General features: G+C 37.3%; 1 protein-coding gene across 4 annotated transcripts; it reads right to left on the bottom strand.

Annotated features, from left to right (window-relative positions):
* Positions 1–9,415: 9,415 nt before the first annotated feature.
* Pex5l (peroxisomal biogenesis factor 5 like) lies at positions 9,416–233,161 on the bottom strand. 4 transcript variants are annotated; one of them, XM_048347061.1, is made up of 15 exons: positions 233,001–233,161; positions 163,662–163,733; positions 96,715–96,819; positions 85,358–85,469; positions 75,844–76,038; positions 71,002–71,128; positions 70,026–70,122; positions 65,944–66,039; positions 24,543–24,659; positions 22,831–22,974; positions 21,481–21,551; positions 18,333–18,530; positions 17,154–17,319; positions 15,996–16,153; positions 9,416–11,187 (listed from the first exon to the last, which is right to left on the bottom strand). In XM_048347061.1, exons 1-15 carry the CDS (start codon positions 233,019–233,021, stop codon positions 10,983–10,985), a joined length of 1,884 nt encoding a protein of 627 aa, XP_048203018.1. In that variant the 5' UTR covers positions 233,022–233,161; the 3' UTR covers positions 9,416–10,982. The 4 variants fall into 4 exon arrangements, with proteins under 4 accessions (XP_048203018.1, XP_048203021.1, XP_048203019.1 ...); XM_048347064.1 differs by lacking the exon at positions 233,001–233,161 and adding an exon at positions 165,144–165,290 and having other exon boundaries at positions 71,002–71,125; XM_048347062.1 differs by lacking the exon at positions 163,662–163,733.
* Positions 233,162–247,107: the final 13,946 nt, after the last annotated feature.

The following is a 247,107-nucleotide window of genomic DNA, read 5'->3' as shown; positions in this document are numbered from 1 at the left end:
TGCAGCATGAAACAGCACTGCTCTGTGGCGTGAGGTAGGCAGAAGCCATGCAGTTATTTTCTTTATTGTTCCAGTACTGGGGCTTGAACTCAAGGCCTGGGTGCTGATCTTTAGCTTTTTCACTCTAGGCCGGTGCTCTATCACTTGAGCTGTGTGTGTGTGTGTGTGTGTGTGTGTGTGTGTGTGTGTGTGTGTGTCTAATCAAAGACAAGAGGCTTACAGACTTTCCTGTCCAGGCTGGCTTTGAACCATGATCCTCAAATTTCAGCCTCCTGCATAGCTAGGATTACAGGTGTGAGCCACCAACGCCCAGCCCACATAACTGTTTTTGCTAGACTTAAGAGCTCTGTGAGGCACTGAAAACCTTTCAAAAAAGAGACGACTTTTCTGCCTTAGAACAGACAGATATATTCCCAACTTAAAAACAAACAACAACAACTGAGTCCTGAATGGCCATGCTTCAGCTTTGCCTAAGAAAAACTGCCTCTGCGTTTTCTAGCTTCTTCCAGGTGCCATGGATGTTAGCCACAGGAGGATGTGGGGCACGTGGGTGTGACTTCAGGAAGCATTCTCCTGTGGGTTCCTCTCCTCAAGTGTTGTGCGGTCTGTCCCCAGATGGGTGTGTTGAAATGCTGTGCAAAGCTTTCTGCTCTCTGTGTGACGCTTGTCTTGGCCTGGGCAGAGGCTGCGCCTGCTGCCTGTGCCCACCTGCCCCGCAGGTTTTGATGTTGGTTCCTGAAGGACTTTATTTTATTTTGCACTAGTCATAGTTGTTGTGTAAATGATCTCAAATGTTTTGGGAGAGTATTTGCCTGTGATGAAGAGATGGATGATTTATTGCTTCAATTGTTTTAAATTAAAAGCTATTCTCACAAACTGAGGTTCTTTCATGGTTCTTTTTCTTTTGAAAAATATCAACTAGCCTGATGCTGCCACTCATGCGGATTCTGCCTCAGATGGGTGTCATCCGTCAGGAGCAGGGGAACATGAGGCAGTGACAGTTTCCTGGTGTGGCCAGGTCAGCTCGCCTGCCTGGAGCGCATGGAGCCCTGTCTCTGCTGTGACAGGGGGGAGGGCTGGGAGAAGTCTGTGCCTCTTAGACTCTCCCTGCTGGATGTCAAGGCACAGAGTGGAGTAAATGGAGCCCTGAGTGTGTTCTCTGGCTCTCTGTTGGGCGGGAGCCTCCTCACTGCAGGTAAAAGCAGAACCGACAAGCCTGTGTCAGGAGACTTCAGCCTCTCCATGGAGCCACATTGTCAGGGTATGTGATTTCGCAGTGGCTGCTCTGACAAATTACTACAAATGTAATGGTTTAAACAAATACATTTTTTAGATCTCATAGGGCTAAACTCAAGATGCTGGCAGGAAAATTGCATGAGGAACCCATTCCTGAAATTTCTAGAGGCTTCTTACATTCCTTGATTTGTGATCACCTGTCAGCACTGGCCTCAGTCAAGCCTCAGCTTCACATCCAGGCCCCTGGGGCCCATCAGATAGTCCAGAATGCCTTCCTCCCCTCAAGCTTCTTAATCACATCTTCCAAGTTCCCTTTACCATGTAAGGGGGTATATTTTTAGGCATCAGAAAGTGGACAACTTTAGGAGGACAACATTTTGCATACTACATACATATGCTAATTGTTTAAAAATATATCTACCAACACAAACACAATCATAAAGACATCTATTCATCTGGGTACCAGTTCTTCACAAGTGTTATCCTGGCTACTCAGGAAGCTGAGATTTGGAGGATCATGCTTTGAAGCTACTAGGCTGGGCAGAAAAGTCCTAGAGACTTTATCATCAAAATCAGTAAAAAGCAAGGCTGGAGGCCTGAATCAGGTTGTCGAGTGCTAGCCAAACAATCAAAAGCTCAGCAAGTACAAGACCTGGAGTTCAAATCCCACTACCACCAACAACAAAATTCTACTTCTTGAAATTTTTAATTCAATATTTTTATTATCCTCAAACAGTTGTACAAAAAGATTTCAATCAGAAGGGGTGTGGCTCAAGCCACCAGCTTTAAGTGCAAAAACTAAGAGCATGAGGCTGAGTTCAAGTGCTAATACCAACACATGCATACATACATATGTCCTCCATTTATATCACCCCTTTCATCATTGTGCATCCCCATATCCCATCCCTGACCACATTCTAAAGTTCCCTAGTTTTGCTGGGTGCCCGTGGTGCATGACTGTAATCCTAGCTACTCAGGAGTCTGAGATCTGAGAATCATGTATTAAAGCCAGGCTGGCTTAAGGATTTTTGCTGCAAGGGGAATTGAAATGGGATCCTGTAAGTGGAGATGGTGAAGCTAAGGAAACAGAAATAAGACAGATAGGTAGAACAATACTGAAGAGGATGAAAGAGAGGAAATTACCATCTGATGTGCCTAAGCAGTCAAGAGGGAGGGATGGTTTCTGATGCCAACGGAGGGAGTTGATTTAGGTGGGGGCATGAAAATGGAAAGGAGGCAAAGATCCAGTGCTTCGAGGCACTCTGCTACTGCTTTAGCTTTCTCAGTGAAATAGGAACCATGATCAGCTAAGAGAGAGGACTAAAGGAAACTTACACAATTTAAAATCAAAATTAGAAGATACGAACTATTCAGTTGAACTGTCTAAATTTTACATTTTATACTAAACTACTTTAACGAAGTTAGTTTAATTGGTATCAAAGAACTCTTAATTTGTATACAAAGAACTCTTTAAGCCTGTGCTGCTTTTATGTACACATAGAGAGAAGCAACTATTTCAGGATGTTTGTATAATTCACATTTAATTTGTGGAAGTCATAGTTGTCCCTTCTTTTAAGCTCTTGCCAATATTTCCCTGTCAATAACTTTTATTAATTCAAATTTCATTTGTAGCCATCATTCTAAAATAGATAGGGTCTGCTATTACCAAGTCAAAATTTAAAAATCTGTTCTTTGGTTAATTTTTAAACAAATTTAGCTATCCTCTTTTTTATGTCTCTCAAGCCTATTTTTCTTCAGCTAGTTTTTGCATTAGATGTGATCTTTAGCCAGTTTTGTATCTGGAGGCATTTCTTCTCCTGAACAAATTTTGCTATTTTGCTCATTATTTTCAGTAGTATTGACTGGACTGGATATAATTAACAGTAATACAAAAGCATGAAACATGGAATATTTAATCCCACCTGGCGTAAAATGGCAGGGTGAAAATGTCCACCCTGGGAATCCAGCACATGACAGGTTTCCCTTTTAAGGAAAGGTGGCCTCGATCCTTTTAAACTCAGGCAAGTAAATTCCAGTGTGGGACCTACTGAAGTTCTCTGGGTAAAGATAATTAGAATTAGCCACTACTTTCCAAAATTGGAATGCATCTATATGTCTGGAAAGTATAGCTGAATGGTAGAATTTTTGCTTAACATGTGCAAGGCTCTGAGTTTGTTTCCCTGTTCTGATACATACATACATAGATACATATACACACGTGTATGTGTATTTGTATATATATTGGACAGCATTTTTTATTATAGAGTATAAGTAATGAAGGACAAAACCTGTAAAAAATCCTGTAAATCCATTGTTCATTACTTTAAGGCGCCTTGCAAAGAATTACAAAGCGCTCCATTAAACCTTGTGCTGCTTTCATAGTACACATAGAGTGAAGCAGCTATTGTAGGATATTTGTATAATTCACATTTAAAAAGGATGAGACAAGAAGCTTGAGTAATTCTAAGGATGTAGGGGGGAAACCTCAATTCATGGTAAGACAGAAAAATTTATATTTTATCCAGCACAACACAAAGCAGGCAAGGAAAATATACAGCTTCATTTTATGGAGGGGAAAATGGAATGTCACTGAGGTTAAGTTACTACTTGATATTCAAAGGGAGCAACAGAGAAGAGTGAGAAGAGAAGGTCCAGGCCCCTCCCCAGAGCTCCACGCTCCTTTCACAACCAACTTGATCAACTGGGGCTTTATTTTCTAAACATTTTGGACACCAAAACTTCTGTCCGAAATAGCATCATTCTTTGCTTTGCAGTAACTTTGTCCTTTACCTTGCTTTAGGAAGACTTCTTCCATCAGGAAGTTACCAAGGTCCCCTTGCTTACAACCTTTGCTATGCTTTTTTCATAACCATACAGCAAGCTTGGCATCTTAGTGGTTCTTCCAGAAATGTTACCCCAACCCCATTTGGGTTTCTTGTTTAGATTGTCATCTAAGAGAAACTCTGCCCATCTATAAATAAATCATGAAGTCCTTGCTCCCCTTTACAGTGCCTGATTTGTCCCATTCTACCACTTCTGGACATGCATTGTTGTTACAGCCTTAGTATGTCTCTGCTCAGAATTCTTTGTTCTTCAAAGGCAAGTTTGATTGCATTGATTTATCAATGTATCCCAAACCTAAAATCAAGCTTGCCTATATGGTTCATGTATTTATCAACTGACTTGCCCCCCAAGGAAGACCCTAAAGTGAAATATTTTAATATTTTTATTCTAAAAGGTCACAAATGCCAATTTTGGGTTAAATGATATCTTAGTTGAAAAAAATTAACAAAGGAGAAATGTTTTAAAGTCCTGTTATATGTCTATAAATGCATTCCTGATACCCAGATAACTCATGCAAAATCATATGCAGTGATTTTCAATAAAAAGGCCTCTAAACCAGTTGTACAAATTGGATTCTATCTGATTGGAAGCAATTTTTCTCTTCAAATCCCATTGGAAAGATTCTTGAAAAGACCTTGAAGCCACAGACAAAGTTTATTTGAAAACACAGTTTAAAACTGCACAGATATAAATACAATTTAATAATGTGAAAAAGGCAAGACATGCCTCCAATAATAGTACAAAAATACTACCTTAACGTGGCAAACCATAAGCTATCTGAATAAATTAAACACATCAATATGTTATTTTTATAGTCATAATTTTATTCAAAAAGCAATTTAGAGAAAGACTTAAGATGAAGCCTTAGTACCCCACAGTTGTGCTGTGATACATATTGTTACTAACTCCCACAGTACCACCACATAGTATGTCAATAACTTTTAGATACTTCATTGCCATTAGTTTACTATTATAAATCACTTAATTTAGGTTCATATTAGTTTAGACACTCATAACATTTAAAGTTAATTTTTTCTGTTATCCATTTCAGCTTGAAAATGAATCCCTCAAATTTACACATTATTGAACATAATGAGGAAACATCACAGAACTTTTCTTAAACAATAATTTTAGACTATTTATGCAATATTCATAGATATACAAAATATATAGAAATGTCCTTTCTAAATAGTTAATAAATGTTCATTATAGTTTGTAAAAAGTTTATTAAATTAATCAATTTTCAACCAATATAAACAAATTTGAGCAATCATAATTCAGAAGGGCTTGAGTCAGATGGTATTTATGAAAATTAAAGGAAATTAGTAAAAATTTAACTTTACTGTGTATGCTTTCATTACTGGTAACTAACTTAGTTGAAAATAAGCAGATTTTTTTCCACATGGCCAATCCTTTTATGATATCCATGAAAAAATGTTGCATATCTCAGTGAAAATGTCAGATGTTCAAATTACCTAGCTGAATGTGTACATCCCTCAGTCCTGTATGTTTCATACCATTTCCTGTTCTAAAAATGTCAAAGAAAAATCCAAATCAAACCTTACAGACTGTATTCTGAACAAAGAATCACTTCACTGCTGTTTGTTGTGTCAATGTTATTTTTAGGGCAGATTCTTCTAAATGTAGTCTACTGAGTGGTATGCTGCAACAATGCAAGTTTGTTTTCTCATAGAAAACAGGTCCTGATTAGTCTCTCCAACATTGGACCCTTTTTTCATCATGTGTTGTTCCAGTGTTTCTGCAGAGGATGTCGGTAGGGGAAACTGCAAGGCAAAGTTGCACATGAGAGGCTCACAAGACTCATTTATTCATTTTCTATTTCTTGCATCTTAGCTGTTCAAATGTCTCCATACAATGGACTTTTGCTTGGGTGGGGGAAGAGGGAGGGACTCAGTTCTTTGAGAGTGTGTGTTTGTGTGTGTGTGAATATAAGATTGTAAAAAGGGGGTAATGAAGCTGTTATTATATAAGACCCCCACTATTTTACTGAGGTCTCTTCATTTCCAGTCTCCTCACAATATTAAGGTCACAGAACAAGGCAAGAGAAGACTTCAGAGATGAATCCTGGTGACCATGAAATTATCTTACATGCCCTAATTTCACTATTTTTACACCTATTAACCAAATCCAGTTTTTCAAAGGATACTAGCCCAAATGACTACAAAGATGGCTGTGTCTGCCATGATTTACACCTCCCCCAACTTTGTGTCACATTTTGTCATCTCCATAACAGGTATGGGAATTAAAGCCCCAATTTTATTTATCCTTATCATAATTTTCATGTGACCAACCTTAATCTACCTTCTTTATTTAAAATATGAGTTTTGCTAATTCATTCCCAGACTTCAATTTTTTTGAAATACATCATCAAGAATTTAGAGTCTAATTTTTTTTGTGTGTGCTGAGGTAAAAACAGTTCAGTTTAGTGCATTTGGACACATGGATTGGTTTCAGATTTGGCTCCATTATGCCTCAGTTTCTTCGAAAGAAAAGCACATGGACATCCCTTCGTGGGTTCCTCAGAGATTAGTTGGGCACTGGCTACATTGCAGCACAAATCCAGATGTGTATCTGTCAAGTTCGGTGTGAAAGCCTGAGAACCTCAAGGATAGGACAATAAAAGAAAACAGACAAACTAAAATACAAAGTTCATGACAATTCTGTCCTGCTCAGAAGCAAGGAAAAAAAGCTAACCTATGAGACTGGATCATGCACTGTGTGAGTTTACATTCAGTAAAGTTATCTTGCATGCTTTGGTTATTATTTGAGTAGGCAGATTTGTAAGTACTTATGCATGCAATATTTTGTACCTGAGGTTATATGTTTTGCTCTTTTAAAAAATGCCTTTTTACAAACTTTGTCAGAGTTCATCTATGAGTACTCTTTAAAAATATATATGTATGTATGTATCTACTTCTTAGTTCAAAACAGCTTAATTTCAATCAGTTCTACAAACACTGAAATGAGAAGGAAAACTGTGGACAATCTGAATAGAGAATGAATTTTCAACTGTTTTCAAAGGTAAAATCAGATTTGTGTCTCTGTAATGATCTCTAAAATAAGAGGGCTCAAACAGATGGCACATGAATGAATAAACCTTCCGAATATCCTGTTTCCAGGATGCTTCTAGAAGCATTTCAAGTGGTCAAACAACCATATCAGTTCTACCATAACAACTACATTCAAGTTCACTCTAGTCTTTTGGAAATGACCCAGCAGCAAATGAGGAAGGCACACAAAATGACCATCTTGCTTTCTTGATATGCCCCAGGAACTCTTGTATAATTCATTGGGGAAAGAGTTTAAGAGCCTTAAATGAAACTAGCTATTATTGTTTTCCAATCTTGTGTGGCACGAAAAATTCATCTTTACAAGAATTTAGACATAGGCTCAGTGACCAACCTAGTAAGTGTTCTGCTATGAAAGAGTATGATCTGACACTCTGAACATGACTATGTCCTACCCAGAACTGTATTACACATGTGCCATTCTAGGAGGATCTAAGTTGGCTGGAAAACACATGCCATAGTTTTCTATTAAAGTTTCCCGATGATGTTTGGAGAATACAGAGGAAAAACAGGGTCACTGAAATTAACCCAGTTAGAAAGCTTTTATTCTCCCTCAATCTCTTCCTCACAGATTAGGGACAGGGACACATAGATATGATTTATCAGATATAGTTATATTTTATAAATTAGCAAACATCACTGACGCTCTGTGAACTTTCATCCATTGACTGTACTGTCAGGCCTTGAAAGTCCCTTGGTGTAATTGAGGGGTCACATAGCAAATGAGTCCTTTGCCTCTAGAGCCTGTTGTTGCTCACTGACATGATCAAAGCTTTCCCAGAGGGCCTCCACAGGGGACTGAAGACAGTGTTCTAACTGGAAAGAGCAAGTAAGTGGCAATTTCTTGCCATGAAGATGATATGCCCAAAACAGTTCTGCCTTACAAACAGTGTATACATAAAATGCATATTGTATATTGAATAAAGACAATTCTTGTTTTGCTGTTTAATTTGTGGTGATGTTCTTTGTATAAAGTTTCATTCATTTTTTAGTAATCACTTTTTACTTGACTTTGTAAAGATTTTAAATAATACAAATATTTTAGGCATTAATTCTGGATGTTTTGACAGGTAGTAGGCTATAAAAGCTTTAGTGCTGATGGACACCAGCAGGAAAAGAAAATCAACTCTCCCCTGAAACAACTTCCTGAAGTTTGAAATTACTTTGGACTCCAATAGCAAAATGAACTTGGTCACAATATTACTTTAGGGCTTTGAATTGTTATTTATATCAAATATGTCTTTCTAGCGGAGCTGAGAATGCTGCAAATCTTTATCATTACAAATTCAGTCCTCTCTAGAAGAACATCACACACAGAACAGGCTCATGGAGAATCCTTTGTTCAGAGGGCCTTAACGTCCTCCAGTCAGCAAGTATGCAGCCTGTGGGAAGAACAGGAGGTGAGAATATTTAAGCAGACAGTTGCCATGGGATAGACACTGGTACCAAGAATTCTTCCGATTATTTCGAATTCCTAACACTCTACAGAGTGTTATTCTTGAAAATATTGTGGTGTTTTACTTGGCTGCACAGACTTAGAGAAATGTGTTTCAACAGTGTGTTGTCACTCTTGCTCGAAGGTGAATGCCTTGCTGCCTCTCCTTCCTGCTGTCAAGTTGGGGCCATTGCCCAGCTCTGCCAAGGCTGAACTGATGAATAGCAAAGCCTATGCCCAGCATGGTGCTTTCTCTCATCTCCTTGTCTTTGTGAGCTAAGTAGGTTATGCTAGCGATAAGCCTCAAGGATTTGTGGTGTTGTCTTAACAAGGATGGGCTTAAGGCAACACTACTGGACTTCAATCCACAGAGAGACTCATAGCTAGAAGTCTGATCTCTCAGTGTGTGTGCTCATTTCCTCCTCACTGGTAGCCAATTCGCCAGGCTTTGACACCCTTCTTTTTTTTTTTTTTTTTTTTTTTTTTGCCAGTCCTGGGGCTTGGACTCAGGGCCTGAGCACTGTCCCTGGCTTCTTTTTACTCAAGGCTAGCACTCTGCCACTTGAGCCACAGCGCCACTTCTGGCCATTTTCTGTATATGTGGTGCTGGGGAATTGAACCCAGGGCCTCATGTATATGAGGCAGGCACTCTTGCCACTAGGCCATATCCCCAGCCCGTTTTTGACACCCTTCTTGTTTCTTTTGTGTCAGAACTGGGGCTTGAACTCAGGGCCTATGCATTGTCCCCTTAGTTTTTTCCTTCAAGGCTGGTGCCCTAGCACTTGAATGTTAGCTCCACTTCGAGCTTTCCTGCCTAGCTAGCCTTGAACTGCAATCCTCTGATCTCAGCCTCCCTTACAGGCATGAGCCACCAGTGCCTGGCTGATTCCAATTTTTATAATTATATTACAGACAGAATTTTCATTATCAAAGAATACATAAAAGTTGGGATCAGGATATTTTGGAGAAGACTGTGGAAGATGGAAGGAGAGAAGAATAGGTCAACTTATGATGTTTGGTTAGCATTGTGCAAATACTTATTCTAATATTTAAAAAACTGTTCCTTTCAAAATAATCACCAAGCCCCAAACACTCGCAAAATGCTCTAAAACACTAAAGTGGAAATTTACCAATCACATAACACACCTGCCAATAGAAAGTTCCTGATACTGGCTGTTTAAAATAAGTGCCAAAAGGGCATGCATTTTTCATAGTAAACCATGGACTTCCAATAACATCTAGTGACAAAATATTGATCTGTTGCTTACAATGCAAGAAGGTGAGCAGTTCAGGCTAGTATGGAACTGAGAAAGCACATCATTTTAAGGAAAAGTGTATTTATCACTTTTAAGAAATATCATTTCAAACTGTAACAGTTTAAAAGGAATATTGTTGTACAGGGCAGTTAGAAAGCCAGCAAAATATGACAGCTAAGCAAAGTTAATGCAAACTCAGTAGAAAGCATGGTCTCATCGAGATTTCTCCCTGCAGAGAATCATGAAGAGACAGTATCTTGTCTCTTATTGAAGTTCACACAATTTTAAAATGCATATCACTAATATGTGTTTGACATATTCACACACTATGTCAGGTCTGCTTTAGGGAAAACACTCCTTCCAAGCCCTACACTATGAACAAGTATTTTCCATAATATTTTATTTGGTCCACTTAATAATTCTGAGTTCTTAAACCTTTCACCCCCAAGTTAAAAATTGGAGCAACAAAACAGAACTCCAGCAAGGCATAAATAAGATATTAAAGTGCATATATACAATCCCAGAAAAGTTTTGATTGGGAACAGCAAAAAATTCTAGTGCAAAACTGCTTTTGCCAGCAAAGCTCCCTCCCTGGAAACACAGGGCTACAGTAAAAGTGAAAACTGGAACAGGGTTAAGCAATGTCTGTCTTTAGTTGAGTTAATATATGTGCATGCACCAATGGCCCAAACTATGTTCAGTCTCGCCAAAGAGGGAATTTCAGGGGACAGGTGAGAAATAGTCTGAATTCCCTCGGCTCAGGCAGGGCTTTCTTCATGGGTCATGTGAACAACTTCCTCAGCTGTGCCCTCGGGGGCAGATGAACTTGTTTCACAATGCTCTTGCAACTCATGAAGAGTACACATGCTTTATCTTGGCTTATCTTCAGTCTTTCAGTTCTGTTGTATCTCACCTTGACTCTGCTCACAACGTTTTGTGCTTTTGGATCTGAACAGAGATTGGGCATTGTCAGTAGGAGCTAATTCCCTTGGGTTATATGATCATGGCCTTTTGAATATCTGATATATCTGTTTTGAAATTCATAATAAAATATCTTTTTTCACTTCTCAGTACAATAACACGGGTGAGGGATTATTCTTTATTTTTAAACTTTTTTTTCCTTCAAGGATCCAAGTTGAAAGCTCTTAGAAGAACATCCAGGTCACCAAGGTTGGCTGCCTGGAAGAGTTCTGGTTGGTCCATCAGAGACAGTGCAATTCGGAGGGCAGCCCAGATATTACCAGAGATTGCAGGGTGAGGAACTTGCTGTTGATTCCTGCTCTTTCTTTGCAAACTGAGGGCCGTGAGAAAGTTGCTGACCGCTTCTCTAAGAGGGGAGAAAAATAAAACTGAAAAATCTTCAAATGCAAATAATTTCAGAGGTAGCATGCTTAAACAAATAGATAAAAGTTCCTTCAGTATAAAATCCTCAATTACCTCTCTTCTGGGTTGCATGATCAGGAAAAACAACTTTCTGACTTCTTTATTGTTTTGAGAACAAGAAGTGTTAAATATAGTGAAAACAGAAAGGAAAGGAAGCAAACTATTTTAGAAATGGCACATGGAAAGGAGTAAGAACAGCAAAATCATTGCTGACTGACTCATTCATTCCTTTGATTTTTTCCCCTGCTCTAGGAAGGATGGTGAAGACTTAATCCATTTGCAGATGGAATTTATAGAACTCGATCTTGAGAGAATTTGCTCCACTCAGAAATAAAGTAGTGTAATTTTACTGCTGGTGGTAAAAATATGGGCTATAGGTTGAGGTGGAGTTTGCCTCTATTTTTAGAACACATGGGCTTGAGTCCCAATTATTTACTCTTATACAAATTGATTATCTTCAAGGCTTAATCCTTGAGTGTAAGCAAGACATTTTCAGAAAACATGAAATAATGTCACTCTTCTCTCTAAACATAGTTTTGTTTTGGAAAATAGTTATTGTCTTATAAAATATACTATTTATATTAAAATGCCATGAGTTTTATACTTGTTAAATTAAAAATGTTCTCAATCTAATTTCTAATACTATATATGTTGATAGATATAAGCCACATAAGCAAAATCCTTTTGACATTCTCAATAATTGCTATCAGTATAAAGGGCTCCTGAGAACACAGTTTGAGAGCAGCTAAGTTAGATGCTAAAGCAGTTCTAGTGCCTGACTGTGCCTGCACACCGTGTCCCTGTGTGCTGTCGGCCTCCGCAGCAGTTCTGGGTCTCTCTAACCTTGTATTTGGAGGAATAATCATGCCACCTTCATTTGTATGTGCTTTACTTTTCTCAAAAGCTTTTCACATACTTGATCTCACTGAATCCCAGAAGGTAGTTATTAAGAATTCAAGAAAAAGCCCCAGTGAGGCTGGATTTCTAACTTCAACACACAGGATCTAGGCATGTGCTGTGCATATTGTTAGATCAGCCTGGAAATACAACATAGTTGGTAAAGATCATGTTGTATGTAGCATATTGGGCAAAGAATTAGGGTAGGTTTCCTGGCTCTGGGTTCCTGGTCACTCAAGTAAGAGTAGAGTGATTTATTCATGGATAGGCAAAGGGAATCCATGACATAGTCTTTTCTAGCTCTCCTTATGAGGTGGTAGCTTTAACAGCAATGTCTCTCCCAGTTTGCCTTCGTGATCCTAGACCTGTGAGAATTCTGGGGAAGAAGATTTTAAATCCCCCCTTCACCAGCTGCTCTCAGTCCTGAGCGTGTGCTGGTAGTGTCTGAGGTATTTGGAGAGGAAGAGAAGAATGGTTAAATTTATTAAACATACCAAGCTGTGAAAGGATTTTTATTAAAAAAAAAAGTCTAATATTGTTCCATAACTTGTCCTTTTGGGGGACTCAGAATAGTGTGTGTGTGTGTGTGTGTGTGTGTGTGTGTGTGTGTGTCTGTATTTGTATAAAAAGTTTTCAGTCTTTAATTCCCCTTAACTTTTTTAACTTCTTTTTTTTCCCCCCCCCCCAGTCCTGGGGCTTGGACTCAGGGCCTAAGCACTGTCCCTGGCTTCTTTTTGCTCCAGACTAATGTTCTACCACTTGAGCCACAGCACCATTTCTGGCTTTTTGTTTTTATGTGGTGCTGAGGAATCAAATCCAGGGCTTCATGCATGCAAGGCAAGCACTCTATTGCTAAGCCACATTCCCAGCCTCCAAGTCTTTAATTCCCATTTCCTCCAAGAGGAGTAAGATATGTTTCTCTTTTTTATTTCTCCTTACTTTAACCCTGTTATACTATGATAAATCCTTGTTAAAACAAAGTTTCCAAAAGCATTGCACATACAACTTTAAATTGTTTGTGCATGCTGTCATGTTTAATGAAAAGTCCATTCATTAAAAAATCATTCACTTTATAGTAGCTTTTATACTAATACTAAAAACACTACTAACAAAGGGATTAACTTCCTCATTTTAAAAAGGTTAAGTTATAATCTGGAGCTCCTGTTAACAAAGGACAACAGTCTAAAGTATACTCAAGTTTCACACCAACAAACTCCTTTCTTTACTTCCACTGTATACAGACCAAGACTTAGCTTTGATACTTTATGGAATATGTGAGATGATAATTGTTAAAGCTATATACATAGACACTTGCAGGTCTTGAGGAATGTATCTTTCATGCAAGTGGAAATATTTGTACCTGTTTCTGGCTTGCTTCTGAGCCTTATCCCTACTGAATGTAGGTGTAACTTCTTAGCTTTAATCTTAGATTATTTCCACTTAACTTTTTGTCCCCCTCAGGAAACAACACAAACTACCATTTCTCAAGACTTTGCACATTTGGTATATTTAAAGATACATAAACCTTAGTTGGGATGTGCAATTATTGATCAGGATTAGATTTAGCAAAGATCCAGGACACATTTAAACTGAATTTTAGATGAACAATAGCATTTAGTACTTGAGAAATACTTAATATTAAAATTATTTGCTATTTTTCTGGAATTTAAATATAACAGGGCATTCTGGCAACCTCAAATTGACCTGCTCTTGTGGGAGTTAAGGATTTAAACTTCACACTTCAGGAGTTTCAAATGCCTTTTTGTCATAGTCTGTGAATGCCAACAAAACATTCGATTGCTTCAAGTATTTTCGACACAAAGCAGCTGTAATGATGAAAATCTAATCTAGACACTTTAAACAAGCTTGTTTTTGTTGAATTTAATATCTACATGTTACATACTTTTATTTTTTCCTTATTTTACAAAAGGACTTCAGGTGTCTCATAAAATTATGTATATATATATATGTATATGTATTATAAAAATATATAGAGGAAGTAGTGCTGTGGCTCAAAGTGGTAGAGCACTAGCCTTGATCTGAAGAGCTCAGGAACATTGTTCAAACCTAGAGTTCAAGCCCCCAAACAAAACAAAAAACCAAAACTGAGTTATAAAAATATAGAGAGAATTATATATGCATATATATTATGTGTGTTATAAATATTTGTATAAAAATATAAAGTCTAAAACTGTGCATAAAAGTCAGGTAAGGAAAACCAGATGAAACTAGGAATGAGGTTAGTATAGAAATGGACTCCACCAGGCAGGCTTCAGAGAGCTGATCCATGGAGAAGTGCTGTAGCTTCAAATCTGCACAGGTGATGAAAGAACACATCTGCGAGAGTATAGCTGAGCATCCACAAAAATCAAACAAACCAGCTGCTCAGAGAAGAATCACTCAGCTCTTCCTGGTTTTGACCTTAGAAAAATCTTCGCAGGGGCTGGGAATATGGCCTAGTGGTAGAGTGCTTGCCTTCATACATGAAGCCCTGGCTTCAATCCCTCAGCACCACATATGGTGCCAGAAGTAATACTGTGGTTCAAATGGTAGAGTGCTAGCCTTGAGCAAAAAAAAAGAAGCCAGGACAGTGCTCAGGCCCTGAGTTCAAGCCCCAGGACTGCCAAAAAAAAAAAAGTGACCTTCTTATAGAAAAATCTTCACAGAAGAACACGATGTAATTGAATGGCTAATGTTCTTTGTAAGATCCTTTAAGTAAAAATGCAAAAACTGTTTTCTAAGGCCTTAGTATATGACAGCTAAAAAATATACGAAGCATTTGTTCAGATGACAAAATGCAATCCAGTTATGTTGTTTGCTGATTATTTATCTGAACAACTAATCAAGAATACTGATGATGACAATAGCCATAAAAATAAATGCTTACTAGGTACTGAGCATCTGCTCATAGACGTCTAACCTGTCCAGTGAGACAGCAAGATATTCATATTGTCTAGCTTGCTCAACATACACACAAAGAGACTGAGCTCAAGTTATATGCCTACTACTATAAAACTTGTAAATTGCAGAGCTGTAACTTGAGCATAACCTTGTCTGTAAATGAAAGCATGGCTCTTTTTGAGAACAGAGAAAGGTTTACATGGTCTTAAGGTGTTGAAAATAACATTTAGTTTTCATGTTTAATTATGAAAATAATGTTTGTTTATTTAGAAATTAAAAAATAGAAAAAAGAAAGAAGTAAATGACATCCACATTTTCATTGCCCTAAATAAATAAAGGACATTTTTGGTCCTTGTTAATGGGTAGAGACAGAGAAGACAGAGTCCTAAGTGACAGTGACAAGTCATGAGAAAATGATTTCTAACCATAAACTCATTAATTTTTCTCTTTGGTTTCTGTTCTAACTTTATTCATACTCAGTTTAGAAAACTTGCATTCTTGGCTTTGCTTCACTGAATACTAGTTTGAGGATCTTCTGAAGTTATTTTGCCAAGTCCTCTAAACCACTCCCCTGATTATCTGATCTCCGACCCTTAAGTGGAATATAAAAAATTTTACAAAAGCCCTTAAAAAATTTTAGATTGCTCATGGTTCACAAAAAGTTGTCCTTAGGGATGCTGAGAACTTAAGAGAACTTGTCCTAACCTCAGCCAGCTGAATCAGAGCCTCCAAGAGGAGTGGCCTGCTCTTCCTGAGAGTCCTGGATGGTTGGAGTTCTCCATAGACAGAGCCCAGGAGCACGCCTTCTACTTAATCAGGCCTCAGGGGCAAAAGGGTCAGCAAGGGGGAAGTGTGTGGATCAAAGGAGATAGTATTCTTACAGACAACCTGTGAGGTTATTCTGCCTCTGAGGCGGGTCCTGAGCATGATGGGTCTCGCCTGTACACACGTTACCTGTAGGCACCCAGGTTGATGCAACTGATCCCCAGGTTGTATCTGGATCGAATGAAGCCTGGCTGGATCTCCAGTGCTCGAGTATAAGCTTCCACAGCTTCCTCACTTCGGTCTCCATTGGCCAGCGTCGCTCCAAGACGGTTCCATAATGAATAGTCCTGATGGAAAAAGTCAGATCTGTCTAACAACCACAACCATATGGGCAGCAAACCTCCTGTTTCTCTGCAGAGGAAAAATTATCCAGTGTTCACAGACCAGGATCATGGTGAGCAGTTAATATTTGATGCTGGCATGAAGTTGATATTTCTATTTTAGACACTTCAGTGGTAGGTATCAGTACCAAACAAGCCATTGGAAGCGTGGAAATAAATAGCGTGTAGACCAAATCAAAGTGCTTGGAAAGCAAATGAAAAGCAGTGATTTTGAAAGGGTGATCTAAAAATGACCTTTGAGACAGCTTTTGTGTTGTAGCTAAACTGTTGGTGCTATAGATTCTTCTTACTGTTTACAGGTGTTAATTTTGCTTATGCTCCAAAATGTGCATGATACATTTTTAAGTAGTATTTTAAAAACATCGTTTTGTAAAACTTACTACCCCCTAGTATAAATTTAATTGAATCTATACCATTTGTTCAACTTACTCAAATTAAGTTGGCACAGGATTTAATCCAACACATCCTCCACCAAGGCCAATTCAGTGTGGAAATGTGGAACTATAGGCAGTCATTGTGGCTTGATGCCAGATTACATGTGTGATGACAAATGAAGTTGTTAAGGTCTTCTAATTCTGTATGGGTACTCTTAAGATTATTTTGTTATAAAAAGTTAATGAGCCTCCTTGTCATATTTGCAGCTATTTCTAAAAAAAATGGTATTTCAAAAACAAATGACAATAATGTGGGTGGATTCTTTAGGATCATGAATAGATCATGTGGTTTTACCATAGTTGCCAAGTGGTTGGACGCAGCATACCTGAAAGTGTATGTTTGTGTTTGTTATATTTTTTTTCACATTTTGTGAACAAAGCACATTTATTAAAAAATTAAAATAGAAAAAGAAATAGCATGTAGAAGAAATGTATAATGGATAGCCCCGTAAAAATGTTAGTTACAGAGAACTTTATGATTTCATTCAGTGCTAGGCTTTTTTATTTTTTACCTCTGGCCGAACAGTTAAGGCAGCGTTAAATGCATCTATTGCTCTGTTAAACTCCCCGCTCAGATGGAACAGCACTCCCAGGCCTGTCTGCAGGTCTGGGTCAATCATGTCTCCATTTTGGTGGGCAGCTTCCAGATATAATTCTTTCACTCCTTCCAGAACAGAGCTACAAAAGAAAAAAAAGTTTATAATTCAAATAGCCTAAGTATAAATGACAGGCTGCTAACACTAATTTGACTTGATTAAATTTCCCATAAACTACGTAAGCCTAATAATGAGGCTGTTACTGCTAAGTGTTAGGACATACAATTGTTTTTCACAGATATGGACTATGCTAAGTAAAGCCTTCACAAGGAGTGTTCTGCTGACCCTGCATGTGCTCATGTAGAAACCCACAGCTAAGTTGTACAGAATATTGCTGAGAAAGGGTTTAGCATTAGGATTTGTGGGGGATAGAAAGTAAAATTCCTAGAAGAAACGACTTTTACTTACCTGTTTCTTAGGTTTTATAAAACAAAGAGCATCAGAAGTTACTATCCTTTAGGTGAATTATATACATTTGGCTATAAAATATGGTACTCAGATAAATGTGAGTGCCCAGTGTAGATCATATGTGGACATAAGATGTACCAGGTTGGCCAAGGGATGGCAGTTGTGGTGAGCATGTATCCTCCAAAAGCCCATGTGTTGAAGATTTGGTCAGCAACCTGTGGTGCTGTTGGGAGCTCATGGAAGCTTTGGGAGGTGGGACCTGCTCAAAGAAGTTGGGTCACTTGGGAGCATGCACCTAAAGGGGATAATTGTGATCCTGGCTCCCTTCTATCCTTCTTTGCTTCATGAGGTGAGAAGCTTCCCCTACCACGTGTTCTCACCATATGGGCTTCCTCACCACAGGCCCCAAAGTAGCCAGACCAATTGACTGTTGAGATCTCCAAACCTGAAACACAGGCAAGGTTTTCTTCCTTATAAGTGGACTACCTGGGCATTCTGTCACAGTGATTGAAAGCTAACTAATAAGAGGGCCTAGATCTCAGTATCAGTCTTTCTACTAAGTGCTATTCTTCAAGCAGAGTGCTGTCCTAAAAGCCATCCTGGAGTAAGATTTGAGGTTCACCACTTAACCTTAAGGTGATGAGTTGTGTCTGTAAGTATGTACTGCTTGCTACAAGAGATGGATACCTGTCAACTGGGGACTTAGACATTCTCCGAGTGAGGCCTGGAGATCCCTTCTTGCTTTTCACAAGGTATTTGTACTTTGGGTTTTGCTTGATCCAGTTCTTCAGAGCCTCGCAGGCATCTTGTTGATGGCCTGTGTTTGTGTAACTCACAGCCAAAGCCATCAAAGCTTTTAAATTGTTAGGCTGCAATTCTAAGCACCTTGAAAGAAAGCAAAACAAACAATATTAGTTTTACTTTTTAGCCAGCATCTGAAAGTTATATTTTAAAGAAACTGAGCACTTGTCCTGATGACTGACAGTTCTGGTAATCTTAACAAAGGGTTTTATAATGACAGGCTAGTGCTTACACATAAAGTATTAGCAGTTAATCTAATGAGATGTAAGGGTTACCACTATTCTAATACTGCTCTATTCCATTTTCTCTCCCAAACTGGATGTGAGCCAAATTTGGACATCCAGAGATGAGTTATGATTCTTATGTGTTCAGACTTATTGGAGAGACAGGCTAAGGCTGCTCTTCCTCACTCTTTTATACTGTCCTCTAGCAAGAATTTTTTTTAAGTTTTTATTATAAAACTCATGTACAGAGAGGTTACAGTTTCATACGTTAGGCATTGGATACATTTCTTGTACTGTTTGTTACCTCTAGCAAGCATTTTCCAAACTTCAAAGTGTGTGAGTTCTGAAAGGTGCCAGTGGTCCATGCTTATAATCTTAGCTACTTGGCAGGCTGAAATACAGTGTCTCAGTTTGAAGCTAGCCTGGACAGAAAAGTCTGAGAGACTCTATCTCCAATTTACCAGCAAAATACTGGACTGACGGCATGGCAAAAGTGGTAGAATGATGACCAAGCAAGCCACTTGAGAGGGTAAAGCCCTGAATTCAAGCCTTGGTACCTGCACACACACAAAATGTAGAAGTTCTGTATACAACTGTACATTCTAGTAAGTAGGCCTGGGGTGGGTGTCCAAGGGTGTGGCAAGTCTAACAAAGCTCTCAGAAAGTGGTAAGAGGTGTAGCATCCGGATGAGACTTAAGCAGCCAAGCCAGTGTTGTTTGTCACTTCCCAGGAAGATGTGAGCACTGGTTGAATTCTCAATTTTAAATGTGTTAATGCACATTTTCTGGTGAAAATTAAATCCACTAAAACTCGAGTTCCTCAGCTGCAACTAATAAAACTATAGGTTCTACAGTGTACCTGGGCATCTCGATTTCTCTCTTTCTTTCTCTTCCTCTCTCTCAAATAATTCCACTATGTCTGGGTGTGTAGGATTAAGAACCACTTCTCACAGAGGCTCCGATTTGGAGTGAGGGATGTATGTGTTACATACTGTCTGTGTGATCCCAGCCTTTCTTAATTCCTGCTTTGCTTGTCTGTAGGAGACAGCTGACAAAGTAGAGCAATACCCCAGGCACTTTGCCAGTGAGGTGCCAATGGAAACTTGAAATGTAGGAATACAGGAATATAAAACAATATAATTTTAAGAATTTAGAATGCTGCATTCTAATATTCCAAAGTTATATCATTCAAATAAGCAGAAATTATTTTGTATGCACATTCATCCATATACACATCTGTATAGAATATATGGATAGATTTGAGTATGTGTATTTTCTTTTTTCTTTTTTGTTTTGCCAGTCCTGGGCCTTGGACTCAGGGCCTGAGCACTGTCCCTGGCTTCTTTTTGCTCAAGGCTAGCACTCTGCCACTTGAGCCACAGTGCCACTTCTGGCTATTTTCTATATATGTGGTACTGGGAAATCGAACCCAGGGCTTCATGTATATGAGGCAAGCACTCTTGCCACTAGGCCATATCCCCAGCCCCTGTATGTGTATTTTCTCAGTATAGATTTCTATTAAAAGAATCCATGACAAAGGCCAGGAAAAGGGCAAGCCTATTTTTTAGAAAGTATTTTTCCACAATTTAAACAGGAGCACTAAGAAATAAGTGAATGAGTGTATACTTATGTTTTCTTTCTATCCTTACCCCTAAATATATCTTTCTTTCTTTTTTTTTTTTTTGCCAGTCCTGGGGCTTGAACTCAGGGCCTGAACACTGTCCCTAGTTTCTTTCTACTCAGGGCGAGCACTCTATCACTTGAGCCACAGTGCCATTTCCAACTTTTTCTATATACGTGATACTGAGGAATCAAACCCAAGGCTTCATGCATGCTAGGCAAGCACTCTACTACTAGGCCATATTCCCAGTTCCCCTAAATATATCTTGAGTCAGTATTTTGAGTATAATTTTCAAAAGAAATGGTTTAGATGCTGCAAAAAAAATAAAAAGTTAAGGCTGGGAATGTGGCTTAGTGGTAGAGTGCTGCCTAGCATGCATGAAGACCTGGGTTCGATTCCTCAGGACTGGCAAAAAAAAAAAAAAAAAGATAGAAAAAAGGAACTTTTAATTTAATGAGTTCCTTCCTTCCTTCCTTCCTTCCTTCCTTCCTTCCTTCCTTCCTTCCTTCCTTCCTTCCTTCCTTCTTTCCTTTTTCGTTTCCTTTCCTTTCCTTGTCAGTCATGGGGCTTGAACTCTGGGCCTGGGGTCCCTGAGCTCTTCACCTGAAGGCTACTGCTCTACCACTTAGAGCCACAGCACCACTAGTAGCTTGGGGGTAGAGTCTATGGGATTCTTTAGGTATAGGATCATGTCATCTGCGAAGAGAGAGAGTTTAACTTCATCTTTACCTACTTGGATCTCCTTTATATTTTCTTCTTGCCTGATTGCTCTGGCTAGGAATTCTAGTACTATGTTGAAGGAAAAAAAAAAAAAAAGAGCCACAGCACCACTTCTAGTCTTTTGGTAGTTAACGGGAGATAAGTGTCTCATGGACTCTCCTGCTCTGAACCACAGTCCTTTAGATCTCAGCCTCCTGAGTAGCTAGGATTACAGGCATGAGCCACCTACACCCAGCTAGTACTAATATTATGTAGATGAGAAGACACTGTGATTTAAGAAGATGATTTTATTATAAATTCTTATTTTCCAGAGCTAGGTATGAGTCATATGTGAAATATATGTCCTTATTTGGTTAAATTCATCTGATTGTCTTTTATTTAATAAGGGTCAAAGGACAAGCAGGAAACACAGGACGTCCATTGACAAAGTTCACACCATTCCCAAAATTTTACATTTAGCTTCAAGTACCTCTGGAGGGCGACAATGGCTGCTTGTTCATTTTCATTCTCTGCCTGTGTAATCCCAAGGAATTGCCATGCCTACAGAAATCACAGGAGACATTAGCATTGCAAGATGAAGCAGGATGTTAGCCCAGGTCAGATCCCCTATGCAAAACACTCCAACTCCAGGGTGAAAGCGATGGGGAAGGGGGTCAGTCAATCAAATAATTAATTCACTGATTACCTTATTTAAAAATATTAAAAAATGAATCCATTAATTACCTTATTTTTTCACTTATGAATTTGATATGGCAATGTTTACTTTTTCTTTTACCTTCCACAGTTGTTGGGTCAAATAATATCTCTCTCTCTCTAACACACACACACACACACACACACACACACACACACAAGCTTGTAAAATACATAGTGCTTATCAGTAAATATGATATTATTCTTTCATATATCTTCAAAAATCACAACATTTTAGCAGGGCTCCAGTAGCTCACACCTGTAATTCTAGCTACTCAGGAGGCTGAGATCTGAGGCCTGCAGTTCAAAGCCAACCCAGGCAGGAAAGTTTGTGATATTCTTTTATCTTCAACTAACCACTAAAAAGCCACAAGTTGAACTATGGCTTAAGTGGGAAAGTACTAGCCTTGAGGGGGAAAGGCTAAGGGACAGTGCTAAGATTCTAAGTTCAAGTTCCAGTAGCAGTGAGTGCACGCTGCACGCACACAGACACAGCCCCACACACTCACACACCAAAATTCCAATTCTTAGTTCAATCTTACTGGGCTGGAGACGTGGTTCAAGTGGTAAAGTGTTTACCTAGCAAACACAAAGCTGAGTTCAAACTCCAGTACAGGTAAAAAAAAATTAAATTTGTTGAAAAAGATATTTAGAACACTAGTGAGAAGTAAACTTACTCTTAGTACATACATCAATCATAGTGAATAAAAAGTATGAAGGCCCAAATTCAACGTGTCAGGTAATAGGCTAAATTGTTTTTTAGTATGAGCTATTTTAATCTTTGCAAATGCCTAATGAGATACTTACTATGATGATTTCCATTTTATATATAAGAGAGCTGAAACTTAAAAGGCTTAAATGATTTGTCTCTGGTGTCAGGGGTTTGTCTCAGGTAGAATAGGGGTTTGAACCTATAGACTTGGATAACCAAGTCTAGAAACTCAGCCACTATTCTCTATGTTCTATAAGCCTGTATGGGTTGGAGATGTAACAGACTGAGCTAGGCTAGTGGGAGCTTCTTAGGGTTAACCCATGTATGTCCCTGTCTATTTTTCCCACATCAGAGAAAGAGAAAGCATGACTGTAGGTCCATTAGGAGACTGAGAAAATGAAGAGTATTGGCCACCTCAGCATCTCCAGGGTCCTGAAGAATCGCTGCCTCCATGAACAGGATGGTGACTGGCAGGTCCCCCTCCTTCAGCCTTTTTAAGCCTTCTTCAAATGCTCCTGGCCAGTCCTTGAAGGGGTTTTCAGTGTGAAAGTAATATCCCTAAAACATAAAGATGGGTCATTGCTTAATCTATGATTTGATCCCTGCATTCTTGTACTCAGAATGATCTAGTTAATTTTAAATTTCATTATGTGATTTTTAGGCAATATGGAATAATCTACAAAGAAACTAAGTTATTCAGAATTCTGCCATCTAAACATGACCAGTGCTGATATTTTGGAGTTTGATTTCCTTCTGATATTTGTTTTGTTCTTTTTAGTATTCCTTTAAAATGACTGTTTCTTTGGACAAGTTTTTGCTGAGTGCTAAGTTTTGCTAAGTGCCCATCCCTCTGAAATGTTACTACCATATATTGTACATCTGTCTATGTCTTAAGACCTTTTGAAGAACTACAAACTGTGTGGTACTTATATTTTGTAATAGTTGTACTTTTACTCTGGCACAGAGCAAGTTTTTGCCCCCCCCCCCAAGGATGTATCATCCTTAAAAAAATATGCATCTTTTAAAGACACAGAGTTTTTAACTGGAAAAAATGTAAGCAATATAGGTTATATACATGGTCATATAGTATTTTCTCTGCAGATATAAATTAAACAAAAGGTTCACTTGCAGTCCTATTAGAGATCATTACACTTTTATTTCTTAAGTGTTTATGAATGTACTCAATTAATTTACTCAATTCTTATTGATGAACATTTGGTCATTCAAAAATTTCATCAGGCCCTTCTTCTATGGCCTAGTGGCAAGAGTGCTTGCCTCATATACTCATATACATGAAGCTCTGGGTTCAATTCCCAAGCACCACATATATAGAAAACAGCCAGAAGTGGCGCTGTGGCTCAAGTGGCAGAGTGCTATCCTTGAGTGGGAAGAAGCCAGGGACAGTGCTCAGAATTGAATATTATTGAGAATTATTCCACACAATGAGATGATTATATCTATATACATATATATGGTATTTTAATGTAAGAAATGTACACATTTCTTTCCATCTTTCAACTCATTTATAGTAAATTTATCAATATTTTCTTCCCACCAAGAATTTGTATTTCAAGGCACAGATTTTATAGCAACTGGACATCAGGTTTTCTGGGGCTGCCATCAGAGAAGTATCTCTAAGTATTTCCTTGAGGATTGACTTTCTGGCACTGAGATTCTTTTCTAGTCATTCAATGGCCACCTATGGAGTATACCTAAACTAAGCCCCATCCCTTCCCCCTTGCTGCTCACATCACTTCTGTTGTTGGTCCAGCAACGGGACTCGTGTGACTGTCTGACACACTGTGAGATTAGGAAGAGCTCTTGTTCAACTTTGTTCTGGACATTAGTTACTTCCACAACGGGCCACCAGTCAGGATCCAAATTCTGGTTGGCTGCCAAAGTATCTAGGAGCATTTCCTTCCAGCTGAACTACCTTCTCATATTGGATGGTTCTCTTGTTTCAATTTATCAGAATTTCTTCTAGGTCAGATAGACATGAAGTTAGTTATCTTTAAGTCTTATGTTTCTGACAAAGTAGTTATAGATTGCTCTATAAAACAGGATCTGAAGAAAATGAAGAAATTACTCATATGGGTAAGAAGAGAAGAAGAGCAGTTGTTGGTTACCTTCTCACTAGCTGAGATTGTGACTTGGTTCTGGGCTTCTTGGTTCTCAGATATCCAGTTCCTCCGCGCCATCTCTTCCCACTCTGCCTGCATCTTATCCCAAAACTCTGTATCTGACTAGAAAGTGGAGAAGAAAATGAAGAGAGAAGGAGTTAAAAAAGAGCAATACATTGTAGAGTATAATGTATTTACTCTTAGTGTTTTGTTTTGCAGGGCTGGGTATAATTGCTCTTTGATTATTCAGCTGACTGGATGCTGTGGCTGTTGCTCTGGATGGTGACAGAATATTCTACTGCATGTGGCTAGCCTAGGACAGTTCACTCAAAGTATGATTCTACTGAGTGCATCCCACTTTTGTACCACTATAAAGTTGAAAAATTAGAAATTAACTACCATACATTGGGGATGTCTGCAGTCACAAGCAGTTTCAAATGTGACACTAGACAAACACTTTGAGAAGGAAGGCATCTACCAGCGTGGGTACTAGAATATGAAGATTGGAGTAGCTGCTCTGGAGCTGGCTGGGCACTGACTTGTGAAGACAGTCTGTGCTAGGAAACAACTGAGCTAGATGTTATGGTCCCAAAGGTAGAATTCTATCTGTTTCCAAACCTATGCTTCAGCCTATGGAAAAATTCCCTCCTAGTTATAATGAATGAACGACCCTGGCTTTGGGTGTGGACCTAGCCTTAAAGACCTCTTTAAGGTCTTTTCTGTGTCAGCATAATTCTTTGAAAAATAATACTGTGTGCTTTCTTTTTAAATTCCCCATAGATGACCTATAAGGGGAAGTAGGCCATTTGTTCTTCTGCATGTCAAGGGAAGCAGGAAGCAGGTTCTTTATGGGAGCTGCCTTGGTTAGCTTGGATTTTATTAAGCTGGAAGTGGGTACTTTTAGAAGAGAGGAGAGGATGAAATACATGTTTTAAAGGACTTAAGAAATAGGGGCCAGGCACCCATAGCTCACATTTATAATCTTAGCTACTTAGGAGGCTGAGCGCTGAGAATCTCAGTTTGAAGCCATGAGCCAACTCTTATCTCCAATTAAACAAAAAAAATGCCAGTCATTCAAGTGGTAGAGCACCAGCTATAAATAAGAGCAGAATGAGATGGGAGGCCTTGAGTTCACACTCCAGTACATGACACACACACACACACACAGAGAGAGAGAGAGAGAGAGAGAGAGAGAGAGAGAGAGAGAGAGAGAGAGAGAAAACTTCTCAGGGGGTAGAGAAGAGGTGGTCAGTGGCTGGTTCTGGGATAGGACAAAACAGGGGTAAAGAAAGAGGCGGTCAGTGGGAGGACACTGGTTCTCACCTTTTATATATCTCTAGCCTTTCAGCAAACTAGCCTGAGCTCAGACAATATGGATGCAGGTATTGCAAGGAGCCTAGGTGGAGGCTGGATTGAACTTTAATCTCTAAATGGTAGGGAAAGAGACAGACTCTGAATTTCTAGGAACCACTTTGGGACTGATAACTTTTAACAGTCACCATGACAATCAAGAAGGCAAAGATTTTGCCTTTGTTTTCTGGCATACTATATAATACATGCCTTTCAGATTTTGTGTCCAAGGCTAAGTTACTTGCCATAGGCTTGTAAACCACTACACTTTCTTTAAACAAAACAGTACAAGAAATGTATCCAATGCCTAACGTATGAAACGTATGAAACTCTCTGTACATTAGTTTGATAATAAAAATTTGAAAAAAAAATAAATTAAAAAAACAATGTTGAACACCTGGGTCTGGAAATGAAACTCATACTCTTTGTTTTCCAATCTCTACTTTGGTCATTTTAAGTCCCGTGACATGCCCATAACCTCAACCTGACTTCAGGTTATCCTTCTCCAGTAACCCTCCTGGCCTGCCAGTGGGTGTGGGGGCGGCTGTGAAGCTGAGAGGGGTTGGGTTGGCTGTGAAGCCAGAGTTCCTGTCTCTTTTGGATTAAAGTATTTAGGGAATAAGGGCCAGCCAAACATGATTCATTCCCAGCCACCAAGAATGTAGTGCATCATGACCTCCTCCTTAGTTAGGTCTGGAATATTCATGCTTACCACAAAATGGGTTTTGTCCTTTAGGCAAGGACCTCATCACATGAAGGATCGTGCCAGCAGGCAGCTGGACAATCTCTGTCTGGGCTACTCGTAGTTGCCACTATACGAGGCATAGAGGCTAAGGTGAGAGATGGAATGTAAAATTTCTTCCCTATGGTGCCTTTCTTTACCAGATTACACAAATAAAAATAATATCAAATATATAAAAGATTGGTAGAAAAAAGGAAGAACTATGCTATTGTGTCTTTCTTTGAATAAAGGTATGGTGGGTGATGCTTTTCTTGTTTCTTCACACATTTTGTACTTTCTAAATGAATTTTCTGTGATGAATATGCTTTGCATGTATAATCAAATGAGTTAAAACAACAGGAAACAAAAATACTTTATCTTTCTCTTTCAAAAAACAGTATGGAGGGGCTGGGAATATGGCCTAGTTGCAAGCGTGCTTGCCTCGTATACATGAGGCCCTGGGTTCGATTCCTCAGCACCACATATACAGAAAATGGCCAGAAGTGGCGCTGTGGCTCAAGTGGCAGAGTGCTAGCCTTGAGCAAAAAAGAAGCCAGGGACAGTGCTCAGGTCCTGAGTTCACGGCCTAGGACTAGCCAAAAAAAAAAAAACCAAAACAGTATGGAACCTGAGTATTATTTGCTATTGAGATTTTGAAGGAAATTACAGCGGTCTCTTTTTTTAATAGCTTTTAATATGTGGTTTCAACCTATCTGAAGTACAAATTAAAAAAATATCTACCAAGTGAATTTTATGTTAACTGACTTCTAAGACTCCTGGTGAGGAGAGAAGCCAATGTGTCTGCATACTTGTCAAGGTAGATACATCCCCTGGTGTGAGTCCTGGGAATCCACAGTGTATCACAAGTCTTCTGAATGAAAGAATGGGAAGGCTTCATGATGTCCTACACTGTGTGACCAAACAATGCATCACCTTTCCTGCAGTCATAAATGCAACTGTTGTGGAAAACAGAACCTCAGCTGAGGTAAGGCTGTCAGGCTCTCATGTAATGAGACACACGAAGACTTCCTGATTCCACTTAAAGTAAGTTACTACCGACAGCACCATTTTCATTTAATTACAGAAGAATACTGTTAGTAAAATCAATTTTTATCTAGTCTCAAAATCCAGAATTTATTTATGAAGCTGCAATTAACGCAGTGTCCCCTGACCATTTTAAATGAATTTTAGAGAAATCTGAAGCATATTTGCATTTTAAACAACTTAAGCAGGGCTAGGAATATGGCCTAGTGGTAGAGTGCTTGCCTCATATATATGAAGCCCTGGGTTCAATTCCTCAGCACCACATATGTATATAGAAAAAGCCAGAAGTGGTCCTGTGGCTCAAGTGGTGGAGTGCTAGCCTCGAGTAAAAAGAAGCCAGGGACAGTGCTCAGGCCTTGTGTTCAAGCCCCAGGACTGGCAAAAACAAGGGGATTGTTTTTATTGATGAGTTTTTTCTTGTTTCTTGTTTTGATTGTGACTGTCCTGAGATTTGGGTAGGCTGTTTTTCAGTCAACACATACGTTATTTGCATACATCAGAAGTGAGCCACTGTTTGCAACCTGTTTCCATTTTTAAGATGTTTAATGACATCAATATTACAAAACATTTGGGATCTGCAATATTTAAGGTTAAGAAGAACAGCTTTCTCCTCAGATGGTTCTGGATTCAAATACTCTCACTGACCTGCAAGTCTCAAAACCCCTCAGATTCTCATTTTAACTTACCTTTCAAATGAAGATGCAACAGAAATTTAGATTGCTTGTTACAGTAACTAAATGAGAAAATGTATCTGTAACATGAAAAGCATTACAGATGCTCAATTAAAGTAGGTATTCTTATTAGTGCCTTTGCACAATTGAGAAAAATAGAATGAAACAAAGTTTGCCTACAACCTTAACATTCAACTATACATGCTGGTAGTAGTTGATGGTTTAATTTTCTGTAAATAGTTTATTCTTCTAGATAATGCTCTTTATTTAGCTCTTTCTCTTCCATTTAATTATTCAAAAATAAGGAGCTAAGTTAAGAAAGCCACGGGAATGCTTCCTTCATTGACTATCATATAGCAACTAAAATCATATTTGTAACATTCAATAGTCCCTGGGTTATAATGTTCCTTGAGAAATAGTAGGATCACGAGAATAGCAAAACAAAAATGTGAAAAATTATAGAGAAATGGGTTAGTAGCACTGCTTTTATGGAAGTGATAATGAGTAATTTACTCCATTATGTTTTCTTGTAATTTTCAGAATTCCCCAAATTTTCTACTGGTAGCAAGCATTATTTGGGTGGAAAGAAAGATTTGGTTTAAAAATGATGCATAACTCTTTTCAAGTTCAATTCCTCCACAATGTCTTCCACCATGACGCTCCATTACAACAACTGCTTGCTTCTGCATTCCTTCAGTTCTGACATTCTGGGTCAGTGGTTGGAAAGAAGTATGGTCTATACCAAAATCGAGAGTCACAGGGTAAAAAAAAAAGACAAACAACTACAAAAGCAATATTTGCAAAACTGTTTGGTGTAAATGAACTGAACAATTCATGGGGGGAAGGGGAAGGGGGAGGGGGGAGGGGGAATGAGGGACAAGGTAACAAACAGTACAAGAAATGTATCCAATGCCTAATGTATGAAACTGTAACCTCTCTGTAATTCAGTTTGATAATAAAAACTTAAAATAAAAAAAGACCATTGTTGCTAACCGCAAAAAAAAAAAAAAAAAGAAGTGTGGGCTAGAAGCCACCATTATCTCTGTGAATTGGACAGTCATTTTAACCCGTCTGCATACTTGTATTCCTCATTTGAAAAGTCACAAGACAGCATTTATTACGCAGTAAGCCACCCTGGAGTCACTGTTTACCCAGATTAACTTAAATCAGAGTAAGAGAGAAGGGAGTTAATAGCACAAGATTATATTTTATTCTATAAGGTTTGTAGCCTGCTTATCGGTCTAAAAAGTGAGATTATTTTTACATTTTTCCTTTACTGTTATTGTTTGCTTGTTTGTTTTTTGCCTGTCTTGGGGCTTGGATTCAGAGCCTGGACACTGTCCCTGTCTTTTTTTTTTTTTGCTCAAGACTAGCACTGTGGCTACCACTGGAGCCACAATGCCACTTCTAGCTTTTTCTAAATATGTGGTGCTGAGGAATCAAACCCAGAGCTTCATGTATATGAGGCAAGAACTCTACCACTAGGCCATATTCCCAGCCTGTCTTTACTGTTTTTATTGTAAAATAAAAAGAATTCTATAAGAAACCAAGACAGAAGCGTGTGCGTGTGTGTGTGTGTGTGTGTGTGTGTGTGTGTGTGTGTGTGTTAGTAGAAGCAAGTTATTTATGTTTATGGGTTTTTTTTTTGAGACAGGATATTACCATGTGGCCCAAGCTGACAATTAACTTTTTATCTTTCTGCCCCAGACAGAAAAACTCTAGGAGAAGGGTGGGACTGTAAGTGTTTGCCACCATGCCTGCCTTAAAAATTAAGTGTTTAGTAAACTAAAGAGACTAGAGATGTAGCTCAATGGTAGAATAATTGTCTAGCATGTGCATAGCTTTGTGTTTAATTTCTCATATTAAAAATCTTAAAATACAAAGAATAAGCAAGTAAACTCTTTATTTTTTTTCCAGTCCAGGGGCTTGGATGCAAGGCCTGAGCACTGTCCCTGGCTTCTTTTTGTTCAAGGCTAGCACTCTGCCACTTGAGCCACAACGCCACTTCTGGCCGTTTTCTGTATATGTGGTGCTGGGGAATTGAACCCAGGGCTTCAGGAATACGAGGCAAGCACCCTTGCTAGTAGGCCATAGTCCCAGCCCCAAGTAAACTCATTTTTAAACCAGGTAATTAAAAAAAAAACCCAGAATATTCTCAGTTCCAATATACCACTTTATTTTAATCAATGTTGAGTTAGATACTTCCGATCTTGTGATCAACATAATTGCTTAGAAAGATTCAGGAGCTCTGCTATCTAAGAGCCCATCTAGGTGGGATTGCCTCTGAGAAATCTGGCCTTCTTTTAGCCTCTTTAATAGCCACTGATTGTCACAGGATCAGAACAATTTTAGAAAGACACCCAACTACCTGCATACAAGAAGAAAAGCAAGTGCTCCTTTTATGTGTCAAGGAATAAAAAACACTGTACTATTTTAGATAAAATGTCCCAACAAACATTATTTTTTTCTGAAGTGAAACTATGTACACGTCAGTTTGGACCCTCATTGACCTGGACCAAGCTGTGCAAGAGCAGCTCTGCCATTTCTTGTAGGCTGGGAGCTTAACACCAATGGAAGATTCCAGGCGGCTGCCTCCACCAGAGGCTGCATGTTGATGGAGCAGGGGGCAGAATTTTGATTGATCAGAGTTAATCTGAGCTCTTGCTGCAGCCCTGACTGTCCCATACACCAGGGTCACTGGCCAAGTGGAGTAGATGCAGACAAGAGTACCCATGGGCAGGAGTAGCCCTGCGACAGGTAAAGGAACAATTTGCCCGCTAAAGCAAGGTGCAGGTGGATGATGAGTGCTGTTATCCTTGTTTTGCATTCAGTAGAGCAGGGCAAATGAATGGCAGTTCTGGGGTCTGAGTTTTATGAAACTGCCTGTAAATGGGCTGGGTTCTCCTTTTCTCACAAGATTTCCCAACAGTAAAAAAAAAAAAAAAAAAAAAAAAAAAAGAAATCTTCAAAAAGGGACAGAATGACCAATTCGAGGGGAAGGGAAGACCATCTCACAGATCAGCTTCACAATCTGACAGCTCAAGAGCTCTGGTTTCACAAGTTTAAATGAACTGATTTATTGAATTGACTAGGAAGGCTAAAAATTAACAAAATCTCTGAGATTCATAAGAGATGGATCTATTGTATCTTCCCTTTCTCAATTTAAACACAAAGGAAAGCACTGGGGGTTTAGTCTTCGGTTGACCAATTTGGAACCCTACGTCCTTCGCTAGATAACCACAGGAATCTAAGTTCACCTCTTCCAAGTTTGCATTTACCCTCACTGTACATATAAAGAAAAATGTATTAGAGAAGTTGTGATGATAAAGTGATCTGTGTGAAGTGCTTATAAGAGCTGAGGAACAACTGTTGATGTTAATTTATGAGTTGCCAATGGAAAAGAGTATTTCCCAGGATAGCTTATAAACCATGTAAATGGTATGGTGCAGGGGTGTAGAAAATGAAATCACTGGTATTCCACACCAATTGCCAGTTGCCTCTGGGATAAACATGGCTTTTTGTTGGAGTTGGTCATCACCACAGATGCCAGTAGGTGTCTGGGCAGGTCACTTGAGGTACTTACTCAGCAATGCAGAGTAAGCTTCAGAAATGTGAAGAAAAATTGGAAATGATGGCAAATAGGAAGAAAGAATACAGGAAGGAGAAATAATGTAATAAGGTGTTTGAAAAGGATTCTGGAAGGGGCACAAGAGACATTTCTAATAAAGAGGATCTAAAATAGTTTATTGTTTGTTGATTTCTCTTCTCACCTAGCAAGAGAGCCAAGAGAAATGGAAAAATAAAGAATAGAGAGCAAAACCTTCCTCCCAAACAAGAATGAGTCACTTCTGAATGGATTTTAGTATATACCTTAGCCAAGGAATGTCTTTGCAGAACAGAACTTCATATTATATTGATTCTTACTTCCAGTGACATTTTCAGTCACAAAAAGCATGGTTGTTATGTGTATCTGTCTTTGTATGGGGTTTTGGGCCTCTTGGGAAGAAGGCCTTTGTGGGGCTGGTTTCTCAAGGCCGCAAGCCTACTGGGTGCTTTTTGAGAAACTAGGGATGAGTGACTAGGGCTAGGTTACAACAGGCCAAAGGAGATGGAGAGAGAGTCCTTGGCTTGAGCCCAGGTGGCAATTCCTGTGACACCAGGTGAAGTAACAAAGGAAGCTGGGTGTGTGCAGTGAGCTGCAAGCAATGGGCCTCAGTGCTAGAGGGGATGACTTTTTCTTTAGCTTATCTCTAAGTATTTAAAAGTACTGGGAAACTGCCCCCTGGTTTAAACCTGTAGACATATTTGCTGTATCAACATTATTTTTCTTGTGTATATGTCTGTGATGGTACTGGGCTTGAACTCGGGCCCTGAACTCAAGGCTAGTGCTTTGCCACTTGAGCCACAGCTCCACTTCTGGCATTTTGCTGCTTAACTGGAGATAAGAATCTTGAATTTGTCTGGACTGGCTGGCTTCAAACCTCTATCCTCAAATCGTAGACTCCCGAGTAGCTGGGATTACAGGTGTGAGTCACTGGCACCTAACCTTGCCATTGTGTTTTACATTATGAATATTTTAGAATAATACATACACAAAAACAACTAATTTTGGGTTTTACCCTCAAGAAGCTCACTTTTCTATGATAAAATAAAAATAATGTTAAGCTTAATTCACAGCAGGGTGAACAATACGATACAAAAAAAGATGAAGTTACTTGTTCATTGTCACTACTATCAGTAAATGACAAGACCAGATTTCACAATATTTTATTTTTTCCCCTGTGGCAAAGGGTACCTCTCAAAAGTGACTACCAAAGTCCATGTCTTACAAACTTAACGCTCAATGCAAAGGTGGGATCTCATCAGAGGAGATTCGATTCTGAAAGCTCTGTCTTCAGGCATGGAGGGAGGCAGGCATGCTGAGAGTGGCTTTGATCTGAAAGCACCACTCTGCTCTTGCACTGGCTCCCTCTGCTGTGTGAAGATACAAGGAGCCCCTCACCCGCTGCGGACCTCAGTCTTAGACGTCCCAGATTCTAGAACTGTAAGAAAGGACTTTTTTCCTTTATAATGTATCTAGTCTGGTATTCTGTTGTAGCAGCACAGAATAGACTAAGGTACCAGATCCTTGCCACCCTCTCTTAAGAGGCTATTTCTCTGTCTTTAAATGCCTTGGCTGCAATGGAAAGCAATGGAAGTGGCACAATGTGACCTCTGAGGCTAGGTCCCAAAAGGTGATGTGGTGTTTGCTTTTTCCTCTTTCTTTTGAGCTATTCACCCTTTGGATATTGCTATAGAATTACAAGGAAGCTCAAGACACGAAGAAAGGCAATTTGTACACGTTACAGCTAAAGTCTCAGGTGAGCTATTCTCCAGAGCTCTACCCAAATTACAGAATCTTGAATAAAGTAAATAGTACTCTAATGTATTTGGAGCTATTTATCACACTGCTGTAGAAACAGAACTTTCACTATTATTTTAGGTCAGAGCCCCTGGAGAATGGTGGAAAGATGAGGCTTAGAGAAAGGAGCCATAGCTGAGACACCCTTGAGGTTTGGTAGCATTTCCTAAAGAGCATTCTAGAAACAAGGAATTCTGTAGTCAAATGAGCCAGAGGCTATAGGAAGCTGCAATTGGTGGCCTGTGGGCAGATCTGACAGGGACTTAGGTCAAATATTAGTCAGCCTTTTCTGAGCCTTCTTCTCACCTAGACTTCTATTTTGGACTTCCGTATTTGCCTTTGCAGAGTCTAGTGATAGTAAGAATCGTGATAAAACTGTTTTAGGATAGATTTTCATGAATGCATCCTCACTAATCTGTTCAATATCTGATCAGATTCTTCAGCCTTTTGAGTCCCCAGATGATGTGCAATCACCCCAGCCTACCTTCAGCAAGAATCCCATCAGATCTATCTAATGCAAATCCTGCTCAGTTACTTTCCTCTTTGTAACTCTCCATCCCTTGATTCTCTACTGCTCCCTGGGCTAACTCATCCACACTATATTACCAACCAAGCCTGGCTCCATACTTAGGTCTCTTTCCCTCAAATGAAATAGTTCCTCAAAAATGTGTTTAATTCTTTAATTATTGTCCAGATCTAATTCTTTGTAAAAGATCTCACCAGAAGACAATATTTCCCCCTCTTTATCCTGGGTGCAACATTTATGTCAGAGCCTAAACTTTGGCCATGATGTAAGATCTGTTAATAGCAGACCCATGTTTCTGGAAGCAGGGACAGTCAGGTGGTGCATGTGGTGTTGTGGTGTGTGTGGTGTTTGCTTCATCACAGTCCCTTACTTTTACTAGCCTCACTTGGTAGGTAACTGAGTTTGCATAAAAACTTCTGGATGAAAGTAAACAGTAGTGGCTTTGCTCAACTACTTCAAGATAATAAAAAACAAAAGTAAATATGTTCCTTACTCTCTGATTTTCCAGAACCTTCATGTATATAGTATAGTATGGTATGTATGTATGTATGTATGTATGTATGTATGTATGTGTGTATGTAGATCTCTCAGTAGGCAATGTAAGCAGTAGTTCTAAATGTATTTTACCTATAATGTGTGTGTGTGTGTGTGTGTGTGTGTGTGTGTGTTTAAAATCTCCTAGGACACAGCTTGGAAAAAGTGGAAATAAAGATGAATGTTGTGAATATCCAAAGTTTTACAGAAACAGATCTCTGGTGGTATAAGTTTTGTGTGCTGGCAGCTGAGAAAGCTCCCAAGGATAGGAGTTTATCACACAGAGTTTGCTTTTATGTTTCCCCCCCACCCCCCCAGTGAATCTCATTTCTTGTTAGCCAGCAGGTTTTCTCATCCTCGCATCTGTTCTGTGAATCACAATTCTTCAAGCTTTTGTTACTGTTATTGTTCCAGAAAGGGAATGAAACCCAGAATGCAGAGCGAAAAATCTAAAGCAAATCATTTTATGTTCTCATTTTGAGAAGGCAACTCATTTGATAATACTTATCAATTCAATTGGTATTAAAGTGGCCTTTGAAAGTGTATACAATTATGTATGTGTGGGTAAAGACTGGAATAAACAGGTAAAGATAAAAATAGCTAATTCATTAGTGTAGCAGCATTTCTGAAGAGTTTCAAAATTTGTGTCCCCTGACGTTTTGGTTTTCTTCACTATTGTCCCTTTTAAAATAATGTAAATAAGAGAACATTTTTGACAAAGAAAAAAATAAGTTCTATGGTTGGTTAGAGCCTGAAAGTCAGGAATAATGATGAAGAGCAGGAGTTTCATTTGGAGTTAGATCAGGTTTGAATACCAGTGCTGGCACTTAATACTGAGCTTGAGTAGGTTATCTCATTTCTCTGTCCTAGTTTTCCCATCCTAAATGGGATAAATACTCATCTGATGAAGCTTTTGTGAGCATGGAATGTAAAGCATTTGACTTAGAACTTGGAAAGTGCCAGTCTGTGGGGTACATTGGCTCTTTCCTCCTTTTTCCTTTGACACAGGAAAAGGCCACGAGGGGAATTACTTTAGGAGTTTTACTTGTAATTATTTCCTTGGTGTTAAAGAATTTAAGCTTGATCTCCTGAATATCCATGTAGATACTACCTCCCACTTTGCAGAAATATCCCTGCCCATTTGAAGGGAGTTTTAAAGAAAAAAAATTTAAAGGGAAAAAAAATGGCAGGAAAAGTCTGATTAGAAAAGCTCACATTGTATTGATCACATTACACTGGTATTCTTACCTCCTTCCTTTTCCTCTATGACATAGTTGACCAAATGTGAAGACAGGAGTTTGTTTGTACCCAGTTTGGTGTCTTAGGATACTACTGAGTAGGAAGGTGGCTCAAGCTGTTCCCTCTGAGACTGACTTCAAACTGGTGGACTCAGAGGCAAGGCCAGGATTTTAAGGAGAGGCTAGAGCCCCAGCTCTGAATTTGATGGTAGCCTCAGTACGTAAAGATGCTCAGGCTACCATGAGCCCATACCCAGCTGTGCATGTCTACTGAAGAGCTAGGTAGTTCCTGTTCTACCTACCGATGTTTTTAAAAAAAAAATCCAGATGGCTAAAATGATCATACATTCTCCCTGTGTTTTGATGTATTGGCCTATGAGGATTAATTTGGACAGAAATGGAAAAATATTTTCTCTGCCAAGGATAGGAGATGTTGGAGCTAGCTTTTTTGGCAGAAGCTGCTTCATTCCCAGTATCAAAACACAGAAAAAGATAGGCTCAATAAAATAGCAGGCCAAAGGCTCCACAGGACTGAAAGAAAATCCACCCTCTGAGCTCTCATTTCCATAGAACCTGAAAACACAGGAGAGGAGGTGACTGATGGAGTGACAGTCCTCTATTTTCAGGTACCTGACTGCACTGACAGGCGGTTTACAAGTGATACATACTTGTATTGGTCTCAGGATTGATTACGTAATTAAAATCACATTTTGAAAAGCCAGACACAATATACTTATGAAGAAATGGATGTATAATATTGTACTTCTTTTCTAATGTCTTTATAAAAATGATTTTCCCCATACAGAACCTCTTTGATTGGAGCAGTTCTGAAAATTAGAAGGGTAGCATCTTCTTTAAGTAATTTGTTATGTATACTTTTACATTTAATTCACTTATTCATCAAATATTACAGACAAGCCTTCTAAGTGACAGATAAAGATCTAAGTCACCAGAATGTAGCAATGAACAAGACAGAAGCTGATCCTGCCACTGCAGTGTACAGTCTGGTAGGGCACAAACAGATGCAGCATGGTGCTGGAAGGTCTGCAATTAAGAAAGTAAACATGCTCTGAAAGAGGAGAGAGCCTGACTGAAGCTTGGGAGTTCAGCAGTCTTGTTGGAAGCAGTAATTGTCAGCTGAAACTCAAAGGCTGAACAGAAGTTAGTTGGGTAATGGGTTGAGATAAGACAGTTTCTGGTAGGAAAGAATAGCATGTGCAAGAGCTAATAGACTGCAGTCTATTTCTGGAAGCTGAGAACTTATTACGATGCCAGTGTAGACATCAAGGTAGAAGCAGACAGGGTTGAGGATATAGAGGAGGCAAGAATGGTCATGATTATAAAGGACCTGGGAAAGTTATGTCAGTGAGTTTGGACTTTGTTCCAAGGACGAGTGGGAAGTTATTATTTAGATATATGTTCTAGAAAAATGAGTCGTGTTGGAGTAAGCAATACTGAATAAATAGGGCATTCTGTTCTCTATATTGAAATCAGCCAGACTAGTTATGATGTGTTACAGCTGTCTGCATGAGAGATGACAGTGAGAAGAGTAGGGTGTTGGCAGTGGAGAAAATAAGTGGATTTAAAAGGTATTTAATAAAATGAGTAGTGTTTGATTAGCTATTACTAGGGGAGGAAGGAAGGAAGAGAGAGAGAGACAGAGAGGGAGAGAGAGAGAGAGAGAGAGAGAAAGACCATACACACACACACACACACACACACACACATACACACACACACAAAACACAGAGAGAGAAGCTTGAGAGAGACTGACTTCTCACTTGGGAGTCTCAGAGTAGGTGAAACAAAAAAGAGGAAGAACTCATACATGAGTGTGTTCAGCAGGAAATGCCTGTAATGTGTTCAAATATGAATGTTGAGTAGGTTTGTGGACTGTGGGCATTCTTGTTTCAAGAATAAAATCAGAGCCAGAAATGCAGATTTTGGAATCAATACCACATGATTAGTGACATGTCAATCAACAGGATGCATCCAATCTGCACAGTGGCTCAGGAGAGAAGAGCAGGTATTCAGCATTTTACCCTCAATAAGTCCAGGAATATGCAGGGCAAGAAGAACTCTCTAGAAAGGGGGGAGAGGTCACACAATCAGAAAATTCATCAGAAAAGAACTAAACCAAGCCAGAGCATGACTGAGAAACGTACTTAACTGGCTTTTTTCTCATTTGATTTATGAATTTACCCACATATCCATCTGCTTTCTTACTTATTGATTGATTGATCTAATGTTAATGACATTATTTGAATCATACCTAAGGCTAAGAGTAGAAGGGGAGAGAAGAATATTTATGAATTCATGATCTGTTTATTTCGCAGAAATTGGGTATCACACTAGAAAGCCAAAGGTTTTAGGACCATGTAGTCCAGTCCTTCCTTATGGGGCTGAATTGTGAGATGCAGGAAGAGATAAATTAAGATATATGGCACTATGAGTTAGACCATGTGACTGCAATAAAAGTGGGGAGGACATATGAAATTTCAGAAATTTTGTAAACAATGACAGAAAAAAGATTGAGTGATAAAACTGCATTGCCTCTTATTAAGAGCAACAATTCATCTTGAATATGTAGCTTTTAGAGCACTTTCAAAGGTATTGACTTTTGGCCTTCATAAGTGACGTGTCCAAGGTTAAAGCCACATCAGTTTGCATTCTTTTCATTAATGTAAACTTGTTTCCCTTCCTCCTTCCCTGCATCTCTGCCCTGTCCTTAGCTTTAAAGATCGATCAATGCTGTTACTTTGCTTAGAGGAAAGAGGAGAACAGAGCCCTCTGTTTATCTCTTGCCACTCAATTTTCTTAGACAAACCAAGTTCATTCTGTTTAGATAGACTACAAGGCCACTGATACTGCTCCCAATCTCTTTTCTATCAAGAATAAAAAAAACTACAATGGAATGCTAAAACAAGACTTTCTGTTTGGGCCACAGTTCCAAAAGAAGGAAAAAAAAAGAATGCAGAAATAGGTGTCTAGTTACCTATATGGGGATATACAAAAGAAATGATTAAAATAAAATATGTATATGTAGCATATAATAGTATGCAGCTATATATGTATAATTTTTCAACATTTTACTTGTAATTCATGCAAGGGCTGAAATTGAAGGGGCCTGGGATTAGTATTTCTATAAAAATGTTCTCAGACAGTTCTCATGTACCAAATTTTGAGGCACCAAAGGACAAGGCATGCTGGCTGTAGCTATCTTGAATTTTACCCAAGAGATCATTCTTGAAGAGTAAGGATCAGTGACATTTTCAATGGAACTGAGGATGGATATTTCTCACAAGAATTTCTGTGAGACCCCTGAAAGTAGAACATGAGAGAATATTACAGTGTTGAACATTTACCAATCACAGGTCACATCACATTGAGCTTCTTGCTCTATGCCTAATCACCCTGGATTCACCCTGAGACGCTCAAGGCCAAAAGAAAGAAGGCTAATTGAACATATTCCCTATTTCAAAGGATGAGGTCTAAGGATGCCCCTTAGTTTTGGGAGGTACAAAGCCCCAAATTGTATATGCAGATGGAATCTTCTATAGAGGACTGCATATCTGATTTATTGAAACAATACTGTTCTTGAGATAAAAAATATCTAGGGGCTGGGAATATGGCCTAGTGGCAGGAGTGCTTGCCTCATATACATGAAGCTCTGGGTCCAATTCCCCAGCACCACATATATAGAAAATGGCCAGAAGTGGCACTGTGGCTCAAGTGGTAGCGTGCTAGCCTTGAGCAAAAAGAAGCCAGGGACGGTGCTCAGGCCTGGAGTCCGAGGCTCAGGACTGGCAAAAAAAAAAAAATAATAATAATAATAATAAAAAAATTAAAAAAATAAAAATCAAGACAGCTTTTTGTTATGTCAGTCACTGGAAAAGCTAAGAGTCCATATGTTTGAATTGTGCTTCCCCAAATGAAATATTATTCCTAATCCTAGGACCCTGTGAATATGGCTGTTTGAAAATAAGGCCTTTGCTAGTATAATAGTCAAATGAAGTTCTCATGACCCAATATGATTAAAGTCATAGAAATAGGAAGTTTGAACATGGAGAGGTGATGAAGACATTTGAACACATGGAAGATGGCCAGGTGAAAATGAAGGCAGAGACGGAAGTGATGCTTCCAAAAGCCAAAAAAATGTCTGAGGGTACAGAAACTAGGTGAGGCACAGAAAGATCCTTACCCAGAAGTCTATAGGAAGCATGGCTTGTCAACACTTTGATTTCAGTCTTTTAGACAACAAATTGCTCCTGTCTTAGGACACTCATTTTGTGATGCTTTGTTACAGCAAACTAATAAGAGATCAGCCTGTTAATCCAGTGGGAGGCCTAGCGAAAGCAGTTGACCTCTTCTGGGTTACTCTGTGAAGTATAGAACAGTAGTTCTGCGCCCAGCCTTGTCTGACCGGGTGTTATCCCTTTGAATAACGATGTCAAGACAGAATGACACCACGTCTTGGTCATACAAGTACACTACCATTTGCCAGTACATCAGGGGAGGGACAAATAGTAATAAATAATCATCTGAGGATATAGTTATTATAAAATGTACATATTACACATAGTATGTGATTATATACTGATCATTTACTCATTTCAATTGACAATCACATCTGTAAATATATCAAAATTGATCAGAAACACCAGACATGGGAGCTTATCAGTTACAGCAGATGTGATCCTGAGACTACAGGACCAGCTAGACACTGAGACATGCAGGTACACTGGCCATTACAAGCAAGGAAAACTGCTGCAGTGAAGGGATTCAGTCTCTACCCCTCAGATCTGGCTTGAGGGCAGTTTCTCCTACCCATGACATGCTGCCCACTTCAATTTGATAGTTGACATGGCCTGCCACCCAGACTTGGATATGAGAGCCCTGTAATCCAAATAGCTCTGCATCTGTGGTCATTTACAGAGATGTTTCCTTATGTCTGCATCAGTATCATTCTCTGAATTCTGCAGCCTCTTTACCCTTTCTTAGCCATTCTGTAAGCTTTACCTTGTGTGAAGATCAATATGTGAACTGAGTGTTAACATTAACAGCTAAGATTGCAGTACAAGAGTCGGATGCAGCTTGTGGATCTATTCAATAAATTCTGCTATTCAACAAATTCTGACATGGTGGAAAGATACAAGTCTGTCCATCTACATTTCTGACATAAGTTTTTCATGGCAACTAGAATAAGCTAAGCTCATCAATGGGATTTCAATATGCCACAGAATGTAAAAGAAAGTTTTCTTTTGTTTTCACTCTATGAACTGTGTCCACTAGGTAAAATAATAACTAAGAGACCCAGTGCCTGTCAGATGCTGCACAGTAGGCTTTGTGAGTCTGAGATAGACTCTTCCTTGGATCCTACTGTATTCCTCCAGTAGGCTTGTGTACATTATTTCCATTTTTGTGAATGAGGAAGCTGATGTCTCAGAAATTAAATACTTTATCCAGGGAAAATGGCTTATCAGAGAAGAATGGAGAATAGTGCCTAGGTCTGCCTGACTCAGTCTGACTTTACACTCCATTATCATCAGATTAATCCAGAAAACACTTAGATACTCAATGACCTATGCTCTCACACTCACAATTCAGAGAACTTTGTCTCATTTCAAATGATTTCTAAAAGCATGGATGAATATATATATATATATACATATATATTTGTATATATATGTATGGCAATTTTGATTCTTAAAAAATCCAATTTGATAGGTTATCTGTGAAAAAACAGGCAGAGAATAGGTTTGTATCTTAAAGAGGTTGTGTATCTCAAGTACATTCTAGACACAGTACAATCAAGATCTATGTCTATAAAGCCAAAAAGAAAGTTCCAAATGGTTTTGTCACTTTCAAGGACTTTTGGAGGTGCTGAATGTACTCTGGGGAAGTGAGAACATTAAGACCCTTGTCTTAGGCTACTGTTCTCTAGGGAGTATAATCTCAGTCAAATCAAGTAATATTTTCTCATTCCCAAATATTTCTGAGATTTTTCTGAAAACTATGAAGTAGTCTGCCAGAGTTAAGTGTTGTTACTATTGCCACTTTTTAAAAACAAAAACTCTTGGTATGATCTGCAGAATGAAGGGAGTGAAACAGTATACCCCTGGATGTTTCTGTGAACCAGCAAAGCATGAAAATCTCTTCTGTGGAGACAAAACAGCCAAAGTGGCTCTTTATTTTTTTCTATCGGAGATGATGGAGCTTTGTGATTTATTTTTTAAAAGGGTACTTAGACCCTGAAGAACATTGCTGACTCTGGAGAAATGTAAAGGTCAGTTGTGGCCTCCACACTCTGCTGCCAAGACATTTTAATAATTAAAAGGCTGTTTTCAGGGATAATTGTAGTCCCACATTTTAACTAAGTATTTAATGAAAATAAACTATAAACATGCTCTGCTTTCATGAGGGGGATTCTCCTGAGTCTATTAACTCTCCAGCTGGTGGAAAATAGGGTTACAGCAGCTTTAACTAAGAGAAAACTCAACTCTTCAAAGCTAGATGGAGGTGAGTGAGTGTATTTTAAAAACCTCATAAGACTAACTAAGGAGAGGGTATGAAATTTTACTTCATTCAGGGTTCTGTACTTTAGCTGGTATTTGTGGATAAGATACTTTAAATAAATCTTTTAAGTTACATAATACTCTTTTTGTGAATATATTAACAAAAGTTTATAAATACCGATTAATTTTACTACTGAAATAAAACCAGTGAGTATTTCAGTGTATCTTCTTTGAGGTTTCTCCTCCCACTAATACATATGAAAACTATTGTTCACTAGCTAAATCCAAGGGCCAATTACTCCTCTGAACTCCAGTTTTCTCATTTATCAAAAGGAGTTAAACCTGTAACAAACTAAAACTAGATCCTTATATATCACCCTGCACCCAAATCAATTCCAAATGGAACAAAGACCTTGAGATAAAATCAGATACCCTGAAAACATTGCAGGAAGGAATAGGAGAAACACTTGGGCTCCTTGGCACAGGTCCAAACTTTCTTAATAAAGGCCCAGAAATGCAACAAATCAAAGAAAGATTGGACAAATGGGATTGCATGAAACTGCAGAGCTTCTGCACAGCAAAGGACATAGCTGGCAAGATAAATAGAAAGCCCACAGATTAGGAGATGATCTTCACTGGCCATACAACGGACAAAGGCCTCATATCTAAAATATACGTAGAACTCAAAAAATTAAATTCCTCCAAAACAAATCCTCAAAGAACCAACTGACCCCTCAACAAATGGGCTAAAGACCTAAAAAAAAGTCTTCTCTGAAGAGTAAATGAGAATAGCCAAGGGACACATGAAGAAATGTTCAAAATCAATGGCCATAAAAGAAATGCAAATCAAAACAACATTGAGATTGCACCTCACCCCAGTAAGAATGTCCATTATCAAGAAAACAAATAACAACAGATGCTGGAGGGGATGTGGCCAAAATGCCCTGCTATACTGTTGGTGGGAGTATAAACTTGTTCAACCACTCTGGAAAACAGTATGGAGGTTCGTCAAAAGGCTAAATATAGAACTCTCCTATGGCTCAGTAGCCCAGCTTTTGGGCATCTACCCAAAAGATTAGAAGCAAGATTACACTAAAGCCACTAGCACAACTATGTTCATTGCAGCATAATTTGTCATCGCTAAAATATGGAACCAACTAGATGCCCCTCAGTAGATGAATGGATCAGGAAAATGTGGTACATATACACAATGGAACTTTATGCCTCTATCAGAAAGAATGACATTGCCCCCATTCGTAAGGAAATGGAAGGACTTGGAAAAATTATACTAAGTGAAGTGAGCCAGACCCAAAGAAACATGGACTCTATGGTCTCCCTCATAGGGAATAATTAGCACAGGTTTAGGCTAGTCACAACAGAGGATGACAAGAGCCCAATAGCTACGCCCTTATGAACACATAAGATGATGCTAAAGTGAAATGAACTCCAAGTTATGGAAATAAGTGGTTTATCATTGCCATTGTTATTTTCAACATACCAGGTGAACTTATGCCATTTTCTTTTGTCTTTCTCTCCCAGGGTTTTACCCCTGATGTCGTCACTATAACTGATTCTGGTGCCCTGGATACGATATATACATTTATTGAAACTAGGAAAGGGAAGGGGAACATCAAAATGGAGAGATAAATGACAAAAGACGAACCTATGCAACAGCAATACTTACAAAACTATATGCTGTAAACCAACTGTACAACTCATGCTGGGGGAGGGAAATAGGGAGGGGGAAGGTGGAAGAAAAATGAGGGAGGAGGTAACAAGTTGGATAAGAAATGTACTCACTATCTTACAGATGAAACTGCAACCCCTCTGTACATCACTTTGATAAAAAATAAATTAATTAAAAATAGAAGTTAAAAACATTTTTCTTGTCAGACACTGGCAGGTCAGGCTTGTAATCCTAGTTACTCAGGAGGCTGAGATCTGATGATACCAGTTTGAAGCCAGCATAGGCAGGAAAGTTTGTGAGCCTCTCATCAAAGAGCCAGAAGGGGAGCTGCGGCTCAAGTGGTAGAGTGCCAGCCTTAGGCAAAAACATTAAGGGACAGTGCCCAGGCTCTGAGTCTAAGCCGCAGTACTGACACAAAACAAAATAAAAAACACTTTTCTCATAGGTTACTTGTAAGGAGTACATTTTATAATGCTCATAAAATATTTCATATAGGGGCTAGAACATAATAAATGCTCAATAAATGTTCTGGTAATTGCTTTTTCAGATATGAAAATGGAGATTCACTATAAATGTGCTTCATATTCCTTTTATGGGCATATTTAATGTCAATAAATATATTACTATTATATAATTTCAACAACAATATAGTTCCTTTCCTAATTTTTTTTAAAACAACACTTTTTACCTTCTTCTTTTGTGTATATATATATATGCACTGGTCCTGAGGCTTAGACTCATGCCTGGGTGCTGTCCCTCAGCTTCAGTGCTCAAAACTAGCACTGGACCACTTGAGCCATAGCTACACCTCAATATTCTACCTTCTTATATTATTACTATTATGAAAATGCACACCAATTATAGTATCATATGCAAAAGGTGATTATTTCTCTAAGATTATTAGGAACTGCCTATGTCAATGTACAAATACTACCGAAGATTTTGATATCTAATATATGCATATATATCCTGTCAGAAATACTATGTAACTCTGTTTTTCTACCAGTACTGAGGTTTATCATTTTACAAAGTTCCTTGCCAAACTGGTTGACCTTTCAATGTTGGTTTGCACATATTTACTGGTTGTTAGAAAAGTTAAGAATCTGCCAAAGGACAGTGGGAAGATTTGTAATTGGTTCAATTTATGTGATAGTGTTAAAAATTTGTAGGAGCCTATTTATTCTAACTGATGGCTACACTAGGCCCCAGCAGATCAAACCAAAATGGAGCAACTCACATAACATTCCATGTAACTAAACCCATATTATAGATGCTTATTTGATTTTTCAAGAAATTGGGGGTAGAGGAGGAAATGAAGAGAAAGGATAGCCAAAATTCCCAGACAAGTTTTAACTCTCTCATAGACCAAGTCCCTAATAACCCAATGATAAGCAACCATTTTTAGTTGTGTTTTAATTTACTTTGTTTTTGGGGGGGGGGGCCTTGGACTCAGGGCCTGAGCATGGTCCCTGGCTTCTTTTTGCTCAAGGCTAGCACTCTGCCACTTGAGCCACAACGTCACTTCTGGCCATTTTCTGTATATGTGGTGCTGGGGAATCGAACCCAGGGCCTCATGTATGAGGCAGGCACTCTTGACACTAGGCCATATCCCCAGCCCCTTAATTTACTTTGGTCTTGTTCTACCTGTGAAGTCTCACCTCACACTCACGCATTCCTTCTGAACTTGTAGAGTAGACGGTGCCCTGACTTATGTATTGCAAATGAAATCCAATTAGATTATTCAACTGTGATTTTGTCTTTTATCAATGGTCATAAGACTATTCAAGTAGCACATTCCTTCTTGAGTCAGTATGGAAAATTTTATATACATATATATTATATTATGTGATAAAATTATGACCCTTTTTCTATTTGCTTTTTTTTTAACTACTTTTACATATTTTTTCCTGGTGCTAGCCTCAGAGTGTGATCCTCCTATCACTGCCTCCTTCATACCTTAGATTACCTTCTTATCTTATCTACCACCTTTTTTTCTCCTGGACTGGCCTCAAACTCAGCCCTCCCATGTCAGCCTCCAACTTAGTTGAGACTAAAGATATGAGTCACCATGACTGGCCAAGTTTTGTATTGTATCATTTTATTTTTGTATATACAAATGCTGTACATATCTTTTCTTCCTGAACAATACAACATTTTAGAGTCTAAATCCAATTGTTGTTGTATTATTTAAGTCTTTTTTAAAATCAATTTTTTGTGTTACATATGGTAGTCATTTGTCCTTTGCCCGTGTGTGTGTGTGTGTGTGTGTGTGAGAGAGAGAGAGAGAGAGAGAGAGACAGACACACACACACACACACACACAGAGAGAGAGAGAGAGAGAGAGAGAGAGAGAGAGAGAGAGAGAGAGAGAGAGAGAGAGAGAGAGAGAGAGAGAGAGAGAGAGAGAATACTGGAGACTGAAATCCGGGTCTCACACTCTCACTTGGCATTTGTTCTGCCACTTGAGCCATGCTTCCACTTCTGGTTTTTGGGTGGCTAACTGGAGAAGAGTCTCTTGGATTTGCCTTCCTGAGCTAGCTTCAAACCTGGATCCTCAAATCTCAGCTTCCTGAGTAGCTAGATTTACAGGTGTGGGCCACCAGAAACTGGGAAATGTTCTGTTTTATTGATTGAGTTTGTAATCTTTCTATAACTGTGACAAGATACATGAGACAAGCAACTTATGAGGAGGAAATGGGCATTTTGGCTCAGAGTTTCAGTTCATGATCAGCTGCCTCTGTTACTGGGGTCTATGGGGGCACAGAACATCATGGCAGGAGCACGAGGCAGAAAAGGCCTTTTTACCTTATAGCCTCAGGGATGCAAAGAGGGAGACAGCATGGGGCCCTAATATTCATATCTTTCAAGGGCATGTTCCCAAGGACCTGACTTCTACTAGGCCCCACCTTCCCCCAATATACAGCCTTTAACATGCAAGTCTTGGGAATTCATTCAGGTTTAAACCACAGCCTTGCTTTGGATATATTACACATTCTTCCTTCATAGTTTTTCCTTTGCTTTTAATTTTTGAGACAGTCTTGCTATGTCCTGGAACTCACTATGTTATCCCAGCTGGTTTGAAGTTCACAATCCTCCTTCCAAGTGCTGGGATTTCAGGTGTATGCCATCATGCTAAGCTTCTTTTCTTTTACATTCTACTTGACATGTCTCCAGTTTTTGAGGTCTCTTCTACTAGTTATATCTGCTGTCTTTTATTCATGTATTCCTTTCATACTTATATCATTGTGAGTTGATGTAATTTTGGAAATTTGTCTGAAAATGTTTTGAGGTTTGGCTTGTGAAACATTCTTCAGAGAACTTGAATGTGGGCAAATGTGTGATTGCCCCAGTGTATTTGGCTGGCCTCTGGAGGCACTCACTCTAGGAGCTGCTTCAAATTGTTAGGTTGACATTCTGAGGATCATATGGACATGTGAGTTAAAGCTGAACTTGCATGAAGACAGGTATGTGTCCCCAGTTCTCTAAGAAAAATCCTTGTCCCTAACTCTATACTTTTTAGAAATGTTCAGTTTCTGGACTGTTAATACATATTTATCCATGATCAATAACTGATTTACCTCTCTCTGCCTTATTTAATTTTTCACTGTACTGTAATCATTCAAATTCTGTGGAATTTCAAGAACTCAAGCTACCACTGTGTTTATTATCACCTGAGTGTCTGGAGAAATCCATAGCTGCCAGTTAATGGGCTTAGCTAACTGGAGGGAGCTGTGGTTTAAATATTTTCTCACACGCTGAATTTATGTTTCTGCTTCACATTTGTAGCCTCTGAGGCCTTTTACTCTCTTTCAAGCTAACCTACAAATTAAAAAGATGACCTTATGTTTAATACTTGTATTTACATATCAATACTAAATATTTATAATAGAAGAATTTAAAAGTATCCAGTGTGCCTCACTGCAGAACTTTCACTGTATTTCTTTTTCTTCACTATGTTTTGATTGCTATTCATTACATTAAAGTTCATAATATTAAATCTTTAATATAAATTTTACCTTAATTTAAAATATCTACTGGTCAATCCATATTGTGAAAGGCTATACTATCCAAAGCAATCTATAGATTCAATCCAATCCAATACATTGCATTGTACAACTCAATACATTGGGATTTGTCAATAAAATGTGTTTTTTTTTCAATTAAAAACTCCAATGTCACTTTTCACAGAAAAAGCAAAAAGCAATCTAACACTTCTGTGAAGCACAAAAGACCATGAGTAGCCACAAAGTAATCCTGAGCAGTGTTGGGGGGATCACAACACCTAACTCCAAACTATACAGCAGAATCACAGTAACTAAACACAGCGTGGCACTGGCATGAAATCAAGTTGTAGATCAATGGAACAAAAGACCCCTAAAGAAAAGGACCCAACTGCAGCCATCTGATTTTTTTTTTATAAGGGTGATGAGTAATATGTATGGGAGAGGAGACAGCCTCTTCTACATGTGGTGTGGGAAATCTGGATATTCACTAGGTGGGGAAACTGAAACTAGACCCTTATATTGTACAGAAATTAATTAAAAATGGATTAAAGGTCTAAACAGAGCTCAAAGTTTGAAAGTACCTGAGGAAAACATAGGGAAACTCTTACAGACATCATCACAGGTAATGTCTTTCCTGAGCATTCCAACTGCTCTAGAAAGCAGAGCAAAAACTGATAATGATACTGCATCAAATTAAAAAGATTTCACAGAGCAAATGACCAGAACAAAAAGATAATCCACAGAATATGAGACCTTCTTCCAGAAAGTCATGAAATAAAGGCTTAATAACCAGAATATATAAAGAACTTAAAAGAACAAACAGTCCAATTAATAAATAAGGGGGGAATTAATGTGGGTATGAATTTGATTAAAATACATTATATCTATAACATAACGAAAGAAATGCTTTGGTACAATGCAAATAAAGCAATTCAAGTTTAAAATTTGATGAGCTTTACTTGATAATGTCTAAAATAGTTTTCCCATCTCATTAATGTTTCTGTAATTTCCTATATAGTTTTGTCTTTGCCCACATTTGCTTGCGTTTCTTTTCAAGAATCTTTCTCATATTATTCTACTTCTTACTACTTTTGAGATGATTACAACTTTTGTTTTCTGGTAGAAGTAAATATGTATATATATGTATAGTGAAACTTGATCTTTCTAATGACCAGTTGCCATATTAATCAACTTTCTTTTTCTCTTTTGTCTTCTATTAACTTGAATTGTTAATTTGAAAAGATTACATAATTTAGAAAAGTTTTGATTTTTTATTTCTCCTATGGTTCAATAAATAAAACACAATATTGAATTCTTTCATTAAAGATATTTCTTATCTTTTTTTTACTCCTTTTCACTTTACTTTGACCTCCCAGTATTTGCTTGAAAAAGAGTAAACTTTTAGTTTTTAGATTATGAATCGCTAATCTTAATATTAAATCCTATTAGTGGTATGATATTTACTATTTGATAAAAGACTTCACCATTGTTTTTTCCGCAATTATTTCAATAAAAATTTAAGATAGTGGAATTAAATGCAGGTTAAAATCTGAGAAATCGTGAAATTCAGAATTTAGAAAATAAAATTTCTTGTACTAGGATATCTGAATATATCAATACATACTTAAAATACTTGGCTCCCTCTCCAAGTGTATTAAAAATTAACAGTGACCTTTCCTATAGCTTTACTTAAAGCATTATTAAGTTTCTTTCTTGAAGTCAGAATTGTATTTACTTTTAATAAGTTGCATTAGTTTCCCTTGCATTAAAAGATCCAGATTCTAAACTCCACTCCTGTTATTAGACTTGGGACATTTTATTTAAAGTTTCTGGAGAGGCTAAAATTACTATATACACAGAAGCACTGTTTTTGTTGCTACACAAGGGATGGGTTTGAACATTGACTTCCAATACTTCTGAATTTGTTCCTGTGAACACATGGTCATTTTTTCATCTGCAAATGCATGGCTACTATTAGCTATTAAGGTCATTTTGAGAATTGAGTAAGATAACTGACCTGCACTCAAACCTCAGTACAGGCTTGAAAAATAATAAATGCTTCTTACTTAGAGACCACAGAAGAACAGTAAATAGAGATATGGCAAAACGTTTATTGAAAAAGAAATAATTTAGCTTCCCTACTGATTCTTCTCAAGAAAGGAGAAAATAATTCATATATGTTTAAAAATATTATCCCCTCCCCCACTTTGCCCAGGGTTCTGCTGTGGCTTGCTCTGTAATGACAGCCTTTTAAGGAAGAGAAAGCTTCCATGATAGGTGTTAAAGGTATTGGTTGTTATGGAAACCATGACCTCTAATCAGCAGATCTAGGCTCTGGTAATCCTGTGGATGGGAGAGATTTCTCAAATGAGAAGCAAATTGACTCTGTTTGGTAGAAAGAGGTGGGATTACATTTGGTAGCTGAGACATCATGGTGCAGTATTATTGATTTTTCCTTCCCTTTGGCCTTGAGGTAAGAAGATATGAAGAATTTACTCTAAATAAAGAAATTCAAGAAAATCTCAGTATCAAGATTATTGTTTTGTTTACAAGTTAGGGTACAATGAACAACTGATAAAAACGAAAGGTTTTTGAGTGAAGATTTGTTTATTAAGCATCAATGTTGAAAAAAAAATACCGTGTTCTCAGCAAAAACTTATATTAAAATTGAATGAGACACACTTCTCTGTGGCACTTTTACAAATGTTTCTGCCAAATAGCAAGTTAAATCTGCACTGTCACTTGGCCAAGTTTTCTTCCCCCAAATAGAAGTATTCAGCGAGTACTAGACTATTAAATTTTAAGTAAATGTGATTAGTTTGTTAATATTTCATACAGAAAAAGGGACTATGATTCTTTTAGTACATTTACAGAGGGTTAAATTCTACTTTTCAATGATATATAAACTCATATTATGTGTGTTTTCCCTTCATTTACACCCAATAATATCCAAACTCCCTTTTAGGGAGGGAGGTGAAAAAGACAAACATAAAAGTCAATGCTGCCATGGAACTTCCAGTCCAGAGGAAGGATATAAAAATTAAAATACATAAAGACATGAACAAAATAGTGTCAGAGAATTTGTACCACTGTAAAGAGATAATTATATAATCATGCGAGAGTTCTTTTAGAAAAGACAATCAAGAAAGATCTCTGAAAAGAGTGGATGTTTAAGCTAAGACCTAAATAACCCAGGTCGGAGTACTCAGGCTAAGAATGCAGAGATGGGAGGGCTGAAGGGCCATGAAATTGGAATGTCCTGAAATGGCAAGGAAGGGCAGAAAAGATGAGGCCAGGTCATATCCCACGGGCCTTACTTCCTTTGTGGTGGAATACTATTGACATTGATTATAAGTAGGGAATAATGGGATCTGCTGGACCTTTGAGAAGGGAACTTGGAGCGGAGTGGTAGGAGAGTGCCCTAAAGTGGTTGATGTAATTGGGTTCCTTTAGTTTGGAGATGTTGCAATAGAATCTTTTGATGAGCTGGCCGTGAGCCTGAGAAAGAAAAGCAAGGCCATCACGGAGGATTTCCAAGTGAGCAGATCAAGATGCCATTACTGACCTAGTTTGGGGTGGGTAAACCAAGAGTTTGGTTTTAGATACTAGATACTCAGGTGGCAGTATCAGTAGACAATCGGGATTTGAATGCGGATCTCCGAGGAGAGGTTCAAGTTAATACTCCAACAGCCATCTGGGAATAGAGGGTGTCTAAATCCATAGAGAAACAGAGATAGCTTCGGAGAAAATATAGATGGAAGGGAAGATGGATAGAAGAGGAGAAATAAGAAGACCAGAAAAGAATGATAGCTGAGGTGTATCTAAAACAACTCATTTTCAGGGACAAAGTCCACATCCCATACAAGTGTGTTGAAGGAAAAGCATCTGCTTCTTCATTTCATCTCCTACCATTCATTCCTTTCCATCCCAAATCCTTCCCCACCACGAATTCTTCCCTCTGCATTGAATAGTGAGTCTCATTCTGTTTCCACTTCCTCTTACAAATGCGAGTATGAGGCCTGCTCTGCCACACGTAGCAGCTGTCCTTGCTAGGCTAGGTGAGTCCCAGAGGACCAGGTCTTACTATGCTGTAGTAGGGTTGTTAATTATCTTTAGCTTCTATTCGATGACTCACATGCTCAAAGGTGACTTACATGCTCAAAGCTAGCTATTTTGCATATACTGTACAGAAGCAGAACATTCAGCTAAAACATAATCACATAGACGTTTTATATGAGAAATGTTCTTTCACAGAGCTTTGGAAACAAATGACTTTTTTAGTTTTTGATGATTCTGTCTTCTTTACCTTAAGTACAGTGTATTCACATGTATATTTGCAGGAGGGTCAGAGGAGGGCACAGAACTCAAGGGAAAAAAGGTGAAAAAGTGCAGCAGTGGAGCACAGATGAAAGTGAACTGTATAACGCATGGACTGAGACAGGAGGGAGGGACTGGGAGAGAATGAGGCTATAGAAGACAGTACAAAAGGGAATGTACTCATTACCTGACTCATGTAATTTTAATCCCTCTGTACACCACCACTATAATAATCAAGTAAATTAATTAAAAATGTCACTGGTGTCAATGAGATAAATAGCATACAGCATGGTTCAAGTCATGCCCTAATGTTCCTTGGGAGTCACAGTTCAGCTGACTTATGTAAAATGCTCTTATTATTTTGAAAGCACTCCAAACACCCTGCAGAAATTGTGAGAGGTCCACTGAACTGGAGAAATTAAATCACACTGCTGTTCAATTGATCTCACTGTTAACAATGGACCGTATTAACATGGGCACCACCAATTTCTCAAAGATGCTGTATTCTTGTCTTCCTCCCAAAAAAATCAACCACTGTATGTATGGTCAGATGAAGACAGGCTCTGGACCCCGATTTCTGTAACCAGGACAGGCAATTGCTTCTATTTTCACTGTAAAGGAATTGGCATAGCAGGACACTGGGCATTGGGATGGGTCACAGGGAATAGCTATAAATATATAAAGTACAAATATAGCCTGAAAGCTAGTTTTAAGAGCTAAAAAGAAACAAGTTTAATTTTTTTAAAAGAGGGTTCAATATTTATGCTATTCCTCCTTCTTGAATCTTGGTAAAATTGTAAAAGGCACCGAGGCATATTTTTCAGTATGGCAAAAATATTTTGTAAGCAGCATAGTCATTGGATATCTACCCAGAAACTGTCTTGTGACATGTTTTTGTAACATTTTGTTAAGAGTAACTTCAGTAACTATGTTAATGACAGGCAGAAAGACACTATAGGGAAAATTCTGGGAAGAAACATAAGAAAAGTTAACTTTATTTTTGTGTCAGTACTGTGGCTTGAACTCAGGGTTTGGGCATTGTCCCTTAGCTTTTTCTGCTCAAGGTTGGTGCTCTACCACTGGAGCAATTCAGCGTTTTTGTGCTAGTTAATTTGACTTAAGAGTTTCTTGGATTCGTCTGCCTCAGATAGCTTTGAATTGTGATCCTCAGATCTCAGCCTAAGCAGCTGTAAATACAGGAATGCGCCAACAGCATCTGAAATACACTGTCCTTAAGAATTCCACACAACATGAAGATTAGGAATGATTTGGGTGGAAATGGAAAACATTCTCGGTAATATGGTAGTGAGGCACTGCATTTCCCTTATAATTGAGCCTTAGAAAGTTAAAAGAAAGGTAACGCCTTATTAGTAAATCATTGGTAACGTAAGAATTTAGCTAGCAATGAAAAAGGACTGAAGCTGGTGATATAAGTTCATGCAGGAACTCAGTGAGTCCAATCACAGCTATATGCATATTTATCCCTTCATGTCTTAACATTCTTGCAGCAGAAATTTAGAAAAGTAAAAAAAAAAAAAAGGAACATTCTCTAACAATTGCTTAAGATAGAACTAATATTTAAGGATTTCTGTAGGCAAAAGTGTAAAATGATAGACTCAGAGACTAATATGGTAGAAATCACACTGAGAAATCACCGAATTCAGAGATTTCCAAATTAGTCAGGACAAGGAATCACTTGGAGAACTTTTCAAAATTTTAAAGAGTAAGAAGATTTAAGACCAAATAAATCGGGCTGGGGATATGGCCTAGTGGCAAGAGCGCTTGCCTCGTATACATGAAGCCCTCGGTTCGATTCCCCAGCACCACATATACAGAAAATGGCCAGTAGTGGCGCTGCGGCTCAAGTGGCAGAGTGCTAGCCTTGAGCAAAAAGAAGCCAGGGACAGTGCTCAGGCCCTGAGTCCAAGGCCCAGGACTGGCAAAAAAAAAAAAAAAAAAAAAAAAAAAAGACCAAATAAATCAATGTAACCCCTTTATACAACAACAATAATAATTAAATCACAAACTCCAGGAATTTTGGAAGCATCCTCTAATAGTTCCAACAGCAGCCAGGTTAGGGTAATGTATATGTCATCCAATCATAACATGTTACAGATGAGAAACTGGAAACTAGACAAGGAAAGGGACTCCTAAGCTAATGGGACCTTAAGTCTACAGAACAAGCAAGATCCTCTATCTCCTGAGCCTGATACATGAGGAACAATGTAAGAAATAAGAAATACTATGAAGTTGTGGTAATCAAATCAGCATGGTTTGGAAATAAATAGTCCAGTGGCCCTTAAACCAATGGAACAGCATTGGAGGGCTTAGAAACCCATGCAACCATGGTCAGCTGATTTTCAACAAGGCACTAAGGAAGTGCACTGGGAAAAGAACAGTGTTCAATAAGTAGTGCTGAGAAAATTGCATATCTCTAGCCAGAAAAATGAAACTAGATTCTATTTTGCACCAGTTATAAAAATTACCTCAAATGGATTGAATAATAAAATCTAAGACCTGAAACTGTGAAACTACTAGGGACACAGGCAAAACATCTTAGGACAGTGGGATTTTCAAGGACATTTTTTTTTTTGGAAAAGTATAGAAAACAAAAACAAAAACAGATAATTGGTAACATACCAAACTAAGAAACTTCTGCACTGTAGAAGAAATCATCATTAGAATGTAGAGACAACACTGGTGAGACAAAGGTCGAACCAATGCAACAGTGATACTCACAAGATAATATGTTGGAAATGAACTTTACAACTTGAGTTAGGGGGCAGGAAAGTAGAAGAAAAATGAGAGAAGGGGTAAAAAGAAATGTACTCACTACCTTACATATGTAACTGTAACCCCTCTGTACATCATCTAGACAATAAAATTAAATAAAAAAAAGAATGCAGAGACAAACCTGTGGAATGGGAAAATATTTATAATCTATACATATGGCGAGCAGATGGTACGTAAAATATATAAGAAAACAGTAGCAACCCTCTAATAACCCACTTAAAATAAGTCAATATCCAAACAAACATTTCTCAAAAGAAGGCATACAAATGGCCAAGAGATACATGAAAATGGCACAATATCTACAATGAAAAGCACAGGAAGATAGTACCTCATCACTAAGAATCTATATTATTAAAAAGACAAAAGATAACAAGTACTATGTGTTGATAATATGGAGAAAACAGAGCATTTGTACACTTTAGATCAGAAAGGAAAGTATTTCAAAACGCCTTTACCATAAAGAAATAATGAGAGAACAATTTTAGGGTGACATTGATCAAGATGCATAAACTGACATACTGAATTGAAATCTCATTGTGAAACTACTTGAAAATAAAAAAATTAAAAAAGAAATAATAAATGTTTAAAGATATAGATTTGTTTAGCCTGACTTAAGCAGCACATAAATATGCATGTATTGAAATATCATGTTAGTTATACCATTAATAAGTAATTTTTGTTTATATATCAATTACATTAAATTTAATGTAAGAAAAAACATGCATTACAATCTTAATCCATTATCCTATAGATGATTTTTAAATATTATTAAAATTGTCAGTAAGAATTTTACCACCTACAATTACTTAAAGATAACTTTTTAAAACCAAAAGAAAAGAAAGAAAAGTCTTACCACCTAGAGATTAGTTATTAATCTCGGTTGATTTCTTTGTATTTCTTTCCACTTGAGAGAATGGTACTTAAAGTAGTACCCAAAATAAGGGCTTTTTTTTGTGCTAGTATGTCTTCATGCTCTTGCTTAGCTTTTTCACTCAAGGCTGGTGTTCTACCACACGAGTCACAGGTCCGCTTGTGGCATTTTGCTGGTTGATTAGAGATAAGAGTCTCACAGGCTTTTCTGCCCATAGCAGCTTTGAAACATAATCCTCAAATCTCAGCCACCTAAAGTAGCTATGATTACAGGCATGAGTCACCAGTATCTGGCTCAAAGTAAATTTTTTTTTTTACAAAAATTAATTTGTGTAAAAGTTAGGGTTGCCTTTGGTAAGAAGAGCAGCATGCTTTCCAGGGAAGCCAGAGAACTAGAGGTGCAGATAGTGTCTAGGGATTCTGGGCCACATGCTCCCTTTGATCCCCCTCCTTCTGTGGGCATACAGCGTGAGGCCTTTTCTCCCCAAACAAGTGCATTTGTCCTGAGAACCAAATGGGTTTAGGATGTAAGTTCTTCCTGAGTAATGAGGCAGAACCCAGTATAAAAGGCCAGCCTGTGGAACATGAGCAGCAGTGCACACTCAGAGGGGAAGCTGGATCCAAGAGCTGCATTTGCTTTTGCTCATGTAGTCACTTAACTCCATGATGATCAAGGTTCTAGTGGAAGCAAATCAGAGAGAGACTGTCTAACTTTTCAGTGGTCTGTGCATGTTTGAGTGTGTAGGTGTATATACATGGAAGTAGTCTCAGGAAAACTTGATGTAAACAGAGCTAATATTTGGTTACTCTTTAATTTTTTTTTAGCATATATTAATCGTTTCACGGGGTTTTCCATTAGTACATACATACATGCATATAACATATCCAATCAAACATACTTTCTCTATTACTCTTCCTCCCTCATCTCTTCCCACTTAATACAATTATAGTATTGTATATTTCATACAAGAATATACAGTATTTCTACCTAATTCATCTCCTTCAACCTCTTCTTTAGTCCTCTCTACCCTTGCTGGTACCCACTCACTAGAGAGTCTGTTTTACTTTTCTGTTATTTTTTCTCTTCTTTTCTTTTCATTAAGTATGTATGACCATGGAAAACCCATTTGTACAGAGCCTTTATTTTGAATGGGGCATGTCTTTATTATTTTATCCATTATGGTATGGTGCATTCATAAAATCAAATTTTGACAATGAAGGAAATAATTCCAATATTGAGAATCTTATTAAGAATATAGCTATGTACACAGGAACACACAAGATGATGCTAAGCAAAAGGAACTCCAAGTTATGGAAACAAGTGGTTATCATTGCTGTTGTTATCTTCAACATGCCATGTGAAATTATGCCTTTTTCTTTTGTCTTTCTTTCCCATGGTTTTACCCCTGATATCACTGTAACTAATTTTGGTACCCTGGATATTGTATATACGTGTATTGGAACTAGGGAAGGGGAATATCAAAATGGAGAGACAATGGATAAAAGACAAACCAATGCAACAGCAATACTTACAAAACTAAATGCTGTAAGCCAAATGTACAACTCATGGGGGGGGAGAGGGAAATGGGGAGGAGAGAAAGTGGTGGGTAAAGGAGTAGGTAACAAGTTGGATAAGAAATGTACTCACTGCCTTATGTATGAAACTGTAACCCCTCTTTACATCACTTTGACAATAAAGAAATAAATAAACTTAAAAACAGATCATTGCCACTTGGCTAGTTTGAAAACTACAGTTTACTTCTATGAAGTGTCTCTTAAGGCTGATCTCTATAAGTTAATGTCTGTGTATCACAGGTAGAGAACCAGTGCTTCAGAAAACAAAGCCCAGCTCATTTCAGAAAGAACATCATTAGAAAACCAAGTGAGACATAGGCAAAGAAACAGTTAATCTTAAATGTAGCTTTTTCAAGTTATGTATTTTATTCACTTGCTGGTTCCATAAATGGGCTCAATAAATACCCTACTACCACTCAAAAACACATCTGAATTTAGTTAGGGAAAAATACATTAAGGTTAGCTCCACATATTCTGTGAACCTAAAACCTTTCATTTAGGTTTATGTTAAGTGTGACTTACATACTTCATTTCCATAGTCCAGTCAGATATAAAATGTGTGTGTGCATCTACATATTTATTTCAGAGACATGTAGGATATGGAAATACAATGTTAAACCATTCATCTCTTTTCTTTGACTACCCAGACTTTCTGATATCAACCATGATAATCTAGTTTGGGGCTTAATTTGAGGATATGTTTTTTTTTTTCTTTTCTTTCTTTTTTTTTTTTTTTTACTTTTTCAATATAAAGTAAGATAGGATATCCCTAAGCCTTTTACTTTCAACATTCCTCATTCAATTCAGCTTTGTTGAAGCTCATGTGTGATATCAAAATTCTCTAGACATATTTTAATGCCATTCTGCTCTGTCTCCATGCCTCAAACTCTCTCATAAGGTGGCTGCCCTTGTCATATGCTGATTTTTATATAAACTAAAACATTTCAATAAGAGAAGTCTAATATAAGGAAAGAAAATGTATTTCCAAACCAAATTCTAAACTGAAGTAGTTTCTAGTATTATTATTTGAATTTAGAGTTTCCATCCATCAATAGCTCCAAGGAAATGTGCAAACATGGTTTCCAATACTGCCTGCTAATAATAAGGAATTTGTTCCTTCAAGGAATTCCTTTCAAGGAATTTCACTTCCTTTCCTACTGTGAAGGAGTGGTCCCTCTGAACCCCAGGTATGAGGCTCAAACTCTAAGATGGTCTATGACATTTCACAGAACAAACCCAGTGCTTCCAAGGAAGAGTAGGGTCCACTGGGAATGTCATTTAAGATGTCTGACATCTAAAAATTTCTGTTACCTTTGTTGGTCCATAGGATGCTGAGATCCTGGCTAAATATTATTTCTTGGGAGGGTCTATAAGGGTGTTTCTGCATAGGATCAGCATTTGAGACAGGAGATTGCGTGAAAGGAACTCTTTTCCCACTGTGAGAGCCCAAAGGATTCACTGCTGTGCTTGACATCTCTGTGTGTGTGTGTGTGAGAGAGAGGTGCAGGGGGTAGGGGGCTGGGGGTTCTGGGGCTTGAACTCAGGGCCTGAGCAATGTCCTTGAACTTTTTTTGCTAAAGGGTAGCACTCTATCACTTGATCAATGGCTCTGCTTCCAGTTTTTGTTTTGCTTTTTTGGTGGTCAATTGGAGAGAAGGGGCTCACAGACTTTCCTGCCCCAGTTGGCTTTGAACTTGAGCCTATGAGGCTCTCAGCCTCTCAGCTAGGATTATGGGTGTGAGACACCAGCACCTGACAACAGTCATGTATTTTTAGGAAAAGGAATTATTAATTATTATCAAACTCTTTCACTTGTGTTCTTAGAGCAATGATTGCCAATTTGCTATATTTCTGCATATGCTATTGGTAGGAACATTACCTGGGGGCTGTGTCTTATGCAGTAGGACACAGCAATGAAAAGTTAGAAAGTAGCTTCCAGTGAAGCTTGGCATGCAGAGAAATCAAGAAGCTGGCAAGTTCCCAAAGAAATTCTAGAGAGATGGACTAAATTGCTCCTCAGGAACACAGAAGTCACAAAACGATCTTTATTCACTCTTGCAGGTATCAGAGAGGACAGTGGAGGACCAGTTAGAAATGAAGGAAGGAATCTAAAATGAATAAATACATCGTATTTGTCCTACAGGGTAATCTTTGTACTCTGCAGCATTAGAAGGTGTTGGGGGCAGGGGGGGGGGGCAGGGGATGAGGAACAAATGAAGCAGAATGTGGCTCGACTATGAGTAGAGTGATGTAACCATTACCTGTTGTTACAACATTTTGTACATCACTCAGTTTCTGGCAGACCCTGGCATGGGGTGTTTCTGAACTCAGATTAAGCTGTTTGCTGGGGCTGTTAGTCATCTCAAGGTATCAGAGGGTCACTCATGTTTTGTGGGCAGGAGTCTTAGTTCCTTGATGGCTGTTGGCAGAAGCCTTGGGTCCTAATGATGTGGCTTTTAAGGGTCATGGCAGAGCAGGGGGTTTCCCTGTGGTGAGTGATCTGACAATTGGTGGGTAGAGGCCATATAAAGTATTTTAGGACAGAAGCTTCGAACTCACACTGCCTTCCATTTTATTTCATTTACAAATGCCCATCACTAAGTGTATCACACACTTACAGAAGGAAAATAGAGCTCCATATTTTGCAGTGAGTATGAAATATTTTGTGGCTATTATAACCTTCTACAGGCACCATCCAAAGGGGAGAGGATGGGGAGAGCAGGGGTGTTCAGAAGTCTAGACTTTAAAAATCTTGGTAGAATTTATTAATCTCAACTAATTATTCAAAAAACCTTAAGGTTAACATGCTTTTCTTGCCTCTGAGTATGGGGCTTCCCTTTGTCCTTACATCTTGTTTTACTCATTTACATATTTTACTATTCCTTTTAAAAATAGGGTAAAAATGGAGCTATGAAAACTTTGCTTTAAATGCATAAAGCATGCATTAAAATAATATATGAGCTACCTGGAACATGGCTTTGCTTCCAGAGGCAAAGGTTTCATCCTTCTGTTAGTCAGAGTTTATAACACAGCTTAAGCACCCTAGAGAAGACAGGCCTATACGAGACTGGTGTGTTCTAAGGGCAAATTGATTATTTTTTCCCTGATTTACCCAGGATAAAATTTAGGGCCCTGCTTCACACCAGTTTCCTTACTAGGTGCCAAGGACATAAAGGAAAATGAGACATGGCCCCATCCATAAGAGGTCGCAGTGTGGTCGGGAAGATGGATGTGGAAATAACTACACCACATGATGAGCTGCCCTTCAGTGATCTCCCAGTCTGGATAGATTCTGATTTCTCACCTTAACTCTTCCTTAAGGGCAGGCATGGACTTACTCATTTTCCTATTGTTAATACCTGGTATTGTACCTGATCCATAGTAGGAGCTAAAACACCTCTGATGAATTTGTTGTACACTACAATTTAGAGGCAGCCAGGCAGACTAACTAGCTAAACACAATGCCAGGTGTCCATGGCTCTTTCCTTCCTTGCTAATAGTGACGCAGAATGTATTTTTGGTGTGTGGATGCAGGCGTGCTATCTTCCCCGGTGACCTTCTCCCTCCTCTGCAGTGGCAGTGTGGTTTCCTCTAGGGATCTCTGCTCTGAGAGGCAGTTTCAGGCCTTCCTGAGCTACTGGGGCTCTTCCCAATTCTCCATTTCTATATCCTTATTAGCTGATGTCCTGTGGAGATAATCCAGGAGGAAGCATGGAGGAAATGCCTCATCCTTTTAGACAAGGAAATGCATTGCGGGAAAAACCCACCCAGAATAGGAATATCTAGCTCTTTGAAAATTACAATACTTTGGGCTCATAGCTGAGTTTGCAGTGATTTTTTTCCCCAATAAGATATAAAGTATAAAAACAAAAAGTCTCACTCACAAGGGGCTTTATGAGAACTGGGAGTCCAGTGTGACCTTGAACAGGCAGTTTTTTACATCAATGGTTCTCAGGTCATTTCCCACATGCAATGTGTACAAAGCATTAGCTGCCTTTGCCCCCACACTAGATGCTGTATCTTAGGACATTTGAGCTGAAAATTAGTTGGATTGCATATTTTTATGCCTTGCTACAAATAAAAAAAATAGTTTATGGGTTTGGAGGTATAGCTCAGTTGGTAGAGCATTAGCCAATGAGCAAAAGTGTTCCTGTCAGGGACTGAGTTTGAATCCTAGTCTTAGACCAAAAAAAGAGAGAGTCCACACTATGTAAAATAGAAAACATGCCCAATGTCAGGACTGGATTGGTTAGTATACCCTGTAAACAACAACTACAAGAGAGCAGAGGAAGTGGGGAGTCCAGGCACCTGATCACATGGAGGACGATGACAAAATGTGAACAGAAGGAACACTTGAATCAGACAAAACACAAATAGAAGGTGGATAGTTTGGAAAATTCACCTTGCTCCATGCATAATTTTCATCTGTTATTTCATTTATTGGTATTAGAACTGCCTCGAATGAAGCAGCCTGCAGTGTTGTTCTTTGTTCTGAAATGAAGACTAAGTTATTTTTTAACTCTTTCGACAATATTATCTCCCTCATTAGTGTCTATAACTTGCAATAATTCCCATTACTCACAACATAACACATGATTCTGACAGAACATTTGGAGAACACAGATAAGCAACCAGAACAAATGCATTACTCCAAATGCAGTCACTCCAAAATATCTACTATTAACATTTGGACACAAGCTCTGTTATGCCCTGAGTATGTGTTTCCTTAAAGTTCATGAACTCAAAGGGGGGACTCTGGGAGGTCATGAGGGTGGAGTCATCAGGACAAGATTAGTGCTCATGCCAGGGAGGTCTGATGGAGAGCAGAGGTGCTTGTCACATGAGCCATGCTCCAAGCCCTTTTTCTTCCTATGCATGGTGTGGTGAGGATGCAGCAGGACAGCACCTCTGTGTGGGATAAACCCTCACCACACTATGCATTTGATCTTGAGCTTCCCAGATCCCAGGACTGTAAGCAAAATATTTCTATCTTTTAGAAATTACTCAGCCTCAGGTATTTTGTCCTAGTAGCCTGATCAGACCAGGATAGATTCTTTCTTTTCTAGAGGGCAGTGGTTGGAAATACAGACTCCAGAACCTGGGTCATCATTATGGCTTTGGAACCTATGAAGTATGCAATGCTGGACTTTATCTGAATTATTTATAAAATACCACACAGCTGTCTGCAATCTCTTGGGGGCCTCACTTTTCTCATGCAAAATGGGGATGGTAATATTGCCTCCTTCCCAGGATGTCTGTGAAGATTAAAATGATGAAAGGGGCAACATTGATCAAGACACAATGCACTTATAAACTGATATGGTAAACTGAAACCACCTTGTACAAAGATAATACTTGACTTCTTATACAACATGTTAGTCATTATGTGGTTATCCTTTTACAAAATTGGGATTATATCATAAAATTGATAGTCACAGACTTATTCCAGCTGAAATAAACATTTTTACACAATCTTAAATGTTTTCAATGGGTATGTATGTGTCTAAGACTTTGATATGTATTACTATGTATTTTACTGGAAATTTAGATACTATTCTAGGTAAGAACAATCTGAGGTAAATGGCCTGAGGTAAATGGATGTGTATTCTTGATTTTCCACCCATAGTCTGAATACTGCATTTCCTGACTCACACTCATACACTTCTTTTTCCCTACCCAATTCTGTGGTTGGCATCATCTTTCCCCATTCCTTTGTGAATCTTCCAGAAGGAAGATAAACAAAAATATTTTTCAATTTGTTGGGAATTCAGTATTATTATTCTTTACACATGAAAGCATAAACTTATTTTTTGTATATTAGAAATTCAAGCTCCTTATCTAAGACGATTTGAGGAAAAAGTGTTTTTTTCCCGTGGTCCATGTTAGGCAGATCCCTAATGCTGATTCATTTTTTTACTTGTGTGTGTGTGTGCTGGTACTGGGGCTTGATCTCAGGGCCTGGGTGCTGTATTTTACCTTTTTCTCTTGCTCTACCATTTGAGGCACATCTCCAATTCTGTCTTATTGTTAGTTAATTGAAGATATGAGTCTCATGGACTATGCTGTCTGGGCTGGATCTGAACCATGATCTTCATATCTCAGCCTTCTGATTAGCTAAAATTACAGAACTAAGCCACTTACCCTCAGCAAATGGCACAGGTGTGTGTGTGTGTGTGTGTGTGTGTGTGTGTGTGTGTGTGTGTGCACGTATGCATGTGCTGGTCCTGGGGTTTGAATTTAGGGCCTACACACTATTTGTTAGCTTTGTCCTCTCAAGGTTGGTGATCTACCACTTGAGCCACAGCTCCACTTCCCCATTTCTTTATCTGTAGCTTCTAGTTTGTCAGCTAGTGCATGTAGGCAGTCAATAATATTTCTTAAGAGAGTAATATTTTGAAGCAATTTACAGCCTCCCAGGTTTTGTGGCAGAAAAGGACTGTAGAGGTATAGAGATAGAGGTCTTGAGATGTACCATTGTCATACAGCTGTAAGGATGAGTTGAAATAACAATTCAGGCCCTGGGAGTGACAAGGAAAGCCAGAAGACATAGCTAGTTGGGTAAGGTGGGCATCATATAGAGAAATGATTAAGCTAATTCCACCTTGGTCCAGAGGTAACAAAAAGATGAACTTCTTGGTAGGCCATGGCAACACGATATAAGTAAGAAACATTTCATAACTATTATTAGTCAAAACCGAAATGGGTTTTCAGGGAAAGAAATGAATTGGCCCTCATTGTGTGTAAGAACTATATGCAAGAATTGACCAAGAATTTTAAAAAGAAAAAATGTCTAAGCTCTCTATCAAAATAAGATGAAATGGTTTTAGGAATATGTATCTTGATAAGTAGGTAGTTATATTTTCCTTATTGATTGTTACTTCATGATTTTTTAGTAGAAATCCATTATTTTTCTTATTATAAATGGCACTAGATAAATGCTAATGTCTTCCTTGACCCAAGATTCTATGCTTCACAATAATAATTTGAGTGCTAATTCACTGCACTACACACAGTAGGAGTTCAAAAGATAAGTTTAAATTAGCTCTAAAGTCTGGAAAATCGACATTTAAAATAAATTAAGCTACAGGATTCATGCATTTGAATAACTTGATTGAACTCAGCTGGTCTCAACCAAATACATCAGTTAATCATGCTAAGATTATTAAATATTCACTATCTTTTTTAACTAGAAAAAAGTTAAAATTAAATGAAGAAATTTGGATGGATTTTAATGTGGTGAGATGAAAAGTGTTCTATGACATGTTCTATGAAATGTTCTACGAAAAGTGTCATATGAAATTATTTCCCAGAATAAAATAAATCCTTAAATGACGATGAGAAAATGTTATGGAGAAAGAGGCTCTGTATCAGCATTCCATCTGAAATCTAGGTTAAATCACAGAAATGAAGCACATTTCAAGAACGCCTTCATTTCTCCAGACTTCATATTAGTAATGGAAGGAGAGGTCCGCTCAAACTCCTACTTGAGTTCTGTGCAAAGCTCTGCTCCCATAGCAAGCCAGGCTCTGATGAGCACTCCAGCTCACGTCCATGACGTAGCCTTTGCTCTTCCAGCCAGAAGAGAGTGGATTAAAAGATAGCAAAAGATGATGTCTGATTTTTCTTTGGCTTCTCTTCCTTCTTCCCTACTTCCATTACAACCTTTTTATATTCAATATTCATATTCAGTGTTTCACTTTACTTCTCAACAATATTTTAGACAATAGTAAAAAAAGATCATGTCTCAGGTTATCCACTGGCTAGACTATCCAAGCAATGCCCCTTTCCCAACCAATTAGAAAACTATAATACCCAAAGGCAGGAACATTGCCAAATACCAGACATCACTCTTGGTCTCACTGAGACTTAGCAACTACATGGCAGTGTTCACCATGGAACCCAGAGGCTCTGAGTTCTTTCTGACCCAGAAAGAACACAGCACTCCACACAGCCGTTGGTAATCTGGCACAAGAGGTGATATCTATTTGTCTTCCAGATGAGAAATCAAAGGTTCTTTCACAACACATCCCATTTTAACAGTCATAATCATGTTTCTGATCCTATCTATAAAGTAAGACTCATTTTATATGTATCTTATTGGTTTGATTTTTTTAATGGCACTCTGAGAAACATTAAAAAGAAGGGCATATTTTTGAAGTACCTCAACTGCTGCCTTTGCCCTTTCAAATTCCTCTTCCAAGGAGTGGTTTCTGGAAAGTAATGCACTTCCCCAGCGATGTTCTTTGGTCAGTCGAGCCTGAAATAAGCCATATACAAAGAGTTATAGTATTAGATCACATGACACAAACGACTAAGTGTTGTTTCTTTTCTCATCTCACTTTCCCAGAAACATATCTAACTGATGTTATTTTTAGAGTATCTTTCAAGATTTATGCCCTAATTGGTATGTCTCAATGTTTGTGAGCATACACGCACAGTTTTTTTTTTTTCCCCAGTAATGAGTCTCAGCTTAGTCATGTTAAAACCAGGCCCATCTTCAAACATACTACTTCTATAACTCTGGATCCCAATCACTGATATTTTAGTAAAACCCTCCACTTGATTCTAGCTTGTGGCTAGGATAATTTCTATTAGAAGGTTAGATCTAGAAATTGGTAGTCTGGCTTTCAATTTGTTAGGAGTACCAGTAGCTGAGATAGAAGTGTTGCTTAAAGGCTTGCCTCATATATACAGCAAGTGCTAACATAGGATCTGCTTTCCTTTGCCTTGTATACTGGCACAATCTTGTATCCTGTATCTCAGGATATTGCCCTCTCTGAAATAATCGCGAGCCATTTAGGCAAAATCATGTCTGATGAGGCCAACTGCTTTGAGGAATCACAGCTAAGGTGACATATATCTTAATTGAGCTAAATGAAAATATTTTCAAAAATCACAAAAAAATGAGATGTGCCTGTAGAGCATACCTAGAGCCTCTGTGTAGTTAATTTCATATTTATGCACCCATAAGTAGAATATAGCAATATGTTTTCAAAAATTGAACACAAATGGCATACTATTCTGTAATTCACTTGTCACTCAACAATAAACCTGTGGAGCATCCATATATTTAGCACTTACGGGTTCACTGACTTACAGGTGGTAGAAGTTTTGTATCTCTGTACTTTTTCCTTCTCCTCCCCCTCCTCCCCCTCCTCCCCCTCCCCCTCCTTCCCCTCTCCCCCCTCCTCCTCCTCCTCTCCCTCTTCCTCCTCCTCCCCCTCCCTCCTTCTTTTTTTTTGGTGTTGATAACTCAGGGCTGTGTGCTTGTTAGGCAGGTGCTCTACTACTAGAGTCATGCTCTCAGCCCTTTCTGCTTTTACTTAATTTAGACAGTATCTTGGGCTTCTGTTGGAGCTTGCTAAGACTTCAATCTTCCTCCCAATGTATCTGGGATTACCAGCATGTGCAATCTTATCAACATTTTTTTGGCCAATCTTGGATCTTGAAGTCGGGGCTGGGCACTGTCCCTGAGATTTTTTTTTTTAATTGTCAAAGTGAAGTACAGAGGGGTTACAGTTTCATACGTAAGGCAGTTGAGTACATTTCTTATCCAACTTGTTGCCTCCTCCCTTATTTTGTGCTAAAGTAGTGTACTGCCACTTGAGCCTTAGCTCCACTTGGCATCAACACTATGCAGGACGCATACATAGAATTGTGATTCAAGTCTGCTATGGCAAAAAATGAGAGTATCAGAAAAATAACTAGAAAGAAAATGGCTGAGGTGTGTGGCTCAAGTGATAGAAGCGCATGAGCAGCAAGCGTAAGTCCCCTAATAGGTAAAATAAGTTTACAAAAATAAATAAAATTAAAGAATAAAACAAAATTAAAAAATCATGATATCACTTCACAAGTGTTAGAAGGGCTATTATCAAAAAGCCAAAAGATAACAAGTGTTGAGAAGATGTGGGAAAAACACCTATAACATGTTTTCCTTTCTATGTCTTAGAAAGTGAGAAAACATCAGAATTATTTACTTTGTGAGCTCACAAAATCATATCAATGTATATTTGTGATTCTGAAATATATTTTTTAAAGCATGGCTTGCAAATAGCCTATCACCTTTTGATTCACTCCCTCCATCTGAGAGGGAGGAGCCCAGCAAACAGTTTTAATGAGCTGAAATATTCTATGTGAATGATTTGCAAGTCGGCTAAGGTTGGATCTTTATTCGACTTCCATCATATTTTACTGTATCTACATAAAAAGCCATACATTTAAGAGAAGTATGTTTCTATGAGTGCCAACATCTGTCTTTGGTAACAGTAGATAAATTTGTGTGCCCCCTTGCTTCTCTGTTTAGATGATGGGGTGTTTCAGGTGCAGTATGAAACCTTGATTCATGAAGTTTTTCTAATTAAACCAGACTGGAATTCACAGAATAGCATGGAATTTCTTAGTTCTAGCAAATCTTACTAAATTGACAATGTTTATTTTTCTAAAAACCATTGTACATAACCCTCTGAAAGGATTCACTAAGCCTTCCTTAGACTGTAGTGCATTTTAAAGTGTATTTTGTAAGACAATAGAAGGAACCACGTACCAATTTTCCAAAGCACATTGTGCTCCCTTAAAGCAAGGGTGGTTCGTGGGTAAGAGGAAGGACAGTGTGGTGTGGAGGGATGGAATCACACAAGCAGCGGGAGGGCAGCAGTGATTGGGATAATAAGATAAATGCATTGTGGGTTTCTATGGCAACCAAGGACCCCAGCTGTTCCTCTGCCCCAGCTTGGTGTAGAACAGCCCACCTGTGCCAAGTCTTGCCCTGCTTTCAAAACAAATGTTTTATCGCTACATTAAATTGTGCCAGGATTCTAGTTTATGACACAGTACCAGTTACTTTCAGGTGAGTCCTAAATCTCTACTGTGCTTATCAAGAAATGTTTTTCTAATAACTGCTTTAATTTTTCATTTTTTAGAAAGATTCATTTAGAATGAGCACAAAGAAAGAAAATACAGTTTCATGCTACATTTACAATTCATTAAGGTTTGCAGGATGATTTGTTCAGGAAGTTGGTTGACTTGTTTTCCAGCTGCGTTCTGGGAATACTAATGTCTTCTCTCCTGGAGGAGGAGGTGTTTTCAGAAGGTTTCCATTTTCTTAGAACTTCCACTCTATATGTGACCTTTTTCTCTCTGGCACTGAATAGTTGTGGGTCCACAGATTAGTTTCTTTATCTTTCTGTGTCCTATTTTCCTGCTCTACACAATGGGATCGAATGGGCCAATGTATATTAGAAACTCAAATCATACCACACAGTAACACTTTCTGTTTTCATTATTATCCATTTTATTTCACCCCAGACGACTTACTCCTCTTAATCTTATTTAGAAAACTCAAGAAAATCTCCTGCTCCTTAAATGAGCAGTTATACCTTAACTAGACTCCAGAATGTCCTAACATGGGCACAAACTTCAGAGATCTTTGTGGTTTTAGGTTAAGGCAATAGCCTTGGAAAGATTGAGACTGAGATTAGCCTCAGTACCATAGAAGAGATGGGCTTATCCATAAGAGAGAATAAACTCATTACCATTTATACTGAAGTGCTGGTCAGGCAGTGGACAGGCAGATCTTATTCCATACATGGTCACCACCAGTGATTATGCCCCAGGAAAAGAGGTGGGACGACAAGATGTGAGATGAAGAGTGCTTCTGAGGACTATCTTTAAATTATCTTTAAAATGTATGAAATTATTCAAATATTGGATATAATACATGAAAAGCACACAGTAAGTCCCTAATAGCTTCGTGGGCATTCACAGTGGCAATTGCTCTTCTTATTATCATTACTGCTAATACAAGAATAATACTACTCTCTGGTATGAACTTTATTTTAATATGACATCAGAATACTGATGTGTATAAATACCTTGTTCCATGAGGCATAGATGTGAATGAACACTGTGGATGTGACTTCCTCTTTTTTTTTTTTTTTTTGTTCTGTAACACAAATAGTGCTAATGCAGGAGTAGAACCAGATTTTGTATTGCAAAATACTGGCACAGTCAATGGCAGAACAAGCGAAATGTGCTAAGTACACAGTGAATTCATTAACTCATTTCCCAGCCAAATATGTATGTATAAAATCAGTTATTCTTAGCACTGAGGCAGCTGCTGAGTAAGGAAGCAAAATTCAGAAAAATACTTCAAACTTTTGTAAAAAGAAAAAAAAAGTAAGTGAAATATTCATGAGACATTATCTACTTGAACAGATGGATTCACGGGAGACATGGCTTCATTACCTGTGCTGGGGTCACTAATTCCAGTTCTGCAGCTGACTCAGAGTTGAGGGCACTCTTGCTACCACTCATCTCTGGTTGAGATCTGTGTTCCGAGGACCTGGGAGGATGCATTACAGAAACCAATGTCATCAAGAGCAAATTCAGCCTAAACTTCACCCAAGAAACATAGGTAGTTTGAATTACTGAAAGCCAGGATAATGAACCTCTCATCAGAATACTGGTGATAAAGATAAATTTTATGAATTTCCATTATAACGAACATCTATTTAAGTGGCCATAATGTGCTAAGTGTCATTGTTTTTATTTAGAATTTAGCTTACTTCTAGGCATAAGGAAAAACAGACACAAAGCCAATTTGTTTAACAGAATTTCGTTTTATGAAAAAATATTGTGTCTTTTTATGGGGGACATTTCTCAAAATATCTCTAGTTTGAACTTGAAATACTACAATAAGTTGAAGATTGGAATGGGCAACAAGAAACTGAAATGGGAAACTGCCCTTTAAGACTCATATAAACATGGTGAAATGAAGTGGTCAGATTTTTCAAAGTATTCATCCATTAACCTTAATTATTGTATTATAAGGCAGTGGATGATTGAGAAAGCCAGAGAAGATTACCTGTATAATCAGAGAACATCACTAGCATTAATGTACCATATTACATAAAGGTTCTTCCACATATTTTTATATGTATATACATCACTTTGACTATCTCAGTTACACATTTAGACAATTATTAACAAATGTTGAATCATGATATGTCTCAAATTCTTATAGACTGAATTTAATTAATTCTTGACAATTCACTTGAAACAATTTAGAGTTTGTAGAAGCTAAATCAGTTAACATTGACCATTGAGGTTATTATATGTGACACTAGATATCTGGATTAATTTAACGAATTGGCTGTACATGAAAGAAGCACTCATAGAGATGACACATACATGGCTATTTTCTTTGGTCAGATTACCTTACCATAAAAGCTCTTTTGATCCAGTTCTAGATGAACATGATTTTCTCTCTGCCATTGGATGCCCCTTGCTATTTCGATCTCCATGAAATTTAACATCATCCCATTTTTCCAGTTGTGTTTGAATATCTACTAAGAGGTAAAAAATGGGGTGAGGGAGCCAGGGAAAGAGAACTAGGTGAATATAGTGAAGAGATTGTTTAAGATTGAAAAGGTTTATCCAAGCAAGCATTATTCCCACACATGAAAGACCCTTTTACCTTTACAATGTGCCAGTGAAATTTAATTAAAATATATGAAACTAAATAAAAACGAGAACTATGAAGAAAAATTGTATTGTTCTTATAATTGAAGCAATCAGGATGTGTGTGTGCATGTGTGTGTATGTGCGTGTGTGTGTGTGTGTGTGTGTGTGTGTGTGTACTGGGGCTTGAACTCAGGGCTTCATTTGACTCATTCGTTCAAGGCTGGCACTCAACTGCTTGAACCACATCTCCACTTTCTAGCTTTTTGCTGGTTAACTGGAAATAAGTCTCCCAGATATCTGCCAGGGCTGGCTGCAAACTTTGATTCTCAGATCTCAGCCTCCTGAGTAGCTAGGATTACAGACTTGAATCACTAGCACCCGGCTCAAGTTGTTTTTACCTCAATTTCTTTCAAACGCATAGTATTATTGAATCCTGTGAATGAGTCTATGGGATCTGGTGTAGCATATGTATATGGAATACTACCTACCAGTTTCCTGATAAGGGCAGTTTTAGCACACTTCCAGACACAGTTCAAGAAAGAAATTTTGTTATAAGAAATAAACTTCAATATTAAAAGGGGGTGGGAAGAAACTAAAACAGGTTAAATCCTTTACTTTTCACTAAAGAAATGAGTATATAATGGGGATGGAATAAAAGAGGGCAATAAAAAAATGCCAAGAGAATGCAAGAACCACATCATCTCTGTGGTTTAATTCTTACAGTGGAAGACTTTGGCTGGGTTCTTTCCCACTAATGGGTATGTGACTGAACAAAATTCTTTTTTTTTTTTTTGGTACTGGGGATCGAACCCAGGACGTTGCACTTGCTAGGCAAGCACTTTGCCACTGAGCTACATCCCAGCCCGCATGAACAAATTTCTTTCTTTCTTTTTTTTTTTGCCAGTCCTGGGCCTTAGACTCAGGGCCTGAGCACTGTCCCTGGCTTCTTTTTGCTCAAGGCTAGCACTCTGCCACTTGAGCCACAGTGCCACTTCTGGCTGTTTTCTGTATATGTGGTGTTGGGCAATTGAACCCAGGGCTTCATGTATACAAGGCAAGCACTCTTGCCACTAGGCCATATCCCCAGCCCCTGAACAAATTTCTTAATCTTGGGGTTCAGCTTTTTCATTTATAATCTGATAGGTTTTAGTTCCCCAAGATCTTCTTTTAAAAATTAGTTACATAACAAAATATCAGTTTTACTACTTTCATATGAACAATTTAGTGTGTTAGTAAAATCATATTCTAGTATAACCTTAGCTAATATTTATCTCATGAATGTTTAGCATTCTAAACTCTCTACTCATTGTTCACTAACTCACCATCTCCTCCTCCTAAATTCTGGTAAACTTTCTGTTTCTTTGAGACAGATTATTTCTCCTTTTATGTCTGTTTTATTTCATTTGGAATAATGTCTTCAAGGTTCAGCCATGCTGTCTCATGAATCAGAAATCAGTACTTTATGACATTTGAACTTTGTGCTCAAAGCTAGCTCTCTACCATTTGAGCCACAATTCTAGTGTTTTGGTGGTTAACTGGAGATAAATGTCTCATGGGTTTTCCTTCTTGGGTTGGCTTTGTACCACTAAACTGAGATTTCAGCCTCCTGAGAAGCTAGGATTATAGGCATGAGCCACCAGCACTTGACTTCCAAGGAGTTTTTTTTTTTTGTTTGTTTGTTTTTAGCATAAATATTCTTTTTTTTTTTGGTCTTTATTTTACTGTGAAGGTGATTACAGAGGGTTACAGTTACCTAAGTATGGCACATTTCTTTTTGAGCAGTTTTCCCCCTCCCTCAACTCCCCCTTTCCCCAAGTTTTAAAGTTCATTTTCAACATAGTGTCTAGTGACCACTAGAGACTAGGAAGGGAAGGAGAATCACAAAAGCAGTGGTTCACCCTTAGTCCCAATGTTTCTGCGATTTTCCTTCCCTTCCTATTATAAATATTCTTACAACTTACTCATGGGGTACTTCTTCAGAAGCAGAGATATAAATTTTCCTTTAAGTATTTATAATGCTGTATTGAAATACAGTCAGTTACATAAATATATATACATATATACATGCATATATATTCTATTTGGGGGTTTAAACTCAGGGTTGTCTGTGTGCTTGTTGGGCTGGTGCTCTACTATCTGAGCAGCACATAAGACCTTTCTGCTTTAGTTTTTTTTTTTTTTTTTGCCAGTCCTGGGGCTTGGACTCAGGGCCTGAGCACTGTCCCTGGCTTCCTTTTGCTCAAGGCTAGCACTCTGCCACTTGAGCCACAGCGCCACTTCTGGCCATTTTCTGTATATGTGGTGCTGGGGAATCGAACCCAGGGCTTCATGTATAAGAGGCGAGCACTCTTGCAACTAGGCCATATCCCCAGCCCTCTGCTTTAGTTTTTTTTTTCTGTTAGGGCTTGTGCTTCTTACCCAGGCTGGCCTCCGACTAAGATCTCCTTACTTATGTGCCTGAGGTTGCAAGCATGCACCACCATCCTGGCTTGTTCTTTTACAAAGGGCCTCACTTTTTTTTTGACTCTGCTGATTTCCATTTGTGACCCTCCATATCTCTGCCTCCCAAGTAGCAACCATGACTAGTGTAAATAATATATTCTCATGTAAATTGATTCACCAATTTGTACGATTGGCTAAACCTAGAACATGTGCATGATAGGAAGGGCTAAAGAGAGTTATAAAATTTTCCTCCAAAGACAGGCCTCAAAGAGGACAATGTTAGGAGAAACAATGCTGTGCAGGCAACAGGTTTGAACAGTGGGCTTCCCCTCTACCCTTTCTTGCAATCTCTTCCTGAATGACCTCATCCACAGTCAGGGCTTCATATCCACTTGCATGCTTCTGATTTCCTAAACCATTTCCCATGCTGCTCTCCTCAGCCCTAGACCTAGATATCCCACAATCCATTGGATCTCAGAGATGTCGTTGCAGTTTCCAAATAAAACAGGTTGAAAAATGAGCTCTGTGGTCCATCTTGACTTGCTCCTTTCCTTCTCTCCACTTGTACCCTCGGTCACAGAGCTCACATGTTCTTTAAGGCCCCCTTGCTGGCATATACATTTACCCAGTTCCCAAATCTCGTTCTAACATTTCTTGATCTGTCTCTCCCCTCTGTTAGCACTGGATCTCTGTATTGCCATTCCTGCCTTGATTCTTCTCGTCATCTATCCACTAGAGAAGGATTTTTTTTTTCCCAAAGTAGAATTTGTTATGGTCAGTCCTGTCAATCTTTACTCCTCAACTCCATGGTATCGAGGGCCTTATAGGTGCTATATAGGAGCTCCACCACTTGATCTACCCCTCCCATATCCTCCTGCCTTTTAAATTGAGAACGTGTCTCACTAACGTTGCCTGGACTAGCCTCAAACTCAGGATTCTTCTGCCTCAGCTTGCACAGGAGCTGGAACCACAGGTGTGTACCACTTTGCCAAGATTCAATCTCAATCTTAAGGATATGCCATCCATGGATTCCAATTATCTGACCACTACTGAAACTCAGACTTTTGACTAATTGTGTAATTGCACACTATTACATTTACCTTTAGTTCCAAATACATAGTTATTTTTAATTTCTCTACCAGATTTTAAATCTGATAAAGGGAACACAAGGTTATATTATTATTATTATTTTATTATTATCATCTTGCCAGTCCTGGGCTAAAGTCTGGGCCTCGGTGCAGTCCCTGAGCTTTTGTGTTCAAAACTAGCACTCTATCACTTGAGTCACAACTCTACTTCTGGCTTTTGAAGATTAAATGGAGACAAGTCTCACAAACTTTCTTGCCCGGGCTGGCTTCAAACTATGACCTCAGATTTCAACCTCTTGAGTAGTTATGACTGTAAGCATGAGCCACCAGTGCCTGGCAAAACAAAGATATATTATTTTTGTATTCCTAGAACATAGTAAATGCCCACAACTCCAGACATCTCAAATAAATGTTTATTGGGCAAAGGAATAAATTAGTTGGCTATCTAACATACATATCATGGTAGAAAGTGATTTCACATATATATCTATATATGCATATATATCCTTATTCTTCACACAACATCATGAATAAGGTATGAATTAGCTCACTTTATGAGTATATACATATTCACCACATATTTATGTACACAAACACAGAAGTGAGTAACAGCCAGAGATAATTTTCTGAAGCTCCTACCAGTTTTATTTCTCCTGAGAAAACAGCTTGATTTGACTGATTCAATCTGCTAAGGATTAAGCTGTCTTTTTCTCCAGAGGATCAAAGTATGTGCTTTAAAGTTCACTATAGTGAAGCACAAGTTCTAGCTCTTATTACTAACTCGGAGGTCTTAGGACAAGTTAAATTTTAAATTTGGTTTCTCACAGATATTTCTGAGTTGTGATAATTTAATGAGATAATAATACATTTCATGCAAATAATGTAGCATGATTGCAGAACAATAATACGTGGTAGTTATTATTTCATCAATCTGAACATGTCTCTAAACATGCCTGGTTCCTATAACTAGCAAAATACATGTGGGCTGAATGAGTGCATCAATACTAGTTACGTAAAGCTGAGCTCCCCAGTAGCTATTAAGCAGTGGCCAGAGACAACTACTTCCTTACCTAAATCTAAGGATGATGTCTCTGTTACTTGGAGGGGCTGGCCTCTCTGCTCAACATCAGTGCCGATGAGGTCAGGTCCCTCTGCCTTTTTCTTGAGAGATGAAGTTTTTGATGAGGGCTCTGCCTTCTTGGCTTTGGTTTGAGTCTGGGAGACTGGTTCACTCAGGTCGAGGAGATCTAAGCCTGTAGTCAACACTAGCAGAAACAAATAGGTGAATTTAAGTGAAGCCCAGTTACTGCTTTGTAGTTATTTAAAAAAAAAAAAGGTTTCAATTGAGAACACAGAGACCTTATGTTTATAGTTTAGGATAGCAACCTAACCCATTGGTTTACAAATGGTTGTTAGGTGGAGAAGCTGGCTGTGTATTCACCTATATTTAGCACTGTACAAATGGATGAGACAGAACTTAGACCTGCCTTAGCTGTGATGAGCTTCAGATGAAATTAACAGGACAAAATGCAATCTGAGTTCAGGTAAAATTTATTGCATTGCTTCATTTCTAATGAAGGTTTCTTTTAAATTGTAGTTTTCCCAGAGAAGGGTCAACTTATCATGGTCAGACAAAAGGACATTTCTGAAGGTCTTTGATTTTAAACAGTGAAATATATGAGGTACAAAGCAATGTTGTTAATCATCTTTTATTTAATTAGACAGCCAGAAAATGGCATGCTTTTTGCATTCACACTGAAGAGGTATTTTCTAACCCATAGTTGATGAATAGGTACACATTTTGATGGATAGGTATACATGTTAATATGTAAATCAAAACATGCATGTTTAATATCAATGTAACCATTTATAAAACTGATACACTTTTAATTCCTAGCTGGCTGATTCCACTGTATTTAACACTAATGAAGGTAGGGATAGCAATTTGTTCCCATACAAAGACAGACAAATGAGAACTTAAAAGAATAGAGCTTTTGAAATTTCCAGTTCTTTCCTTTATAGTGAAAGTAACTAGTACTTGACTAGCTCATTATGGACATAGAAAATTCAGAGTGGAACAGTTCTTCCAGATCCCCTTCTATGTTATTTCTCAGTACAGAGGCTGTGGAGCAGTCCTGGTATCACCCTGGCCTAGGACTCTTCACTCAGCCAGTTAAAGAAAACCACTGTCTACAATACTGTCTGCCTGCTCTAAGGTTAGGAAAGTACAGGCTGCAACACTGACCATGGCACTCCTGTCACATCTCAGCTTTTCCTCCAGATGGAAAATGGATTTTGCAGCTGCCCCAATACCTCTCCATCTACCCTACTCTTGCACCCAAGGAAGGGCCTGGGACCAACAAAACTCTCCACCTGGATTTCCCTAGTGCCGCATCACCTGCTTGAGCTAACCATGCTCAGGGAATCTTCCGAATAGCAAGGATAGTGAATCTTCGTATTATTTTGTACTGGAGAGTGGATCTAGGGCCTTGTACTTGCTACAGAAATGCCCAACTTCTTGGGCCATGTCCTCAACACTTTTGTCTTTTAAATAGGGTCTCTAAATTTGGCCTTTTTGCCTCAGCCTCCGCAAGTATCTTGGATCACAATGTTACCACTATGTCTAGCTTGACTTTTAAATTTCTTGTTTTCTGCCTTCAATTCTAAATCAAAATGGCTGGATATTGTTGGTGAAGTGGAGAGGTCTGGTTGTACCAGTTTAAGGTGAGTTTCTGGTCTTTGTTATGAGATGAAGAATAAGTAAGTTCTAGGCTATGTTAGGCACTCAGTAAATGTTATTTCTGAGCTGGGAGTGTGGCTCCATGGTACAATGCTTGCCTAGCTAAGTGTGAGGCCCTGGGTTCTATCTGCAGACCACATTCACATAAACACAAATACTATTTCTGTTCTTTGGAGGCCAAGTTGCAATATTTTCATTTTCTTTTTGTTGTTTACCTACTATTTTTCTATTTTCCTCATTCCTTTCTATCTCCTGCAGGAATCAGATCCACACACTTACACAAAGAAGGACCACTACTGGGGATAAAACTGAAGATGAGACAAAGATACTGGATCTATAGAGGATTTCGTGAAGGAAATTGATCATAAAATAGCCTGAAAGTGTCAGTTTATCTCAATCAAGTCCTCCTGAGAAGAGGGGAGTCATTACTAGCACTAAGATTATCTGAGATGTGAGAATTTTATGGTTAAGAAGTACTCCAGTATAGAGGGAAAGAAGCAGCTGTTCAGAACTACTAGGCTGCCGAGCTTTATGTATAAAATTTAAACATAGCAGGCAGCCATGGCTGGGAGCCACATCCTTTTATTATCAACGGTTAAATATAATTTTTTTCAGATATGGGTAGGTTGTAAAAGATTCTAGGTCCAATGTGATTTCCTTATAAAGAATAACAAGGACAATCTCAGGAATGCCATATACACTTTTTACCCATTGTACAAACAAGAATTAGTCACTTGTTCATAGACTTCTTTTGGAAGCAAATTATATAGGAATCACCTACTTGTGAATAGGGAGGACATTCATTATAAAATAATAATTGGTGAGTACTAATTTAATTCTATATCTGCTTCTCACCATACAGAATAAATTACTAAAGAAGTGAATTGTGAGTTTGAACTGGGCTCAGTCACATTCTCTTCTTTTCCTCTCTAATATGTCCTGGGCATGTCTCTCTCTGTCCCTTTGTTCTTTTCCTTGCAAATACCAAACAAAGGCTTGTCACATACACAGGACTTATTTGTTACCCAGATGATGAAAGAGCTGCCTTGGAAGGTCAAAAGGTAGGCTTTCAGGCAGAGTCCTGAGAACCACAATTGTAAAAACTGAAGCGGTTGGGTGCAGACTTTCAGGCTTTGAAGGAGACAAATCACATTTTCGTGGCAGTGTATCCTTTATTTAAGACTAAAAAGTAAATGCCTGCAATTACAGCTTCTTGGAAGATAAGAGGAGGATCACAGTTTGAGGCCAGCACAAGCAAAATAAGTTAGCAAAACCTTATCTTAACGAGGAAGCAAGGGATGGTGGAGTATGACTGTAATCACAGCTAGGTGGTAGACAGCAATAGAACCCTGGTTCTAGGCCCATGAGGAAGGATAGCTTCCTGTTACAGCTGAAGTGGAAATGTCTGTCTGTCTGTCTGTCTCTCTATATGCTTATGTGCATATGTGTTGGTGTGTGGATCCAGTAAAATATTATCTGAGTACAATCTTACTTTCACACATCTATCCTTCCCTAAAGGGCCACATCTCATCACAGGTTACAGGTTGTGGGGGGTCTTCCCTTCACTTCCATCTGCCGCAGGGAGAGTCCCAGCTTGGTGGCTCCTGAGCACCAAGTCACCTACTGAAGCACTTTGTCCAGCCCTCTTCAGCTAAGTCAGTTTGAGGTTATGCAAACATTGTGCATAAATAAAGGCAGCATAAAACAATGACTAGAACTGCGCGGGTTTAAATCCTCACCCTGCTATGCATTAGCTGTGGGATATCTCTCTTTCCTTCCCTTCCTCTCAGTCTCTGTCTCACTATGGATACTATAGCTTGAATTCAGGGCCTGGGGAGCCGTCCCTTAGCTTTTTTGCTGAAGGCTGGCACTCTATCACTTGAGCCACAGCTCCACTTCTGGCTTTCTGGTGGTTAACTGATGAATCTCATGTAAACATTAGTGTTCTAAGTAGAAGTCAGGAAGGTCATAAAGAACATATACAAGAAGGAAACAGATGCAGCTGGGTGTGAAGATGGAAGCTTGTAGACAATTTTGAAGACTGAGGAAGGATCCACAAACTCAACAATGGTAGGTGTCCCCAAGAAGCTGGAAAAAGTAAGAAAACAAATACTGTCCTAGAGCTCATGAAAGAAAGTAGACTGATGAGTCTTGATTGGAGCACTTCCAACTTCCACAACTTTAAAGTAATGAAACTGGATTGTTTTCAGCCACTAAATTGGTGGCAATTTTTTTCAGCAGAGAAGGAAAAGTAATATATCTGGTATTTAATCCAGAAGGACTCAAAGACTCAAGTACAGATGGGTCTCTCGAAGCCTGAGTAATTAACCCTTCTCTAGACCTTGTCCATGTCTGGGGACAGTGTACAGACTTTACTGAAATAGTGGTTTCTTTCTTTCTATTTTTTTTTAAAACTATGAATTGGCCATTTGAAGAGTTTGAGGCATGACTTAAGAAACTAATAGTCCCAGGAACTTTCTTAGTAAAACTTAATTCCATTGGTTAAAATTTCCTGAAAGTAGATTACTAAAGTGTTTGTTTTCAACTACTTCAAGTACACCTGATTGAAGAACATTAGCATAGTGAACTGGAAAGCTCCCAAGAGGCACTGTGAATAGGTATTAATTACTGCATTAATGGGATTCTGGGAAAGGAGTCCCCTTCAACAGAATGAAATAGCACCTTGTAAGAAGCTTCGTTTTGACATTTTGGTAGTACATTCAATGCTATTTGTACTACTATGGTGTAACAGGACACGAATTGAATAGTTGGCAATAACCGAAACTTTCAAATATAGTTATATCAAAGGGATAAATTAATTCAGTCAACCTTTTTCCTCTTCATCGGAATATGTAATTATAACTCCTACTCAAATTTCTAAGCTCTCAAAAGATATCCAAACTCATGAACACTTAAGCTTCATAAAAATATATTTCATAAATAGTATACTAATTTTACAATAAAGATATTTTAGTAAGTGGCTGTAGTAGGGTTGTAAATTTTATTATGCATAGTTCTTTTCTGATAAATGGGAGTCTTGTGCTTAAGTATACAAAACTTAAGTAAGGAGGAGTATGATTGTTTTTAACAAAAAAAAATGTTTGTTTTAAAACTTGTTCACCCAATAGCTCAAATCAATGGATAAATACCTTTAGAATATACAGTGAGATAAAGGCCAACTAAGAACCTTGTTTTTCACTTTGATCTTTATCAGAGTCTGACTTGTGCTTTAATGTGTATTAGATTATTGGGAGATCAAAGAACAGTTATTGTTATAAAACTCATATAATGACTCAATTTTTTTCTTTTTCTTTTAGACAAGGATTTACTAGGTAGCCCAGAATGGCCTCTAATTTGTATATCCACTTAAAATATTAGTTATTTCGTAACAGTCAGATCATTTGATTTATGAATATATGTGTATATATATATATCTGTTTACTACTTCAAAATCATTAGTTTGTGTAAAATCTAAAGATGCAGTTTAAGGAAGCTAAAGAACTAGGTGTCTCCCAGGATAGATGAAGTAAAGGAAATTTAGAATGTTAATAGGAAAACAAAAGAAAAATGTCCTTATTTGATAAGCTTAGTTATCATTAATAGTTAAGAAAAAGTCAGTCCTAACATAGAAACAAACACAAACTAAATAAGATGTTTGATAAACCTAAAAAACAAAACAAAACAAAAAAAATGAACTTCCATGAGACCAAGGGTATATCATTTTAAGATTTGTTAGAAAAGCTAATGATCAAACTGATTATTGTTTAATTTGTACTGAGTTAAATAAAAACTACATGTTTTTAGGAAATTTAAAAAAGTTTCTGCTTTGTGATAGTAGTTTTATGATTTAAAAACATACTACGAAGCTAGAGTCTTTTTGAGGATAAAAATCTGTGTGAACCAAATTTTACTGACTGCTTCAAAAGCCTATGGCCTTAGTTATGTGCTCCAGTACATTCTGTGGAATATTATGGATGGAAATTCAGCCCCATCTCTTTGTTCTTATGCTGCAATCCTAACACCTTAGATTTGACTTCATCTGAAAATAAGATCATTGGAAATGTAATTAAAGATGAAGTTATATTGGAATAGGGTCAGTTACAGTTCCAAAATGACTGGTGTTCTAATAAAAGGGGGAAATTTGGGCATAATCAGATGTGTGGATGGGGAGATCTGCACACAGACAAAACACCATGTGAAGGTTGGAGCTATGCTGTTATGAGCCTAAGAACCACAAAGAAAGGAAGAGGGGCATGGAACAGCTTCTTCCCCACAATCTTCAGAGGAATGTGGCCCTGTTCACATATATTCTGGGTTTCAAGCCTCCAGAACTTGTGACAATAAGCTTCTGTTGTTAATCTACTCAGTTTGTGAAACTTTGTTTGTTTAATTTGTTTTATTTTAAAGGTGATGTACAGAGGGGTTATAGTTACCTGGTCAAGTAATGAGTACATTTCATTTTGAACAGTGTTACCCCCTCTCTCATTTTCTCCCACTTTTTCCCCTCCTGAACCTCTCCCCCGAGTTGTATAGTTTCTTTCCATTATAGTGTCTATAGAGTATCATTGAAATGAGAATCGTTGAAATGGTTCACTCCTTGTCCCACTGTTTCTGTGATTCTCCTGAGGAAATGGAAAGACTTGGAAAATATTAAGTGAGACAAGCCAGACCCAAAGAAACATAGGCAGCATGGTTTCCCTCATTTGTAATAACTAGAATTTGTCTAGGGTATTCTTAGGAGAGGACCACAGTAGCTCAAGAAATGGAAACAAGAGTTTTTTTTTATTATATTGTTTGCAGTTTTTCTTTCTTCTTTCTCCTTTGGTTATTTCCCTGATGTCACTGTTTTTTATTTCTGTACCCTGTCTTGTGGAACTTTATTACCACACGCTAAGAAACTAAGAGGACAATGCTGAAAGATTTTTTATGACAAGAAATTACCTTCTGTTGGTAGTTACCCCTAGAATTTCAGTATTCCATATTTTCCTTCCTTCCTTCCCTTCCTTCTTTCCTTCCTTCCTTCCCTCCCTCCCTTCCTTCCTTCTTCTTTCTTTTTCTTCTCCCTCTCTCTCTATCTCTCTTTTTCTCTTTCTCTTGTGCCCAGTACTGGAACTCAGGGCCTGAACCCTATTCCTTTGCTTTTGTAAGCTCAAGGCTGGTAGTCTATCATCTGAGCCACATCTCTAATTTCAGTGTCCTGTTCTGCTGGCTAACAGGAGATAAACTGGTTTTGAACCATGATCCTCAGATCTCAGTCTCCTGAGTAGCTAGGATTACAGGGGTAAGCCCCCAGTGATACTAGCTCCAGCTCATATATATCATATATATGAGATATATATATATCTAACATATATGTGTTAGATAATCAAGGTGAAAGCAGCTTTTTTTCTTTCTTTCTTTTTTTTTTTGCCAGTCCTGGGCCTTGGACTCAGGGCCTGAGCACTGTCCCTAGCTTCTGTTTGCTCAAGGCTAGCACTCTGCCACTTGAGCCACAGCGCCACTTCTGGCCATTTTCTATATATGTGGTGCTGGGGAATCGAACCCTGGGCTTCATGTATATGAGGCAAGCACTCTTGCCACTAGGCCAGATTCCCAGCCCTGAAAGCAGCTTTTGAGACAAATTTTATCTTCTGCTTCTTTCATGTTAGGCCCCTCCTAAGTGATTTAACTTTCTCATCAGTGGGAACTGGTAAGTGAAGAGTAATCCCTTAGTACATCTATTTCTCATAGCTTTTCTGCACTGAGAGACACAAGGCTCTCTGTATTTTCTGTGGTAGCATTGTAGTTTTGGAGGGCTGAAATCCAGTTTCCTAGATTAGGAAGATGAATCGGATCGAATGATGCACCAAGTATAAAATTTATTTTCTTGATTACTAAATGTAATAGTTGATTTTAGAGAATGGTTGTTTGGGTACTGTAATTTTTTTTAAAACTGATATATTAGAAAAGGCAAGTGTCAAGAATACTGTTTTTACCTGATTCTAGCAGAAATGGTCATGTTAGAGTTTACATGGCATTAAGTACATTCATAGATTAGATTATTTTATTTGGTTTTCCTAAGTAATTTATGAGATATGCTCTTAATATTAGAGGAAAGTAAGGCCTAGCTAGGTAGATGAGAAAGCCCAGCAACATGCTCATGGACACAGAGCTAGGGATGGAATTCATGGAGCGTCACCTCAGAAACTTTGGACTGTATTCCCACTGAAAGCACTCATATCTGTCATTAGTTCTTGTTTTTGCAATTTTTAACACTTTGGGAAAAATCAGAATTTCCTTCTTTTCTACCTATAATGAAAATATACAAGCCAACAGTTAGCCAAGCAATCATGGAAAATGAAGCAAATTTAAGAAGACAGATGGAATTATTGGCTTTTCTTTCTATTTCATTTCTATTTCTATTTCTCTTTCTATTCATCTCTACATTACCCATCCAATATTATGTTTGATCTTTGAATCCAAACATTATTTTTTCCATTTTCATTTGAATGATGTTCCTTAAACTATGAATGTTGACCAAATGAGACCAATTCAGAGAGGATAAACTGCCGGAGAAGTGTGTATCATGCCAGCGACATGCAGTACTCCCTCCTGGGACATGTTTGAAGATTGCCTATCCTGTATGTGAAGTGCCAAGTAACTGAAGGCTCCCTGCTTGAGATTGCTTAATTCATTTTGGCACTGCTCAGAGAATGTGTAAGAAAAAGAAGTAACATGCTGACATAGGGAAAATGGACCTAGAGCTGCACTATCCAATGACTGCAGGGCATTTTTGTTGTTACTTATATTCATTTAAAAATCCACATTTTTATTGTACCAAACTTTTGTCACACCACATATTTTCAAAAATAAGTGATTGGCACAGTTGTAAATACTTTCAACATCCCATGTGTATCTGTTGTTTCTACTATTGATGATGTTCTTGTATCACCTTCTTGTGACTGTATCTACACTATCTCTGTAATCTTATCTGAGTGTATGGGAAACAGTGTGTACTGGTATTAGAATTAGGAAATTCAAAGGGAATACCAAAATTGAGAGACACAGGGTAAAATAAGAGAAACAACAACAAAAGCAATACTTGCAAAACTGTTTGGTGTAAGTGAACTGAACACCTCAGGGGGGGAAAGGGGGAGGGGGAAGGGGGGTATGAGGGACAAGGTAACAAACAGTACAAGAAATGTATCCAATGCCTAACGTATGAGACTGTAACCTCTCTGTACATCAGTTTTATAATAAAAACTTTTTTTTTGGGGGGGGGGCAGTCCTGGGCCTTGGACTCAGGGCCTAAGCACTGTCCCTGGCTTCTTCCCGCTCAAGGCTAGCACTCTGCCACTTGAGCCACAGCGCCGCTTCTGGCCGTTTTCTGTATATGTGGTGCTGGGGAATCGAACCTAGGGCCTCGGGTATACCGAGGCAGGCACTCTTGCCACTAGGCTATATCCCCAGCCCCTATAATAAAAACTTTTAAAAAAATAAAAATAAGTGATTGGACCATCAATCAAAACTTGAAAATCCTTACTCTGAAATACATGCTTTGTTGTAATGTGATGCAAATAAAAATGACAAGGTAACAGGATAAACAAAGGCATAGGAAAATCAACTGCTAACAGTGGTACTCTTAAGTTCTAGAAAAATGAATACAGCGAAATACATTGCAATTTGTTTTTACATAACCATAGGTGATATACTAATTTGTTCTAAAGAGCATTTGCTCTTAAGTTTCATTTGGTCGCAAACATCATTCCCCACATCATTCCCAAAATGACTGCAGGAAGAAGATGCACATTATATTATGGTTCCGATCAACTCTACTTGAGGCATAGTTAAAGTAAAAGAATTACCAGCCGTATTGGATGTTACTGGCCTTGCAATAGCTTCCGCTTTGGTTTCACAGAGAAAGTCATCAATGGAGGGGCTCAGGAGGGGTCTGCTTTCTTGTTGCTCATTCACCAGCTGAGGACAAATGAATAAAGGTGTCAAGGGGCTTGGTTAAATTGCAGAATCAAAAGAATTAAAATGCAGCCTTGCAACAAAATGGGGATAGCAAGCCTACCAAAAATACATACATACATAAATAAATAATGGGGAGGATAAGAAAGAAAAGTATTTCTACCTAGAAGGGGGGAGGGATGAGCCTTTGAGCACCCCTATCAAAGTTTTTGATGCAGCAAAACTTGAGCTTTTATAGCATAAGGCTTTTTATTTCCTCTCAGAGTAGCTTTAGAATTATCCTTTAATTTAAACATGTGGAAAATGACACCTATTGAAGCACAATTGTTACAGGACAAACCCACTCCTCACTGAAACATAAAGCTACCACTGAGATCTGGAAACAGAGCTTGAGACTTGGAAGTGACTGGAGGCTCTGGAGAGGAGTGGTTACTTGTGTCTATGAGGTGAGAATTTTACAAGCATATGAATTAACACTTCTTTCCTCCCTCTCTTCAGCAGCTAACCACCTAAATATATCCCCTACATTTCCTTTCAGTGCTTTTGCAATGCATAGCAAATCTTACTTGAGGAGAAAATTCTGTTATATTAACTGAGTAGGGATCTAGTAAATAAGTTTGTGATAATGTGTATGTAAAATAAACTCCTATAAATTCTATTGCATTTCCCCATTAACTTGTTTTGTAACTCCAGTAATCCTTTAAGTAGATTGTTATGGGTCCCTAATTGGCAGTGGCAGCTAATGATTCACCATCAGTTCTTGCATACCTCTGTATATCTAGGCTTGCTATGGCTAAGTGAGGAAACAGTATGGTCTACAAGTAAGTAGCTCTGTCTCAGTTTTACAGGAGAGGCCTAGCATTTGTAAAAAAATGATGTACCTTAGAGTCTTTTAGAGCTTACATTTATTTTTGTATTTCAAGGTCCATAGAATAAGAAACCAGTGTTTTGGTGTAGGAACAAATCTAGGTATTTCATCTGACTATCCTCACTTCCATTGCATTGTTTTCTTTGCATAGGCTGTATGGTGTTATAGCTTAGAGTGGAAGGAAGATACAAGAGGCATAAACAGTAGTAAATATGGGAAGGAAATATAATTCTGTCACTTTTGAAAGAGTAACATGGAAGTATTTAATCGTCATTTGGAGACTGAAGCCAAGAGACCATTTTGGTACTTGAATGTGATCATATGACCATTTAAACATGATTATGTCTCCAATTTCCACTGGAGCTCAAGATTTTTTTTTTTAAGGTTGGAAATTTCACAGGGTACTGGTGGCTCACTCCTCTAATCCTAGCTACTCTAGAGACTGAGATCTGAGGATCATGGTCTGAATCTAGAGGCAGGAAAGTCTGCGAGACTCTTATCTCCAATCACACACACACACACACACACACACACACACACACACACAAAAGTCAGAGGTCAAGCTGTGGCTCAAATGATAGCTTGCTAGCCTTGAACAACAAAGCTAAGGGACAGTGACCAAGCTCTGAGTCCCAGGACCAGTATAAAAAAAAAACCAAACTGTTGGATATATGATTTTTTATCATATTTAAGTTGTAGAAGTTATTGAGAATTATTGAGGGATAGCAAGGAGAATGCCCTTCTATTAGTGTGCAAGTTATAGTGATAGACGTTATCTTCAATTATTGTTAGCTTTAGTAATACCATATATAAAGACTCACAAATTTCACTAGGAATAAGATTATTGAAGGTCTATTGGATTTTAACCTTTCTGAAAGGTTAATCTAATAGTGAAACTCTTGAGTCCCTTTACATTTTGTTCTCCGAACTTCAGTGTTCTTGAGGATTACATGATCGACTTACATTAAACTATTTTTAACTGCTGAGAAACTGCAAATTTCCAATGTTCATGGATGAAATCAACTTAAATTTCTTTTTGTAAATGCCACAATCTACTTAAGTTTAGGAGTAATTTACAATATTTTATGACATAATAGTCAGTTTTAGTATCTGAAGCATCAGTGGTTCTGTGAACTCTTCTGAAACTGTGAGTAGTATCCCTAAATTTGTGTCACAGGGATAGAGTTTATGTATAAACTATTTCCAAGGGAGCCACGTATTAATGTGTATGCTCCTTTAAGTGCTTAATGTAATGAATCCTAGTGTAATATCATAGCATTGTGCTCTGACTTCATAATGGAACTGAGGTCTGAATTATGCTGTGTTATAATCACTCAGGAAAGATATGACATCAGATATGACACCACACTTCATTTGTACAAAGTATTTTACCAAGCCTGTATTTACTAAGCAGTGTATTATGATTATTGTCTTATAGGTTAAGACCAAACTGAGTTGTTTTGCTTTTTGTTTGGTGGGAGGGTGGTACTGGGATTTGCACTCAGTACTCATGCTTACTAGGCAAGACACTCTACTACTGAACTATTGCATACTTCCAGCCAAAAACTTAAGTGACTTTTAAATTTTGACTTTCAAAGTTGCTGGGTTCTGGTGGCACACGCCTATAGTCCTAGCTCACTTAGGAGGCTGACATCTGAGGATCATGATTTGAAGTCAGCAGGGGCAGGAAGTTCCTGAGACTCTTATCTCCATTAAATCACCAAAGAGTGACAAGTGTAGGTATGGCTCAAGTGGTAGAGTGCTAGCCCTGAGAAAAAAACTCAGGGACAGTGCCCAGGCCCCGAGTTCAAGTTCCAGGACCAACCCCCCCCCCCACACACACAGTGTGTGACTATGTGTCAAAACTTTCATAAGCACTGTATCTCTAAGAAAAAGTTTACTTTCATTAACATGTAACTAAAAATAACAGAGTCTTCTCCCCTTAGTGATGATTTTTTTAAAAGTCAAGTATCTCTTTAAAATGCTTGGAGCCAGAGACGTATTCCAGCTGTTTCTATACTTTGGAATATTTGTAAATACATAATGAGCTATCTTTGGGATAGGACCCAAGTCAAAAACAATATGTATGTTATGTATATGTATGTAATATACGTGTGTATACATTTTTGCAGTATTGAGGACAGAACTCACGGTCTCACACTCGCTAGACAAGTGCATTACCACTGGAGCAATGCCCCAATAGTTAGTCCAATAGCCTCCACTTAGCATAGTATGCTTTTTCCTTAGGCAACCCTAGGCCCAGTTAGTAAATGATTAGCCTTTATCTCCCTTTACCTTGAGACAGCGATCCTTTGTGGCAGCTATAACCATATAAGGCAACAAAATCTCCCAAACCTTGGAGGTTATAAAAGTTGCCTAACATAATAGCCAGCACTTCTCCCTTTTGAGAAGGGGTCTTTCAGGTCCCTTTGCTGCAACCCACCTTTCCTATATTCTTTGTACCTGAATGTCTGAATGGTTTTCTGGCAAAGTCTAATTTACTCTAACACCAGTCCTTGTACTTCTTACTTGTTTATCAGAATTTTGCACTAACTTTTCCTAGGCTCTGAATGACATCTTTCCTACCTCTTCTTTCCAAGTAGCCGACCAGGGTAGATAGTACCACAATGGGGTTATTTATGAAATAATAAAGTTTCACTAACTTTTGCCATGCCTGACCACAAACTGTAATTCTCCTCCTCTTTCTGCCTTCTGAGTAGTTTGGATTACAGACATCTGCCAGCACACTGGGCTCATACACACACCACATACACAGGTAGTTTTATTCAATATTTTCAGTGTGATCTGTTTTAGCTGTGACCTATTTCATGAATCAGGCACGGAATTTTCCACTTTGAGAATCATGTGGGTGCTCACAAAATTTTAGATTTTTGGAGAATTTCAGGTTTTCAGTTTAGGGACATTCAATCTGTTTCTACTTTTATGCAAGTATAAGTTTTATTCCATAAAAATTCTTTTATACTCTTATTTTGATTTATTTTTTAGAAAAAGGATTAATCCCAACTCTACATCTGTAGGTAGAGTAGACTTAAGTTGCCTATTATTTTAGGACAATAGGGTGTGGGTGCCTGATTTCTGTAGTGCTATTTAGTTCTCAATGTTAATAATTTTATACTTTAAAGTTGATAGAATTCTGGGAATTAAGGCCTTTGTATACATCAGTATCTTAATGGAAAAGCAAAGCAAAGGGTACCGTTGAATGAGAGGATCCTTGTAGTAAAGTCTTTAACAATGGTAATAGATATATTTTTTTTCTTTTTTGCTACTGGGGCTTGAACCCAGGAGTTGCACTTGCTAGGCAAACACTTTGGCACTGAGTTACATCCCAACCCTAGGACACATTTTTTAATACCTCAAAATTCAGATACAGTTATGTATTGTCTGGAGAAAACACTTCAAGCACTAAGATTTGCTCAGCATAATAGAAAGGAAACCAAAGGAGAGTGTATTTAGAAAGGCCCCAAGGAGCCCAGCACAGAGGTGTGGCTTTTCTTTCTTTTCTTTGACCTTTGTCTATCAGAATGTGCATTTCTCCCATTCCTGCAGTCGTACTTTTCATCATAGTGCACACCTGGACTAATGGACACATATGATGGTCTGTCCACCTTCTATGCTAAAGCACTCTGCTGGCTTTCTTCCACAAGTACAAACCAAAGACGGAAGTAACAAATCACTATTAGAGTCAGTGTTTCCAACTGGAGCACAGTGCAATGTTGGGCAATGTCTTGTTGGAGTAGCAAAGGACTCAGATTCTCAGGTTAAGAAATAAACCAGATGGTGGATCTCCTAGAAAGACAACTGAAACTGAATAGCAAGTCTTCAGGCTTTGATGAAGATGTGAAAGATGAAGCAAGAGACTCTGTGAAAGAAAATCTTTCCTTATAAATTCTGAGATCAGAGACTATTATGCCATACTCATATTTATATCCTTCACAACTTCAAATAAGATGTCTACATGCAAAAAAGGTTTTAATAATTGGCTGCCAAATGAGACAGTGACTTTGTAGAAATGGAAGACACAAGAATATATATCTCTAGGGGTTCAAATAGATTGTGTCTTCAGTCGCATACATTTAGGGTCATTTTACCCACAGAAGTACCATTTTATTTTTACTTATGCAGACATAAATAGTTTTTATCATGCTTTCTGCCTTTACTTTCAAACAAGTTTATAGTTCTTCCTTTGGCAACTTAAGAATAAATAAGTCTTTTCAGTTACAAAGGAAAATAAAACGAAACTAAATTTCACTTTCAAGTGGTAGGTTCTTTATTTTTCCTTACTTAGTTTTGTTTGATAATATTTTATAAAATTTCTTCATTTCACGCTTTATTTTCACAGCATCTCTTTCTTCATCTTCCATATTTTCTTCAAAGCCCAAAGTCAGTCTTTTTCATAAAAAGTATATCGATGTTATAGTAAGAAAAGTTAAAGTTTCTAACATTTTTTTGAGTGATTGAGTTGTCATAGTTACATTTTTGGTCTAATCAGATCATCCTACTTGGGTTAAAAAAATTCCACTTCAGTAGTTGAGAATTTTTGGGGCTTATTAGTTCATTTACATTAAAAGTTTGCATTTCTTTTTCTGCTGTGGCTGCCTCAGTCTCTGGATGTTCAAGGCTGGTAGTGTGGCTTAGTGGTAGGGCATGTGTTTCGTGTGTGCAAGTTCCTGGGTTCAGTCCCAGAACACTCACAAATTACCCCTTCTAATGGTGACAGGTTCTTATTTCTCTTTTAGGATTTTATTTAAATGGCACAACCATTTTTAATCTTCTTCCATGCCAGGCTGGGAATGTCTCTTTAATGTACCTCTGTTTCCCCAAGTATTAAGATATACTACTGGGTATTATACACTGGTTTCATCTCTTTGCCTTCCCCTTAAACTATGATCTCCTTGAGGACAGATACCTCATCTAATTAATTTTTGCATATCGCCATAGTAAATTAATAAATGCTCACTGGTATTTTGCAGTCTAATTGAATGGTGAATTGTATGAAAGAGTGATTTCATGGGTGTCCTCAATTTCATAATGTGTTTAAGAAATTCACAGATAGGTCATTGGTCCTCAGAAATGTTTATCAACTTCCTCATGGGTTATAACCAATCCCATTTTCCCAGTGTCACATCTTTTTACATATTTGGAAACAGTGGTATATAAAGAAATATTTCTAAATGCAAGGCTTTCTACCAATGATCCTAAATCTTCTATCTAGAAATCAAGAATACCAAGATTGAACTCCTAATGAGAAAAACAGAAATAAAGGGGTTAGCTTGTTCCACACTATCCATTACTTGAAGATAAACATGAACCAATGTGAATTTGAGGCCAATAACACTTTACGCTGTAGGCTTCCTACATCCTTCATTGATTTAAAATCAGATTGAAATCTGGTGAGTTTGAACACAGAAACACAGAGAAACATCAGTAGAAATAAGAAAATAGGTGAGAATTTGAGCTTTCCTATCTGTCAAGATTCGGAAGATGGCAGACCCCTTCTGCCTTCCTTGCAATCAAATATTCAGTCAAATGACTGCAGGTCAATTATGACTTAAACACTGTTCAGTTGATCTAATTAATATTGGGCACTTCACAAATGCACACAATATTATCCAGGTCTAATGAACTACTTACTTTCTTACAACTTTACCTAAACACATTTGTCTTCATTTAGCTTGGAGTTTCAGTATTTAAAATTATTATATAAGCTATAGGAGACAAGATGAAATATTTTACATTTAAATACAATCTGTTACTTAAAGTCCAGTGTATGCTTATATTGCTTGTTTTGTGATTTGAATTTAGCTTTACCTTTAAAGAAATGTCATACTCAGATGTTTCACTATAAAGTAAAAGGCCAAAAATTGGCAACAACTCCACATGATAAAAAAGGGAAGAAAATTGTCTATTATCCCATAAATTGTTGCTGAGGATTTATAATTCTGAACTATTGTTTTAAAGTACTGTTGTTACAGTGAAACATTCTAGTAAAGAATAGCTAAATAATAATTACTACTAATAATTAAAATAGTATAATTAAAATTAGTAGCAGCAACAATTATTAATAATTAATTAGGTTAGCAATTTTAAACAGTTGACAATTGAATATTTGTGATGTTTATTTAAAAACTGGATTAATATGTTGTCGTTTTACATTATTTAAATAACAGAAAACGTTAGTCTGTCTTGTTTAAACACAAAGTATGCATGCTTTTTTTTTTTTTTGCCAATCCTGGGCTTGAACTCAGGGCCTAGATGCTGTCCCTGGGACTATGTGCTCTTTGTGCTACTTGTTTATGCTCTCTTTAATTCTACACAAGTTTACAAATTTGTGTAGGGTCCATGAAAAGAATGACCATATTTTGAGAGATTCACTTGTATTATAACTAAGTTAAATGATTTGACCTATTAAAAGATAAGGTAATGAAATCATTACCAATTATGCCTTCAACAATCAGAGTTTTCAAGCTTTATTATTTTCAGAAATCTGACAGAATGACGCTTTTATAAATTAATATGACTAATGGCTTGCTTAATCTAGTTCCTAGCTAGGTATAAGTCCTAGTTTATCATCTTGTCAAGGTTAACCATGTAATAATGTCAACTCTTTGATGTGATCTAATTATCAGCCTGCTGCCTACAATATTTTATAGACAGGATAGTTAGACTTATAAAATAAAGTTTGGGTAGCATTAACATTAAGGCAGTTAGAAAAATGTAATTAAAATAATCATTTAAGTTGATTAAAAGAAATGTTATGTTTTTACTAGCTTTGACAATGTTCTTCTAGTCAAGGACATTACTCTTTTAATCTTTATCAGATACACACACATAAAACCAGTCTTGAGGTACAAAGAATGGGAATAGATAGATAAACACAAGCTGAGTGTTGAAGAAAAAAGAAAATGTCCTTTAACCAGAAGAGACATGGCACAGAGTTAGGAAAAATGAGATGGATATACTTTGCTACAAAAGACAGTAACTAAGAGATACAGTCAAAATGCAAACTTCTCAAGGTTCCTAAAAAGAGATAGGTCCTTATTAATGTCATTTTGTTGTTATAAAGATAATGCCTTCTGTTGTGTCACAGTTTTCCTTTCTCTTCTAAAATTGGATTCATTTATACAGAACAGTGCTATATATGAGAAATACAATGAGTCTTGTAGTTTTGAAACTTTTCAAGTAGCCATTTTTAAAAGTAAGAAGAAACAACTTCAAAAACACCTTTCATTTAACCCAATATTCCTAAAATTTCCTTTCAACACATGATGAACATAAAAACTATGAAAACAATTCTCTTTACCAATTGTTTTTGGATTAGGTCTTCAAAATCTAGATCTCAGGTTTGAGAAGCTCCAGGTAAAGAAGCCACACGACTAGTGGATACTCAGCATGGGTCTAGAGAGAACTTTTCCTCAAGGACCTGATGATTTATGTATTTTTCTTCTCTTTGAATCTTTTGTCACTACATGCTTGTTTACATATTGTTTGAAAAGTTACATGTCAATCAAGGGAAGCATGAACTTGAGCTTTTTTTGTTTTTCTAGTAGTTCTGGAATTTGAAATCTAGACCTTGTTTGCTAGGTAGATGCTCTACCTCTTTTGGCCCAGGTCCAGCTCCCTTTGCTTTATTTTGGGGCAGAATCTTGCTTTCTGCCCAGGCAAGCCTAGACCATAATGAAACTATTTATGTTTCCCATGGTAGCTGGAATGACACTGTGCCCAAGTATATTGGTTGAGATGAGGTCTTGTATGCTTTTTATCCCATCTGGCCTTGAAACATGATCCTTTGATAGCTGCCTCCAGACTAGCTAGGACTAGTGGTGTGAGTCACCAACATCTAATTTAGTTTGTTGATACCAAATGAATTATTGCATTAAACCAAAAGAACAACTCTCAGGGGCTCAACAAATTCTAAATTTGGGTCATCTGACAAATATTTCTATTTTGTTCATTTCATTCAATCTATTATAGATGGCTTCACAAGTATATTTAGCTAAATTGCTCCAAAAGCTGTGGAATGCACCATATTAATCATATAGTTAAAATACTGGAATAAAGGACTATTTTACAATTATTATCATAAGTGAACAATTACTAAACAAGGTAAGGTAATAAGATTTTTGTGTATTTTGTCTATTAGGATTATCCCAAAGAAATTACTGGGAGAATAGCAATTGGCTCAAGATGTTTGTGAATTGCATGCCATGCAGCTGGCATGGACATGTCAGTGATGATGATGAGTTGATGTGTTCAGTAGTATGTATATAGCACGATGTCATAGGGGCTTCACAGGAAACACTGAGACAAATGTGTCAAGACACTGGTACCTTCACACAGGATAACGAGTAAGAATGTGGTATGGTACATGGAATAGATGCTGTGGTTGCTATGGAAAGTACTCACTTTTTCAGATCATTCTGCATCTTTTTGGCTTGTGCACGCCACTGGTGCATAACAGGGAAGAAACCAGTTGTATGTAGTAGAAAATGTATATCAACTCATAAAACCACATTTGACTGAGAAATATGCCACCATGATCATTTCATTCAGTTAAATTATCAACACAAAAGGTGCATTCAATTTTATGAATCAGTTCTGTTAGGTGATTCATAAACTTGCCAGTATACACTGAGTTTTTGAGGCATTAAAAAAAAAGCATCACATAATCTTCATGCAGTGAAATTGTAGCTAATATTGCATAAACAGTTAATGCAACAATAGACAGGGATTTAAAAAGAAGGAACTTGGTACATAGGAATGTTCTGAGTATAAGACAATGACAATTATTAATTTCTTCTCTAAAAATAAAAAAATAGACACTTTGCAGTATATTTTATATCTAAGCCTAAGTTATGCTGGTAATTCTGAATGTTTAGAAATGATTAGTTGGAAGTACAAACTAATGCATGGTCTCATCCAATACTTATTGGAGGAAATGGAGATTGTAGAGTCCTGATAGGCAATTACGCCAACATCAGTGGATAAGATGATTATTGCTCTGGTATCAAACAAGTAATTCACCTGAGGGGCTGGGGAAGGAATATTTTGGACATAGAATTCACCAAGATCTGCCTTTGATAGGAAAGAGATCCATGTAAAACTGTATATACTATATTGTACAAATTAAAGAATTCAGAACCTGTAAATAGGAAGTAAATTTCTTTTCAACTACTATTATGTGTCCCTAGGAAAAGGCAGCTCCCCATTGTGGATAAAAAGTACCTACCATAAAACTTATCTCACAGTCCTCAGACTCCTTAATATATCTTTCAAAAATTATTCAATTTTGATGTTATATGTTATCATTTTTATTACTTACAAACATAGTACTTAGAATAAAGCAAAACCACACATGTTGGCAGCAGCTGGAGATGAGATCTGCTGATAGGCTAAAAATAGTTGCCATAATTTAGCGTCTGATATAAATGTGTTTCATGAGGACTGTAAGTGGACACTTTTCTCATTCTACACATGTGCATATAATCCGAACTGAATCGCTGCATTTACTATTGCATTATGGAAATAAAATGAAATGTTTAAAATAACAATCTAATCTAAATTGTAAGATAAATGCAAGTAAAATATTTTTCATTTAAGAATTTAAATTTCACGTAGTGGTGATGAGTTGATTATACATATTTATGGGGATCTTACAGGGTGTTTCAAGAGTCCCCGAGGACATATAGGACCCACAATCTCACAGTGTCTTTGCATAACAATGCAAACTTTTCTATGCTTGTTAGAATAAATGCTGAAAATGGCCCTCATGTGCTTTTAATAGACAGTGTTTTTGCTGTCATGGTCCTGAAGCAGGAGAAGACTCACAAATGCCATTTTCTGCATGGGAATGCAGGGACTTTTGGCTCACTCCTGTAAATTAGTTACCCACATAAATATGTATAGACAAATATGTAGTATGCATAGTCACAACAAAAATATATGTAACATTTAAGAAAATTTAGTCAACTGGTAAACTGACATATGTATACAATATAACTGTATTTATTCATAGGAATTTGTTTTTTTGATTGTTATTCAAATGTGCCATTAACTTATTTCTTTCCCAAAGTTAACAAGACTCCTTTTATAGAAGCAATATGTTTTACTTGCACGTACATTTTCTTTTCTTTTTTTTTTTAAAGCTAGAGCTGTGTAATGAAAATTAATATCCATAAATAAATAACTAAATACATTTTCTTGTTTTTCTTTGTTAGAAATTTTGGTTTTCATGTATATTTGTACAGTTACTTCATGGAAACTGTCTCAGGAGTTAATGTTTTTCTCCTCTAGTTAATGATCATATTGTCTGATATATTAACATATGTCAGCTTCCTACAGAAACCCTATGGGTCTGCCCACCTGTGATGTCATAGTAAGGAGGGGCTTTTCTTCAGCAGACTCCTCCCTCGGTATCTCCTTCATCACCATGGCAACAGCCTTATCTGCCGCCCTAGAGCCTTTGCCCTATAACAGTGAAATCAACAATGACTTGTGTCAGGAGAAATCTTTAACTTATGATTTATTACAAGTTATTCTAATGTTTAAAGAGCAATCCAACATAAATGAAGAGGCAGGCTGCTGCAATTGCATCTTGAGGCTTTGGGCTGAGGAGAAAACACACAAAATCTGAAAAAAGATTGTGAACTTTGAGTTAGCTACTTTTTCACTCTCATGGCTAACATAGTTAATTTTAACATAGTCTTTTATATGTATAATATATTTAAAGGCAATTAACATGACACAAACATTTTAGAGTATCAATTTTAACATAATGAATTGCCTATTATGTGCATTTATAAATATACAATCCCTAGACATCTTGAGTGGCAGGTGTTTTAGACAGGTTTTGGGGTCAGGATCTGACTCGCACACAAGGCTTCTGCTGGATGGTCTCTGGAGTGTCATTTTAAAGAGAATTGGCATTAAAATATTTTTAAAAATCTCATAATATCTTGAAAATTCTTCAATGACTTGACATACCAAGAATTCATCCCAGCTTCCTTTGTGGAGGGAGCGTGAGCTTGATGAAAAAGATTTATTTTTTTCTGTCATTTTCAATGGGGTTCTTTTTTTTTGAGGCCAAGAAAATTTAGTAGAATTTTGGAAATATCTTTCAACTGAATAACTCTATAAATCTAGAAGTAAAAGATGATTCTAATTGAGGCACTGATGTTTCTATGTCTCTTTCATTTTCTGCATGTTTTATACAAGCAGAATTATGAATGATAAAAGGGTATGCTGATTTTCTGTCATTTGAGTTTACCAGATTATTAGAGCTTTGAGAATAAATATGATTTAAAAAAAAAAAAAGCTGCCAGTGGCTCATGCCTGTGATCCTAGCTACTCAGGAGGCTGAGATCTGAGGATCACAGTTCAAAGCCAGACTAGCCAAGAAAGCAGGAAAATCTGAGAGACTTTTTATCTCCAGTTAACCACAAAAAGCCAGAAGTGTAGCTGTGACTCAAGTAGTAAAGTGCTAGCCCTTGAGCACAAAGTTCAGGGACATCACCCAGGTCCAGAGTTCAATGCCAGGACAAGCACATACACACACCACCCCCATCCCCACCCCCGCCTACCTCAAAAATGAAAAAAGCTTTACCTTCCCAGCCCAATTAGAAGCATTTGATACTATATAAAAATTAAATAATCTTTAAGTAAATAATAAACAAAAACTTTTATTTTCCCAGGTCTTTGAAGTTTTGTGCTAACACAACATACCACTATCTGTGTTGTAAATTTATTTAAAATACAAATACAGTTAACAGAGATATCATAGGTAAAGGGGGAAAAAAGGACCTATAAAGATGTGTCGTCTGAAAAGGAAATTAGAACCTAGGGCACTATTAATGCCAGGCTTAATAAATCTTGTTCATTTCTATATAATGCAAAAGGCCAAACTTGTATCATCTTGGGTAAGAAAGTAGGTTCACTCTAGCGAACACAATGGTTTTCTCAAGTATTGTCTTTCTAAAATGTAGCCAATACCTTTTACTTAATGAGAACAAAGAGAACTTTTTTATACAGTTAATAGAGTTTAATTTAAAGTATAACTCATTCATATTGCTGAAAGTTTGTCTCTTTGGTGTGTTTTGGCTTCACAACACACTTACTGAATGATAATTTGTTAGTTTCAAAATGGAACAACAAAATACTGAGGTTTTACTTAGATGTATCAGTAGTCATGTTCATATGTGTTCTGAGAAGATTATTAGACCCCAAATCCTTAGAATAACTAACTTGTGGAAGAAGAAAGGGGAATTTAATAGCTCATTGCCTAACAAGTTAGAGTGTGTAATAATTGCAAGTTTCTTCGTTAATGAAGCAATGTGAACTTCCTAAAATAGAGATGCACATGGTTCTGAATTCTAAGGAAAGATTTATTATGGCACTATTAAACTGCTTAACGTTTTTCAAAATATAAAAAGTATTTGCTTGAAATTTTATGTGCTAATAGCTTATTATACTTTTATAAACTTCACTCATTTGCTGACTAAAGATGGTTTTTAACAAGTACTTTTGCAGTTTATTTTGTTTTCAAAAGAGCAAAATCATTTGTGAAGAAGTCTTTTCATGCTCCAAGGAGTTCTACTAATATAACAATAAACAAAGTGGCATGCTTGTATTTAAATTCTTGCTATATTTAAAAGAGAAATCTAAGTCATAATATAAAGACTAATAATTCAGACTTTTCTTGGGCTAATAAAAATCAATTGATAAGCATCTCAAAAAATTTCAGATCAGAATTTCAATATATCATTTGTTTGAAATGCTACCAATCCATAAACTACATAGATTATTTTTACATGTGCAACTATAATAGATAGAATTAGCAACGGACATGCCATCTCACTAAAACAAAAAAACAAAACAAAACAGAAATTATTCCTTTCATGCTGAACTCTAGAACAAAGCAGTGGTCAGCTAGAAAGGATGGATAATTCACATGCGGTGCTTTTTACTTCTTGCAGAAAAACCCACCAAAGCCAGGGTCAGGTCACTTTTTTGAAGACAGTGCCACTTTTTCTTCAAGGTTACACCTACTACCTGAAAAGAGTCATGACACCCATGTTAGTGCCCGCTAGCAACGTTTTACCTTACAGCTTTTTTGGCTTTTGAAATAATACCCAGTCTCAATGTTTTACAATCATGCTTCAGTCTGACAACAGAAAGGGAAGGTTTGCCACAATGACATCTCTCTCCATGGCTCCAGATACAGCATCTAAACACTGACAAGTTCAGTGAATAAACTCATATATCAAAACAAGATTTTTCCCTCAGCTCCTAGAACCACCTCTGCACCTGGTATCATAAAATGAAGTCATGTTATTTCTGACTTTCTCTATTTATCTTGTAGGACAATGTTTCTAGAATTCAGAATATCACTGATCATTTATATAACACCAGGAAACTTTTCTTATTGGCAGTTCTGCAGGAGTAACCATTCAGTTTTTTTCTTTTTTAATGGAGGTCAGTGGCTTAACACATTCATATATATCAATGCATCATTCAGTCTTCAAACCAAGTTTTCTAAATGAAACTTCACCAAAGGGTCAATAATCCTGATCACTTCTAATTATGTGAAATAACATGAAGACAATTAAATATAAAAAATCTATTCAAGCATCATAAGTAGTTTATATACTTTGGATTTTGTGAAGTTTATGTCCTATGACATTCTTAATAAGAAGAGGAAAAGAGTAGTGAGATTTCAGAAGTTGATTATTACTTTATAACATCACCTAATAATTATTTCATCCCATTTCCTTTTAAATCACATATGAAAAATCATTTATCTCCACTTTCTAGAGGAATGAAGATATTACTTTCCAGAAAAAAATAGCTATCACTATAAAGAGAAACATTTTCTTTGCTGTTGCTTTACTGTGGAAAATTTTTGGGTATTTGTTTCTTTTATTATTAATTTCTACACCAATAAAATTTATAAAATGGTAACCATTCTCATGACTAATTCTTCAGAATAATCATTCTAAATTGTATTATAGAAGTTGGAATAAATGAGACACAAAGAATGTGGCGAGTGACCATGTTTCCTCTTCTATGTGGGAAGCTCGATTTAGCTTACCAATTCATAAGGAAATATGTTGGGTAGTATGAAAATATATACAAATGAATGAAGTAAAATATGGTAGAATCAAGGGAGATTTCCAATAGTGTAATTCCTTAGAGAGTCAAAAAAAGTTCAGCAAAATCAAACACCAGGAAGCAGTTACTAGAAAGGGTGGGGTGAGGTCAAGGGGAAGGGGTAAACCAATGAAGGGGTGGAGGGAATGAAGACAAGAATCCAGCATATATCCTACAAAATTAAGAAGAGTGAGGGAAGGTGTGGGGAGGGATTTGTGAGAAGGCTGAACAGAGGTAGCATTGGTCAAGATACATTGTATTTATAACTTGCTTTGCTAAATACAAATACTTAAAGATAATAATAAAAAATTAACAACCAAACAAAACAAAAAAACCCCTCAATTTTGTTCCACTTTGTTTCTTATGGAATGGAAGATGCACAGTAGAAAATACTGGATGTCCCAGGATCCTCTCACTGGATACTTGGCTGTGAGACCTCGAGAATATCTCCAGATAAGATAGTTGCCCTAGTCCTTCTCAACTTATTCTGTTTCGAGAAACTACCATGCTAAAATGTCTAAGGTGATTTTAATTATTTGACCCATGATATAATAATCTTCCTTAGATAGTTGAGGACATTGAAGTTCAAAGATGGTGTGACTTGATCAGGGCCTCAAAATCATTCAGTAGCGAAGTCAGAGGGGGACCTAGATCTGTCTCCCCAGCCTGCATGCTTTCTTCCTGCTATACAATTATTCCATTTCTTTGGTTGAGGGAGGTTGGAAGGATCTACTTCAGGCCTTTACTAGCTGCCATAAATGTTAAATCGATCAAAATTTAAATCTTAGGCTATAGTCACTGTCGTGAGTATATATACTAACTGTCCAGCGATAAGATTTTTTTTTTTGGTGGTCTGTAAGATTTAACCCAGGCTGGGGAGCAAGTGCTTTACCACTCTTTACTTTTTGAGAAGTATATTTATTTCTCTGTTCTAGAAGAGTCAGTCATCTATAATTTCTTGCAAAATTTTTTCTTTTCTTTTAACTTTATGGAAAACTAGCTTAAGTATTTAATGTATGGAACCTTTTTATTCCAGAGTTCTTAGCAGGCTTAGAAGCATTAGGATCCTCTAATTCTTACTATATGTTAGCTAAAGACCATATGCCATATTTACAAACATTTTCTTGAGGTCTAAGAAATACTTCAAATAAGCAATTGCACAAACAAGTTTCATTTGTCAGTAATTTGCTAGTTACATACTGTGACTCCTAACATGATGCTTATAATGTTCAAAGATTTTTTTTATTATTCTTAATCCATCAATGATAATGTGGAACTTATCAGAGATATTAAGCAAAAGAAATGGAAATATATTAAGACAGAGGACAAGTAAAAGGCTACAATATGATATAACTATTATATATGAATGTTGTTTTGATTATAAGAACAATACCTAGTTGCTAAAACTGGAGAAAAGACAAGTTGGAGAACAAAAACAACTAATATTTTCTTACATTGTTATAAAACATTATATTTTGTTTTTACAATATTGAAGATTAGTTGTTTTTTTTTTTTGTAGGCTGAATGTTTCTAAGGTAGACATACCATCATCAACATTATGAGCGTAAGTCTCTTAGGTGTATCTTCTCATCTACACATACATGTTCTTCCCTCTCTTTGATGTTCAGAGCCAGCGTAGCATTCTTTCACTGGGGAAGGGAAATGTCAAAGCACCTGTCTTGGTCTCTTCAAAATCCCAACATGGGAAAAGGTCAGATCACTGTTTCCCAATAGCCTTTGAGCACTGGTGAACCCTGCCTACCACTCTAAGCCTTTTGCCAGCTAAGTGTGCTCCTGTAGATTTCCTCTCACAAAGACCAAGCTTGGGGCTAGTCTTGGTTTTATCTCACTCATCCCCATCCTCAACAGTGTTACATGTATTTTTTAAAGTCATAGAAATAGAACTAAACCTGGGCACATTGATTCTTGTTTTTAAACATCTTCTTTTAAGCTCAGGTGCAGTTGTAATTAATTGGGAAGTAAGGACAGATTTCTCTTTTAATCAGACTCATACATGGAATTCACAAGTTGTAATGAATTCCCCACTGATTCACTGGTCTGTATGTGGGAATAATGTGATTTCTCGCTATTTAATGAGTGATCGAGTTAGAACAAATAAGTTGGTGCCTTTCTATTTCAAACAGTGACATTGAAAGTTTGAGAGATTTCTTATTAACAATATATTTATCCCCTACTATCTTTTTTTTCAGATTTATTATTCAGACCCTGGTGTATACTTTTTCAAGCCATTGTCCTCCAAAGGGAAACTCCTGAGATTAATAAGGAGTGACTCTCATTATGTTTTACTATATAACTTGTGTGCCTTCTGTCTGGCTATATGCTAATTGGTTCTTTTTTTTTCCCCCCTTCTAGACTATGGGTTGGTGGGGATCAGGCAGGAGAGAGCAATGGGTAAGTCTCTGTGGTCTTTGTCTGCAAACCTATATCCATGAGAATTGCTGGGATTCCAAGCCTGCCCAGCATATTTACTTTCTTGAATGATTCATCCAGAATGAGAAGGCCCTAGGCACTTCTGCCTTTACAAACCCATCCCACTATAAATAGACTTTAAATAATCACTTATTTATGATTGCATCAGTATAAAGACAAACCTTATCCAGACTGGATTTGTTATTACATATTCAACATTATGGAATAGTCCTTTCAGAGGCTGCATCTAAGATGTGCTCTAATGAAAACATTAAAAAAAATTCTGTGGCTTCTGTTATCCCATGTCTTCGGTGCCTAATGGATGAATTGTCCATTCTTTTGGTCTGGTGTTTCCTGAAGTCAGTATGGCATCCTACCTGTTGCTGTGCAGCCGTCTAAAGTAGTCTAATCCAGAGGCCATTCCAGCATTTAGCACCCAGCCCTTCCCATACTTAAGGCCCTTATGCTGCTGTTCCCAATCCTGTTCCTGTCAGTGAGTCAGGAAGTCTTTACTGCCAGTACTCACAAGTCTCTTTGGAAACACACTTTGTAACTTTCTTGTAGTCCTTAAAACACATTCTCTATAAACTAGACAATTTGGGATTGAGGCAGAAAGCACTGGCAAATAGTATTGATTGTGGTTTGCTTGAAGGTAATCCTATCACCAGACAACTATCTCAGTACTTTAGTACTTTATTCTTTCCTGCCACAGGATCATTTCTGACCATCTGGGAATGCATCTGAGAAAGTTCCATTGATTCTGTATCTCTTTGTTTATTACAAAATTTACCTTCATCGGGGAAGGGAACAGAAATAAACTCTGTGGGTGGGTGGGTGGGATCAGTGGCAGGGGACTGGGCTGGAGAAGAGGATAAAGGAGATTGAAAACTGTCAAAGTAGACGATTTGCAACTATAATAATAGAATGAGAAAGCCAATTGGGGAAGTCATGTTTTGAAAAGGAGGGGAACAGGAAATCTTATAAGAGGGGTTGAGATTAGCTGGAATACAGTGTCGATGTGTGGAGATGTAATAATGAAATGTCCTCTTCTGTATACGTAATATAAGCTAATATAAAATTGAATGTATAACCTTCCAATAAAATGAATGAATAAAAATATTCACCTTTAAATACCAGAGTCATTGATTGCTTCCAAAGTATTCTTTGTCATTCTTTTTTTTTCCTGATTAAAGTTAGTCTCTTGAACTGATCCACTCATTTTTTATGTCACTTGTTACCTCCTCCTTCATTTTTCCCCCGCCTCCCCTTTTCCCATTTCCCTACACCCCGCATGAGTTGTACTGTTGGTTTATACCACAAGGTTTTGTAAGTACTGCTGTTGCAATGGTTTGTCTTTTTATCCTTTGCGTCTCGACTTTGGTATTCCCTTTCCCTTCCCCAGTTCCAATACACGTATATACAATATCCAAATTCTTAATCAGTTTGAGCTCCTCCCTAGGGTCTTATAATCATTCTTTGTTTTGCAAAGTGTTTCTAACTCTCTTTGGTGAAACTACCTCCTGTTGAAAAGACTAATTTTTTTTGAACCATTTTTGCATTATTTGGTACAGATCTCTCTGGGGACACAATAGATAACTAAGTATAGAAAATAAATACATATTTTGTGCATTTTGAAATTATTTAAGATATTGATATTATATAATATGAATTACACTGATAGAAGGTGATTCTGAATTTGATATTTATCAAAGGTATAATGTATATAAACAGAAATATGTTAAACTTCGTATTGTCAGGTAAAGTTTCTTAAAATATATTCTGACAGGTGAATAAAACTGTTTTGTGTGTGCCAGGGGCTTAAATTGTTGGCTTCACATTCACTTGGCTCTTTTGCTTTAGGCTGACATTCTACAACATGAGCAACACCTCTGCTTCTGGCTTTTTACTGATTATTAGGAGAGAGGCATCTCATAGAATTTTCTGCAAGGGATGGCTTTGATCCTGGTATCTCAGCCTCCTAAGTAGCTAGTAGGATTACAGGGATGAGACCATTCATAAAACATTTTAATCAACAAGGTCTATTTGTTTACAATTTATCATTTGTTGTTTTGAGGTTAAAATCTATCCAACATTTCCCTTCAACACCAGGCCTGTTTACCCTGCTTGTCTAGCAGGTACCCTACACAAGGTCCTAAAATGTGGAAGGTGGTGGAAAGGAACTAGAAGAAATCATGTATAAATCTTTGATTCCTTTGTTATTTGTATATCTTCCATATTTTCTACAATTGGAAAGCATTCTAAGGTAAATATGATGACTAAGATTTTTATGGGTAAATATGTGCTCAAGATCATTAAAAAGTTCCCCTTGCATACATATGACTACCTCTTGAGCTTTACTTACCAGTGACTGGATACATTATCTTAACTTCTTGCCTTTAGTAAGTGAAATATATATCCAAATCAAAGATGGGGGGAGTAATTCTGTCTATCAAATTAGAGAGCTTCAGATGTTGAAGGCCATTATTTTGGAGCAAAGACATTGAATTCTCTCCTTTTTAAAACAAATGACAGACCATATAAATATACTGCTACCAAATTATTGAATTATTATTGAAGGTAGCAAATTTACCAAGATGCTACAAGATACGACCACACTATAATGTTTTCATTGTAGAAGAGAACAATTAACTGTTGAACAGGAATTCATTTCCTTTATGAATACTTCAGGCAAAGCTTGTTTCTAATTGATGAAACAGAAGAGTGGCCTTGGAGCCTGCTGATTCCTTGGTCTTCTCTGTGACATTCCTCGGCCTTCTCTGTGACATTCCTCATTTCTTGGTAGGTGCAAATACTTCTTACCAATTTGTTACTTAGTTACCAAATACCTTGGTTTTGTTGATATAATTTAATTTAGGAAAAAGAAATTATAGAAGCTAGGTCAAATCCACAAGATATGATGCATGTGTCTGATTTTCTTGAAACAGTTCCATGACAGTAACTAATGCTTTCAGGATTCCTACCCTAAAATTCTGTATTGGACTCTGGTGTATCTTGATATTCCCCTGGTAATCGATGGTAATGCATGGCCTGACTCTTCTTAATGGCTCTGGGTTACTTTAAAGCAGATGAATGTTCTCCTACATCCTATGAAGAATTAGGGAAAATGTGGAAAGACCTCGAGCTGTGAGCCACAAATATTATGCAATCCGAGGGATCAGGATGATTATACCTATCAGAAACCATTTGACCTCCAAGGGTTAGTAGAAGAAAAAAAGAATGAAAAGAGAAAGTCATTTGGCTTATTGGCACCCACACTGTGCTGGAGCCAAGGAAGAAGTTTCAACCTCAGTTCTGCCTTTTGTGAGTTATTCTCTCTAAGTCTCCATTTTACCTTCTGGAATAAGACAGAATTTCTATAAACTTCAAAACTTTGTGAGAATCAAATTATTTGGTGCATTAATGCCTGGCACATAGTAGATTGAGTTTTATATGACTATATAAACAGAGTTCATGCACTCTGTTGGCTTAAAAAAGCAATACTATATTTCTATTAATTCATGAGGTAAATTCTACAACCTGAATATCTCACAATTTACCCATTCAGCTACATTTGAGTTATTTCTAGTGTTTGGATATTTTAGATAACAGTGTAATGAACTCAGATTTACACATTACAGGGCACACAGGGTGAAAAATGGAAATTCAAAAAATTAAGCATGAAGAAAGACTTAAATAACTTTCGTCGAGGTAGAAAATAATCACAGTATAGATAATGCAAACTAAGAAGAAATCTAGATCTCTGCCACCAACAAGCAAGGGGTGACTTAAGTCAGGAAGAACTAACATAGCACAGAAATAAAAGATAAAAAATAAGACCAGGATGCTAAATCTAGCCACTTTGATAACAGTTTGATCTCAAATTCCAGACTCCTGAGTTCAGAGAAAATAAGTATTAAGTAACCTAGTATATTAAGCAAGCTCTAGAAAGCTAATTCTGTAACTGAACAGCAGTGTATCAATGATTACAAAGTATTCTTACATTAGTCAACTCTTTAGAAAATTCTAAGGTTTTTCTACCGAATACAAAAGGTGAATTTAAGCCTTCTCAACCAGTTCTTTTCTTTGGTTTCTAATCTGAAAAATACCACTCCCTAGATATTGAAAACTAGAATCTTGGAACCCTTAGCTACCTGTAACAGACTTATAACCTACTTGTCAGGGAGAGTTGCCCAAAAGAAATTCAAATGAAGAATGAAGATCGTGCCTGGAGTGGTTCGTCAGTGCCAGCAGGAGTTCTACTTTCTCAAAAGGAAATTAAGTTTTGGCCACATGACTTCAAATTACAGTTTGGGGTTTCTTGGAAGAAGTTTCTCATGAAAAGTCAAGTTTCTTTTGATTTCCTAATCTGAAGGTGGTAAGGAAGTTATTTGTTTCCAAATGAAAGTTTATTGAATTGTATACCATTAGAAAAGTTCACTTAGTTAATATAGACATCAGTCAAAATATGTAACTGATATATATTGCAAACAGCCTATATGAGATGTAATCATCTACCACAAGATTATGTATATATATACACATACATGTAAACATATATATACACACGTATGTAAGCATATCTATTTATTTATCTATCTATTTATTTATCTAGCTATCTATATTTTGTAGGAGTGAAAGTACATTTTGAGATAGAGTTTATAGCTTGTCTCTGGTATAAAGACATCAGTCTTCAAAGATGTCCTTAGATGTAACTTCTCAAATATCTGAATGTGTTAAATCAATTTTCTTTTTTCTAATCAGTAAGATTCATTTATTTTGGAGTATAATGTACCCATTTATGTTTTTATCAAACTCTGTGGGCACAATCACAGTCCTCATTAATTCCAAATGTAGGACATTGGTTATAATTACCGATAGATGTATGAAACTTGCTTCCTGAATAATTACTAAACAATAACAAGAACCTCAATTCTCTTCCACTCTGTATTTGTTGACACCTAAGAGAGACACCTGGGTGAGAGACAACCAGAAGATGGCTTCACTTTCAGTGTCTGGATTGTAGCTAGACCCAAGCCTCACTATCAATAGCTTGTACTTGTTTTCTTTCTTTTTCCTCCCCTAAATTTTAATCAATTTCTTTATTGTCAAAGTGATGTACAGAGGGGTTACAGTTTCATACATAGGGCAGCACATGCATTTCTTATTCAGCTTGTTACCTTCTCCTCATTTCCCTCCCACCTCCTCTCTCCCCATTTCCCTCCCCCCAATGAGTTATGCAGTTGGTTTATACCACATAGTTTTGTAAGTATTGCTGTTGCATTGGTTTGTCCTTTTATCCTTTGTCTCTCAATTTTGATATTCCCTTTCCCTTCCCTAGTTCCAATCCACATATATACAATATCCAGGGTACCAAAATCAGTTACAGTGACATCAGGGGTAAAACCATGGAAAAGAAAAATAAAAGGGCATAATTTCACATGGCATGTTGAAAATAACAAGAATGACAAACCACTTGTTTCTATAACTTGGAGTTCATTTCACTTAGTATTATCTTATGTGTTCATATGGACATAGCTATTGCGCTATTGTGATCTTCTGCTAGGATTATCGTAGACATATACTAATTATTCCCAATGAGGGAAACCATAGAGTCTATATTTCTTTGGGTCTGGCTCACTTCATTTAGTATAATTTTTTCCAAGTCCTTTCGTTTTTTTACAACTGGGGAAAAGTGTAAACTTGTTCAACCACTCTGGAAAGCAGTATGGAGGTTCCTCAAAAGGCTAAACATAGAGCTCCCTATGACCCAGTATCCCCACTTTTGGGCATCTACCCAAAAGATTACAAGCAATACCACACCAAAGCCACTAACCAGCACAACTATGTTCCTTGTAGCACAATTTGTCATGGCTAAAATATGGAACCAACCCAGATGCCCCTCAGTAGATGAGTGGATCAAGAAAATGTGGTACATATACACAACGGGAGTCTATGCCTCTATCAGAAAGAATGACATTGCAACAGTTGTAAGGAAATGGAAGGAACTTGTACTGTTTTCTTTAAATGCTCTCCTTCCACTGACAAGCCAGAAGGACAGGGAAGTTTCTGGCCTTTCCCATGAGTTATTCATTCTATTTGTGCTAAGTTGCTGAAGGACATTCTCATCCAGTTGTGCCTAGGTTCCTGAGGAGAAGTGTCAACAGAGCACAGGGCATGGAATTAGAAATGGAATCAGAATCAACACTTGTTTTGTATATTGCCCTTGGGTAGAAGACTTGGTTTTCTGAAAGCTGGAGCGGAGAAATAATGCTAACAGCAGCCTCACTGACTGCAGAGTTTTTGTGAGGATCAAATAGGAAGTATATGTCAAAGTGACCATTCAATATCTTCTAATAATGCAAAATATATCAAAATCCTATTAGCTGAGTAAACTGTTTTCTATATGCACTGGGGAGCTCAATCTGGCCAATTATAGCTGCAATTGAAAGACTCTTAGATATTGTAAGATTGTTAATGAATGCAGACTGTTTCATGTGCTCTAGGGTTGATAAAGAATCATATTAGAAATCTCTCTAATCCAAGTCATAATAAAATAGATCATTAAGTTTCAAAGTTTAAAAAAAATCCACATAGACAACTTAAGACTCTTGAAACATTTCTGGTAGTTCCAGTACTAACTAGGTCACTGGTTTGTTAATTTACAAGTATTGCATACATATATTGATTCTAATTTGGGGAATTAGGACAATCTAGTGGATTATTTTGTTCATGCATGAATGAAATTATTTCTACTCTAATAAGAATCAAGCACAATTTCCTATATCTCCTGTAATCGATGGTCCAAATTCTGTCTCACATCATTATAAATAGGTAGAAAGGAAATTTGCTAATATCATTTAAAGTTGTTCAAGAAGTTTTTCTCAATTTTCTACAAATTGATTCCTAAATAACCCTTGCAATTTTTCACTGTAGAACTCTAAAGAGATTAACATTTAAAACAGGTTTGGATTGAATTCAGTTCAAGCTGCTAAATAATTCACAATGGCTTTTAAGTCCCAAGATAAAAGCAATTTGATAACCGATACTGGTATTTTGTTACATAAGTTGAAACTGATTTTACATATATATATATATATGAGAGAGAGAGAGTATGTGTGGGTGTACACAGGAAAAACATTTATTCTACTTTAAAATTCTAGTTATTCCCTAGTAACATATACTATTTTTATTAAACTTTAAAAAAATGGCAGAAATTAGAAGGTGTTAGGTTCTCTAATTTATTCCTGTCAATGCTGAGCTAATAAGACTCAAAACATTTTCAGTCTAACCCAAATTTATCTGTCTCAAAACTTAATAGTCATTCCACCTACTCTCCATATCTATTAACAATACCACACTATTTCCTTCTAACCATTTATAACTTGTTCAATATAAGACAAAAACTCCTAAATGACAATCATTATCAATTCTTGTCTCTGGAGAATCTACTATTTTGAAGAAAAATACAAGCAAGTCAGTTCAGCTCAGCTGAAGAACTCAGAAATTTCCTGTTATGTCTCTCACACACAGTCAATGTATATTCTGTATATTCAACCCTATCTTTGACAACCACATCTGGGAGAATCACCCAGCTATATCAGATGCAATCAGTAATGATGCCGAGGCCTGTGATAGCTTCATTCTTCAAAAAGAAACACGAGGTTTAGCATATTGTACTTAGTAATGTAGAAAGTTGCATTAACATGTATTAGGAATATTTGCCATTAAAATGTTTGTATTTTTCTTTTAGTTATTCTTGAGGTGATAAAATTTTCAATTAATTAAAATACTCCTTGAATGTTCTTGAATTTCCTTGAATGTTCTTATTACATGAAACTTTATAGCTTTTCAGTAGACATAAAAACACAAAAGTTCATTTTAATTTCAAATATATATAAAAGCAGCCTGTGTATAACATATATGCATGCTGAATATATATAATATATATTTATGTATATATATAAAACATATAAGATATGTATATTCAGCCTAAAAGCAGCAAGATATGATCATTAAAGTCATTAAAACCATAGTTATTCCAAAGGCCTTCTTCTCACTGTTTTCCCTTAGGCCATGATAGTTTCTTTAGGTATAACTTAAGTGTTTTATAGCTAACTTATTCAGAAGCATAAAAAATTAACTTCATTTTCTGGCCTTGATTTCATTGACAGTAAGTGTCTTTTAAAACCTTCTTGAAAATTATTTGATGAGATTTTGAATTTTTATAAAAAGTCTACCTACATTGTTATTTTTATATTAAAGTCATCAAGATTTAGAAGTTCCTTCCAAAAGCATGTATAATTTTTCCTGCCTGATTTTTCCAAGAGCTTAAAAAACAATCTGTTCAAAAGGCTTAGATTTTGAGCTCTTCTTTGAAAAGTGAAAATGAAGTTGATACTTTTTCCTCATTGAAGAGGACTTAGAAATAGGAATGTAGGTATTGAATTTGAATGTTTTAGTATTGTTGTGGTTTTAGTTACAATAATAAAACCAAAATTACATCATAATAAACCAAGAAAGTTTCAGTGTGGGGAAGAATTAAAATAGAATTTAAACAGACATAGAATATATGGTCTAGTTACATCTCTGTTAACACTGTAGGGTTTTACTTATTTGTTTAAGTTTCAGTTCATTCTGTGAAGGCCTTTTCCTGTTAAATCATATCCTATCATGGAATCTTCTTGAGGGGAAGGGGCTGAGGTTTGCAGGATCCTCTTTTGTCACTTCCTCCTCTATAGCTCCCTACTTGACTGCTCAGAGGTATCTACCAGGATTTTTTTTTTTTTTTTATCTCTGCAAAGGCTACTTTCTTCATTTGGAATTCCTTTTTCCTCTTTGCTACCTGAGGACTTCCCCACCCCCCAACCCAAACCCATTCATTAGCCAACATTTCTTTTTTTTTTTTTTCCCCAACATTTCTTTATTAAAGTGTAGATTGTGAGTTCGTTGAGGTTTTGCATTGGATGTCATTATACTTTGTTGCCTAAAACACAGGGGGTTGTGGGTAAAGATATATTAAGTGAAGGTTTGTTCAATAGATGGTTGAATGAAGGCATGGAAAGATGGTTAGATCAAATGCAATTCTCTGTGTCAAAGACATCTTAAGGTATCATCCAGTCCTGAGTTAAGGAATGATAGGACTATTTACTTCCCATACCCCTTTACCACCACCCAAGATTTGGGATGGTGCTGGCTCTTGACTAAGAATTTATCAGCCTTTTTCACAGCTAAGAAAAGGTTGTTAAGAGGTTATGGCACATGGGTTCTTTTTATATTTTCTGCAGGTACCTTGTAAAGACAGTGGAAATTCTATTTACTTTTGATTAAAATACACTTAGCAATATGAAAGAGAAAGAATTTAGGAGTGTGGAAGAAGAAAGAATAAAGACTGGCTTAAAGATGCTCTACAAAAGAAAAAAAATTAAAAAAATGCTTTACAAAATTGGAGCACTTACTTTTTTGTAGTAATGTTCTCTGTTCCCTTGCTTCTACCTGACTCCTGCTATCTCCTGAGCCCTCAATGACGATGCAAGTATATTTTGTATCTATTGTATGTTTAGCTTGTAACTGAAGGAGGGAGCCAAGTTCCATGTGCAGGCTGACAAGGTGTGGAGAAACAAGACAAGACAGGAGTGACTTTATTTTCTTATGGTATGTGTTCTCAGTGCCATACATGAAAAGTTCTGAGAAATGCCAAGCACAAAGTAGGTATTTTAGTACTCAAATGTGTGTAGAATAAAGTGCACAAACAAGCCTGGTAGGGGAGATGAGAAGCTCAGAGTCAGAGAAGCTATTATCTCTAGAATTTATGAAATTTTGTGAAGTAGTGCTGGGATGGGACATGTTGAATTTCACAATTTAGAAAAACTTTGTCAGTTCTTTCTTGATCCTGACTTTCAGGGAGACCCTGCTGATTTAGAGGTTAAATAAAGGAGGAGAAACTATCATTTTAATAATTAAGGAAGTGCCTTGAGGAAGGTCTAGTACATTTATGTTCAGTAATATTGAGACTAACACAAATTAACTTAGTGATAAGAGATGTGTAGAAAAGTCATCCATGTTTTGAAGATTACTGGAAAGCGTTGAAAACTGCCACTATGTTTTATGTGAAAATACAATGGTTATGAGTTCTGCCTGCAGCAAAGTAGAGAGCATTTTCTGATTTCTCCGAGTTAAACCATTTCCTGAACAATAGAATGAGGGAGGCACAGGACAGCATTTATAAAGGCATCACAGAAAAGATGGCTGGTATAGGAGAGTTCTCAAATTTGCAGCCTCCAAGAATAAAAGCATTTCTTTAGATGTGTAACAAACATAAAAGTTTCTTCTTCTAAGGAAACTACTCAGAGCTGTAAACTTACTTGGAAAATGTCACTGTCCAAAGAAGAGATCAGCATTAGATTTTCTAGCTGAATGAGATAAACTACCAAATGGTACTAATCCTGTTGTACAAATAGCTCTCATTTGTGTCTAACCAACACATATTTACAGTAGTTTTAATCATTTTCTGATTTCACAAAACAAGCATTTGAAGGCCAAAGAGAAATAACTTCCCCAAGTAGAAAAAACTGTCTCTAGGCACCTAGTAATAGTGTTGATAGTAGGAAAAGTAATACAGTTGTCCCTCAATGTCCAGGAGGATTGGCTCCAAGACTTCACGTGTATACCAAAACCTGAAGATGCTCAAATCTTTTATATAAAAAGGTGCAGTATTTGAGCAGTCACATACATCTTCCCACATACTTTAAATCATCTCTTCATTGCTTCTCATACCTAAGATGATATAAAATGTTGTTACATTGTGCACAGGGCAAAAGTTCTTACAGGATGCAATGTTTGGGCTTTATTTTTTCTTTTTCTTTTGACTTACACAGTGCTATCAGTTCTCTAGGACAAGCTGTAGTTCAGGCTAGCTGTGGATTTCATACTAGACTTGGTCTCATTCAGTCTAGTGGTATCACATCTGTAAATCCCAGATTACTTTTTGTGAACACTTGTCACCTGCAAAAAGAAAAAGGTCTGGAAGTCACAGCACAAACTTCCCAGACTTTCACAATGAGAGATTAAATAGATGCCTTGAAACATTTCAGCAAAGCAGATTCTGACACTTCCTTTAATGCTGAAGTTAGGGAATAGTGGTGGGATGGATTTAACTCTGAAGACCTTCCTACTAGTACAAGTTGTCCCTTCTACATACTTGATAAATATTGTAAAATATTTAGTTATAATATTCAAATCCATTATTTAAATAAAAACATTAGTTACATATAAATAATTTAATTTGAATCTTTCATTAATATTATATGATATTTAGCATTAATATTAATCCATATAAATAATATTTAAATATTTAAGGACTCAGATTGTAGGTGTTGGCAGGGTCGGCATGATGGCAGGTTTATTTCCTCTCAAGTAATTTGTCTGGGAATGTCCCTGGGCCTTGAGCAGCTCATTGTCAGCACATACATGCATCATCACATTTGGTGAAGGGAAGGTAAATTTAGCAGATGGCTTTACTCAACCCTTTCATCTTTGAAATAAAAAAGAAAACAACAAATCCTGGAAAGCAAATAACTTCTTTAAAATAGGTAAGTGTGAGAAGCTTTTCTTAGCTCTCTCAAGATACTTGACAAACTGTTCAGAAGACAAAGAAAGAACAGGAGACTGCCGCTCCCAATTTCTGGCTTCTGTTTTATTTCCTGGAGATAGAAGAGAAGCTAGGAAAGAGGAACTGGGATCTGGGCCCATCTCCAGGTGGCTGCCTGTAGGTTCTCTAGTGTCTGTAGGTCAGAATCAGATGCCTTTCTCCCAATCCTTTCAGTTTTAAAGAGAAATTAACTTGTTTCCCCTCTCTTGTTTCTCAAAAATCTTTGTGAGTGATGTTGGACCCTTTTAAAATTTTTATTCTTTTTTTGTGGGGCCTTTTATAAATAAAATTTTGTGTAAGCAGCCATTCCTTAGCTTTAAGTGGAGTGGGGAATGGGGGAATCTGACTTTTTTTTCTGATACAAAATTTAAATCAGAAACACTGCAACAAAGTGGGAAAGGGGCTATGAATTACGGGGACTTAAGACAGCTACGTGTTAAGTGTTCGCTCTAACTTAATCTGCCCAAAATCTTACATTAAGACATTATTCTACCCAATGTTAACTAAAAGGAGAGATTAGGCTGTTTGCATAAGATCATCTGTTCTCTAGACAGATTGCAGGAAGACCCACAAAAAGCTGTAATAACCTTTTCATATCTTCACAAACCCAAGATCCTTGAGGATAGAAACCATATAAGTTTTACTCAATATAGCACTTCCATCACTTCTAAAAGTTTTTTTGGCACTTAACAAATACTCAAAAAGTACTATTAAATAAACATATTTCTCCTTTGCTACACAAGTGGGTATGTGATTGCTCAAAATCAAAGAGAATATAATATATATGCCTAGAATCAATGGAGAAAATAATAGTAGCACAATAAGGTGATCTAATATGAAAACGAATACTATGATCCTTATTTCCTTGAATTCTTTAGTTCTAGCTAGGAACATGGGTTCCTAATCAATCATACAATTTTTATTTTCCTTAATATAGGAAACAGTCCAATAACATAGGACATATTCAACAAGTCTAGAAAGAAATCTTTTCTCCTACTAGGGAATTCTACCATAGGATAGAAAACTGGGCAGTAACAGTGAAGACCCTAACAGTTAAGACCTGTGTCTTTCCACGTTAGCCAATGACATCATACTTGAGATAATATAAGAGCATCAACTTCTCAATTACATTTAGGCTTAAGATCTCAGAGAATTTTCTCAAGGATTGGGGTTACATAGGCTATCTTCATCTTTCTGATGCTGACATATTTGAATTACAAATTCATATTTGAATTACGAATGCATTCTGCTTTTTTAAATGTCTGGGAGTACCAGGCATGGACTCTATCTCAAGTTTTTTTTTTATATCTGCACCCTCAATCTTTATGAAGGTGCTAGAAAACACATCCCAGTACGTTATAGTCCATCAAGTACTGTGAGAGAAGTAATGAGAGTGAAGGGAGTCATATGTGGACCCCAGACCCAAGAGTGATGGCTGCTGGTGCACCAGAGTAGAGGTACACACTGAGTCATCTGGAACACAGTCACTGGGTTTTCTTGAGATTTCTGCAACCCATCTGGGCCTCTAGATATTCACTCACATTCACATTCCTGCCCAGCTGCTACTAGAAATATCCACACAGCTGGGTGGATTAGTAGGCTGGTTTCATTTTTCTTGCCTCATTAATTTCTAGTTTCCTTTTCATGATGTGTTTTTTTCCTTACATACAAGCTCAGCAATCATTTCACAGGAAGAAGTTATCTTATAGAAATGCTTCAGGAAAAGGACTGACTGTAGGTGAGGCTGGGAAGCATGTGGCTGTTGTGTGATGATGGCGTGCTCACACGGTTTTGCTTCCTGCACATCCCACAATGTGGAATGTGCAAAAGCTAGGAAGACACATCTGGAACCACTGTAATTGTGACGTGTTGCCTGGAATATTATGGATTAGAGTATCAAGTTAACCAGTCAACAAATATTGCCAGGCACTATAACAGGCAGAGAAGTATAAATGAGGTGGGCAGGCGTAGTCCTCATGGTGCTAAGTTAGAAGGGATAAGAGCTATTACATAAATATTTTCAAGAAAGGGCTGGGGATATAGCCTAGTGGCAAGAGTGCCTGCCTCGGATACACGAGGCCCTAGGTTCGATTCCCCAGCAACACATATACAGAAAACGGCCAGAAGCGGCGCTGTGGCTCAAGTGGCAGAGTGCTAGCCTTGAGCGGGAAGAAGCCAGGGACAGTGCTTAGGCCCTGAGTCCAAGGCCCAGGACTGGCCAAAAAAAAAAAAAAAAAAAAAAAAAAAAAAAAAAAAGAAAAATACACACCATCAAGGTCAAGTATAAGGTGTTCTGGGAAAAGACAACACTTGAACTTTAATGATCAAACATTGCTTCAGTTAATTTAATTTTTTGAATAGATGTTATGTTGACATGGTTCAATTTTTTTTAATGTTTATAATGGAAACTCTTCCTGTCTTATTCACCATCTGCCTGTTTTACTCAGCTATCCTCTGACATCTGCAACTGTGATTTTTCTCTCATGTGTTGTTCTTGAGATTCTTGAGATGCTCACAAGATCAGTTATGGTGTGTGTGCTTATTTTCTCACCTTTTCAATGATGAGAGGTAAGGTGCCATACACATTTTATATACTTTGCTTTTACCACTGATTACATTTTAAAGTCTTTTCTATCAGTTCATAAAAATGTCTTTATTTTTATTATGTCTGCAAAATGTTCAGTTATATACTTTATCTAGGACCTTGTTGATGATTATGTTGGTTCTTTTCTATGTTTTGCTATTTTAATAATTGTTATACTAAATCATGGATGCATAATGCTATGTAGTTACCAAGAAGAAGGTTAAACTCATTATTCTTTCATTTTATCTCTTCCTTTCATTTTATCTTTTAGTAGTTGTTCAAAGGGGTTTCAAACTCAGTGGAAAATTTATTTGATTTTAGACAAAGCAAGAAAACAAAAGGTATACTAATACTCTATAAGGGTATTAATATTTCAGTTACTTAATTATTCTGATATGCTGATATGCTAGAAAATATCTAACAATAATTTAATTGCAATACAACATAAAAACAGATAAAATCATGACAGAAAAGGGCAGCATCCTGAAGTACCTAGTGGATTACATTGCAAGTTTTCTCTTTGTGGTGTACTCTGCATATCATTCACTGTGCATATGACTTAAAAAAATGGATTATAAGCCAATTCTTATCCTTCAAATGCTCCTCAGCCTTCCAACACTTTTGTTTAGGGCACTCGTGTTCATTCCATGGTTCACATAAAAACCCTAGAGACCTTTCTTTCCTTCATAAGCACACTTAATAAATCCTGAATCTATCACACCTTTGTTACTATCTCATGTTCATCTTTCACCTGGACTCTTGAGTCAGCCCCCCATTGATGGTCTGCTTCACCTGACCCCATAGCATTCTCCTTAATAACCAGGGTGGAATTTTGAAAAGGTGAATCAGACCGTGGCAATATTCTGCCCCAATCAACATTGACTAGCTCCTTCATAATCTCCTCCCACCTACTCACCACACCCCAGTTACATGCTTGGGTTCCGGAACATAACTAGGCTGGTTCCCATCTCAAGGCTTAGCCATTGCTGCCCCTTCTGTCTCCCATCTGACTTTGTGGACTCATGTTCACACTTGGGTCTCAACTCAGTTATCTCTTCTTTAGAAGTGGCTTCCACATCATCTCATCAGAAATAGCCTCTCCATCACTACATGAGCAAAAGCTTGCATCACTAGCATCTAGTTGATGGCTGAATGAATATAGAAAAAAGCCTTAAACAACAATTTCTTTTACTTTAGTAGTAGTCAAGGAAAATCAAGCTACAAGCACTTTGAGGAAATTCAATTCAGTCTAGATGAGCTTATGTGTTCCTATGCCCCCGAAGCCTACTTTATTATAGAGAAGTTCAGAATCATTTGCTGAATTAAATCACCAGTATAATACAGAATAGTCATTCTCAAAAGTTTTAGCCTGTGACCTGACTGGGATGATTGCCAGTATTATTCCCTTTTGGGTCTTGTTTGTCCAAGGCTCCATTTGAGGAGTGAGAAGGGGAAGGGTCATCCACAAATACTGTGAGTGGGGAATGGTGTGGGGACAAAGGCCATGTCCATCCCTAGCTTTGAACACTGCACAGTCTTCAGAAATGGCTAAAAACAAGTAGAGGTGGGAAAGGCTCAACATGTAAACAGTTGCATAACTGAGTTCCAATCTCGACTCCAGCTGATTGTGAATTTTAAAGCTGTTCCTTCACTGCCCACAAATACCTGTCAGTTACCACCAGAAGCACAAGAATCTTACTAAAACCGAGAAATCTCTCGATGTTACAGGGAAATAAAATTGAGGGCAAAGGATGACACTTGCCTTATACTGATTTTCATTTCATCACGCAAAGAATGAGACCACCAGAAAGTATAAGCCCATGTTTGCATTGAAGGTAATTAATTGCTAATTTACTTCAGCAAAAACACTAGGCTGTAGGCTCCAAGTCCCTTCATCTCATTAATTTTCACTATATTTCTCTAGCCTAAACAAACAAGCCTTTGCCCTTGCCATTCATGAGTTACTGAATCCCAGTATAATTCATTTGTGTTTTTAAACTACTGAGTGGTACCCCAAAAGGAAGCCTGTCATGTCAGTGAGCCTCCCGCGGCAATGACTTATCCCATCAAGTCTCAATAATCTCTAATGGAGAAAAGTAGCAGTGAGGATTATTGGAAACAAACAATAATCCTAAGTGGTATGATTAGGACCTTTGATTTTTTGAAATAGCTGTAGCCACTCAAGTAGTTAAAATCAAGTGGCTCCTCTAGCTGGCAGCAGGAGGCAGTAGACCCATCAGTTCTGTGAAAAGAGTTCCAAGAAAATTGGTGACGGAAAAACATTCAAAGTACTTACATCTATGTATGGAATACCTAAAACTTGATTCCTCTTCTAAAAATGCATTATACAAAAGAAGAGAGCTGAGCTAAGTATAAAGAATTTTGAATTTTTCACTTCATATTCTATATTTCACTTATTCTACATTTGGTATCATGTTAAATTGCATCTGATGAAACTACCATGGTGTTTTGTTTTGTTTTGTTTTTATGACTCATGAGCTGTTAAATGTTGGTAACTTCATAGGAATACACATAGTAGTCTGGAGTCGAATTTTGATAATAGAATCATTCTTCAAGTACGCACAAAGGACGGGCATGTATTTGCAAGCTGCAAAAGCCTTTGGTGAGGAAAAATGGTGATGAATCCTTGTAAATGGATAAGAGAAGTTCCTAATTCCTGTACTTCTGTCTCTCTCTGCTCCCATCAGCTAGAGCTATAGATAATATCAATCCTCCTTGACATCTGTTCCTAAGCCAATTATAACTTCAGCCCTAGTCACTCTGTCTCTACCTGTTTTCATTCTGTCCAGGTAACCTGTGAAAAGCCAACTTAATGTCCCCAACCTTCTTACTACTCATCGGATCAGGACAGTGCTGGGCTAAAAAGAAATCACAGGTTTGTACAGTTGTTCTCTTCTACAGCCCCCATCTCAGGCTTTTATGTCTGAGTTGATGAGACTGAGTGAGTTATTGGTCTGTTCTAGCTATGGGTCCTGGACCAGAAGCATCAGCCTTACCTGGGAACTTAGTAGAAAAGCAGATTCTCAAGCCCTTCCCAGATCCATAGACACTTTGGGCCCCAAGTGAGTCCTGGTAAAGTCTTAGAATCACTAGACTAGACAACAAAACCATTCTTTTCTCATTTTATTTTGTTACCAATATCCTGTTCAACCTTTGTTCTTTTTTTTTAAATTTAATTTTATTACCAAGGTGATGTACAGAGGCCATGAGTGCATTTCTTGTCGAACATTGTTACTCCTCCCTCATTTTTAAACAGTCTTTGATTTCCTGTCCAGCAGCTTGAAGTTCTCCATACCAAATGTGTATACACAGAGGACTTCCCAGACACCATATGCCAACTACTTAGGGGGCTGACATCACCCACTTGGTTCTGTAATGTCAGTCTCTACTCAACTACTGGAAATTGTGGAGCTGGACATTGGTGTCGCTGGCAATGGGAGCCTGTGGTGCTGTGGGAACCTGGTGCTTTGCCCATGTACATGAACCTTCTGCTGTCTGCTGTACTCACAAGATGGGTCCTGTCTGCTTCTGGCGTATTCAACAAAACAACTGACACTGGATTTGAAATATGTTACAGAAAGCCCACCTTATTTGCAAATTTATCACATATGGTTTTGACTAAGTGTGAACAAAAATTATAAAAAAGTAAAAAATAAATCAAAGGAAATTCCAAAAGAAAAACAACGAAACTCTGACACATGCATTACTCAGTTCAGTTAATTTGGAGAAGCCCTCAGTCCTGCGTTATTGTCAGTCCTGTTTTAATGGATGGGAGGCTGGGAGAAAGGGGGAAGAATGATGGAAGGCATGACATTTATCAAGATGCACTGAACTCATAAACTGACATGTTGAGTTGAAACTTCTATGTACAACTACTTAAAGGTATTTAAAAATTTTAAATAAATACATTGTTGTATGACCTGCTGCATGTTTTCATACCTTTTATTTTATGAAACTATGTCTTCCCTCAAAGTAAATGGTGACCCAAGAGAAACAGAAGAGCATTTGCTTAATTTGTGTGATATAATGCACAATTCAGAATGGTTGAAAGGCAGTACATTTGAGGGGAAGTGGCATCATGGGAAAATTAATAAAGCATCCGCCATACAGCACTGCACTGTGTCCTCAGCACCCACGGTTTGTCCTCATGGGCTTCTCCTGGAAAACATTTACCTTACACCATGGTACTTTGTTTGCCAGCTTGCTGGAAATTGAATCTGAGCAGTGAAAAATAGGGAGAAATGTTAGGCATTACTATCCAGAGGAGCATTTTTACTCTAAAAGAGGCTATTTATTTTTCTTATTCCTCTTTGGAAGACATTTTCACCATTTCCATGTGTGTCATGAAATGGAGAATAAGGAAATTCTGCCTCATATCAGTCTGAATTTTGAGGAAGAAATGGTATTATTTTAGTACAATTTCCAGTTTTCTTTCATATAACACCTGCTTGCTTATTTTTCTATTTCCCTACTAGGCACTAAGCTTCTTGAGGGGATATTTTGTTCTCATTCAGCCTCTATTACCTTAAAATAGCTTATAGGATAAATAAATGCTCAATAAAAGTCTGGGAAAGGACTGAATGGAAAGATGCACACACACATTTACATATAGACAGATGATATATGGTTCTAGCTTGTCCAGATTATTAAATGTTGTAAAAAGTGAGTTATTGTAATTGACCAAGATTTAAAGTGAATGCTGATTATTTTCTCCAAGGCAAGACAGGAAGCAGAGGTTAGTATTTTCATCAATAAAGGACCTGACAAAGCTACTGTCCTCAGGATGCAGATTATAGTGATGTTATAGCCTTGAAGATTCAACATCTATTCATCATCTTTCAAATTTTTGGAGGAGTTATTAGGTTGGAAAAGACAAAGTTAATTTATAAGGTCATGGACTCAGTTAGTAGAGGACTGAGAACAGAGAGTCCACTCTTCTTGACTCCCAATCTGTTCACAGCCTGCTTTTAAGATCATTTCTGATGATTATGTACAATGGTAAAATCACATTTGAAAAGATAATTTTTCCCAAATACTTTCAAGATTATAAATATCTTTTCAAAAAGCTGATTAGATGCCTGAAGCTATATATTCTAATTTAAATTATTCTTGTTTCCTGTAAGAGAAACTTGCTGTACTTTATTTTCTGAAGAGATTGAAATATGCAAAGATTCCAAGCTTATAAATGAAAGTTTCCTTGGATACTACAGAGCCCAATTATCTTAGGTATTAGCAGAAGTTTCCTGAGATGATTAGTAAGCTCACATGAATTCAAAACCAACTTCCAATAATTTGACTTGTTGTAAAAACAAAACAAAACAGAAATTTAAAAGAAATGACAAACTTATGCTTATTAAATTGCAAAGATTGGAAAAGATTTTTCAGAGGGATACTTTGTTGATGGATTCAAATTTTATATGAAAATGACCTATCATTAATTTCACTGCTAGTGAATTCTGTTAATAATAAAACTAGAAAAAGGAATCTGGCTGGGTATGGTGGCTCATACCTCTAATCTTATCTACACAGGAGGTATAGATTTGAAGGATCACAATTCAAAGTCAGCCAAGACAGAAATGTCCAAAAGATTCTCTCTCCAGTAGCTGGCAAAAGGGTAGGCTGGAGGCATAACTCAAGTGGCTAAGTATCAGCTAATAAACAAGCCAAGTGAACTTGAGGCCCTGAATGGACACAGACACCTATTTATAAGCATAATTGTCTCAATATTACTTAGAATTCTGAAAATGATAAACTTACATTCTGAAAACTGGATAACTTAAATGTCTATAGAGAACTGATTATATACATTGTGACAATCCATAAAAATACTATTTAGCCATTTAAAAAGATTAAAAGAACTTCAGGAAATGGAGAGAAGGGGAAAAGCCTGAGATATGGTATATCCCTAAAATGGGTGGGGGAGAGGGCAGAGAGACAGAGACAGAAAAAGAGGAGGAGAGAGGGAGGGGGACCAGAGACCTGTGTAAGAAGTTCTCTTAGAATGCTGAGAGTGATTACTTAGGGTGTCACCATTTGGAGTGCATTTTATTTTGCTGTGTATGTTTATTTTAATTTAATCACCACGTACAAGGTTTATCATTAGAAAGCAACAACCACAAACTTCTAACTTCATATTTTAAACCAAATGAAACTGGATAATGTTTGATATAGGCCAAACCCTGCCTTCTCATTCTGAGAAATGAAAACCACAGAGATTTGGTTTCTAGTATCATGAGATTTGATTCTTATTCCAAGTTGGGTAATAAAAGTTAATTTAAATTCCATTTAAGTCGTTCATGTTTAAAAAGATACTTTTAATGAAATAATTGATGATTCAGACTTTTAAAAGGTAGTTTATTTTTTAATTGACCAATAAATTATATTTTTATATGCAACATGTTTTGAAACATAACCACTAAGAAATGGCTAAGTCCTGCTAGCTAACACATGTGTTCTCCTCACATACTTCTCATTAATTTGAAGTAAGAACATTAAACATTTACTTTTGCCATTTTCAAGAGCACTAGGCACTGTTTTTAACTGTAATCAATAAGATGCACAGTGTATTTTTGAGCTTAGTCCTCTTCTCTACCTTATTCCTCTTATCTTTATCCATTAACTTCTCCCTACTTTCCTGTTCACCAGCCATTAGCAACTACAATTTTTGTTACACAGAAGTGTCTACCTGTGCCTGGTTTATTTCCCATAGCATGATGAATGACTCTAGACTTTTATCTACATCCTGTATTGTTTTCAGTGATGGAAAACAATGACGACTTGTTGGATCATTGTAATGGCTGCTCTAGATCACCTGTGTTCTACATGCTTATCTACCTGCGGCTCTTGTTACTAGGAAATCCATGGCCTATCATGGCAATGACTGTGACCACGTGCTGTATCACTGCTCCAGGCACATGTGCCTTCCACACAGGAGCTGCTCCTCACTGTACTCGCTGTCACTGTGAATACTGGCACTTCAGAGAGCTTGTCCAAGATTAAGTGACTGGAGGTAATGGAGCAATGCACATTTTTTTTAATTTAGAAAACTAATTTAAATGCCAGTGAAATATTTATTACTAAGAAGCAAGATTTCAAATAAAAATTTAACTGTAAATTAACAAGACTGAAATTTGGAACAATGAAGATTAATACTGTACAAATGGAATTTAAGCGCTTCTATTTAATTACATTGGAGGTCTTTACTATTTTCCTCTTATTTTAAAGTACAGCAAGCCAAGGAGGTATCTGAGATGAGGAGGGTGAGTGAGTAAGGCAGGAGCTCAGTAAGCCTTAACTCAATAAATGTAGTTTCACTGTACATTTAACTCGTGTGTGTGTGTGTGTGTGTGTGTGCGCGCGCGTGCATGCACGTGCACTGGTGCTAGGGATGAACTCAGGGTCTAGACACTGTCCCTTAACTTTTTGGCTCACAGCTGGTGTTCTACCACCTGAGCTACATTTCTATTTTTGATGTTTTGGTGGTTAATCAATGATTAAGATTCTCATGGCCCTTCCTGCCTGATTTCTAACCAGGATCCTCAGATATCAGCCTCCTGAGTTGCTAGAATTACAGATGTGAGCCACTGGTGCCTGGCTTACATTGAACTATGAGTACTAGAGTCACCTGCAGATATGGTATTCAATAGAACTTGCTGCTAAATAGTATGGTCTGCTGTTATTAGGGCCACATTGAGTAGCCACGGCTTGGAGTGAAGTCTATTCAGTACACCTCTTGACATTGAAGAGAATGAATTGTGCCAGGTGCCAGTGGCTTACCTCTGTAATGCTAGTTACTCAGGAAGCTGAGCTTTGATGAATGCAGTTCAAAGCCAGTCCAGGGAGGAAAGTCCACTCAAAAAAACAGAAGTGGTACTGTGGCTCAAAATGGTAGAGTACTATCCTTGAGCAAAACATCTCAGGCAAAGTTCCAGGTTTTGAGTTTAAGCCCCATACCCAAGAAAAAAAAAAGTATGAATTTTGGCCTACTCTGAGATCCCTTCTGTATCTGTACTGTGTACCCAGAAGGACCCAGTGGGACCAAAAAGCAGTTCCTCTGCAACCCGTCAGGCAGCTCTGATAAATCAGGCCTGGCAATCGATGAGCACAGCAGGTGCCCTAGCCAGCTTGCTTTCACATCTAGTCTGCATCACCTTTATCCAGGTGGAGCAGGCTTCCATACAACCCATACATATTAAGGAATATCTGCCACTCCTCAAGATATCCTGTGTGTACTTGAAATAGAGTGATGTTTGCATTTACATATAGAATATTTCTGTGCAATTAGACATGACATGATGTGTGTGTGTGTACAGAGGGTATAAAAATCATATATACTTATCCAGGTATTAAGCTAAATATCTGTTTGGTAAACCAAGCTACTTAGGTAACAGAAACAGTAGAAAGAATTCGCATGTAGGAGCTTCCATTACATATCACACACACATTGATTCAATGAATCCTTAGCACAAATAACATGGCCAAGTGGGCATTACGATCTTTATTCTGTGGATGAGGATTCCAAGTCTCAGAGGTTAAAATCTTTACCTGGTAAAAAAAAGAAATTACCCAATGGAGCTACCTCATAATAAAAATATTAACTAAAAAATGACAAAGTTTTTAAAAATTTGAATTACTGAAGAGAAGACCTAGAATTCAAATTTAATTACACCTACTTCAAAGCCTATATTCTCTCCCCTATCTGCTGATATAAATGGGACAAAAACTGTTTAACCAGAAAATATTATGAATCAATTTGTATTACATCGGTCTTTCCCTAATATGATTATGTGGGCTTTTGCTAAACAGAGGCTCAATGCTAATACTCTAATTGCTTGGAGACTGCCATCTCTGAAATTGATCGCTCTATGTAAGTAGCAATTGACTGAATCAATGTACTTTTAAACACTGCTTTTTTAACTAGTGTAATCTCATAACTTAAAGCACTGTGTTTATGTGCTTTTCCATTTGAAATGGCCAAATGGCAATTTAAAGCATTTTGCATACGAGGGGCCAAATTATGGAAGAAGTAGACTTGCCATTGAGGATCAAACCCAGGATAGAAATCAGTTATGAAAGTCTTGTGATTTGTTATTATATGAAATGTGAGACCTGAGGGAACAATAGAAGTGAGAAGATTGATTTTTAGTATCAAGTTAAGTATCAAATTTATTACTGAGACTATAAAATGCATTTTTGAAGAATTTATAGAAAAACTGAATACCTAAGTTATATGAAAAAAACCTAGAAGAACCCAAGTACATATCAATATGGTTTCAATTAAGGAAAAATATAAATATATTGAAAAAAAGATTTAGAGGAAGCATAAGCAAATAATATTAATAATTATACTTGGAAAATACTTATGGGTCAGTTTGCTTTCTTTAAAAAAGTTGTGTTTGAGGGAGATGAAGAAAAGGGGTAGATGAGTTAGAGAGCATGTGAGAGTAGGAAGAATAAGAAAGATAATTTGTGTCATGTGTTTGGGAAAGAAAGGAAGGAGGAGGAGCAGGAGGTGGGGGGAAGAAACCTTTTTATCATGTTATTTTCAGGAGATCTGATATTAGGTTCCCATGATGACAAAGTAGTTTACCATCTATAAAAAACAAAGATACTAATTTGGATGTATTATATTTCTTTGAACATGTGAAAGACAAAGGAGAGGAAGAGGATTCTATCTGTGTGCAATGGATATATTCTTATATCCTCCTTGGATAAAGTGAATTAAAAAACCCCAAATAAATTAGCCCTAGTATTTAAGGAAAATTAGATATCATTACTGGATCAAAAGAAGCTGTTAGGGGTTTCTAACTTACGCTTTGCATTTAATTATTTCACTTTTTATTTCCCTCTAGGAAACAATTTTTTCCTTCTTAACTTTCAGGAAAATCTTCAATTTGCAAAGGATGTTGGGCTCCCAGGCAATTAGACCTTCCCAAGAAGGCTGGACACAATTATGCACAGGTATCCTTGAGAGGAAAAAAAGAATGTTGTCCTGTGCCTCTTTCACAGCTCAGTCATCAACAGCATCAGTCCATTAGTCATGACAAATGCACCATGGCAAGGAGTTGGCAATATAGGAAGCAGAATGTAGGAAGTTCTCAGCTAAGAAGACTGGCTCATGTCTGGCTCTAGGATCTGGGTAGAACTACAATGTAAGAAGAACTGGTTTTCTTAAGGCTGCCAAAAGTCTATCACCAGCTTCTGTGAGTTTGCAACAGGAACACAAGGTTTTTAGGTTGTGAAATTATAATGCTGTCTTATCTCTGGGCTTTGGTACCCTTTCTTGAAATTTGGTAAGACAGCTTCCAATTCTACCACTGCTTGGTTTCTTTTGACTATGTCCAAAAGAACTCCTTTGACCTCCATGCCCCAATTTCCATCAATTCTACATCTCTACTTCCACAGCCTACAAAACTCCACTGCTTCCACCATGTCTACCTCTCTTATTCCTCTACCACATCCTGTCCTTCATAAACTCCAACATCACCTCTATCCCTACCTCTATAATACTCATCAACTTCACCATCTCTACCTCCATAATCTCCCCTATTTCTCCTTCTACCACCTCCTCAACTCCAATACCACCACTACCACCACAGTCACTATCACCACCATGCACAAGCCTGGCAACGGAGGGCTTGTAAAGAAGTAAATACCTTTAGGATGCATTTTGAAGATATTAGAATAGAAAATGGAGCAAACATTGTCAAAATAAAGACTCAAGGAAATGAAATTACTCACATCTTGGATTCCTGATACTTATTAAAGTGTAAATTGGCATGTCTACCCTTTAGAACTTAATGGAAAAAAGGGTGGTCAGCTAAATAAGATGCTTTGTCCATTCTTAATTTGGGTACACAAAAGGGTAGAAGGTATTTAACCTAATCTCTCCACAATTGTGTATGTACACACAAGATGTTTAAGTACAGTCACTGGAGATTTTATAAGAGTTGACTAGCATAATTAGATCAGCATGATGAATCCAAACTTCCAAACCATTACTTAACATTGCTAAGTAGAGAAATAGCATTTCTAATAAAATTGACTGCGTCCATTGGGATAGGTATTGTAAGGTTCATCAACATATATACAGATAAAATAAAGTTTCTGTAAACATACCACAAATAAACATAAAAAAACGGATGACCACTTTAAGTGGGACAAAGAGACTTCCAATAGAGAATTAATTACCGCATGGAAGAGATGTGGACTCAGGCTAAAAATTCTAAATTCCTCTCTTATGGAGTGTTTCACACTTATGATGTCACAGTTACATCTCAGAAACTGACTTGTGGGACATGCTGCATTTTATAAATATGCTCTTACCTGAAACTACAGGGTGTGAGACCAGTTCTGGGCTGCCTTAAGCCATTACGTTCCTCTTAAATCCCTTTTGTAGTTCAGTGTACAGTCACTTGTTTATTGCTTTGAAGGTTACATTCAGAGGCAGCAATTGTCAAAAATGTTTTCTTCACAGGGACCATAAATTCCAAGCCCTGAGAGGCTGGCCTCCCAGTGAGTGGCTGGGGGTGGGGATGCCTGCTTCATGCTGCTGAAGCTATGCTCCATTTGCTGTGATGGCATTTCAATGTTTTCAGGAAAGTTACTACCTAAGAAGTAGAGTTCCATTTCCAAACATTAGGCCTTCTTTTATGGGAGTGAAAGTTCCAGTACAAGGAGTTGTTTTTGTACTAAAAATTTTATTATCTGTAAGTAGTTTTCAAAGTAATTGCCATTTAACAAAGCATTTTATGAATACAGTATCATCTTGATCAATGTCTCGCCTTTCAGCCTTCTCACCCATCTCTCTTCTATCTGTTCCTTCTCTCACTCTTCTTCATTTTGTAGGATATACATTGGATTCTGGTATGCATTTTTCATTTCTTCTCTTCTTCATTAGTCTAGCACTTTCTCCTTGACTCCACCCCACTCCTCTCAGGTCCCCACTTCCTGGTGTTTTGTTTTGCTAAACTTTGATTTTGGCTTTCTAAGGAACTACACTACCTGATATTTCCTGTAAGTATACTGTATTTTAGTTAATACATTTGTATACACTTTTGCATAGCACCCAACGTATTTACTTATAAGTTTGTAAGCTAAATCTTGCTTTTACATATAAGGAAAGGTATGGATCCTTTGTCTCTCTCTGGGACTAACTTACTTCACTTAATATAATGTTTTCCAGGTCTTTCCAGTTCTTTACAAATGGTACAATACATTGCGTAAATACCACATTTTCTTTTTTTTTTGGCCAGTCCTAGGCCGTGAACTCAGGGCCTGAGCACTGTCCCTGGCTTCTTTTTTGCTCAAGGCTAGCACTCTGCCACTTGAGCCACAGCGCCACTTCTGGCTATTTTCTGTATATGTGGTGCTGAGGAATCGAACCCAGGGCCTCATGTATACGAGGCAAGCACTCTTGCCACTGGGCCATATTCCCAGCCCAACATTTTCTTGAGATATTCATCCATTGATGGGTATCTGGGCTGAGGCAGGAGTAGCAATAATAATTTCAAGATAAAACAGACTTCAAATTAAAATTAGTAAGAAGAGAAAAGATGGACATTACATACAAATAAAGGGAACTCTCCATCACAATTCCCAATATCTATGCACTGAATGCCTGAACTCCCAACTTCATCAAATGAATACTACTTGACCTATAAGCACTTATAGATCCAAACACATTGATGGATGGTGATTTCAACATATAATGGTCACTTCTGGATAGATCATCCAGACAAAAACTCAGTAAAAAAGCCACAGAGCTAAAAAACTGCACTGACCAGCTAGAACAGACATCTATAGAATCTTTCACCCAGCAGTATCACAATAAACTTTCTTCTCAGCATGCCAGGGAACATTTTCCAAAACAGAACATATCTATGAGCACAAAGCAAATCTCTGCAAATTCAAGAAAATCGAGATTACTCTCTGTATTCTGTCAGACCACAAAGGAATAAAATCAGAACTCAACAGCAAAAGCCATCACAGGAAATACTCAAACTGATGGACACTGAACAATATGTCGCTGAATGATCAGTGGGTCACTGAAGAGAAGGGAAATTCAAATGTTTCTGGAATTCAATAGAAATGAACACATGAAATGCCAGCTCCTCTGGGACACAGCAAAGGCAGGACTTAGAAGAAAGTTTATAGTTACAAGTGCCTACATCAACAAATTAGAGAAATCTCAAATCTATACTCTAATGATAGAAAAACAGGAACAAGCCAAATTCAAAACCAGCAGACAGAAAGAAACAATGCAAAGTACACCCCAAAATAAACAAATTAGAGACTTAAAAAAAAAGCATATGAAGAATCAACAAAACAAAAAGCTGGTTCTTGGAAAAAATTAACAAAATGGACAGGTTCTTAGAAAACCGGACTAAGAGAAGAAATCACCCAAATAAATAAAAGTAAAATTGAAAAATATTTTAATTGCATAATTATCTTCTTGAATGAAGATGCTTGCAAAAGAAACCAGGAGTGGATAGCTTTGAAAATTAGGGTTTGCCTCTGAAGAGGCAATGTTAAATGCTAATGTTAACTATTAAAGGCAATGTTAAATGCTAATGTTAACTTTTAAGGCAATGTTAAATGTTCTTCATGGTATCAACTCTGGATCAGAACCTGCAGTCCCTGAGCACTTGTCAGAAATGCAATTCCCTACTGACCAGAAAAGTGGAGGTGTAGCCTTGTAATTTGTGTTTATCTGTATATATGAAACCTTGAAGTATAAGGTGAGCTACTCACAGGGGTCAGAAGAAAAGAAGTAAAATACTCAGGTTTTGGAAACCAAAGGTTCAAAGGAAGTCTGGAGGAAATGAGACTGAGCTTCTGACTCATATGCCTTTCCATACTAACCACAGATAGACAGACATTTAGGACTAGAAGAGACCCTTGATTTCCTAACCTTTCCAGGCTCTTTACTTATATAGAAGTGCAGAGATCAAGTGGGTTCACCTCTAGTTCCTCAGTTCTTCCATTACACACAAGTGTCTCTGGTGGTGAACATGAGCTAAGACAGCTGAGCCTGAGGACTGAGTCGTCCTCAGTCCTCAGTGAGTGACAAGATCTGTGTAAACAGGTTTCCTTAGAATGGCCTGAAAGAGCAGCCCTTGATGGTATAAGCCACATGAACTAGAGATGCAAGAGCTAACCCAGAGAAAGAATAAGTTGATATCATTATTACTAATCTATTATCCTATAACTTATGATGGAAACCAATACTAAGAGTGAACAGTTAAATAGCTCCCCATGAGTGCAAAACACAAATATTTGCCACTGAGAGAGCTGAGAATTTTTTTTTACCAGAATATCAGAGAGAGAGAGAGAGAGAGAGAGAGAGAGAGAGAGAGAGAGAGAGAGGCGCTACTCAACTTTCTTGGGTACCAGTCTTGCAGTGTCAGATTTTGTTTACTAAGAACTGTTTTTAGAGGCAATGATCATTCCAAAACAGTCTGAACTTTGGAAATACGGTGGCGTTCAGGGCAACAAGGCCTGAATAAGGAAGAGAAGGATGACACAAAAGCATTGGGGGAAAAAAAGCATGGAAATAAAAGGACGGAGAGGGGAGAGTGAGGGAGGGGGGAGGGAAGAAGAAGAGGAGGAGGGAGAGGAAAAGGAGGTAGAGAAGGAGAAGAGGAGGAGTTAATTTGAGCAGCAGTGCAACTGGATTGCTTTGGGGAGGCTTTCCATGGGAGATGCTTCAGGATCGCCTCAGCCACCACCATCACAGAGTCATTAATGATTTATGATGTTCTTCAAAGCCATTGCTTCTGGACACTGTTCCTTTGAAATCTAATGCCAATGGATGGACTGTGTGGGCCCTGGTTATACACTAGAAACAGAATATGTAGTATTCATTCCTCTCTAATGGCTCAGAAACTTCATGTTTCATTTTTGTTCTGCCTACATTTTTAGCCTGAAGATAAATAAGATTCACTCAATGATTCAGTACTTCCAGAACAATGAAATATCACAACTTTGTCCAACACCATGGATAAAACACATAAAAAATATAAAATAATGACTGGGACATAGAACTGAAAGAAGCATTTAGTTACTACTTGTCAAAATGTTCAATCATTTAATTGTGGTAATTGTACAGAACATATTACATTTTGGCCTCTTAAGTGTATAATATTTTTCTTATTTGTGCTGGTACTGTGGTTTGAACTCACAGCTTGGTCTTCTAAGGCTGGCAGTTTACCACTCGAGCCACACTGTACTTCTGGATTTTTTTCTGGTTAATTGGAGATAAGAGTCTTACAGACTTTCTATCGTTCATTTATTTTTACTGTGTGGTAAAAAACACCATGGTGTCTGAATAGCATGATATTTCAGATATGCATTCAGTATTTTTTTAAATAACAAATGTATGTAATGTTGAAGCATCTAGTCTTATAAAATTAAATATTTAATAAACTAGTAAATAAAATATTAAAAACTCCAGAACACTTGGAGATATACAATGTGGTGAAGCCATGTGACCATGTTCAGTTTATTTTCCTTAGCATGATGCATGGTGAGCTTTCACCATTATTTCACACTGTGCTTATAACACTGTCAAGCTGGTAGCATGTCCCCCTCTATTGAGGAGTAGAGTTGGTGTTTGCTCACATATCACAGTTACTAGTCAGTACACCCTAGATTTGAACTTGGTCTGTAGAGTATCAGAGTACAGGGTTCTAAGCATAATTAGTGAATCTGGTAGGGAAGAGTGGTGAGTCAGGGTAGTTACAAAATACTAAACCCACCTTTTTCTTTTTTTTTTTTTTGGCCAGTCCTGGGCCTTGGACTCAGGGCCTGAGCACTGTCCCTGGCTTCTTCCTGCTCAAGGCTAGCACTCTGCCACCTGAGCCACAGCGCCGCTTCTGGCCATTTTCTGTATATGTGGTGCTGGGGAATCGAACCTAGGGCCTCGTGTATCCGAGGCAGGCACTCTTGCCACTAGGCTATATCCCCAGCCCTAAACCCACCTTTTTCTATAGCTCATACTAAGTATTGGAATGGGAATTTGTCCCTGTAAAAATAACACGATTATTAATCAATTCTTTCACAGAGAAAGTTGACAGGAGAAAGAGGTTCTGAACCTAGAATTCGCTTTGCTTTTTTCCACTTAAAGAACAAAAGTGCTGCTGTCTGTTTACACATTTCAGTCTACTGACGAAAGTGGCTGCCTTGGCTGAAAATAATTGTGACAGCCCTTTCTGTCTGCTCGGAACAAGTAAAGGCCCCACCTTCCTCTGAGGGTTCCTTTCTGTGGCTGCTATTTCCTTGGTTTTTGTTTTAGCAGCATTTTGTACCTGCAGCCTGGCCCATACCTGGTAGTGTCTCTGAAGTAGGACTTGTGCACAGTTGTCAAAGACGGCTGGGGCCAGGTGGCTGGGCAGGGTAGGGTGGGACAGGAGCCTCTGCTTGCTCCTTCTGTGCCTGCACTCAAGGCCTCAAGAACTTTTGCAAAGCAGCTGCACTGGTCCTATTGTGAGGTCTGGAATCTTCTCGCCTTTCCAGCCTTTTACACTGGGTGTTCACCAACAGTTTCTTTTGCCCAGACAAATGAGGCAGATGTCTTTTTTCCCCCCCCCAGGACTGTGCCCTCCTTGGGGCTCACACAGTGAATAGGAAAATGCTCACCTCTCCACTGAGTGTCAGATTCCCACACCATACTGGCCTAGTCCACCAAAACCAGTTACTACTTGGTGGGAACAGAAAAAGCACATGTACAGTAATGGAACTTAGAACAACCAAAGATGTAGCTTTCAGGTTGATGTTTCTTTTGCTCTCAGTTCCATCCTTTTGTGTTCATTGCAGCTGAATATGACAGAACGAACACAGTACTTTTGGTGTCAGGAGGCCTGGGTTTTGACTCTGCCATTTGTGAGCCTTGGTTTTCTCCTCAATAAAATAAAAATAGTAATAATAATATATCTAAGGTTGTTTTATGACAACCATAATGTAATATATGCCAAAGCCCTTGCCAAAGCTGACAACTTTTAATTTATATTTCCTTCTAGAACCATGCTCAGCTTAATTTTCTGCTTGTGGTACATGGCTGCTCTAGAGTTTGAGTATCTTCATAGTAGGTTTGCACACTTACCAGCAGTGGCTGAGTATTGGTACACGCAGTGATTACCTTGGCATTGGGAAACAAACCACTGCTTCTTTGAGCACAGATATCCAATACAATACTCTTTGCATAAATGAATGAATTGTGCTTTTGTTGCACAATGAGTCACATTTCCTTCCTCATTTCCTAAAATGAAATCATCCACAAAGATGAAAACTGACTTTTCATTCATTTATTCAGGGTATTTAAATGTGTAACAATTAGCCTGTGGTAAATTATTGTGCAAAGGGACCAGAAACTCATGTTCAATTAGTCAAATGTTTGGCTATGGTATTTACATATGCAAATGCAGTTTCTGCTCACTAGAAGCTAATTCTTTGGGAAGCTGAATGTGGTCTGAATCCCCCAAGCAATATCTTCTTGCACGTGGTGGAGAATCACAACACAAGCCATGAGGTGTTGAGTGCTAAGCATGTGACATCTGTGGCTCACTGCTGTCATTACATAGGAGAGGGAAAAACAAGGCTTGAATTCTTAGATACTTAAGTCAGACAAAGGTCTCTTGAAGGGCTCAGTCACATTTCTCATTACAATGCTCAATTCTACCATTGTGCAGCATCAACTCTCCAGATTCCATGGGCAAAGTAGAAACATACAGGAGCAGATAAGGATTCATGGTAAAATTGGGTAACTCAAGTATTCAGGGCAAGGAATGTTTACTTTATTATTATTATTTTTTAATTTGAGACAGGATTTCCCTATGTAATCCAGGCTTGCCTTGAACTTGTGATCACCAGTCTTTGCCTCCTCCCGAGTGCTGAGAGTACAGTCATGTACCACTGTACCCAGACGAGATGCTTATTTCTGATGGGATTCAACAAACTTGCCAGAAAAACACATCCTCCTCAAGAAACTGAAGTGCCTGAAAACACTTCTAAATTTACACTTGCATCAAATTGCAATTGGGACCACTTATGAATGCAAAATTTTTTGTTTTTCCATATAAAAACAGATCATCATAATGTCAGTGAATTTTTATAAGGAGCCATTTCATGTTTGGGGAATAGAGCAAAATATCAGAAATTTTAGAAATGTGTTTACAGGAGTTTCTCTTGGAAATAGTGATTAATTCAGATGATAGCAGATCCATAGGCAATAAAAGGTTTATAGTCAGTACAGCCTTTTAAGATGGAATTTTGTTCAACAAAAATCCTAAGGCCCTGTGGTCTTTGCCAGAAAGTTCTCTAGTGTGAGAACTTTAGTCCAGTTGAGGACAATAAGACAGTCCCTTAACTTCTGTCTTAATAGTTCATCATTGGTAAAAATGGGGATAACAAAATGTTTGTGAAGTTTTGAAATGCCAGGCCCATACTAGCGCACCGCTTCCGCACACGGCTCGCTGCGGACCTTCTTCCCCCAACAGAGGTCCCAAAGCGAAAAACAGACCTATTTGGAAGAGATGCCCTTAGAAGACACAACCCGATTCTGTCCAAAGGAAGAAAGAGAAAGTGAACAAACATCTTTCAGCGATCAAAACCCCAGGCAAGACCAGAAAGGGGGCTTTCGCAGCTCCTTCCGCAAGCTCTTTAAAAAGAAATTTTAGGTCCAGTGGATCAGAATACAGGGGAAAAAACTAATAAGAATCCCTCAATGGATCCTTCACCCACCAAACAAGATTTCTTCAGAAACTGACTTGCTCTTGCAAATTACCTTGACCAAGGAACAGCTGTGAAAAACATACTTAAAAGTTGTGTTGTCAAGTGGTAAGATTAAAAAACGTGTATATATCTATGTAGGTGTGTGTGTGTGTGTGTGTGTGTGTATATATATATGTATAAATCCCCAAGGAAAACTAATATAAATACTTACATATGAAACTAAAATCAACATACAAGACATGAAGAGATGAAGATTAGTCTATGGTGAAGACCTGGCTTTTTGAACCTCAACACTTGGGAAAAGGGAACTAAAGACTTTTCACATCATTACAGAAAAACACAATAAATCTGGAGGAAAATAAATGTTTGTAAGAACAACAACAACAAAAAAGCTTATATATAATAAATTTCAGTTTACCTTTCCCATCCATGTTCTCCTCCAATTCAGTGCATAGTTACGTTATCAAACCAATTATGAGCCAGGCACCAGTGGCTCCCACCTGTAATCTGAGCTACTCAGGAGACTGAGATCTGAGGATCAAAGTTCAAAGTCAGTCTAGGCAGAAAAGCCCAAATGACCAACAAGAGCTGAAAGTGGAGTTGTGACTTACAGGTAAAGCACCAATCTGAGTGAAAAAGCTGGGACAGTGCCCATGTCTTGAGTTCTTGTGCCCCAGCACCAGGACAAGAAAAAAGTATTGGTTCCTAGGAGTTTATCCTTCCAAAATACAATTTGCACTCTATTGTAATATCTGACCCTCAAGTTTATTTCTAAAGGAAGGAAAACGCATATTGTCATTTCTGAGTTTATCTTTAAAGGATAAATTAAAGCATATATACATATATAAATCTTTTACTGTACACAAAATAATAAAACTATGATCCTTGAAATAACCTTATCATATGTGTCCACAGTTGAGATCGAAGACCTCTGGAAAATCTCATGAGAGTTCAATTTGTGTTCATACTGGGGTAATACGTGCAGTTTCGAGTGTTGTTTAAAGAAGGAACACAAACATTTCCACACTGAAGTGTGACACCATGAAAATCTGCAAGCTTCTTTTCTAAACATGCAGAAACAGAGGCCCAATGAAAGTGAAGCAAAATGCAAGGTTACAAAACCAATAAGCATCACGTCTCAGATCTGTAAACATTCTCTCTATGCAAGCTTCAGAATGCAAAGTCATTGTTCGAGTATATTTATTTCTTGATATTCTGTTGTGTTGCTGACTTCCACATTGTGGAAATCAACAATGCTACAGAATGCTTGTTCTCAAAACACTTGCTGTTCCATAGTTTACTTTGGACACACCAGAATAAAAAATTGGAAACCAGTTTACAAGTGGTTCTCCTATGGATTCACTGTAGTTCTCAAATGTGATCTCCAGAACCTGGACTATGGCAGGCAGAATGGAGATTCTCAACTTGCTCTTTTTTTTTTTTTTGGATGATGCAACAGCATTAAAAGGCCAGGACATGAGAGCTGGGACAGATTTCCTGAGTGATGACTCAGGTTTCCAATCTGATGTCTCTACTGAGGGAAGATGCTTTGAATAGTCATTACAAGCAAGATTTGAATTCCCGGTTGAAGTCCTTTCTGTATCACTTGATAACTTGTGCCAATGAGCAACTTTCTAAATCTAAGTCTTCATCTTGTATGTGTGCATGTGTCTGTGTCTGTATGTCTCTGTGTGTGTCTGCGTGGGTATCTATGTGTCAGTACTAGAGATTGAACTCAGGGCCTGGACATGGTCCCTTAGCTTTTAAAAACATTTCTCAAAGCTGGCACTCTACCACTTGAGCCACAGATCCACTTCTGGCTTTCTTACTGGCTAATTGGAGGTAAAGAGTCTCATTGACTTTCCTGCCTACGGTGGCTTCAAATGCAGATTCTCAGATCTCAGCTTCCTGAATAGTTAAGATTACAGGAGCCATCAGCATTTGCCCAGTCTTTATTTTATTTTATTTTTTTCTCAAATTTTTATTATCAAACTGATGTACAGAGAGGTTACAGTATCATACGTTGGGCATTGGATACATTTCTTGTACTGTTTGTTGCCTTGTCCCTCATACCCCCCTCCCTCCCCCCCTTTCCCTCCCCCCCCCAGGTGTTCAGTTCACTTACACCAAACAGTTTTGCAAGTATTGCTTTTGTAGTTATTTCTCTTTTTTTACCCTGTGTCTCTCAAATTTGGTATTCCCTTTGCCAGTCTTTATTTTTTAACTGAGGTTAATGGCAACTACTCTTAAGGCTGCAGTAAGTGTGTAGGAGTGGTGTGGATAAGCTTCCTGGCATAATGCCTGACTATCTGCTAAGACTGCATGCAGTCCCTGTGAGAGTTCTGCATCTGTACAGCTCCAAAACATCCAGCACCGGACAAAGAACCTACCAGAGACTTAAAACAAACAAACAAAGAACAACAACAGCAAACACAACCAGGCACTGGTAGCTCCTAGCTACTCAGGAGGCTGAAATCTGAGGATGGCAATTCAAAGCCCACCGAGACAGAAAAGTCCTTGACACTTTTATCTCCAATTAACCACAAGGAAACTGGAAGTGGCACTGTGGCCCAAAGTGGTAGAGTGCTAGCCTTGAGTGAAAAAGCTCAGGGACAGTGCCCGGCCCTGAGTTCAAGCCCCGTAACTGACAAAAGATTCTTTCTATCTGTCTGTCTGTGTCTATCTGTCTGTCTGCCTGCCCGCCTGCCTGTACTTGACACAATTTTGACTTCATCTTTGGGGGGAAAATTTTGTTTGGAGTGCTACAAGGGTTTATTCAGCCCTGAGGCCTTTGCTACACCAAGAGTGCTTTTGTTTTTGTTATTAACACTCAAGTTTATACCACATTTTCTACCTTTTCTAAATAGTTGCAGAAGGAAAACATGTGACTGTTGTTTCTCAAAGCTGATCACAAAAGGGCTAAAAAAGTCAGTGGCCATGAAGTCAAATTCTATGTTTAGATAGATGGGTTAAGTTGACCAACTGTATGGAAAGAGGTGTGTGTGTGTGTGTGTGTGTGTGTGTGTGTGTGTGTGTGTGTGTGTACTGAGGCTTAAACTCAAGGTGTGTGTGTGTGTGTGTGTGTGTGTGTGTGTGTGTGTACTGAGGCTTAAACTCAGGGCCAGGGTACTACTGTCTCTTAGCTTTTTCCCTCAAGACTAACATTCTATCACTTGAGCCACAGCTCTACTCTGGCTTATTGCTGGTTAATTGCAGAGTAAGTGAACTAACCTGTGTGAAATAGTTTCCTCAGTGGTAGTCAGGCTGAGTCTACCTGCTTTCCAAGACTGACGCAAAGAATAAATGAAACAAAGAGGCTAGAAGTGGACAAAGGTACAGATCAAGGCCTTAAGAAACTAGGTTCACTGGAAAACAGCAAATTTCAGTCTCCCAGATAAAATTCTATGTTTATTGAAGATTAAATGAAGAAACTATCAGAGATTAAGAAATTAGGGTATAAGTGAGAATGAAACCATGAGAAAAGGAAGAAGATAAAACAACCAATAAAGCATTCAAGCACTTTCAACTCTGAGCGAGGTCAGTAACGGGGCTTCAGTATATCTGACAGAGAATCCAGAAACTGGAGGCTTTCCCATCAGTACAGCAGACAACTGCATGCCAGGAAAGCTTCACATTCATGCAGTCAGCGATTCTCAGTTCCCAAGCTCCTACCTCTCAACAGTGTCAAGCAGAACTGCAATATGCGTGGATTTGTGCACTAACAGAAAGAGAAGAATCAATGAGCCATGTTTAATGTGTATTATTAACTCTGTGGGCCAATGGCAGTAAGCAGTAGGTATGTATTGAGTGGTCTGGCCGCATGGGGTTTCATAGAATATGAAACTTGGACCCTCCTGCTTAGGTAATTTCCAATGGAATAGATTTCAATTAATGAACAGAACAGACATGGCAGATCCTTTACTTGAGGTATCTGAGAACCTAGTAACGGCTTTCATCAAGAAAAAGGGATTTAATCAGGTTCGTAGACTTAAAAGATTGGAAACATAGTAATGATGTTTATATTTTTCACTGACTAATACATATATTTTATAGTATAATAGAAATTATTAGATTAATAATTGCCATTAATTACATATCCATTATTGTCACAAATATATATTACTTCAAATCCCTATATCAACTCTGGAGGCTGATATGATTCTTCTGCCTATTTCCAGTGAACTTCTCCATAATCACATTTAGTAAATGGTAGGATCAGGATAAAAATCCAGGTCCTTCTGTATTGTAGTGGGAGAATAGCCTAAGTTTAATCTACTACAGAAGCTTGATAATCCAAAACCAAACAGAAACAATATAAAGTTAGTACTTAAGGTAAATATCATTCCTTCCTTCAGTTTACATAATATATATGGTGGTGCTGGTGGGGGGGTGTTGAACTTAAGACCTTATTCTTGCTAAGTAGCACTATCACTTGAGTCACTGTCAGCTCAACAATATGCATATTTTAAATATTATAATATTAATCTTAAAAGGGAAAATTCTGAATTGCAAGGAGAGAGACCAGATCTATTACTTACGATGTTGCCATTAATTAGATGTGTTTTCATATTAATATATTAATATGTGTCTGACTTTCCATAATTATAAGTAAATTTCATGGACTGATATTTCAGAACATAGGACCTGAAGGTTTAATCTACATTTCACATTATAGTCTTTGCCTTTGGGGCAAACATCTCAATTTATCAAATGATCAACCTTCACAACACAAGTAAGCAGGCAGAACTCTGATGCAGTCCTTATTTAGGAAACTGGCTTCCTTCCTATGGGATTTTAGCTTCTGTTTGGTCTTTATATATAAAGTGTTTGACTGTCATTAGCAAGGTAGGGAATTATAAGTGAGGAAAGTAGAACTTGGGAATGAATACTGATAGTTATCACCTGACTAGAGAAGATGAATGGGCAGACAAATAGAAATGTAGCCTGGGAGAAACACAATTAGATGTGCAGAGCCAAGGAGAGAATTAGAGCTCAGCAGAATTTCCTCCCTGTACGAGCTACCAGTTTTATCCTGTAAAATTATAAATGATACCATCACTTTTAGCATGGGTGTGTGCACTGCACATTTCTTCAGTTTATTCCAATGCCTGATCCTCAGAAGCCTCTCAAAAAACCAAAGTACTAGATAAACAAAAATTATGCCTACCTCAGGTTTTCTCTCAGTGGAAGCACTGGACTCCATTATTAATCTGAAGCCTCCAAAGCTATTAATGTTCATTGTTGAAATTCAGTTTTAACACAATTACATAAACTGGCAACTGGGAAGTTTTTTAGAGCATTTCTGCTGATGTTGATTTTAAACACAAGAAATCTCTACATGCATGGAAAGAGACTTGAATAATATTTCATTAAAGGCCACATCAGCAGGAAGCAAATCCTATGACTAGCTTTCCCAGTTATAACTCCATTGTATCTCTTCAGTTTAGATGAAATGCATGGTTCTCTTTGTAGATGATGTTTGGAAATGCATTATTTCTAGTTTGATCATACAGGCCTTTTTCACTGTTTTACTTTTAGTTAGTGTTACATTTTATTTTTCAAAATTATGTTTGGGTGGATTGATGAAACATGAAAGAATAGAAAAATAATTTTTAAAATCACTTATTATTCCAACATCCAGAGATAGACAAGGTTAATGTTTTAGAGTGTTTTCTTAAGGTTTTCTTTTGCTAATAAGCATGTTTTTAACACAGTTGGAGCTTTTCAAATTTTGATCTGTTTTAGTTTTCTTCTCACATTAGTGTTGCAAGCATTGTTTTTTGTGAGTATAAACTCAAGATAATTTGAAGTTGTATATAGTATTCCACAATATGTATGCATCAGAAATGACTTCCTCTTTAAAAAATACTAACAAATTGCAATCTTAAAATATTAATTTGGTGGTTTCCCAACAAGAGCCTCTCACATGTTAGCAAAGTGCCCTGCCTTTGACCTACCCTGCAGCTCCAAGTATTCCTTTTATGTAAAACAACACAGAAAGCCACCTGTATCAACAATGGATTGCTATACACAGCTGAGAATATTTTGTTAACCGAATGAAAGCAAGCTACTACCTTTCTCATACAAAGTGAGACCAACTAACCCTCAAAGGTAAGACAAGTCAGGAGCCTCATTCATCAAACAAGTGGCACCTGAAACCTTCTTGTGGCCCCAGACAGGTCACCTAGAGAGATGAGCTTCTATTTAAAATCTACTATGAACCAAGAGTGCTAGGTTCTGGTGATATAATTTCACTTACAAGGGCTGGTGGTATTAGACCAACCTGCTCAAATGGGTTCCATGAAGTTGCACTGCAACTTTGTCCTCATGTTGACTGAGGCCCTGAGATCTCTCTCACATTACAGTTGTCAGCTTTCATCCCAGAACCCTCAGCCTTTGTAAGAGGCTGCTGACTCTTTACCATGAAACTGCGATTGAAGGACAGTTCAAAAACGCCATCATTTCTGAATTGTAGGCAGTGGAGAGAAAGATTGGTGGGGGTGGCCAGGAAAGGAACACCTACTCCTCTTTTGAATGTCCATAGAACCCTTTTGTTTCTATTCATTGCCCAGAATAGAGTCTAAGGGTAAAAATCAGATGGAGAGGAAATGCCCTTGAAATGTATGGTAAATACAGCTCTTTTAAGTTTATTACTAAGAAGATAGAGAATGGAATAGAAAACTTGTAAACTTGGCCTAATTGCTACTCTCCCATATAATCAAAACCAAGTTTCTTTTCTTCAAGCAATGACAAAAGAAAATAAGCATCTGTTACACATTTTTCAGAATTTTTCCCCAGCAATTTGACCTTACAAAACCAAGGAACCTCAAATGGGGACATTTGGTGAATTCTTTTTAGGGAAAATGCAAATAATCTAGTCTAATAGTCTTATACATTTAGCTGAAACAAAAAGTAAGACTCATTTGCACATATCTAAAAAAAGGAAAGGTCAACGGGACTAGTTTCTGTACATTTGATACCATTGGCTATTAGGATTATCTCCAACATATGCTTTGCCCCAACCTCTTTCTCAAGTTTTCCTGTATAAGTACACTTAGTAGCTTCCTCTCAGACTTTCCTCACCATCATTATTTAGCCAATTGTCTTTTAACTTAGCTCCCCTATGCATGACCTTCAGAGGCTCTGATCTTCAAACATGTATATACACAGCATCACTGAGGGTAGATGAAACTGTGAAGAGATCACTCTGCATCTGTTTTGTAAAACCAGTACTAGAGCTTCTTCTAGGGCAGATCAGAAAAAATAACTAGAAGAGGCTCAGCTTCTTAATAATTTTAGAGAGCTGTGGTGTTATGCATGGCATGGCATAACACCGGATTTTGTTCATGTGAGACAAAAATAAACTTCTCTCTTAAGTTAACCTGTATAGGCATTAACTACACAAATGAGTAGAAACTCCTGAAGAACAGGGTCAATGTTCATCCATATGGTCCATTGTGATTCAACACTGATGATGACAATGATGAATAATGAGAAACAAGAAAATATAATGGCTTAAATTATTGTGAGTTGTTACTTTCATTCAAAAATCTAACTTCTAAGGTTGGCACTACCCATTTATAGGCTCAGGCCTATAAATCCTAGCTACTTATGAAGCTGAGATCAAGGGTTGAAGCCAGCCTGGGCAGATAAATCCAGGAGACTCTATTCTCCAATGAACTAGCAAACAAACAAACAACAACAACAACAAAATAGACCAAGCTAAAACTGGGAATAGATGCATGGTTCAGGTGAAAAAGCCTTAAGTGAATAAGTCAAATCAGACTGCAAAGCCCCAAATTCAAGCTCCAGTACTGGTACAAAAATATAAAAAAAAACACACACACACATAAAGGTTCTACTGCTGATGTAGTTCCATCTATTTATATGCAAACATAATCAAGTATATTTATATTGTTTAAACAAATTTTGTGATCCATTTAACATTAAAAGATTACATCTTGTTCTGTTGTACAACAGCAGACCAGGAATTGCTATGAATAAAAGTACTACGGGCCTCTTAAAATGGAAGAACAGCCTGCTGAAACAAACTCTTGATTTTTCTAGTACAATTTATCTTTTGCCCAATTATGAGTAAAATATAGGCACATTTGTGTGTAAAGCAGGGCAGAAGACAGTGTGTTCTTCACTTTAATTTGTGTCTTACGTTTCCTGGGAGCCCTCTGCCAGATCTATTTCATAATTCAAACCTCCACTTCTTCCAGAGTCACCAGGAGAGAATTGGCAAGTGTCAGGGCATGGGCGTGAGAACTCAGTTTTGACACAGTCCCATTTTTCTCTTTGCTTTATGTGACTTGTTTTTAACTTTAAGAAGGCTTTTGAAGCAAATGGATGCTAGGCCTTGTGGTGACTGCAACTTTGAGCAAAATGCAGTTAAGGTCATCTTCCTTGGTGGTTTGTGGGAAGTTGGCAGAGGATGAGATTGCGTTAGGGGCAAACAGGCTCCATGTTCACTTTTTGCTGTTTTGCTAGTTAGTAGCTCTTCTCAGACTTTCAACAACTTCTGAGATTCCCTCTCCCAATCTGAAAGCATGACATAATCACAGTAACATATCTCCCAAGTGATTGTATGGTATATAGTAGGTGTTCAGAGTCCATTTGCCTTCCCTTCCACCCCATGCCCATTAAACTGTAAAAGCTGACTTCTTGTTGTTGTTGTTGGTTGTAGGGCTTGAACTCAGGGCCTAGGGCACTGTCCTTGAGCTCTTTTGCTCAAGGCTAGCATTCTACCACTTTGAGCCACAGCTCCATTTTCTGAGCTTTGAGTGGTTAAATGATAAGAGATAAGAGTCTCATATGGACTTTTCTGGCTGTGGTTTCTAACTCCCAACCTCAGATCTCAGCCTTCTAAGTAGCTAGGTTTACAGATTTGAGCCAGCTAACATATTTTTGTGTGTATACTGGGGCTTGAACTTGGGGCCTGAGTAGTGTCGCTTAGCTTTCTTTTTTGCTCAAGGCGGCCACTCTACAACTTGAGCCATACCTTTACTTCTGGCTTTGTAAAGGTTAATTGGGGATAAGAGTCTCATGGATGTGTCTGTCCTGGTTGGCTTAGAACCTGCATCCTCAGGGCTCAGCTTCCTGAGTAGCTAGAATCACAGGCATGAACCACCAGTTCACCAGCAAAACTGACATTATTAGGGTTGAGCCACCCAACTCCATAATCTCACCTACAGTGATTATGTGTGTGTGTATATATATATATATATATATATATATATATATATATATATATATATACCTCTGCAGAGTATGTCCACTTAATTTTTCTGACTGGCTTCCCTGACTCTTGTCCTTGCACTGGTTCTAGCATAGTTATTCTTTTCTTTCCTCATCTTTTTTTTTCCAGATATTTTTTCTCTTTTCTGATATGAAAGTAGTTTGGGGAAAGGTAGGTAAAGCCTCTTTGTAATGTCACAGAAGTAGATTTCTAAGTAAGGAAGAATAATAAGAACTTATTGTAGTCACTAGGGTAGCTTGAGTTCCAATCCCCTGTAAAACTCTACAGTGTTCCTACATGTCAGCATACTTTGTGAGAGAAAGTTCTTGCCTTTGGCAACTAGCTGAAGCTAATTGGGTTTCTTTGTGTTTCGATAGTCTCATAAATTCTGCCAGTATTGTGAATTCCACATGCTTTTCACTAAAAAAATTAAAATCTATATGCTTTTCATTGAAAAAATTAAAAAAGTATTCATTGTATTTATCAAAGAAGCCTGTTTATTCATATAGCATATTGTTTTTCCTTGGACCTGTAATTTCTTCACTGCTAAATTTTCTAGAAGCGTCCACATAACTTCTGATTTTCTAAGGGAAAAAAAAATGTTCACTCAGAAAAAAATTAAGAGTAATGAGAAAATGAATGTTAATTCTCTAGCAATATGTGTTACAACATAATCGTTTGAGACAGAAAATACAAGTACTTTAAATAATTACTCAAAAGAAATTCCACATAATTCTATCACTTACAAATTCATTAAACATAAGACCTGCTTTGGTGATTCAAAACCCCTAGGGCATTAGTGACTTCTTTGCAGATGATAGCACCTTGGATTTACTCACAGGAAGTAAAGCTCTTGAATGGTTCAGATGCTCATTTTTATAGTTTTCTTCCAGATTTTTTGTGAGATAGAAGTACCACAATTGATAGGGAAGTCAAGGCTTAGTGATTTGTTCAAGGTCAAATAAAAAGTCATGGGCAGAGTCAGGGAACTTGACTCCTAGCATCCTCACTTGTAGTTTGGCTCCGCCTCATATACTCTAATAACTCTTGTACCTTTAGTTCTGTATTAAGATTTTTGCATTTTGTAACACTAGGAAGTTTTTGGATATAAGCATTCTTATAAAACTACATATTCTAAACTATTCTCACAATTAATTCTATCATTGCCTTTCAGTATGAAGCAGTGATAGAGCTTAATTACATAACCCATTAAGTTGTACTCACTTCATAAAAGTTGCTTTGACTTCAATATCAGGTTTTTAAAGTCCATATATATTTTTTGACCTGGGTATACCTTAGTGGATTTATATATCTGCCTACTCAATGAACATGGTCCCAGAGTAAATCATCTCCCAAGGCATTTGGGCCTTTCACAATATTTAGTTTTCTTTCTTAGCAAACTTTAAAATTCATGCAAACTGAATTTATGCAAATCCATGTTTGTGGTTTGGGTCTGGCCAGCCTCAGGAAACAGATTGTTTATAACTGCTGCGTGGAATATGGTTTAACCTGAAGTCTTAAGGAGCAATGCACAAGCACAGTGCCACTTCCAGTAGTGCTTGAAGGTATAGCAGGGATATGAAAAGATTAAACAGTACAAATTCCCCTAATGTATAATTCACAGACAGAATCAGAAGAAGCCCCCAGGGGAAGAGCTGAGTGGGGAAAGAATCCAAAGGGGTAGAAGAATATCCTCAGATAACTTTTCTCAGTGGGTACCTATAGACCCTGGACATCTGTCGAAGTCTTGGGATAAACTACCTCTTACTGAACAGTTCAGTAGGCATTTGAGTCTGAATAAAGGTCAGCCCCTGTAGGGTAGCTGGTGAAGTGACATTTCAGAGCACAGCACTCTACAACCATGACAGGAAGCTGCTCAACAAATGCTGAAAGTGATGGACTTTCTGGTTTTGTGCCACGTGTGGAAATTTTCAAATGTGGTGGGTACAGAGGTAATTATAGTGTATGGTAAGAATTTAACTTATGACTAGCACTGCAGATCCAAGACTTGAAACGATACATATGCAACTGAAACACAATGCTTGGTTCCTGGTTTCCTTCCAGGCAGTCTAGTCAGCTGGTACTGATCACTGAATATTATATATGTCCTCATGGGTGAGCATTTATAGAAGGACTGAGCAAATGCCCTTTTGTGAAGGCTAACTTTTGGCAGGGGGTGGGGGTGTTCATGGCTATGCATCCTTTCTGTTACTCTCCTTCCCTCTCTGTCTGCTACGCGCGCACACACACACACACACACACACTACAAGAAAATAATTTTGGAAGGAAGACTGTATTTTTACCTACCTCTCTTTATGCATTTAATTTTCATATGTATCTTTTCTCTACAAACAGGAAATCTTTGAGATTTTGCATATTATTTTCTAGCTGAATCAAGACTGTAACCCATTTCCATAAATTAGGGAAGTGTAATGAAAGGGTGCTGGAGTGCCATGTCCCAGGACTGACTTGGACTGCTGCAGGCTATGCCCCTAACATGTGGCCCTGAGGTTATACAATGTAGCTAGTCCTGAGTACAACTGCCATGCTTTCATGCACATTTGTAAAATTGGGAAGGCAATCCCTACAACATGCAGTTGCCCTTCATTACACTATAGTATAAGATGTATACCACATACAGGTGTGTTATTAGTCTTTTTTCTTTCTTGTCAGTTGTGAGTCTTGAACTCTGGGCCTGGGTTCTGTCCCTGAGCTCTTCAGCTCAAAGTTAACACTTGAGCCACAGCATCACTCGTGTTTTTCTGGTGGTTAATTGGGGATAAGAGTTTCAGGGACTTTCCTGCTTGGGCTAGCTTTGAACCCAATCCTCAGATCTCAGCCTCCAGAGTAGCTAGGATCACAGGCACAAGCCATTGATGCCCAGCTTGTTATTATGCTTTGTTTTCTATTTAAATGGCCAATTTTATGTTATGGATCTATTACCACAATAGATAATAAAAAAATAAAATAAAACAGTGAACTCATTATTAGTCTTTTTATGAAGCATAATCAAAGATCAGGAACGCTTAAGATAAAGCAATCATCACCTCTTGGTCTCTATTGTTTATACCTTTTTTTCTGTAACCACTTGAATTACGGGCTTGATTTCTTTGTACATTCATCTTAATAAATTAAACTGGGTAGGACTATCTACAAAGTTCAGGATATTCAGATAAAGGATTTAAGGTATTTGATTCCTTCCGTAGGCCTGGAATAAAACGTAGTGTCTTTCAAAAGCAATAAATGATCCTGTCCTAGCACTAAAAATTGGAATAATTTAAATCAATGTTCCTCAAGAGTTATGGAATATAGAATTCCCTCGAAGACTTGTTTACAATGATCACTTGGAATAAAAGTCTGTGATTTAGAGCATTTTTCTTTATGTACCAGGAATTGAACACAGGGTCTCTGAAATGTTAGACATGCCAGGCTCTGCCACTTGAAGCCAAGCCCTTTGTTTCAATTTTATTTTTCAGATAGAGTATTACTAACTTTGCCTCAACTGGTCTTAATTTAGAATCTTCTGGCTTCTGTTTCCTCAGTAGCTGGAATCACAAGAGTGAAGCATAGCACTGGTATCAGAATAGTAATTTCTATTGGGTCCCAGTGGTCCTGTGAATCATCCTTTGAGGAGAACACTGCTTTAAAAATCTTTGGGAATTGTTTTGAAAGCCCAAGTCTCTTCCTGAGAACATGTAAGCACAAGAAAGTAAGTTCTTCAAGATTCTGACTAGGGAAAGCAGAAATGATGCATCTCAGAGTCCCAAGTGTTTGCCCGAAGTCCCCATTTTCAGTCTTGCTGCAGAATTTGGCAACTTGGCAGTTCACACACATGGGCCGTGCATCCACCCCGTCCCCACTAGCTTTTCAAGAGACACAACCAAATGTGTCACCTCTGTTCTTGCCCTTAGCAAACACTTCCCAACTATATCTCTATAGCTATTCACAGAAGTATGTGTACAAAACTGAAGGAAACAGGCTGACTTCCATCAAAATAATCGTATTTTTTTCAAAAGCAAGATCTTCTTTTCCTCCTGAAGTTATTTTAAGTTAATTCATAATACAGAAAATAAAAGGGTATATAATTTTCTTTACGTAGTGTCTTTTGGAACTAGTTTTTAAAAGTATTATTCCCTGTTTAGTTCTCTTTCCTGAAAACTGGAAGCTAAAGGTCCCCCAACCTCCTCTGGCTCTAAATACTCTCCCCTCACATTGCTACCTGGGAAGGAGAACATTGGGAAGAGGTCAGAATTGAGCTTTGTGTTTTTAAGAACTAGAGAAGGCATTAATGTACAAAATATAACTAAACATTTTCTATAACTATGCCCTCGAACACAATGAATGAAATTGTATACATAGCAAATTTGTCTAAATAGTAATTTCTCAGATTTCCTATGTTCTATTCATTCCCTCTTTTTCTAAGGTATGGGCCTTCAATTGTTTGTTTGTCTTTTTGCTTCCCATATTTCCTAAAGTGATAAAGTTTAAAAGATCCTCTCACCTATAGAGTCAAGTTTTCTTACTGGTTTAGTTTCTTCAAGGTGCTAGCCTCCTTCTTTCACCCGTTCACACCCCTCTACTGCTAGCACAAATACCAAATCCATGTGCTATGTTATCTACTTGCACATCCACAAACAGAAACAAGATTGACAGCGGGATGAAAGGGAGGAAGCTGGAGTGCATTCTGTGCTATTCAGTAGGAGTGTGGCCAGTGTTGCGGTGGCATCAGGCAGGATGACAGGAGAGTCAGAGGCTGGGCAAACATGAACAGCTTCAAGTCCTGACTGAAGAGTCTGCATTTTATTTGAGATTATGGAAACATCAGTCCTCTCCGTATCTTGGGTGACCACCACCAAGCCAACTAGTGTTGGAGTCTACAGAGCGAGGATACTGTTGTTTATAAAAATCCGAATCTCAAGGTTGTGATTTAAAATTAACTTCTTCCAGACAAATTTAGGGCATGAATGGAGTTGGGAGAGATGGGAGAGAACGATGGAAGGGACAATACTGATCAAAATACATAGCACTTAGAAACTTAACATGTTGAAGTGAAACCCCTTTGCACAACTACATAAAGATAATAATAATAAGTTATGGAATGAGTACAAAAGAAAATAAAATTGCTCATTCATTTAAAGAAAAACAGACTGATACTTTAAGAAAGCCATAATTTCTAAGATTTTACCTTAAAAATTTAAGAATACTTAGCCCTGTCTTTGAGCTCCATCACTTACTAAACAATTTGGTTAACAAAACCCATCACCTTGGGACATAGAAGGGTGGAAAGGTGGCATTAACCAAGATGCATGATATTCATAAATTGAACCGTTAAATCAAAGCATGTGTACTCATAAATTGATATGTTAAATGTACTTTGTACCATTTAAGATTAAAGAAAAAAAAAAAGGAACCAGGTGCTGGTGGCTCACATCTGCAATCCACTAGGATTACTTATGAGGCTGAGATCTGAAGATGGAGGTTCAAAACAAGCCTGGGCAGTAAAGTCCATGAGACTCTTATCTCCAAATAAACAGTAAAATGCCAGAAATAGAATTGTGGCTTAAGTGGCAGAACATCATCCTTGAGCAAAAGAGCTAAGGGACAGCACACAGTCTCTTAGTTCATGCCCCAGTACTGGCACACATGCACACACACGCACATACACACACACACGCACATGCATACATGCACACGCACACACACACACACTATCATTATCATCATCAACTGATACAGAAACACTCATTTTTAGGGAGAAGGACCTACCCATATGGTTCACAAAACTTATACAATAATTTATTACACTCAAATTATACAATTTCAGGAATATATTTTAAAGTTCAAAGACAGAAGCTGGGAGTTTAGGGGAGACAATTGGGCAACTCTTGATTCAAAGAAAATGACTTTTCTGATTAGTGCTTTTCTACAACAGAAATTCATTAATTATTCACTAATTATACAAATGAGATAATTATGTTAGAAAAAAGTGATGAATGAACATTTGTTTTCTATTTAGATCATCTAACACAAAGCAAAGATGGTACACTCTCACCATTTCCTTAGAATTTCAAGAATGAGATCATTTGGCAAAAAAATAATACTCTAGTGAGAAACAGATAACAATGCAATGAACAGTCATAGTGTGTGTGCGCACACACGCGTGGGCACATGTGAACATTTCAAAGATCACAAGAAAGGAAGTGGAACTCACTCTGCCTAGGGGTAGAACAATGTGCAAAATTAATGACTAAGAATGGAAATGACAGAATTATAGCGTTGTTTTGGAGACAGGGAAAGAAGCAATGGAGCATTAAAAAAAAGCAGGTCTGCAAGAACTGCGTTTCTGTCAATCCTTATATATGCAGTGTCAGAATAAGAGACATATTCCAGACCAGGGATCAGAGAGTGGTGCTGAGTGGAGAGAAAAGATGTGATTGCAAAGTCTGGACGGGAGGGAAATGAAAGCAAAACCGCCGCAATGACAAGGTCAGGGCAAGAGCAGAGAACAGGCAGCTAGGCCCACAGTCAGGAGAGAAGAGAAAAGCTCATGCTGCAAACTTTCTCAGAAGTTTAATACGTAAAGTGAGAAAAGGTAATTTTAGGATAGTTAGTCAGCCTGTTCCTTTGTTATTTTTATCAGAGTTTTATTTGTAACATAAATATTTGTAGTATAAATATTTCAGATCTCTTTGGCAATGGAAACTGATTCACCTAGTTCACAGTGAATTCACTTCCAGGGTTTGTTAGATGAAGTACTGGCAACTGATTTCCTGATGGATGAATGGGCTCGCTCTACAGTAGTTCACAATAGTAAACACAGACAAAATGCACAATTTCAAGACTAAAGAAAGGAAGATGAAATAAGAACCTTTGTCAAAAGATTAGGAAGGACCTTATATAAAACATTCTTGCATAAAATTCTATGGGGTAAACAGTTATTATGGAATAAAATTTGTGAGCAAGATAGCTGTGCACTTGACTCCATGCTTTCCTCATGTGAATATTCTGGCTTACTTAGTATGATACACCTTAGAAGGAAAGATGTGCAGCACTGTCATTCAGGAAGGCAGTCACAAGGGTAAATGAATGAATGAATCCAGACTCAAGTTCTAATATTGCCTGTGATGGAAAATAACTTGCATTGTCTATACTTTGGTAGTATGGATTAAACCAAGGTTCTCATGACATTCACTTATTTCAGTTGATGGAGAACCAACTCAACTTTTTGGTGGAAGCCTCCTTTCATCACACAAAGCGTGTCTGCACACATGAGTTGTTCTGTAAGGGTGGCACCAGCCCCTCCTCCATTCAAGATGATTGAGAATGGATTCCTGAGCAAAACTTTTAAAAAATACTTGGATCAACTTATTCAACCCTGATGTCTGCATTTCTTGCATTAATGAAAACAACCTAACAAGAATTAAAAGCACCATACCTTTTGCTGTGAAAGGTCTGTTTTCAAGTTGTATTCAAAATATCTGGATCTACTTTTAAGTACTACCATTTCTGTCTTTTTTTTTTTTTTTACCATTTCTGTCTTTAACTTTCAGATGCCATGTCACTTTTACACTCAACATGTCACCTTACAAAATGAAAGCTGAATTTATTTTCTCACTGACTAAACAGGCTTTCAATACCACTTTTCCTTATTAAGTTAAGAAAAGCATAGGCAGATGTCAGTGGCTCATGCTTGTAACTCTAGCTACTTAGGATTCTGAGACTTGAAGAGTTCGGTTGCCAGGGTGGAAAAGTTCTCTAGACTCCACGTCCAAAATAATCTGTTAAAAGCATAGCTCAAGTGGTAAGAGTGTTAGCCTAGGAAGCAAGAAGTCATGAGCTCAATCCCAGAGGAGGAACATAAAAAGAAGCAAGAATTGGAGGCTCTTGGAAATGACTTAATATCTATACATGTTTTCCAACTTGAAAAGACCAGTTTTTTTTTTTCATTTTTACTGCATGTAAGAAACATTAATATATTTTATAAAGAGGTACTATTGCATTTCAGGTATTTGTTGAACTGGACAAGGTGCCTAATTAATGATCTCAGTGACTACAGTTTTTAACTGAGTCCTGTGAGTTTCAATACCTTCTGGAGAACTGAAGAGAATGAACTGGTAGAGGCAGTGAGGGTTTCTTGCTATACTCATCAATGCAGTACCTTGTTGTTCATTGAGAAAACAGACCTGAGGAGATAGAGACATTTTTTACATCCTGTGCTCACAAATACATGCCCTGCTCATTTTATCAAGTGGAAAATTTTAACATTTTAGAATTACTGGTTCCATTTTTAAAGTACTTGAACTTCATAGAGGATGTAAGGCTGTCTGCCAGTGTACCTTAACGTCCCTTATTGTAATCAGCAACTTGATTCAGTTCATTTCAAGTGAAAAATATAAAGCAGAAGGTTAACAGAAGAGATGAGCAGATAGCTGCTTAGATAGTGGTAGGACGAAGCTAACTGATAATACTGTGAGGTATTATTTTGTATTTTATGTTGGCCTTTATTTCCTTTTTAGGATCCAAGGAACAGTATAAAGTAGGCAATAAGAAGAAGTGATGCCCACGCCATTGACATTCCTTCTCTCCTTTGACCTTAGGAACCTCATGGGCATAAGGTCACCAAATAGTGTACAGTACACAGACCCATCTTATTTAATTACACACTATCTAAAATATTAAAATTGTAAGCATTAAACCCAGAAGATGCGGTTCTTAGAAAGTTAATATGTGTAATGATTCTGCACCTATTTCCAACAAGCTGGACTGGTAGATGCTGTCCCCTCTAGTGGGGCTAGCTCATGACCAGGAGCCAATGTTCTCATGGATTCCCCTCTGCCCACGGCTGATTATAAAGGCATGTGTATCCATGACCCCAGAAAAGATTTCCTGCTAAGACTCATTGTAACTCAGTAGTCTCTAAGTCCAAGAGGATGTGATAGTTAATAAATATATAAGGATTATCATTGCCCATACCCAATACACACTCAGCTCAGTGCCTGAGCTTATTTCCACCATACACTTGGCTAACATTTATACTTAGGGATTGCCCCAACTACTAATATCTAACTAATTCTATAGCAGAGCACTCTCAAGCTCAGAGAAACTGGTTAATTTTCCCAAAGTAATAAAATTATCATGTGGCTGTAGCCTTTTCTTACTCAGATTTCTGACTATAAGGGCCCCAATCTTCCCTGTGTGACAGCAGTAAGCACAATTTGAGTTATATTTACAATGCTGAAAAACAGTGTAGCAGAGGAGTAGGAACACTGAAAATGCACTTAAGAGAAATATTTTCTACTATCCTGCAGAAGGTGTGCAGAAGGCGCAGGAATAAATGGGTAGAAATAACCAAGTGAGATGTCATGTCACAAACCCTATTTCCAACTCACATACAAGAAGTATGAGTTGCTGGTAGAAAGAGTATCAGATATGACTACAGTGGCCATGGGTTCCATTCAGATCTGACCAAAGTAAGGGTGTAGGCTTTAGGAGAAAGCATCCCCATTTGAGCCTCAGAACAGACAATAACTTGATCTACATGGTATTCTACCATTGAACAGATGAAGAAATGGAAACTCATACTCCAAAGTCTTTTGCTTATTAGTAAGTGGCAAAGCCAAGACCAGAAACTAGGACAATGGATTCCTACTTTAGCTCCTTGGCATCTGTGCCAGTCTGTGAAGAGGGAGTTTCTGCATTTTCTTGCCTAATAAATCAAACTTTAGTAAGCTGTCAGAGGATTCAGAAATTAAGATATTAGATTTGTCCTTTGTGTTTCCCTAGCAGGTGATGCTTAGGGCAATCACTAGTCTAAGTTGAAATGCATGAAGCTAAGCATAACTAATTTGAATTTTCATTGTGAATTTACAAAGAATGTACAAAGGAAAGATAGTTGGCATTATTGTGGTATCTCTCTCTAAATTACCAGTATTTTTCAATTATTTTTGTATTCCTTAATAAAAATGTGGAATACTTAGGAATAAGTTTATTCCATTTAGTTTTCTATTTAACCTAATGGAAAAATTTCTCCTTCTTCATAAAGTATCTGTTGATGATAAATAGCCTTGCAGACAAGATGGAACTGATTGGAGTATAATCATGAGTCTTTCTTTATGCCAATGCTGAGTTCAGACAGAGAGCAAATAAATCTAGCTCCTTCTAATTTCACTGTTTCTATCGATCAGTGTTGGTGAGGAAATCACTAAGGAGTCTACATCTACTGTGAGTGCAATCAGGGCATTACAATGTTATGACCTGCTGCATCTTTTGTAGGTCACAGAGTCGCCTGCTTCAGGAGCTCCAGGATGAATAGGCAGTCTCCTTTCTGAAGCTCTAAGGGAGAATTTTCTTCTTGCTGACCAAGCAAGTGTTCCAAGAAGGAACTAGGGGGACCACTTATATATGAAACCAGGAAGCAAGCCTCAAACTTTGTAAGTCTTCGAAGCAAATGGGAGCCGGATTACTTAAGTGAAGTACAAAAAAAAAAAAAAAAAGTACTGGCCAGATGATGCTGAGTACAATAAAGTAGGGATACACTTTATCTTTTTTAAAGCCTGAGATGCAAGTCAGTTATGGAGATGGTAACCAACGTGCATCATGGTGGTAGGAGCATACTATGTTCTTGGTGCTAGAAGGAAACTGGGAATCTTTTCCATTTGTCTGTTTTTCTTACTCTTCCTTTTTATTTCATGGTGGTCTTTATGTTCTTTTTAATTCTTTTTAGGATCCACTCCACAGGATAACAAGGACAGAACTGGAATCCTACTCAAATGCTTATGTGCTATTGGAGACACAAGAGGGTGGTCCTACTTTGTCTCTAGAAAAATAACTCCTCTGTACATCACCTTGACAATAAAATTAAATTTAAAAATATAGCAGTAGTTCTAATGCCCACTGGTTTCTGCTTGGGGTTCCCTTACAAGTTTTAGAAGATGCTTACAAATATTTAGACTAAGAAATGCATATGCTGTCTCTATTCTTCATTCTCAGGCTAAGTAGAAGCTCCTTTAGAAGGTGTCAGAGAAAAAGTAAGTGGCTGTCAGCAACCACCTTTTAGCTCTCATGTTAGATACAGAAGGCATTTCTTTTCCAAGGGCCAAGAGGGAACAATTAAACAGTAAAGAAGTGTTCGGGGAAAGTTTATTCCTGTGAAAGTTCAATGAATAAGTGGTAGCTCATTATACAATAGTTCCTACCAGATTTTTTCTTGGGGGTGGGGAGGGGGTGCCAGTTTTGAGGCTAGAACTCAGGACCTGGGTGCTGTCTCTGAGCTCTTTTATTTATTTATTTATTTTCTTAAAGCTAGTGCTATACCACTTTAGCCATAGCTCTACCTCTGGATTTAAAAAAAAATTCTCACATACATGTTCATTGAAACAATTCAATGATATTATACAGTATAACTTTACAGCATGGAAATGTTTATTTTCTGTCTTTAACTTTCAGAATTACCACATTACAGGACAGAACAGAAACAAACCCCAAAGAGCTCAGAGTGAAAGAGTGAGCTTCTTTTACAACTATAGAAATATATTATATATTGACCTGGATTGTATAAATCTATGGGAAAAATGCATTAAAACTTATAGTTGAGATTTTTAAAGGAGTAAAGAGACAATAAAGACATTTCAGAGAAACAAATATTAGTTGTTTACAATAGCTAAATCTTTATACAATGATGACATGCTTCATGAATAAGGATAATGACCTTAAAAGAAAAAAGTGAACAAGTTAACTTCTTTGTGTGAATATGTTTATGTTTATACTTGAGCAAGTAATTTGTGTGTGAATATTGCCCATCACATAAATATCTAAATTGAAGGATGGGAGGAGGCAGAGATGTAAAGGAATGAGTTTTGAAGCAAAAAGGGATAGCTTTAATTTCCAGTTTCATTGTTAATTTCTTATTTTCTCTTAAATTTTTTAACATTCTTTTTCTATCTTTCTATCATTTATCTGTATGTGTGTATTCGTACTGTATAATGCCTGTTCGTTTATATGTAATAAATGTAAGGTAATAAATCTATTACTTACATAATAAAATATTTATTTGGCTTCTGAGATATTGTTCAGTGGTAGAGAACTTATCTAGAATACACCACACTGTGCCCAGTTCTCAGCACTGCAACATAACGAATATATATATATGCATATATAAATGTATTTTATAAACATGACTAACATAAATTGAGAGAATTTTTAAAATTATCAAATACAGTGATAATATGACTGTGATTAAATTATCAAGTAAGATAATTAGGAAAAAATTATGAAAAACAATTCATGACAAGTAAAGAAAAGTAATGATGTATCATAGGTTAAATATCCAGTGAGTGGCCAGGTGTGTACTCAAATAAAACAGGCTCCCTAATTCCCCGTCTTGTAAGTTATTTCCTTAAAATTTTTGACAGATGAATGACTTAAGGCACTAGAAGTACTGCTAGAGTTTAAATGGAAAAAGAATAGTTTCCTAATTCTGGATTCTTTTTGCATTGGAGGTAAGAGTCTCACAGACTTTCCTGCTGTGGCTGGCTTTCAACTGTGATCCTCAGATCTCAGCCACCTGAGTCACTAAGAGGATAAGCCACCAGTGTTCATCGAAAGGGTTGTTTTAAGTAAGAGAGCACAGAGACAAAATATCTTCTTAACCTATTTATACAGAGTGACCAGTCATGGGTGATGCTAAGAACTTGTGTAGTAGACAGCAGTTCATCATGAGTGATGCAACTATGCAAAGGAAATATAAAATGGGAGATTCTTCAAGGCTTTCAGTTTTTGAAGAGAAGCATGTTAGATAGAAGATAAACCTAAGTGGTGACTATGAGAGGAAAGGTCAAATGGTCTGAGAAACTCAGTAGCCAGCCTCTGTTAAGATCAAGGTCACAGGTTGTCACAGATAGTTCAGAGTCCTCTACCTATCTAAGGATTAATGAAAGATTTTGTTCAAGCCCAAGAACCAGAACAAACAATTCTTGAAACAACAGACCTCTAACTTACTGAAAACAAATCCCAGGTCCATAAATCATACCTTAAGGGTCAGTTGGACCCCCTTTGATTTATTCATTGCAATTCTATAACCTACCCTACCTTCCTTAGATTGTTGTTTACCTGTGACCTCAATTCAGTGGTCTGGACCTGGGCTTAGGAATTACTCACTGGTCAATCTCAAACTCCCAAGTCTACTATGCTCATCCTAGAGACAATCACTTCCATTGTCTAGAAGGTATAATCTTTCTTTAATAAACTTTACTACCACTGTCTGTATGTTTCTCGCCTTGCCTGAATTGTTCTTTGGCTTGGGCTCAAGAACTAGGGTAGTTGCACTGACCTTCCAGTAACTTGTGGAATGATGAAGAGTATCAGGTCAAATGCTAGATAGAGGGCTGGAGTCTGTGTACTTTGTATCTAACCTGGGACTCCAGAAACCTCCATTCATCTTTCCAGAGATCTAGAAAGTGCAGGTGGACAAGGAGATAGGTTGGAGACAGCTAGCTAATTAAAATAAAACACATGGTTTAAAACCATGCAATTTTTTTCTAATCTAGTGCAGAATGCATTTTTTATTGTCAAAGTGTGATACAGAGGAGTTACAGATTCATATGAAAGGCAGTGAGTACATTTCTCCTTCTACTTGTTACCTCCTCCCTCATTTCCTCCCTTCCACTTCCCCTTCCACTCTCCCCCTAAGAGTTGTGCAGTTGGTTCACACTAAATGGTTTTTAAGTGTTGCTTTTTGAATGGACAGTGGTATAACTCTTGTTTCCGTAACGTGAATATGGCCTAGTGGCAAGAGTGCTTGTCTCAAAAACCATGCAATTTTATTAAGATAAAATGTGTTTTTATTAAGATAAAACATGTTTTTCACTTTTAAAATATTACCCTATTTATAAACAAGATAAACTCAGGAGATGTGAAGAATGAAGTATTATTTTACAAATAAGGACATTGTGCTCTGGTTGAGTTCTTTTTTATTGTGAATCTATCCAACTCCCAACTTGGGTTTTTAAAGTCACCTTGCAATGTAAATGCCTGTGACTTTTTTGCTTTCAATCATAATTTTGAGTGTCTATAAGTTCTACATTTTAGAATTCCAGGTAATGCCTAGGAAATATGGCAAATTTATCAACACACACACACACACACACACACACACACACACACAATTTTCCCTTAGTTACTTTCTCTGAGCATGGTTTTCAAAGTGTGGTCTGGAACCAGTAGCAGTGTCTGAGAACTCTGAAATGCAAATTCTCAGGTTCCTCTTAGATCACTGATTCAGCAACCCTTGTGATAGAACCCGCCAGAACCCGCCAGCATGGCTGAAGTCTTCTGAACTGCTTGGATCCGAGCTCACTTGTTCCCTCTGTAAGTGGCTGACTTTGGACATTTCTTCACCTTACTGCACCATGTGACCTGCAGCCCCAGCTTTGGGTTCCACGCCACCCTTTTGTTAAACCGTTTCTGCAGAGCTTGAAGCTATCCTTCATATAATTACAATACCCAATAATTTTGTTAGTCATTATCATTTTTTAAGCCTACTTAGAATTTGAAAACATTTTAGAAATAAGGCAATTTACATCCTTCACACAATAAACTTTTTGTTAGAAAAAATGGTAACTAAAACCTAATTAATTAACATTAATTGTAAATTATAAAAATTAATAAATATAATTTTTAAAAACTAATTTAGAATAAAATGAGCCATATGTTGCAGTATAGACTTATGATCCCAGCTCCTTGGGAGTTAAAAAGACAGGATTGATGTCAGCCCAGACAAAATATTCATGAGCCTCTATTTGAAAAACAAGCCAGACATAGTGGTTCATGCTTGTAATTTAACTACTCAAATGTGGAGGTAGGAGGATTGCAGTCCAAGGCTAGACATGACAAAAGTGTGGGAACCTATTAAATAATAAACCAGAGCAAAAGGGGTTCAGGGCATGGTCAACCCTTTTTGTGATATAGTGTTTGCCTAGTAAGTATAAGGTGCTGAGTTCAAACAACAGTACCACTGGGGGAAAAATGAAAAAATATTATTCATTATTTATTCAAGGTACCGAATTCCTTACTAAAGGTAAGGAATTCCTATCCCTTTTATCTCAGTAATTTCAGAAGGAAATTCATGTTTATATGACACTTATTTCTGAACAAGTGCCATTTTAACCTGTCTTTTCTTCTTTCTTTCTTATTTTTCAGTGTTAGGTAGGGATTGAACACAGGGCCTTATGCATGCTAGGCAAGTGCTCTATGACTGAGTCACATCCCCACCCTTTTCAAATCAGGAAAGAATATTTTCATAACAAAATGATGCTACATAATTATGATTTCACTTTTAATATTTATTCTAGAGGGCCAAATATGGTATTCACTAATTATATACAGATACACTATTTTTATATCTAGTGTGTGAATTTTAGGGACATTAATTTTCTTTTTAACACATCCTTTCAATTATTTTCCTATCCTCAAAGTTTAAAATGCTGGGGAATTTTTGGTGGAGAATATAGATTCTGTCCCAATGTGATATATTTATATACAAATGGGGTGTGTGCGTGTGTGTGTGTGTGTGTGTGTGTGTGAGAGAGAGAGAGAGAGAGAGAGAGAGAGACAGAGATATGGAGGAAAGACAGAGACAGACAGAGATAGAGAGGGAAAGTAACAGACAACTAGTATTTTATGATATTATGGCATTAGTGTTAATTTTCTAGGATATTTTATATGAATCCCAAATAAAATTTGCCATTAAAATTTTAGAGAGCAGTACAATATTGTCTTTCAAGAATAAAAATAACATAGAATGATCTTTTACTCCCCTGAATGAGGACATCCAGGGAGAAACCAAACCCATACAATATGTGCTCCTTGTATTATCAATTTGATTATATAAGCAAGAGTGTGGGCTTTCTGTTTAGTACACCTGATCAGTGAAACAGCACAGAGCTTACACAGCTTGTGTAGAGTGACAGCCTGAGTGATGAATTTAATGAGACTGGCCAACTTCTGCCCATCGTAGCACACCAATCATTCTATTTATCTTCTGTAGATTTTCTTTTGACATCATTTACTTTAAAAAATCTACTTACAAGCATATGAAGATAGACAAATAAACTTCTACTGTGTTTCTGAAAAGATTGACCATAAAGATTCTTGACAAAATAGGGCTCTAGATTTTTAATATAATTATACACACGTCATATGCATAAATTCATCCTATCTAGAAACAATGTCTATTTCTGTAATAAAAACACACTTCATACGTTTATGCACATACACTTAACTTGTTGATCTCTTAAACGTAGGCATGTTTTCTTGTATAGTTTTCTAAAACTATAGTATTTTCTCAAATATTCTATTTCTATGCACCAACACTGCCATCATTTCAACCTAGGATTTGCTCACACCACAACCCCAAATAAGCCTCCTAATCAAGGAAGGACTACTTTTCCTGCCAACAGCAAACACCAAAGCCAACTCATATTCATAATTACTCATCTCCTGAAGCATGTTTTGACATGAATGACTCCACAACATTGGACTACTGCCAAATGGTAGCAACTTGTGCAGCGCCCTTGGAAGGAACAGGAAAACCACAGAGGCAGAGGATGCTCCAAGCCTACCGAGTCTGCCCTCATTTGACCCAGTAATGAAAGTCCTATCTTCTAAAGAAGAATATTAGGAGATTTTCTTTCTTTTTAAAGATTTCTTGGAAATTAATAAAAAATGTGTTTAATAACAATTTAAACCTTGTGAAAGTTACCATGAAAACAACAGTAAAATCTCAATATACAACATTATCATTTCCATAACACCAAAATTTAGTTAAAACAGAAAGATTTAGCAATAAACACAAGCAGCATTGAGGAGAAAGATAGTAATGAAGATTTTACCTTCCACATGGTTAAAAGAGAAATATAAATAACTTTTCATATTAATAGGGAAATGAATATGTATTTGTATTCTCAAAATGTAATTAGTTTTATTTTATTAGTTTATTCAGCAGATAGGTCCTGCTTTTAGTCAGAATCCTGTTCTATAGGTGAGATCAGTGAGAAGTGTAAATTGTATATCACAGGTAATCTGTCATGGCTAAAATAATAGTTAATAGCTCAGGAGAGCACTTAGGCCCTGGCCCCACTCATCATATTAACTGACCTGGCTATTTGGCACTAAGAAGGAAATTACCAGGGCAACCTTCTCTACTCCCACCTTGCTTTACCAGGAGCAAGAGAATGATGAGAGACAATTGTAGATAAGACCCTGTGAGGCCAGGATATCCTGCATCTCCATGTAGTGGCTTTGGAATACCACTTCAATTGCCTCAATTACCCTCAACAAACAGGTCTCTAAGTCAGTTATTTCTGGCTTCTGCCTTCTAGTTGCCATTTCCTGTCTTGTCAAAAACTAAATGCAATGAGCTGAGCTCACACCTTTAATGCCAACTATTCAGAAGCTGAGATTTGAGGATCTTAGTTGGAAGCCAACCTGACAGATAAATCCTCTAGACTCTTATCTCCAACTATCCATCAAAAAGCCAGAGGTGTGGCTCAAGTGGTATAGTACCAGTGAGTGGAAGCTCAAGGACCAGGTGCTGGCAAGATAAAAACTCCAAAAATACAATGGGTCCTTTAATATCATTGTTATAATGAAAAATAAACTACATAATTAAGAAACTGTCCAAATTCTACATGTGTTTATGTAAAATATTGGCTTTTTTTTTCTAATGTCTTTATCTGCTCAGATCCCTCTGAGTTATCACTGTCTCTACACCTGACTTGACTCCCTAAGATTCAGTATCACTTGTACATTAAATACATGTGTAGTTTTCTTGTCTCCTTGATAATTAACAAAGATGCTAAGGGCCAATGCCAATTCACTGTCATAGCTGGATATCGTCCACTACTCACTATGTCATTGTTTATGGTCTATTAAGCAATTTGCATCTCACCTTATGGGCCCATAAAACATCCAAACTAGAGGTCTCTCAAATTAGGGCAGTGTTACTGAGTATTAAACAGCCACTTCTTTAGCTTTAAATTTCACCTCTAAATTGACTTCAGACAATTTGAGCAATTTAATTGGGTAAAATGTATGATTAAATTTCTCAAGTTTTCAAAGCCTTTTTATCCTCCTCCCCTGAAGCAAAGTCATGGTTTTCTAAGACACACTAATGATAACATTTCTCATTTTCAAAATACTATACTTTTTGTTCTTATTTAAATATCTTTTTTCCTATTAAATTATAATTGTGGTTTTCACTGCTTTTACCAAATGGAGCCTTTAATTTCTCCAAAGTTCTTCTAACTATGATCTAGCTTTATCTGTCATCATTTACCATAGTCATCAGGGCAGAGGATCATATAAACAGGTTTAGCTGCCCTCAAAATCCATTTGATCAACAGGCCTCAGTAAAATGGGCTAACACAGCTGTCAGAGAAGGACCAAATTACACAAAGGGCTTCCTTGCCAAAAATCTACAGGGCAACTATAGAAAACATATGTAAGTGTTCACTTACCTGCTTTTCATCAACAATTATTTCCAGGTCTTCATCACTGCTTAGTTTTCCATATCCTTGTTCTTTACTTTTCTTGTGAAAGAATAATTTTAAATGATCATTTAGTTTTTTCCATTAATTTCTTATTTCTCATTTAATATGTCTTAAAGTTAACTCTACATAGCCTTATTCACTAGTACAAGGCATCAACATATTATTCTCTCATGTACAACAGCAAATACCTTTTAAATGATGCCTCATAGTTATTATTCAAAATTTTTGCTTAGTCTTTCCCATCTGAATTATGCCCTTTCTGCTTTTCTCAATATTCACATGCTTCTCTTTATTCAGTTGTCCAGGAAAGAATACTTTGAGATACATAAGTAATTCCCTGAAGAATCTTAGAACATTTCTCTTCATTACAGATACTTCTGTAGGCTTACTGCTTGGAATATAAAATGTTTTAATAACTTCTTTCCAGAAAAAGAGAAGTATTATGCAACTCCAAAAACAAACCTTCAGATTTTTGATACTGTTTACAAATTAGATTACTATGAACATTAAAAAAACAAGTAATTTTTAAATAAAACCAACTTCAAAATTAGGTAGTTAAAAACAGTTGGAAGAGTATAGACCATCCTAAAAATGCACTTGATTAATTTTTTTATTGTTATTTTTGGTGACTATTCCTTATCCATTTTCCCCATAGCAAAATCTGTTATTATAAATTCCAAAGTTGAAAAGAAGCATATATTATGACAGTCATCTTATGGTTGTTCTTTTTATAGTTGTTCTACAGGAGAACGATAATATGTCTGAGTCCATCAGTCCTTTTTTATTCTCCCAATGTAACAACTGATAGGAATACTAGAAATGCCATGTTACTTCTTTATACTAGTAACATATAAAAAAAATACTTGCATAGTTAGCCATGGTCAGATTTCTTTTTATCCTTGCTTCAAATATTAATTGCATGAACCAGAATTAAGAGAATTTAAATATTTCCAATACTTGAATTTGCTGTGCCACAGTATATCTTCATCCCATTAAGTCACCTTTCAGTGACAATGATATAAATCTTTAAACTGTGGAACATAGTTTTTCTCTATTTTTTTCCTTTATGGCAGCTCAAACTGGATTTACTATGCCTTCCCCCTATATATACATATCTTCTATTTTTGTGCTTTTTACTATAGTAAAGAATCTTCAAGTATTAGGATGCATAAAATCCAAATTCTCATTCATCCATTAATGAATACAGTCACTTAGAAGAGAACAGATGGCCACAGTATTTCTCTTTATTATTCTTGTCCTCCTTTCAGGTTCCATTTCAGGATTGATGGAAAACTAAAAGGACAAAGTTGGCTTTAGTCAAGCTGACTTCCTACCTATCACTTTGCTTCTGTACCCTTTTAGTTCATTGGTGGCCATAAGATATTGTCCAGAGACCCTTTAATGCAACACATTTAGAAATGCCTCTCCAAAATTGATCTGTATACGTACCAAGTAGCTCATTTGCATGACCCGATTTCTGGACAAAAGGACATTAAGAAGAGATGGAATATGAGCCCTTCCATCCATTTCACTGTCGGGCATCCCAGAATTCTTTGCACATGCGGCAGTGGCTTCATTGCCAGAACTTGCTGACCAGAGAACCACAGATCTTGCCCAGCAACAGTATTAATAATGTACAACAATAATTGAAGTATCCCTGAATCATTGTCTTGACTTTGTAAACATTGTGAAATCTTTTGGCTAGCACGAACAGTTGTCTAAATGAAAGTTTTCTTTTTATCTATGCCCTCTCCTACTCCCTAACTGCTGTCCACATTTTACTTTTTTAAACCTATTATTTATTATATAATATTTTTATTTAATCCCTTGCATATGGAATACTTAACTGCTTATCGTGAAAACTCTTAATTTTTCCCTTTTTAACTCCGTGCCCCAGACTTTCCTGACAATCACTGCTAATAGATATAATAATATCAGCACTCACAGAACATAACTCAAAACTGCAATTTCTGCCAGTATTGGATTCTACCTCTCCAATTGAATCCCAATTCCCTCTCTGGTTTATTAGCCAATTTTCCTGGGAAGAAGGGTTAGAGAAAGAGGGTACGTACCCACTACTCTAGATACAAGTTGGCATTTTCAAAGAGTAGAAGAAGGGAATTTGAGCTCTGATTTTGTAAGTCCTTAGTCTCCATTTAAACAGCATAGAGCACTACACAAAGCCAGCAGTCTTACAGTTTTACTCTAGAACTAAGCAATATTTTCCAGTTTACCCCATCACCTCGGGGGCATTAATCCTTTACTAAGCCACATAGCCACTCACTTACTGCTTATTTCTAGTGCGAGCATAATCCTCTTTCAAGCACTCAGCCGCCCACTTTGACTGCTTAGATCCGCCAGCCCAGGCAGGTATCTTCAGCTCTCCTCCCTCCTCCCAGTCTGGAAGCCCTGTCTTCTATCTATGCACTTTTGCCAAGATTAAAAAATGCAAGTCCGTAGCTTCGGCAGGCCTTTCATATTAGCCAAAGGACAAAACTAGAAGGAGGAAGAAAGCTAATCTCTCCACTGTCCAAGTGTGAGTGGGCAGGGCTTGTGTGGGAGAAGCTAGAGGGTAATCACTTCCTGGGCTCCTCCCACCTTCCAGGCCAGACACTGGATCTGAGGATTTTAACTGAGGCAGTAAGCTCAGGCCTCTTTCTACTCAGCCTTAGTATGCTACCAGTTTATGGCAGACGCTGTGCACTGAATGCAGCTGAAGAAAGAATCAGTGGAAGGACATGAACATGGGAGAAATGAAGGAAGAAAGAAAGGAAAGAGTTACAGTTTGCTTACAATGCCTGTACAAAAATTTCAGCTTAGGAGAGCTGTCCAGTGTGAAAGTCCAGGGTCTCCCATTTTCCCACACTGTTCTGAATTCTATCTAAGATGTAATTATCAAATTTTTTTTTTGTTGTTCTTGTTACTGCTAATATCTTTTAAAATACCATCTCTTGTAGTTTTCTTAAGAACATGGAGCCTTTGCTTTCTACAGACTTCTACTATCTTCTTACCCTTCCAACATACCTCCTCTTTCTTACCTCTCCCTTCACTTTATCCTCCATAAAAATGGAAAAGTGGGCTTGTTCACTTGAATTCAATAAATCATGGCACTTAGAAACAATAGTGGAAAACATTATCATGGCTACAAACATAGAAGGTGTTAGAGTGGAAATTTTACGAACTTAAGAATAAAAGAGCAACAGCTAAAGTTAATAGGAGAAAGAAAAACCAGAAGTACCATGCTTATTTCAGAATATGAATTTATTAAAAGCATTTCAATCAAAAGGTACTAGTTGTGTATGGATTGAATTGAAAGGAGTCTTCATCCTTATTAGGAATTCAAAAATATATAAAATTTCAAAAGGGAAAGGAATACTTGCTTTCATTAATCAAGCAAGTTATCTCCAACTATGTATGTCAAAATAAATGTAAATATTGCACATAAACACTTGAAACCTGTTTATTATTCACTATTGCATTTCATGATACTCATAGTAGATGTAAATTTATTAAAGCAAATATCATGTAATATAGAATATACAATACAGCTGCAAATGTCACTAGGTGCAAGGAGAAAATACCTTCCTATTTTATTCCTAGTAGTCAGCTTCATAGTTGTTAGGATTCCTATCCTTTTACTTCACATCTTTAATCCCTTCTCAATCACCTTTGCCTGAAAAATTGCTTACATTTTTCTTGCTCTAGGAGGTGATTTTCCCCTATCTGTTCTTTCCTAAAGACTTTCATCCATTATTTTTTCATCACTGTTAAATTTTTTTTTTTTTTTTTGGCCAGTCCTGGGCCTTGGACTCAGGGCCTGAGCACCATCCCTGGCTTCTTCCCGCTCAAGGCTAGCACTCTGCCACCTGAGCCACAGCGCCCCTTCTGGCCGTTTTCCATATATGTGGTGCTGGGGAATCGAACCCAGAGCTTCATGTGTAGGAGGCAAGCACTCTTGCCACTAGGCCATATTCCCAGCCCAAATTTTTTAAAAAATGGTTTATATGCAGTAGCAAACATTCCTTTCTTCTGTTTTTTAAACCAATCACAATCAGGGTACCGTATCATATTTGCTAGCATTCCTTCCTTAGAACAACTGAAATAGAGTATGAACAAAAAAGAGGAGGGTAGGGCTGGGATGTAGCTCAATGGCAAAGTGCTTGCCTAGCAAATGCAACGTCCTGGGTTCCATCCCCAATACCAAAAAAGAAAAGACAAAAAATATACAGTTTTAAAAAAAAGGGAAAAAGAAGTGGGTTGGGAAAGAAGACAATTTGCTGACAAGGCACTTGCTGAGTTTGGGGTATCTTTGGAAAGTTCATCCAAGTGGAAATATCTAGATAACAATTTAGATAATGTGGGTCCATATCTAAGAAGAGAGGTAGGACAACCCATTTGTATTGTTGGACAATTAACATTAGAGATGTGGATAAGTTCATTTAAAAAGGAACTGCTGAGGTGATAGAGGTGAAGTCAGAAGTTTGGGGAATGGTTATATTTTAAAAACTAGCAAAAGAAAAGAACTAGGGAAAGCATGAGGAGGAGGAGAGCCGCTAGATGAGTAGTCAGACTTCTAGGCAGTGTCAGATGCTGATGAGAAGTTCAATAAGGATATGAGCTGAAAGCTGTTCTCACATTTGATCATGGGAAATCACCAATGTGTAGGATGTGAAGAAGTGAAGATGGATCCATGGCCAAGTTAAATTGCCAAATACATTGGTAATAATAGGGAGTATTAGCAAGACTCATTTTCCCTTTAGAAAGATGAAGAAAAATAGAAAGATGGAGGAAGAACGCTCATCGCAAGACAAAGGGTATGGGGAACAATTACTGATGAAGTTCTAGTTTCCTCCCTTTCTCTTTTTGTGAAGGTCCTGAACATATTTACAGTTCAGGAAGGAGTAATTTTCAAAAAGCTAAAAACAGAGAAGTGAAGATAATTCCTTTGTTTGGTTTTGTTTTTGTTTCCAGTCCTGGGGCTTGAACTCAGGGCCTGAGCACTGTCCCTGGCTTTTTTTTTCTTTTTTTGCTCAAGGCTAGCACTCGGCCACCTGAGCCACAGCACCACTTCCAGCTTTTTCTATACATGTGGTGCTAAGGAATCGAACCCAGGGCTTTATGTATACAAGGCGAGCACTTTACCACTAGGCCATATTCCCAGCCCCAAGTGAAGATAATTCCTAACGCAAGAAAGTAAGTCCAAAGATCCTTTGGATGAAGACTTTTTCTCATTCAAAATTTCAATTCTATGTTGCAGCTTTTCTTTTTATAAATTCTTTTGTCATTAAAAAAAAAAACAAAAGATGATTGCTTAAGAGAGCTGTAAAACTGCATGGGAAAACTTGCTTGAAGATGATTTTTCAGAGAAAGGACTCTGTCAGGATTTTACCCTCCCTTTATTGAGGTTAGGGGAATGAAGTTTTGTGAGGTATTTTCTTTTCTTAATGTAGACATCCACACTGCAATTATTTCTATGTCCCTCCAGGAAAGCCTGTTAGGATGATGGAAAATGAATCTTTTGTTTACTGCATTGAATATGCCTCTTTCCTCTGGATTCTCCTTTATTACATTAAACTTTTCAGCTGTGACATTTTGGTCTGCATTCCATGTAAAAAGATCCATGGGCACATCTCAGCTGTAGGAGCCAAACAAACAACGAAAAAAGAAAGCAGGACATAGGGAAGTAAAGTTTTCTTTAAAATGCCTTATGGGACATTAACCTGGACCAAACTATGGAATAGAAGCTGCCTGTCTTATCACCTTAAAAAATAATCACCAACTCTCTGATTTTTCTTATGTACAGGGGAAAGCATCTTTCTGCCGGGAAAATGTACCCAAATTTCCTGCCCAAATGTTATGGTAAAATAGAGAAGAGAGCTCACTGTTTAGTTTTGGCTCAGCAGGGCAAACAAAGCATATGGACAACAATGAGTCTTGAATGGGTATCATTAGGTGAGAGGAAGCCAAACACAAGAAGCATGTTATAACACTGAAATGTTACAACATGAGGGAGGAGATAACAAGTTGGATAAGAAATGTACTCACTGCCTTACATATGAAACTGTAACCCCTCTGTACTTCACTGTGACAATAAAGAAAAAAAAAGCCATATTCATTTTAAATCATGTTCATAAGCCCATGCATTGAGTCATTTTTCTCTTTTAAGGCTAACTCTACTTGCTTGCAAGTTGACTAATGAAATGGCAATAATACACAATTAATTTTTACTGTAACTTGGTAATCTCTCCTCTATGGTGGCTTTCTATTTTTTAAGGTGGCTTTTGATCTATAAGATAATGTATATCCTAATGAGTTTATGAAAGCTCTTAAAAGTATTTTTATTTTCTAACTTTTTCAAACATAAAGAATTCTCTAATATAATTAATTGTCCACTGAGACCGTTCAATCTCATTTCACTGCATAATTCAATTTTAAGCATTTCCCTTCCTTATTTGTCTAGTATCGTATGATGAAAAATTTCAAACTTACTGCAAAGAAAAAAATGTTCAGTGACCTTTGTATGCTTACCACTAAATTCTGCTGAACTTTTTTTATTCTTGCTTTTTTGTATGACTCTCTGTACATTATGACCTGTTTTTGAAGTTTAGTAAATGCTATCACATTTCTACAATTCTTGCCTTCAAGGTTTATCTCATTTAATTTGCTTTTAAAATTCAGGAAAGCAAAACCACTCTTTCAATAACCTTCCAATATGAGTGTAGTAAATGTACAGGAGTTCCTGGACCTCTATATAAAATCAGTGCTTTCATGTTTTAGAAGAAACCATTAAATATCATTTGTAGCATGAAATGCTAGTACTAGGTCTTATCACTAGGATTAGTGAAGGCGATCTGATCAAAGGACTGAGGTTTTTGTAGTTATGTGTCAAAGGCTAGTGATCAAACAACTCAAATGTTCGAAATAAATCTGTGGTATGATAGACCGTTCAAGTAATCACCATGACCTCAATTTTATATCCTTTGATCATCAGGGCTTCTTGTACATACGAAAAAGAGCAAACAACTTCATCATACCCTGGGCTACGAGAAAACATTTAACTCTGGTACACAGGACAGAAGTAGCAAGCCTCAGAATAGAGCTAGTGGCTTCCCAGAAGGGTCACATTTGCTTTCAAGAATAGCACTGAGTAATATATGGAGACCAAGAAGGCAGAAAGCAAAACTTTAACCTGAAATTTCAATTATGTCACTTTCATCAACACTTTAAGGAAAACAAGTAAGCTCCTTCTGAACTTCTCCCATTCTCAAAAACGAATGGAACCACAATGTAAGGAAGAGCAAACAAGGAACCAATTGTTTTGACAGAAAATTCTGAGTCTAATTTTTTTTCCACCTGGATAAGTTCTTTTATCTACAACAATTTTTTTTTTTTACCATTTGCTCTAAAGTTGGCTTTACTAGAAGCTGTAAATGCAGTGGTATGACATGTAGTGGAAGATATATAAATACTTTCTGCCTGCTGAAGACATTACTGGTAGAAAAAATATTTCCTTTAATCTGCTACTCTCTTGATATTATGTAGTTTTGGTGTTATTTTCCAGGCAAGATGAAACTAACAAGAACTCATTAGGTGATTTTGTGGCTTCGTGCTTGTGCAAAAAGGGCTACTCTGCCCATATAACAGGGCTGGAATAGTTTGTGTCAGATGGTAAGGAATCTGAGAAAATGGACCTATTAGTTTAGATTCTCAAGCAGTTAGCAAATGCTACTATCACATTAAAAGTACAAACATACATCTACCCAATCCTGGCAACTAGGAAAAAGTATAAAATTCATCTTCTATATCTTTGTAGTATGATAAAAATACTAATTTATTTAAAATGACAATTTCTGGCTTGATATTCTGCTCCAGGATTATTGTAACATTGTTTCCTGTGCTTTTAAATGTTGGTCGTGTTTGGCAGGGGATGAAATCTTGTCACCCCCATATCAAATACAGATGTACATAATTATGGTTAGCCTCACCAATGGTCTTTTCCCTTCTCCCTGCCAGCCAGTGCACTTGGTGTCACATACCTGCATCTGACATCTCTTTTAAAAATGGGTTTGCACATCATGGATTTATGACTTTGTGAAATAAAGCTGCAACCTTTCTACTTTAATAAAAAGAAAAACCAGCTGCTTCAATAAGCACTGTATATTTCAGCTATATTAGCTCTATATTGTTCCTCTATCTTCCCATCTTCTCTAAGCCAGCATATTTTTGACATGTTGACATATGCCTCAAAAAAAAGTTGTTTATGAAACCTCATTTCTAACTAGAGTCAACCCCATCTACAGTTTGCACTTTAGTAAAAAAATGTATTGCAGAAAATGGTTTACCTTTATGCTAAGATCTGTAAGACCGACGGACTTCTATTTGGCATTTATGTTATGACTCCAATGAGAAATGGAGATGATGATGATGATGATGATGATGATGATGATGATGATGATGCATATGTTTTGTGTGTGTGTGTGTGTTGGTCTTGGGAATTGAACTCAGGCCTCAAATCTGTCCCTGAGCTTTTCTACTCAAAGCTAGTGCTATAACACTCCACTTCCTGCTTTTGGGTGATTAATTGGAGGTAAGATCTCACAGATTTTCCTTCCTGGGCTGGCTTTGAACTATGATTACAGGCACAAACCAGTGGCACCTGTGGTGATGGTTACTATTATAATAATTATTATTGAAATTTGTTATGGATCTCTATGTAACTATGATAGCTTAGAATAAGCCTTTTCTGTTCCTGATTTTAAAAAAAAGACATATTTCAAGGTATAACTCATTATAATTACCACAGAGCCCTCCCTGCTGGTCTTTATAAAACCAATCACAGGCATTCCTGTTCAACACAATTTTTGTCATCTTTCCTTTAGCTTTTGGTTTCTTGTTTCATCCCAATGGCATTTAAATGTATGATAACAATGCTATAGAGAAGATATGATTATTCCTAGTTGGGGGACTGCTTCGTCTTTATAAATAAGGGTACCTGACATAAATTTGTTGAAGGAATTTTTCCAAGCCATAGGTTATAAAGGGTCAAGAAAAATCTGGAGTAAAAGACTTTCACTGAGCATGTGGTAATCAGCCAACACATTCAAATAGCACAAGGTCACCAATCGATAGCTGCCCCAATTCAAATCACATTATACTACTTTCAAATAAACATTAATTGATTTACACTGATAGAGAAAATATTACTACCAGTGATGGAAAATATGATGGCTTACACTGAAAGGTAATTTTAACCATTTATGTAAATAAATGGTACCAACCACTTGAGCTCATATATTCTGAGTCCTTGGTCAAAGGAAAAGGGATTTGATGTCTAGAAAATGTGTATTTGAGCAATAAAGGCAACATTAATTTGAGAAGACACAAGAAAAAAATGCATCAGAGTGCTAGACATTCAGTATCTGATGAATGTTTGGGCAGTTCCATTACTGTGGAGCAAAGGTCACAGTACATGTTCATTCTTTAATAACCAAGGATGGTTGATTCAGTCAATATGGTTATGAATTACTATCACAAAGAATAACAAAGAATGGATAATCTGTGACACTTTGAGCAAATAAGATATCTGTACCTGGAATAAAAAGGGTTAATTCATTTAAATATGTAACACTATTTTGGTACTTTACTAATTCCTATAGGAAAGTCTGTATAACTTAATTGGTTGAAGAATAATTCATCTTGAGCTGGGTGCCTGTGGCTCACATCTGTAATACTAGCTACTCAGAAAGCTGAGATCTGAGGAATGTGGTTTAAAGTCACCCAGGGCAGAAAAGTCCCCATGAGACTCTTATCTCCAATTAACTACCAAAAAAAAAATCTAGAGGTAGAGCTGTGGCTCAAGTGGTAGAGTACTAGCTTGAGCCCAAGAGCTCTGGGATAGTGCCGAGGCCTGAAGTTCAAGCCCCAGAACTGGCACGCGCATGCACGCACGTGCACGTACACACACACACACACACACACACACACACACACAATCATTTTTAAAAATCAAGAAGCCCTACTTTCCTCCACAGACAAATGGATCCAAAAAATATGGTACTTATACACAATGGAATACTACATAGCGATTAGGAATGGTGAAATATTGTTATTCCCAGGGAAATGGTCAGAACTCGAACAAATAATGTTGAGCGAGACAAGCCTAGAACACAGAAAACAAAGGGGCATGATCTCCTTGATATATGACTGTTAACAAAGGGAGACGGATAGACAGTAGAGACCAAGTCTGTGAAACCAAAAACTGCTTGTCAAATAGTATTCCCCACAGGATTGGGGCAGCGACCCAACAGTATGTAACTAAAACCAAACAATTACTCAACATATAAAGGTCAAAAATTGACCTCTCAGGGGAATACAATAGCTCAAACGCTATGTATGTACGTTCATATAAGACTACTGTCGACATATGGTCTAATATCGACATTACATTTAAAGCCCTAGGCGAACTTTCTTGGGCGTGGCCACGTGGGGACTGTATATGTTCTTGATACATTGTATATTGTATATATGTCTACCTGACCTAGAGAAAAGATAGAAAAACAGGGCGTAAGAAATGTACACACTGCCCTACTATGTAACTGTACCCTTTTTGCACAACACCTTGTCAAAAAAAATTTGTGTTCAATTAATAAATAAATTAAATTTAAAAAAAGAAGCCCTACTTTTTTGGTGCTCAGATATAGGGGATATGATGAACTTCTTGAGCATATTTTCTTTCTTGGCATGTTCATTATATGCTTTATATTTTTATAGCTTATGATAAAACACATTTTTAAATTTTATTTATTGGAGTGCTGGGGATTGTATTCAAGCCTCAAGAATAATAGGCAAGCATCTACCACTGAGCTATACTCCTACTCCCTAAAACTTTATTTTTAATGCATTACATAGATTTTAAAATATGGATTTTTAAAATAAGAGATGTACTACATATAAGATGACAGTGAGTCCTATTTTCCTATATTTTGGTCTATTTTTCACTTTTATTATTTTTCTTTTTAAATTTTATTTATTTATTTAGCCAGTCCTAGGGCTTGGACTCAGGGCCTGAGCACTGTCCCTGGCTTCTTTTTGCTCAAGGCTAGCACTCTACCACTTGAGCCACAGTGTCACTTCAGCTTTTTCTGTATTTGTGGTGCTGAGGAATCGAACCCAGGGCTTTGTGCATGCAAGGCAAGCACTCTACTACTAAACCACATTCCAAGCCCTATATTATTTTTCTTGATGTCAGTGACTTGTGTCTCTCATTCACTCCATAAATAATTTTGATCATCTACTGTGAATATATGTTAACTTCTGAGACTTTGGAAGGCAGAAGGATAGGATGGCTCTTGTCCTCAAAAAGTTCGACAGCTAGTGTGGTAGGGAGGTAATTAAATGAACTACTACTCCAAAAATGTTGAGGACTAAAGGTGTGAAAGAGACAGCAGGACTACTGAGGGGCAAAGTTAGAGAATGTCTTGTTGAGCAAACACTGGGATATGAATGACGAACAGACTCTGTGCAGGTGGACAGGGGCTACTTTGTGTGTGTAATTCGTAGGGACATAGAAGAGGGAAGATTCAAAGGCAGGAGTTTGTAGGGCCTTTCAAATCTGAGAGGAGGCTATGTAGCTGGAACAAACTTAGGGGTATGGGGAGTGAGGCCAAATGAGGCCAGAAGGTAAGACAATCTTAAAGATCACACTAAAGACTGTTCTTGGTATTGAGGGGAAGAATGATACTACTAGATAAGTGCTTTAAGAAGTCTAGGAGTAGAAAATAGACTGAAGGAAGATTAGAGGCAAGGAGAGCAGCTAGAAGCTATTGGTCATTGCATGACAGTCAGGAGACTGCTAAGATTCAAGCTGACAGCTTGCCACATATAATTCTAAACTGATGTACTTAATTCATCACTTTGTGAATCACGAGATTACTTTTATTTCTGGATATTATAAACCTCTGTAGTTTCTGTTGTCAGAAATTAAACTTGCAACAAATAGGCCTACATTAGACACATTCAAGGAACTAACTTAACTTAGAAATAGGTAAACTACTTCAGGAAAAAAAAAACTTTAAGGAGGAAACATTGACAAAAAAACATTTTGTACTTAGTGAAGGATACATATATTTTCCTTCTAAAGTCATAGGCAATATCTAAACTTTTCTTGTCGTTCAGTATTTGACAAAACAAAGTAAGTCTGTTTAAAGAATACAATGAGAAATTGTTCAGTGTTATTTAGCTTCTAAAAGGATTTATTGTGTGAGGTTTGTTTTGTTTTTTTGGAAACCAACAAATGTTTCATGCAAATCTAAGAACTGAACTGCTCAGGGAGTAGCAAATACTAAAAAGAAATAAGAAAGTGTATTATTTGCTCAGTATCATCAAACGGAATGTGTTCTTAAGGGAAGTGAAATGTCATATTTACAAAATTTTCCCAACAATAACAAACTGTTCCTATTATATTTCCTTTGTTTTTGAAGTAAAGAGGTCAGGTCCGGCCAGGGTCATCTTGGTCACATGTGAATTGTAGGGTATGGCATCTTGTCTTCATGAGTGTGCCTGAATTCCTAGAGGAAGGGAAGTCCCACCCCCAGGTGATGCGTGTTCCTGAAACCTTGTAGACAGGGTTGGGCAGTTGACCTATAGGTTACTGAACCTGTCAGTCCAGTGCCTGGGTCCAGGAGCTTCCTGTGATCCTTCCCCCTGAACCTGACCCTATCCAGGTCAGGTACCATTACGCCATGCCACATGTCTCCTTGTTCGCGTCCTGTGTCCTGTCCCCTGGCTTGTCTCTGGTCACCATGGTGTCCCACTTCAGCTTTCCGCTGGAGCTGAATTGGTTTGTTGGATTTTGTTTTTGTTCTTTCTTTCTTCTCTGGCCTGTTTCCTAGCAGGCTGCAGGCCTACGTAACAACTGGCTGCATGCAGACTACCAGCATTTTAACAAAGACTCTAAGATTCGATCCTTCGATATGTGGCTTCTCTGATAATTTACCTTACAACATTTTTAACTTGTCAGAAGATAAAACTTGGAAATAGTAAAATGGGGGATGTTTGCATACTCATCCTCTCACTCAGAAAGTTTCCTTGCTTCTGGGAAGACATTTTTTAAAAATTAATATTAAAAATAATTAGATTGTACAGGCAAAATAAGCATAGCTCAAAACTGTGATAAGTTGGAGCCCCACACTGAGTATGTATTGATTATTGTCATCTTCTCCCATTCTAGCTCTCATCTTGACATTTCTCATTCCTGTTCCTCTTTGGTACCCAATGCGAGATCTTAGATGCTTCTAAGAGAGCCTGCCACATAATTTAATGAGCTAATGAAAAAATTCTTAAACACTATAGAACAGAGAAATTTCAGTGATGAAGAAGATGAAGGTCATAGTAACTTAAAAGCATTGTAATATTCTTCTTGAAATCTCAGACTAAAACTCCAAAGGGAATAATGAATTGATAATGTAGTTTGGGAGACAGAGAATGACTGGTTCTCAATCACTACCAGTGCATTTTTGGAAGTTAGAATAGGCTGAGACCCAAAAGAGGCTTTTGAAAAGTCCTGAACTCTTCAAAAAACTTGTCCAGTGCACACAAGTGTGGAGGTTTTAAAGAGAGATGAAGCAAAGCTTTAATAAGAACAGCTAAAGCACCATGCCCCAAATGGAAAAAGCTTTTTGAAAATGATAAAAGTAGCAACTTTTCCTTACAAGAAACACTAATATTTTTTTAAGTACAGAAGTATCACTATCACATTGTAGGTGTCTTGGGATTTATATCTTGCTTTGCCTTCCTCTCTCTCCCTCCAGGCTCCTTTCTCTTCTCCTTTCTTCTCTCTCTCTCTCTCTCTCTCTCTCCCTCCCTCCCTCCCTCCCTCCCTCCCTCCTTCCTTCCCTCCCTCCCTCCCTCCCTCCCTTCTTTCTCCCTTCTTTCTTTTCCTTCCCTCTTTGACAAAAATCTCCATATAGCCTCCCTATTTAGCCTCAAGATCTTCCTGACTGCCTCCAAGGTGTTAGGAATATACATATCTGTTTACATGCCTGTTTACACTCACAATGTTTAATAAATATTTTAATGAAAAATTTGCATAATAAGACTCCAATTAGTCCTTAAAATTCTATTTCTTGATATCACTACAAAAATGTTGGATGTAATTTCCCTCAAATAATGATGTTTATGCAAAAATACGCATATATCTATAAACAAATAAGTGTATATGTAAGCATAATTTAATATATATGCACATGATATAAGTAGGATTGTAACATAAATACTAACTCTTTTTTACCCAACAATATCTTGTAAAAATCATTTGTTTAAATAGACTCCATATCTGCTTTACACATCTAAATTCATTGGCAGCTAAGAAAACTTAAGAAATCTTAAAAATCAACAGAATAAGGATTTCACTGGACACTTAGGAGATAATTATATCACATAAGCATTATACACAGAGGCCCGGTGGTTCTTAAGACTTTTAGGGGTTGGTGAAATGAAAACTGTTCTTATACTAGTACTAAGATATTATTTGCCCTTTCATTGTGTTGACATTTGCAACAATGATGTAAAACAAATGTGTCAAACTTTTGGAATGTTGGTGCAAACCAAGAATTATGTTTGGGAAGTGAAATAGCTACTTAAAGCATATATAAAAGTATTTTTACATCAAAGGGTAACAGACATAAGAACAATCAATACTAAAAATTGGGAATCTGGCATCTCTACCTCCCTGCCCCCCACAGCTTTGAAAATAAATCAAAAGAGCAATTCATTTCAAAGCTCAAATTAAAGATTCAAGTAGAATTAGGGTTTTGAAAAGTTTGGGCCTGCCACTTTGCATTTGATAGCTCTACAACAATTACAGGGATTTTTTGGTTTGTGGTGGTGGTGGTTGTGGGCTTGAGCTCTGGGCCTGGGCGCTCTCTCTGAGCTCTTCAGCTCAAGGCTAGTACTCTACCACTAGGGCCACAGTGCCACTTCCTACAGGTATTTTATTTTTTATGACACAAGTGCTGATATTAATGAAGTAGTCTTTTAAAACTTATTAAGTCACTGTACTAAGGAGTTGCCATTTAACAAAGTAGTTTATGAATACAACATTATCTTGATCAATGTCCCACCTTTCAACATTCTCACACATCCCTCCCCTTCCCACTCCTTCCCTCACTTTTTAAATTTTGTAGGATAGTCTTTATACTGTAGGGTGAAGTACATTCTAATTGGAAAACATAAGACAATGAACTGATGGCTTAGTGAACCAGTATTTTCTAAATGATTGACTTGTAGACTGTTACCAAAGCCATGCATTTGATAAAAATCCATTCAAAGTACAATGCAGAACAATGGATTACAACATTCAAAAAAGAAAGATTCATTGATATGGATTCAGACTTCACATTACTACTTGGTAGGTTTTCACATTACTACTTGGTAGGTTTGATACAGTATCAGAGAACATTCGTAATTATGTACAAAAGCTAAATACTCTCCTTCCTCAACTAATAAGTAAATAGTTAAATACTTTTTACTTTCTTCCTTTTTTTTTCAGTACTAACATTTGAACCCAGAGCCTCACACTTCTTCACCTTGCTAGGCAGGTGCTGTACCACAGACACATAGCCCCAGCTATTTTCATATTTATGCTTTTCTGTGTGTTATCTTTGAGTTACAGTCTGGCTTTCTGCCCAGGTATGTTCCTGGACTGTAATACTCCTATATTTTGCTTCCCCGCATAGCTATGATGATATGGAAGGAACCTGGGCTTCCCACCATAGCCAGATTCCTTCACTGAGATGCAATCTCGGGACTTTTCTGGCAAAACATAAATCCTCCTATCTTAGCCTCCCAAGTAGCTATGATTGCAGGTGTTAATACCTGACATTAGATTTCTTTTCTAATACAGTAATTGTCAATAGATACAATCCACATAAGATCTCCTCAAGGACTTCAGTATTTTTAAAATGTGTACTAGAGCACTGAAATAAATGTTTGCCTGACTGGTACATTAGAAGGAATGAAAACTTTTTCTGAGGTAGTAGAAAAGTTACTTTTGAATTTTACTATTCTTTCCCTCTTTTTCTATTTTTGTGCCAGTACTGGGGTTTGAACTCTGAGCCTTGGATTCTTACTTAGCTTTGTTGCTCAAGGCTGGTGCTCTACCACTTGAGCCACACCTCTATTTCTGGCTTTTTGCTGATTAGCTGGATAAAAGAATCTTTCAGATTTATATGTCTAGGTTGGCTCTGAACCACCATCCTAAGATCTCAGCCTACTGCGTAGCTAGGATTAATAGGTAGGAGCCACTGGCACCCAGCTTTTCTCTATAATAGTAATAGATCAAAGTCAACTTATTTGGTTTAGATTCTGTTGGAAAATCTTATAATAAGCTATGTCAACTATTACTTAACCTTATGATAAATATTTCTGTTACTTAGTACATATCTGTATACTATTTAATGATTATAGCTTTACAATTTACAAAGACTTGGTTTGGGTATGTCTTTTAATTTTCAAGTCAAACCCATAAAGGAAGATATCATTCTCATTTTGAGCTGAGGAAATGGATTCTAAGAGAAAAAAATACTTTATCTACAAGTGCTAAAACATAAAATCAAATTCATGTCTAGTGGGTTCTTGTTTTCTTTTTCATCTTTGAGTGGAAATGAAAATGAGCCTTTGTGGCTTCATCTCTAAAATATATGCAGAACTAAAAAAACTACCTTCTTCCAAAACAAAACCGCAAAGAACCAATAGCCCCCTCATCAAGTGGGCTAAAGACCTACAAAGAGACTTCTCTGATGATGAAATGAGAATGGCCAAGAGACATATGAAAAAATGCTCTACATCACTGGCCATAAAGGAAATGCAAATCAAAACAACATTGAGATTCCATCTCACCTCAGCAAGATTGTCATATATCAAGAAAACTAATAATAACAATTGTTGGAGGGGATGTGGCCAAAAGGGAACCCTACTTCATTGTTGGTGGGAATGTAAACTGGTTCAGCCACTCTGGCAAGCAGTATGGAGATTCCTCAGAAGGCTAAATATAGAACTCCCCTATGACCCAGCAGCCCCACTTTTGGGTATCTATCCAAAAGACCACAAACAAAATCACAGTAATGCCACCAGCACAACAATGTTCATCGCAGCACAATTTGTCATAGCGAGAATCTGGAACCAACCCAGATGCCCCTCAGTAGACGAATGGATCAGGAAAATGTGGTACATATACACAATGGAATTTTATGCCTCTATCAGAAAGAATGACATTGTTCCATTTGTAAGGAAATGGAAGGACTTGGAAAAAGTTATACTAAGTGAAGTGAGCCAGACCCAAAGAAACATGGATTCTATGGCCTCCCTTATTGGGAATAATTAGTACAGGTTTAGGCAAGTTATAGCAGAGCATCACAAGGCCCAATAGCTATACCCTTATGAACACATAAGATGATGCTAAGTGAAATGAACTCCATGTTATGGAAACAATTGTTATATCACAGTTGTAACTACTTTCAACGTCCTATGTTTGTTTATCTGTAGCTTCTATTATTGATGATGTTCTTGTATCACCTTCCTGTAGTTGTACCTACACTATTGCTGTAATCTTATCTGAGTATATTGGAAACAGTGTTTACTGGTATTGGAAGTAGGAAATTCAAAGGGAATACCAAATTTGAGAGACACAGGGTAAAAAAAGAGAAACAACTACAAAAGCAATACTTGCAAAACTGTTGGGTGTAAGTGAACTGAACACCCCCGGGGGGAGGGGGAAGGGAAAGGGGAGGAAGGGGGGTATGAGGGACAAGGTAACAAACAATACAAGAAATGTATCCAATGCCTAACGTATGAAACTGTAACCTCTATGTACATCAGTTTTATAATAAAAACTTTAAAAAAAAAAGAAATTTGGTATTGAAAAATTTGGAAAGAAGAGATCTTTGGATTCGATTTTTACCTTTATACTTTACATAAATAAAAGAAAACCTCTGCAACTCATTCAAAGGATTATGTAAAGAGCACATCTAAATATGTATTAGAGTATTTAAGTGCATGTACACTGATGAAAAATTGAAATGGAAGTTGGGCTTACTGGTCAACTAATTGAAGAACTTCCTTATTTTTCTAATTGAATTTTTTTGTTATTATTATTAAGTAGTTTTGCGAAGAGGTTACAGTTCAATAGTTAGCTTATAAATACATGCTTCTTGATCAATGTCAACTCTTCCATGATTCTCTCCCATTTTCTCCCTCCCATCCCAACTTCAGAAGTAATGAGGATTGAATTCAGAGCCTCTCACTTGCAATGCTGGTACTTGATCTGTTGACTTGAATTAGTTTCACCACTTGAATTAGTTTCTGAGTCCCTTTAAACCTTGGTTTTTGAGGTAGCATCTCACTTTATGCCCAGGTCAGTTTGTACTTCAGTAATCTTATGTGTGCTTTCTTTTGTGTCAGGGGATGATAAATATACAGCACTGTATCCAATCATTTTGCTTCCTCTGTAGCTTGCGCAATATATGGGTCCCATTATGGCCAGGTATTGATTGAGATGACTTCCCTAACTTTTATGCCCATGTTGTTCTCATAATGTTTACCTCCCAAATAGCTAGTATTACAAGCTTGTGCTAATGTATCTGGCCAAGAAATAGCTTTTAAGTCAGTTTGTGAATAAAAGTATCTTCACAAGGGGATAATAAGTCAAGTATAAAACTATGGGTATAAAGTTTTGTTTCATAATAGGTCAGAGTGGATGGAGTCCTTAAGGATATCTTGTTCTTGCCTCCAAAATAGTTTTTAATGATGATTAAAAAAGACAAGCAATGGTGGGATCACTCTTTAAATATAAATGTAGACATGTCTTTGTTAAAAGGGTTGTTACTGTATCTGCCAGTCTTCCTTGTGGGGCACATCTGAAAGTCAACTAGCTGGCCCCGCCTGTTTCTCAGTCTTGGGGCCATGTGCGGCTAAGATGGTGGCGCCTAACAACAATGCGCAGTTGCTACAAGTGTCTTTGGTTATAACCCGGAGGTGGTTCTGTGTGATGTGATGCCCCGGCTCTTCCGCCGTTGATGGACAGCTCATCCCTCCCCTTCCTGCTGATCTTAGACCTGATTGGCTCCTGTGCCTTATATTAGTGGCATGTACTTCCCCAATAAATGAGATCTTGCTTCAACTTGAAAAAAAAAAAAAAAAGAAAATGAGCCTTTGTGTTATCACCAATATAGACAATTAAGTTCTTGTCTAAGAAGCAAAAATTTGGGTACTGAGATACTTTTGGATTTGCCCCCAGCTCAGTTCCCCTCTGAGCATTTCCTTTGCTGGATGTGGGAAGTACCTATAATCCAAGGTATTTAGAAGAGGGCTTAGTCAATAGTAGTCTTTTTTTTAAAATCTTGTTTTCCTTATTAGAATAATAAAGTAACCGAATACACGGCCAGAACTGCTTTGGGTCACCAAATTCTTAAGTCAAATATGAAACTGTTCAGTCAATAAGACAGAAATAGATGAGTGGCATGTGAAGAAGTTTCAGAACAATTGTAGGGTTAAACAACAACAACAAAAAGAAAATTAAGCCTTTTCCAGGCTGGAAGCCAAAGGTCATTCTATATATACTGTTGACCTTCACCTTAATGCTGTGTTCAAATTTAGAGGTGAATCTATCACATTGCTGCTTGCCAGGACTGGCTCAAACCAGTTTTGAAAGGTTGTTGAGTGACTTCTTCCAGTTCCCAAGCTGTACAAAAGCCCTGAGAATCCAGGAAGGCCATTTAATCTTAACTTAAAGCCTTCTTTCTCCAATGCTTTCCTAGTGTTGGTATTTCTGCTTGCACACTTAGATTTTTTTTTCTGCCCAGTCCCTGCCGAATGATGTGCCATTTCCAAGACTGACATAGATTATGACTAGAGCTTCTTCTCTCCAGCCCTTTTCCTCTCACTGCAGTAATGTTTAGAATGTTTAGTTGCACTACTGGTAATCCACTGCAAGGCCAAGTTTTGGGGCCCAGTTTGTAAAGGCTGGAGGATTTAGCCCTCAAAAGAGGCCGAAGTGTGAAAGTTTAAATGAGCCAGGATTCCTGGGGGCATATTCAGAGTCCTTTGTCTCCATGTAGTTAAGAAACTACACTGGTTACATTTGACTGGGTGTAGAGACAGAAGACAAGGCAAAGTTCTGCAGCCAAGGGAGGTAAGGTTTTGCAAGAAAGCAGTTGGGGGGCTGGGAATATGGCCTAGTGGCAAGAGTGCTTGACTCCTATACCTGAAGTCCTGGGTTCGATTCCTCAGCACCACATATATAGAAAAGGCCAGAAATGGCCCTGTGGCTCAAGTGGCAGAGTGCTAGCCTTGAGCAAAAAGAAGCCAGGCACAGTGCTCAGGCCCTGAGTCCAAGCTGGCAAAGTCCCCGACTGGCAAAACAATGAAAAAGAAAAAAGAAAAAAGAAAGCAGTTGGTTACCAGGTGAATATTGGCTCTTTTCATATGGACCAGAGCATGGCACATGTACATACTGATGCCTAATAAGACAATTATAATACTATCTAGTACTCACAGAAACTATCTCATGACTTTTACTACAAAGTTATATCCAGCTTCATGTAACAACAACAAACCAAGAATAACCAATTAAACATTTTGGTATCAGTAAATTTCCTTTTGAGGAATATGGCTTTCATGTGTTACAATAAGGATGTTGTCAATATTTAATTCTCATGATATTATAATTTTGTTAACATTTTACCTGGTCCTCAAATAAGGAAATAGAAAGTCCAAGAAGTTTTGTAATTATTTTCCAGAGAGATGTCTAAGGTTACACAACCTCTAAATGGCAGAGCAGAATTAGTACCAAAGATTTCCTAACCATAAAAGTTGAATTATTTTTCAGCCCAGGTCTCTGTCTACAGCATATTTCTTTATGGTTGGATGATATCATGCAAATTGATTAATTAAAAGGGAAAAAAGTCATAAAATCAAAATCATTCTAAACATTTTTACATTAATATCTTATTTGGAGCCAGATGGCTGGATTATAAGCCATTATTGTTGTGTACTAGCTGTAAAGCTTTGAGCAAATTTTTTGACTCCTCTAGGCTGAAGTTCCTTCATTTTGATTTGAATAGTAGTAATATAGCCAATGTTCTTAAGTTATGGAGGAACAAACTAATTAATACATTGAAAGTGCTTAAAATTGTGCTTGATACACTTAATACCACTCGATAAATATTACTAGCTAATAGCTTTCCCTCCCTCCTTCCTCTTGTCTCCCTCATTGCCTTTCTAGCACTCCCTCTTTCCTCAATCCCTCTTCCTTTTCCCTCTTTCCCTCTTTCCCTCTCTCCCTCTCTCCCTTCCTTCCTTTTCCTTCTTCTCTCTCTATCTCCCTCTTTCTTCCTAAGTTCCCCTTTTTCTCCCTCCTGCTCTTCCTCTCTCTTTCCTTTCCTTCCTCCTAAAGGGTTGATTTGGCAGTACTTATTAGGCAGAATTTGGCAATATGGCGAGACATACCAAAGATGGCTTAGAAACTTAATCTTGAAGCTAAAAGAATGTTTAAAAAAAAAAACAAAACTGGGATTTAAAAATAGAACCTGGTGAGAAGCAATCTTGCTGTGTCAACTTTTAGAATGCTATACTGAGAAAACCCAGCAGAGCTTTATTTTAAGAAGACCCTTAAATGACTTAGCTGCAGTTCATGGACACATCAGAACATCCCCTTGATGATTTGCTTTCTTGTGAACCTGAAACCAAGCAACATGAAGGGTCTGGCCTCACCAATCCCGTTCCTTCAACTTTACAAAAAGCCCAGGAACCAGTCTCAGGTGCTGATGTCAAGTGACCACAGTGGAGCCCAGGGGCGAGTCTCTGCCACTGACTCATTTGAAGTTCATCTCTTTGTTAAATCTTCTTTTAACACAAACCAGACTTTTTTTTATAATGTGTTTCAGGGCTGGTGCAGAATATTAAGGGTACAGAAAAAGCTACCGATGGTGGCTTTGGAAAGTAGGTAAAGAACTTTGGACTGTTGTCATTGTCTGGGTTCTAGTTTTGTTTTTATCATTTTTTTTTGAAGAGTACGATTTTCTATTTCAACTCATTTGAGGTCACTTTCCCCATTTTCAAGGATGATTTTTAACCTTGCTAATGCTGTGGTTTCTTTCCTCACTAATGGTAACTCAGTAATTTTGTAGTGGTTAAGGAAGAGTACCATTGTTAATTAAAGCAAAATGTTAACATTGAGAAAAAAATTTAATACATATATCATGAATTCAAATACTGAGGAGGATTTAGTATCTTTTCAAGCTGTTATGCCACCACCTCCATATTTGTTAATATTTTTTTTAAATCAATGGAAATAGCTGCACATATATGTGCCCATCATGACAAAACAAACAGAAGTAGTGCATGTGTAATCATGTGCTTCTTCCAGGGGAAAAAAAAATTAAGCATAGTGATCCCCAAAGGTAGAGAAAAGCAAAGACGTGTCCACAGTTAGGGGCCAACGCACAGGTAAGTAGACTGAAAACAGGATAAGCAAAGAGAATAGAATTTCTAGTGTTGTGCAAGTTGGTGATCTCATAAAACAAACTTTATAATTGGGAAGAGTCTTCACTAAGAAATCATCAAAATGCCATTATCTTTCTTTCTTCCCCTTTTCCCTTTCGCCTTCTTTCATTCCTCCTCCTCCTCCTCCCCCCCTCCTCCTCCCCCTCCCCCTTCCCCTCCTCCTCCTCCTCCTCCTCCCCCCTCCCCCTCCTCCTCCTCCTTCTCTCTCCTCATTTTAAAATGCTTCAGATTGAGTGTTCCTACCACTGAGGCACACTGTCTGAATCATGGAAAGAACTAAGGCGCTGGCTCTAGCCAGCATGTAGAATCTGCACACACGGCTCTTACTTGCCCTGCACTTCAGTCCACACCCACAGCACTGCAGCTTCCCGTGTAAGTCACTGGTAGAAAGCAGGCCCGCAACCATTACTTATTAGATTCAGATCAACATCTCCCTCTCCCATTAAACCTTAAAAAACATTGTTGCATCGAGGAACCCAAATAATTCCCACCTTCTATTTCTGTTATGTCCACTGTTGTAGTTTTTAGTTCTAAAAACTATTAAACTTTTTAAAAAATCATCAAATAGTACAGTTGTGGGATTCACATATTAATGTTAAAGAAGAAATAAAAACATATAGTAAGTTTTAAAAACATATTCTAAGTTAATTAAAATAGATAATATATGTACTTAAGAACACATCTAGGACAGATCTAGTAGAAGATCACAATAGTTCAATAGCTATGCACATATGAACAAATAAGATGATGCTAAGCAAAATGAACTTCAAGTTATAGAAACAAGGGGCTGGGGATATGGCCTAGTGGCAAGAGTGCCTGCCTCATATACATGAGGCCCTGGGTTCGATTCCCCAGCACCACATATACAGAAAATGGCCAGAAGTGGCGCTGTGGCTCAAGTGGCAGAGTGCTAGCCTTGAGCAAAAAGAAGCCAGGGACAGTGCTCAGGCCCTGAGTCCAAGCCCCAGGACTGGCCAAAAAAAAAAAAATTTAAGAAACAAGTTATAGAAACAAGTGGTAGATCATTGTTGTTGATATTTTCAGCATGCTATGTAAACCTGAACCCCCCCCCCCCACTTTTCATATTTCTTTCCCATGGTTTTGCCCCTCATATCACTGAAGCTGACTTTGGTACCCTGGATACTGAATATACATGTATTGGAACTAGGGAAGGGAAAGGTAATACCACAATCGAGAGACAAAGGATAAAAGTAACCAATACAACAGCAATACTTACAAAACTTTATGGTGTAAACCAACCATACAACTCATGGGGGGGGGGGGAGAGGGAAATGGTGAGGGGGAGGTGGGGGGAAATAAAGGAGGAGGTAACAAGTTGGACAAGAAATGTACTCACTGCCTTATGTATGAAACTGTAACCCCTCTGTACTTCACTTTGACAATAAAGACAAAAAAAAAAAAACAAAAAAAGGAACACATTTCATATATTTTCCTTTGGGCTCATAAATTGTACTAGTATTTATATACCTATTTCCACCCTTATTTTCAACTCTCAATTTTCTTCTCTTCATTTGTGGAATTCATAAAATCTCTCAGTTATTGTCCAACCAACACTCAGAAAATGAAGGAATGATTCAGGACATTTGCCATTCTTTCAAGTCTTACTGTGTAGGTAAAACTATTACAAAAATCCATTATTCTGCTATATTGTTAGTAGTCACTTTAGAATTACTACTTGTGTTCGTGATCTTTAAAAATATACTCAAATTAATTTAAAATTAATTATTAAGAAAGTAGTTTGTGCTTGGTAAGCTAACCACAAAAGACTTAAATATCTAATTTCTATAATATTAAAATTAATTACTACATGAAACAAAATATTACAAATATTTTACATATAAATGGTATGATCATATTTGCAATTTTTTATTCATGTTTCATACTGAGCACTTATAATAACTTTATTCTCATGATCATCCTATGAGGTAATAATATTTATTGGACACTTGTGATGGAGTTAGACAAGTTCAAAGTATTTTGTAAGTATTTATTCATCTATTTTCCAGAGTAGCTATATGAGAACTTTATCACTTTCATAGTATAGATGAAGAAATGGAGGGGAAAGAGGTTAGGTTGCTTTCCCAAGGAAGAGTCAGAGTTTTAATATGTACCAATGTTGAGCTTATATATCCAGATATTCATTTACAGTTGATTTAAGGGGGCGGGGGTTATATGGTCTTGGACATGAGTAGGACTTTCAAAACATAATTAATTAAAAGAATACTCAGATGATTTGCTAAAGGTTAAAAAGCCACATGGTTAAAGCAACCCAACCTGTGTATTCTTGACTAGCAAAGAAATAAAGGAGAAAATTGAAAGGCCAGTCCAGAGACTTCGTGACATCTACAACTCTAAAGTATCAAGAACATGGGTGAATTACAGAAGTACAGATTTATTAGTATTTAGTTAGAGAGATGAATATGCAGACAAATGGAGAGAGGAAGGATGGGTAAATACTGTCATAATATTCAATGTATCCATGTGAAAATAGAACCAGGTAAGTGAGAAGATGATTGGGATAGGGAAAGATGGGGAAGCACAATGGAAGGGGTGATACTGATTAAGATTTATTGTACTCACAAACTTGATGTTGAATTGGAACAAAGGGCTGTACAACTACTTGCAGATAACAAACATTTTTTTAAAGAAGGCTGGATCAGGTCCCCTTCAGTACAATATATACTTAGTCTCATCTGTTCCTTCCATAAAAGCAGTCCAGTAAAGTACAAATGGATACACTGAAATCTATTTTAGCACAAGTTCTTGGATCTCGGGGTATGCAATTGGAGAGTTCTCCCATCTGTTATGCCATAGCAGGTGGTCAGTGGAACTGTCCACTGAATGGACAGATTATGATCTTTACTTGTGGTGTTTAGACCTAAAGTGGGTAAATTCAAATCACATAGGAAGGTAAGAATGTTGCAGTTTAGAAACTGGAGTGGAATTCTGGAGCTGGACTGTGTCAAGAAAATATTCCAGCTCATAGACACAATGAGAAAACAGTGAGAACCAGTCTAATAAATGAACAGCCATTGTTAGGGACTCTGGATTCCTGTGCAGAAACAGCCAAATTTCTTAGCAGATTCAAGAAGATTCTTGTATATTTTCCATTTTAAGGACTTCTCAGTTTTCAAGCATTTGCCATGGTTCATCTTAGTTGTTTGTTTTTACCTACTACACTGGAGCAACAGCACCATGATGCTTCAGTTTAAGGGACCATGATTTTGTTGACAGGGCTCTTCTTCTTTAAAAAAAAAAATACTATGGTAAAGGTGATGACAGAGGGGTTACAGTTCATAAGCCAGGTAATGAGTATATTTCCTTTTGAACAGTATCCTCCCCTCCTTCATTCTCCCCCAGTTTTCCCTCTCCCAACTTCCCTCCCCAAACCCCAAGTTATATAGTTCATTTACACCATAATGTCTAGTGGGTTTCACTGCTTTTTCCAGAATGACATTGCCCCATTCATAAGGAAATGGAAAGACTTGGGAAAAAAATTATTCTAAGCTAAGTAAGCCATTCCCAAAGAAGCTGAGGCTGCATGGATTCCCTCATTTGTAATAATTAGAAGGTGACTACAAGTCTACAATGAATAGTAAAAGACAAATAATTACACCTTGATATGATTAATTATACAGCAGTCTAAACATTCACACAGTGAGAACTAAGGAGGATATTCTTAGGAGAGGACTGCAAAGCCTCAAATGATGCTTATGGAAATGAACACCAGGAAAGGGAAGCCAGAGGTTTTTTATTGTACTGTTTGTGGTTTTTTCATTTTTTCTGCTGCTGTTTTTTTAATTATTATTTCTGTACCCTTTGTCTTGTATATAAGTTTATCTGATTTGGGGAGGGGAAGGAGAAGCACAGAAACAGTGGGACAAAGGGTAAACTAATTCAGCAGTGGTCAGGGCTTCTATTTATTCATTATTTGAAAAAGGAGAGATGCCATGGCTACCACTGTTCCTGGAAACCTTCAGAGTGCGCATAAGTGGTGTGTTCCCCTTACCACAAAAATTAAATTCTTCTAACTTTTAAGTCCTGCTACTCTAACACTATAGCATCATGCTATGAAGTGAAGCTGATAAGTCTTCATATTAAGGACAGTTTTCATGAGTCATCCTAGCAAAAACCATGATGTATGGACCTGCATCTTAAATGCATTCACTGGAATATCTAGGAAAGTTAGATGCTTTATAGAGTTACATAAGTCATACCAGTCTACCAGGAAAATATAACAACACTGAAATGGGACTACTTCTGCAATCATTGGCTATAACTTTTTCAGAAATCCTCACCATGCTTAGCTTACATACTCCAACTTCATACCAATTTCTTATTAAACAGACATGGGAGAAACACAAATTCTCTTTTATTTATGGTAGAAAAATTAAAACACAGAAATACCAGACAGCTAGTAAATAAAATTTAACTTAGTATACATGCATATATAATGTTCCTACCAGGCTAGCTATGTCATGAGGTGCCTAAAAATATTTTCTTTTATGATACAGTTGATATATTCAGATTTAATATTAGAAACTGTATACTACATTTCTTTAGTTCATGGAAATGATTCATGAATAAAACAGGTTCTTCCAATACAACAGCTGGATCTTCCACCATTCTGATCCCCCTCCTCCACTATAACACTACAAAACCAACTCTTTGTCTTTAACATGACAGGAATCCCCTGATATCTCCTTATTTGACCTCTGATTATCACTTGACAGCATGGACTGCTTATAAATCATTTCAGTGATCCACTTACTGTATCCTGTATGCTTTGCCACTCCCAGATCATCAAGTTTTATAAGCACAGTCATGAGGCCAAGGTGACGACATGTACTGCAGCCTCATGCTGTTTTCTGGTAACTGGGTCCTCACAGCTGCTGGGCAATCTCTTCTGATCCTTGCCACAAAGACTGAGCCCCTTTGCCATCTGGAGCTCCTTCCTCTTGAGGACGACTTGGCTTTTTGGATAAATTTTTAAAGATCTCAGTCTATGTTGTCATCCTCTATTCATCTTGGGGTCGTTAACTTCTGGATTTTTCTTCTAATTTATTATTTATGACACACTATTGTTTGGCAGGACGAAGCTTTACTTTTTTACATGTCATTGCCTTCACACCAGCTTTACCACTTTAAGTTTTTTCTTACCTGCCTCTTCCATATCTCTATCCCTCACTTCTTTCCCTCTGTTTAAACAGGTATAGCAATTCTCTTGCCTAGAATAAATCACCAAGACTATAGCATACAGTGCTTTTCTTTCACTCATTCTTTCCCCTTTAAAACACGTATATCTCATAAAGCAAATCATAACAAAAATGTACAAGAAAATTATTTCTTTTGTTACTTGTCTGACACAACAAATCAACTCTAAGCTCTATCGTGATTGCTAGATTTTAACTAAGCAATATGGTGTTTACTTTCATATAGATTAGAATATAGATATTTCTTTTTGAAATTAAAAAAAAGTGGGTATTGATGTCATCTCCTGAGCCCTATTCATGTATGAAGGCTTAGAAGGAATATAAGTGAATCAGACCTACAGTATGTCCTCCAACAGCAATAGAGTTGCCAAAATGAAGACAGAACAGGGAACACACAAATGACAGAATGTTGTATGCAGTATTTTCTGCCTAACTGCATGCAAGTATTCAGATGGTTCAAATTTTAGTTTTTAGAAGTACATTTGAAAAACTTAGAAATAAATTATTTAATTCTGAAGTTGAAAGAAAATTTCAGAACACTGAGTTCAACTTCCATCCTACTCACCAAACAGTAGAAAATAAAAGAGAGATAATGAAATGTTGAGCAATTTACTCCACACCAGTCACACAATTTATAGAATTGGGACTGGAATCTGTCATATGGGATAGTTTCTTTCCATAGGGTTAGGATTAAATATCAATTTAATTGATATAATTATTCATAGTAGGTGTTCAACTAATTGATATGATATTATGCTGATAATAAGATATAAACATTGTGTATCTACCAAACATAATCTTATAGCAGAGCCTGAGTAGTGAACACAGGAGATACATGGAAATATGACAAGTGACTCCTACTCATAAGGAAGGAATGAGTGTAGCACTTGGGTTCTCAGTAATAATTTGCCGAATAAATAAAATGTAACCAATAATTAAGGAACAGGTACATGTGTAGTGCACTATAAATGTACAAGCATGCCTAAACTCATTAAGAAGAATGGAATCATTTGACAAGATTTCACAAAATATTTGACTCCTGACATAGTTCTTAAGTGATGAAAAGTAAGACTTAAAGGATTGTTTGATCTATCTAATTTATTTAGATTACACATAGAAATATATTTCTCTGATTTATTAATTTGGGGAATATATATATAATATAATAGCCAAGACAAATAATTAAAATTAATAAAACAACCACCTAAATCTCACTGTTCTTGTTCTTCTTCCCCCTCCTTCTTCTCTTTCTCCTTCTTTTTTTTTTTTGCCAGTCCTGGGGTTTGGGACTCAGGGCCTTGAGCACTGTCCCTGGCTTCTTGTTGCTCAAGGCTAGCACTCTTCTTCTTGAGCCACAGCACCACTTTCAGCTTTTTCTCTTTATGTGGGGCTGAGGAATTGAACCCCGGGCTTCATGCATGCTAGGCAAGCACTCTACCCCTAAGCCACATTCCCAACCCCTACTGTTCTTAATTTGACATGTTCTTCCAGATTTTATGTACTTGTTTATATAAGCATTTGTTCCCTTTTGCTAATCTTTAGTGAATTTGAAATAAGGTTTGCCATCAATTTGTACAAGTTCTTTGGTGAAATACATACCCTTTTGCTCAGTTTTCTATTGAACTTTTGATAGGTGTAGAAATGGTTTGAAAGGAATCATGGCATAGATATCATTTTAGAATTTGCTTTTTAGTGTATTATAAGCTTCCTTTCTGTAAGTATATAGCCTTCTGCAACATCGTTTTCAATATCAACATAGTGTTACCTAGTTTTCCCTAGAGATGGATACTTCTATCTCTAGAGAATTCTGTTATCTAGCTTGCCAACTGTTACACATGCAAGTAAAGTTGTCCCAAATCATCTAGCCACAAGCAAAGAAAGTCCAGACCAGAAGAATGATCTAGCCAAATCTCAGGTGCATGGAAAATAACAAATGCTTGAAGTTTTAAGCCACCAAGTTTAGGTGTGGTTTGTTGTACAATAAGTGGTAACGATGTGCATTCTGATCTAACCCTTTGATAGATCTTTGCCAGCGTCTAGCACATACTGCCTTCAGGCCATGGGAACTTACTTGCTCACTCAGGAAATGTGCCAAGACATTTTTCCATAGCATCTTTGTTATCCTTCCATATTTGCCCACACCCACCTTCTCTCTGATGAGAACTAGCTTGAATAAATGATTTGTATCTGTGTCAAAACCAGCTTTTTGTTGCTACTGTTTCTTATAAAATACGGCTTCAAACCATGTTTTTGTATCCTACTTGTGTGGACAAACTTTGGGCAGGGGATTAGCAGTTTTAATTGCATGTATTTTTCATTATGATTCCAAGTAGTAGCCTGAAAATTTTATTTGAACCATTTGCCTTTATAACAATACTTGGAACACAAACATAAATACATTTCTGCCATAACCCAGTTTATAGCAACTAGTTTTTACTGCTTTAAACAAATGAGCAAACAAAACTTTTCAGTCTGATGTCAGTCTGATGGATGACAAAAGATATATTCTCCTCTCCTTCCCTTTTGTTTGCTGTTTCCTCTCTACTCCTTTCTTTTCTCCTTACCTCTTTTCCCCTTCATTCTCTCCTATCCCCTTTCCTCTCTTTTCCTCTACTCCCCTCCTCTCCTTCCCTTCCCTTTTCTGTTAGTTGTGATAGGGTCTCACTATGTAGTTGGGCATAGGGGCTGGCCTGGAGCTCACAATGTAATCCAAGCTGTTCTCAAACTCATGATCTTCCTACCTCAGCCTCCTGAATGCTGGAATTACTTTTACACACAACTACACCCTGCTAAAGTGATATATTCCATTGTATTTCCTAATTTGAATATCTTTTCATATGTTTTTGGATTAGAGTTTATTGCACCTTAGAAAATCATTCCTCTCAGAATCTCCATTTCTCCCAGAAATCATTAATTCATATCCTCTCCTCAGTTTTAAATTGGGTTGTTGATCTGTTTTTCTCCAATTAGCCAGCGATTACCACACAATATGGCTATTAACCATTTGTCTGCAGTATTGCAAATATTTTTCCCAAACTACTATTTGTCTGCCAATACAATCCTCTTTGGGTGCATACTCTTTTAACTTTCCATCAAGAAATATATTTTCTTCAGTTTCAAATGGTGCTGTGCATATTGTACAGAAACTAACAAATATTTTTGTTCATTTATTTTGTGCCAGTAACTGGGGCTTGAATTCAGGGCCCCAGTGTTATCTCTCAGCTCTTCCAAAGAACAATAAAAGCTACTGCTCTACCACTACCACTTCACCAACAGTTTCACCTCTCTCTCTCTCTCTCCTCCCCCTTTCCCTCCCTCTCCCCTTCTCTCTTTGGTGGTAAATTGGAGATAAGAGTCTCACTGACTTTCTTGACTAGGCCTGCTTCAAACTTCAATATTTAGTTCTCAACCTCTGAGTAGCTCATATTATAGGCATGAACCAACAGCGGCACAAATATTCTTTTATACCAGAAAACTGAGATAATATCGAACACAATACACTGCATTCACAAAAACTTTAGCCTTACTAAATCAGGGAACACTTGCTACAACAATTCAGAATGCCCCAATCTAAACAATCTTATATTTTAATAGCATGTCAAATCTGGAATAAATCTTGTGTTATCTTTCAATAAATCCTCATTTTATAGGTAAGAAAACTGTGATCAAGAGATCAAGGAGTCTCTCTTCAAATACAGAAAAAAAAGTGAAATAAACCAGATCTATTCTGTATTATTAATGGAAATGGAAACTGACACAATTCATGTGAGGATTTGGGGCTTCACTTTAAATACCCTATTGATGCTTTTCTAAATAAGAGAAGTCTCAGCAGCTCTGTAAACAAGCTGATTCAAGAAACTATGTCTCTGAAGGCTGTTTAGCTCTCTGTGCTATTATGTGAAACATGGGAAACAGCTGGGTCTTAATCCATTATTAGAACAATGTTTATAATGTCCCATGCCCATTTCATGTATTTCTGAATCAAGATTGTACTAGGTTTCTAAAATCGTTGTAAAACCCAGCTGGCAAGAAACAAAAAAAATTTGACTAAATTTATAACTGATGTTTTCAAAATTTACATAAGATTGCACAAATATATGTAACTGAGAATCCCTTTACATATAACTTATTTTATTTAAAAAATTCAATAAAAATAAAAATAGATTTAATTGCATATATCTAAATGTTCCACAGTCTTTTTTTTTCAAATTTTTATTATCAAACTGATGTACAGAGAGGTTACAGTTTCATACATTAAGCATTGGATACATTATTTGTACTGTTTGTTACCTCGTCCCTCATACCCCCCTCCCCCCACCCCCTTTCTCTTTCCCCCCATGAGGTGTTCCATTCACTTAGACCAAACAGTTTTGCAAGTATTGCTTTTGTAGTTGTTTTTCTTTTTTTACCCTGAGTCTCTCAATTTTGGTATTCCCTTTCAATTTCCTAGTTCTAATACCAGTATACATGGTTTCCAATATACTCAGATAATGTTATAGAGATAGTGTAGGTACAACCACAGGAAGGTGATACAAGAACATCATCTATAATAGATGCTACAGATACACATGGTACGTTGAAAGTAATTACAACTGTGATATAACAATCGTTTCCATAACATGGAGTTCATTTCACTTAGCATGACACTAAGTGAAGTGAGCCAGACCCAAAGAAACATGGACTCTATGGTCTCCCTTACTGGGAGTAATTAGTACAGGTTTAGGCAAGTTACAGCAGAGGATCACAAGAGCCCATTAGCTATACCCTTATGAACACATAAGATCCACAGTCTTTTGATTCAAGTTCAACTGTTTTTAAATTTGGAAACTATTTCTAATTATTTCATATAAAAATGTCATAATTTAGCCTAAAAATTTTACAAGAACTAGAAGAAACTAAATAATAGTTATATATAATAGAAATAATAATAATAATATAAATATCCTAATTGTCTTTAAAACACTACTTCAACTTCCTTTGTTTGTTTTGTGCTATTAAAAAGTGAATAGCTTCAAATCCAGTAGAATTCTGCACAAACAAGTGCAGAGGCTTTACACCAAGTGATTTTAACTTAGAAATGAGGCATATGAGAGAATGCTTCCATAGTGATTGCTGATGGCTGCTTTAATCCATCCCCATCTTATTCACATAGGACATCTCATAGTTTTCCTGCCCCCAGGAGATGTGATGATTACAGTTATGAAGAGAGATGATATTTGGAATAGCCTTTTCCATTTCAGAAATATATTATTTGGATAGTATGAGTTCAGAGAGGTCATCCTACAAATTTATTTTTTCTGCTCTTGAAATGACTAACCTGTGGCAAAACTTAAATCACACATATAGGTACCAGTAGGTGCCTATGCTTTTCATACTTGCTATATCTGTTGCTAGCTGGAGGAATAATCAAATTTAGTAAGGCATTTTGGATATTTTCATAGTTGCATATTCATGATAGCCAAGCCAAATGTAGTTATTGGTGAGGAATATTGACTCTGTGGTTACTATTTAGTAAACTTTAAAAATAATATAGGTAGCCTCAAACTATAGAAAAAGCTTCCTGGTCAAGCTCTTCCTGGAAACTCTACCTATTCTGGCAAATACTGAAATAATGTTAAAACAACTGGGAATATTATCTTGAGACTCTACCCTGAGACCGGAGTCGATATGGAGTAAAATAAGATGGAATGTGGAAATGTTAATTACCTAATCTGTAGTTTGCTTTTTTGTTTGTGTGAGACTTGGAAGATTTGTCATATCAGAACTACCATGATTTTTGTTAAAAACTGACATTTCCTGGAATACAACCATGTTGTATTAGGTTGAACCTCTGAGGTGGGACATGGGTTTCTGTGACTTCAAAATCATTATGAGTGGGCTTTTAGGAAAGGAAAATTGAATATCTCTGATTTAGGCAATGAAGACTAGCTGGTTTCCTTTAGCAACTGTTTAATCTGAATCACAGAATAGGCCCCAGAACAAAAGTTCAGACTAGAATTAGTAAAAAGATTAGGTATTTCATATTAATCTAACTTGGTAAAAATTCATCTAGTATTTTTGGAATATGATAGCCTTAGTACATTACTTAAACTATAAAATCTACTAAGCATTTAAATATATTTAATATATACTTTTTCCATTTACATAGTGATGCTTAAATACAAACAGTAACATTATTCTTACAAGAGTTCAAGAGAATGTAATATGTCATGTTAGAACAGAAATAATATAGCACAGAAAATGGTGAAGCTATCATGAAATACTTTTTATTAAATTGTGGCTTCTTTAAATAGAAATAAAACAGAAAATAGTTAAGTGTAAATGAATTGATGAGCCTTGATTTACATACAAAACAGGCATGCCTTCCTTTCTTACCTACTCAAAATTGGAGATTTTACAAATAAGATACATCATTAATAGGCACAAAATATCTAGGCATACAGGTATATACTGGACTATACTAACCTCTTAGAAGCTTCCTGATGTTATTATCACTTCAACTCCTTTCAATACAACTTCAAGGAGTGACACAAAAAATTTACACAGCTTTCCAATGCCATAATACTGTATAATGATTTCATTGCTCTCAGGTTTTTCTGTGCTTCAACCTTGAGTAATTAACAAAAACTCTCTACTTTAATTGCTGATCCTTCCCTTGATGGTAGTATATGACATTTTTAATTAATTGCTTCAGTAGCCTCATTTCCACTCACACCAAGGTTGTAGATTTTCTTCCATTACTTTCTTCCTGATTTCTTAACTATTTCTGTTACAAATGGACATAAACCCAATCCCTTCAGAAGGAAGAAAGAAAAAAGCATATTTTAAATCTATAAAAGAGAAACATGCACTACTTCTTTGAAAAGTGTCAGAGTTAGAAGAAGGGTGAGAGACACCAGGAAGGGAAGCACTGGGAAGCAAATCCTCCAATCATACATTTAACTAATGGCTAATCGCTATTCTTACCATTCTTTTACTTTTTCTCTCAACACACACAGTTGAGTTTTAGAATGAAATCTTTAATTTATTGTCATGCTTCAAATTAAGTAAGTTAATCACATTATATTGTGTATAAATGTAATGTTGGTAGGTACATAAAATTTTGCTCGTTTTTGCTATTTCCAAGTACTTAAGAGAAAATGGTTTCTAAAAACATTGTTTCCTTTCATCACTGTTTAAACTTTATATAATATACTCACTTCTTCACAATGTTCTTCACTCCAAGAACTGAAAGTAGTCTGCATTTCATTATGGATTAATCTCCCACTGTGTTAGATGGAGACTGCATTCCTTACCTTCCCTTACAACTTTCAGTATTCTGTGCTATCTTATTACATGATGTCATGAGGTACAGTAGCTTATATTCTCCTAACTCTTAACTAATGGCAACTATACCTACATACCCTATTACCATAAGACTATGTTCAGCATTCTTCTTCCAGAAAGAATGTGAAGCAGTTTCACAAATATAAGCAATAGAACAAGCAGACAAAAATTTATAACTTAAACCAGGAAACTCAGTGAAAAGAAACAGAGAACCAGAAGATAGTAGGAATCTGGCATAGTTGTTTACTTGAAGTTCTTACTGGATTTAGATCTGGCCTCCTAAAATGAAGACACATGAAGAATTTTATAACTTTATGGTACATTTAAAGTTCATAAAATCATGTCTCTCCACTGCTGAAAACTTTCTGGCAATTTTGTATTATTAAGATATGATTTTGTAGTATTTTATTATATCATATTTTTTATCATATATATAATCCAAACTTCTTTATCTCAAGACCTATACAGTTTAACATAGGAGCTCACCATATGTTTGTGTACATTTCAATCAATCCTAACACAAATAAATAATAAATATATTAACCTGATCTAATTATTGCACCTTGCATATACATATTAAAATCTGTTTGAAAAATGAATAAAAATTTTAAAAATGTCTGCCTGCACTCTATAGATATGTACTAATATATATGTATGTGATATACTTAAATGTCAAACTAATAGTACATATATACATATATCCTTATATATACACACATATATACATACATACTCACACATATACACATTTAAAACTAGGCTCCTAGTGACCACGACATATTTTAAATGCTCTGTGGTCACAATTGTGGGAAATATACTGAATGGAATGCTTTCATTGTGGCAGGAAGATCTTTTGCTCAGAAGTGACCTATAAAACTCTGCATAGCCTGGCTCTGTCTCTCTCTTTGAGCTACCATGTTGCCTTCTTTTACCTTCCTCTTTTAGCTGCTTGAGGAACAACTAGGCTCTTGCTAGTCAAAGAATGCAAGCCATTCAGTCTCAGGGCTAAAAGGCCCTGTTACTATAGAAGTTCAGATCCTAATTCAGTCACTACTTAAACCCTCCATGCAGAAGGCTGATGTCAATGCTATCTGCAGCATTCACTGTACCCTTACCTGGCCTTGTTGTGCATGTCAATATCTGCCACTTTGCTGCACAGCTTATTTGATATTCTGTATGCTTCATTCAAATGCAATTTCTATGAAAGCAAGGACATTGGTTTAGTTGACTTTCATGGGCCTGGACTACAGTAATTGCTTAATATCTTCTTGCCTACTACAGTGGTTCTTTTCCACAGAGTTTCAGGGAGTGGTGGTGCTGATTGGAGGATTTTCTGTTTTGTTGTGTTAGTTTTTGTGTTTTGTTGCTATGTTGATTTGGTTCTTGTTGCGTCTGGAATTTGAACTCAGGGTCCTGCATGTGGTAGTAAGAGCTTTACCACTTGAGCCATACCTCCAGCCAATTAGAGCTATTTCATCATCATAAATGGGAGGATGCTAGTGGTGTCTACTGAATGGATGTCACGGATGTGGTTAAACATCCCACAATGCACAAAACATTCCACAACAAGGAATGATATATCCTTACAGACTATTAGCCACAATTGAGGATGCTTGGTTTATCCTCTGCATGTACTGTCCACCAAGAAGATACAACAAAATAGCTTGGAGAGGCAAAACTGAATTATAGGAGTAGATTATCAAATGATCCAACAACTAATGTTTTCTTTATTCACTTACTTTCAAGGTAAATAAAATTGAAAGATACCTAAAACTGGTCTTATTGAGTAACTTCTTTCTGATCTCGTTATCAAGTGTATGCTTTCATCTGTATAAAACTGTCGTTTCACTAAAGCCTTCAGTAGTGCCCTGACCTTTCACCTTTGCCATATCTCACCTGACTTTTCTTGTATACATTTTCTGCCACCACTATTCATTTTGTGTAATTTATTGAGATATTTATTTTAGAAATGTATTCTTTGGTACTACTTTTTTTTCTGTAGTCATAAAAATATTTTATTGGGGGCTGGGGATATAGCCTAGTGGCAAGAGTGCCTGCCTCGGATACACGAGGCCCTAGGTTCGATTCCCCAGCACCACATATACAGAAAAAAAAACGGCCAGAAGCGGCGCTGTGGCTCAAGTGGCAGAGTGCTAGCCTTGAGCAAAAAGGAAGCCAGGGACAGTGCTCAGGCCCAGGACTGACCAAAAGGCCCAGGCCAAGTCCAAGGCCCAGGACTGGCCAAAAAAAAAAAAAATATATATATATATATATATTATTGGTAATTGTACATAATGGTGAGTGGGGCTGTAATATCTTTTTATTTCTGGGTATTGATACATGCATAAATTGGCAGTTGTGACTGAGAATAGAGTATTATGATTTTCACAGAACTGTTATATTTCATTAGAGGCCAATTAAACTGACAAGATTAGTTATTTCCAAGCTCTGTGCAACAGTTCCCATTTTTGTATTAGATTCATAACTCTTATGACCCTGGAAAAGTTTGAAACAAGGAAACAGTGATAAAACTATCATTAAGTTAAAGCTTTTCCAAAATTGCAGCTTTGAAAATATGACAAGTTTCTTTTCTATTTTGCCAAATACTTATAATTACTTGAATTTTAATGTTTTATATAATACAGAAAATACCAGTGTTCAATGACAACAGCACTAAACCTGAATCATAAAACTAAATAATCAAAGTTTTATTGTTTACTAGTCTGCTAGTAAACATTACAACAGATGAATATTTTGAAAAATAAGCAAACACAAAAACAAAATCACAAAAAATGGATAAAACCAGAAACATAATTCAGAAACAACAATTTAGTAAAATGTGTCAAAATATTGGCAAGTCTTCTTAGAAATGCTTTATTTAATAACAACCTTCCTATTTATTAACCACACCAAGTACCAGCAGGTGTCTTTAAGAAGATAACCATTAAGAAAATCCTGTTGCAGTAATAGTTGATTAAGTTGATCTTTGACTTGTGTTGGTACTACTTCTTAATTTCATCTATGGAATGAGTTAAATTGTAAAAGACACTTGGTAAGGGGTGATGAATGAGGTATTAGTCAACAGAAGACCTATACTTAAATGGGCTGGCCTCTGATTTGTCTTGGCCTTGAGTAAGTTGTATACTGCTTAAATGTGATGTAAACGTGTAAACAAACACTTGTCACAGAACTCAGCACAGAAAAAACCTGATGTGTGTCCAAGCCATCATGCCTTCCTCCCATCACCACTCTGCAAAGTTCATTACACTATTACATCTCGAGAACTTCCCTTGCTGATATTCACCAAAACACAAGGTAGGATGTTGACAATAGCATGTTACTGAGATCCAAATAATGATGATTCTAAAAAAAAAAAAAAAATCTTTGGGAAATGGAACTTCGAAAACACGGTTGTATTAGGAGTTCCTTTGTATCTTTTTGTTGCTGACAAGCTCCTAGGAATTAATGGTGATTTAGCTGTTCAGAGCAGGTGGCATCATTATCTTAAGAGGTGTCAAATTACACTAATTACCAAAACGGCTGTGTCAGCTATATTGTAGAAAGCAGGAGCATCCTCCCTCTGAACAGATGACTGGGGAAGTGCATGTGACTATGGTTACTAAGATACTTGATCATTCGGAAGTTGCCATGCATTTTGATGAAGTGACCATTTCCTTCTTCCCCATCTTTGCCTTTATGGAAAATTCTAAAAAACAAAACACCTTTTTCAGTAGATCTATGTGAAGATTTCCTTGGCTTAATTAAAAAATAGAACATATGATCTAGAACTTAAAATGCATAATTTGCTAATTTAGTCTTAAGGTGTTCAAGTAGATAGTGAACTATGGCCCTCCTTTCTTCCTCTCATCTCTTATTCTTTTATTCTTTCAAAGAAAATAACAGCAGATCACATTTCAATAGTTATTTCTTTAAACTTCAAATAGAAAGCAACCAGAGACTGAACTCTGAAAGCAAAGAAAGATGATGAGCAGAGCTTCATCTGTCTGAGAAGCTGTAAAATCCAATATGTACCTTGGCAGCCACTATCCTTACAGAAAGAAAACAATCTTAATTGTATTTCCTTCTCTTATCTCATGGCAATTTGTAACTGAAAGGAAGTCATAGAACCTAAAATAACTTGATCTTTAAATGGATTCATCATTATCATCCCATCTGACCCAGGAATGGCAAATATTCCTCAGAGTAGTGATACCATCTGTAATTAGACTTTTAAATGCTACTCTGAGATAGGCAGTGGAGAAAAGCATTCCTAATTTAATTTATCTGCAAATCTTACAATAGCAGATATTTTGCCTTACTTAATCCTAGCATCTGTTAAACATGATCCACTTAAGAGTTAACTGGACACTTCCAAAAAACAAAATTTCATTAACTAGTGTATTTTGTACATTTTCTTTTGTTTATAAGTGGATAATAGAGATTTCAATGAAAATAAAATACTTCAAAACATAGCAAGCTCTTATGCTCTGTCTTGGAATCCCTGCAATTTAAACCTAGTGTCTTCTTTAGAAGAATTATGTGATTATTGCACTCAGCAAGAATTAATGTATAAGATATCGATCCTACTCTAGGGACTACAAAAACTGGATTGAGTTTTGCTTAACTTTATGTTTAACATACTTTTCTTAATAATGCAAGGTCATATTGTAGTATACAATGGATTTTAAACAAGGAGGAAATGAAGAAGTTAATAATACTCATTTTATCAAATATATATTATGCAAAAGAATGACAAAGTACAGTGGCTCACATTTATAAACCTACCTATTTGGGAGGTAGATGTCAGGAAACTCAAGATTCAAGGTCAGTTTGGACAAAAAGTTTGTAATACCTCATCTCCACAATAAACCATGGGAAGTGGGGATGAGACTGATGTGTCAGAGGGTAGACTGGCACACCCCTGTGGTTTAAATATTTGAGGCACAGGGAGGAGAGGAGGGTCATGGTCTGAAGTTAGTATTGCACAAAAATTGCAAACCCTCTGTAAAAAATAGCCAAGACAAAAAAGGGGCTGGGGCAAAGCTCAAGCAGTAGGGCATCTTCTTAGTAATTGTGAGGTTCTGAGTTCAAACTCAGGACTGCCCAGCATAAAGAAAAGAAAAAGAATGACAGATTCAGTATGTGTAATATACAATATATATGACAAAATTAAATTACCCACAGTAGTCCTTTTAAATTAATTTATTTTATTATATCATTCCTATACTTTATATAATAAAACCATTCTTTGTGATTTAAATAATTTAAAAAATACTTCTTTGAATTACATTAAATAATCAAGTATCCGTCTCATGGAGCTAAAACGAATAGAATTCTATTCACAATTATGTTACAAAGGGATTTGTTTTTCTTTTAAATATTCAGCAATCTTCAGTAAGAAATGGCAAATAGCTTCAATGGAGCTTTCTGTATTTTTCACAGTAGTGCTTTATTTGAGGTTGTTTTCATTTGAGGAAAAATGATTCTTTTTGTTCGCTTGAGTTGAATGGTATTTAATTTACAAGATGTGATATGCATGAACTATTTTATAGAAATAAAAAATTATAAAATATTGTTTTTTAATGAAGAAAATGCCATGGAAATGCATTGTCCATGACAGTTAATAATACCAAACCATGAATTACAACACAAATTTCTGTGTACATTTAAAATCCTTAATGCTTTTCTCACATCCAAATTAGGTCTCAATAAATTAAAAATGACAATAAAAACATATTTGGAAACAGCAATACATAAATTTATTATGTGTAAAATTCAAGGTAGATGTAATGATTCATGGCTTTAATCCCAGTTACTCTGAAAGCAAAGACTGGGAAATATATGGTTCAGGTTAAACCAGGACAAAAATTTAGTAAAAGAGGCTCCCTATTTTAATCACCAAACTGGGTATAGTGTTATGTGTTATAGTCTCAACTATGTGAGGGGGCTAAGTACGAAGATCATGGTTCAAAGCCAACCCTGGGAAAAATGAAAGACCTTACATGAGAGGGTTGGGGAGGAGTGGAGGCATGGCTCAAGTGGCAGGGCCTCTGACTAGCAAGTGAAAGGTCCTGAGTTCAAATTTCAGTACTAAAAAGAGAGTTCTTACTTTTATTTAAGAAATATTGCTTACATGAAGGTCCTAGTCATTAATTATTCATTTGAATAACATATATATATGAAGGTAAATAAGTGAATAAAACTATCAATAATCTTAACTCAACTTGACTCACAGCTTGAAACTAAAGAGCAACCCCTTTAGAACTGATGCCATTTCTAGAGAGGATTTATGTTCAATGAAGTTTGTGATATACTTATAGAAGATCTGGAATACCTTAGGTACTCTAGAAAACTTAGCTACATGATTAGTATTTGAGCAACAGAAATATTATATAATTTGTATTTCATGTTTCTCTAAGAGTATTCATCTCCACTTACAAAAAAGTCTGATATATGAAAACTGCTTAATGAACCCACAAAAAAACTGTTTGAAAGGAGACAACAGTTAAGAGCAATATTAATAGTTGAAAGTACATTATATGCATGTCATAAATATCACAATGAACCTCCCTTTATAATTATATGCTAATAAAAAATAAAGAAATAAAACAAACAACAACAAACACAGTGAGGTGCTGTTAGCTTAGTTACTTGGAAGGTAGAGATATTAGGGAACTGTGATTCAAGGCCAGCAGGGTTCATGTAAGATTCCATCTCTAATAATGGCTGGGTTCAGTGAGTGGAGGGTGCTTATCATTCCAGTGACAAAGGAAAGCATTAACAGGAAGATCTCAGTCTAGTCTAGCCCAGACACAAATTGAGACCCTACCTCAAAAATAATCAATATAAGCAAGGCACAAGTAGCTCACACCTATAATTTTAGCTATTGAGAATGCTGAGATATGAGAACTGAAGTTCAGAGGAGTGTGGGTAGTCGTCAAATTCTCCAATTAACTAGCAAGAAGTTGAAACTAGAGGCATGGTTCAAGTGGTAGAGTGGCAATTGTGAGAAAAAAAAAAGCTGACCTAAAAGCGAGGCCCTAGTACTGAAACACACACACACACACACACACACACACACACACACACACTCAATCAGTTTGGAGAAATGTCTCAAGTGGTAGTATTTTTGCCATCAAAGCCATGTACTATCATCACCACAACAAAAATGTGTGAAGAAAACTACAAAGAAGGACTAATAATGATTGCATTGTAGATGATCTTAAACTTTTTCCTACTTTTTATGTCCAGATTTTCTACAGAGAACAAAGATGTTATAGTTAGAAAAGAACCAACTAAATTTGTGATTGTAATTGCCTTTTAAATGTTGTTGAGCTGCTTTAGCAAGCGCGTGGTCACCATCCATGCACTTTCAGAAACATAGTGTGGATAGACACCATGGACAGGTCTTGGCACCATGGACAGGTCTTGAGACCACTGGGGAGAAATGCAAGCCTACATTCAACTTCCTGTCCTTCAACAGTTTTAGGGCGGAAGAATAGTCAGTGAAATGTGTTTTCTGTGCACTCAGCATGTCTGTCCTAGGAAACAAGTAGTTGAAGGAGGAACCAACCTCCTTCCTTCATGCTGTCTTTCAATCAAGATACCATATCCAACACTCAGTACTAGGAAAAGCCATAGAAAGCGGACAGAAAATCTCCAAATAACAGGCAAGTGAAAATATCTTAGAACACTACAAAAACAAACCTAAAGGTTATAATTTCCAGAAATATATCTAAGATTTAAATCTGGGGCCCATTAACAATAAAACAAGTAGCCTGACTTAAATCAAAAGCTAAAAGTCATAAAAGTAGCTCTAAAAATACTTGCTATACGTGTGCCATATGTTATATACTTCATATGTTATTACTGAAAAAACAAACCATGCTTTTCCCTGTCAAATTCTCTTTTCTTTTGGTACAGAGAGAGAAAGAGGGAGAGAGATTTGATCTGGCAATAATAGTATAGTCAGCAAACGCTTTTATTTCCTCTTTGTGCTGTACTTACCATAAGATGTTGCTACACATAAACAACAGTGCTTTGTTTCTACTATTTTAGAATTTTTTTATTCAGCACCAACATAGACTATAAGCAAATATGGTACATTCTTCTCAAGGAAGGGATCTGAGAGGCAACACACCTAATGATGACACACTTGTGAAAGTGCTAGGGGAAAGGGAGAGATGGAGGGCCTGGGGATGCTGAGAGCGTGGGGCCAGCAGAACCCCAGAGAAATGTTTTGCTGAAAGGTGAGTTGGTTTCAAACCACCAGATGAGGTGACCATAATCTACTAAATTTACATTATTAATTGACAATTTGTTTCTCTCAAAATGGCATGTGTGTATGTATATACATATGTATGATATGTGTGTGTGTTTTCATGTTGAAGTCATGTTTTTTTTTGTTTTTTGGGGGGGTTTTTTGGGGGTTTTTTTTTGGCCAGTCCTGGGCCTTAGACTCCGGGCCTGAGTGCTGTCCCTGGCTTCTTTTTGCTCAAGGCTAGCAATCTGCCACTTGAGTCACAGCACCACTTCTGGCCATTTTCTATATATGTGGTGCTGGGGAATTGAACCCAGGGCCTCATGTATACGGGGCAAGCACTCTTGCCACTAGGCCATATCCCCAGCCCCTGAAGTCATGTTTTTGATTTAAAAGAAGGAAGTAATTTTCCTACCAAGACGAACTTCTACAAAAGCTCAGGGACAGCATCCAGGCCCTGAGTTCAAGCCCCACGACTGATAAAAACAAACCAAACCAAACAACAAAACCAACTAAAACCAGTATCTCTGATGTCTAGTTGTAAGGAGTTATTCATTAGTGTTCTAATGGACTTCTGTGCATTCACAAAACAAACTAATATGATCAAGGTTATTCATGAACTAGAATTTCAAAGCAGGAGGGGCCCTCAAAACATTTTTTATGGTAATCGCTCTAATACTGATAAGGATGTTAAGCTGTAGACAGGATCCAAGACACAAGTCTGGGAAGCTGTGATGGAAAAGATTTGAAACTGATTTCCTGGGCTTTTGACATGCAATAGGTATTCAGTGAGCAAAAGGGATAAGAGTAGGATGAATAGCATTTGAAACTATATAAATAAGATGTTTGGACTTAAAACTTTATAGTCACAAAAATGATGGATGAAAGGGAGCTAGGTTACTACAAATAAATATCACTAATTTGAGGAAACGATACTTTGAATCCATAAAAATTAAGGAAGTCAGTGTTATAACAATGTGCACTAACTCATCTTGTTGTATTTAATATAGCCCCTTAATTTTATTTTAGTGTGCCAAACTTATCCCCAAGAAAATGTGATTAGGCCATACCATGGGGAAGAATAACTTTGATGGGTGATTAGATCATAGGTTTAAGGTTGTATAAAAATGCTATGCCTACCCTGGGTATTGTATATACTTTTATCTGAATTAGGGAAGGAAAATGGAACATCAAAATGGTGAGACAAAGAACCAAGAGTGAACCAATGCAACAGTGATATTTACAAAACAATATATTGTACAACTTGGGGGAAGGGAAATGGGGAGGAAAGAAGGTGGGAGAAAAATGAGAGGATCCAACACAGATATTTTCAAAAGAAACTGGCAAAGAGGAAGGAAAAAAAAACCAACAACAACAGAGAAAATGAGAAGGTGTTGTGACCACACAGCAAAGATTGAAGTCATGTGTAACCACAAATTTAAATGAGGGAGGAGGTAACAAGTTTGACAAGAAATGTACTCACTGCCTTATGTATATACCTGTAACCCCTCTGTACAATACGCTCTTGACAATAAAATTAAATTTTAAAAAATGCTATGGCTAACTGTAATGTTTAACTTTCAATTAAGCATGTGTCAGTTCAGTGCTATGAATAGCATATATCCATCTCTCTCTCTCTGTCTTTGTGAATGTTTAAGGTCTTGCACTTTGTCTTTAGGGAGCTACTTATTTAAAATAGATGGAATTCACAAGGTCCTAACACAAAGCTCTTGTCCCCAAGTGATTTCTAATTTGCTTGTTTAATTTGTCCTTGAATATGCTTGGGTTGGTTATCATAGGGGAAAAAACATTTTAAAAAATTCTTACTGGTTTCTATATTAAAAGAATGTACCATGAGAGTAGCCAGAACAAAGATTAACTCCAGAAGTGACAATGCTCTGAAAAGATGCTTGGCCTTCACCTTCACCTGGGAAGTGAATGATGCTGGGTTTGCAAGGATATGGGAAGACAATTGTTGGTGGATTTCATCCATTTCCTGAAGTAAATCTGTCTTTAGTTGTAAAATCTTATTCTTAAGTGCTGCTACTTATTAATTTACTTAATTTCCATCAGTAGCTGAACCTTTTTTTAAAAAAGCAAACAATTATTCTCCCATGTATGCTCAAGGTCATTTAATTGCATACTGAATCTGAAGAAGAGGAATAGTTCACTCATGAAGTCAATTATTAAACTCAAAATTTTATTTCTAACTTTTTTGAAAAAGATTCATGTTTGCTAATGTGTTATATGCGCATATGAAGTTCTATTTTCACAATGGAATTAAATGCTACATTAATATTAATATTAATAATAATTATATTAATATAAAAGTTCTTTAATAGGCAAATTGCTGTGTCGGGGCAAAAGAAAGATCTGTTTACGGATTTGCATCTAAATGTTTTGGGCAGGAAGGAAGCCGGGTGATCCACTATACCACTATGTTTTCGACTTATGAATAGCTCTAAATGGTTGTTTACTATATTTAAATGTTTATCTATCTCCAGATGGAAATATCTTTCATGATTCTCTCTGCTGTTTTAGGCAAGGGATATTTTCCTTAAATAACATCTTGGCAATAAAACAACACTGAAAAAAATACATAAATTAATGATTCACAACTAGGTTGCCTTTGTAAGCCTCACTTTGTTTATGCATACCCCAAAATAAATTTTAGAGATTCAGTCAGCTTAATCTATGTGAAAAGGGACCATTTTCAGTAGCAAACATTTAAAAACAGGTGTTCTCCTTGATTGGGGACTAATTTCCAATATTTAATTCAAAACACTGTATGACATATTAATTTACTCTCAAATTGAGTGATCTACTCCTAGAAGTCATGTCAGCTGAGCTATAGTTATTTTCTGTTTATTTCCCATTTCTTTTACTTGGTTTATATTTTTGAAAAGTTTCTGAATTGTCTACTTTATTTCAATCTGATCTTCCTATATAAATTTGTTTGCACCTAACTAAAATTTAAATTCCCTAGAAAGGGATTGCTATAAAGCTTTAGTTTTATACAAAGAGAAAAAGCCAGAAAAATATTTGATAATGAATAGATGAGTAAATGGATGAGTATTTACTTCTGTAGACATGACTTAGATAAGCAACTCTCAGAAAAGGCTCAGGTTCAAAGAAAGAGACCATGAGTTGAAATAAAAAATAACTAAGATGAAGAATGAGGACTGAGGGTGACTGGATCTAGGATATGTGTGAGAGATCTATTTCTTATTCTGCTCCATGTTTCTCAGATTTCATTTTAGCACCCATAGTTTGGAAATCAGATAAGCCTTCCTGGGAGTGTGGCCAGAAAATAAATTGGATTTCCATGATTTATATTTATTATGGTTGTATAGTGTGTCAGGCACTGAAGGGGATACACACACACACACACGCACACGCACACACACACACACACACACACACACACACACACACATATCATTAGCATATCCCTTCCCTTCCAAGGCAGTCTTCTGATTTCTCACCTATTGAGTATGCCTCAGATGAATAAAACAAAACATGCAGTACATTGCTTCATATTATATTATTATACATATTCATTATGCAATGATTAATGTGTGTGTGTGTGTGTGTGTGTGTGTGTGTGTGTGTGTGTGTGTGTGATATGTGTCAGGCTTGCAGTCAGGACCTGGGTGCTCTCCTTTATCATTTTAACATGAGGCTAGTGCTCTACCACTTGAACCACACTTCCCTCTGGTTTTTAGATGACTAACTGGACATGATTCTCATGGACTTTTCTGCACAAGCTGGCTTTGAACTGATGATCCTAAAATATCAGCTTCTTGAATATCTAGGATTATAGGCATGAGCCACTGGTGCCTACATTACGATTACTTTAATACTTAAAATTTTTCCTCTCATTGGATAAGTCAGTGTTAACTTTGCTATTGGATAGGTTGGAACCATTATGGCCATATAGTTCATGCAAGCATATTCTTAAAGAAATAATACAATATAACATTGGGAGGCTAGTCTTGATTTATCACTATTTGGCTGTAGCTGAGAAGAAGAAGCACTTTAAAATCTGTGCCTGTCCTGACTTGACAATGTTATCACAAATATAAACTATGGTATAAATCAAAACTTGATGATGTTTTAAGGAAAAAGCTTAGGTTAGAGATAATGCCCATACCTGCATTGTGTAGTCATTCAAATCTGCCTTTTTCATGATCTGTTTGCAGAGGCAAAACACTTCTGCTGGGAAGCAATCCTACTCATTGTGGTGGCTGCTCTGGAAGGCATTCAGTTTCACAGAAAGCTTGAGGTACAACATTAAACAGATCCCACCAAGGCTGTCACCCAAGCCTGCCTATGTTCTCTAGTGACACCCAGTTGCTATGCTTCTCAAAGAGCTCCCCCTGCCTCTAGGACAGCTCTCTGGGGTTGTAGCAGATTCCATTTGCTATAATTTCCTTTGTCATCCAGAAAACAGGCTGGAGTTTTGGGACTTTTTGGTTAAATGCATTTTTTGGAAGCGCAGAGATCAGTATATCTAACTGCATGTGCAGAAAGACATTTCTTCTAGAGCTTTATGTATTGGAGTCTATTTCAACTATATGCATAAAGAAATGGGAAGTAGGAGAAAAGAAGTGCCTATAATTTCCATACTAAGTAGAAGCAGGAGAACTAACACCTGACAGGCTGGAGAGGAGATGGTAGGGTGAATCAAAAATATGTTATTAAGCCTATATGAGGTCACAGTTGTGATTAAAGTCAGTAATCTAAGTTTCATGTTTCTAGGATTTTAAGTGTTTACATAGTTTGTGATACTTCCTATGAATAACTGCATAAATACTATTATTCTTTTCTGTTCTCAGTTAAATCAGTAAGCCAAAAACATTTACTACCCCCAAGATATCTGCGATCTGGTTCTAATTATAATTGTAGTTTCTCGTCTCTATTTTTGACTATGAAGACACCTTTATTAGTCTTCAATATTCTCTAACTTTAAACAACACAGTTTACAAATGTACTGATGCTGATACTGATTCTTAGAGAATATCTATTTCTTTGGAACTTGAGGAAGTCAGGTAGATAAAAAAAGAAGTATTTCCCATTGCAAGTAACTTAATTAGTCTGAGAGTATTATTTTTATTACAATTTTATTTGAAAATTTAACACAATAGAGAGTAATGGTCTCTGTTTTCATGAGATAATCTTTATTAATTGACTAACGGGAATTTCTTAAGCAAAGAATCCATGTGAATTTGGTAACAATTCTTTGTTCTCAGAGTCAAGAGCAAAAAGAGTCATTCAAGATTCTGGAATGAATTGTTTAGTGCAATTCAATTTTCTAGCCTGAGACACTAGAAGTTAATAAATTTGTCCAAGGTCACACTATTGGAGAGACACAACAGATTAATACCTTATTCCAGTTCCTTCCCCACCCCCCCATGAGTTTGAAAAGTAGGAAAAATTACAGCTCATCTCAAACAATGCTGTGACAAACATTTCTCTTTTAATGATATAATTCATCATAGTGCATAGCAAATGACTAACATTTCATATACAAGCAAATTATGCAATCAAATGATGAAAGAAAAATTCAAATCCACACAGAAAAAATCATATAACTAAGTAGAAAAAACATTAAAGACAATATTTGTCTAAGATTTTGGTAAAAGAATATAAATAGTTCCTCCTCCCCCAATCTAACTTTACTTATATATAGTACATGTTTGATAAAATTGCTTTTTTACATTAAATGTTACCTCAAATGCTAATTTGATAAACTTTTTCCTTGCAAAAAAAATTTAATACGAAAAAAGACGGACATTCTATGAAGCTATTTGGGAGCTGAAAAAATTGCAACCCACTGAGATTAACTAGTTTTCTTCAAGCTATATATATTAGTAAGGGAAGAGAATGTCACGGAGCCCAATTCTTTTGTTTCCTGACACATACTATTTCTTGCTTTCTCCCATGTGATATCTTTTTTTTCAGTCAGATAGAAGTTTGAATACACTACTCAGGAACAATTAATTTTTAACACTATTTTCACAACAGTTTAATTTCATCCTCAAGAGATCTCAGATGAAATGCTTAATTAGTATTAATCTATGAGGATCTTAAGAAGTTTAAATCAAACCAAAAAGATAATTAATCCTAATTAAAAGATGAATTAGTTCCGAAGTTCATTATTTAATCCAATATGTACAATAATTTCCCCTTATCTGCCGTTTTTCCTTTCTTCAGTTTCAGTTATCCAAAGTTAACATACAGCCTGAAAATATTAAGTGAAAAATTCCAGAAATGAACAAATTATAAATTCTGAATATCTCTTTATTCTGTGTAGTGTGGTGAAATCTTTTGTCCAGTATAACCACGCTGTAAAGACTGCCTGCTCATCAGTGATTAAGAGCCAGGAAGGTTATCTGAGGCAGAGGGCTTATATTCTAGTAACCCATGCCTATGTCATTTATACCAGCAAAAGAAGAAAAGGAATAGGACACATTAAGACATTTGGAGAGAATCAGAGAAGATTCACATAATCACATACCTTTGTTATCATGGTTCCATTATATTAGTAGTTATTGTTCTTAATCTTTACTGTAGCTGAGCTTTTAAATTAAATTTACCTTAAGTATTTGTGTAGGAAAACAGTATATATAGATTTTGTTGATAGACCTAAATTCTAGAATCCACAGTAAATCTTTGAAGATATCCATTGTGGATCAGGTATATTGTTCACAGTCCATGCACAGGATTTGTGTTAGGCACCAGAGTTAAAACATTTAGACCAAGACATACCAAAGAAGTACTAAAGAGCAGAATGCCAGCTCAGGCAGAGTGCTCTCAGAGCATGGAGGAGACTCAGCTATCAAATCCTCCAGGCTCGGGGAAGGCTTTTTGTAGGAAATAATGTTTAACTAGATGTTGATAGAGAAGCAAGGATTAGGCCAGGGAACAAGCTGGTGAGTGTGCCAGTCAGAGAGTATCATTAGAAAAGGCCAGAGGCATGGAAACAAAGGTCCAATTAGGAGAAATTTATGAAAGTTAGTAAGGTTTATGGGGACACATTATAGATGAGAAGGCCAGAGAAACAGGTATTATAAGTCATATTATTCTGGAGGTCCGTGCTTTGGCCTTCGTTCTGCATTAAGCTCACCCTTACACTTAAAAGATTTTCACACCTTCTCCGGAAGGGGCTTGATTTCATAGCGCTACACAGGGAGCAGAAATCTGCATTTTTAATGAGCATTCTATGATAACAATTCTAAAGACATATGCACTTGAAAACACAGATATAGATGATATCTTCCACGAAAGAACTTTAACAAAAGGTGATATGAATAAATCAGTGCTTTGGTAAAGAATGTGCTAAGAGGCATGTGATGATGTCAGCATGTGATGATGGTTAGAAGCCTATCTCAACATTTTAGGTAAAGGTAACTAAGATCTTACCTGGTGGCAGTGCGGTAGAAAGTCAGAGCAGAGCAGGAATGAATTAAAATGTGGTATAGGACAATTCAATTTTGGGGTTGAGGGGAGAGAAAGGACAACTCTGAGGTTTCTGATTTATCTGAATGCAAGTGAACCGTCCCAGGAAAACAGGAGATGACATCAGCCTAAAGGAGATTGCTGGCTGGTCATGAGCTTTTTATTTATAAACTAAACTAACACTGCTTGTTAGTTAGAGAAATATAATTCATTTGTAGATAGATACAGAGGCTGAGCAAAGATGCCAGATTAATTACATTCTCAGGTTATTTTAACATGTATTTACCTTCAAAGAGGCTATTTAGATATTTATTTAAACAAAGAGTGTGTGAAGTATGAACTTATGACTCTTGGCCATTGAGGAACAGAATATTTGTGCTTTGTAGCTAATGGTAAAAAAGATTAAACTTCTTTGACATGAAACATTTTAACTCTATTGTATATTCATCTTGAAACCAGGACACAAACAAATGAGTATACTAGAAGTTTGACCTCTAAAACATTCATTTTAACAAAGCTGATGATAAAAGAAAGTATGATTGATTCTATTTTGATACTTTTAAGTTGGCATTTACTTACTTGATCAATGATACATATTTTGATTTTTATAATATTTCTATTTGGTCTCTCCACCTCTAAATTAATAGTGGTCATAATTAAGATGCTGGGTGCTGGTAGCTCATGCCTGTAATCCTAGCTATTCAGAAAGTTGACATTACAATCTCTTGCCTCCCTGTAGGCCTACAAGCTATAGACCCAAGAGACCATAGCCTGAAATCTTCAAAACTGAGCAAAAATAATTTTTCTTCTTCATAGGCTAACTAACTCCAGTATTTTGTTACAGTAACAGAGAGCTGGTGAACATAAATGACATGTCGTTACTGATAATTTTATGTAACAAAACATAAAATTAAAATATTTATGTTTGGGTCAGTATTTTGGGGGGATGAAAACTGTTTAGAGTTAGATTATACCACCACAAGTGGTGCAGATCCTTGTACCATGAGCTTCAGAACATGGGTTAAGCTCATAGCTTTGCTACTGTTCTGGCTTGCTGGGCATTCCTGACTCTAGGGAGGTTTTCTGCACAAAGAGTTGAATGCTTCATGATCATTTTATACTCTACTAAGCAAGTAAACCCACCAAACACCAAGGCACTTTCAAAGAACTAAATATGCAGGTATTGAGTTCAGAGAATTGCAAGGACATACAGATTTAGCATCTCCTCTGAGTAAGTGATAGGAAGGATGCATCTGAGATTTTACCCCTTAAAGCTACTGCAATCTTCAACAAAGTTGCAAAAGTCCTTTTGTCCCTGTTGGTTGAGTCATCTTGAAGTAGCTGAGGTACTGGCATGGGAATGTGGCTTGAATTTACTGTATGAGCTCAAGCAATAGACTGAAATCTGAAGTCACAGGTTCTTGTCCTCCATCCCCAAATGATCTGACAAGGAAGTTTAGGTGATGTACCAAGCCCTGGGTGCTGCATTCTGCTTATCAACATGATAAAGTATCTCTTCTTTACTAACCTCAGGGAAGCACGCTAAGACTCTTATGAGACTCTCACAAAAAGTAACTATGGCAGGAGAGATAGCAGTATTTATCAAAACCCAGAATCTGCTATATTGGGTTCCCTTTGCAGAAAAATACCTCTTTGCAGTATTGGAAAATGGGACAGAGAAGTCCAGATTGACAAGAGGCTAGTAGTGTACTGGAGATCTTTCTTGACTAGATGTGTTGTATGATAGATGTGATGGATCATGAATTAAAGACCTCTAATAACAAAATACTACAGCAGAAAAGGAAGCTAGTAATCCTTTAAATTGATACATTCCATAAAAGCCTAATGAGCACACCTAGTCTTTATTTGTATCTACATGTAAAGCACAGCTGATTTTTTTCCCAGCTTTTATTACACACACACACACACACACACACACACACACACACACACACCTCTCACATGTGGGAAAGAGAGAGTTTTTGGTAGGTAGACCTCCTTTGTGAACACATATTCAAATTGTTATGCAGACTGGCAGTACAGAGAGATGAGGGGACACAAGTTGAGTCTGAAACAGAACTCACTTTCACCCGCCAAGTTGTGTGCTGCAAGGTGGGACTGTATCTTTTGAACAAAAAAGAATGCTCTTTGTGCATTTTTCCCACTCACAGAGGTGCCTTTTTATCATTTCCCCAAGGCTGCACATGTCATGGACATTTTTATTTCCTTTCTCCTTTTAGAGAAACTTCTGCTTTGACATGCAACTTTTAAAATGTCAGTTAATCCTATATCTTAACAAGAAGAATTACTCCTCCATATCCGTCCCACATATCAGAGTAATTGTGGGGCTATTGGGACAAGATCTCCAGATTTAGACAGGAAAACAAGGAAGACAAATCTACTGAATGACTATTATGAGGGCAGAGCTTTCCTTAGAGCCTTGGAAAATATGAGTGTGTGTGTGTGTGTGTGTGTGTGTGTGTGTGTGTGTGTGAAACTGGGAGGTCAGCATGGTGATGTAAGTAAATCTTACAAATGAATGTAAATAAGGAACAATTCCTAGAGCAATTCCTATTATGAAATTCTGTTATGTTCAAGGTGGGTGCAATCTAACATTGAAATTTTTACTGACAACCAGCTGAAGTAAATGTGTCTAGAATCTTACTTATATGCATAGATTATAGATTCAGATTCCAAATGATTGCGCCAGGTAGAGATACAGTCACGATCCTTTAGAACAATCTATTATATTTCTAAGTCTGCAGCCTGACTGTCCTCAGGCTTTAGAGAGGCTGAACCCATTAAATTGTGTAGACTGCTTTGACAGTGGAGTGTTGGTTAATTACAGTGGCAATCTAATTATAAGGTTTCTCTGTAATTGATTCCCTTTCAAGTGTGTGGAAACTCCACTTGATAATGCATTTGCTCCTGAAACTCATGGGAATAGACTATATCCTAGGGTCCTATGTGTTTTAAAATCAGTGAGAGCAAGCTGGGCACTGGTGGCTCATACCTGTTATCCTAGTAACTACTCGGGAAGTTGGGATCTGAAGACTCTGCTTCAATTTCAATCTAGGCAGAAAAGCCTGAAAGACTTCTCTCTTATCAATCAACCAGCAAAAAGGCCAGAAGTTAAGGTGTGGCTCAAGTGATAGAGCACCACTCTTAGTGAAAAACTCAAGCAAGAGACCCTGAGTTACCACACACACACACACACACACACACTGAGACCATTCTAATTGCACTTATAAGGATGTTTCTGACCATCTATTTTTTTTTAACTCTCTTAAAAATATTTAGGTGTTCAGCCTTTCATGGTGCCAGGCAATAATGCCTAACATCTGTCTCCAGTACTCTTTACCTCTTACAAAAATAAAACCTGGTCCCTATTAAAAAATAACTCTCTATTTCCCACTCCAGCTCTGCTACCACCATTCTGCTTTCTGTCTCTGTGATTTTTGACTCTAACTTCTCAGCCATAAGTAAAATTGCACAGCGTTTTTTTCATCTGACTGGCTAATTTCACTGAATATAATCTCAAGGTTTATGCAGGCAGTAAATGTGTCACAATCTCCTGTTTTGAGGCTAATCTTCCATTGTACTGATGGACCACATTTTTTGCTTATCCACTCACCCATGGACAGATACAGAAGTTAACTTCACATTACCTTTGTGGGAAACGATTCATCTGTGAACAAAGGTGTAGAAATGTCAACTTTTTTGGGTGCGTACTAGAAGTGAAGTGCTGGATTATGTGGTAATTCTATTTTCAATCTTTTGAGGAATTATTGCACCGTTTTCATAGCAGCTACACCAATTTGCATTCCCTACGGAGCACTAGAAAGAGCTCTAGTTTTCTTACATGCAGCAAGGTAATATTTTAAACTCCCATTTTAAAGAAGGGAAATTGAGACACTGAAAGGCTAGGCTGCTTAGTTGTTCCAGTCCTTTCCAGTAGGAGACAGCAGAGCCAGGACTTGGACCCAGACCCTGAACCACTCCTCCCATTTCCTGGCTTTTACCAGGCTGCCATCCTGAAGTTGCAGTCACTTTTTGACAGGGGCTACAACTTTTGAAGACCATAGATGGGTTCCAAGCTGGGTAGTATATAGTATAGCACCAGGAGCCCAGGTCTGCAGCCAAACTGTCTGAAGACTGGTTTAGTTCCACTAGATAGGGCTATGCTAGCCCTCGGGATCCTAAATTCTACCATGGGTATGACGGACACCTGGTTGGTTGATGAGATGTCTGATGTCATATTTTCCATCTAGTGATTGGGTCATAGTGACTACTCAATGAATTGCTGTCTAGTCTGGTCTGTTCTGGTCTATGCTTCTTGCTGAAGGACAGTATAGGGCAACTATGGATCTATGAAGGACTTCTGCAATGGATGCCAACTGGGGGAAAAGGAGGCAGGGGCAGGCCCAATCAGAACCTCAGGCAGAGCAGGGGCCTATCTCAGGACAGGGGGGCCTCTAGCAGGTTCTGTAGGGGCATCAAGGGAACAAACATATGCATCTCAGACAGTCCATCTTAGTAGACTGGAGAAGAAGCCAGAGAACAGCCTGGCACCAAGGTGACAGTGAAGATAGTGACAGGCATGCCATCTCAGATGCATGCTAAAGGGGAGCTCAGAGCCTTGCTGAAAGCAAAGACATGCATGCTGATGAAGGTAAAAAGCTCAACTGCTCTGAGCTCCTTTACACTGGGAGTTCCCAAGGCACAAGGGGCCAGGCTCAGAAAGTTCTGTACCACTCCTTGACTCCTTTCACTTGTTGTTGGCAGCTGTGTGCTTGAACACATCTAGTGCATGCTTCAGATGTGGGATTTTGGAGTGGCACCCCTCTTCCTTGTAACCTTATAGTGAGCCCATGATTGCAGTTTAGGTATCCCTCCAACTTGACTGCTGGCACCCATTGAAGAGGTTCTACTAACTCAGAAATGATATGTGCCTATTTCCTGCATTGCCCATCTCTTGCAAAGTGGCTCAGATGGCTATGGAAAAGAGGAAGACAGTGGGCCAGCATTCTGAGGGATGCAGGCTTCTGCCTAAGAGACTGAAGTGTGTGAATCCTAGTGCAGTCTCCACAGTGCCTCTGGGCAAGCTTTGAACAGAGGTTTCAATCCATCATAATGGAGAAATGCACATCCCAACAGGAAGGAGAGGGGAAGAGAGGGGGAAAGAGAGAGAAAAGGGGGGAAAGAGAACCTATAGTAGCTTCTGAGTATTTCATTCATTCATTTTTCTCTTCCATTCTTCCATCCATTTACTCATCAGTTCATTCATTCATTTAGTGTCCTACCCTGCTGTGTGTAGCCTGCAGTACCAGTCTCCAAAGACATATTCATGCATTGCATGTAGGCACTAACACAGATGAGCTTACAGTAACTAGGGAAAGTGACAAAAATAAATAAATAAAGCTATATGCTAATGAGAGTGTTCATATTCTTATATGATGCTGAGGAGACAAGGAAGAACATATCCTATCTATGCTTCTGTGCTGCCAGGCAAGAGTGGAGATATTGGAGCATTCACCAAGCACTACATGTGCAAGGAATAGTGAAAGAGGAATAAATATTTAGTGTTTGAAAGGCAAAAGTTGGGAATTGGAAAAAGAAAACATTCAGAACTGTGAGAGAATAAGGAATGTAAGCATAGCCACCATGTGAAGAAGCCAGGATAGGAGACACTGCTGTGATTAACCTTCTTCTACCTGGGAGGAATATGGAATAATCTACTTACTCATTCTAAAACTATGAGACAGCATCTTCTGAGAAATTATGTGTTAACTGCTTTATATTTACTATCCCATCTAATCCTTACAAAGTCATAAAATGTATGGATACTTTTGAACTCTCTCTCTCTCTCTCTCTCTGTGTGTGTGTGTGTGTGTGTGTGTGTGTGTGTGTGTGTGTGTGTGTGTGTGTCTACTCCCCTTAGCTATTTTGCTCAAGGCTGGCACTCTACCTCTTAGGCTTCAGCACCACTTCTGGCTTTATTTATTTATTCATTTTTTTGGTTCATTGGAGAAAAGATTCTTACAGATTCTGGGCTTTGAAGGTAAATCCTTAGAGCTCATCTTCCTCAGTAGCTGGGATTATTGATGTGCACCAACAGCACCTGGGTTTAGTCTGTATTTTCATATCACAGATGAGGATGGTAGAGGTTAGAGAGGATGGTGACTAGAACAAGGTCATATAGGTACTATGTCATTAACTTGGGGCTATCTGATCCTGGAGGAAAAGTTCTTATCCAATATGTTGTTTCTTCAAATACACAGGATTAATAAACAATACATGATACATGTCACCAAAAGTCTTTCCATGTTTTTATTTTTATCTCTAACTTTTTTTTTTTTGCCAGTCCTGGGGCTTGAACTCATGGCCTGAGCATTGTCCCTGGCTTCTTTTTGCTCAAGGCTAGCACTCTACCACTTGAGCCACAGCAACACTTCTGGCTTTTTCTTTATATGTGGTGCTGAGGAATCGAACTCAGGGCTTCATGTATCTGAGGTGAGCACTCTACCACTAGGCCATATTATATCTCTAACTTTTGGAAGTCTCAGATACCAAGGCCAGCCCTCAGTTTTCTCATATGTAAAAAAGATAAAGTTATAACATGTGAACTCTAAAGACTTTTATACCTTCAAGATTCTATTTTAATTAAATCTTTCCCCTAGCTCAAGAACACTTTTTGTGGTCTTACATAAATCTTCCTAACAACTTATATAAGAGATGACATATCAATATTAATGACTCAAATGCACAGGTCTTCTTGATTAGAATCATCCTTTGGATGAATATGTTAACACTAATGTGTCCACTTTTTAAAATTACTACACATGGAGGGAAAAGATGTTTTTATACTTTGGGTGTATGATATGTATTTTAGTTCCCTGATTAATAACTGAATTCTTCACAAGGCTCTTTCCAATTTCTCAAAAAGAAGTGAGCAAGAGATGGACATTAATGAATGACAGTGAGATTTTCCATCTTCTTTGCTGTATGATTGAATAAGCCAATTATTCTAGTTTGACCATATTTGCCTGGAGGTCTGTATATAAGGGTAAGTAGCTCTAAACAAGAACAGCTTTAAAAGAATTATTCCTTGCTAACTTTTACACCTCAAGGCAAACTGGACTCTAGTCGATATAGAAACTAGAAACTAGAAGCTAGAATCTTATTTTACCTTCAATATAGAGAACCAGGTGTTTGTTTTACTTTCCAGTAATATCTACATCTTGTCATAGTGAACATCTCACTTAAACAAAATCTTCCCAAATTGAAACTATCCTTCTGCATTTGGGAAATAGCCTATTTTTAAATCTCTGTGGGAAGTAGACATGCACTTTCTCAGTCAACCTGGTAGTTTCCTTTGTGGTATGGTTGCACCAATCAGCCATGCTTTCTTCCCACCCCTCATATGGGCTTGAGGCATATAGAAACAGCTGTGGTAGAGTGAGGGACAGTAGCAGTAACTGCAGCTGCAGCACAGGGCTTCGATTATCAGCAACTGCAGTGGTGCAGTAGCTGCACCAGTGTCCAAGTCTATAGTGCTGGAGCCAAGCTCTGGGGTGCCTTGTACAGGCAGAAGTGGCTTCATGAAGGTCTGGTTCAGAATCTGACTTGGACTGCGCCTCCCCCACTTCTCACTCAGTCCTTAGTAGACTAGCTCTAACATTCTGTTAGTGACCCCATGTAACTTTTTAATGTTAACATTGAGTTTTAACATTGAATTTTAACCTCAAGACTACAGATTCAAGAAAAGTGCAATGAACTCCCAAATGCATTTCTCCTATATTCACCAACTTTTAACATTTTGCTCTATTTGCCTCATTAATATAATTCCCCCCTCCTTGTTGTCCCTTAAGTTCTCTTTCCACATGTACATTTTATGATTATTATCACTTCCAAATGAATTTTAAATAGGATACCTACACTACCCCCCATAACTCTCTCACACTGTAGTATGCGTGGCCTGTGAACAAGCCACAGCATGTGGACAGTATGTGAACACAGTCACAGTATACTTCTGCTCAGGAAACTTGACATTACCATAATATTAACCCAATCTCCAGGCCATATTCAAGTTTATTAATGTCAATTGCATGCATCAGGGGTGTCTCAGATAGCAATTTTCTTTCCCAATCCAAGATTGAGCTCAAGATTGATCATGGCCTGCATTTAGTTGTCTTATCAGTTTAATCTCCATTAAATTTGGAACAGCTTCTTACTGTTTCCTTGTTTCTCATGATACGGACATTTTGGAGAAAAACACTATGCTTATTTTTATATATTACCCCTCATTTGTTTTTTGTTTGTCTGAATTTTCCTCATGATTAGACTCAGGTAGCTCATGTCTGGCATCTGTCCATTACGGTGATATTGACTATCAGTTACTATGTTGTCTGTCCAGTTTAGCCATTTAGAAGTTACTATTTTCCTTTTGTAAATCATGGATTATATTCAATTAATTTTGATATTAAATAAATACCCTGTTCCTAATTACCTTCCTCTTGCTTTGAGTCAGCTTGCTTCTCATTTGAATCATTTTTTACTATCATGGTTGAAAAATGGTTCTTCTATCTTCAGTCTTCTGTGCTTACTGATGATTTAATTATACTTTTAAGAAGTCCCCTTTTTGCTTAAATGAGACAGAGTTTATTTCTATTATTTACAGCTGTTGTTTGACTACTTTCAAGAATCTGAGCATCAGTTCACTGAAATGATCAACTAGTGGTAAACATTTTTAATGATAAGGTATAATAGAGTATGTATTTCATGGCAGTTCTTACAATACATGTTCAGGATAGATTCCTTCCACTATTAGCCAATTGATTGCTAAATGGAATAGATAAATATAAACTGAAAGAAAAACAGGAAGATGTCAATTTTAGTTACTAAATGCCAAACACCTGGATATTTGGAAGCATCTAGTAGTTTATTATAATGTTTACTTTTCACTTAGATTTTTTAGTGTAGTAAATGTCAAAATAAAGAAGAAAAGTGTAATGCAAACAGTACACTAGAGTGACATGAATTGTTTTCATTCCAGTAGTAGCTCCACTAATGAATCAACATACTAATTTGAGACTTTCTGAGAAAATCTCTTGATTTCTCCATTTCTCTCTCTCCCTTCCCACCTCTCTCTCTGATTTAGCAGTACTGAAGTTTGAACTTAGGGACTCACACTTGCTATTCAAACATGACACCACTTGAATCATACTCTTAGCCATTTTTTACATTAATTTTTATTTATTTTTGTGTGTCCTGGTACTAGGGCTTGAACTCAAGATCTGTACTCTTGCTTGGCTTTTTCACCCAAGACTGGTACCCTACTACTTGAGCCACACCTCCACTTCTAGTTTTATGCTGGTTATTTGGAGATAAGAGTCTGATAGAGTTTCCTGCCCATTCCCAGCTGGCCTCAGCTATGATCCTCAGATCTCTGCCTCCTAAATAGGTAGTACAGGCATGAGCACTTAGCTTCAGTTAGTGCTTATATAGTATCTCTCACTTTTGATCTAAGCTGGTCTCAAAGCATGATTTTCCCCTGCCTACTACTCTTGAGTAGTAGGTATTATAGTTGTGAAAAGTCATGACTCAGGCGGAAAAAAAAAATCTCCATTTTTTAGGCCTCAGTTTCTTCTGTAAAATGAGATGGTCTAGAGCTTTTTCAAACATTCTTCTCCCTAAGGATTCTATTACCTGAAACTGTTAGCCTAGAATTTCCTATCAGAACACTTTAATTCAAAATTATAATTCAAAATCAAAATCTTGGGAACTCCCAAGTGATTCAAAGAATAGGGAATAATTAGCACAGGTTTAGGCTAGTCACAGCAGAGGATCACAAGAGCCCAATAGCTATGCCCTATGAACACAAAAGATGATGCTAAGTGAAATGAACTCCATGTTATAGAAACGAGTATTATATCACTGTTGTAATTACTTTCAACATGCCATGTGAAACTAGCTTTTTTTATTGTTGTTGATGATCCTCTTGTATTCCCTTCCTGTGGTTGTCCCCTTGCTATCACTGTACCTCATCTGAGTGTCCTGGATACTGTATATACTAGTATTAGAAGGGAACAAGAATATCAAAATTGAGAGACAAAGGATAAAAAGACAAATGACTCCAAAAGCAATACTTACAAAACCATTTGGTGTAAACTGTAACCCCTCTGTACATTACTTTGACAATGAATAAGTAATTACTTTTTTTTTTTTTTTTGCCAGTCCTGGGCCTTGGACTCAGGGCCTCAGCACTGTCCCTGGCTTCTTTTTGCTCGAGGCTAGCACTCTACCACTTGAGCCACAGCGCCACTTCTGGCCGTTTTCTGTACATGTGGTGCTGGGGAATCGAACCCAGGGCTTCATGTATAAGAGGCAAGCACTCTTGCCACTAGGCCATATCGCCAGCCCCAAGTAATTACTTTTTTTAAAAAAGAAAGAGAAATGTCAGGACAATTTAGCATAAAGAGGCTAAAGCACTTTTACACTGTCTTTGTCTTTCCCAAGAGATAAACAATTTCGCAGTGCTTGGTATTGGTCAGATCTTGGACAGTGTATATGAACCACCATACTTCCAGGGAGCCAATAAAACAGAAGAGATGCCACTACAAAAAAAAAACAACAAAAAAAAAAAAACAGGGAAATAAACTGCTTATCTTGACAAGATTTAAGGGGATGAAGACATAAAAGTTCTCTAACTAGATGAACATTTATTTAGGTAAAGTGTAGTAAGTTTATTTACCGAGCTTACTGGATGGCTGTTACAGTTTTAACAGAATGATATGGTATCACTATAATGACATTTATTCACATACAATTGTGAGAGCTGCCCTTGCCAGCTTCACTTTCAGAAATTTCATCATTCCTCTGTGTTGTCAGAAAGTTCCCACAAATTAAGCTTTTTTGCTTAATTTGATTATGAGTATGAGTTCAATTGATCTGGCTCTGTTCTCCAGGTATAAGGTTTTCAGATCAGTGCTTCTCAAATGTCTATAGGCATATAAATCAGCGGATACCTTGAGCAAATTCAGTTTCTGATTGAGGGAATCTATGGTGAGAGCTGAGATTCTGCAGGTATTTCCTGTGCACAAGGTCACTTACCAGAGCTAATGTTGCATTTTGCTCAGGACCAGAGGTCATCATTCAGTCCCACCACTCATGTTACCATTTACAACCACAAGAAAGGAGGGAGAGAGACGTTTGGTAGTTCTAGCTGTGTCATTTCCTCATGGCATTTTAGTTTTTCCTTATTTCCTTAAGGAGCTTTCACATTTCCTGAGTACTAACTGTATCTGTTCACATTGCAACATGACACTGGCAAGGCTTTATTTGATTGTCACCCATATACTGCCAGGTAAATGGGGAATATTTCCCTAGGAAAGGTTGTATTTATTTTTTATGTTATTTTTCTATTGTAAGGTTTCCTTCTTCAGTACTCGTGTGTGTGTGTGTGTGTGTGTGTGTGTGTTACCACAGATAAGCACACACGAATTCACATATAGTGTCTTTCCCAATGCTTTTCACTGGATTTCTTCCATGAGGCTAACTGGTCTTGTAACAGGAGCTTATGCTTGCACAGGGACACTGTGCTCCACCCAGCCATTCGCTCTCTTTCCCGTAGGCTTCTGCCATCTCAAAGTAGGCATCTTGCCAAACTGTGTATCATTGTCACTGTCTTGTAGAAAATCTTTACCACATCTTATGTCAGTTTTAACTCTTATGCCTGTAACAATTCTACCTGTTTCTTGAATAACAAGCCCTTCAAATATTTATACAGAGTCATCAACAGTCCAAGGTAAACACCCCCAGGTTCTATTGTCATTAATCACATGAAAAGGTTATCATATTCCTCTTGTATTCCAGTTGCTTTAAGAATCTCAAGTTTTTTTATATTATTATCTTTATTGTATTTGTATAGTTGATATTCAGAGGGGTGACAGTTACATGAATCAGGTACAATTAGTACAATTCTTTTGAACCACATCTCCCCTGGAACCTCATGATTTTTAAGAGGGTGTATGGGTTGGGAATTTTGTGACTCCCTAGGTAGATGTCTGGCATCACAACAGCACCGATTCTCTTTTGGAGTCTCCATGATTCATAGATCACCATATGGCATTCTTTCAGTGAGGAAAAAAGAAGTGCTGCTACAGTAAGTCTCAATCGCAGAGTTTGTCTGGTTTCCCAGAGCTACCTGCACATGAGCAGGGGTTTGGAGCATAAACCTGCAAGGCAAACTCTGTTACTTGGCTCTTGTTTCCTCTGCTGCAGAAGTGCCAGCAGGATTCTGGGTGTTTCTCTTGAATGGAACAGTGGAGAAACAGCCCCTTCCTATCTAAATGAGCTCATGACTTTTCATCTATGCAATTTGTAACAGCAATTGTTTAAAAAAAATCCATCAAGATGACCTATTTAGTGAAATGTCACAGAGAGTATGATATTATTTATCTAATGCAATTTAAATGGAAATTTATGTTGGCTCCTAATAAAAATCACTCAAAAATGACATTACAGAACAACATTGCCAGTATGTTTTAATATACCTTGAAATATTTAGGATATCAACAATCTTCTGATTTATATTGTATATTATATGGAAATATGATATATAACTTTCCATCATCTTTCTTACCAAGCTGGAAAAGAAATCTCCTTTGGTATCCTTGTTAAAGGATGCAACATGATGGGGGGGTAGAAGGAGATGTGGTTATAAAGGAGTAGTCAGTGAAGGAAGTGTAATAATAATCCCGGTTTGTAGCACTCTGGTCTCTAATTTGTGGGTTGCGTGCTACAATTCAAGTTGATTTTGTCTTCTACAAATTCAAAATTACAAAAAAATGATCTGTTAAACTGTTTGATATTGCATCAGTTTTTAGATGCCCGAAATATTCAGTATTCAGATGTAGACTTGGATCTCTCTCTCTCTCTCTCTCCTTAAATAGTTGTACAAAGGGGTTTGATTCAACATTTGAGTTTGTGAGTACCATGAAGCTTGAATAATGTCACCCCTTTCTTAATTCTTTCCCAACTCTCCAATCCCACTGATCCCCTCAATTTACCTAATTCCATTTTCACGTATGTACATTGAATGTATAGTTGTATTTGCTGTATTCTTCGTCCCTCCATTTGTTTGCCCCTCTCCCCTGGATGTCTTCCCCCACCCCCACCCAGTGACAACACATGTTCTAGTTCCTGGAATCCATTTTCAGACTTGGATCTCTTAATAAGGAAATGCTAGCTGGGTGCTGGTGGCTCAAGCCTGTAACCCTAGCCACTCAGAAGGCTGAGATCTAAGGACCCTGGTTCAAAGACAGCCCCGGCAGGAAAGTCCATGAGACTTTTTGTTTTTCCTTACCAGTCCCGGAGCTTGAACTCAGCGCCTGAGCACTGTCCCTGGCTTCTTTTTGCTCAGGGCTAGTACTCCACCATTTAAGCCATAGTGCCACTTCTGGCTTTTTCTGTGTATGTGATGCTGAGGAATGGAACCCAGGGCTTCATGCATGCTAGGCAAGCACTCTACCACTAAGACACATTCCCAGCCCCCATGAGACTCTTAGCTCCAATTAACCACCAGAAAACTGGAAGTGGCTCAGTGGTAGAGGGCTAGCCTTGAGTGAAGAGTTCAGGGACAGTGTCCAGGCCCAGAGTGAATTTAAGCCCCACGAATGACCGAAAGAAAAAAAAAAGGGAATGCTAGCTTGGTATTTATATTCACAACCAGTGCAGGAAATGTATACTTGTTATTCTGCAAATACACCAGCAAGTTAGTTCTAAATCATAAAACCTTTAAACAGCTCATAGCTTATGCCAGTGCTAGAAACACGTGATCTCAATAAAAAAGAGAGCGAGGGGACCAGCAATGAACCAGGCAGCCTGCCAGATGTTGCTACTGCACGGCGCACCACCTCCTAATGTTTCCAGGGTTGGTAGTGGCAACTCTAGAGATTCAGGATTTTAAAATTAACAAATTCTTAACAAGTTCTGTTTTAACCTTCTCTCAGTCCTTTCTTTTTTAAAAAAAAAAGTTTTATAGTCAAAACATTCATATGCTTGATTTTTTTAACTTTCAAACAATGTTTATAAACCTCAAATTAAATCTATAACTCCTATTGCAGAATTCTTATAGCAAGTACCTAAGGTTTCTTTTGGCCAGTACCATTAGGGGATGAGAATTTCAGGTTCATCAAAAACCCTGCCACATTATACCAGAATTATTAGAATGTTTATCTATTAAAGGCTTAACATGACACTAATACCCATATACAGAAAGGCACATTAGAATCCTATTAGGGCTTTTGCATAATTTTGAGCATTTCAGCAAAAATGTTCATGAATTTTCCTCAAGAGTTAATATTTAAGAAAATAAATCTATTTTTACTAGTGAGAAGACTCATGGAGAGGAGAGGCACAGCCACTTGTACTAGGGGAATAGGGAAAGACATCAGTTAGCCCAGATCAAAATAACACAACCAATCTCAATACTGCTCATTCTCCTTAAGACATCACCCCTGGCCCCCAAACCAAAGGAACTCAGATTCTCCTCTGAAAATGCAAACACCACTCTGAGGAGCTTGTGGATGTGTGGTAAAATGCTGTTTATATGTTGGTTAGCAGTTGATGTGTTAGAAAAGGGTTAATAAAGCAGTGACAAAGAACAGAAAAGGCTGGCATGGGGAAGAAAGGTGAAAATACCAAGGATAAATGTCAACTTTACATTTACTGAGGTTCTCAGGAATGACAATAATGTACCCAACTACCTGCTCAAGGGCTGAGATTTGTGAATCATGGTTTGAAGCCAGAATGGAAGGTAAGTACATGAGACTCTTCTCTCCAATAATTCATAAGTGGAGCTGTGGCTTAAATTGTAGAGTGTTAACCTTGAGCAGAAAAAGCCAAGGGATAATGCCCAGGCCCTGCATTTAAGCCCCAGTACTGACATACACATACATATACATAAAAATCACAAAAATGTTGAAAACAATATTCAATAGCCTACATTTTATTGACTTCTTATCTATATTGTTTTGGGAGAGCTTAATAAATTCTTAGTGACTCATTTAGCTTATTAACATAATTTGCAATATCCAAACTGTTCTGTTTGGCAAAAATTTTAAGAAAAAGTTTGGTATCCACCAAGTAACATCAGTTTCAAATATTTCCAAAATAAATTTATAACTGAAGACAAACACAAATTCCTTTGGGGAATGATAAATAAAATGGCTAGTTGTTAATAATCTTATAATTTTTATCATTTAAATATTTGGTTTATGTGTGGTGAAGCTATAGGGAATAAATTTATTCTCCACATATGTTAAGTAAGTATTAAAAATTCTACTCTGAATGCCTATGATAAAGACCAGTTATAATTACATTTTATTTGCCTTCTGAAATAACTTTGTTTTTTTTTAAAAAAAGAGAAATTATAAACCAACCTTAGTTCAAAATGTATATGTTCTATATTTATACTATCTCCAAAATAAGTAAGTTTGGCTGAGAAAGTATTCAGAAAAAGAAAATGGTTTTGCTCTATCTGGTAGTGTTAACTGATATGCCTATAAGCAAAGAAGCACTTATGCAATGAACAAATAGGTGATAGATTATTTATGAAGCCCATAAATTACCTACTGGTCATAGACACTTTTCGCAGAATTGATGTTGAACTATATGCAATCATAAGAGGACAAAAAAGCAAACGTAAAACAGCCACCAAGAAAACCACCTTTGTTTACATTGCTTGGGTGATTAATTCCCCTTGGGAATAATTGTTGAGGCATATGGAACTCAATACAACTCCAGAGCCCTGTGCCTAACAAATATACTTGGGATATGCTATGAAAACAAGAAATACTTTCTAGCACTCTATGCTTTCTCTGCCTGTAACAGACAATTACTTTTATCTTTTAATGAACTATTAAGAAAAAAAGTGTGCTTTTTAGAAGTTTGTCACTTCTAAAATGAATTGAGGTTCCACTATGAAGTAGATGAATTCACTGAAGGTGTCAGAATTAAGTAGATCTTATTTGCAAAACTATTTAATTGCAAAAACAAAGACACCACAGGAGTTTTAAATTAGACTATTTTTAAGGCTTCACGTGAATACCTTCTCCCTATGCCAGATTGTTTACTTATGAAGTCCTTTATTTAAAAATACCTTGGATACAAAAAAGAGAAGAATTAGAAAGCATAGCAAATGATTGCAAACATTTGTTTCACTCTTTTTTTAAGGTATCAGCCAAGGAACACCATTTAAAAATAACTGCAAAGTTGGCAGAAATTTTAGTAAATCTGTTCATGCTTGGTCCACTTTACCAAATATGTGTTCAGATTTTAATCACCAGTATTTTGTAGTGTCTGGACATGTTTTTTTCTGCTCTGTGATCACAGTCAAGTATGCACAGCATGATACTATTTTTGATGACTAGCAATTCTTTATATGATACAAACGTATTAACACAATGACAGTTTTGTCTTTGTAAGTTAAATAAAATTATTTGTGGAAGAGATGTGAAGTTTTAAGATGTAAACAAAGTACATCATTATAAGACTGCAAGAGGTGTTTGGGGGGAGCTGAAGAGAATTCCCATTCATCATTCAATAACTATTAAATATCCACACTGGATACAGCTTTTATGTTCAGCATTGATGTTCAATGGGTAGAGGTGTTGTATTCTGGAATTCTGAAAACTATATTGACCACAGTCTTCAGTACTGCATTCAAGTTAGGCTTGGCAGAGAAGATTTGTGAGTTTTACAGTAAGCTATTATATTTTTTACTTCTGTACTGCTATAATAGTACACAAGCAAAAAATATTAAGTTGGAATCATATGCAGAGCCTTAGATTTCAATGTCTGTTCTCTCAAACTGAAATTAAACCCTCAAACATTGTTCTGCATAATTCAATGTGAAATAACATCCTCCCTTGAAATAGTCTGGAAATTGAGTTAAAGTTTACCTTTTGTACATGAATCTATCAGATGTTTCATCAGTTCTACATTCACAATAGCATCTTTTTTAAAAAACAAAACAAAGAAAAAACATTGTGGAAAGTTTTTATAATTGGATTAGGTAGTCAACTACAAATTTTGTGTAAATGAGCAATTTTCTGAGTATAACTCTATTGACTAAAACTTTCTCCCCTTGTAAAGAAGTTGTTGAAAATAGGAGACAATAAATAAAATTGTAAGTAGCATTATTGGGTGAAACTGAAGCACTAAACTAAAGTAGCAAGCCCTTCTTTACTTTATTTAGCAAGCATTGGAAGCTTCTTTGAAATTAAATTTTCTATTTGACATAAGAATCGTGTAGACCACATTTATTATATATAAATACAATTACACTAATTATTGTTCCTTAAATATATTATAATTCCATTAACAACTTTCAAAATAGAATGATGCCGGTAAATATGGGAATGCTTTTGGGATTCTGGCAGTGCTGATTCTGAATTCTTACAAAACTTAGAAATATGACACGATACTGCACTTCATATAAAGTAAATGATAGTTTCCCCAAGACCTGGAAATGTAATAGTAGCTGTGAATTCAACCACACATTTACCTATTTCTAAATGCCAAAAGCCTTATCCACATGCTAAACATTAGAGCGAAGTTACTGCATGGCATGATGATTGTGCTGGATCATCTTCGGGATGGCAAGGAAGCCCAAACATCAAACCAGATGTCTGAAGCTTGTGGGGGGGAAACAGAGCTACAAGCTCACTTGTATTTTAGGAAGCTGAGTTAGTATTTCCTTTTTTTCTCCCAGAGAATGTATCTGCCTTTATGAGGAAAAACCAACTGGGTGAATGAGAGCTAGAGTCAAGGTTAAAGTGATGTGGCTCAAGAGAGTAGAGTGCTTGTATCTCTAGGGAGTAAGTCATTAATAACAAGCAGAAACACCTCCCTGAAGAAAATCAGCGCCTCACGGACCTCTGTTTGAAATACATCCTCCCAAGTCATCCAGTGGCTGGCTATTGGTACAGGTGATAATGTCTCATCATCCGAAGAGGGCAAAAACATTTAAAAAAAATACTTTTTAAAATGATGCAAAAAAAAAGGCAAAAATATTCTATCAGGGATCTTTGCGCCCGAATCAAGGAAGGAGCTTTGTCTTTCCCATTATTGTTTGCCCTTCAGTTGACATACATGCCTGAGATGCATCAATAGGATTACAAGGCTTTCGTCTCCAGGCTTCCCTCGGCTTGGATTCCCTGGTCCAGCTTAAAGGAACAGGCTCCAGGCGAGCACGGAACGCAAACTTCCCCGGCTGAAGTTCTTGCCTCCCCACCCTGGGTCTGCCACCCGCCTCGTTTCTCCGGACAGAAATGTCACGGTCACGTCGCCCTGCACTTGTTGAGTCGTCGGGAAGGGAGGACCTGACCACAGTAACTTGGCGACCCGCCACGCGCGGGGCTCCCCAGCCCGGTCTTTCAACCCGGCTCCGTGGAGATGCCTTACCTGCATGTGTCCCTGGTACATTCTGCTCGCGCTTCCTCAGGGCTCCCGGGGGCCGCCGGAGCGTTTCCCCTCTTCCGCTAGCGCACCCAAGAAGGGGAGAAGGCGCCGCGCCCGGGCTCCCGAGGGCGTCCCGGGCCCCCCGGAAGGCTCCAGGTAGCCGGCGGGGGTGGGCGGACGACGGGGCTGCGCGGCCCACGGGCTGCCGGGAGCTATTCCACTCCGGTGCCGGAGGCGGACGGGAGAGCGCGGAGGAGCCGGAGGGCCCGCACTCCCGCGGCGCGCTCCTGCCCGGTCCGCGGGCAGCTCTAAAACTCTCTCCTATCCAGCCCAACTCTTTCTCGCTGACGGCCAGGCCTCCTCATCTCTCTTTCTCTCTCTCTCTCTCTCCCTCTCCCTCTCTCTCTCTTTTTCCCTCTGGTGGCGGCGAACCCCCACCTCCTCCCGGCCCTGACGTGAGCGCCCACACCAGCCGCCGCCGCTGCCGAGCGAGGCGCGCGCCGCCCTCCTGGCCGCGTGCCCGCTGCGTCCCAACCCGCGTGCCCGGTTCAACCCGAGGGCGGCTCCGGGCGGAGCGCGCTCCCGTGCAAGTGCCGGGAGCGGGGCGGGCACGCGCACAGCCGCCGGGCTGAGGGCGCTGGGGCGTGGGTCCCGCCCCTGTGTGTGGTTTGGGTGCGGCGTGGCCATTCAGATGGATGGGGCTGTCAGCGGGAAGAAAAGCGCGAGGCCAGGCTTTGTCTCTCTCAGGGGACATTTGTGCTGGGTAAGCCGGTGTCCTGCGGACAATAGGCTAAGCCTATTGAGCTTTGCAAGAGTTTCTTTCTTTCTGATGCTGCTCTTCCTGCAAATCATCTTCCGAGAGACCCCTCCCAGCCCCGCCCCACCACCCCACCTCCGGTCCAGGGCCACCCCCAGCTAGTGAAACTGAGCGTTCTGTTTAAAGTGACAACTCCCACAGTCCCCAGGTCCTGCCATACTTTTTCTCTCCCGCACTTAAAAACCATCCCAAATCCTGTGTATTTTCCGTCTTTCTTTTATTTATTCCCTTTCTTCTGCGCAGTGTTCTTTTCATGGCAGCTGAGATTTGGGGGAGCTGAGAAGGATGAATCTGTTTGCCATGGATGTATCTCGACACAGCAGGGCACCTCCTGGCACACAGTAGGCACTTAATAAATGTTTGTGGAACAAATGGTCCTTTGTCAGGGAATGCACACATGGGGTACCATTAAATATGGCTCACATTGAAAAGACACGAGTGTCATGTAGTCTAACATTGAATGTATATACATGCACTAAAGAAGCTGGAGTTCGTGTGGATACTGAGGTTAAATGACTTGGCCCCATTAGTGATCGAAAGACTTGGAAAATAAATCATACTAAGTGAAGTGAGCCAGACCCAAAAAACATAAACTCTATGGTTTCACTAATTGGAAACAATTAGTACTAGTCTAGGATAGTCTCACAGAGGAGCACAATAGCAACGTACATATTGTAATAGGGAGGTCAGATCTGGCCAGTGCCATCATTAACTGTGGAGGGACTTCAGGTTGACTCCAGCTCAGATAAGAGCAGAAGCCAACACCATCTCCACTAAGCTGTCCCCCACCCTATCCAGGGAAGCTCCCCTTTATTATGATAAGTTATGTAAATTGACCACCTGAGGCCTGGGAGCTTCAAAGGAACCTGTGCCCTCCTATGAGTAGGCATATCCACCTGCATCACTTGAGCCCCGCCAAATCCATTCGCCAATTCTAACTAGAATGATAGGTTGGTTCAAACAGATACTATGAGACAGACTGTAACTCTATTGGCCACCTGTGTGTGGCCTAGCATGCTCTGTAAGTGCTGTATTCTCATTGGCCACCTGCGTGTGGCAAGTTTGACTGTGATGGTTGCCTTATAACCAGTCTGGAAAGCCATATGTGCACGCGGTTCCAGCTCCCAAGTCTGGGCTGCACACGTGCAGGCGGCCCTGATCCTGCACTCGTGGTCGGCAGTTTCGGCTCCTGAGTCTGGGCTGCGACCAAGGCCGGTCGGTTCACTTTTTGTTCACTTTTTACTTCTCCAATAAATCTGTCTTTTTGTCATCTTGTAGCTGGAGACTGTGTGGTGGACTCGGGGGGAACCAGGAATCCCCTCCCTTGGGGGGGACCCGTTTCATTGCAGTGAACACCCACACTACTTCACATATGATGACATAAGATGATGCTAAGCAAAATTAAACAATATATTTGGAAATAAGTGGTTTATCTTTGTTGTTATTTTCAACATACCATATAAAATTATGACTTTTTCTTTTGTCTTTCTTCCCCATGGTTTTACCCCTGATGTCACTGACTTTGGTACCCTGGGTATTGTATGTACGTTTATCCAAACTAGGGAAGAAGACAGAGTAGACAAAGAGTAGACAACGAGAGAGACAAAGAGTAAAAGGCAAACCAATGCAACAGCAGTACTTACAAGACAATATGCTATAAACCAACTGTACAACTCTGGGATTGTGGGGAGGGAGACAGGGAGAGGGGAAGGTGGGCGAAAAACGAAGGAGGAGATAACAGGTTTGACAAGAAATGTACTTACTGCCTTACATATGAATCTGAAACCTCTCTGTATATTACTATGGTAATAAATAAATTAATTTTTAAAAGATTTTCAATCACACATTATGTGTGGTATAACCCCTTTCCCCTAATACATTACTCATGGCTTGATATAGTTTGCTTCTTTCCTGTCTTTCTTTCCTTCCTTATGGTTTGAATTTAGGATCCTAAGCTTAGCATTTGAGCCACAATGCTAATCCCTTTTGTTTTTAGGTTATTTTTCAGATAGGGCTTTGCCCATGCTATCCTACAACCACAGTTCTCCCTATATCTACCTTCTGAGTAGCCAAGATTACAGGAGTGAACTACCTGCACCAAGCTCATCTTAGACACTGATTGCCCTTAACACACACACACACACACACACACACACACCCCTGTGTAACTAAATGAAACAGAACTATGCACAGACCAATGGGAAATGAACCAAAGGAATGATTAATCTAATTTAATGCATTAAAATCTTGAAGCAATTAACCCAACAAACACAAAAAGAGCAAGACTTGGAAGCATGGGTTCCTATAAGATCCCACCAATATGGAGGGCGCCGGTGACTCACACCTGTAATCCTTGCTACTTAGGAAGCTGATATCTGAGGATTGTAGTTCAAAGCCAGTGTGAGCAGAAAAGTCCCCATGAGAGTTTTTATCTACAATAAAACTACTCAAAAACCGGAACTGGAGCTGTGGCTCAAAGTGAGAGCACTAGCCTTGAGCACAGAGGCTAAGTATCTAGGCCCTGAGTTCAAGCCCCACAACAGACAAAAAAAGGAAAAACAAAAAAGAAAAGATCCCTCAGTAGTTATCCTTAGTTTATTTACATTTGCTAATTTGGACTTCAATTCATGTCTTATTCTGTATGATAAGCTCATAGGTAGTGGTGCTAGTAACATTTTACTATTTCATTGCTCATTGGAGTATGTGTACTACTTTTATTTTTCTCAGCTCAAAGGAAAATATCTCCCTATTTATGAATGTGTAAATAAATGTTTTCTAGTATAGAAAAGGTGAGGGCTGATTTTCTGAGACCTTGAGTACCACAAATTTTAAAAGGGGATTAGTTATTACAAATCACTAGCATATTGCTGTAAAACTCTGGGGAAGTTGCACTTCAGTGTGAAAGTGCTAGAAATCTGTAAATTCAAAGTGGGGCCAAATGTCTTTATTTAATATTGCACACATGGCAGATTCCAGAAGTCAAGAACCATAAAATCATTGAACCTGCACAGCAACTACTTAGAGTTGGAACAGAACTTGGGATATCTTTTTGCTGTTGTTTTTATTAGCATACATTAGCTGTACAAGCTGTCATTGAGACATTTCCACACTTGTGTAAGTGTATCTCAATCAATCTCACCCCTTCTAGCACTCTGTAAACCTGTATTCACAAGATCTCCAAAATGACAAATGCCTCTTTGAAGGGAATCCTCTCCTTACTCATCCATTTGTTCATTCAGTTAAAAGATAAACTGAGGGATTAAAACTGAAGAGGGGTTTTGTTTGGTTGGATTTTAGCAACCACTTATTCATGAATTGGTCAACTGGGGGCTCTATCAGAAGCAGTTTAAAAGAAAGATTTTGTAAGGTCAACGTGAAAACAAATCAAAAAAAAATTATTTGATTGGTTAAAGTGAAATAGTCCCTTTCTTGGATCATTCCAATGGAAAGTCCTTCCTGGAGTTTGATTGGTTGTTTCTGATTGGTTAAGCTTACATTTGCTTTCCTGGAATGTGACTGTCTACATTGAGCTGAGTTTGTCTACACAGAAGCTCAGGATGTTAGAGCTGCTTCAGTCTAATAATCCCTTTTTTAATGAGTTCATTCATATTTATTGAGAACTTCATATGCAAAAGTGTTATCAAAATGCCATAGAACCTTACATTCTAGCAGACTGTTTATCTGATCAAAAAGATAAATCTGCTTAGACTTAAAAATAATTTTTAAATATCCGCAGAAAATTTGTAATTTCTCTTACTTAAGAATCCTCATTTAAATGTCTGAATTTAACTGTAATCCTTTCTGTGATACAAGTATATCATTCAAAACCTACAAATATGAGTTTTGTGCACAAATTTGCTTGGTTGATTATCAGGTCAAGAGTTAGAATCTTGAGAGAGTACTGAATCACTTAGCAATTTATACATCTTTTTAGCTAGGTCAAAAAAGTTTAAGTAAATCTAGCATATTAGCTTAAGTAATTTGGTATTTTGGTTCAAAAGAAAAATTTCAAGTTCAAAGTAGGTGTATCAGGGGAAAATTGATAGGTGTAAACTGTGTCCGAGTGAACCCTAAGAGCTTTTATGGCACCTGAAACAATAAAGCTAATATGTATATGTGTGTGTCTCAATAAAGACACACACACACTATATATAGTATATATATAATATATGTATATATTTCTCCACATACACATGTGGAATCTTTTTCACAAATTAGGTTGTTGTCAAGAGATCTTCATAAAAACTTCTTATTCTGACTGCTATAGTATTTATTCAAATAAACAACAACAAAATCCAACTCCTTATGTAATCTTTGTTCTGCTTAAGCAATCATTATGGTAAACTGAGAGGAAGCAAGCTAACCAGATACCAAAGAGAGTGTTCCCGAAACAAAGGCAACTGGCCACAGCTGTGAATCTGCTTTGATAGTCTGACATAGTTGAATAAAAATGGAAATAATTCTGCCAAACATCTGCCTTGTCTTATCAGGATTTTTTAGTTGTCATATTAATGATTAGAATCATGTAAACAACTTTGATCATTATTTTGTAATATGTAACAAACTCCAAGAATTAAATCTAGCATAAGAATATCTATCTGTGGTACTGTGGAAGTAAGGGTTACTAATGCCACTTCTAAACCATCCCTACATATAGGTACACATCTCACTAGCAGCAAGGCTACTATGAGAAGCAATCTGACCTCTCACGGGGTGACCCAAGGTTGCTGGATACTGATAGTGAATTTAATCACAGGAAAAACTCCTTCACACATGTACTGTTCTGAGGAAAATAAAGGTAATCAAATCTCATTCCTTTAATTTATTTGTTTTGCAACTGAAAATGGACATGATTTTACACCAGATCCCAGGTTGAGCATAGGAATATCTACCTGTGTACTGTGAAAGGAAGAATTACTTTTTAAAATCAAATTCAAGACCTTTGTTATGTGAAGTGTGGTCTGAGGGCCAGCAGTATGGGTATCATGGAGGAGCTTGTTAGAAATGTGGCTCCATTCCTGACCCATTGAACTGTAATCTGCATTTCCAAAAGATCCCTGGGTGCCTTGTATGCACCAAAACATTTGAACAGCATTATGACCTCATCAGTTTATTTATTTGAGTAAATATATGGCAAAGGTGACTCATGGTATTTTTTTTTTCAATGCTAGCACATGAGCAACATCCATCTGTAACAAGGGAAAATCATAAGGCACATTGACATCTCTTTATTTATAAAATACTCTCACCGTATGTTGAGTGATTGGCCATACATCATAATGGTTGACCATAACATCATAGCACATCCAGCTCCCTTAAGAAAGAAATGTACCAATGCAGTTTGAATCCTGAAATGAAATTTATAGAGTTAAATCAAAGGTCAACAAAATAAACACCAGGAAACTGGTACCTGAAAGTATTGTGGGGGGATCAAGGGGGAGGGGGGAAGACAAGGAAGAAAGAAGGCAGGGAGCACACAGTCAACAATTTGGTGCATATCCTACAAAATTTAGAAAAAGGAGGGAAGGAGTAGGCTTGGAGGGATGGGTGAGAATGTTGAAAGGGGTGACACTGATATGGATACATTGTATTCATAAACTGTTTTACTGAATGGCAACTCCTTTGCACAACTACTGAATGATAATAAAAATACTTAAGAATAAATAAAGAGTTGAGAAGTACCAGTAGAATCGATTTTATATTTAGCTTAAAGTTTTTCTAATTGGTAAGTGAATATTTTTGCATATTAAATGGGTATTGAATACTCAAGACTTATTTAATTTTTGCAAGAGCTGAGCTGTAATGATGAAGATAGTGTTCTTGTGAACTTAAAAAAAATCAGAGATAATAGACTTTTGGTGATTCAGCCCCTCTTTATAATCTTTACAGTTCAAACATGGTTGCTAGAAGATGGTGTAGGAGGGAACAAAAGTCAAAATAACTGTAGACCCAAATTAAAATGACTAAATGGTTTTTATTGAATCCAGGGGAGGTACACTATGCTAATATTTGCCCATTTGCCCTTTTTGTCTCTTTGGCACAATGAATGGTGTTTAGTTGATGTTCTGGACACCAGCTCTAGTAAGAAGTTGGGAGCCCACACAACAGATACCACACTCACTCACTTTCTGGGGAGTTACTAATAAAGCATCCCTAGACTCAGGTGACTAGGAGATTTATTTTCTTCCAAATAAATGAAGAAGCTAGATGTCTGAGTTGTTGCTGTTCTTGGACCAATTTAAAAATTATACTCAAACCATTAGCATTTGTTTTTTCTTTATGACAGTGTTCTTTCAGCAATCCAATGCTGCTTTTAATATTTAGCATGCTTTCTCAGTCCTGGGGGGGGGGGGGGGGAAATACTTAAAAACAAAAGTATCTTCTGGTTTTGATTTCTCCTTCTTGCACTTACATCTTTAAACTTAGCACAGATTCCCTAAACCTCTGAAGAATCTCAAAGCGAGTTTTATACCTCTATGTTTCTCCTAGTCCAGCCTAATCTGCAGCCAGATTGTTTTCACAGAGTACAATATTAAGCAACTCCACACAGTTCCTATAACCATATCTATTCAGTTCAAACAATCTAGCTAGTTTAAAAGCCGGTCAATGCTTCCTGATAAACCATATACAAACTTTAAGTCCTACATATTTTTTTAAAAAATATCTTAATTATCTTTAAGTCGTTGTACAAAGAAGTCACCATTCAACAAATCAGTTTATAAATACAATGCATCCTGATTGAGGTCACCCCTTTCATCATTCTTCCCTAGATCCTGGCCCTTACTCATGGATTGTTAGCTTGCAGAAACACATAGTATTGTAGTGGCATAACGCTTCTTTCCACAAGGCCTCTTTGCTTGAGCTTCTTTCATACTCTGGCTCATTTGTGTGGTGAGAAGTATTTTACCACAAGACTTTCAGGTATGAGGTCTCAAGATAAAATGCAGGTTGAGTCAAGTAGGGCAAATGGAGTCAGACTGTTTTCCATGATGGAAATTTGTGGTGGCCAGTATCTTGCACTTCAAACCTGAGAAATGGTCTAGGTAGACTTCAGGGGACATTTAAGCTATTTAATGATCCTATTAGTCACAAGTAAGCCAGTTTCAAGTGAACTTTTAGTGATTTCTGCTAGGATGTTCTCTTGTTTTCATTGGGCTGTGATATTCAATTCATACTTACTAATAGGATGGTCTTCCACTAATGGATTCCTGTCCTTTTCCAGTTTTTTATATTTTCTAACTTTTGTAATCACTCTACATCTAGGATTATCCAAAGCCAGCCCAAGTTATGTGCATGTTTTTTTCTTCTCTTTGGAACTTCTTTTGAGTGAAGAAGTTTATTTCTATTTTTTCACATTTGGTTTCAAATTCCATTTCCTTTATGAAGGCTCTTTTGACTCAATTAAGCACCTCCCCCTTGCTGGGAACTCCTTTAGAAGAAGAAAGTCTCTTGATAGCTTTTCCTTTGGTTAATTACTTCTGTGCTGTTTTATTCCTTCTTAAATGAAGGCAGATGGAAATAAGAATCTAATTTTATTCTTTTACCCTAAAATAGCTTATATCTTGCATGTAGAAAATTCTCACAATTATTGAAAAATATAAATTGTTTTTGAAGTGCTTGGAACAGTGTGAAAATTCCAAAGATAAAATAATTTACTTCGAAGACAAAATTCAGATGTAATTCCTTCAAATAAATATTAATAATATTAGCCTTGATTTTATATAGGATTACACAATGTTATGGCTAGAATAAAAAAGCTCTGGTATAACAACCCCCTGCTTTTCCAAGTGAAGACAAATGATTTTGAGTGCCTTATCCTGAGTTCATGTTTGAGTAAAGGAATTTGGGGTTATAATTAACTCCAAGTATACTAGCAATGACAAAAATCAGTTCATGCCACAAAATGCTGATATCGGAAGAAAATGTGATGAATTAGTACCCCAAGGGAGGAAATGCAATAGATGAATAGTTAGGCTTAGGGAAAGCTAGCTGTGTAAAGATTTGCAAGAAATGCCTCTCAGAAATGTTACCAAAAGCTTTACCTTCTTTTTTTCAAAAGATTATACTATTTCAACACCATTATTGTTTCAACAGACAGTTTTAGGAGTAAATATGAAAAGTTAAGGCTAATTTTTTAATGTTTTATTTTATTGTAAGGGTGATGTCAAAGGGGTTACAGTTACATATGTAAGGTAATGAATACATTTCTTGTCGAAAATTGTTAGCCTCCCTTGTTTTCTCCCACTTTTCCTCTCCTTCCTACTCCCCTCCCCCCAAGTTGTAAAGTTAATTTCCAATACAGTGTGTTGTGAGTTTGTTGTTGCATTGGTTCACCCTTTGTCCTTTGTCTCAGCATTTTGTGATTTCCCTTTCCTTCCCCAAATCAGATAAACACATATACAAGACACAGGGTGCCAAAATCAAAAATAGTGACAACAAGGGATAAACCAAAGGGGGGGATAACTTCACTCACATAGTACATTAAAAAACAAAGAAACAAAAGAAATAGATTTTGATGTGGTAAATAAAATATATGGGTAAATTCCTGCAAAATTTTAAGTTTTAAAATAAAACAATCTTGGTATATTGAAGTTAGATGGTAAATAATTGTTTTTAATTCCACAAAAAATGATTCATTAGAATATTGTATTTACCATAATTGGTAATGAATGATCAGAGTACTTTTGATTCTATATCCCCTCCTAGACTATTTATAAAAGCCTCCTCTCTCTCTCTATATATATTTTTTGCCAGTCCTGGGCCTTGGACTCAGGACCTGAGCACCATCCCTGGCTTCTTCCCGTTCAAGGCTAGCACTCTGCTACTTGAGCCACAGCGCCCCCTCTGGCCATTTTCCATATATGTGGTGCTGGGGAATCGAACTGAGAGCTTCATGTGTAGGAGGCAAGCACTCTTGCCACTAGGCCATACTCCCAGCCCCTCCTCTCTATATTTTAATCTATTCTCTATAATGTGATGGGAATCAATATTCAAAGTAGGTGTAAGTTGCTTTCAAACACACACATACATGTATATATAGATATGTGGTAACGTATGTATACGTTAATATATAATAAGGATAAAATACACATTTTTTTTCTGGAATCTTTACTGTATTTTCCCCATGATTCTTTTCCACGTATCTGCAGGTATAACCCAGGACAGTCCAGCTGATTTTCGCCCTGACTGCCACACTGGGTCTCACCTTCACACCTGATGTTCTCTCCACTTGGTTGGAGCTTTCTCCCTTCTTTCTTCTCCATTCAGTGCTAGTCAACCCATTTGTGTGCTTCTGGCCTTTATCAAGTATCAGCTGCACTGTGACGCATTCGTTATTATGTATGGCTTGTTAGGGATTGCAGCACTCCTCTGTGTCATAGTTGTTTATTTACGATTCTCCCTCTTCTTCGTGGAGGTGCTTCTCCCATGGAGGAGCAATGTCTGCACATTTTTCTTCCCCCCACTGTACACAGTGCCTGGCATAGTTGTAATTATATTTGGATCATAAATATGACATATCTTCAGTTTTCCAAAATCCAGTCCATTTTCAGTAAGGAAATATGCAACAAGGGACAATGTTGAATTTTATCCATTTTGTAAAATAAGGAATTGGTTATTCAAAACCAATATTTTAATCCTTTTAGGAAAAGATATTTCCATGTACATGCGTCATTATTTATATCAGAGACAGAGCTGAAAAGGATACTAGACATCTGGATTGTGCGTTTTACTTTACAGGTAAAGAATAAGGTTAGGACACATTATAAAGGACTGACGTGTTCAAGACCTCAGCTCTAGCCACCTTGCTTTGCTCAGTTCAGAAGATCTGAATTTTCCAGGCCTTGGGTACCTCTGGAAGAGTTGTATGGGAACTGGCCTACCAGAGCCCTCTGAAAATTGAGAGAGGTGTGGGGAGTGTTGAAGATATGATTCATAACATAAAGAAGAGAATCTTTTGAGGTGGGATTGGGAGAAACTGGGTATATTCTCTTCTGTAATTTAATTGGACTCATTTGATACCAGCAAATATTTCATTGGGAATGAATTAACTTGGATAGATATGAATGGGCCATGAGCTTTGAACCCTTCAGACTGAAAAAAAAAAGTCATAATATATATGACTGACAGTGGGTAGTTATACTTAATACACAAATTTTTGTGAATAATTTTTGAAAAACAATTTAATAGGAACATGAGAAATGGATAAATAGGAAATAAATAAAAATTATAAATGGTCATTAAATGCAATCAATAAATTAAAAAATAAGCAAAATTGTGGTAAAAACATGGTTACTTAAACATGTAAGCATTATTGTGGTCAAGTTGTCAAGATTATTTTTTAAGAAATGATCATTTGGGGGAAGTTTTGAAATGAACCTATTTGTGGGTATTTTTATTAGTGCAATTTTTATGAAGGATTGTTTGGTGATACAAATCAAGTGCTCCAAGATTTTTTTTTAAATGTTATGACTGAATTTCCCTTTGTGGTACTGTGTGTCAAACTCAGGCCCATGTGCTTGCTAGTTAGCACTTGAGCCATGCTTCTAGCCTCTTTCTGTATTAGTTTTATTGGAGATAGGATCTGACTTCATGCTAGGGCAGTCCTGGGCCAGGAGCCTCCTGCTTTTGCTCCATCTGCATCACAGGGTGATAGTTATTCAACAGTGAACTCAACCATTGTTGGACATGGAGACTCTCATACCTGGATTGGCCTACAACCATAATCCTTAAATCTCTGTCCCCCAGAACTTTTGTAATTCTATTCTTAAAGACTTTTTAACTAAGGACAAATTTTTATGAAACACTTATATAATAAAAAATTGAAAGCAATTTAAATAAACAATATTTGGAAAATAGAAATTTGTTAATTTCAGCATATTACAACATTATTTATGATTGAACAATGATATGGAAATTAATGATATGAAACTTGTTAGTAAATATGAGTGAAAAAGTGATTTTTATTATGTGTATAACATTATATGTATATGTTTATATATACGTATATATATGCATGAGGTGTATATGAATGAACATATATGTTATACATATATATATGTATAACATATATGTTTTGCTCTGACTTTCACAATATGGATATCTAGTGTAATCACTATAAAGTAATTAATTAATTTACTACAGAAATTCATTATTTAAATACTAATGTAAGGAACTATTGGGAAACTGCACATACTTGCTAGGAGAGCTTCTTTTATGTGTGTTTTAATTCATTTTCTGTTGTATATTACATATGGTAAGGGGGCTTCATTCTGGTATTTGCCATATACACATGCAATGTACTTTGATTGGCTCTGACTCCTGGCATAGGATGTGTGAACCTATTCCTTATGGGACTCTGAACATATGCAATATCATTGCCCACTTTCTCCTTGAGAGTCTGTTCATTAAGGGTACCAGAGCTCTCTTTTGCAAGGCACCTTAAAAAAAAGGGGGTCTACCCCCCCCCAAGGTTTAATTCTCATGTTATTTTTTCTGATTTGTTAGTTTATTATTTGCATTATAGTACCTATTTCCTGTGGCATGGAAAGGGAATATCAAAATTGAGAAACAAAGGACAAAAAGACAAACCATTCCAAAAGCAAATCCATTTGGTGTAAACCAACTGCACAACTCTTGGGGGAAAGGGAAAGGAGGAGGTGGGGGGTGGGGGAAAAATTAGGGAGGAGGTAACAAGTTGAACAAGAAATGTACTCACTGCCTTACATATGAATCTGTAACCCCTCTGTACCACACTTTGACAATAAAGAAAAAAAGTTCAATAAAAAAAGAAAGAAGATGTAATTTGTATTGGTTAATGTGCATAGGAATGAACTCATTAGACGTTTAATAACTAAGTAATTGTTGTTTTAAATGCTTTTGCTATGCAGAACTTCTTGGTGTCTTTTTATATTGGTGCTAAAGAGTGTTTAATTGATATTTGAGAAAGTTTTGATATGCTAAGAACATTTTATTTTTCTATTTTAATTAATGAAATACAGGCTCTTGTTAACTGAAAACGTGCTGTATTCTGGTACTGAAGATAATGAGAGATACTGTGTTTGGTGGCTGGGGGTTGGGGAGGGAGGAGGGAAGATTTAATTTTCATCCAGGCATTGAATACTTACAGAATTTTGTTACTGTCTTCCATGAGTTTATATTGAGTTTCACATTATGTCTTTATATTTTGTTAAATGCAATTTACTGTGGAGTTTTGTCAATTAAACAAAAAAAGGAAAATAAGAGCTTTTCAATTTCACTGGTTTCAATAGGAGGGGAAGTTGAGCCATATTTGTTTAACAGAAGAACTGTTTTAAAACATTAATTTGTTATGGTTAAAGCCTGCAGTGTATTATACCAATTCTGAGAGAAAAACATTGTGAATAACTACTTAGCAAAATTTTCTCTTTTTCTTTGTATATCAAGTTTTCTTGTCATTTTATGTGTTTGCATGTCGTTGTGAAGCAGAAGATAAGACTCAATAACTCTAAGTGATGAAGACATTTAATTTTAAGATAGACATCTCTTATTTATAACACCTGTAAGAAACTAACATGACTGCGGTCTAGTGTTGTTAGACTACAGTAGAGACATGGACTTTCTATAATCCTATGATCCCCCATTATTTTCTCATATAGTAACAGATGTAGAACTTTATCATCTTACCTTGATTAATAGGAAGTCCTTTTTGCTATTATGCCCCCTTAAGAGACTCTAGAGCATATTCACATGTCTCCTTTCCACCAGCTAGCTTCTTTGTTGTTGATTTTTTTCATTTCCCATGACCATTTCTACAGGCTGCTGGAGTAATTCCTTTTGTTCCATTTGTGCACATAGCTTCTATTCAGAGCTTTCAACCTGGTAGAATTGGCCATGGTTATTTTTTGAAATCTCACCAAAGGCTTGAGGTAATCAGGAAGGGATTTATGGCATGGGTTGAAATTTTAGCATAGCTGGGAGTTAATGTTGTTATTTACCAGCTGGCCATTCTCCTGTTTTCCTTGGCTAATACCATATTAGAGGACTATGATTGTCCCTATCATGTAGGAATGACTTTGACTAAATACTTCCTGTTTTGTCAGGGACAAAAAGCTTAGACACGCTGTGTTTTCTAGAATAGTACTTAGTGTGAAAAGAAATGTCCACTGACTGTAGAAATATTGAATTTTTGTCATACAACACGCTCTTCTTCTTATAGTTGCATTATCACAAGTCCATTGATATTTTTGTTGATATTTTTTGTACTGGGATTGAACTCCAAGCCCCAGGCTTGGTAGGCAAGGGATCTACCACTTT

Source organism: Perognathus longimembris, chromosome 5 (assembly GCF_023159225.1).
Source record: "Perognathus longimembris pacificus isolate PPM17 chromosome 5, ASM2315922v1, whole genome shotgun sequence".
Classification (NCBI taxonomy): domain Eukaryota; kingdom Metazoa; phylum Chordata; class Mammalia; order Rodentia; family Heteromyidae; genus Perognathus; species Perognathus longimembris.
The sequence above is the reverse complement of the archived record's forward strand: the minus strand, read 5'-3'. Positions and strand labels throughout refer to the sequence as shown.

Bases quoted from the DNA above. Each gene is read 5' to 3' on its own strand.
- Pex5l (XM_048347064.1), bottom strand. From the start codon at position 165,236: ATGCCCGACAGTGAAATGGATGGAAGGGCTCATATTCCATCTCTTCTT. The intron at 66,040-70,025 runs GTAATGAAGCCA...GGCTTATTTCAG, and splicing joins AATTAGTGACCCCAGCACAG to GCTCGACTGACCAAAGAACA. The intron at 21,552-22,830 runs GTGGCCAATACT...TGATTTCTGTAG, and splicing joins AGGACCCTGGAGATGCTGAG to GCATGGCAATTCCTTGGGAT.